Source organism: Ochotona curzoniae, unplaced genomic scaffold (assembly GCF_017591425.1).
Source record: "Ochotona curzoniae isolate NIBS_2020 unplaced genomic scaffold, NIBS_Ocur_1.0 contig_2723, whole genome shotgun sequence".
Classification (NCBI taxonomy): Eukaryota; Metazoa; Chordata; class Mammalia; order Lagomorpha; family Ochotonidae; genus Ochotona; species Ochotona curzoniae.
In genome coordinates this window covers 25,354,779-25,634,696 of record NW_024465573.1, presented here as the reverse complement: position 1 = coordinate 25,634,696, position 279,918 = coordinate 25,354,779, and the positions used below count along the sequence as shown (strand labels likewise).

Below are 279,918 nucleotides of genomic sequence, written 5' to 3'. Positions count from 1 at the left end.
GCTCCCTGCTTGGGGCCTCGGAAAGCAGTAGATGATGGCCAAAAACTTGGGACCCTGCATCTACATTAAATACCCAGAAGAAGCTCCTGGCTCCTGGCTTTAGATCAGCTCAACTGAAGCCATTGCAGCCATTTGGGAAGTGAACCAGCAGATAGATCTTTCTTTCTGTCTCTCCTGCGCTCTGTAAATCTGCCTTTCCAATAAAATAAGAAGGGGGGAGGGACACAAGGAGGAGGAATTTGTTGCCTCCCAGAGTGCCTGGAAGTAAGAAGTAGTTTTCATTTTCAACTTAGCAAATGAGGCAGGCTTTGCTTAGCTCATTTCTCTGCTATGAAATTTTATTAGCTAAAAGCATCCAGTGACACTATCAACATGCTCTCTCTAGATCCATTTAGCCAAATCCATAAATTCATCAGGTGCTGTCTCCACAGGTTTCCTGTTGTTATAACACTACATGTGAGGCTGGATCATTCATAAAATGGGGTTCACTTAGCATGTAGCTTTGGAGGCAGAAAGTCCAAGATCAGGTGGCCCCACAGATGGCAGCCTCTGATGAGGACCTTCTTTCTGCATCATAACGTGGCAGATGGCAACACGTGGTGGGGAGCAAGTGCAACAGACTTGACCTAGCAAGAGATAAAAGCAAGACAGGGCAACCTGAGAAGGCCAACCTAGCTACCTAAGAATCTGCTCATGTGGTAACTAATCCAGTCTCATGAAACCCAACCCACTCCATTAATCCATTCATGAGAGTGAAGTTCCCATGGGCTTACTGTCTGTCACTAGAGCCCACTCATAAAGGGCCCATCACCGGCCAGTGCCACGGCTAAGTCTCCACCCATGGAGACAGCATCCCATTAGGATGCTGCTCTGCTTCCCATCCAGCTACCTGCCAATGTGCCTGGAAAAGCAGAAGAGGATGACCCAAAGTGCTTGGGCCTCAGCACCCACAGAAACTCCCGGCTCCTGGTTCCTGGCTTTGAACTGGCCCAGGACTGACTGTGACCATTGGGGAGTGAACCAGCAGATGGACTATCTCTCTTTCCTCTTTCTCTCTCTTTCTTCCCTTTTGAATAAAAATCAATAAAATTTAAACTAAAAGAAAAATAAAAAAGGATTCCATCACCTCTCAGTACTGCTTCATTGGGAATCAAACTTCCAGCACATGAACTTTGGTGGGACACACTTAAACAATATCCAACCCACAACAGGTGCATTCCTAAGTTACCACAGGCAATGCTTGGCCAGTTGTTTTACTGTACATGAGTCACTCCATTCCAGCCACCAACAAGCTTTTTGAAATTGCTACAGCAATGCATGGAGGCCTCTGAGTAGTGTGGATTTTTACACTAGCTCCAAGAGACCATTTTGTGGCAAACAAGGCATGAGCTATATGCCCTTGCAAGGCCTACTTGCAGAAGTCTCACTCATGCCATGCTGCCTTGGTTTAGTCAGCCATAAAACCACTGAAATTTAGCAAAAAGAAAAGAGTGTTTCACATCTTGATGAAGGAGTGTCACTAACCTTGTGTCTAGGTTTTAGAAGTGACTTCATGGGTTCATCTGGTGGCTCACTGCTGCTCCGTGTGGTGTCAGCTGGGATTACACTTGTATTTCTGGTTCCAGGGCAGGTCAGCTGATAACTCGGCTGTTCCAGGGGGTGACTGATGCAAACTGGGGCATCTCAGTCTTCCACACGGCTAGCTCAAACTTCCTCACATGGCAAGTAAATTCCATGAAGGCAAGCCCAACATGCAAACCCTTCTCTAGCCCCTGCTAGAGATTATTCTTATAACAACTTTCCACCCGTGGTCAACACTCATTCATCTTTAAGGCCTCCATTCATGCTTCACTCCTGCAAGAAGCCTTCTCTGTCAAATGGGTCCCATTCCTCTCTCTCCCATTGGAAAAGACCCTGAAGGCAGAGATCATGTTTTATTGGTCTTTGGTGTTCATTGGTATTGCTAAGGTCCAGCTCTGGGCCTGGAATGGGGTTGGAGCCAATAATACCTCTTACTTCTCTGAGGAGCACTCATGTCTACAGTTTGGGAATAAACAGCTGTTGAAGATTAAATTCCACCCCCAGAGGTGCTTTCTCCTCCCAACCCCTGCCCCGCATTAGATCATCTTCGTGCTGTTTTTGTTCTATGCTCCCACCAATCCTGCAGGTCTACAGGGGAACTGACCTCACTCAGGGATTTGGCCTCATACGGAGAGTGGGAGAGGCAGCAGAGTAGAGAGCAGTGGTTCCAAGTTTTTTTTTTTTTTTTAAATTCATGGATTAGTCACATTTCCAAAGAAGTCTGAGAATCAACAAGAAGCTGCCAGTGCTCTCTCTTTGTCACAAATGGACATATAAACATATATGCAGGCGTATCATCTACCTCTACCATTTTTAAAAAGTGGAAAAACATAGCCTTAGAATGGGCTGTAAGAAGTACAGGTATAGGGGACCAGTGTTGTACATCAGGTTAAACTGCCACTGGCAATACTGTTATCCCATATCACAGTGCCAGCTCAAGCCCCAGCAGCTCCATTTCTGAGTCAGCCAGCCTGCTAATGCACCTGAAAAGGTAGCAGAGGATGGCCCAAGAGCTTAGGCCCATGCAGGAGACTCAAAAGAAGCCTGGTTCCTGACTATAGATTGGCTCAGCTCCAGCCACTGCAGTCTTTTGGGAAGTGAAGCAGTGGATAGAACATCCATATGTATATGTCCTTCTCTATCTGTATGCTTTTCAAGTAAAAATAAATATTTTATTTAAAAAAAAGTGTAGGCATGATCTCAATTAGTCCACAGCTTGGGCTCAATATTATATGCCACCTTGATGTCTGGTAAGATCAGGGAGGGGGATGTTCAAGTCCCCACGTTGACAAACAACCTTCTTTTACAAGGGGACCAGACACAACTGCTGCTTACACCCAGGTGGGGGACTTCAGGCACCTGCCAGCCTACAGACTTATCAACTGGACAATCACACTGGCCTATAGTGTGCCTTCTGCAGTCTTGTTGCTTGCATCACAGTTCATGGAGTGTGGTGTCTTCCTCCAGGCTCTGGGTCCAGGTGACTAATGAACCACTGCCCATCTCACCTGTGCAGAAATGCATGTCCTGAGTCTAGCCAGTTCCACTGCCCCAGTGAGCAAGTATCTCTCCCTCATCAACTGGGCTGTGCCCCAACAAGGAGGCAACAGGGCAGCTATGCCCTGAGGGCCCATAACTGTCCCGGGTCTTTCTTTTCTTATTTTTATGTTTATTTTATTTTTAATATTGTTTACATAGTCAAAAGAAATGCACACCTATATGGGCCTCTGGTTAGGATGAGGAGGTTTAGGTACTGGGGATGGTGGGTGGGACAAATGTTTCACTTTTTTTTTTCTCCTTTGTCCACAAAGGAGAGGGAGGAGAGGGCCTCCTTTTCATCCTACATCAGCACCTGGGGATAGGGAGTGACCCTTTGATGAAGCCTTAGAGACCCCAATGTGGGGAAGAGTGTTCCAAGGATGTTACTGGAGTGGTTTTGATAGTTCTGAGAAGGTGTTGGTTTTGTTGCTCCAGTCTGAGATGGTACACCCCCAGTCTTGACATTTGCCAGCAAGAACAAAAGCCTGGCTTACCCTGAGTCCCAGCTCTCACCAGCAAGGACAGAAGCCTAGCCTGTCCTGGCCTACATCCCAGCCTTTATGTGAACTGATGGGTATTGTGTCCAACAGGGTCTGACCTGCACCCCATCCTGGCTCTCACTCATGCCAGTGTGTGTTGTGGACTGACCCTGCCTAGCTTGCCTCCAGACCCATCTCTCACATATGCCAACGGATGCTGTAGCCCAGTCTAGCTTAGCCTGCTCCCAGTCCCGGTACTCTGATCACAAGAGGGAGCAGCAACCTAGCAGGGTGAGTTCCCCAAGTTCCCCTACCAGGTGCTCCCAGCAACAGACCATGCATTTGCTGGGCAGGAGGAAGGGGAGTGAGGGGAGGGAATGCTGCTACCCAAACTGATATGGCTGGCCTCCAGTCCTAGCACACATCAGCTGGTAAACTGCAGTCTAGCCTGACTGGCCCATGCCCATTCTAGCTCTATCCCTGTTCTTTCATCAGGAACCAGCAACACTAAGAACTCTGGACAGCACTGTGCAGGGAGTCATGAGATCCAAGACACAGCCAGTTTTAGCTCTGCTCCAAGCTGGTCAACCTCTGACAAGTCACTGCTGTTCTTGGTTTCAGGACTCAGCCATAAAACCAGCTTCTACCACCTCTGTGATTCTAGAAAGAAAATCTGATGAAAACAAAAACTATGATGAATGAATAATTGACAGTGCCAGACAATCCAAAAGAAATACATCTTTTTGGACCCGGCGGCGTGGCCTAGCGGCTCAAGTCCTTGCCTTGAAGGCACCAGGATCCCATATGGGCGCCACTTCTAATCCCGACAGCCTCATTTCCCATCCAGCTCCCTGCTTGTGGCCTGGGAAGGTAGTCGAGGATGGCCCAAGGCCTTGGGACCCTGCACCCGTGTGGGAGGCCTGGAGGAGGTTCCTGGCTCCTGGCTCCTGGCCATTGCACTCACTTGGGGAGTGAATCATCGAACAGAGAATCTTCCTCTTTGTATATTTGTCTTTGCAACAAAAAAATAAATAAATCTTAAAAAAAAGAAATACATCTTTTTAGCAGTCCTTAGCCTCCTGTAATATACCTCTAACTGGGACAACAGACAGAGGTGAGAGCAGAGAGGTTGACGGGCTAATGAGCAGCCATGGGCTGCCAGGAAATCACGTCTTGGCTATGCTCCTTCCCGTTCTCCTCACTCATCCAATCCACTCACAAGTGGAGCTTTTAAGTCTCCTCCCTGTCTCCACCCTGTGCCCCAGCCAAGCTCAGGTCATCTTATCTAACTGGAGATGCTGCTTTAGCCGAAACACATTCACCACAATCCCTGCAGCCCACATTCCCCTCCCTAACCTGAAGACAAGGTGTTTGGGGACCAAGAAAGTAGGCCAGGTCCTCGGAACCTCGTGGAAATAGCACAGCTAGGCCTTCTAGCCAACAGCCCTCAGCTACAGGACCCCAGAGACATGAGGCATCCAGAGCCATGGCAAGCACAAGAGGCTTCTGGGTCCCTGCATCCTGCAACAGTCTTCACCAGCCCCTCATCTGTGTGTGTGTGAGGAGGGAGAGTGTATGTATAAAGCAACCGTGTTGGAAAATTCTCAGACTGGGAATGAGACAACTGTTAAGCAGGAAGGAACACCTGCCACGGGTGATGGAAGGGAAAGCCAGTGTGTCTCAAATGCAACAGGAAGCAGAAGAGGAAAGATCAGGTGGTGCAAGTCAGAGGCCAGGAGCCAGGGCCTAGTAATAATGAGAAGCCAGGCTAGCTCATCCAGCAAGAGGGACAGTCCCCCCAGACCCTGGGTCACTAGGACATGGCACAGACCCAGTCAGAGAACAGGACTCCAGGAAGGAGCTCGCAGGCAGGATGAGACAGCTGCAGGCTTCATTAATGCTCCCCCTACCTAACCCTCCTCCCCCTACCCTACCCCTCAAGCTTGTGCAGTTAACTAGCATGAATCCCCTATTTGTCTTGACCAACCAGGCACCACACTTTGCCATCACTAAGTACAGGGAAGACTGCCTGAGCCTCCATCAAAGAGAGGGAAAGAAAACTCCCACTGCAAGCCCAGGGATGTCCTCCAACATAGCCATTACCATCACCATGCTGGAAACTGCAGCCAAGGCATCACAGCTGACTGCAGAAGGGACAGGCTTGGGAGGCAGCGACAGCCTACGGAGGTACCAGGCAGAATTCATAGCATCATACCAGAGGTGGGGCTTTGAGGAAGTCATCAGCACTGGCTGTTTAAAAAAGGAGACCCCAGGGCTTCCGGTGATGCCAAATCAATGGGGGGTCGGGGAGTCAGAAGCCAGTACTTGACCTATTCTTTTCTGATGGGTGGACCCCAGAGTCATACTGTCTCCTCTCTCACCTGCTGTTCACAGCAGAGGGTAGTGGTTCATGGCATTTTGGCCTCACTCCCCACCCCTTACTTACCAGACAGTGGATAGGGTGGGGACGGTGGGTGTTGTGGGCTCTTGTGCACCAAAACCCAGCAGAACCTTCTAGCTGTCTAGGCAGGGAGGGGCCAGCCTGGAAAGCTAAGGAGTGGAGGCTAACCCTAGGGGTGGAGGAGGAGAGTCCTACAATCCCCCATGGGTAGATGAGGGAACTTAGGAGGCAGTGGGTGCAGCGCCTGTCTTGCTTACAGAGAGAGGGTTACTCCCATATGGAAAAACACCCAGTCACTGCCTTCAGAACATTCCAAGGCCAGCACTGGAGCTGCCAAGGAGTCTCATCCTGCCTTCCTAAGGCTTCCTAGGAACTTGTGAATACTCGGTTAAAAGAAAGGGGAACAGCCGAAAGGGGTGGCTTTCGCTTCTGCCTTGGAGAGGAAGCCAGGGTGCCCTGGGCGACCACACCCAGAGCCCAGGGTAGGTGTATGCCTGGTCAGTCCGGCCCCTGGCCTGAGGCCCCCTCCTGGGGCTGCTCACCACTCACCCACACCATAGCCTCCTCCTCCACCTTTCTGCATGCCACCCTACCCTAACCATACCTCCCCCCCTTGGCCTCTGATTGGCTGTCCCCCCAGCCTTCTCCACCCACTTTTCCCCCACCCGCGGTGAAAACTGCGGGCCACCGAACCGGTGCAGCAATTGGAGGCGGCGGCGCATCCGGAGGAGGTTGCAGCAGCGCGGGACCCAACCCAGGTGGGAGCGGGAGCCAGGATGAGACCCCGGGGTGCAGGGATGGCTTCTAGGCGCTTCTGCAATCCCCTATGAGGCCCAGAGCTCTCTGCAACAGCCCCAGGGCACCCCAAGAAAGAGCGGTGCAGAGCCGGGGCGGGGGAAGGGACCTTCTTCCCACGCAAGGGCGAAGGAGGTGAGCCAACCGTGGGGACTCGGCCGCACCCTGCGTTTCGTCCTGGAGTGGAGCAGCGGGGGCGGGGGAGAGGGGGACGTTTGTCTGGTGCTGGTGCGTTGGAAGACGCTTGCTGGAGAAGGGCGCCAAGGACAGCCTTGGGTTTTCCCCACGTAGATGTCCCCGCACACCCAGCCGGCAAAGGTGGGGAAGTGGGGAGCGACCTGCGGAGCAGCAGATAGGGGATGGCCAGTTTCAGGGAGCGTCCACGCCGCGACCTGGCCACGACTGGGTGTGGGGCACTCGAGGAAAGGAAACCGCAGTGCCGCGGGCGGGGACTGGGTGACAGGCAAGCCGGCGGGGGAGGGGAGAACTCAAGAAGGATGAGAGAGGGAAGGGACCTCTCTTGGGAACGGGAGGAGTGGGACACGGATAGGAAATCACGGGACTAGGGGAGAGGGCAGAGCTCCGCTGGCACGGAGCCATGGGGTCCCGGAGCTGCGAGGGTCGCATGCTGAACGCGCCCCCAAGCCGCTCCCCGCCCTTCCCAAGCGCTCTCCATCCCCCTCCAGCCTTGTCCTCCTTCATTTCCCTTCTGGCCCTAGCTGCCCCTCCCCTTGCGCCTCCTAGATCACAAATCTGAACCCCTGGCGACTAACCCAGGGTCCTCTCATCAAACCACAAGCTGATCCCCCATAAGAACACCTTCACATGCCGCTCCCCTCCCAGGATCCTAGCCCCACAGCCCAAGCATTGAGTGCCAGGGACTCTGGATTCCCCAAGTGCCGCGCCCTGCCTCCTGAGCCAGCACATCCAAGATCTGCCTAGAGCACTCTGCAGAGCCTTGGCTGGGCTACCTGTTCCATGTGGCCTGGCCAGGATATCTGTCCAGCCCCAGGCTGCAGAAAGAGTGGGACGCTGGGCAGGGAGGCTGCTGGAGCCCAAGGCCAACTGAGACGTGTAGCTCCAGAATCTGGGAAAGCCTTGGTTGATTTGCAATCGGAGGGCACCACGGTCTTTCACCATGCACATTCCATGGCACCTTCATTGAGTACAAGTGTAGGGCCACCCATCTCCCTGACATGAGCCCTAGTCACCAACATGAGCTGATCCTTGCCAGATATGCCATTTTTCTTAACCCTTTGGACATCTAGGTTTCATTCACTCATTCAGTAACTCTCCCTTGAGCATCTGTTCTATGTCAGGATCCATTCTAGGCATCTGGGGAGTTTTCTTCTGCATAAGCAACAGAAAGTCCCTGTCAGGGCGTTTCTAGTCAAGAATTCTGAGACTCAGCTGCACCACGGCATGAACCTCAATACATTAAACGTGGCTGAGACAGCAAATGCTGCATGCCATCTCCCAGAGACGTCTTTCCTGCAGAGAGGGAGAGTGGGAAAGACAAAGGCGTCTGAGAGCAGCTGGCTGTGAGCCTCAGCTCCAACCCGGCCACGCAAGACGTGCACCCCTCTTCCCTCAGCCCCTCAAGCGGAAAAGGGCCAAGGCAGAGGTTGGCTTCCAAAATAAGTGGGGAATGAAGGAAAAGGGCAGGAGGAGAGAGGGGCTTATGTGTCCGCGATGACTCCCCCAGGAAGCACCCTATCGCTGTGCACCCTTCTCCCACCTGTCAGCTGAGTCCCATCTCCTCCCACGCGCAGATCCTGAGCGGAGCTCTTCGCACCATGAACCCAGCCATTGGCATTGCGCTACTGCTGGCAGGTATTGGGCAAGGGGTGGGACTGGCCTGGCCGGCCTCCTGGTGACCTATCCCTCAGAGAGCTCAGGGTCTCAGAGGAAGGAGTGATTGGTGGGGAAGGGGTGAAAAGAGGGGAGAGAAAAGGGCCTTTGTTCATCTCAAGTGGGCTCATCAAGCCAGCTGACCTGACTGCTCCCAGGAGGGTTAGGAAATACCACCTGCTGAGTCCTGCCCCACCCTAGCAAGCTAGGGAACCCAGGAGCCCAAGCATCTCCTGTCCTTGCCACATCCTGTTGATGGGTCCCAGGGCTTACCACAGAGCCAGGGAGCTGGGATCTGCTAGGGATGGGGTGGGGATCAGACAAGCCCCTAGAAATTCTGGGACCCTTCCTGGCCAGACCCCTCTCTTCTTCATGTGGGAGAAATGGGCCCCTGCTCCCAGCATCTACACTCAATTCAGAGGTCGCTGCTGGTGCCAGTCCTGCAGGTATCCCGAGGGCAGAAGGTAACCAGCCTGACAGCATGCCTGGTAGACCAGAGCCTCCGGCTGGATTGTCGCCATGAGAACTCTACCCAGGTGCCTATCCAGCATGAATTCAGCCTGACCCGGGAGAAAAAGAAGCACGTGCTGCATGGCACCTGGGGCGTGCCTGAGTACTCATACCGTTCCCGCACCAACTTCACCAGCCGGTACAACATCAAGGTCCTCTACCTAGCCAACTTCACCAGCAAGGACGAGGGCACCTACACCTGCGAGCTCCGCCTCTCAGGCCAGCCCACCCAGAGTTCCCACCAAAATGTCTCTGTGTTCCGAGGTGAGTCCCACCTCCCCTTTGCTTCCTCACCACCCCTACCACCTCCCCTCCCTCAGGGCCAAGTGAGCTGGGACCACCAGTAGGCCAGGTGGGATGGGGACCATGTTAGGGCCTGCAGTGTGAGTGGGTTAGAGGGACAAAGAAGCAGGCAGAGGGGTGCAGGGACAACATCAGCTCTCTCGCCCCTGGTCCTATGATGCAGATTAACAGGCTTTTCCCAACATGCTATGTGTTCAGGGGCTCCTGTAATGGAAAAGGTGGTTGGCTCTGTCAGACCAGGTTGGTCCTGGCTGCAGCTGAGACACTATGGTGTCTTCTGCCTCCCAGAGGGAGTCCTGGTCCCTCCCCTCACTCACCCTGTTCCCTCTCCACAGACAAGCTGGTCAAGTGCGAGGGCATCAACCTACTGGCTCAGAACACCTCCTGGCTACTGCTGCTCCTGCTCTCGTTGTCGCTGCTCCAGGCCACGGATTTCATTTCCCTGTGACTGGTTGGGTCCACGGAGGATACAGGAAGCCACAAGGCCCAGTGCAGTGATCCTGCTTCTCTGAGTCTGCCAACCCCCACCCCTGGCACAGCTGGGGAAGAAATGGGGATCCCACCCTTTATAAGGAACCCCAGTGCTGCATGCCATCATCCTCCCCCCTCTTCAGCCCGCACGCACGCTGCCAACTGTCTCGCCATCTTTGTTCAAAAGCTGCTTCTGTCTGGTTGGCTTAGGGTTTAGCTTTTCTGTCCTTTTGGCACTTGTAACAAGGGAAGCCAGGCTGGGGGAGCCAATGGAGAGTGAGAGCGTAGGAGGAGCAGTGGGTATAGAGAGGGCTCCAGCTGGAGCAGAAGTTAGGAGAAATCTGGAGGAAGAGGAAAAGCAGTGGGCCTGGGCCTAGCACAACCATGCTCTGGCCAAGACCCCTGTACAGCGGCAGGGAGAGCACTCAAGACCCCAGAGGCAGGGGCACCCCCTAGTGGGGCATAGTGGTGCCCATCATATGCCTCCAGGAGCCATCTCAGCCACACCAAAAATAAGCCTTGCTAGCACCATGGCACAAGTCCTCCCAGGGACCTTGGGCCAAGGACTGCACCTGTGACCATGAAGATACAGGCCAAATAAAGTGGTCAGAGGTTTCATTGTTGCCCTCACCTACAGATGCAACAAAGCAAGATCCCATGTCCCTTCCTGCCTGGGCCAGCAGTTAATAGGGTAGCAGAAGAAAGTAAGCTTCCTCTTCAGCTGTCCCCAAGCTCCCAGAAGCTTCCAGAACTCAGACATGGAGCCACCAAGTCAGGCAGGTGTGGCCCCAGTGTCCATGGCAGGAGGAGGTCTCCCTCATCCACCAGTGCCAGCCCCTGCCACCTGGGGTTTGAACCCTTCAGACAGCCCCCTCCCCATCAGGACCCTGAGGTGAGCTGTGGAGTACACTGTGACCTCCCTGGGCAGATGGCTGCTCCCCTAGCACCCAGCACCCAGCCCCAATCCACTGCTCTGCCCACCCCATCCCAGTGTAGTGCCACCACAGCTTATGACATCTCACCGAGAAAGTACAACACACAATAAAATCGAGTCTGTTCAGCTTCTCTGCTCAGCTCCTCCATGCCGCGCAGGCCCACCCTCCACTTTGGGAGACATCGGGGACCCTCACCTCTTCTTCTCCCCTTGTGTCCCCTGCCCCCAGCACTGTGGCAGCTCCCACTCCCAGGAACCCACGCACACGCCTGCCTGCCGGGCGTCTGTGTGGGAAGACTCCAACATGACATGTTGGCCCCAATCAATAAGTGTTCCCAGCTTGCCGACTCCCCTGGGCTGGGACAGCACGCTCTGGGTCACACAGGATTGCGTCACTTTGCTGGCACGTGCGCAAGGGTGTGGGGCATCTTTTCTTCTCAGCCCTGGGCTCCCTAGCTGAAAAGCCCAGGACTGGGGGAAGGGTAGACATGAATCTTAAAGACAGAGACATGCATAACCACCAAGGAAAGCTCTGAAGATGAGTAATGTCCCCTGGGGAGAGGTGGGGGGATGCAGAACCCTGCCTCAGGCTCCCTTTCCAAGAAGTCATCTGTGAAAATAGGGTCACGCTGCCCAGGGCTGACAACCTCAAAGGGATCACAAGGCAGGTGCCCCATTACTACAGGAGCTGGCAAGGCAACCCCAAGGGCTGGGCAGTTTAGATGAGTGAATTCCTCCAAGTTCACGCCAGAGGCTCACGTTCTCCCTGCTACCGCGTAAGGCAGCTTTAGCCTTGCCAATGAGCCGGAAGATGATACCCAATGAGGGCAAGATAAGGGCAGGAGGAAGAGAAGTTGCGTGGGTACACTTGAGACTTGGTCCCTCCTTGTTGATCCTGTACCAAAGAAAGGCATCCTGGTGGGAAGAGACTTCATGGCAGAACAGAGCTCTGGTGCCCAGGGCTTGTGAGTCCCAACCCTGAGGTGGCAAGAGTTACTGCTCCAGGGAAGGCATATAGCACAGTGGTTAAGCCGCACCTTGGGGTGTCTGCCGGCTACATCAGGGTGCCTGGTTCTGTTCCCAGGCATTCCACTTACGATCCAGCTTCCTTCTCTGGGGACACTCTAGGAGGTAGCAGATGATGACTCAAGTATATGTCACCCCCATGGGAGACTCAGATGGAATTCTAGCTTTGGCGTGGCCCAGAAGCATCAGGCAAGTGAACCAGCATGTGGAGGACAGCACTCGCTCACTCAACTCATCTGCTCTCTTTGCCTTTCAAAAAGTATAAAAATAAATTACAGTTTTAATCAGTTCTAGGAAGGAGCTAGAGACTGGTGGTAGGGCCCCAGTTAAGAAGTCAGGCTGTTATTCTAGACAGCTGTGTCCCTACAGAGTGCAGTAGCCACACTCAGCAGAGGCCCTGAGTGGCGAGGGGTGACTGAAGGAGCACAGGGCAGCTGAGGGCCATGGCCACAGGAACAGAGGGGAGCAGGCTGCCAGGCCTCCCCGCGTAGGCCACACCCACCCCAGGAAAGGCACGCTGGGACAGGACTGTCACACTGCTCAACTCTGGTCAGGTCACCAGGTCTCAGGGACACTGACAGACATCTGCAGTGACTGCAGTAGTTACAGGGGCCTTGGAGCCAGGCCTGTCTGTACACATACCACACACCAACCACCTGCTCAGGCTCCTCCCCACCAAGTCACTCTTCAGCCCTGTGCATCCTACCTTAGGGCACCGACTCCATGATCAGGAGCAACAGAAAGCCCTGTTGGTACCCCATGTCTGGACCCACGGTGGCCATATCCACATGGCATGTCACAGCAGGGTTCTCTCTGTCACTTAATGACCCGTGACACCTGGAGACAGTTGGCAGGAGGGTCAGGGCTGTCAGCGACAGCAGAGTCTCAGTTCCACTCTGGGTCTGCAGGGATGCAGGGGGTAGAGAGATGATCCTCGCTGGCCAAGGCATACTTGGGGTCTGGAGGTGGTGAGGAAGCAACAAAGGCCCTCAGAGTGGGGACAAGGGTGTCTGACCATCAGCACAGCCACGTGGAGGCTATTTGCTACATCAGCAGTAGTTTCCTGAATTTGGTGGTAACTTTAAACTAGGTGACACTGTCACTTCAATAATTCTTAAATCCTCACCTTGCATGTGCCAGAATCCCATATGGGTGCCCTTTCATGTCCCGGCTGCTCTATTTCCCATCCATCTCCCTGCTTGTGGTCTGAGAAAGCAGTAGAGGATGGCTCAAAGCCTTGGGACCGTGCACACACGCCAGAGACCCAGAAGATGCTCCTGGTTCCTGATTTGAATGGACTCAGCTCTGGCTGTTGAGGCTAACTGGGGAATGAACCAGTAGACAGAGGATTTTCTTGCTATCCCTTCTTCTCTGTCTCTCCTTCTCTCTGTGTAAATCTGTCTTTCCAATTAAATAAATGAATTAAAAAATAAATATTTTTCAGTTTAAAAAATAAAATAATTCTTAAATGGGCAGTGTTGTATTGTAGCAGGTAAAGCTGCTGGTATCCAACATAAGTGCCAGTTCAAGTCCCACCTACTCTACTTTCCATCTGGCTCTCTGTTAATGAGAAAGCAGCAGAGAATGACCCAAACACTTGGGGCCCCTGAACCCACGTGGAAGATCTGAAAGAAACCACTAGATCCCAGATTCAGATCAGCCCAGCTCTAGCTATTGGACCATTTGGGAAGGAACCAGTGGATGGAAGATTTCTCCCTCTCTTTGTAAATCTGCCTTTTCAATAAATAAATATTTTTGAAAATAATTCTTAAAATACAGGTCTTTGGCACTTGGGACTGCAGTCCCAGCTCTACTCCAGATTTCTCTTTCCTGCTAACGTGCACCTGGGAAGCAGCAGTGAGGGTTCAAGTACTTGGGTTCCTGCCCCCTGGGAAATCCAGATCAAGCTCAGCCTGGCCCACCTTAGCTGCTGCCAGCATTTGCAGAGTGAATCGTTAAATGGAAGATACCTTTCTCTATGTCCCTCTGCCTCTTAAGTTAATTAGAAACATTTTAATTAATACATAGTTTTTACTTTTAAGATGTATTTATTGGAAAGGCAGATCAGATTTATGGAGAGAAGGAGAAAGATCTTCCATCCACTGGTTCACTTCCCAAATGGTCATAAAGGCTGAAGCCAGGAGCCAGGAGCTTCCTCAAGGTGTCCCAGGTATGTGCAAGGGCCCAAAGGTTTGAGCTTATCTCCGCTTCTCTCCCAGGCCACAAGCAGAGAACTGGACAAGAAATAAAGCAGCCAGGACACAAACCTGTGGCCATATGGGATTCCAGCATTTGTAAGGTGAGGATGTAGCCATTGAGCCATTGCGTCAGGCCCAATATGTCTTTTTAGAAGATTTATCTATTTACCTGGAAAACAGAGTAACTGAGAAAAAGAGAGATCTTACATCTGTTGGTTCATTCCCAAAAGGCCTCCACGGCCACGGATGGACCAGGCACAAGTCAAAAGCCAGGAATTCCATCTCAAAGTCCCCACATGAGTGGCAGAGGCTCAAGTGTCTGAGCGATCTGCTGTTTTCCAGGTTCACTGGCAGCAGCTGGATCAGATACAGAGCAGCTGGGACCCAAGCCAGCACGCCACTATGAGACATGGCACCACAGGTGGCAACCTAACCTGCTGAAGCACTGAGCTGCCCCTAAAAACAGTAACTCTTTATAAGACAGCTAACATGCAGAGTACAACATATATATTATAGATACATGTAAACAAACATATATATGTGCATATAGCTATATATTAATACGCATGAACTGTTCAGGGGAAATTAGCATATCAAGAAGGAAAGGTACCAAACATTATGTGGCTCTACTCTTGAATAAAAGGAGGACTCCCAATGAACCTTACAAATATGCCTCTATGTTTCAAGACTAGGTTTTCTACCTTCGTTAATATTTATCATATCATGATACATTTTAATGTCAGAAAGTTAAACTCACACCTGGCACTAAGGGACTATACTATAATAATAATATGGAGGAGAAAGGCAGGAAGGAAAAACAAGGAGGGATGAAGGGGAAGGGCAGAGATGAACCCCTGCATCTACCAAAATTTATCGCAGGAAAAATTTAAATTATTTTTAAAATAATATTGATGGTGGGCCAGGACACAGCACCCCCTGCTGTGCAGACCTGCTGGGTCTGGGTGTGGGCTGGGCCAAACTGCAATACCTCCCACTGCTTGTAAGAGCTAAGCCTGGGGCAAGCTTGCTTGAAGGTTCTGGAGGGAATCCCAACCAAGCTGACACACCCACAGACACTTTCAGACAACGGGCAGGCAGTGACTCACATCAGGCTGCAGCACCCACTGAGGAGTGTGAGAGCTGGGGCTGGGGGCAGGCTGAGTAGGGTGACTTAGTCAGGAATGAGTTCTTAAATCTTATAAGAACCTTATACCAACAGGATATCTTCAACTTTGTAATGAACATTAAAAACTAAATTAAAGACCTGGTACAATGGCTCGGTGGCTAAATTTTTATCTTGCAAGCACGGGGTACTACGTGGGTACCAGTTTGTGTCCTGGCTGCTTCACTCCCCATCCAGCTCCCTGCTTGTGGCCTCAGAAAGCAGTAGAGGAGGCTCAAAGCCTTGGGACCCTGCACCTGCGTATGAGACCCAAAAGAATCTCCTAGCTCCGGCTTTGGATTGGCTCAGCCCCAGCCACTGCAACCACTTGAGAAGTGAGCCAACAGACAGAAGATCTTTCTAATTCTCCTTCTCTCTGTAAATCTACCTTTCCAATGACAATGAATAAATCTTAAAAAAAAAAAAAAACAACTAAATTAAGGCCTGGCACAATAGCCTAGTGGCTGAAGTCTCCACCTTGCATCCATCAGATTCCCATATGGGCATCAGTTCTAGTCCCAGCAGCCTTGCTTCCCATCCAGCTCCCTGCTTGCGGTCTGGGAAAGCAGTTGAGGATGGTCCAAAGCCTTGGGACCCTATACCTGCGTGGAAAACCCGGAAGAACCTCCTGGCTCCTGGCTTCAGATTGGCTCCAGCTCTGGCCACTGTGGCCACTTTGGGAGTGAATCGATGAATGGAAGATCTTTCTCTCTGTATATCTGACTTTCCAGTTTAAAAAAAAAAAACCACCAAATTTAAAAAAAAAAAAAGTTAATTGATGGGCTGATGCCATTTACTTACATATTAACTATTACCCAGCTAAATGCACTGGGCTCTGGGGCCCACATAGGAGTGTCTGAGCTTCCTGCTAATGCATCTGGGAAGGCAGCAGAAGGCAGTCCAAGTGCTTGGGCTCCTGCGCCCATGTGGGAGATTCACATGGAGCACCTAATTCCTGGCTTCAGCCTGGCCCGGCCCTGGCCATTGCAGCTATTTGGAGAATGAAACCAAAGGTGGGAATTTTCTCTTTCTCTCTGCCTACAAAGATTTTTCCATTCTCTGGTTCACTCCCCAAGTGGCCACAACAGCAGGATCTGAGCCAAACAAAAGTCAGGATATCTCTGTGTGTATATATGTGTGTGCGTGATATTCAAATAACTAAAAAATAAATAATAAGGTTATTCTAACACGGAAGTATTAAGACTTGATCTAATAATGCTTCAGAAGAATCCTCTTGCTGCTCTAGACAAATTTGTAACGGTTGAAGCAAGAAGCCAGGAGGAATTTTCAGTACAAATATTCTTTGACTAAGAACAGGGCTATGTCCCAGTAAACTCACAAGTTGAAACTGTGATTTAACGTTTCTAGCTTATCAAGCATAGTTTCACCTAGCCTATATTAAACATACTCAGAACACTTAGTCTGCAGTCGGGCAAAAGCATCATCCTACACAAGATTTATTTCTTTTAAAGGTAGAATTGTGGAGAGAGAAACAGAGATGGCGAGGAAGAGATGTCCCACTTGCTGCTTTCCTCCCCGAATAGCAGGGCTGGGCCAGATTGAAGCCCTGAGCCGGAATCTCCGCCCAGGTCTCCCATGTGAGTGGCGAGCACCTAAGCACATAGGCCATCATTCTCTGCCATCCAAGCGCATTAGCAGGGAGCCAAGTGGAGCAGCCAGGACTCAAATCAAGGCACACATGGGCTGCTAGCGTTACAGGTCATGGTTTAACCCACTGCACCATGACACTGGCCCAGACAAACCCTATTTTATAATAAAATGTTGAGTAGTTCTTGCAATTAACTGAATACTGATCTGAGATTGATGGAGTGGCTGGACAGGCACACTTTCGTACACTATGAAATCGACCATGAAGTCAGGGCCATCTGTAATCCCCAAAAGAAGATGACAGCTCGGGGAAAGAGTTGTCATAAAAATAAAAAAGTGTTAACTTTCAGATATACTCAGAGATGAAACATTTAACGTCAATGAACTCTGATTAAGGTCTGTGGATACCAATTTCCCAAGTCTGATACTCTAGTTGTATAAGATGCCACTTGTCGGGGGCAAGCACTGTGGCACAGAGGGTTAAGTCACCACTTGGGATAGGTATATCCCATGTCGGAATGCCAGTTCCACACTTCCAATCTAGCTTTCTGTTAATTCACCTGGGAAGTGGCAGAAGGCAGCCCAAATATTTGGGTTCCTTCTATGCATGTAGAAAACTTGGATGGAATTCCTGTCTCCTGACTTCAGCCTGGTCCAGCTCAGGTTGTTGCAACCATTTGGGAAGTGAACCAGAAGGTAGAAGATTCTAACTCGCATGCACACTCCCTTTCCCTCTCATTAATTTTTAATTTAAAAAAAGAAGAAGGGGCCTGGCGCGGTGGCGCAGTGGTTAAGGTCCTCACATTGCACGCCCAGGATCCCATACGGGCACCGGTTCTAATCCGGCGGCCCCACTTCCCTTCCAGCTCCCTGCCTGTGGCCTGGGAAAGCAGTCGAGGATGGCCCAAAGCCTTGGGCCCTGCACCCGTGTGGGATACCCGGAAGAAATTCCTGGAAGAGGCTCCTGGCTTCGGATCGGCACAGCATCAGCCGTTGCGCTCACTTGGGGAGTGAATCATCGGAGGGAAGATCTTCCTCTCTGTCTCTCCTCTCTGTATATCCACCTTTTCAATAAAAATAAAATAAATCTTTAAAAAAGAAGAAGAAGAAGAAGACAACTTGGGACAGCACAGTGGCTCAAAAGGGTAGTCTTCCACCTTCCAGTGCTAGCATCCCATAAACATTTCAGCTCTAGTCCCAGCTGTGTTACCTACTATCCAGCTTCCTGCCTGCAGCCTGGGAAAACAACAGAGATTGGCTCAGATCCTTGGGCCCCTGCACTCACATGGGAGATCTGGGGAAAGCTCCTCGCTCCTGGTTTCAGATCACCTCAGCTTCAGCCTTTGTGGCCACTGGGAAGTGAACCAGCAGATGGAAAATCTTTCTGTGTCTCTCTGTAAATCTGCCTTTCAAATTAAAATAAAATGTTAAAAGGAAGAAGAAGAAAACTGTGTGTCCCAACTGGCCAGAGACAAGGTCAAAGTCAGAGATAAAAATTTTGATAGTTGATAAACACTGATTATGGGACAAGTAAGGTTTTTCAGAGAGACGCGAGAGAGAAATCATTTCTTAATTCTAGGCCCAGGCCTAGAAGGTGAGGTAGTCCAATATTTAGGCTTGGGGGAGAAGTGCAAAGAAAAGGAGACCAGAGAGCAGTTAGCCATGACAGAGAAAAGCCTAGGAGGGAGAGTTTTGAAAAAGAGTGAAATCTCTTGGGCCCGGCGCGGTGGCGCAGTGGTTAAGGTCCTCGCCTTGCACGCCCGGGATCCCATATGGGCACCGGTTCTAATCCCAGTGGCCCCGCTTCCCATCCAGCTCCCTGCCTGTGGCCTGGGAAAGCAGTCGAGGACGGCCCAAAGCTTTGGGAACCTGCACCCACGTGGGAGACCCGGAAGAGGCTCCTGGCTTCGGATCGGCATAGTATCGGCCGCTGCGCTCACTTGGGGAGTGAATCATCAGACGGAAAATCTTCCTCTCTGTCTCTCCTCTCTGTACATCCGCCTTTCCAATAAAAAAAAAAAAAAAAAATCTTAAAAAAAAAAAAAGTGAAATCTTGGTTCAGCTGCCAAGTCAAGAAATGTTAATGGCAACTAGGACAGCCAATCTCTAAAGACAGCTCCCTAGGTGAACTTTGCCCCATGGGAGCCCTTCCTCCTGAATGTAGCACGACCTACATTGTGCTTATGCCCCACAGATATGAAAGATATCCTGTCATGTATATCCTTTCTTGATTGATTGATTAACAGAGTAACAGAGAGAGAGACACAGAGAGAGCGAGAGCTCTCCCATTCTCTGGTTCACTCCCCAAATGACTACAATGACCAGAGCTTTGCTAGTCAAAAGCCAGACGCTTCTTCCAAGTTTCCTATGCATGTGCAAAGACCCAAGAACCTGGGCTGCCCTCCACTGCTTTCCCAGATGTATTAGCGGGGCTGGATTAAAAGTAAAACATCCAGGATTTGAACCCATGGAATGCTGGTATACAACAAGCTACTTAAGTCACGGTGCTGACCCTAGGGCTGGCTGTCTTCTAAGGCCAAGTCCTGAGAAGCCTTGGCACTCCCAGCTGGTCATCCTGGAAGGCCCACTCCTTGGACACTTGCTCTTGGAACCCTGCTACAATTCTGAGAAGCCCAAGTCCCACAGAGGGCTGCACACAGGTACCCTAGTCAGCAGCACCAGTGAAGAGCAGGCCAACAGTCACTTCCAACTTCCCATAGAGAGAGGGAGCCATCTTGGATGTCCAAGATCAATAGACCCTACAGAGGACTCCAGTCCTTGCCACTGAAAGGGACCCTCTCATGAGAACTGTGACTTTGATACAGCTGTTGAGTGGAGCAGTGGTACGAGAAGGAAATTGGAATAACTTCATGAGATTTAATAAGTGAGTGTAATTGGGACAGTGAAGACTTCTCAGCAAATGTGGTTGCAGCTGGCATGGAAGGTTTGGACCCAATGTTTTTAAATAAGATTTTATTATTTATTGATTGATTTGTAAGGCAGTTACAGAGAAAGAGAGAGCTCTTCCATCATCTGGTTCACTCCCCAAATGGCCATCCTCTGCCACCTTCCCAGGTGGCATTAGTAAAGAGCTGGATCGGAAACAGAGCAGCAGGGACCCAAACTAGTACTCATTTGTGAGGCCAGCATTGCAGGGGGTGGTCTTATCTGTTGGCTTTTTTTCTTGTTCTTTACCTGTTGGTGTTGTTTTAAGCCACTAATTTCCTGGATATGTTATAGAGAAAGAGAAAAGTAATGCAATGGGAAAATAAGTATATTTGGGAAACAACAGAAATACCAGACAACAGTGTGTCCCTCTGAGGTCTATGGTCATAAACAGGAAGGAGGCATAACGCAGCAATCTCCCCATCACTCTCCTCCATGTTGGCGTTGGTACAGGAGGGTCAGGGTCAAGTGTTCCCAGGTAACAGCCAAAGAGGTAAGGAGGGACACTGGCACCAGGAAAGATGGCCAAGGAGAGAGAAGAGCAACACATAGACCAGATAAGAACATGGAAATGTAAGGACATGGGCAGATGGCATCCAGTGAGAAAAACAAGGAGCCAGCAGCTGGTCGTGACGGGGTGACAGCAGGACCCCTGGAGCCATAGACCCAAGAAGCAGACAGTAACATCATCAGACCCTAGGAGCCTCGAGGGAAGGTGGGACACTGAAGTAGGGGAGGAGGAGTGAGATCTGGCCTCCGTTATGTGTGGAAGGATGTCCCCCACCAAGAGCTCTGATTCTAACCCCCTACCACCTACCAAGGTGACCAAACTTGGAAACAGCGTCTTTGCAGACATAAGAATGAGGTAACACCAAGTTAATGTCCTGACAAACAAGGGAAGCAGAGAGAGTGTGACCATGTGCAGACGGGAGGTCTGTGGCCATGACAAGCTGCGAGAGGCAGGAAGGACCCTCCCCTGGGGACTCTGAAAGGGTGCCTGACCCTCCCCCATCTTTTTTTCGGACTTGAAGCCTCAAGAGCCATGGACACTAAATCTTGGTTGCTTGAAGTCTGCCGGAGTCCAGCTCCAGCTGAGTTCGGAACTCGCGAAGGGTGAGTGGATGAGGCGCAGAGAAAGAAAGAGACGGACCACTAGTAACTCTTCATCATCATAATGGACCATGCACAAAAGCTGTCCGCTTTATTTATACAAAATCAGTCAAACTCTAGCTCAGACTTTTTACGTCATGGTCAAGTGGGTGTTTCTAAAGATAACTGCCATTTGTTTCACCTAAGGCTAGAATGTTAACCACCTGGTGCCTGGCACCTGGCGCCTGGCTAGGAAAAGGTTCTCAATAGATGGTGCATATCAATCACTAACACATTCCTACCACAATTACTTTACAGCTTGGTCTTGAGATAGTCAAGGAAGGAAGGGACCTAAAAGATCAAAGAAAGAGGGAAAGAATAGATTCCCACTACACCTGAAGACAGAACACCTTTGATTAGCATAGGATCAAAAGGGGAGTTAGCACCCTTGATTAGCATATTGCCACAGGATGCAGCCCTAACCGCGATAATAGCTCTTTGGCTAAAAACTGGCTAAAAACGGCACCAGCAACATTAGCTTCTAAGTTCCTATTGATATTTAACAGTAACTCCGCAAAGGCAGGCAATGCCTACATAGATTACAGAATACTCAGTGGGGTTGTCCGGTGTCCATGCAAAGGGAGGCAGAGCTGCATTCAGGTGTTGTAGAGACATCCGCTGGGCCTTGCCACACAGCGGGAAGTTCCTTGCGGCCTTGCCTGCAATAGAACGATACTCTTCACACCTTCCTGTCTTCCACACCCATCACACGGACCCCAGCAGAAGTCACTAGTACGACAGTCACTGCAGCTGTGATTGGTCACAGCTGTTCACACTCATCCCCTTGCCCACCCCAAGGTGAGATGCAGCTGATACACAGAGCAAAGAGCCCACCAGGGTCACACAATGTTGTGGCCCACGGAGGCCTGGGCAATGCACCTGCTGGGATTTCAGCCTCACCCCTCTAGGGTGGAGCTTGTCAGCACTGGCCAAGCTGGAAAGTCCATCTCTTTCAGGCCCCTTATCTTCTAAAAGGCAAGGAGTCTAACATATCTTTCAGCTTCGCATTGTTCTCAGGTTAAGGGTGCAGAATTGCTTTATTCAGAAAACATAAAAGTCCCTTGGTATGGATTTTCTCAAAGCAAAGAATCGGCCAGTTTCCTAGGAACTGAAGTCTTTCCCTCTAGTATGTTGTTGTTGTTGTTGTTGTTGTTGTTGTTGTTGTTGTTGTTGTTGTTAAGGCAGATTTACAGAGAGAAGCAGAAGACAAAGATCTTCCAACTGCTGGTTCACTGCCTAAGTGGCCACAATGACTGGAGCTGAGCTGATTCAAAGCCAGGAGCCAGGAGCCTCCTCTGGGTCTCCCACATGCGTGCAGGTACTGGATCCCAAAGCTTTGGGCCATCCACTACTGCATTCCCAGGCCACAAGCAGGGAGTTGGATGGGAAGTGGAGCAGCTGGAACACAAACCAACACCCATATGGGATCCTGACACTTGCAAGGCAAGGATTTAGTCACTGAGCCATCATACCGGGCCCATGGCTGGCACCTTTTAAGAGATGGTCCTTCCTCCTCATCATCAAGGTTTTCAAAGTCACACATCTGATCTCCAGCCAGGTTCCACAAAGCAGACCATGGTGGGACCAGCAAAGGTGGGACTGGACATCCTGAACAAACCAAGCCACTGATAGCTGGATAAAGAACCTGGCCCCAGAACTGTCAGCAATGTCTGGCTCTTCACAGTATAAACCACACTCCCACTGCTGTGGGCAGATGCAGTCTGACACCTCCAAAACTCATGCTGGAATGTGGCCCCTGATTCACTTCCTGTTAGGAGCCACAGACTTAGACTTGGCCTACCTGACAGCCTGTTGCATTGCAAAGCCTGCCTTGGGCAAGCAGGGCCACAGCAAGCAGGATATTAGGCCAGAACATCCTGTGTAAAGCAAGCGGAATAGAACCTCCACCCTTGTTCCTGTTCAGATGATTAGTTCCTCCCCTATTTCAATATAGAGGATTAGTTCCTTCTCTGCCTCAATGAAGATAATTAATTCCAGGAACCCTCCATTCCCCTCTTCCCCTAGAGAAGTAGGTATATATATATGAGGAGTGAAATAAAGAGCAAGAGGTACCCTTTTCCACCAAGTACGTGTGTCCGTGTGTTTCTTGGGCCAGCAGCCCGGGGGCTAGCAGCCCAGCATTCCCAGTCCACCCTCAGGGTTTGAGCATCGTGTCCTGCAGGTCGGGACAACTTCCCATCCAGCTCCCTGCTTGGGGCCTGGGAAAGCAGTAAATGATGGCCCAAAGCCTTGGAACCCTGCACCCATGTGGGAGACCTGGAAGAGCCCCCTGGCTCCTGACTTTGGATTGGCTCGGTTGCAATCATTATGTAAGTGCATCTGTGGATGGAAGATCTTTCTGTCTCTTCTCTCTGTAAATCTCTTTCCCCTATAAATTGATTTCTTTAAATATCATCTCCCACCAAGATAACAGGCACAGGGGTCCAAGTGCTGCTTAGAATGCTTGCCTCCCATACTGGGATACCTGAGTTTGAGTCCCAGTTTCACTTGTAATCCCACAGGCTTCCTGCTACTATGCACTCTGCAAGGGTGCAGATGATGGACCCCTGGATTTCCACTGCCCACAGAGGAGAACTGGGTTGAGTTCCAGGCTTCTGACTTCAACCTGTTCTAGCTCCGAACTGGCTAGTGCTAACATCTAGGGAATGAACCAGTGATGGAAGATCCTCTCTCTCTCTTTCCTTTTCTGCCCTTCAAATACAATTATAATATACCATCTTTTTAAATATTTTTAATTGTTTTCATTTATTTTTATCTCCCACTCATTTCCTCTGCTTCTTTTTTTTTTTCAAGTTTTTTGTTCATTTGTTTTGAAAGGCAGGGTTACAGAGAGAAGGAGAGTCAGAGAGATCTTCCATCCACTAGTTCACTCCCCAAATGGCTATAACAGTAGCTGAGCTAAGCCAACCAAACTCAGGAGCCAAGAGGTTCTTCCAGGTCCCCCACATGGGTGCAGGGGCCCAAGGTTTTGGGTAATCTTTCACTGCTTTCCCAGGCCAAAAGCAGGGAGTTGAATGAGAAACGGCGTGGCCAGCACATGATCCAGTACCCATATGGGATGCCATCACCACAGCTAGAGGCTTAATTTACTATATCACAGTGCCAGCCCAGCTCCTTTTATTTTTATAAGATTTACTAACGGCCAGCACTGTGACCTAGTGGATATCACTCCCCGCAGTCCTGGCATCCCATATGGGTACCTGTTCGAGTCCTTGCTGCTCCACTTTTCATCCAGTTCCTTATTAATGTGCCTCAGAAAGAGGCAGAGGATGTCCCAAGTGTTTGAGCCCATGCACCCATGTGAAGACCCAGAAGAATTTCCTGGCTCCTGGCTTTGGAATGACCCAGTTCTGGCTGTTGCAGCCATTTGAGAAAGGAACCAACAGATCGCAGATTTACTCTCTTTTTCCATAACTCTACTTTTGTAATCAATCAATACATAGGCAGAGTTAGAATCTTCCATCTGCTGGTTCACTCCCCAAATTGTTACAATAATCAGCATGTTTGGGCAAACCCAGTAAAGGAACCAGGAACTCCATTCTGATCTCCCACATGAGTCACAGGGACCCAAGAAGCTGGGCCATCCTCTGATGCCTTCCAAGGAGCATTGGCAGGAGGCTGCACTGGAAGTCTAGCAGCTGAGACCTGAACTGGCACTCTGCTGTGGGGTGCATCATCGTAAGCAGCTGAAGCCCCACTGCACCACAACACCAGCCCCACCTCCGCTTCCTTTACAAGATTTCTTAATTCCTTGAACTATTTCCCTTTTCTTTTTTTTATATTTATATCTTTTTTATTGGAAAGTCAGATATACAAAGAGGAGGAGAGACAGAGAGGAAGATCTTCCATCTGATGATTCATTCCTCAAGTGACCACAATGGCCAGTGCTGAGCCGATCAGAAACAAGGAGCCAGGAGCCAGACCCTCTTCTGGGTCTCTCATGTGGGTACAGGGTTCCAAGGCTTTGGGCGTCCTCGACTACCTTCCCAGGTCACAGCAGGGTGCTGGATGGGAAATGGAGCTGCCGGGATTAGAACTGCAGCCCATATCGGATCCCAGCGCATGCAAGGTGAGGACTTTAGCCACTAGGTTACCGTGCCAGGCCCAAACTATTTCCTTTTCTTTGAATTCATTCATAATCAGACTTTCGCTTCCATCACCACAATATTACCAAAAAAAAAAAAAAAAAAAGCCTGTCCTTGTCAAGGTCACCACCAACCTTCTAAGTCCACCTCTAACAGGTGACCTAAACTTTGAGCAGCTTTAGGTAAATAGCTCCTTCTCTCTTCCTTGACAGGTTTTCTCACCTTCGCTCTCCCAGGACAGCATCATCTCCTGGGGTTCTCTCGCTACCCCGACCACAGCAATGACCATTCCTCAGTCTCTGGTGGTCTCAATTACCTCTCAAAAGCAGTTCAGGGGCCCCGTGCAATGGCTCAGAAGCTAAATCCTCACCTTGCACATGTCGAGATCCCATATGGGTGCCAGTTTGTGTCCCAGCTGCTCCACTTTCCATCCAGCTTCCTGCTTGTGGCCTGAGAAAACAGTAGAGGATGGCCTAAAGCCTTGGGGCCCTGTACTGACATAGGAGACCCAGAAGAAGCTCCTGGCTTCTGGCTTGAGATCAGCTCAGCTCCAGCCATTCTGACTGCTTAGGGAGTGAACAAATGGAAGATCTTTCTCTCTGTATCTCCTTCTTTCTGTATATCTGCTTTTCCAATAAAAGCAAATCAATATTTTTTAAAAGAAAATATAAATTCTTGGGCCCGGCACAATAATCTTGTGCTAGGTCCTTGCCTTGCAAGTGCCAAGATTCCATGTCGGCTTCATTTGTTTCCCAATTGTTCCACTTCCCTTCCAGCTCCTTACTCATAACCTGGGAAAGCAGCTGAGGACGGTCCAAGGCCTTGGGGTCCCTCACTCGCATCGGAGACCCGGGAAAAGCTCCTGGCTTCAGATTGGCTCAGCTCCAGCCGTTCTGGCCACTTGGGGAGTGAACCAGTGGATGAAAGATTTTTCTCCCTCTCTCCTTCTCTGTAAACATTTTCAATAAAAACAAATAAAATATAGTCTTGCTTCTCTTCCACTTTATCCTTCCAAGGGCACATTCCTCCTAGCTCCTGGTTTTACCATAAGGAATGGGAGCAGGGGCCACCAATCACCCTTTCTGATGGCCTTTCGGTTCTGAAGAGGAACTAGATAGGAATATTGCCATGGTGAATGAGTGTCCCTCTCCACCCTTTGCCCGACTCATTATTCCCCTTCTTGAGATGGTGCATAAAATACACCACTTCCACCATTTTCTCCGATCTTTCCTCTCTTGGAACCCCCTCCTGTCACTACAGCTGGAGACCTCTCTCACTCTTAAACAAACCTCACTTTGTACACTGAAATTGTCCATATAAAATTCCTTCCTTTTAATACATAAAAAAAAATTATTCTTCAAAGAAAAAAAAATGATTTACTTTTTGGGGTGAAAAAATATTGAAATCATTGACGCTTTTTTAAAAACTTGCTGAAACAATGCTCCCACAAATATCAGTATTTTATGAATGAATGAGAAGGGATGAAATAATATTGAAAATGAAGTCTGCAATGGCAGACCATCTGTATAAATTTATTTATATATTTATTTATTTATTTTTCATGATACAGTTACATAGGCTCAAGGATTTATTTATTATTGGAACGGCAAATTTACAGAGAGAAGAAGCTCCAGAAAGATCTTCAACAGCTGGTCCACTGCCCCCTAGTGGTCACGATGGCCACAGCTGAGCGAATCCAAAGCCAGGAGCCAGGAGCTTGTTCCAGGTCTTCCTCGCAGGTGCAGGGTTCCAAGTGTTTAGGCCATTCTCTGCTGCTTACTAGATCATTAGTAGGGAGCTGGACAGGAGGTGGAGCAGCTGGGACAGGAACCAGCGTCCCTATGGGATCCTGGTGCTTGCAAGGGAATGATTAGCCAATTGAGCCCTTGCGCCAGCTGAAATCAAGTTTGCTGTCATCTTTCACATGAAATGCCCAGCAACAGAAGGACCTTGTCAATGGCTCCCTTGCTTCTACTCTGCCTCTCTGCAAATCTGTTCTCCATACAGGGATTCTCTCACAGCCAAAGTCACACCCACATCCCTCCTCTATTCAAAACCTTCCTCTGAGTAAAAGTCAAGGTCATTGAAATGGCTTCAGGGAGCCCTACAAACCAGGCCTTATCTCCTTAACCTCATCTTCTACTCTCCCTATCTCCATTCTCCTTGACCTTGCTCTTCCAGTTTGGGGGCCAACGCTGTGGCCTAGTGGCTAAAGTCCTCAGCTTGCATGCGCAGGGATCCCAAATCAGTTCTAATCCCAGCAGCCCTACTTCCCATCCAGCTCCCCGCCTGTGGGTTGGGAAAGCAGTTGAGGATGGCCCAAAGCTTGGGACCCTGCACCCGCTTGGGAGACCTGGAGGAAGTGCCTGGCTCCTGGCTTCAGCTCAGCTCAGCACCAGCCGTTGGGGTCACTTGGGGAGTAAATTATCGGGCAGGAAATCTTCCCCCTCTGTCTTTCCTTCTCTCTGTACATCTGACTTTGCAATAAAAAAAAAATTTTTTTCAAAAAAAAAAAAAAAAAGCAGCTTGGAGTTCCCACCTCAGCATTTTTGCTCCCATTGTTTCTCCCTGCCTAGTTCAACTGGCTAATCCTTGCTTGCAAGCACGAGGATCCCATGTGGGCACCAACTGATGTCCCAGCTGCTCCCCTTCCCATCCAGCTCCGTTTGTGACCTGTGAAAGCAGTTGAGGATGGTCCAAGGCCTTGGCACCCTGTACTCACATGGGGACCCGGAGGAGGCTCCTGGCTTCAGATCAGCTTAGCTCTCGCCATTGCAGTCATTTGGGGCATGAACCAGCGGTTGGAAGATCTCTGTAAATCTGCCTTTCCAACAGAAATAAATTTTTTAAAAAAATGTTCTTTCCCATATACATGTTCAGGGCTCCTTGCTTTTCATTTGAGACATTTTGGACCACCACACATTACATACCCCTCTTGTGAGTTGACCAAATCTATGCACAAAAAAATGAGTTTGGAAGCAGACTCTTAGAAGCTCAGGGAGTCTCTATTCACTGGTCAGCGCTGACTGGTAGACTGTCCCATTCCACCACACTTGTAAGAGGGAGCAGCCCCAATCAGCCATGTCCTGGGTTCTTAAGCAATGATCATGCAGTCAACCAAGAGAGCACTGGCACATGCTGCAAATCATTCGATCAACCAAGCTTACATCAGTGCACAACACAAATGATCCAATCAATTACAGCGGCATGGAGCAGATACCCAGTTTAAGCACCATATACACTTTAAACTATCCAGTTAGTAAGAGTCACGTCCCATCTAGTAGCAAACACAGACAAACGGGACCTTCCAATTCTGTTTACAGAAAACGGTTTGGGTCGATCAGCTTACTGCCTGGGCTGTAAAAGAAAAAGCAAGATCTCGTCCTGGAATGAAATAAGCATTCTCACTCCCCTTCCTGGACTTTCCAAGAACCCAAGGTATGGCAAAGGTCAGATTACGGACATGTCCTATAAGTGTTTCAGAAGACCTAGCCTTACTGCGCCATTTTCTGTTGTCTGGGCTGCCATACCCCCTTCCCTCCTTCCCTACTTGATTTGGCTCCATGGTTCTTAATGCCACCCACCATACCACATGTATTTCCTCGGCTACTGTTCTCCTATCTATAACACAGTGCGATGGCAGGAATGGGCCTGTTCTCTTCATTGCCCGGTTCCTAGAAGTGTGCTGGCATATCCCATACCAACCTGTAAAAAGGATGAAAGGAGGGCCACGCAGAAACAAAAAGGGCTCCACAAAGGGATGGGTCTTGGGCAAAAGAGATGCATGGCTTTTTTTTTTTTTTTTTTTTTTTACCGCTCCTGCAGCAGACGGAAGAACGAAGCCAGGTCTGTTTGTGTGTAAGAACCCAAAATATCAGCCACACCCCACCCATGCCCTCCCCCTCGCACCCCGTGCTGTCTCCTGTTCGCCTATGGTTTCTCTGAGAAATACAGGAGGTGGGAGCTTTGAGGGGCATGCAGATGGCTAAAGATACCCGTCCTCTCTCCCCATCCCTGCCAGCTGCCCCGCCTCGTCCCATTCCGTTCCATTTCTTTCCTGGCTCCACCCGCTGCAAACTGGCGTGTTTTCCTTCCACGTGGGACTCTTGTGTTTGTCGGTTGCCGGGGAAACCCTGGCCGGGGCGGGGCAGGAGCAGCATCACAATAGCCACGAGCCAATAGCCTTGAGGTTTCTGGGTGACGCGAGGCGCGGGGCGTGGCCCTGCGGGCCCGGGCGCAATGAGGCGGCTGCCCGCTGGGTGGCGCCCATTTCCCGGGGAGGTCCTTTCTGGGCCCCCGGCGGAGGTGGGGGAGAGGCGGGCTGCAGCCCAAGGCCAGGGAGTCCTCTGCGTCAGCTGCTGCTCACCGCGCCGCGCCAGCACCAGCCGGGACGCACTCGCAGCCCCATGCTCGTGCCGGGTTCCACTCGTCCATCCTCCGACAAGAGGCAGGTACGTGCCACCTGTCGGAGGGCAGGGGATGCGGAGGCCGGTGTGGGCTTGAGGCTCAGCCAAGTGAGATGTCAACTACAGCCTGGGCCGCAGAAATGGAGGGCGAGGGCCAGCTGGGCGGGGGCGCTCCAGCTGGGGGTGCCAGTGTGTGAAGGGAGCTGCCGGGTGCCAGGGAAGGCCATCTGTGTGTGGATCGGTGTGTTCCGAGGCAGGCCGCTCGCCCGGGCCCGGGGCCTGGCGCCCCTCCCCACGTGTGCGTGCAGCGCTGTGCACCGACTCGCTCCGTGCTCGTGGAGCTGGGCTCCCGCTCAGTGTGCCAGGAGCGGGGGAGGGGGTGCTGGGGGAGGGTGACAGCTACGCGGAATGGGAGCTTTTCCACCAATCCCGGATCGAGCGGAGGCGTCTTTGAAATTCTCGCCAATCCTGAATCAGAAGCCGGCACGCGGTGCTCCGAGGCGAGCAACTTGTAGTGGAGAGCCAAGGGAAGCGCCGGACAGGACAGGCTGTTCCAGCTCTCCACCGACCAGGAGACTGCTCCCCTCGGCCCGACCCGCCAAGCATGGGCGTGAGAACGGGCTCCGCCTGGAAGCGGGAAAGCGGATGGAAGAAGCATCGCCGCTTGGGCTAGGGTCGCGGCTCCCCCACCCCCAACACACACACCCCAGCTTTGACACTGTGTCCCTAGACACAAGCCAGACTGGAGTCGGAATGAGGACTGGAATGACGGGCCCGGGCGAGGGCGTCCTCCAAGTGCATCATCAGGCCGGGGGCTGAGTCAGTAGCCTGTGCGGAGACAGGGTGGAGCGCAGTCCTCTGAGAGCACACAGGTGCACCGAGGCCCGAGAGGCCAGAACCCTGCTCCTCCTCTCCTGGGACCCTGTCCAGCCCGGCTCTGTGGCCCTGCAACAGGTAGGGTGGAGCCACCCTAGAGGGGCCAGGCCCTGTCCTGGCATCTGGCGGGGGAGCTGCCGAAAGCTGCCTTAGGGTAAATCGGGAGGAACCCAGATGTGCTTGGCCTGCCTCCCCCAGCTTGGTGGACTAGGCATCTAGGAAGGTGGCCTTCCCACTGGTGGGAAGGGGGCCCACTCCTCTTCCTTCTGTGGCAACGGAGAGGGCACTCCAGACCCTTTCTTGCTAGGAAGGTTTCCTTCTGAACTATAATCACTTAGAGTGGATGTCTTCAGTGTAACGATCCTGCTTGGAGCTGTCTTTTTTGTAGGCCAGGACATTTTACAGCTATTACTGCAATTCATTTTTGCCTCTGTGAGACGTGCCGCCGCTGTTATTATTGGTCCTCCTTTAAGGGGTAATAAATAAGCAAGGCTCTGCGAGTATAGATGATACACACTCTGTCTCGGCTCCAACAAGGGAGGTGGCTAGATTCCTAGCCCGGGCTTCTTGAGTCTCCACTGAGAGCCGGGCACTGAAGCGGCAGCCCCTCCCCTCCTGTGCTCTGATCCCCACTCCAGGCTGATGGAGCTGGGGCTGGCAGCAAAGCCCATCTGCCCTTCCCTGAATCTCTCCCAGATCCAGAGGATCCTGCTAACACTACCCCCTGCCCCCTCTGCTCTCTTTCTAGTCCTCTGTTTGCCCTTGAGCCCCGCTACTATGCCTCTTCAACATGTACCCCCTCCCAGGAAGGGGGCGCCCAGCAAATCTCTTTGGCTGGCACTGGCCAATGGAGGCAGTCGAGGGTGGGTGGGCATGCGGCTGTCCCTTTAATTCTCTCTGGGCTTGGAATTCAAGTGTGTGGCTGCCATCTCTGCGAGGTCAGATAAGATACTATATATATATCTCTCTCTTGAGCTGGAGCTGTAACCTGAGCTCCGGATTACTTCCAGCGAAGCCGGTCTCCCCTTGGACTCCCAGCAGCCTCGGACCTCTCCACTAGGTGCCCTGCGGAGAAGCCCCCAGGCCTCAGCCAGCTTCCTCCCCCCACGAGCGCAGGTCAGTGGTGGTATGTTCAGCTGTGTGAGTTTCACAGGGCCACTGCCCGGAGGACAGGTATCCATGTGTTCAGGGAAGCAGGTGGTGTCAGGGTGCCCGTCGGGGCCCTTGGGTGCTATGGAGGGGAGAGGGGAAGAGTGGCGGTGGTGGGGAGACAAGATGAAAGCCTCTGAGGATTAAGGCAAGAGGAAGCCAGGAGGAGAGGGGGGCTCTCCTCCCCAGGGCAGGGAGTACCAGGAGAGGGTCTGAGCGCAGGTACCACCTGCAGGCCCGTGTCTTTGCCGTCTCTTGACAGTATAAGGATGACCACCCCTCTATTCCCTACCTCTTCAGGAAGCACCTTAGAGACAGGACCCCCGCAGCCATCTCCAGCCTCTTTATCTCTCCTCTCTCCCCCATTCCTGAGGCCCCTGGGCAACCCCTAGGGACCAGGACTCTAAATTCCCTCAAGCCCCCCTGCCAAGGCAGGGGCCCTGGGGTGCTACCACAAGACAGAAAAACAAACAAACAAAAAAAACTGCTTGTGACAGGCAGACAGGGAGGGGGCTGGCAGCCGCTCCCTGGGGCCTGAGAGTGGGCAAAGTTCCCAGACAACCTGCCCCACCCCCACCCTCTACCGGCACCCTCCATCCTGCCAGGACATCCCTCATGCTTGTGCCCACACGCTGTAGCAGGTGGCCTGGCACAGCAAGGGCTGAAGGTCAGCATGTCAGATGGGGTCCCTGTCTTACTTCACCCTTTCAGGGTCAGCACATTCTGATGCTGTTAGCAAGCAGCTTTGGGAAGCTCTGAGGTCACTGCTGTGGAGGTTCCTAAGCACCTGGTGACACTAACTGGGACACCCCACTCACCTGTCCTAGGCAGGTGGGTAGGAGGGAAGGGACTTCACCATGCTCAGGTGAGAGCCCTGGAACTCAGCTCAGGACTCTCTTTCTGGACGCTGTGGGCAGGACCAGAGCCACAGGTTGTCACCCCAAGAGCTGGAGTACACCTGTGGGAAGGGGAGGCCGGGCAGGGTGCTGGGAGGTGGAGCATCACCCATCCCCTGCCCCCAGGGCCAGAAGTGCCTGGAATTCTTGGGGAGCGAGTCCCTCTCCTGGCTGGGCAGGTTCCTGAGCACTTCACGTGAGCCACAGGAAATGACACTGACTGACGCAAGGGGGTTGGCTGCCCCAAGGGGACAGGGTTCCTTTAAACCCCTGACTCACCTTGCATGGGGACCCTGGGCAGTGGGCCAAGCTGCAGCCAGGACAGAAGACTGGGGACACATTCAGAACCAGGCCTGGGGCCCAGGGCCCGAGCTGGTGCCAGGGAGACCCGCGGGAATTTACTGCCTTGAGCAAGTGGAACCAGAGGCCTCCTACACTTTCTTGTTTAGCGGCTCAGGTTGTGCCTGGCTTTACTGTCACCTGCAAGGAAAATCCCGAGGGGGGGTCCCCCTGTGAGAGTCCGCACACCTAAGTAAGCTCTGGCTGCACCAAGAGCATCCAGCTCCTGGAAGTGGGGAAAGACAACATCCCCCAGTCCCGGAGCTCACAGGAATACCCCGGCCTGCCTCTAACCCCGAGGAGGGTCCCAGGAAATGAGAAGCAGCGGGGGCTGGCTTTAGGGTGGCCCTAGTGGGAAGAAGGCACAAGAGCATGGGTCCCCAGCTCAGCTCAGCAATTACTCCAGGTGACTTGGGGAAACCCAGCTCACTTCCAGGAACTTTGCCTTCCTCACCTGTGAAATGGGTCTGCTTGCTGCACCTGAGACTCAGTGACAAGGAAGATGAAGGGAGTTAACATGCCATGTCCCCAGGCTTAGCACCGCAAGAGGCCTCAGTAACCCTAAATGGGCTCCCACAGACACAGAAAACCTGATTAATAAGCCTACCTACTGACACTAATTTATTTAGGCTCTGAAATGCACATAGATACTTTGATTTTCATTCCAGCATACTTGAAAGAATTTCATTCTTGTAATGAGTATGTGTTAGCGCACAGGACATTTATGTCAGAATAAATCCAAGCTTAAGCCCACAATGGCTTTAGGGAGCCTCCATGGCAGCACGCTTAGAAGGCAGGACACATTTTGAGGGCCTGGTGGGTGTCTGTCCCTGTAAGGGTCTCAGAGGATGTGGTCTGTTGCTGCACGGTGAAGTCCTCCGATGCTCCATGCCTGAGTCTCAGAGTGAAGCACCTGCTTGCCAGGCAATGGCCGCCCCTGCTCAGGTGTCCCCCCAGAGAGCTGAGTGCCTTGGGCAGTGGGAAGGAATGCTGCTTCTCCCCCTGAGAGGAGCCACTGAGCGAGGCATTGGGGACCATCTGGTAGGGAATAGGGAGAGTCGGGGTGCCTGGAAGGAGGGGCGTGGCAGGTGGTTGCCCTGCTGCCCAAGGTGGCGTGGCCCACGCCGAGGCGCTTGGAGCTGCATGCCTGTACTTGCCAGCTCTGGGTAAACAGTGAAAGGAACTGGGCAGTGGGGGCCCCACACTGGGCAGGGAGGGGTCCCAGGGATGGCAGCCAATCGCCTCGGCCTCCCACTGCCCCATGAAAGGGCCATTCAGTCCAGGCCGTTCCTGTGGCAACAGACAGACTCAGCCGTGTGAGTGGCCGTCCCGTCCCTGTCTTGCGCAGCAAGTCTACACCAGGGCCTGACCCCCGCTCCCACCCGCCCTACTTTGCACAGCCTCCGGATAATGACTCCAGGTAACATCCAGGCACGTCCAACTTGTCTGTCTCCCCACCTGGATGGTGCCTAGAACCTGTCTTAGATACAGTTGGGGGGCTGCGGGGTGGGGGTTGAAGTGTATGTAATACATGCACAAGGCCTCAGTCCTATAGGAACCGTCTCTGCAAGTGTCAGAGCTCAGAGGCTGCTTCTGGGGTGGGGAGGGTTTAGCCACACAGCCTGGCTCCTGGGCTGCTGGAGGTGGGGGCGGTCTGGCAGGTGGGAGCTGGGCTCGGGGTGCCCCTCTCGGCTTCTGTAAAACTACTAGGTGTGGCTCCGCCTTCAGTCCCCAACCCTCCTGGAATGTCTGTCCCTGTCCGTTGTCTCTTGTTTGGAACCAGCACTTCTGCGTCATCAGCCGGGCCAGGAGAGGTCTGGGGCTTGGCACTGCCAGCACAACACCAATTCCCTGGGAGCCTCAGTGTGGGGGAAGGAGGAGCCATGAGCTCATACCCTAGGGCAGCAGGGGTGGGAGGGGAAGGTGAAGGGTTCTGATTGGCTGCCTGGTGCCCCAGTGCCCAGACCCCGATCAGAGTCTGATTCTGCATTATTGATGGAGTTCTCCAAAGTGAAATAGAGCAGAACGGTCCCTGCCCCCACTCCAGGACTTGTATACGTATCTCTGTCTCCTTCGATGGCTTCTCTCTAATTCCTCCTGAGGTCGTCCTCCAGTCCTCGCAGGCTGAAAGCTGTGCTGGATGGAGGTGTGAGAGCACAATGGGTAAGGGAGTGTACCAGGAGGCAGGTGGCAGGGTGGGAGGGCCTGAGCCAAGTGGGCAGAGTCAGATGGCCTGGGCCTCTCCGATGCAGCCTGCAGATGTCTGACAAGAGCGAGGGTCTCTCCTCTGCAGCTTCAATGGAAGTCACTACCTGCTTATCTCCTATCCCTGTGCGTACCCCAAGCCTCGTGTGTACACTGGACCTCTGCAGCAATCTGCCAGGCATTCGGTATTTGGAACTTGGCACTAGCTCTCTCCTCCGTCTGAACAGCCTGGGCTGCTGGCCTAGGGCAGGCTGTGTGCCTCCCGAGCTGCTGTCTGCTAATGGTTCCCTGTCCACCCTGCGGCCCGCTTATCTCACTCAAGGGCCTGCAGGGGAGGCCAAGGTCAGAGACTGCCCAGCCCTATCATTATCATCTTACAAAGGGAGGAGCCGAGCTACCTGGTGAAGGTTGGGGGGAAGGAAGCAGGTGGTGACCAGTCGTGGTCGTTCTATGATTTCACGTCTTATTATCTCGTTTATCCCTCCCAGCGACTGTGTGACATAGGGGTCACGCGGGAATGATTATACTCATTCACAGGTATGGAAATTGGGGCTCCAGGAAGCTAAATGAATGGTACCAAATCACCCAGTAGTCCATCCCAGGGCAAATCAAAGTCAGCCCCTGTGCTCTCAGAGTCCTGGATGTCTCTGTCACTTCTCCTCTCCTCCCTCACCCCCCAAGAGCCCTGGAGGAGAAGGGCCTGATCCTATCTGCTGCTCTCTCCAGGATATGCCTGCTTTTCCCTCTGCCCGATAGGGTAATGGGCTCTGGGGTGGGGATCAGGGGTCCCCAGCTGACCTCAGTTTCGTGGCATGGAGACGATGAAGGTTGCACAAAAAGCTCCCTGGACAGGATTCCCAAAGACCTGGATTCCAATCTTGACTCGCATTGAGCAAAATCAGCGCTGCTTTTTCCATCTGTTACAAAAGAGAGGTTAAAGGCATATGATTGCCAGTACTCTGTATTCCTTCCCAGACCCACCCCAACTACATGGAACATGAAGCCATGCCTCCTGCAATGTAGGATTCTGGCCTCCAGGGGGTGCCTTTTGCATGAGTCAAGTGTGCCCGGGGCAATCTAGGATGTATGCTGGTAGGGGAACCCCTGTGCCAGGAGGGGTAGGTGAGGAAAGGGGATAGGGCCCTGAAGAGGGTGGGAGTCCCCCACCTTGGGCCCAGGCAGCAGATGCCTGTATCTGGAAGGATTCTGGGATGCAGACAAGGTAGGACTCCAGCCCGTATGCCACACTCCCATTCATTGCCTCCCCTACCCGCCAGCATTCCCAAGGGTCTCCTTCCTTCCACGGAGGTTCTGGATGGCCACTCTGCAGTCACTGGCATGGACAGTCCTTGACACCAAGAGAGTCTCTGTCCATCATTAGAAAGGAGGGCACCATCTTCACTGTTGAAATGCCTGGGGGCCTGGAGCTGTGGGATCCCCCACAAACTCAGAAGCTTGGGGTTGGGCTGGATGGGGTTTGGGCTGGAGGCTACAGGTGGCTCAGAGGACTGTGGAGGGTGGGCAGTTGCTGTGTGCTGTCTGTGGGACTCTTCAAGGGAGAATGTGTGGTGGTGTGGGGTATGATTCTGTCACCTGGTCAACCTCTAGTGGCCTTTGGCCTTGTACTGGCAGCCCCTTTTAGGCTGTGAGGTTCTGGCCCCAGCAGGTGCCACGGGGGTTCGACATCTGCTGAGGCCTTTGACACCTTCTCTCCTTGCTTTTCAGCCCATGAGGCTCCCAGTCCCCAGTGAGTGCCGCCCTGAAGGATGTCCCAGCTCTCCTCCACCCTGAAGCGCTACACAGAATCAGCCCGCTACACTGATGCCCCTTACGCCAAATCGGGCTATGGCACCTACAGTCCGTCCTCCTATGGGGCCAACCTGGCCACCTCCTTCCTGGAGAAGGAGAAGCTCAGTTTCAAGCCGAACCCCTCCACCAGCTTCCTCACCCGTCCCACCATCTACGGCCCCTCCTCCATCCTGGATTTTGACCGGGGCCGCCCCCTGCTGAGACCCGACGTCATTCGGGGTAGCAAGCGGGCAGAGAGCCAGACACGGGGCACCGAGCGGCCTTCAGGAGGTGGACTCAGCGGCGGCAGTGGATGCTCGTATGGAGTAACCAGCAGCTCCCTCGGCTACCTCCCCATGAATGTCTGTGACCAGGGGGTGACCCTGAGCCACAAGAAGTCCAACAGCCAGTCGGACCTGGCCAGGGATTTCTCCAGCCTCCGGACCTCAGACAGCTATCGGATCGATCCCGGGAACCTGGGCCGCAGCCCCATGCTGGCCCGCACACGCAAGGAGCTGTGTGCCCTACAGGGGCTCTATCAGGCTGCCAGCCGCCCCGAGTACCTGGTGGACTATTTGGAGAACTATGGTCGTAAGGGCAGTGCACCCCAGGTGCTCACCCAGGCCCCTTCCTCACGAGGAGTTCCTGAAGTTCTCAGCCCTACCTACAGACCCAGTGGCCGCTATACACCGTGGGAGAAGAGCAAGGTCCAGGGCCCGGGGTCCAGCCGCTCCAGCTCCCCGGGACGAGACACCATGGTGAGTGTCCCCAGGGGAAGACCCAGGGATGGGCTGGGGAGGCGGCCCAGTGACTGAAGAGGAACTCATAGAATTTCTAGCAAACCCTCCCCCAACACACACACACACACACACACACACACACACACACACACACATATCCTCACACACTGCTATTCTCACCCTCTCCTTTTCCACTCAGTGGTGTCTCCTACAGGTTCTGCCCATCATGGGGTCAGTGCTTCCCATGGAGTTTCCCTGCTCTGGTTGCTTCTCTATTGCTCAGGCCCTGTATTGGACCATAAGCTCATCAGAAGAGGGATTCTTCTGCAGTCATTGGCGGTTCGGAGAACATGGTGGGGAATGCTTTTTCTTGGGTCAAACACCTCTGCTTGAAAGGGTGGCAGCTCTGCAGGAGCCCAGCTGCCTCTCAGACATCCCTTCCTTGAACATACACTCCTCTCGGGCCACAGACCACAGGCCACCCTTTCTGTATTTATCATTTTACCCATTAGGTGGCGTGCTCTTGAACGAGAAAATCTCTTAAATCCCTCCCCATGTGCCTGGCATAGCACAGGGCTCAGCTGACCTGACTGCATGGGAGGATTGGTGGGTGGAAGGATGGACAGCAAGCATATGTGTGGGAGGGTTGGGGTCTCCTCCGTTACCTTAGCTACTCCTTCCCCAGTCCTGGGACATGAGCCTATTGGAAAGAACAGCTGTGCCACTTCCCCAAGAAATACTACCTAGAGGCCTTAGCCAGGCAAGTGCAGCAAGGGTTCAGGACTCAAGTTTGGCCTTGGATCATTGAAAGGACACCTTTGATGACCATTTGGCAAGTCTTGGCCTTGCTGGACCATCTGAGAAGTGCTATTGATATACAAAAGACAGGAGCCTCCTTCCAGGACATTCAGACCCTGATGGAACAGGACTGGCCATGCCAGAGAGCTGGCTTAGAAAGGAACTGGAGAACGATGGGAATCTAACACACCCCTAAGAGCTGGTACTCTTGGGGGGGCCCCTGCGCCATACCCTGGGGTGGGATGGCATTTCACACAGACAGGTCTGATGTCGTTCACCCCAGGGGCAGTCAGAATGGCTTCCAGCAGAGCAGCTTGGGTCCTGAGGCTCCCTCCCTTTGCTCAGAAACCCGAAACTGGGGCTGCTACTTGCCTGCCTCAGAATTATGTTCAGGGTTTAAGGACTGACCCAGAACCAACCATTGGTTTGAATTCTGTTGGGAGGGGGCTTGGGCATTTGCCCTTTGCACCACTTTGGGGCGGAGGAGAGCCCTATTGGAAATTGCCTCTTTCCCCAACGCACATATCCCAACCCTCCCCCAGCCCCAGTTCCGGGGGAGGGGAGCCATAAGGATGGACCGAGACAGTTACTGGGGCCAACTCGGCACCCTAACACGACCCCTTCCATCGCAGACGCAGCCACACAACACACGTGCACAGGCGGTTGGGTGGGCTGGCAGGTTGGCTGGGCATGCCTAGAGGTGAGCACATTCTGAAGCCAGGGACCAAGGGTATATGACTTCAGTTGCCCTTGAGCCTCCCACCCCCACTCCTGGAGCTCCCTGCACTTGCCAAGGACAAACCTTGGCTGTTCGTGCAGTCCAAACCCCTTGTGTCTAAACACCTGGTTTGGGTTCTCAGAACCTCCCTTCAAAGGGACCTGCCCTTCTCAGTCGCTCATTTACAGTGCCTGGGCCTGGCTAGCAGAATCAGCTCAGGTCCCTCACCTCCTGAACCTGCTCTCTGAACCCGTGATCACTCACAGCTCCTGCCTCCCGGGTCGCTGGGAGGAGACTGGAAGGGCCTGGCATGTAGTAGGGCGTCCTTTGCACCTGCCTGGTGTTCTGGGAGGAGAATTGACACAGAAGCCTTTGCCCTGCCCTGGGAGCCTTTGTGGGGGAAGTGCAGTCAGAGGCAGATGAGCGGTGAGAGTGAGAGAGTTCACCCGAGGCCAGGTTAGGCTCCTGTGACTGAGGGAAGGAGCCATGGCCTCTTTCGACCTTGGACACCTATCAGCTCCACTGTATTTCCTCCTCTGTAAAAGGCTGAAGAGCCTGCCTGCTCCGCCCCCTCCCGGGGATGCCCAGAACAATCAGTGGAGGAATCTGAAACCAGGGCAACGCCCGACAGGAGGAGGAGGAGGCCTGGGTAGCTGCTTCCAGTGGGCAGGGCCTGGGTTGGGGAGGGACATTGGTGAGAAAGTGCATTCTGTCGCCCAGGGGACTGCGGGCAGCTGACCTGAACCATACTTGGTGTTCAGAAAAAGGGTGGCCTTGGATTATTAGAAATTCAGTTGAGCATTAGGAAAGAACTGAGGGGTCTGGCGAATTTGAGGGGGAGAGGGAGTCTTAAGCTCCAAACAACCCTGCTCCCATGCCCATAAAGCACCAATAAAAGGCCAGCCACTCAGCAGCACCTGCCCTAAGGCTCCACCCTCCATGTAAAATGTACACAGAGGAGACAGGGAGGGGCAGTGATGGGGCCAAAAAGAAAGAGTTTCTGAAACCTTTTGCCACCCAGCAGTGCGAACTCCCGGCCAGTCCAGGTGGCTGGGCCCTGCAGAGCCCCCAGGCTCCTGGCATACCCAATTCCCATCACCTCCCCCTCCACCCACCCCTCCTGCTCCCATGGCCTATGGAAGGACAAGCTGTTCCCACTGAACCCTGCCAGGGCTGAGCTTTAACCCCTGCTAGCCCTCCCTAATCCTCCTCCTGCAGCTCCACCCCTCCAGCTGCTCCCTCACCAGCCTGGCACCCTGCCCACTGGCCTCAACCCTGCCCCCACTCCTCCCTGCCTGGGCTCCCCTCCCCCACTTCCCCAACCTCTTGTCAAGAAGAGTCAGGGACTGGCCCAGGGCCTTGGGCAGCACTGCTAGCAGCTTGGGCACCTGCTGCTCGCACACAGAGCCAGGGAAGGAGGCTGCAGGTCCTGACCCAGCCCGATCTTTCCCACGCAGTCTCTTCCACGCGCTTGCCCTCTGCTCCAAGACCTGCTTCCCTGGAGCACGGGATCTGGAACCGAGTTACCTGAGTTCCAATTGCCACTTGGGCTGCTGACTCATCTTCTGAAGCCTGGAGTTCCAGCTGTTCAGGGACGGGGAGATTATATAAGTCCAGGTCATGTAGGTTATTTTTCTCTTTCTCTCTCTCTCTCTCTCTCTCTCTTTCTCTCTCTCTCTCTCTCTCTCTCTCTCTCTGGGGGGGGGGGAAGGGCGGGGAGGACTTAGGACTGGAAGCTGCTTTGCAAGCGAGGCAAGGTTGCTGCAAAATGAACATACTAAAGGTGGCAGGGGATGCCTGCTGAGCTCCTGGGTGAGAAGCATCCCTCCATCTCTGGCACCTGGCTTCTCACGTGGGCGACTTAGGCCACACTAGGCTGCGTCACAGCTGCTCTGTTGGTCTAGCCTCTCACTCCCAGGTCAGTCACTTAAGGAGCCTGACTTGGTTTGACAGATTACTCAGGGAGCCCCTTAAACCAAGAGGCTTCCCTAACCAGGACAGGCACAAATCCGCAGAGTAGGTACGGGCACTGGAGGCTGCAATCAGTGAGACCCTGATGTCTCCATCATTTGGAAACCAGCTGCCAGCTGGGACCTGGCTGGTGACCTTGGCATTGTCTTCCGCAAGCTGGATTGCTCAATCTGCACCCAGCACCACGCTCCCTACCTCCTCCCCCTCCACCAGGATATGTCCCTGAGTTAATACAGTGCTGGGGTGGGGCTCAGTAATGCAAAAGTTAATCCAAGCCTGGCAAAATGTTCCCTGCTCCTGGCGGGGGGGAGGGGGGAGAGCCGCTCCATTGACCATGGGCTTCAGCAGTTGAACATCATGTTCACAGTCCAGAGCCGAGCACGTGGGCCCTTTGTAGCCGCTTACCTCAGTGGATACGTCAAACGGGTGCTCCAGACAGAGGCGCTAGCAGGAGAGGGAAGTGGGTTTCTGGGATCTGGTTAGTTCAGGCTAGACTGCCTAGGGCTGGATGGAGCCCAGAGCTATCGGCTGTTTGGGATCTGAGACAGGCAGAGAAGCCAACAGGAAGAGTGCCCTTCCCCAGGCATGCCGGGTTTGGAAGCCCAGCCCCCAGCAGATACAATGCGCCCCCTCTTCTCCTGTCCTTCAATCCACTGAGCCATCAGTCTTATCCATTGGGCTGCTGACAGCTGCGCCTTGGCAGTGTCACCAAACCCTGGACACCAAGCTGCTCACTGGGGTCTGAGAGAAGCAGACAACTCCGTGTCTGTCTGCACAGCACCAACCCTGACTGCAGTGCCGCTGTGCTCCACCACATTCCAGCAGTGATCCAAGGTGAAGAAAATTACTTATCCTGGGAAGATAGGGGGGCAGGCCATACCCAAGCTCTGAGATGAGGCAGTCCTGGGCTGTGGGAGAGCCCAGCTCACAGAATGTGAGCACCCAGCCCACTTCAAGAAGTGGCAGCGTAGGGAAGAAGGGGCGTGGAGGGGACATAGTCAGTTGAGAGAGGAGCCCCAGTCAGACTTGCTTAACAAGATGAGACTCTGGTAAATTCTTCCCATGCTGGAGATCCCACCACCTTCCCTTGCAGTAATAATCTTGCATCCCAGGAACGGAGGGACAGCACACTGGCCCAATGCCAAGGTGCCTGGGGTGGTGGGCATGCTCGTATCCTTGGATCTAAGTCACAAGGTGAGACTGGCCACAGGCTGCAGTGGAGGAGCACCTCTTAGACCATGCACACTTGCTCAATATGCAAAACCAGATCACACGCTCCACTGCCTTCCAAGGCTCGGGGGATTTCCAGGAACCCCAGCAGGACTTCCAGGCCCAGCCTGGCCCTCTATTAAAATTCCATTAAGGGAACCCACAGCCCTACCCTTGGGAAGGTTAGTATGCTGGCATGACCAAGACAAGCCATGCCATCTAAAGCCATTTCCAGATGGAGACACACAGCAGAGACGAACATATTAAGGTCCATAGTTGCTGTGCAAGCTTGGAAGGCTAGCCCACTGGGGATGTCTGCTAATCAGGTGTTTAGAGCAGGGTGGAGTTAATTAGGGAAGACGGTGGGAGATGAGATTTGAGCAGAATTCACAAGCCAGGAATTGAGAACTGGAAGGGCACGCCGGAATGTCCTGGTAGTAGTTGTTACAGGTATAGATTGTGCAGTGTGACAGGTCTGGCCTCAGAGCCCCACGTTGTTGTCATTTCTTACCTTGGCATTTCAGCGAGAACTTGAGCAAGTGGCTGTTTTTTAAACAGGACGAGAGCCCGGTTGGTTGCTAGGCAGGAATCAGAGAGACACAGGGTGGTGACACTGGAAGGCACCTGTGACGGACAGCCTTACCAACAGGCTACCCAGGGCTTCTGGGTTGGAGCTAAGAATCACCTGCTTTGAGAGAACTGGCGTGCCAGGCTGCAAGCATGCCACAGACGGGGGAGGAGCGGCTGAGAAGCAGCTCAGGGCTGATGGCCATTGGCAGTGTGTCCAGGCTCCGGGTTGGGTCAGAGCCTGGGAGAGGTCAGGGACCCAGGAACTCACCCTTCCTGAAAGGCCTGCCCTCAGTGATCACAAGGCAAGATGCCCTGCCCTGCAGTTCTTGTCTCCCCATGCCCTGCCTCTTGCCACCTGCTGTTACACTGAGGCTGACTGCCCCCTACTCCCCATCCCCTGCAGTCATTAACACGGCTGACTGTTCTGTGGGCGGTCTAGGGGACAGCCCATCCGTGTGTCCAGGACACGATCTCCAGGCGGCCGTGGCTGTGTGTCCATGTGTTGGGGGGGGGGAGGACGATGAGCACAGCTAGGGGGAGCAAGAGGAGCCCACAGATGAGTAACAGCACATGCTGCTGCCTCTCTCTGAGTATTTTTAAACGCTAAAAATACCGGCTAAAAATAGCCCATGAGCTGCAAACAAGAACCTTTCTCTAGGCAGATTCCTGGGCCGCCCTGGGAGACGGAGGGGTGGTGCACCAGAAGTCAGAGCTGCAGAACCAAGCCCCGCTGGACTTAGGGGTCACAGTACACTCTACCCTCACCTCCCAAAAAGCAAGCCACCTTTGCGAGTCTCTGAGAGAGGCAGGCAGCGAACTGGTTAGAAGTAGTCCACAAGGTGCTCTACTGGGACCACAAGGGACCATCACCTATGGTACCTGGGCACAACCTCGCTTTGGGAGAGGCGGGAGGAGGGCGAAATTACAGGACCCCCGGAAGAGCGGAGAAGGGGGTCCTGGCAATGTCCGCTCCTAATGGGGCAGGGAGGGCGCAGCTCACGTGGACCTGAGCCCACCCTGAATCATGCCAAAGCGTGTGCCTACGCATAGGTTGTCCCCCGCCCTAGGACAGGACAGCACTTTGGCCAAGTTCTCAAAGCGACCACCTCCAGCAAGGTGAGGCAAGGTGAGGCATCAGCGCTGGCTGACCCTCGAGCCCCCGTGCCCCGGCTCCCAGCCCCGGCTCCCAGCCCCCGCCAGCGCCCGGCCGCCTCGTTGGGGTCCGCGTGCCGCGGCCGGGGGGCGGGCTGGGGGCGGGGCTGCGGCGCGGGCCCCGCCCCCGGCGCTGACGTCGCGGGGGCCGCCGGTCGGCCGGAGCGCGAGAGCCGGGCCGGGGCGGTTGGCGACGGTCGCCGGGGTCCCCTGTGCGCCGTAACGGTCAGCGCCGGGCGCCGCGGACGGCGGCCTCGCGGGCCTCGGCGTCCGGGCTGTGGGCGCTGCGCGGGGACTGCCCCGTGCCCCCGTTGCCGACGTCTGGCGTGGGGCCGAGCCCGCCGCCCGCCCCTCGCCCCCCCAGCATGCGCACCTCGTACACGGTGACCCTGCCCGAGGAGCCCCCCGCCGCCCCCTTTCCCGCCCTCGCCAAGGAGTTGCGGCCGCGCTCCCCTCTCTCCCCGTCCCTGCTGCTCTCTACCTTCGTGGGGCTCCTGCTCAACAAAGCCAAGGTACGCGGGACCCCTTCTTTCCGGGACCCCCCCCCCACGCGGAGGGTTTGGGGAGGGAGGCGCCTCTTGCCCGGGGACCGCCACGCGCCCTCGCCGGCGGAGGCACGAATCCCTCCCAGCCCCCACCTTCCGCCTCCCTGGGTCTCCCGGCAGAGGATGCCCCCTCCCCAGGTGCTGGCACGCGCTTACTCGCAGCCTGCCCACCCCCGCCCTTGAGGCCCCAGGTCCGCGTTCCTCACTCCCTCTCGGTGACCCGGGCACCAGGTGGCTCTCGGCCTCTTAATTGTTGACACCTATCAGGACAGGTGCAGAAGCGTAACCTTGACTAGAGCTGAGTGTGGTCAGGAACGGGCAGCACCTGGTCTGCCGGTGGGGGCGGGGGGAGGGGGCGTCCTCCAAGGCCAAGCCCCAGCCCAGCCAGGGAGACTGGTCCCAAGGGGGCTGTCTCCCAAGGGGTCTTTTGACCACCGTGAAGGACAGAGAAAGTACCCAAAGACGGGGGCCGCTTTTTGTCCTTACCCCTCACTGGATCGCTGAGGCGTGCAGGGGATCCCTTAAATGAAGCAGTCACCAGGCAGAGGAATGCTGGGTACTGCCCCTCTGGGGAAGCAAGAAGGGGCCCTGGGCTGGGCAGGGCTTATGTAACAGGCTCCTGTGTTGGCCATGTGTGCGCTTCCTGGTGGAGGACCCCCCTGGGCTCCTTGGCTGACCTCTCACCACGCAGGTGAAGTAAGCAGGGAAGCTCTCTCTGCACAGCCCCTCCACCATGTGCACCTGCTGATGTGGTCCCTGGGCACCCGCTTCCCAGCTGGAAGGGCACTATGGCCGTGGAGGTGGCATCTGCTCCCTTGGGCAGTGTTTGGTCACCCAATCCAAACAAGGTTCGCCACCAGTGGGCTGAGTACAAGGAAGCTCTGGATAACTTCCTCAGCTGTCTGCACCTGCGTGCTGTCCTAACAGCTGGCATCCCTGCTAGCCTGGCTTGCATAGGGCGGGGGTCTTGTGCTACCCCCTTCTCCCAGTTCTAGCCTCTCTTTCCCTCCCAATCCTGAGGTAGGATTGTTTGCCCAGGAAGGAAGGTCACTCCTGGGACATTTTGTTCATCTGGGGAATGGAAAGTGCTGACTTTTCCCTGGAGCTCCTGACTTCCAGGCACAGCAGCAGACTACCTGGCTGGGCAAAGCAGGGTTGCTCTCCCCTGCGCTGCTGGTATCCATCCACCTTCCACAGGGAGCCTCAAAAATGCCCAGAGGTTCTGATGCAGGGACATGACCCAAAGAAGCCAAGACCCAGAGTCCCAGGGATGCCTTAGGAACGACTCCCTATCCTCTCCCTCCCCTCTAGGCCAGGATCGGCTCCAGCTCAGAGCCGCAGGTGACAAGCATTCCTCCAGGCACAGCTCAGCTTGCCTGGGTCAGCCCAGTGCCGCTCACCGCCCCGCCCCCGCTGGGCCTCAGCGAGGCCTGTGTTTGTGGATATCCACAGCCTGTTGGGACAGATGTCCCCCGAGCCACCAGGGGTACAAATGAATAAAGCACTGCCAAAAATAGGTGTAAGACTGGGTGGGCAACAGGGAGGCTTTTGTGGTGGTGGTTTGGGAGTGGAACTCAGGGGACATGGAAGAACAGAAAATGCTGATAAGGTCCTTGTCCCTTTAGTAAAGATAGAATGCATTGGATTTTTGCTTATTTTATTCCAGTTTGATTTATTTTAATTATTGATATTTAAGTTGTCAAACAGTAGACATTGTTTTATTTATGATACATTTCAGCTTAGTTATTATATGACGATGTAAATATAGATTTGGTATTTTGCAAAAAAAAAAAAAAAGGAGAGAGAGAGAGAGAGAGAAAAGGTTGTTGTCCCCAGGAAGTCTTACATCAGTGTCTGAGGGTCAGTGAGGTGAGATGCCAATGCTGCCAGCCCCAGCACAGCGCTGCCAGGGTGCCATCCCCCACCTGCTGCCAGGGGGCTCCTCTGCTGCCCGCCCACGGCTGGGAACCTTCTCTTCCCTACCTGTTAGTGTCAGGCCTGACAGCTAGCCAGTGGCGGGATCGGAAAGGTAGTTCTTGAGAAAAGCCCTCGTCCAGCCTTGCCCTCCTCTCCTCTCCCCACCCCGCTGACAATCTCCTGGGCTCTGAGCTGCTGACAGCCTCATGGGCTGACTGTCAGCACACGGCGTGAGTAATTTTAGCTGAGTTATTTCAGGCTCCTGTTCTGATCAGGGTTGAGCCGGCCCCACGCATGCCCTAGCCAGTGGTGCTTCAGAGTTGCCTGCTCCCAGGTCCCCCACCCCCAACACTGAAAGAGAGGGGGTGGCAGACCCATCTATCTGCTGTTTCTTTAACCCTTTGGGGCTGAGAGAGCTCTGATCCCTTGGAGGTTTGTCCCCTGATCATCTAAAACATCTTAGCAAATGATGCTGGTATTCCTTGACCTGGCACTTCTTCCCTCCCCAACCCCTTTCAGCAGCCTGAATAGCAGGGATCAGGGCAAGACTTTACCTTCTGCCAGGCTACCCACCATTGCCTGGCCCAGCCTGCTGTCCCCAGGATCCTCTGAGTCCCTGGCCAGGCAGGGAAGATTCTCCCAGCCTCTAATCAGCCCCCAGGAGCTGAGCTCACTGGAAGCAATTCCACCTGTCAGTAGCGCTTCAGAATGGCAGGCAGGACATTTGAGTTGTTCACAATCAAGGGTCAAAACTCAGGGTGTCTTGTCCTTTAACTTTTGCAAAACCTCCTTAAAACGCATGTGATGATAATGGCTTTATCCGTGGACATCTAGGAGTACAAATGTAGGTCACCTGAGGTGCCTGATTTTAGGGCTTGAAATTTGCTGCAGTCAGGAGGCAAGGAATACCTCTAGCTGCGGGACCTCCCTGCCTTGGGTTCTGATGCAGTTGCTAAGGAGTGGAGCAGAGGATGAGGCATGCTGTGGGGCAGGCTGGGGAAGTGCTTACACATGGTCCAGACTGCCGGGTCTTGGGGAATGTTCTCATTGTCCCCAGTGTCCTATTCTCAACCCTTTTCCCTCCAACTGACCCAGCCTGAGAGGGCCAGCACACACACCCTGCTTCTGGCTGCCCCAGCCCCGTCACACACCCCCTCTCGGCATCAGTCTTACCTATGTCCTGTGTGTTCTCTGTTTACAGAATTCTAAGAGTGCCCAGGGTCTGGCTGGTCTCCGGAACCTTGGGAACACGGTGAGTGCCTCTCAGCCCCCTTCTTGGCAAGGCCACCTCCTGCTGTCTCCTGCTAGTGATGACCCTAATGGGATCCTCTCCTGGCTCCAGCTGACCCCCTACCCTTTAGGCAGGTGGTGCCTGTCCTTTCCTGGCTGGAATTGAACCCTAGCAGGGAACGCTGCTGAAAGTCAGGTACCCTTGTACCTGTCAGCTTGCCATGCTCCTGGATCCTGCTCAAGGACACCCCAACCACCATAGCTTTTGCCCCACGCCCCACATCCCTCTGCACATCTCACTACTAAATAAATGAGTGACAGCACCTGTGCCGGTTGTGGACATTTGCCTCCCTCCGGGATCCCTTTGCCGGGTGGATGAGCCAGACGGCCCAGGAGCGGGGGGTGGGTGGAGAGTCTTGTGCACACGCTGATGATCTGATGGGCCCGTGCAGTGCTTCATGAACTCGATTCTTCAGTGCCTGAGCAACACCCGGGAGCTGCGAGACTACTGCCTGCAGAGGCTGTACCTGCGCGACCTGAGCCACAGCAGCAACGCCCATGGCGCCCTCATGGAAGGTGAGCAGCCATGCCACGCAGGAGCAGGGCCACAGGCTGTCTCCCTGCCCTAGCCTGTGCCTCGTTGGGATTCAGAGTTTTTCTGTTTTGTTTTTTAATGTTATTTTAATATTGTTTACGTAATTGAAAGCAATGTCTACCCATGTGGGCCTTAGGATTCAGTTTCTTGGGGAAAGATAGTTCACCTGTACCTCCTCACCCCATCTCTGCCTCTCCCTCCGATAGAGTTTGCAAAACTAATCCAGGCCATCTGGACTTCATCCCCAAATGACGTGGTGAGCCCCTCCGAGTTCAAGACCCAGATCCAGAGATACGCACCACGCTTCGTTGGCTATAAGTAAGATGGGGCCCATCCGGGGCAGCTCGTGGTGTTCTGGGTTCTCGGGACTGCAGGCCTCTCACTGTCCCCCTGGGCTTCAGTCAGCAGGATGCTCAGGAGTTTCTTCGCTTCCTTCTGGACGGACTGCACAATGGGGTGAACCGGGTCACGGCGAGGCCCAGGTCCACCCCTGAGAACCTCGACCACCTGCCGTAAGTCAGAGGGCAACACCACCGCAGGGGAGGCGCAGGGTTGGGGAACTCAGGTAGGGTCCATTACTTCCAGCATAGAGTCAGATTTCACTTGTGAAAATGAAGGACCTGGCTGAGTGAGTTCGCACATTCCACGTACTTGAGCTCTGACCCACGCCCCTCTCCCCTCTGATTCCCAGTGATGATGAGAAAGGGCGACAGATGTGGAGGAAGTATCTGGAACGGGAAGACAGCCGGATCGGGGGTAAGCGTGGGGATGGGAGTCATGCCCTGCTGTCCGTTCACTGCTTTCGCCTACATGGAGCACAGAATGCCTCAAGGATGGGTCTTCTCCCGAGGAACCCCATTTTTGCCCAGTGTCCATCAAGCCAAGACAGGGGCCATGAGAGAAGATCCTGCGACGGACCCTGTGCGTAACTTCCTGTGTTTCCTTCCTTCCCGGCTTCATCTTTCCCAGATCTTTTTGTTGGGCAGCTGAAGAGCTCCCTGACCTGTACGGATTGTGGTTACTGTTCTACAGTCTTCGATCCCTTCTGGGACCTCTCCCTGCCCATCACAAAGGTACACCTCCCTCCCCCACCCTGCAGCTCTCAACGCCTGCGCTGTCCTGTCACTGACCCCTCACCGGTACTCGTTGCTTCCACAGCGAGGTTATCCTGAGGTGACGCTGATGGACTGCATGCGGCTCTTTACCAAAGAGGACGTGCTTGATGGTGATGAGAAGCCAGTAAGTCCTGCTGGTTGTAGCGAGAGCACATCTCCCTGGGACCCACCTGTTGGGAGAAGGCCAATTCAACCAAGGACCAGCTGGATGCGAGCTAGGTTTTGTTGTTACAAAGATTTACTTACTTGACAGAAGAGGGAAGGGACACATCTTCCATCAGCTGGTTCACTTCAGGCAAGGCTGGCCAGGCCAGAGCTAAGAGCCTGAGCTCCGTCTGGGTCTCCCACGTGGGTGGCAGGGGCCCAAGTACCACTTGGACCATCACCTGCTGCTTCCCAGCTGGGAGTTGAACTGGTGCCCCAGTGTGGGATGCTGTCACAAGCAGTGGCTTAACCTACCGCATCACGGGGCCCACCCCAGATTTTGGTTATCGATTTCTCCTATAAGCTCCTTCTAGTGCTGTCCATCTCATCTTTTCAGACATGCTGTCGCTGCCGAGCCAGAAAGCGGTGTATAAAGAAATTCTCCATCCAGAGGTTCCCAAAGATCTTGGTGCTCCGTATCCTTTAATTCTGTTGTGGGTAGGGGACGAGAGGCCAGTAGGCGGGGAGAACGAACAGATGCCCAGTTGTCTGGCCCCAAAGGAAGTGAGATTGACATCCAGAGCTTGCTCTCCTTTGCTTGACTCTGCCCTTGCTGTGTCATCTGCCCTTGACCCACAACAATCCCAGATCTGAAGCGGTTCTCGGAATCCAGGATACGAACCAGCAAGCTCACAACTTTTGTGAATTTCCCACTAAGAGACCTGGACTTGAGAGAATTCGCCTCAGAAAACACCAGTGAGTATCTCAGAGCAGGAAGAGATACATGGAAGCACGGTGGGGTAGTAAAGAGGTGGAGGATGACCCCGGGTGTGACATCATCCTGTCTGTCCTCCCCAGACCATGCTGTTTACAACCTGTACGCTGTGTCCAACCACTCCGGAACCACCATGGGCGGCCATTACACTGCCTACTGCCGAAGTCCAGCGACAGGCGAATGGCACACCTTCAATGACTCCAGGTGAGAACAGGCCTTGCAGGGCTACAGGCCGACACACACCTGAACCTTGCTCGCCTGCATGGCATGCACCTGAAGTGGGCTCTGTGACTGCCCTGGGTCTGCCACTGCCTGCCACAGGCTCTCTGGGTCAGAGGTCGTATGGGTGCATGGTAGGGAGGCCCGAGGTGACATAGCCTTCCAGGCCCTCCACCCTTCTGCTCTGTGCCCCCCGTGCCAGGCCCCTGACCATGCTTTGTCTCTCTGCAGCGTCACACCCATGTCCTCCAGCCAAGTGCGCACCAGCGACGCCTATTTGCTCTTCTATGAATTGGCTAGTCCACCTTCCCGTATGTAGCAGCAAGGAACTGCACCCCTTCTCCCTTCCCTGTGGTGGCCCGACACCCTAAGTTTTTTAAAAAGACAACAACAAAAAAACCAAAAAATGAAAAAAAAAACCTTGACAAATAAGAGAAAAATAAACTAAAATAAACTGCCGAGCAGGAGTTGCTGCAGCCTGTCGGGGTCTGGAGCAAGGAGCCGGGTGCTCCCGAGCCATGGCCTGGTAGGGAAGATGGACTGGACACGGAGACCACAGTCAGCACAGAGCTCCCTCGGCTTCTCCTGTTTGCATTGTTAAGCTTCTGGTTTTGTCCCGTGTAATAAGCAACGCCATCTGTGGGGAGAAGACCCGTGTCTGCCTGCTGCCCTCTCCAGCCCCTGCGCCTTCTGAGAAGACAGCGCCCTCTGGAGTCTGCTGGGAGCATCACTGCTGGGAAGGCGGCACCCAGGAATTCGGGTGCCCATTTCCACTTGGGCCTGTGCACTTGGTCCAGAACAGAGAGCCCTCTTCAGGGGGACAGACAAGGAGACATCTTGGCAAAAAGCTGTTTTTAGTTTTTAAAAATTCCACCTTTTTGTTGTTGTTAATGACCCTAAGGTTTTCTGATTGAAGATGCCTCCTTCGCACCCGCCCAGCTGGGATGGTGTATTAGTCTTTTTTTTCCCCCCTTAAAGTACAGCTTTCTAACACTAGCCCTGCCCATGGTGCTCTGTTGGTGTGTCTGCCAGGCCCACGCACAGCCACAGTAGACCTGGGATCTAAACAAGTTTCGGTTGTAGCTTTTGCTTTTGTTTTTTTGTTTTTTGGTTTTTTTTTAATGTTCTGGATGGAATCTAGTTGCCTCCAAGAATTGTGCCTTATTGCATTTGGGGACCAGGGGGTAACTGTCCCTCCCTGAAATAGCCCTCTTCTTCTCCCTTCTCCCCAGTGCCATGTTCGAACCCACTGGGTGAAGGAGGGGTCATGCCCTTAGCCCCTGGTGGCGGCAGGCACTGCAGTAAGGCGAGGAGGAAGCGGGCTGGTGCAGGGAGGTCTCGCAGCACAGTGTATCCAGGGTTTCTGGCCACGCCCCCTGGCCCACCCCACCCCAGCTGTTCGAAGGTCAACAGCACAAGCCCTGAGCTGCTCTCACCTTTTAATTTATTCTCTCCTTTACATCCCTCCATCCCCAGTCCTCCTGCCCCTCCTCAGAGCCTCCTAGACAGAGGCCCTCTGGACCGAGTTTCTCAGGGATGCCCATGCCACCTGCCCCTCCAAGTTCCTCTGGCATCGGTCTCCAGTCAGTCCTGCACCAGGAGCTGGTTTGGGGTGGGGCTGGGGACATCTTGCTTCGTTGGACAAGCCTTTTCCAGGGGCTTGATGTCACCCAAAGTCACTGGGCAAAACTGCTCAGCCCCAGAGAACAGAGCTGTTCTGCACCACAATGTGGGGTCCTGTGTACTCTGCACTCCGCTTCCCCCGCCCCTTGTGGCCTGGGCCATCCCAGGAGGAGGCACCCAAGAGAGACACCCTGAGTTGAACTGGCCTAACACCCTTCTCCAGGAAAGCCCTGGGAGACCTGAGCCCGAGGGCCGGTGCACCTTGTTACCTTGTTTACTGTGTAAGCAAGCATAGAATGTCTCGTGTACAGTGGTACCTTGTACAGAATAAATCCTAGCTTTGAGAACTAAGGTGCTGAGTGACAGTCTTGATTTGGGATGGGTTGGAACACAGGAGGGACTCCTGGCGTGTTGATAGCCACATATGCAGGCGGTTCAGAAAGTTTACAGGGGTTGTAGCGAGATGGCTCAGTGAACTAAATCCTCGCCTTGCATGTGCTGGGATCCCATATGGACACTGGTTCGTATCCCGGCTGCTCCACTTCCCATCCAACCTCCTGCTTGTGGCCTGGGAAAGCAGTAAAGGATCATCCCATGTAGGAGTCCCAAAAGAAACCCCCTGGCTTTGGGTTGGCTGTGCTCCAACCATTGCAGCTACTTGGGGAGTGAACCAGCAGAGAGAGGATCTTTCTGGAAATCTGCCTTTTCAATAAAAATTAAAATTTGGGGGAAACAAAAAAAAAAAAAAACATGGGAATCAAAAAATTAGGGATGAGCCTTTGACCTAGTGGCTCAGGCCCTGCTTAGGACGGCTCATGCCCCACCTAAGAGTAACTGGGTTTGAGTCCCCCCTTTGGCTCACGAGTCTGTTGCATGATGGTTAAAAGAAAATTTCAGTTTTTGTCTCACATTGAAGAATTTCTGTGCACAACAAGGCAAACTGTTTTGGTTTATAAAGGATTGATATTTTGGGCCCGGTGCAGTCACTTAGTGGCTAAAGCCCTCGCCTTGCATGCACTGAGAACCCATATGCGCACCAGTGTTGGGGACTTAAGCCACTATGCTACTGCGCTGGGCTCTTTCTCTTCTTCACCTGGATTCTCCAATATCCAACTTTCTACCATATGTGTCTCTAGATACTTTGGGGTGAGGTGCTACATTCCCCTTTTAGATGCCCCAGCATCTACCTGGTAAGGACATGCCCGTCCCTGGTGGCAGTTCGCACCTAGGGAAATGAATGTCTTAGGTGCACAGCTCTGGAATCGCTCAGCCACGTCTCAGCTGCTGCTGCGAATCCTGTCGGCTTCGGTGCCTGCACAGACTTGCTGGGCCTTGAAGCAGGGTCTCCAGCAAACCACACCGAGAGCAGGGACTGTCACCCGTGCGAGGAGGGGCCGGGACTCAGCCCTTGACAGATGAAGGGTCCGTTTCCTCTCCCACACCTCAACAGCTGCCTTCCTGCTCAAAATTCTCCCTGCAGTGCTTCCCGCCCCCGCCTCGCCTCCCGGGACTCGAGCCTGAATCCCTCTGGGGCAGCAGGAGCACGTGTCTTCACATTGATCTCTTCATCTTTGGTCAGAACTGTTCAGCCTTTTCTGCCACTGATCTTGGAACTGGGGAAGCTCACGTCAGCCCTGGGCGAGCATTGGTGGGTTTCCTGGGAATGCTCCCTGCCAGCCCTGCTGCGGACACTAAGCCAAGGCCATTGTACTGGCCATCGCTGCCGACATGGAAACACCTGCTGTCACCGGAGGTCTGTGTGCAGCTTAGCACGTCCAGCACACGGCAAAGGACAGAAGTAAGGATTTTTTTTTCTGGTCATTTCTCAAGAATGGCAAAGGCCAGCTGAAGACAATAGTGACAAACCTGGGATTTCTCCCTAAGGAGGTTTTGTATCCAAGAGAACAATTTTTTTATTTTTACTTTTTTAAAAAAGATTTATTTATTGCAAAGTCAGATATCCAGAGAGGAAGATCTTCCGCCCAATGATTTACTCCCCAAGTGACCGCAACGGCCGGTGCTGCACCGATCCAAAGCCAGGAGCCAGGAACCTCCTCCAGATCCCCCACATGGGCACAGGGTCCCAAGGCCCCGGGCCATTCTCAACTACCTGCCCAGGTCACAAGCAGGGAGCTGGATGGGAAGTGGAGCCGCCAGGATTAGAATCAGCACCCAGATGGGATCCCGGCGCGTTCAAGGCGAGGACTTTAGCTGCTAGGCCAATGCGCCGGGCCCAATTTTTTTTTTTTTTAAGATTTATTTGAAAGCTAGAGCTATGAAGAAAGAACTATTGAATCTGCTGGTTTACTCCTCAAGAGGCTGCAGTAGCTGGAGCTGGGCTAGTCTGAGGCCAGAGGCCAGGAGCATCTTCTGAGTCTCCCACCTGGATGCAGGAACTCTGCACTTGGACCACGCTCTGCTGCTTTCCAAGGGACATTAGCAGGGAGCTGGGTTGGAAGTGGAGCAACCAGGACTCAAGCTGTGCCCCATAGAGGATCCAGCTGGCAATTTTACCTGCTACATCACAGCACCAATCCTATTTATTTATTTGTTTGAAAGAAGGAGTGATGGGGAGGGTCAAAGACACAGCGCCTCCATCTGCTGAGTCATTCCCTAAATGTCCAGAGCTGGACCAGGTGGAAGCCAGAAGGCTGGAACTCCAAGTTTCCCATCTGGGTATCAGGGACCCAAGGACTTGGTCCATTTGTTGCTGCTTTCCAAAAACACATTAGGAGGAAGCTGCATTGGAAACAGCACATAGAACTCAAACCAGTGCTGTGATATGGGATGCCAACATTGCAAGAGGTGGCTTAAGATGCTGTGCCACAACACCAGCGCAAGGAAAAATTTCTTTTTAAGATTTTATTTTTATTGGAAAGGCCGAGATACAGAGAAGAAGAGAGACAGAGAGGAAGTTCTTCTATCTGGTGATTTACTCCCCAAGTGGCCACAACAGTTGGAGCTGCACCAATCCAAAGGCAGGAGTCAGGAGCTTCTTCCAGGTCTCCCATGCAGGTGCAGGGTCCCAAGGCTTTGGGCCGTCCTCAACTGCTTTCCCAGGCCACAAGCAGGGAGCTGGATGGGAAGTGGAGCTGCCGGGATTAGAACCAGTATCCATATGGGATCCTGGCACCTTCAAGGGGAGGACTTTAGCGGCTACACTATCTGCCAGGCCAAAGGATAACATTTTAAATGCTGCTAATTCTCCACAAGTCGTGGGTAAACAGGATCTCCCCAAAATGGTTGCAGCACCCCAGATCCACATGGGTGTCTGTCTCTCCGTTAACCAGCTTGGCACTGGTTGCAGCACAAGCACCGCAGGTAAGCCAAGGGCAAGGGCGCATCTCCAGCCCTCACCCTTGCTCCCAAGCCTGCTGGCAACCCCGCGCGCTTCTCAATCCCTGACAACAGGCGCCTCAAACACAAACGGCCCCGTTCTTGATCCAACAGGCTTTTTGCGCTTGTGCTGGCGTCCCAGCTGGCCTCTCCCCAGCGGAGGTGCGCCCCCTGGCGACTGCCCTTGCGTGTGACCTTGAGCAACCACCCTCTGTGGGCTTCATGCCACCTCTGCGCCTTAATTAAGGAGGCTGGGCTCCAGGGCCTTGCAACTCTCCCGTGCTCCTTTCCGTCAGTGACCCACACGAGGGACGTCACGTATCACTGGCTACCTAGTTCAACTTCATAGAGTGGGGTTTTTGGTTTTTTTTATTTAGCTTTTTAAGTGATCTGTGCTCAAACGTGCTTGTCTCTGTGAAGCCTCAGAGCTAGAGTCATTTAGAGGTCACGGCTTTGGCCTTGAAAATGCTGAGCCAGGAGAAGGCGTGCTGAGGGCCACATGCCCACCCCTGGGGTGGTAGAGGCAGGCCGGAGCCCAGGGGGTATCTTCCCAGCCAAGCACCCTCCCTTTGGGGGGCTCCAGCAGAGATTTCCCCACCCTTGTCTCTAGTTAGGAACTGAGCTGAACAGCCATGTGATGTCTACCCAGTCCCACCAGCCACACCAGTGTCACCACCCACCTTGCAGGAGGTCAGGGGTCAGAGCTGGTGGATGTGTCTGCACCGCACGCTCCTGAGGGGCCCTAAACTTCCACACCCAGTGCAGAAATGAGCACCTCTGTGGCACTTCTGAGCCTCAGTGTCCTCATCTGTAGTCTGGACATAAGAGCACTGGGAGCTGTGGGTGGCAGTTAAGAAGGTTGGCTGGACCCGTGGGAAGGCCCCAGCCAATGTCCCTCTTCCCTTGTCTCCCCATTATGCCATCAGAGCCCTGAGACTCTTTTTGGGAGTGAGGCTCAGCACATGTTTCATGACCCCACCCCAACATACCTGATCACAGCTGAGCGAGGCACAGTTGGGAGAGAGCATTGCCCCCCAACTAATGAGCTGGGGCCCCTCCATGGGTGCCCCACAACCCCAAAGAAGGATGCAGGACAGGGCTCTACCAGTCTGCCTCTACGGAGAGATCAGCCCTTTGGAGACAGCGTTGAGTTGGCTGGGTGAAGCTGTGGTGTTGCAGGCGCCCCGCCCCCACAAGACCGGAAAAGATGGATGAGTGAGAAGAGGAGGAAGGAATAAATGCTGGGAGGGTAGTAAGTGGGCAAGTTCATGGCTGCCCCCTGCAAGGTGTGGGTTAGGAGATGGGCAGTGGGGAAAGAGGAAAAACGAGAAGATGCCAAGCAGTGTGATCTCAGCACCATGCAGGGTGGAAGGACTGGCCAGCGGGCAGCTAGCGAGCTGCCAGCCTGGAATAGAAGGCACGGCCGACCTTGAGAGGCGGGCAGGAGCAGGCCAGGATCGTGCAGGCGAGCACACTGCAGACTGTCAGCAGGAAACTGGGACCCATGCTCTCTGGAATACAAGCCAATGCCTGCAGGGGCTTCGGGGGCCAGGAAACAGTCAAGTCAGCAGAGAACGTCCCTGTGCTTGCCCTTGTGTCCCTAGTGATTAGCAGGAAAACCGTGAGAACATTCCCTCAGCAGCAAGGACAAGGAGAGCTGGGAGACTGGGGCCCCTGCAGGGCCTGTGGGGGCAAGAAGGTCAAGGCCGCTGGGGGCTGTGGGCTGGAAGGAAAGCAAGTCCAGGAGGCAGCTGGGACAGCAGTAAGAAGCAGGGGCAGCCCAGGACTTCCAGCCCACGTCCTCACCCACAGGCCCTCTCTGCAGGGTCTTTGCTTGCTTGATTGGTTGGTTTGTTTAAGATTTATTTTTTGAAAGGCAGAATGAGGAAGAGACAGAGATCTTCCATCCAACTGCCTCTCCAAATGGCTGCAATAGCTGAAACTGGGCCAGACCGAAACCAGGAGCCAGGAGCTCCTTTTGGGTCTCCTAAGTGGGTAGAGGGGCCCAAGCACTTGGGCCATCTTCCACTGTTTTTCTCAAGTACACGAGCAGGAAGCTGGATCAGAACTAGACAAGCTGAGACTTGAATTGGTACCCGTGTGGTATGCTGGCACCACAAGCGATGACTTTTCCCACTATATCACATATCACAGAGCCGGTCCACATACAACTCCTACCCCATCTACATGTTTATATAAAGAATATGGAAAAATGCAAAAAATGGGGAGAGAAAAGGACATGAAGGTTGGCATTGTGGCCCAGTGGCTTAAATCTGTTTGTAATGCCGGCAACCTACTTTGAGTCCCAGCTGCTCTGCTTCCAGTCCAGCTCCCTGCTGATGCATCTGGAAAAGCAGTGAAAGATGGCCCAAGTACTTGGATGCTGTGTCCACGTGGGAAACCCAGATGGAACTCCAGGCTCCTGGCCCACCTCCAGCCCCAGTTTGGGAAGTGAATCAATGGGGGGAAGATCTCTCTCTCTCTCTCTCTCTCTCTCTCTCTCTCTCTCTCTCTCTCTCTCCCTCTCCCTTTCACAAAAGTGTGATGAATCAAGGAAGGAATGAAGGTTTCTGCCCTGAAGTGAGCCCTGCTCCTGCCAGCTGACCACTCTAGACAGAGGCATTTAACTTGCAGGACGCTCAGTGACCTCTGGAGAATGGGAACACAGCCTCCTTCCTGACATTGCCTTCCCTCCCAAAGCAGGTGTGAGGATTGGTGAGGGGTCTGCCGGGGGGCTGCCAGGCTTCACTGTCACAGCATTCTACTCAAGCCACTATCACCCTGACTTGGACCCACGAGGGGGGCCCCTCCTGTCCCTGAAACACTTCTGTGAAGCAGCACATGCAGCCAGGATAGAAATGACAACAGCCATGTGTAACCATCAGGCCAGAGAGAGCAATCTCTTGGCCTTGGGGTTCCCCATGCCTCCCTTCCTATCCGCTCACAAGTAGGAACCTTCTAAGAACCAGTTTTGGAGACCAACACCGTGGCATAGAGCCACCACTGATAATGCCAGCATCCCATATGGACTCCAGTTCAAATTCCAGTTGCTCCAATCCTGATTCAGCACCTGCTAATGCTCCTAGAAGCAGTGGAGGATGGCCCCAGTCTGGGGGCCCCTGTACCCACATGGGGAGAGTCGGAGAGGGCTCCTGGCTCCTGGATTTGGACAGGCCACTGCAGCCACTTGGAGAACGAACCAGTGAACAGGAGGGCTCTCTCTGTCACTCCACTCTCTCTTGCTGTGACTCTGCTTTTTCAAACAAACAAATATTAATAAATATATAAAAGAATATACTCTGCCCAGCCCCCTCACTCCCTGACATAACACAGACTGCTGTGAACCTCCTAACACTCTCCTCTTCCCCCTGATAGTGCCTACCCAACCCCCGAATTCTGCTGATTAAACTCCCTTTTTGCCCTCAACTGCCCCCTCTTCCAGGAAGCCTCCCAGCAGGCCCCCATCTGAGGCAGCAATTTCTTCCTTAGCTTGCATACTCTTGCCTTTCCTCACAGCCCCCAACACTGTTTTGTGTCTGTACAGCAAGCCAGCAATTTTCAAAGGACCCCTTGATGGGCCTCAGAATTACAGACTATCCCATTAGCTGTTGTTTTTGAGGGCTAGAACTACCAGTATATACCAAATTGAAATCAGAAGCTGAAACGGTGTCGCAGCATGCTAATCCTTTGCCTCTAATGTCAGCATCCCATATAAGCACCAGTTTGTGTCCCAGCTGCTCCACTTCCAATCCAACTCCCTGCTTTGGGCCTGGGAAAGCAACAGAGGATGGCTCAAGGCCTTGGGACCCTGCGCACATGTGAGAGACCTAGAAGAAGTTCGTGGCTCCTGGCTCCTGGCTTCAGCTCAGCTCAGCTCTGGCTGTTGCAGCCATTTGGGGAGTGAACCAGCAGATGGAAGATCTTCCTGTCTCTCCTCTCTGTGTGTAAATCTTTCCAATAAAAATAAATTTTTTTAAAGATTCACTTATTTTTTTAAAAGATTTATCTATTTATTGGAAAGGCAGATATATAGAGAGGAGGAGAGACAGAGAGGAAGATCTTCCATCCGATGATTCACTCCCCAAGTTAGCGCAATGGCTGATGCTATGCCGATCCGAAGCCAGGAGCCAGGAACTTCTGAGTCTCCCACACGTTGCAGGGTCCTAAAGCTCTGGGCCGTCCTCGACTGCTTTCCCAGGCCACAAGCAGGGAGCTAGATGGGAAGTGGAGCTGCCAGGATTAGAACCGGCACCCATATGGGACCCCGGCATGTTCAAGGCAAGGACTTTAGCCACTAGGCCACGCTGCCAGGCCCAATTCACTTATTTTTATTAGAAAGTTAAATTTTACAGAGATAAGGAGAAACAGAGAGAGAAAGATCTTCCATCTGCTCAACTAGCTATCCTCTGCCTGTAAGCGCCAGTATACCATATAGGCACCAGCTCATGTTCTAGCTGCTCCACTTCCCATCAAGCTCCCTGCATATGGCCTGGAAAAGCAGTGAAGGAGGACCCTGCACCTGTGTGGGAGACCCGGAAAAAGCTCCTGACTTCAGATGGGCTCAATTCCAGCCTGTGGCCCTTTGGGGAATGCACCAGCAGATGGAAGATCTTTCTCCCTATCTCTCCTTCTCTCTTTGGATCTGCCTTTACAATAAAAATTTAAAAACAAAAAGTTTTAAGAACTCACACTTTACAAAGCAAGAATGATTCGTGAGAAGGGCAGTGTTTCGCATTGTTTGCAAACCTCCCTACTGCCTGGCTCACCTGCCCACCTGGAAGCCATGGTGCCTGGTGCAGGAGCATAAGAGCTGCTGAGTGACACCCCACCCCTGTGCCCTGCAGGAGGGGTAGGACCTACAGAAGCCCAGTGAGGACTGCCATATACCACCTTGGCCAGCCCCTCGCCCAGCCAGGTCTAGAGCCAGCAAACCTGTCGGTGAAGACGCACAGGGAAGGCACAGTCCCAGGGTGGAACAGAGCAGGGCCATGGCTCTCCAAACACACTGTCCTGCATGTTCAGCACAAGGCCACCCCGACAGATTCAGGGCCAGGCCCCTCCATGACAGGAAACCTGCTTTGGGCCTGGTCCAGCCAGAATAAAAAGTGCCCCATGAACAAGGCACTGCCTTACCCTCCCTCAATTGTCCCTGCACATACCCAAGATCAACGTAGCCAGGCTTCAAGGATCCAGTGAAAACCTGGGTCCGGGGACCACAGCAGCCCAAGGCCTGAGGGTGGAAACAGAGCAGAACCTTAGCAAAAGGAATGTCCTCTCCTGCCTGCAGGGGGCGCTGCCTTTAGCAGCACCAAACCAGACTGCTCCAGTTCTGTCCCCACTGGCCCCATTGCTCCCTCTGGCCCCTCTGGCCCCTCTGCTCTGCCCGCCATAGGGTAAGAGAGGGATGTCACAGAGGCTGGTATTGTAGCCAGCAGGATAAGCATCTCCTATAAGTGCTGATTCAAGTCCTGCCTGTCTGCCTCTCCCTTCTCCTGCAGCTTGCTCCTAGGTCACCTGGAAAGACAGAAGATGGTCTAAGTGCTTAGGCTGCCAGTACTCACAACAGGAGACCTGGACGCAGCTTCAGGCTCTTGGCTTTGGCCTGGCCCAGCTCCAGCTGCTGCAGCCATTTGGGGAGCGAACCAGCAGACGGAAGCTTTCTTTCTTTTGCCTCTGTTTCTGTAATTTTTCCCCTCAAAGACATAAAAACCAATCTTAAAAAAAAAAAAAAGAAAGAAATATAGAAATATGTAAGGACCAGTGTTGTGGCATGGAGGGTAAAGCTGCTGCCTGTGGTGCGGGCAACTCATGAGGGTGCTGGTTTGGATTCTGGCTCCTGCACTTCTGATCCAGCTCCAATGACTTGGAGAAAGCAGCTGAAGACAGCACCAGTGCCAGATCCCCCTGCTACCGAGTAAAAGACCTGAGCAAGCTCCTGGCTTGTGGTTTCCTGCCATTGTGGCCATCTGGGAAGTGAACCAGTAGATGGAAGATGGTTCTCGGCCTCTCCCTTTCTCTCTGTAACTTTGTCTTTCAGATAAATAAATAACCCTTTATCTATTAAAAAAAAAAAAAAAGAGAGGGGGGTACCCAGTAGTAGCAGTAGCCTAGTGGCTAAAATCCTCACCTTGCACCTGCCAGGATCCCGTATGGGTGTTGGTTCTGATCCTGGCCGCCCTGCTTCCCATCCAGTTCCCTGCTTGTGACCTGGGAAAGCAATCAAGGATGGCCCAAAGCCTTGGGACCCTGCACCCACATGGGAGACCTGGATGAAGCTCCTGACTCCTGGCTTCAGATCGGAGCAGTTCGGGCCATTCCAGCCACTTGGGGATTGAACCTTCGGATGGAAGATCTTCCTCTCTGTCTCTCCTCCTCTCTGTATATCTGCCTTTTCATTAAAAAAAATACAGAGAGAGGTGTATCATGGCAAACCTGAGGGCCTTAGCATTTACTGCCTCCCAGGAACTCTGAATTTTGCAGGGCTGTGTGACCTTGGAGAAGGTGTTTAACCTCTCGGGGCCTTAGCACCACCCTTCAGAAAGCTGTTATACTGCCTCATAACATTATACTGAGGAGAGAAACTACGTGGAGGACCTCTTGCTTGGGGTTTCAAACAGAACAGACATTCACAAATGGCAGCCAGAAACGGCTGCCTCCCAGCCTCCCGCCCTGCCCTCTAATGCCAGATTGACAGCCCCTGCCTCACTCCTTGAGGGCAGCCAGCCCAAACAGATTTTCTATGCCAACAATGCTCCAGGAGGCAGAGGTGCGAAGGGACCACACTGTTTAAGGAGCGTGTGCCCAACAGAGCGATAGCACAACTCCCTACCCAATGCTGGGGCCGCTTGTCTCTGATCTTGCTCCTGCAGCTTTAGGGGCCACAGGGGTAGGCAGCCCAACCCCACCAGCTCACAGCAGCTTCTCCTCTGGTCCTGGCCACGCAGGTGATCTAACTAAAGACCCCGAAGCGGCTGAACCCATCACCTTGACGGCACCGTGATGGGACACATGGGCCTTAAAGCAGCCACATTCAGCTTCTCTTGCATTCTCAGAGGTCCCTGTGGCCCTCTTGCTGCCCACCGCAAAACAACCCAGAGCTCTGCCTCCCTCCCAGCACCCTCAGCCAGCACCTGGCAGGGGGCAGGGAGGAGCTGCCAGTCACTTTCCCCAGCCTCCTCCACCACAGCCCTCACTCCATCCCACCCCCAGGCCTGATTCCCACTACTGGGTTTTCTCAGCTACTTCCTTTGCCTTTAAGAACTGCCACCCCTCACCAGGGTCTTAACCTCAGCACCTTCAGCTGAGTTGGATTAAGAGACCATTTCAGGCCTTTGCACATTCCTTTGGTCTGCTGGCTGTCCCTCCCTCCCTACCCCATAGAGACAGAGTAGCCAGTAGCCCAGAGCAGCCTGCCAAGGGCAGCCAGGAGCTGCCGTGCAGGAAGAGAAACTGCCCCCGCGATAAGGGCTGTGCGGCTGGCAGGGAGCGGGCTCTCGGGCTCCTGGGTGCCACAGACACTCGAGAGAGCCATGAAGAGCGGTGGGCCATGAAGGACTACTCTGAAGTCATCGTCTGCCTGGAGGCAGCCGAGCTGAGCAAGGTAAGGACCTTCCCCCCAACAGCCTGGCACTGTGACCCCCAGGGCCCTCTGCCCTCAGCTCAAGTCTCTCTCATCCAGACTGAGTTCTGCAATCCGGCTTTTGAGCCTGAAGCTGAACAGCCCTGCCCTGTACCTGCCTTCCAGGAAGAGGCCCCCCACAGCGGTCCAGCTCCCTGGCCTGGTAACAGGGTAGACTTGGGGACTAGGGCAGGGGGCCTGAGGCAGGGGGTTGAGGACAGTGTATGTGGGATGCTTGGGGGAGGGGCGGGGGGGAGGGTCTCTCCAAGTGTCCCCCTGGCTGCTGTAGGCCGGCGCCAAGGCAGGCTGCAACCCGACTGCCGCTTCTCCTGGCTCTGCGTGCTCCTGCTCACTGGCCTGCTGCTTCTGCTGCTTGGGCTGCTGGTGGCCGTCATCCTGGCGCGTGAGTACCAGGCCCCTCGGGAAGGCTCCCCCTGCGATTCCGTAAGCCCCATCACCTGGCACCTATAGGAGGGGCAGCGCCTATGAACGCTTCTCCTCCACCTCCTGTCTCAGAATTGCAGGCCGCACCCCCATCCGGCGCCACCTACAGCCCCCTGCCTGCCCGGGGCCTCCCCACCACTGCCTCCGCTCCCACCACTCTCACCACTACTACTACCATGGCCCCTTGGGCATTTGGAACTCCTGGCCAGCTGCGGGAGGAGAGCATGAGTCCCATGACCCAGTCCAGTGAGTACTGAGGGCAGCTGTTACTGGATGGACAAAGTTGGAGGGGGAGAAGAACAGGCAAAAAGAGGCACCTTAGGGAGCAAAGCGCTTCTCACCTTTTGACCTTTGAACTCTAACCTCTTCTCTGCAGCCTGTGGGGGCCTCCTTCCTGGTCCCAGGGGCTTCTTCAGCAGCCCCAACTATCCAGACCCTTACCCTCCCCATGCCCACTGTGTGTGGCACATCCAGGTGGCCACAGACCACACGATACAGCTCAAGATTGAAGCTCTCAGCATGGAGAGTGTGGCCTCCTGCCTCTTCGATCGCTTGGAAATCTCTCCGGAGCCAGAAGGACCCCTCCTCAGGTGGGTACCTCTGCCTCCAGGAGATGGCACCCCATCCCGAACCCCTATTCAGGGCACAGGTCAATGTGGGTGCAGTGGCAATGGCTGCATCTCTAGGTCCAGCTCTGCCACCCCGATGCTGTGTAACTGACCTATTTAATCATCTGTGAGGTAGGGGCTTCCCAATGGTCCCATAATTGAGTACCACCAGGCAGATGCACAGTGTGTGTGTGTTGCCAGGTGGGAGGGCGGGGACTAAGGCAATCTGAGCACCCCAGGGACAGCAGAGGAAGCTCAGTGCACCAGTGGCTTGGGGGTTGCAGAAGTAGGAGAGCAGGGCCCGGGCAGGCCCCAAGTGCCAAGCCTGAAGGGCCCTCCATGGTCTTGCAGGGTGTGTGGGAAGGTGGCTCCTCCCACACTCAACACCAATACCAGCCGCCTCCGGGTGGCCTTCGTCTCCGATGGCAGTGTGGAAGGGTCTGGCTTCCAGGCCTGGTACCAGGCTGTGACCCCCGGGCACGGTGAGTATCTTCCAACCGTGTGCCCAGTGGCCTGCCAGGTGTCTGCTTCCCTCCTAGCAGTTTCTCCCAGTGCTGGGGGGAAAAAAAAGTAGCAGGAGGAAGCAGAGACTTTGGGGGCTGCTGAAGGCAGATGCCGTCTCCAGGGAGCTGTGCCCATGACGAGTTCTTCTGCGACCAGCTCATCTGCCTGTTGTCTGACTCAGTGTGCGACGGCTTTGCCAACTGTGTTGACGGTAGTGATGAAGCCAACTGCAGTGCCAGGAGCTGGGGTATGGGGCCGCCAGGTGCAGGGCAGGGATAGTCCTCAAGCGCCTTCTGCAGGCTCGGGCTCAGCCCCCAAACCTCAGGGTTCCCAGCACTGCATGTACTCCCGCTCCCAGTCAGAGCTTGTTCCGCTGTGGCCAGGGTCCAGCCTCATCCTACACCTGCTGAGTGGCAGTGCAAATCCACGAGCTGCTGAGCATCCCTGCCTCTCTACAGGGTGTGGGGGGAACGTGACGGGGCTCCGGGGCACGTTCTCTGCTCCCAGCTACCCGCAGCAGTACCCTCACCACCAGGTAGGTGCAGTGCTGCCCTGGGGAAGATGGTGGGCTGGCACACGAGCACATGGGAGGTGCCACTTTGTCCTGCAAGAAGCTGGACAGCAAGCAGTCATGCACAGGGTTCACTCACCTCTGAGCCCAACCAACTGAAAGGCCTTCCCGAGCTGCCAATGATAGAACCACCCATGCCCTGCCTGCCTCTCTCTGAATGACTCCACCTGTGCCCTCCCCAGCTCTGCACCTGGCATATCTCGGTGCCCACAGGACACGGCATTGAGCTACAGTTCCACAATTTCAGTCTGGAGGCCCAGGACGAGTGCAAGCTGGCTTATGTGGAGGTGTATGAGACCCGCAGCTCGGGGGCCCTCAGCCTCCTGGGCAGGTACAAGGCCAGGGAAGGGGCCACGGCTCACCACCACCCTTCCCCCACACTCCCTGCAAGCGGATCAGCAGGTTGGCTGCACACTGGCCCTGGGGTTCCCCGCCTCCATCTTCTACTCCAAGCCTGCCTCTCCACGGTGACCCCGCCCTCTAGAAAAGGCTTCTAGCTTCTGCCTGCCTTGCTTCATCCTCATGCTCACCCTTCCCCCAATATCTCCCACCCCAGTTCTTCCCACTCAGGGGAACCTTTTCCACCTTCCTCACTCACCATACCATCCCTGCTTTTTTCCCACCTCCAAGTGACTCAAGCTCAAGCAGCTTATGATTTAGTAGGTTGGTGGTGGTTCCTACCAGGTGCCAAGCTGCAAGCATGAATCAGCTACTGGGTCTCCCATCGTCCCTGGCACAAGCCTGGGGGAGGCGTCAGTGTGTCATGGGTTCAGCCAGGGGACCATGGCCAGGATGAGTCTCTGCTTTGGGCAGGTTCTGTGGGGCAGAGCCACCACCCCGTCTCATCTCCTCGCACCATGAGCTGGCCGTGCTGCTGAGGACCGACCGTGGCATCAGCAGTGGGGGCTTCTCAGCCACCTTCCGGGCCTTCAATGCCACAGAGAGTTGGTGCCCCTGGACGCAGCATGGTGGAGGGGGAGGGCAGCAGGGTGGGAGGACAGGCAGAGGCACAGCCATGGTGCTATGTCTACAGACCCCTGTGGGCCCCGAGAGTTCTGCCAGGATGGAGGATGCAAGAGTCTGCAGTGGGTGTGTGACATGTGGAGAGATTGCACCGATGGCAGCCATGACAACTGTACCAGTCCCCTCTTCCCAGCACCAGGTGAGCCCTGGCAGTCCTGGGTACCCAGGCATCCAGCACTCTCCATGCCACTCTGCCCTCCCTGATGAGGGTGGGGAACAGCTGGGGGTCACTGTCCCATCTCAGGGCTCTTGTTCTGTGGTGGTATTAGTATTTAGAGAGAGTCAGTATAGGGAACATTAAGACTTTGGGGAGTGGAGAAGTGGGACTTGGAGAGTCATCCATCCCTTCACATAGAGTCCCTCTTCGGAGCTCAACTGCAAGGTGAAAAATGAGGTAGGATGTGGAGCAGGGCGCCTCGCATTCCCTGAGGTCACAGGGGGTGCCCACCATGCCCGGGGCTGGTGAATGATGCTTAGAGCGGGGTCCCAGACAGTAGGGGCTCTCCATCTGTGCCAAGCACCTCACCTTGTAACCTCTTGGGAGTCTCCTGACACCACGGGCCTGACCTGGGGTCCCACAGTGACAGGTCCCTCTTCCTCCTCCCCCCACAGAGCTGGCCTGCGAGCCTGTGCAGGTGGAGATGTGCCTGGGTCTGAGCTATAACACCACAGCCTTCCCCAACATTTGGGTGGGCATGGCCACCCAACAGGAGGTGGGAGAGGTTCTCCGAGGTTACAAGGTGCCTTGGGCCAGCCAGGAGGAGGAAGAGGAGGGAGGGAGGCTTTGGGCAAGCGCACCTGAGGGGGAGGAGCATGCCCCAGCATGCCTCAAGGTGGTTCTCTCCCTTCCTTAGAGCCTGACCAGCCTACCCTGCTACCAGCACTTCCAGAGGCTGCTCTGTGGGCTGCTGGTACCCCGCTGTACCTCGCTGGGCAGCATTCTGCCCCCTTGCCGCTCTGTCTGCCAGGAGGCAGAGCGCCATTGCCAGTCTGGCCTGGCCCTTCTGGGCATTCCCTGGCCCTTCAATTGCAACAGGCTGCCTGAGGCAGCAGGCATAGCCACCTGCGCCCATCCGTGACCCTGACACCGGCCCCTGTCCTGCACCTGCCCAGGGCTCCCTCACCTATCAGGGCAGGCAGGCAGGGTGGGAAGGGGCACTAACCTGGGGTCTCCCAGGAGGGGGAAGGGGAATCTGCATCACCACCCCTCTCCTTCCCAGTCCCTCTCCCAGGCTCCAGACTGCCCCCACCCTCCTTCCCCAGCCCTGACCTGGATCTCTGTCCTTGGCCTTCCCCCTTACTGCTTGCTTTTTCAAGTTCTCTGTCACCCACATTCCTACTTTTTCGCTAGTCAGACAAGACTGAGTGCCCACTGACGTGCCAGACCCTGCTCTGACCCCAGGGTGGGGATGGAGGTGGGGCAGTAGATGGTCTGCCCCCATCCCCACCCCCCACAGTTCTCCCCCAGGGCTCCCTCACTGGTACCACCTCCTGGGAACAGCTGGCGCCCTGCGGGTTTGTCTCTCACGGTGGGGGGCGGGCTCCAGCCTCAATCTCCCTCCCTTCTCCCCCACACTTTGGCCGGCCGCCGGGCGACACCACGAGTTATTTCCCTGCTATTTCCCGGCCCGGAGCTCTTGGCCCTTGAACAACTGGTTTCCTCTCGGAGACTGGGAGGAGCAGCAGCCGGGCCGGCAGGGAGCGCACCGGGACACGCGGGGCTGCCAAGGGGCAGGGGGGCGCCTGGCTGCGGAGAAGCGCAGGGGCGGGAGCGCAGGAAGAAGCCGGCGTGGGGACATCCAGCAGCCGAGAAGCGGGCAAAGGGTGAGCCCTGCTAAGGGGGCGGTGAGTGCGGGGGGGGGGGGGGGTTTGCAGGGCCCGGCCACCTCCCCTCCCCCCTCGCCGATGCTCTCCGCAAATTGGGGGAGACCCCTTTCTAATTCTCCCCCACAGGCACCCCAAGCCCCGGGACCGTTCTGGGGGCATGGCTGCGGTGGGAGGGGGGGACCAACAGGGGCTACGCCCAGGGCGAGAGTAAGGATGCAAACTCTGATGCCGCCCGGCCCCGCAGACTACCCAGAGGACGCGGCCGTCGGGTTCCCGGTGCCGGCGCCATGAGGCCGTTCTTCGCCCTGTTGCTGCTCCTGGGCCTGGTGGCAGGCTCGCCCCCCTTGGACGACAACAAGATTCCCAGCTTGTGTCCTGGACAGCCCGGCCTTCCAGGCGCGCCGGGCCATCACGGCAGCCAGGGTCTGCCTGGGCGCGACGGCCGTGATGGCCGCGACGGCGCGCCCGGACCTCCTGGCGAGAAAGGCGACGGCGGGAGGCCGGGTAAGGAGGCACATTGGCGGCCATCGTTGTGGGGGGCCATCTGGGTCAACTGGGCTAGACTTTCACCCTCTTGTACCTTTCGTCCCCACACGGGGACGCAACTCCCCCTTCCCGACCCTTTGCGGCTCTGTACCGGATGGGGTGGAGGGTGGACCGGAGTGAATCAGCCATCTGGATCCTGAACTCTGGGGACCCACTTGGGCCAAAGCCCTCTTAGATCTGCTCCAAGCTCTGCGGGAAGGTGTGGAGGGGGCCGAGCCCTGAGCTGAGGATGGGGTCCTTAGAGGGGTCCTCCCGCTGGCACACTGTCGCTCACCGCTCCCCTTACCCACAGGACTGCCAGGGCCGCGCGGGGAGCCCGGGGCACGGGGAGACACAGGCCCCCCTGGACCCACCGGGCCTGCAGGCGAATGCGCAGTACCCCCACGCTCTGCCTTCAGCGCCAAGCGCTCAGAGAGCCGGGTGCCTCCGCCCTCTGACGCACCCCTGCCCTTCGATCGTGTGCTGCTGAATGAACAGGGCCATTACGATGCGGTCACGGGCAAGTTCACCTGCCAGGTGCCAGGGGTCTACTACTTTGCCGTCCATGCCACCGTCTACCGGGCCAGCCTGCAGTTCGATTTGGTCAAGAATGGCGAATCCATTGCCTCTTTCTTCCAGTTTTTTGGGGGCTGGCCCAAGCCAGCCTCGCTCTCAGGGGGTGCCATGGTGAGGTTGGAGCCCGAGGACCAGGTGTGGGTGCAGGTGGGTGTGGGTGATTACATTGGCATCTATGCCAGCATCAAGACAGACAGCACTTTCTCTGGATTTCTGGTATACTCTGATTGGCACAACTCCCCAGTCTTTGCTTAGTGCCGGCAGCAAAGTGAGTCATACCACTCCCTGAGGAGGAAGAGGAGGGTGTGACACTGACAGCCACATCATCCAGGAGGGCTGGCCCCTCTGGAGCTGACATCCTGCTGTGGACAAGGAACGGGGAACCGAGGCTGGCAGCATGGGGCAGCAGCTGGACTTCTGCCCAAGAACACAGGAGTGGGTTTTGTGCTGCCAAGTCTGGGTGGGTCCCCCAGTTGCTCGGACCCAGGGTCCCAAAGGCAGGGTACTGTCATTCTTGTCTTCTACTTCTCTGAGCTCTCCCTCGTCCCTCCTGCTCCCTGGCCAGCCCTGTTTCTCAGAGACCACTCAATAAATCTAAAAAACCCCCCTCTGGCTTCAACGTTTATTCTGTGGTGGGGGTGCCCCATTTCTTTTTTTTTTTTTTTTAAGATTTATTTACTTATTGGAAAGTCACATATACAGAGAGGAGAGACAGAGAGGAAGATCTTCCATCCGATGATTCACTCCCCAAATGAGCGCAACGGCCGATCCGAAGCCAGGATCCAGGAACTTCTTCTGAGTCTCCCACACAGGTGCAGGGTCCCAAAGCTTTGGGCCATCCTCAACTGCTTTCCCAGGCTACAAGCAGGGAGCTGGATGGGAAGTGGAGCTGCCAGGATTAGAACCGGTGCCCATATGGGATCCTGGGCATTCAAGACGAGGACTTAAGCCATTAGGCCACACCGCCGGGCCCGGGGATGCCCCATTTCTGAAGGTCACTGAGGGGTTGGGCATTGTTCAGGCAGAAGGGAGGGTTTGGGGGATGAGCTGTTGGCCTAGCAGTTGGAATGCCTGGGTTCCAAACCCAGCCCTGGCTTCTGACCAGGCTTCCTGCCAATGCAGACCAAGGAGGCAGTGGCTGGCTTCCTGCCACCTACACAGGAGACCCAGATTAAGTTCCAAGCTCCTGGATTTGGTCCAATCCTGGCCCTAGCTTAAATCTGAGGGCATCTGGGGAGGATGGGACCTCTCTATGTCTGCCTGTCAGATAAAATGTGAACAATAAAAATGTTTGCCAGTGGGTTGGAGCCACGGAGCAGGGGGTCCAGGTGGATGAGAGGCTGTCCAGAGAGCTGTGTGGGCTGTGAACTGGGGCAGCTGATCAAGGGACTACCTTCTGGAAGGGCTTCTGGCCAGAGCAAAAGGAAGCTTTTCTCACCCATGAATGCCAAAGGAACCAGGCAGGATCGCCTCCACCACACATAGCCTTCCCTGACCTATGAGAAAAGCGCCCAGAGGGTTTTCAGTGTGGCTGCTCTGGCTGCTGGCCTGGTCCCTAGATGACTAGGAAGGAAGCTGTTGGTCTGGCTCCAGCATTGCTGGTGTCTAGAAAAATGTTCTTTTTTGACAACCGCAAGGGGGCATCCCAGCGCCAGAACACAGTGTTGACCCGGAGCAGCTGGAGTTGAACTAGCAGAGCAATTAGCAGGGCGGGAGGGCTACTGAGGTCTGCCAGAGCAATTCCAAATGAGGGTGGAGGAAGGGAGGCCCTTTGGCTGCCAGTTCAGGAAGTTTATCTCCTTTCATGAAATGTCTATACCCATGTTAAACAGAGACTGGAAGGAGCCAGGGCTGGGGAATTGGAGAATGTCAAACCCCCTATTCAAAGTAGAGAGCTGGTCATCTCAGGGGTGGGCTGAGCCACTAAATCCAAGGCCCTTCTGACAGCCATTCAGGGCTTTCCTCCTCTAATCTTCATAATCCAGTCTGGTGTTGGGGGGATCCAATCCAGCCCCTCAGTGGGCCCAGCTCACAACGCAAAAGAAGGTGGAGACACCTTCCCCCCCGCCCCACCCCGGCTCATCCCAACTTCCACTTGTAACGTATAATTATGGGGATGGCAGATAATAACAAGGCCCCAAACCCCAGCCAGAGATGGGCCTTGGCTCCCTGTTTCCCTGCTCCCCACCGGGAGCTCCCACATACAATGTTCTGGCCCACCATAACACTAGACTCCATGCCAAGAGCCACAAAGACACTAGTATCTCCCCAGAACAGAGTGGGTGGGATTCCAGGCTGCAGAGGGAGCCCCCAGTTCCCTCCTGGGAAGGCTGACTCCAGGGGCAGAGCTAGCAACAGAAAGGCTTCACATACCAGAGGGCATGAGGACCACCACATGGCAGGGAGATCTTCTCTCCTCTTCCCCCAGCCCAGGACCCGCAATGGCACAGGTCACCCTGACCACTGCCCATGCGCCCTCCCATAGATGCACCCAGAAGCTGTGAGAACTGTCAACAGAACATTATTTATTGGAAACTGGGCCGGCCAGACCCCTCGGGGAGCTGCTTCTGAAACAGCTGTTTATGTGTCTGAACCTAATGAAAAGCAGTCTGCACCCTCCACTGCCCACCACCCCCAGCACTGCAGAGGAACAGTCAAAGGCAAATTGCCAGCCTTCTCCGACGTGGGGAGTGAGAGGGGAACAAGGAATGAATAGAAATGTAGAAATCTGGTCAGCCCTCCTGAGGCACCCAGCAAAGCTGGCGTGCCCGAGGGCGGTGGTCCCAAAGCCAGGAGGCGCACACATGGACTCAATTCCCAACTCAACTCCCGAGCCAGGCCTTTCCACCAGGTCAGGAGGGAGCCTCACAGGATCATGATAGGGACAAACAGCCCCAAAGGCCCCTGAGATGCCACCCCCAAACCTTCCCAGGGTACTGGGGCTGGGGCCAGACACAGATTCGAGAACCTGTGAGTTGCCAAAACACCCAAATGACACTGATCGAGGCTGCAGAAGCTGGGGGTACGGGTGGAAAGGAAGCAGGGAAAGGACCTACAAACCCCCAACAGGAAGCCCAGAGGCAGATGGGCAGCCACAGGGGCTGGAATCTGGGTGGGCCCCAGGCAAGCTGGTGCAGAGCCCACTGCACTGCCCAGTCCTAGGGCCCTTGCATAGTGATGCACTCACCACCCTGGGCAAAGTCCTGCCTGGGGAAGAAGCCATGCAGCCCCGCGCCACCACCCCCCACCAAGGCCCCCAGATCGCAAACCGCCGAGCATCTCCCATCTTGGTGTATGGCTTGGAGGCTCTTGGTAAGTCAGCCACGGGGAGGACAGCAGGAATTCAGGCGAGGATCTGGAGATGTGGGGATGCTGCTCTAGCGCAGACGCCTGTGTGGAGCGTGGAGAGTGGAGGGGTGGGCAGGCAAGGTGGCAGTCTTCAGAGGTAGACATTGAGGGTCTGCAGGATGCCCCGGCGGCAGAGCGGGCAATTGCGGTGGTAGACAGGGTGGCGCATGAGGATCTCAGTGCAGGCCTGGCATAGGCACAGGTGCCGGCAGGGCAGCAGCAGCACCGTCTTGCTTTGGTCCTGGCAGATGACACACTTCTTCCGCTCCTCTTGTTCCTTTAGCAGCTTCCAGGGGTCTTGCCCGGCTGTAGGCTCCTCTTCATTGAGCTGCTCCCGGCCCCAGGTGGGTGTCACTCTGACGCTCCTCACCTCCTCTGAGTCCTCCTCTGTGGGCTCTAATTGGAGCCCAGCTTCGGGTAGAGGATCCTGTGCTCGGGGCCGGGCCAACGCCCTACGGGGGCCACCATGGGGGGCTCCAGGTGCCCCTGCCCGGTTTGGCCAGCTTGCTAGCTGCAGGCTGCGACTCCAGACTCGACGCCATGCCTCCAAGCCCAGTGCCAGGCGAGAGAGCCGCATAACATCCTCCCGGAGCCGGTGGTAGGATGGCCGGGCTTGCAGCTGACCGAGAGCTCGGGTGGCCAGCCTCACAATGAGGTCTGGGTGCAACACAGTCACGGTCACCGCTAGTACACAAGCCAGCAACACCAGACCCGTAAGATGGACAAGCACAAAGCTGGCCAGGAGGCGGGCGGATGAGGCCAGAAGCTCCAGCGCTAGCTGACAGGGTGTCCACAGGAGGATGGCCATGGCCACAGCACTGCTAGAAATGTGGGCCAAGAAGGTGGCCACCACATCCGTCATCCTCCACAAAGGGCCCGTGACTGCATCCCACAGGACCAGCACCAGGGAGAAGAGGTTCTGCGTGCCAATGAGGCAAATGTTGACCAGACTGTTGATCACATAGGCCACCAGGCTCATGGCAATGGCGCAGACATCACAGGCCTGGCGCAGCAGAGCGTGCCCACTGGACACCACATTGAGGACACCCCGATGCAGCAACTCCCGGCTCCGCAGCGCCCCGTGAGAGGCCAGGTGTCCCAAGAGCTTTAGGCTCTCCAAGCCAGAATAGCAGCTGTAGAGCAGTGTACACAATGCCTGTAAACCCCCAGAGGTGAACCGGACCAAGGTCTCAAACAAGGCCAACAGCGACAGCAGGACACCGCGGCCCAAGTGCAGAAGGCTGGTCAGTACCGTGTGCGGCAGGTTGTAGATGAAGGCCAGGAGCCAGGCCAGGGTGGCCAAGAGGGAGGACACCAGCAGAAAGTTGAGGTCCAACACCAATGTCAGCACGTCCAGGACCAGGCCCACCCCGTTCACCACCAGGTACACAGCCTCCATGATTGGGCTAGCAAAGTTAGTCCTGAAAGAAATCTGTCTCCTCGGCTTGAGAACGTTGTCAAGGTTGTTAACACTTGAGGGGGGAAGAGGGTCAAAGATGTGGAGGGCGGGTAAGCAGTCTGACTCAGAGGGAACCAAGAACTTGACGAAGAGGGTGCAGCTAAGTAGAGTCAGGAGAGGGAAAGGGTGTCAGGTGTCGGTCCAAGAGTCCCGGGGTGGAGGGCGGGCTGGCTGAGAGGGAAGACACCAGGCATCTCCGTAGGGAAGGCGAGCCGGGCTGGAGAAGACACCCTAGCCTTGGAGGCCGCGTGTGGCGTACCACGGCCGGGCAGCGGGTCAGCGAAGGAGACCGGGAACGGATGGGATGGGATTGGGCCGGGCCGGGGCCGGGGCCGGGAGGGGGCGGCGCAGGCTGGGCGCAATCCAGCCACGCAGGTGCCCCCTGTCCCCGCCCGGCCCCTGTCCTCCCGTTCGCGGCGCTTTGCACCCAAAGGGGAGAGTGGGAGAGGGAGTCAACCTCTGCAAACCCCAGGCGCGGCCTCCACTTCGCTGGGCGCCGCCATCTTGCGTCCGAAGAGGGTGGGGCAAAAGGCGTGACGGGCGGGGAGGGGGCACGACGAATTTCGACCAATCGGTGAGAGCCAGTCGCAGGGACGTCGAGCTGTCATTGGCCCGTTTGAACGGCGCCCAAACTTGCGCACTGTCCATACGGGGGGCGGAGGCACAATGAAATCCCCGCCCCTCGGCCGCGGTGATTGGTCCGCTGGCGGGTAGCGCCCAGCTGGGCCCGCCTCCAGGAGCCGGTCCTTGGGCCTGGCTCGAACCCGACGCCGCTGTTAGGATGGCCACACTGGAGGACGTGGAGGGCTGGACGTCCCCGGGGCTTCGCTGCCCCGGTCCCGCTCGGGCCCACCGCCTCAGCCCTCCCTTCCTCCGTTCTGGCGTGTAACGAACTCCTTCGCACACACCGCGTGTAAACGCAGCCTGGTTCCCCAGCGGCTCCCGAGGGGAGGCAGATTGTTCCTGGAGATTCCAGATTTGCTCCTGCAGATCTGTGCGGAATTCTCCGAGGACCTGCTTGTCACCGGGCTAGGGAAATGCCAGGTGCCGGACGGCTCTATCGGGCTCCGGGAGACATCGATCTTTCCTTTCCCTTTCTTATTTGTACTTGAAACACGGAGAAAGAGAAACAGCGAGTGAAATCTTCCATCCTCTAGTTCGCTCCCCAAGCGGCTGCAACAGTGGGAACTGAGCTGATTTGAAGCCAGGAGCTTCTTTTGGGTCTCCCATGTGAGTGCAGAGTCCCAAGGCTTTGAGCCATCCTCCTGCTCCTTTCCCAGCCATAAGCTCTCTATCTCCTTCTCTTTGCATATCTGCCTTTCCAATAAAAAGTAAATTTAAAAAAAAATTAACTCAAAATCTGTGAAGCCACCACCTGTCATACTGACATCCCATATGGGTGCTGGTTCAAGTTCTGTCTGCTAATTCACTCCCTGAATGGCCTCAATGGCAGAACTGAGCCAATCTGAAGCCAGGAGCCAGGAGATTCTTTTCAGTCTCCCACGCAGGTGCAGGGTTCCAAGGCTTTGGGCCATGCTCCCTGATCTCCACAAGCAGGGAGCCGGAAGGGAAGTGGAGCGGTTGGGATACAAACCAGCACCCATATGGGATCCCAGCACATGAAAGGTGCGAATTTAGCCACTAGGCTATTCCACTGGGTCCAAGAATGTTAATCTATACATTCCAGCTTAAATCAACAAACACGAAAGCGAAACAAATAAACCTACCTATGTTTCAAGTAAGTCTGATGGAAAGGAGAGGGGTACACCCTGATCCCACATGTTTGAGGGAAAAAAGAGCCCTTGAACCGTGGTTACTGGGTTTGATTTTGTGGGTGCCTGTTGACGTTGTGATTGGACGCGTCTTGTGGGACTGAACAGACAGGGCTAGCATGCTGAAAGGCAGAGGTCTCCGGGGAAGGGAGATTCAGACACGAGATGCAAAAACTGAGGGTACAACCTTGGGAGCAAGAGTAGGATGGGAGTCACCAGTGTGACCATCTAATGGCTTTTCACCCACATCCCCACCCAGAAAGGCCCGGGACTGAACGTGCCCAGGGCCCACACATTCATTCCTCTCCCATGTCCCACTGCAAGCAACCTTGAGAAAAATAGGCTCAGAGAAGACACAAAGTAAGCTTGGTTGTGCCTGCAATGAAGTGATCCAAAAACTTCTCAGGGAATGGCGAGTGCCAAAGGACACGGGAACCAGTTTAAAGGCAGCCAAGTCTGCGTTAACCTCAACACTGAAAGAAGTCAAGGACAGCTGGCGGGGGTTGTGGTGCAATGGGTTAAGCCACTGACTGCTTGAGACCCCCACCTGGTTAGAGTCCTGGCAGCTCTGCACTTCCCATTCAGCTTTCTGCTAACACCATCAGGCTGCAGCCGTGATGGCCCAAGTGCTTGGGTCACTGTCACCCACAAGGGGCTTATGGACAGAGCTCCAGGTTGCCGGCTCCAGTCTGGAACTATTACAACTATAGACCGAACTATTACAAGCCTTTGGGGAGTGCATGGAAGACACCTCTATCTGCCTTTCAAATGAATACATTAATAAAGCTTTTAAAAAATAATGACAAGCACAGAGTAAGACCCACTGAATAAAATAGTAAGGTGTAAGTCCAGATAAAAAGATACAGATCAACAAATAGGAGCCTATGCTGTGGTGCCACATGCCATGCCAGCATTCCACACGGGCACCAGTTCAGCTGCCCCACTTCTTCATAACATGTCAATGTTCATGAACTTTTAAAAAATATTTATTTTACTTTGAAGTCAGAATTATGGAGAACGAGGAACTGACATAGAGAGATCTTCCATATCAACTGGCTTATTCCCCAAATAGCCACTGTGGCCAGAGTTGAGCTGTTTTGAAGCTGGGAGCCAGGAGCTTCGCCAGGTTTCTCATACAGGTGATCGGTCCCAAGAACTTGGGCCATCCTCTGCTGCTTTCCCAGGCCATTAGGAAGCTTGGGAAGTGGATGGGAGCTGGATTGGAAGTGGAGCAGCCAGACCTTGAACTGTTGCCCATATGAAATGTCAGAGCTGCAGGTAAATGATTAGCTTGCCATGCTACCACACCAACCTCAAGTGTTAATGGACTTTAAAGAAATAAAACTTGGGCCCGGTGCGATAGCATAGCGGTTAAAGTCCTCACCTTGAACGCGCTGGGATCCCATATGGGTGCTGGTTCTAATCCCAGTGGCCCCGCTTCTCATCCAGCTCCCTGCTTTATGGCCTGGGAAAGCAGTCAAGGGCGGCCCAAAGCCTTGAGACCCTGCATCTGTGTGGGAGACCCAGAAGCTCCTGGTTTCTAGCTTTAGATCGGTGCAGCACCGGCCATTGCACTCACCTAGGGAGTGAATCACCGGACGGAAGATCTTCCTCTCTGTCTCTCCTCCTCTCTGTATATCTACCTTTCCAAAAACAAAAAATTATGAAAATAAAAAAAAATAAATGATAAAGATATGATGAAACCTTTTTCTGCAATAAAATGTTATCTATCATCCCTTAGCAATGTTTAAACACAACATACAGCATTTATTGTTAATTTCTGATTTTAAACACTTTTTATATTATTTTATTTTTGATGATGTTTACATAGTTGAGAAGGGTGCATGCCCATATGAACCACTGATTAGGGTGGGAAGGGTCGAGGATTAGGGGAAGGTGGATAAGACCATTGTTTCTAATTTTTGCGAGACACGCAGCGGAGACGGCAGCTGAATTCCACCTGCCAGGCGGCCATGGAGGAGGGCGCACTTCACCTCCATCACACACGCCCCAGGATGCCTTCCTCGGCCACGGCCACGGATCAGGGTCCTAGTGGAATCCTGGATGCACCTAACCCTCTGCGTGCTGGCTTGACACCCTGTCCCCCGTCTCTCAGCAGCTACCCTGGCCTCCACTGTGTGGAGTTCATGCGTGGCTTGCTCCTAGGGGACTCTGGGTGAGTGTGGGCAGGAGGAGAGGCTGCCAGTAGGTGTCAGTCACATGTGGGACCTCCGAGATCAGTCTCTCCAACCCAACCACCTGCCTGTCCCCCATCCTAGTGTGTTTTATTTTCTTTTGAAGATGTATTTATTTGTATTGGAAAGGCAGATCTCAGAGAGAAGGAGAGACAGAGATCTTTACTCCCCAAATGGCCGCAACAGCTGGAGCTGAGCCAAGCCGAGCCAAGCCAAACCCAGGAGCTTCTTGTGGGTGCAGAGTCCCAAGGCTTTGGTCCCTGCTCCACTGCTTTCACAGGCCACAAGCAGTGAGCTGGAAAGGAAGTGGAGCAGCCAGGACACGAACCAGCGCCCACATGAGATCCTGGGGCATACAAGGTGAGGACTTTAGCTACTAGGCTACCACGTTGGGCCCTAGTTGCCATTCTTCTGCTGGGCTAGATTGGCTACTGGGATTAGAAGAAAACCACAACCTATGTAGGAGGCAGCCTCCCCCAGGGGGAACAGGATGTTCTGGGGCCCAAGGGCGAGGGGGTCCTGGAAGGGAAGTAGAGCCTTGAAGAGCAGGGCATAAGCTCTGATTTGGGAAGCTCACACCTCATATTGGAAGGCCTTGTTCCAGTTTTGACTACCTACCTGGTTCTCTGCTATGGAGAGAGGGACGGAGGGGAGGATGGCTCAATGACTTGGCTTCCTGCTGCCCACACTGGAGACCAGGGTGCAGTTCCTGTCCTAGTCCCAGCCAGCTGGTGAGGGCATGTGGGGAGTGAAGCAGAGGATGGAAGACATTCTGCTCTATCACATGTTTACATAAAGAAAGAAATCTTTGGGCCCAGCATGGTAACCTGGTGGCTAAAGTCCTCACCTCACATGTGCTGGGATCCCATATGAGCACCAGCAGTTTGTGTCCCGGCAGCTCCACTTCCCATCCAGCTCCCTGCTTGTGGCCTGAGAAAGCAGTCAAGCATGGAACAAAGCCTTGGGCCCCTGCACACGTGTAGAAGACCTGGAAGAAGCTCCTGGCTCCTGGTTTTGGATCAGCTCAGCTCCCATTGCAGCCACTTGGGCAATGAATCAGCAGACAAAAGATCTTTCTCTCTGCATCTCCTTCTCTCTGTATATCTGCCTTTCAATTTAAAAAATATAAAATAAAAACTTTAAAAAATAGTAAAAATAAATATTTTATTTATATTTCTTTTCTTTTTTTTTAAAGATTTATTTCTTCTTATTGGAAAGTCAGATATACAGAGAGAAGGAGAGACAGAGAGGAAAAGCTTCCGTCCGATGATTCACTCCCCAAGCGAGCACAATGGCCAGTGCTGTGCCAATCCGAAGCCCGGTTCCAGGAACTTCTTCCAGGTATCCCACGCAGGTGCAGGGTCCCAAGGCTTTGGGCTGTCCTCAACTGCTTTCCCAGGCCACAAGCCGGGAGCTGGATAGGAAGCGGTGCTGCCAGGATTAAAACCGGCATCCATATGGGATCCTGGTGCGTTCAAGGCGAGGACTTTAGCTGCTAGGCCACGCCACCAGGCCCTATATTTATTTTCTTTTTAAAATGTTTATTGATTTAATTTTGTTTGAAAGGCAGTTACAGAGAGAAGGATAAGTAAAAAGAGAGATCTTCCACTTCCTGGTTCATTCTCCAAATGGCTCTAACAACCAGAGCTGGGCTAATCCAAGGCAAGGAGCTCCTGCCAGGTCTCCCATGTGGGTACAGGGGCCCATGAACCTGGGTCACCCTCCACTGCTTTCCTGGGCACATTTGCAGGGAACTGGATGGGAAGTGGAGCATCCAGGACTCAAATCAGCATCCATATGGAATGCTGGCACATAGGCAGGCAGAGGTTTAACCTACTGTGCAAAGCACTGCCCAAATATTGTATTTTTTTTAAGATTTATTTATTTACTCAATTATGTATTTCTTTGAAAGACAGAGTTACAGAGATAGACAGAAAGACACAGAGAAAGAAAGGCCCGGCATGGTAGCCTAATGGCTACAATCCTCGCCTTGTATGCATCAGGATCCCATATGAGTGCTGGTTCGTATCCTAACTGTTCCACTTCCCTTCCAGCTCCCTGCTTATGACCTAGAAAAGCAGTCAAGGACGGCCCAAAGCCTTGGGACCCTGAACCTACGTGGGAGACCCGAAAGAAGCTCCTGGCTCCTGGCTTCAGATCAGCGCAGCTCTGGCCATCGCAGCCACTTGGGGAGTGAACCAGCAGGTGGAAAAACTTTCTCTCTGTAAACAAATAAAAACAGAAGGAAAGATGAAGAAAAAACTTTTATGATACAATTCCATAGGGTCTGATTTCCCTTACCCCTTCCCAAACTCCCTCCCCTCCCACACTGATTTCCCCTAGATCATTATCATTACAATAGCATTGTCCTTCACAAGCAGTTCTAAGCCCATCACTTTGCTATTGAAGTGTATCCTGACATTGCAGGTATGGACAATGACAGACAGTCCAGCAGTCAAGATATACTTAACAGCTTCACTGGGGAGAGATCTTCCATCTACCGACTCACCCCTCAAATGATCTCAACGAACTGGCATTGTGCCAGGAGCTTCTTCTGGTCTCACGTGGGTGCAGGAGCCCAAACACTTGGGCCATCCTTCACTGCCCTCCAGGCACATTACCAGGGAGCTGGATCAAAGGTACGGCAGCTTGGACTCAAATCAGTGCCCATGGGATGCTGGCACTTCAGGTAGAGGCGTTTCTCACTATGCCACAGCACTGACCCCAAGAACTAAGAGCTCTCAAAAAGGGAAGAAAGTAGAGCTGTTGGTTCCGTGCCTCTGGGGCTAATGAACTTTAACAGCGAGTGCTCCTTTGCTTAACACCATTCACACACCCCTATTGCTTCAACACTTTTTTAAAATTTATTTTTATTGCAAAGTCAGATACATATGTATAGAGGAAGAGGAGGAGAGACAGAGAGGAAGATCTTCCATCCGATGGCTCACTCCCCAAGTGACTGCAATGGCCAGTGCTGCATCAGTCCGAAGGCAGGAGCTAGGAGCCTCTTCAGGGTATCCCATGTGGGTGCAGGGTCCCAAAGCTTTGGGCCGTCCTCGACTGTTTTTCCACGCCACAAGCAGGGAGCTGGATAGGAAGTGGAGCTGCCGGGATTAGAACCGGTGCCCATATGGGATCCCGGCGCATTCAAGGCGAGGACTTTAGCCATCAGGCCACCGTGCCGGGCCCGCTGTCAATAATTTGCCACAACTTACAAATTCTCCAGAATCTGGCCTCATCCCTCACTTCCTCATTGCTCCCTACAGGAAACCAACCCACAGCCGGCAGCTTTCAACACAGGGTACACTGGGCACCCCCTGCTCCCATCTGCCTGGGTAGCTACTGTGTATGCCTCAGAACGGGGCCAGGCATCCACTCTCCCAGGAAGCCTGCTCTGAATGCCCCAGGCAGGTTAAGTAACCGCTGGAGGAGCACATTTGCGCCCAAGACTTGGCATGCTGCATTGTAGTTGCAGATTTGTTCCCTCTTGGGACTGCACGTGTCTCAAGCACTTGAACTTTATCCTCCCTAGTTGCTGCCCTACTTGCCACTTGATGACTATGCTGTGTCCCAAAGCACAACACACAACAGCGGTACAGCGTCAGGGGGCAGAGAGAAGGCAGCCGCCAAAGTCCTTTCCCTTCACCTCATACCCTTCCCTCCCCATGGCACCTCTGTTGCAGTGCAGTCACCACTCAGGATGACATGGAACCATCTCCACCAGTCTCACCTTCCACAGCACAGTCCTGCTGTGCAGTCCATACCTCTCCCAAACTCCCACAGTCGAGGGAACAATTCGCACTATGTGCACCAGGGGGCACTCTCAGTCCAGGAAGCGATTGAGAAACCTTTGTACACCTCAAGTCCAATTTCACGGCGTCATTTTGTCACTGTTCAAGTGGCAGGAGCCTCCCAGTGCCTTCGTCATGTCATGCTATGCCATGACATGGTCATGCCATCGTCATGTCTTGTCACGAGATTGTCATGTCATTGTCATGTTTTTCATGTTGTCATGTCATTGTTGTGTCTTGGCATTGTCTTGTCATTGTCATGTCGTTCTCATGTCATTTTCATGGAATTGTCATTTCATTTTCATGTGATTCTCATGTCATCGTGTCCTTTTCATGTTATTGTCATGTCATTCTCCATTTTCACGTAATTGTCATGTCATTGTTGTTCTTATGTCAACAATTGTCATGTTGTTCTCATGTCATTGCCACTTCCATGTCCTTCTCATGTCATTTTCATGTGATTCTCCTGCAGTTTTCATGTCGTTCTCATGTTGTTATGTCATTGTGTTCTCATATCATTGTCATGTCATTGACATCTCATCATGTCGTTCTCATGGTCTTATATCATTGCCATGTCACTGTCATGTCATTTTCATGTAATTGTCATGTCACTATCACGTAATTTTCAAGTAATTATCATGTCATTGTCAGTCTTGTCACTCTCATTGTTGTATCATTGTCATCTTGTCATGTCATGTCATTGTCATGTCATGGTCATCATGTCATTTTCATATTGTTGTTATGTCATGTCATGCTATTGTCATGTCCTGTCATGTCTTGTTTTGTCTTATTTAATTTTATTTTGGCTCTTGGGCCATCTTCTGCTGCTTTCCTAGTCCCAAAGCAGGGAGCTGGAGTGGAAGCGAAGCAGCTGGGACTAGAACCAGCACCCATATGGATGCCAGCACTGCAGGCAGAGGATTAGCCTATAAATCACTGTACTGGCCCTTGTATACTCTAGCTGAAGACCCAAGCTCTATCCCCACTACCTGCTCTCACCTTGTGTCCCTGATTTCCCACACGCATGTACCATGTAGTCTTGGGAAATCTCTAGTTAGCCATGTGCCACTCTTTACTGAGTGCCCAATGGTGGCTTAAAGGTGAGCCCTCAAGGCACCCCAAGTGAAAGCAGGGAGCTTGTGATGCAAATGCAGCTTCCAGACAAGCTGCCTAAGCTGCCCGCCAACCCCACCTTCTAGCCAGATGCCTAGCTGTTCTGGTCATCTCTTACACAGAAATTCCCTGGGTGGTCCTTCTGCTTCTGGCCAAGAAGCTGCTTGCGACGCTCACATCCCAGAGTGCCTGGGTTCAGTCCCCAACTCCAGCCTCCTACGAACACAGACCCTGAAAGGGTCTAAGCTCAAGTAGTTGGGTCTCTGCCCCCATGTGGGAAAGCCTGAGTTGAGTTCCAGGCTTCTGGATCGAGCCTGGTCCAGCCATGGCTGTTGCAGGCACTGGGTGGGTAGGGGTAGTAGGATGAACCAGTAGGTGGGAGAGCTTACAAATTAACTAGAAATTCTGTGGTCACCACTAAGTGCCCCCTTTTCAGCCCTGTCCCTTTCTCTTTGCTTGTGCCGCTTCTCTACCTGGCATGACCATCCCTCACTCCTCCCCTCTCTAAACCTGCCCTTCACCGAAGTTTCTGTATTTCTGTAAAGGCTGTCCTGTCTGGCGTAAGGTCATGGTCCACACTGACATGCCCTGTTTCTTCTGCACAACTCAGGTCATGGTGCAGCTATCAGAAAGACAGGTGGGACACGCAGGTTTGGGGCTTATAGAGGTCCACATGCAGATTTTAGTTCCTTGAACTGATGAAAACCAGATACTGGAGCTGCAAATTAAGCTGCCTCCTGCTCTGCTGGCAAATCCTAGGAGCAAAAGTTGCTCCACTACCAATCTAGCTCCCTGCTACTATGCTGAGGAAAGTAGCCCGAGAAAATGGCCCCAGCCACCCACATGGCAGGACACCAGGATGAAGTTCCTGGCTGCTGGCTTCAGCCTGGCCAAGCCCTGGCTATTGCAGCCATTTGGAAAGTAAACCAATTTATTGGAAACCATCTTTCAAATAAATTAGATTGTATAAAACCAGATCATGGAGCTCGTTTGCACAATATGTGGCTACACTTAACATTGCACATAATTGCACAATGGATGCTAGTGCCATGATGTAGCAAGCTCAACCTCTGCCTGTAATACCAGCATTTCATATGGGCACAGGTTCAAGTCCCAGTTGCTCAGTTTCTGGATCAGCTCCCTGCTAATGCACCTGAGAAAGCAGTGGAAGATGGCCTAAGTGTCTCTGCATGCACATGGGGACCCACAGCAGGCTCCTGACTCTTGATCAGCCTAGTTCCAACCATTGTGGTATTTGGGGAATGAACCAGAAGATGGGAGATCTTTCTTTCTCTGTGGCTCTGCCTTTCAAATAGACACAAGGGACAGCAATGAGCTGACCTGAAGCTGGGAACCAGGAGCTGCTGCTGGGTCTTCCCTGAGAGTGCAAGGTCCTAAGGATTTGGGACACAAACCAGAGCTCATATGAGATGCCAGGGCTGCAAGGCGGAGCTATCATGCCAGCTCCCTAGTTTTTTTTTTTTTTAATAACTTTAAAAAGTAATTTTGTGGGGCCTGATGTGATAGCCTAGCCGCTAACATTCTTACCTTGTACGTGCTGGTAATGGGCACCAGTTCTAATCCCAGCAGCCCTGCTTCCCATCCAGCTCCCTGCCTGTGGCCTGAGAAAGCAATCGAGGATAGCCCAAAGCCTTGGGACGCTGTACTTGCGTGGGAGACCTGGAAGAGCTCCTGGATCCTGGCGTCAGATTGGTGTGGCTCCGGCCCCTTTGGCCACTTGGGGAGTGAATCGTTGCACGGAAGATCTTCCTCTCTGTATATCTGACTTTGCAATACAAATAAATAATTTTTTAAAGTAATTTTGTGATTTGTCAGAATGTTTAGTGTTTCCATCCCTCTCAGGCTGCATGGCTTAAGGAAGTGTGACTTGCAATTTCACTTCCCTCATTCCTATCGTTCAGATGGAGGTGAAGACCAGGGCAAGAAGCCAGGCTCTCTGGAGACACGTGAGCCATGAGGCGCCAACAGGAGCTGTGCCCACCACGTCCCCTCCTGGCCAGGTCAGCTGACGAGAAAACAGGGGTGTGTAGGGGGTCAGTTCTTCCTGCTGGAGTTCCCAGGCAGAGTGTCCCACAAGGAGCTGCCTGTCTGGGGACAGGCCTAGAAGGCAGAGGGCACCTGCAGGAACTGCCTGCTACCTCAGAGGGGGCAGGGCTCAGCTAGAGCATCCCCCTAAGTTTCAGTTTTCTGGGAACCCCAGCCTTCTTCCCTCACTGGTAGCCGAGATCAGCAGTGGCCAGCTACAATGGGAACTCAAGATGTCCTCTTTGGGGGGGGGGGGCACTCCCACCACCGGGGTTTGCTCAGGGCGGTGGTGGAAGCGAAAGGAAATGCAGAAAGCTTCCGGGAGGAGAGGGCCCGGAGCTGCCTACCGCTGCTTCACCCTTCTCCTTCCTCCTTGGACACCAGCTGGCCTGCCCTCGGGGACAGCTCAAAGGCAAAGTTAAAACAGCTCCCAGGGGACATTCCTCACCCTGGGTGGCAGGGCAATGTGTGGGTATTTTGGGGAACGGATGTGATCTTCCCAGAGGGGAGAGGTGTAAATTCCCAGCATCCTGCTGCCTCCTATCCCCGTCATCTTCCTCCTCCAAGTGTAGGCTGGGGGCAAGGAAATGGGTCCCCAGAGCCAGCCGGAACCTGGAGGAGTCTTGCTCCGGCCTTGACCCCTGGGGAGGCAAACCCAGATTCTTTCCTCAAGACCCCTTCCCACATCTGTCCCCCGCTTCCCCTCCCGCCTTGAAGAAGGTGGTGACCGAGGGACTGAATCACCACCAACAACCTGTCCAGCCGGCAGTGCTGGGAAAGGCCTGAAGACCGGATCCAGGGCTTCTGGAGAGCCCCAGGCCCCCGCCCGGCTCGGCGTCCCGGCCGCCTGAGCATTTATGGTAATGTTTGGGTTGGTGTGCTGCTGGATGCCCCGCCCATGGCCTCCTCGCGCAGGACCTCAGGGAGCGGGCTCCCTGACACCCAGAGGCTCAGCGCAGCCGCCTCCTCGCGCAGGGCTGGGTGCTGAGTGCTGGCAGGTGGGCTGGACACCTAGAGAGATGGGGGTCGGGGGAAGGGGAGCAGGGAAGGGAGAGTCCCAGATCGGGGCGCTGGCCAGACTGGGAAGTAGGTTAGCAGGGCAATGGTGGCTTTCAACATACCTCCCCCGACTGCCGCCCCTCCCTTTGGCTGGGGACCCCTCAGTCCCCAGGGGGAGCCAGGACACACCACATCCTCAGTCTCCTCTTCCCCCAACCCCCACCCCCGCGGAGAAGGGGCCGAGAGGATTGGCCAGTGGCTCCCAAGGGAGTCCCCGGAATGCTGGGAGCCTGGGAACAGATTTGGCAGTCCCTGGGAAAGCCAGGCCGTGGGAATTCCACCCGCGGACCCCCTCCCCAGGACAGGCTGCCGGATGCTGGAGACCCCAGCTCCTCAACAGGGGGCTTTGTGGCTACAGGAACTGCCCTAGACCCCCAAGCTCAAGCCCAGCCAGACTCCACCCCAGAGTTTCAGTGGGCCTGCCTTGCTGCGGCGGCAGCCTGGTGGCCCGCATGCCCCTGCCCTCTCAGACATAATCCCCGGCATTGTACCACACGCCCCGCCCCCACTCCCTCTTCCCTGGTTCCCTGTACAATAGGGTCTTTGGTGTCTCCCGGGTGGAGATGAACTCACGGTTTTTCCAAGTTTAAAAATAGCCCCTCCCACCCCACCCCCACTCTCCTGGCATTGCTGGGGGTGCACCTCAGCCCAGGCTGCACCTCCTTCCTCTCAACCCCGGGGTCAGGTGCAAAGGACATGGGTTGTGAGTCTGTGTCCGGCCCACCCGGAGCAAGGCTGCTTCCCCCCATTCAATGTCTTGCCCACCCAGCCCCCCAGTATCCGGTTTCCTACTCCCTCCCACCTTGGATCACACTCCTCCTCACCAGCTCCCTACAATGTAAACCTCATTTTGGAAAAGCCGTCCTACCAACCCCCTCTCCACAGGCCTAGGCTGGGTCTTGTCTTCAGGTGGGGGGCAGCGGTGGGGGTCCACAGCTTCTGTGATTGCCAAGATCCCTGGATGCCGTCCCTCCCCATCTCCTCATCGCAGCTGCAAACTGGTCTTTATCAGCTTCCTTCCTCTGCTCTTCTGGCTTCCTCCTGGTTGAGGTCCCTGGTCTTCTCCCACCAGCTCTCCCTTTACAATGAATGCACAGCCCCACCCACCAGGAGAGTGCAGCTGAAGGGCCCCCAGCCAGCCTGTCTCCCTGCCTGTGGTCAGACCCAGATCAGATACACCCCTTCCGGAGTGGATATCTGGCCTGGTGGGGTCTCCCGGCTCTGGAGAGCCTGTGCTACCTGTGGGGTAGGGAGGAGTGAGGAACAGTAGTATTCTCACCCCCTTCTTGTGGGGTCAGGATTGGGGGGACTGAGTAGAGCAATGCAATGATGCCCTCCCCACCTCCTAGGCCTATACAACACCGGTGCTCCAGTCTGTGTGGGGCAGTCCCTGAGCCTCCTGAATCCTAGGGGCTGAGGACCAAGACCTCTGCCTTGCATGCTGCTCTCCCGCCCCACTCTAATCCTTACAGTTCTATTTCCCTAGAATTCTCTACAAGGTTCCCCTTTTTGGTGTGAAATCCCAAAGTGCCCCCTCCATGCTGCCTCCAGGAACCCATCTCAAAGCTGCTGGACCCTTGAACTCCTCCCAGTGACACACTGGATGCAGTCAGCCCCAGGCTGCTGGCAGTCCTAAAGGACAGGCTCTGTGCAGCTTGCTGAAACGCAGACCAAGGGATGTCACCCTGGGCTGTGACCTTCCCAGCAGCGCTGACTCCTCCACCCCCACCTGGCTTTGCTGCTCTCCCGGGGCGGAAGGAGAATTCAGAACTGACCGTCCTTGGTGGTTGGCTAGCTTTGTTTTCAGGCCAGAGAGAAGATGATTAGTTAATGGTGTTAAGTGAAGGGAAGGAGGTGGGGCAGGGAAGCCACCCAAGCTGGATGCCCACTAGGCCTGGCTGGGGGCGGGGAGCAGACAGCATCCTCTAACCAGCCCCTCTCCTGCCCCAGCAGACAAACAGGCTGGGCCATCCGCTCCACTCTGGGCCCTGGGCCAGAGTTCATGCCAGAGCTCTTAGAGAAGGGGAACCTGCTCTCTCCCCAGGCCCCTGACCTGGCTGGCTAGGCGGGCATGCCCTCTGGCTAGAGCCCGCTACATGGAAGATGATGTCAGCAAGCTCTGAAGGATGAGGCCAATGTGGTTTGCCGCTCATCTCTGCGTCATCTAAGCCACCCAGAGCATATTCTCAAGTCACCTGGCCATGTCCGACCTTGGCTGCCTCACCCTGCTCCTCCCTGCCCTCTCAGGCTGTGCGGGACCACAGACCTCCTCGCAGAATCTAGATGAGGGTCCCTGTGCCCAGGCTACGTTGCTGGAGTCACCCTGAATCTGGAAGAGCTAAAGCTGGGATTAGGAAAGAGAGAGGGCAGCTGTAAAAGCCCCCTGGCTGCTGTGTGGTACACTTGCCACCAGCTTGGGCTCTTCCTCCCTCTACAGCACCCTCCACAACCTTGGAGCCCCAGTGAGCAGGGTCAGGGGAGATGGGATGGGACAGAACTCAAGGGGGTTCCCAGTGGTAGGCAACACCAACAGAACCACTGCAGTCAAGGTGGGAATCCTTATTCATTCTGGAGACTGGAAACTGAGTCCCAGGCTAGGTTGGGGAGGTAGGAGTTCTCCAGGACTAGGATTGCAAAAGTGAAATGCACCTGCCAGGGCTTGGGTGTGAAGGGACGGCCCAAGGGGTCCCGTCTCCACCCCGCAATAGGAACACCTCTGGGTCTGTGCAACCTGAAGGAAAGTTCTGGCCCCTGAGCTGCCAAGGATTTCAAGGTTGGGGCAGTGCCAGGCCCACAGCACTGCAGTGGAGCAATCATTCTGGGAGGAGATGAGCCAGTCCGATTGCTCTGTGGCAGAGGAAAAGAGCCTGAATCAGAGGCCCCACATTGGCGACACCTGATCCTCTGCTCCTCCTCCAGGAGGCCCCCCAGGGCTCCGCGGCCGGCTGGCAAGGGTGCTGAGTGGCTGGCATGTGCGCCTTGCGGGAGACTCGGGGCATCTGAGCCGGTTTCAGGCTAGCTGCCGCGGCCAAGTCACTCCCGTCCTCCCGTCCGCAGACACCTGTCACTGTCCCCTAAGCCTTCCCGAGCCTAGGGCCCGGGTGGGCAGCTCCGGCCTACCTCCGGCGCTCGCTCCTGGGCGCAGCTCCCGGCTCTCGCGCTGGGGGCCCGCCCCCTAGGGCTGCGGCGCGCGGGGCGGGGGGCTGCGCGGGGCGGGGCGGGCCGGCCCAGCGCTCGGGGCCCCCTCCCCCGCCCCCCTGACGTCAGCCCCCGGCAGCGGCGCTGCTCACTTGGCTCTGGCTCTCCGGCCGGGAAGCATGGGACTTCCCGGGCTTGTCTGCGCCTTCCTGCTCGCCGCCGCCTGCTGCTGTCACCGTGTCGCGGGTGAGTGAGTTCGTTGCGGGGGAATAGGGTAGGGTGCGTTCTGCACGGTCGGGCCGGGAGGGATTCGGCGGGGCGTGCGCGTGGAGCAGCGCGGCGGGCGCTAGAGCTGCGCGCCCCTCCCCGGGTCCTCGACTCTGGGGCGCCTTGCGCGCGTGCAACTCTTCTTTGCAGCCAGTTTGCAGCCGCGATTCGGGAGTATCCAGGGAGAGGTATTGGGGAGGCGGGGAGGAGGCTGCGGCCGGGAGAGGGACAGGGTGGAGCCGAGTCTTCTGGGGCGCCGGCGGACCCTTGATCCAGGTGCTTGCTCCGGGGACCCCGCGATTAGAACCGCGGCGGGAGGCTCTGCTAGAGCGCATCCCCAAACCCTGCATTCCGCTCCCGCCTGTTGCTGGATAAGAGCGCTTTTTTGGCTGGAGGAGTGGACCCATTCCTCCTCCCCCTCCGGCCCGGGCATCGCGCCAGGTTGGAGGTGAGCGAGGGGAGGAGGGACGGCGCTGCCGCCAGAGCTGGGCGTTGGCAGGGGTTGGGGCGGTGTGGGTCGCCTGGGCGTCTTCCCGGGATAACGGATCGCAGGTGGCAGAGACAAGGGTGGAGGAGTCACAGGGTGGAAGCACCCTTAGACTTCTGGGGATGGCGTTCAGGTGAAAGGAGCGGCTGGGCTCCTCGAAGCTTTTCTCTGGAACTTCCCAGAAACTGGGCGCCCTGGGGCCCTGCCCTTGTATGGCCCGCAGCACAGCGGTGTTGCGCGTTTCTCTTGGCTCTCTTTGCCTGGGGCCCAGACGCTGTCCAGCTGAAGAAGGGGAAGGTTGGGCAGTAGCCACACTGCTGACATAGTGCCTGGTGCCAGCCACGTCCCTGGGGTGCGCCTGGCTAGCGCCTGGCTGACTTTATTTCTAGGGAAGAGGGAAAATGGATCTTCACAGTTGGCAGGTCCTGCCCAACCCTTGCCTACTCTTGCCTCTCTGCGGACCCCTGCACCTGCCCTCTTTGTCTGAAAGCCAGCCCCTGAGGGCAACAACCCAGGCACCCCGGGGTCCAGGCAGATGGTGTTGAGTGACATCACCTCCTCCCAGGGCTGGCAGCGCCCTGGCACCGCTGACGTCACTCCTGCCCACTGCCTGGCCTTTGCCCTGATCCCTGGGGGAGACTCTGACCACCCAGAGTGTGGGACACCCCTGATTTCCAGGACGGGGCTCCCTGAGTGCTTGGGATGTCCCCCGACAAGAAGCTTCTTTCTGAGGATGGGATGGCAGGCTGTGGCCAAAGAAGAGGATATGGGGGGGTGTGAGCTTAGGGACAGAGGGCACCGCCATGACGTCTTCCCTAGGGGTGGGACACAAAGGGGCCTGTGTGCCTCAGCCTGGCACATGCCTTGCATTCCCATACTCTGAGCTCACGTGGCAAAGAGGAGGGGCCTGCAGAGAGAGGGGCCTTTCCTAGGGCCCAGTGCCTGCTGGCCCCTCACTGCCCCTCTGCCAGCCCCATCTGGGAGGGGTAGGGAGAGTTGAGAGGAAAGAGCCTTTGGCAGACCCTACGCGGTGGCAGGTGGAACAGCTGCAGTGTGAAGCGTCGGTGGGGAAGACTGCAGGGCAGCTGGAGCTGACCCGGTTGCTGGGGGTGCCCCTGCTCTCTCCCTCCAGGTGTGCCCGGAGAGGCCGAGCAGCCTGCACCCGAGCTGGTGGAAGTGGAAGTAGGGGGCAAGGCCTTCCTCAAGTGTGGGCCCTCACACTCCCAAGGCAACTTCAGCCACGCTGACTGGTTTTTTGTGAGTGTTCACTGCTTTTTGTGCCAGTGGGTACAGTCCAGGGTGGGAAGTTCTGTCCTCCCCCTGTCCCTGCATCCCCTTCCCCGCAAAGGCAGCCCCAGCACCTCCCCTTTCTCCGTATCTCGAGTCAGATCCACAAAGAGAAGTCGACGCTCATCTTTCGGGTGCGCCAGGGCCAGGGCCAGAGTGAGCCTGGAGAGTACCAGCAGCGGCTCAGCCTCCAGGACCGGGGCGCGACTCTGGTGCTGACGCATGTCACCCCCCATGATGAACGCATCTTCCTGTGCCAGGGCAAGCGCCCACAGTCCCAGCACCGCCTGCAACTGCGTGTCTACAGTGAGTGCCCCTTGTGGGTTGCAGGCGGCAGCAGTGGTTATGGTGGTGACCAGTCGCAAGGGCCTCCTCTCACTTCCCTTCCCTTCTAGAAGCCCCAGAGGAGCCCACCATCCAGGTGAATGTTCTAGGTATCTCAGTGGACAACGAGGAGCCTGAAGAGGTGAGGCCCACCCAGTAGGAGTCTGGAGTGGGGAGGTTGGGGGCTTGGTGGGTCCCAGGGCAGCAAGTCTGACCTCTCATCTTCCCCAGGTGGCAACCTGTGTGGGGAAGGATGGGTACCCTATCCCTCAAGTCACCTGGTACAAGAACAGTCGGCCTCTGCAGGAGGAGAAGAATAGTGAGTCCTGCCTGGCCACCTGGATGGCCTCGTTCTTCATGCTGTTCCATCCCCATGTTGTGGGGGCTACATGGGAAGAGGGACAAATGCTGAGGCTGACCCCCGTTTTCCCCTGCTGTATCCAGAGGTGCACATCCAGTCTTCACAGACAGTGGAGTCGAGCGGTCTCTACACCCTGAAGAGTGTCCTGAAGGCACGGCTGCTGAAGGAAGACAGAGATGCCCGCTTCTACTGTGAGCTCAGCTACCGGCTGCCCAGCGGGAACCACATGAAGGAGTCCCGGGAGGTCACTGTGCCCGTGTTCTGTGAGTCCTCAGGCCAGCACCCTCTGCTCACCCCCCAGCCCTCTGGCCAGCTAAGCCCAGATTCTGTCCCTGGACCCTAAAAGCTGCTTGCTTTACCCCCTGCCAATGCAGATCCAGCCGAGAAGGTGTGGCTGGAGGTGGAGCCCACAGGTGTGCTCAAGGAAGGAGACCGTGTGGAGATCCGGTGTCTGTCAGATGGCAACCCCCAGCCCCACTTCAGCATTAGCAAAGAGGTACCAAGGGCTGGTTGCTTGGGTGTGGTGGGGGTAGGGATATGGGCGGAGTTGTTGTCAAAGGGGGTCTGTGAGGGGGGCACTTTGCTCACCCATTGAGCTCCTCCAGAACCCGAGCACCAAGCAGATGGAGGAGGAGGTGACTACCGACAATGGGTTCCTGCTCTTGGAGGCGGCCAGAAAGGAGCACAGCGGAGTATACGAATGCCAGGGCCTGGACTTGGAGACCATGATCTCGCTGTCAAGTGAACCCTACACGCTGCTGGTGAACTGTGAGGGGCCAGGGGCCTGATGGCACAGGAGTGGCTGGCAGGCTGTGGCAACAGGGGACCATCCTTGCCCTGCGTAGGCCAACTCTACTTCTCCTGTGTCCCCAGATGTGTCTGATGTCCAAGTGAGTCCTGAGATGCCCGAGAGCCAGGAGGGTGGCAGTCTTACACTGAGCTGCGAGGCAGAGAGCAACCAGGCCCTGGAGTTTCAGTGGCTGAGGGAGAAGGTAGCAGGTGGCCCTACAGTTGTGGGCCAGCCAAGGGCGGGGGGGACGGGGCTGAGGTGCTACCAGCTTGTGACTTCTCAGACTCTGACTGGTCCATCTCTCACCTCAGACAGGGCAGGAGCTGGGCAGGGGGCCTACGCTGCAGTTATCCAACCTGAGACGGGAGGCAGGGGGCGGCTACCGCTGTATGGCATCTGTCCCCAGCATCCCCGGCCTGAATCGCACACGCCTGGTCAATGTGGCTGTTTTCGGTGAGGCCCTGTTGAGTAGGGACCAGGGCAGCCCAAGTCAGGCAGGGTGGCTTGGAGTTCGTGGACGACATAAAGGCTGCCTTCCACCCCTGCTGCCCTAAGAGTCCTTGTTGGTGGGGAGTGGGAGGAGGATCAGTGCATCTGCCAGCTCATCCTTGCCTTCCCTCTCCCATTTTGCCACGAAAGGGCCCCCGTGGATGGCATCGAAGGAGAGGAAGGTGTGGGTGAAAGAGAATGAGACAGTCAACCTGACTTGCGAGGCATCAGGCCACCCGCAGCCCAGAGTCTCCTGGAATGTTAGTGGAATGGTGAGCCACTGCTGCTCTTCTTCCCTCTGGCTCGCTCGCTTCTCACTGTAATCCCTGCCCTGGCTTCTCCGGGCATGTCCAGAGATCTGAGCCACCTCCTGAGCCACTTCCTTGCTTTCAGGAGAGTGAGCAAGATCAAGATCCGCAGAGTGTTCTGAGCACCTTGAGTGTCCTCGTGACCCCAGAGCTGCTGGCCACGGGCATCGTGCAGTGCACAGCCTCCAACCGTCTGGGCAGCAACTCCACAACCATCTTCCTGGAGCTGGGTGAGGGCTGCACCCCTGCAGTGGCCAGCAGGGGCACCTGCAGGCAGGCTCACGCCCGGCCTTGCGCTTCTCTAACCCTCCTCCCTCTGCCCCCCAGTCAGTTTAACCACCCTCACACCCGAGCCCACCAAAACCACTGGCCTCAGCACCTCCAACACTGTCAGCCCTCATGCCCGAGCCAACGGCACCTCCACAGGTAAGTTGGAGCTGGCAGCAGAACAGGGCTGGGCCAGGGCATCCTGAGGGCCCTGTCTTCCCACCCCTCCCACCTGCAAGTCAGGGAGCCCTGGGCTGGGTGGAGCCTGAGGCAAAGGAGTGATGGCACCATCTTTGTGGAGTAGAGAAGAAGCTGCCAGAGCCCGAGAGCCAGGGCGTGGTCATTGTGGCGGTGATTGTCTGCATCCTGGTGCTGGCTGTGCTGGGAGCCGTCCTCTACTTCTTCTACAAGAAGGGCAAGCTGCCCTGCGGGCGGTCAGGCAAGCAGGAGATGTAAGCGGCCCCTGGCATGTGCCTCCCGTCTCCTGCTGCCCTGCTCGCATCCACTGCAGCCTCCTCCTTAGGGCTTCCCTCTATTAGCCCCAACATCTGCTCGCCCCGGGTCAGGGTGGCCCCCTCCTTTAACTGCCCACCACCCGGCTTCCCTCCATTGTCTCCTCTCACTAGCTGTGTCCCTTCCCTGAGCTGGCCCTGCAGCACCTTCCTGCCTTCTTCCCTTGCCACGTCCTCCCCAAGGTGCCAACCTCTTGCCTACATCCCTCCCCTGCCAGCACGCTGCCCCCAACTCGTAAGAGCGAATTTGTAGTTGAAGTTAAATCAGATAAACTCCCCGAAGAGATGGGCCTCTTACAGGGCAGCAACGGTGACAAGAGGGCTCCAGGAGACCAGGTAGGAGGCAGGTCCCGTGGCCCGTGCCTGTCACACTCACTTCCAGGGATCAGGGGGCTAACAGTTCCCGTTCCCTGCACACTAACTCATCCTCAGTGGGGATAGGTGGCAGGTCCAAGCAGGTGGCTGAGGGGTCCTGGAAGAAGGACTTCACCAGTTCCTGGTTGGTGCTAGCAGGGGTGGGAGGAATCAGCCCCAGCCCCCTGTCCCTCGCTGCTCCCTCGGGGCTGCTGCACGGAGCTCATCAGCTTTTGCTTCTGCCCTCCTTCCTAAGGGCTCACACTCTGAACTCTGGCTACCATTTCCACATGCCCTCCCCACTCTTACTTCTGCTTCTCTCTTGCCTTTTTTTTTTTTAGGGAGAGAAATACATCGATCTGAGGCATTAGCTGCCAAGGCACCGGTGGCTCCCTGCCCTGCTGGAACATTTCCAGCTCCCTGCTCACTTTTCTCCAGGTGGAAGATAGCAAAGACCCTCTGCTCCCAGCTCACCCACAGACCCCATCTCCAAGAGCCACAGGCTGGGGCTAGGGCATAACCCCAGAGGCATTCCCCTCAAGGGACCAGGTAGTTGCCATCTCCATTTGCCCATCTTGGACATAACTGTTCTCTGGACACATAACCCATTCTAGAATACTGGTCTTCCACCAGCAGCCAGGCTGATGGCCCTCATTGGTTTCCTGCTCTGAGACTGATGAGCATTTCTCAGCACAGACCTGCAGCCCGCTGCTGGCTGTGTTGGCCACACTGGCTCTGCAGAGGGCCCCAGCAGTGTCCAGAAGCAGCTGCAGTGCAGCCGCGACCACCTGCTTGCCTGTGTCTCCAGGGTCTCGTGATGTTGTTATGGGCAGGGCCAGGGGCTGGCTTCTTTTCTGTAGTGAGAAAGCTAGGTATTGTTTCCAGGTGCATTTAGCTGCCAGTGCCCTCCAAGGATCCCAGAAGGCTGAGTGATGGGAGGCAGGAGATGCAGTAGGGGTTAGGACGCTGGTTTATTAGCACCAGACTTCTGCTAGCTGATGTAACAGGCTGGGCAAGGAGGAGGGCCCATGTGGGAGAATGGTACTTAGGGATGGGCGCTGGGGCCTGGTCAGAGCTTTCAGGGGTGTGTGTGGGTATGCCCATGTGTGCACACATGTGGAATGTGTGTGTATGTGTATATGCATATATATGTATATATATATGGTTTTGTCAGGTTGTGTGTAAATTTGCAATTTGTTTCCTTTTTATATTACATATATATATATGAGGAAATAAAGCTTAATGACCCTAAGGATCTTAAACTGTTTTTTGAATTCACCATGGGACCCCAGAGGCTTCAGGAATGGCATGGCACGGATGCCCTGGCTCCAGGCAGCTGGCAAAACCTGGCAGGCCAGGAGCTGTGGCTCTTGGCACTGCTGTTGGGGTGGCGGGAGGAAGTAGGCCTTGGCACTCAGCGTCCAACCCCATCCCCGTCCCTGAATGAGCGAGACGTCAAGTTTGCTAAAACAAAAGAAAACTTTATTTAAAAATATTTTTGTTTTTACAGACATGGGTGCTTGAAAAAGCTCTTTAGTTAATTGTGTATGGAAATGAAAAAAATTAATAAATAACATTAGTATAACAGACCTCTAAACATTAATACATTGGCAAAACAATGGACTTAAAAAATGAAAATGCATCTTAAAGCTCTGCTATTTTCTGTAAGAATATTTACCTTCTGTTTTTCTTACTCTTTACAGGTGACAATGATTAAATACTGCTAATATAAATTTTTATATTAATGACATTTTTAAAATAGTTCATGAAAATCTCATCTAAGTGTTTGTTTTCTTTGTAACACTGATATACAAACTGGGACTCCAGCCTGGAGAAGGCACTGAGCTCTCTCCAGTCCCACCAGGCCAAGAATGTCAAAATCATGAATAAGCAGGACCTTAAAAAGAACTGTTTCTAACTCCTGATTCTTTATTAATAAAGGCAGGGACACACACACACACACACAAATGACGAAAGGGAAAGAGCTGAGAACAATGTCATTTGTAAATTTTTTGTTTTTTTGCTGAAGCTTACTGACGTCACCCAGCACCCCACCCCCACTGGCTCCTTCCTGCCACCCTCCCCCAGGGCAGAATAGACCTTGCAGGGTGCCCTGCTAGACAGTGAGGTGGGAAGCCTCCCAAGGAAACCCCAGCTAGGTCTGCAAGAGGAGCGGACAGAAGGTCGAGGTTGGCTCAGGATCCAGCAAGAACAAAAACGAGCAGATCACCTCTCCTTTTTGGGAGTCCCTCACCCCCAACCCCCGCACTGACTTCCAGCAACTGGGCCATGCCCTTGATAGGGAGGCTGCGTCCCATATGGCAAATGGGGAACTCAGCTTCTCACTGGGACCCACCCAGATGCCAGCACACCTTCCCTCCCCACGATGGGGCCAGACTTCTAAGGACTCACCATGGCAGAGCGAAAAGCCAGCACCTGCCCCAGGTGCAGCTACACCTTGCCCATCCCAAGGCGTTCCCTCCTGGCCCCTAGGGACGGGTGACACCCAAGGTAGAGGATTGCAGACTTCGGGATTTCCATATTAAGTCCTGAAATGCAGCTGGGATGCAGTGCTGCCTTAGAAAGGCACAAAAAGTTTGGCTTTTTTTTTTTTTAGTGTGCTAAAAATTGTTTTGTTTTGAATAAAGGAAAAAGATATATAAGGTTAAAAATCTCCAGTCCCCACAGGGAGAAGGCAGCCAGAGGAGGCAACTCACAGCTGTTTCAGCCGGAAGCCCAGCTTGTCCCATTCACAGCCCAGCCACCAAACCAGGGGATACTGCCTCGTGGCTCTACAGGGGGAGAGCACAGTGCCACTCTCACCCAACCAGGAGGGCTCCAAGGCAGGGAGGCACCCAGGGCGCCCTACAGCAGGGCTTGTGTGTGGAGCCTCTGGGTGACAATGCCTCTGGCTCTGCGGGGCTCGGGGACTAGGTAGAAGGAGGATGGCGAGGGAGCAGGGAGAGCCTCACAGGCGGGAAGATGGGCCCAGGCGGCAGAATTCCGCTTATGTCTCTCATCTGACCCTCAGCCAAGTCAGTAGTTGACGTGAGCTTGGCTGGCAGCCACAGCCCTGCACGAACACAGGCGTGGCTTGCCACATTCTTCTCAGGCACTGTGCTGGGGCCACAGCACAGCAGGCACCCCACACAGCTGCTCCGGTGGTCAACAGCTGGCCTTCCCCTCCTGCCTGTCCCCTGCCCCCCAGCTTTCCATAGGACTTGGAGCAATGCGAAGGGTTTGCTCTTCCCACCCCTCACTTGTGCTACTTTCTGGAACCAAGAAGCGTTGGCACCTCTTCTCAGAACCACCCCAGGGGTCCTGGGACCCTGCTAAAGCACAAGGCACTGCTCTCCCCTGTGGTTCCTGCAGGAGCCCAGGCCAGAATGGCAAACACATATGCATGCGCAGTGGGAAGCGCACGCCCTTCCTCCAGAATCTCACTTAGTGTGTGTCTCCAGGCTGCCAGACTGCTTTTGTGTGTACCCTATGACTCCAGTGGTTTTAAAAAGCCGGAAGCAATGCCTTATAACTCTAGACAGACTCGAGGATAAGATAAATAAGATCGCATTGTTCAGGCAAGCAGAACGCACAACTCAAAGACCCCAAAAGGAAAGCATTACATTTTAATACAGGTCTAAAAACAAATCAACCGGACATGGAAGACATGGGCCACCTGTCTCGAGTGCTTAGTATAAACTCTCTTCTGACCTAGAATCTGTCACTTCTAGCCAGTAACTGCCCAGCTCCTGTACATTTCCTGGCAACATTTCCAGGGGCCTCACCAGCTAACCCAGCGTACACACGGCAGGACTCCCTTCAGCTAGGGGACCACCCCAGCCCATAATCCCTGAACAGGGATGATGGGGGAATGAGAACTGGCAGCAAAGACCCAGAGGCTGAGTGAAGGTGGTCACCTGGCGCCAAGGCCTGGGGAAGAAACCTTCAGAGGGGGGTGGGAGACACAGCTCCTGGAGTCCTGCAGAAGGCGCCAAGAAGCCTCCAAGTCCAGACTCAAGAGAGGGCAAACAGAACAAGGAAGCCTGCAACTTTCTGGGGCCTCAGGCCCTCCCGCTATCACCAAAGCAGGCCCACAGCAGCTGGATGGCCAGGGCTGAGATCCCCCTGGGGGAGCTGTGGAGCCTGTAGGCCACTGCCCTCTTGTAAGGCTTGCTGGCCAGGGCCAGACCCCTGGGGTGGGGGGTCATACAGACTTCAGGGCTGGGTTGCCCATCTGGGGGCCATGTTGTTACCCGGCTGTGTATCAGGACAAAGGACTGGGTGGCAGTCAGCTGTACTCCCAGGCACTACTGGCACTTCCCATCCTGGGCTCTGTGTACCCTATGATGGCTCGCACTTGCCTTCAGCTCAGCTGTTGCTGTTTTTTCTCAACTGTTTTCCCAGGCCACAAGCAAGGAGCTGGATGGGAAGTGGGACTGCCAGGATTAGAACCGGTGCCCATAGGGGATCCTGGCGCATTCAAGGCGACGACTTTAGCCATCAGGCCATACCACCGTGTTTCTGTTTTTTTCTATGTAGGGGATCCCTAGACAGGGTTATTGGAAGTGCAGTCTTAGCTTTCTTCCACCACCCACTGGCCCCTACACATTGACTGCAAGCATTCCCAAAGGAAAAGCGCTACTGCAGGGCGAGTTCCAATCAATAAAAATAATGCTTCATACTGTACCTCAACACCTCAGACAGACCACACAAAGTGTTAAGGTCTGGTAGAGTCAGGAATGGTGTCGGACTTGGCTGGGGCATTGGTGAACTCCCTGCTCTGGAGGGAAAGGTTGACATCCATGAGAACTGACTAACCCAACCTGTTCACCATGTGGCTCTTGGAAAGCCAGACAGCTGGGGAAGATGAGGACCTGTGGACAGGTGACCTCCATCTCCCCTCACCACACACACTTTCAGTCCCTTCTGAGGACAGAGAATCGGCTACAAAGGTGGGCGAAGGATTGGAAAACAACTGTCAAAGAACTTGGGAGGAGGTGACAAGTCTCAGAATGCAGGACACCAGCAGCTCAGGAAGGCACTAGACTGGATGGGGACTGTGGGCAGATGCTCCAATGGTCACTGCCTGTGGTCTACCTCAAAGCCAGCATGCCCTCGGCCACCATGGGGAATCCACTGAAAGACAAAAATGGTCAAAAGGACAGTCCTGGTCTCACCCAGGACAGCTGTGTCTGGACAGGTGAGCCCATGTCAAAGCTGTGACTATTAAATGCATGCTATTATTTCAGGACCAAAGCCAGGTGCAGGATAGCCCACGGACAATCCCCCAGTACCAGCCAACCAGCCCAAGGCAGCAGACAAGGGCACAGAGCTGGTATTCCTGGAGCCTTCTGCTGAATGAGCAAACCTACTGCTACAGACTTCCAACCTGGATAGCAGGCTGGAATCTACTGCCTTCCACGCTGGGAGATAGCTGGAAAACTGCGTCAATGCCACCTCTACAGAAGATCTTGGTAACGGTGCTGTAGAGGGAACCTAGAGCTGGCCCTCAGCTGGCAAGGAAGTCGACTGTAACCATAAAGCATATTTTACTCTCCTTTAGGGGAAGTCATTACTTTAGGTAGAAGACTGGCAATCCCCACTCAAAAACACTTGGTCCATGACAGCTAAAATACACTCATACACCCACTGGTCTTGGGCAGCCTGGGCCTACGTGCAAGGAGGAGAGAAAATGACCAAAGACAGAGTGGGGCTAGGGTGGCAGTGTAAGAACAAGATCAACGTGAGTGAACACTGACAAATGCTGCGGGGTTTTACTGTGTCACTGATGGGAGGCACATCTGGGCCGGCAGGTCCCCCCACTTCAGGAAAAGAGGACGAGGGCAGCAGGAAGGGTTAAGTCCTGAGCTGCTGAACACAGCAGAAACTAGGGGCACTGTGGAAGAATCCAGGAAGTCACAGGCAGAGTAGAAAACAGGTCGGGTGCAAGAGCCAAGTGAATCTGAGAGCGGGCAGGGGCAAGCAGGGGAGACAAGGCCGGTGTTGAGAACAGAGCCAAAGAACTGATGATCTCCTTACAAGTGGGGGCTGAAGAGACGGCTCCTGGTGCTTAGCCAAAGGATCACAGAAAAAGGTCAAGCTCAGAGGCCACTCTAAACACAAGAGCCACGTGGAACTTCTTTGGGCTGCTTTCACATCTCAGGCATATCCTGCCTAAGGCCTGAGAAGCCCCACAGAAAATGGTTCTAACCTCTGGATGGCTGCAGACATGCCACTACTCATCAGAGGTGCTTAGGTGCCACCCAGGCCCCTGGGGCCTGGCTCAGGGCTGGCTCAGGGGGTGCAAAGGAAAAAGGTCAAACTGCTCTCAGTCTGCAGCCTACAGACAACACTTGGTACAAGATGTGGGTACACCCCAACAGGCAGCATTTGACATCTAGGAATCTTGCTTTACAGAATCTTCAGCCTGTGGGCAAAGTCTACTCAGAAGGAAAAGGTGCAGTGTGGCCAGATCTGGAAGTGGCTGTCCTTTTTTTTTTTTTTTCTGACTGGCTGTCCAGGCCTTTAACTGGAAAAACCAAACAGACGACTGCACCTTGTCTCTTCTTGGCCACTGCCACGATGTCTGGAAGTAGATATGTGGATGTCTGGAAGTAGAAGCTCAGGCTCCCACAGTCCCCAGTGTGACTGAGTGCAGGTGGCGGTGTCAGGAAAGGGCCTTCTCAGGTGGCTGTGCTTGCCCTCATGAACAGGGCACCATAGCAAGGCAAGCCTGGCTTCTCTCTGTACTTTCTGACCTCTTTTCTCCCATGCCACTCTCCTGACACCACACCACCACCTGCCACAAGGGCTCACCAGAGCTCAGTCCATGCTGGTGCCATGCCCTGGAACATCACTAAGCCCAGGTATCCTGTTAGGACAGCAACTATGGGGCTGACCCAGCACTCTGCTCCTTTCTTGATTGGCATCTTTCCCCTGCCGTCCAGCTTCAGGATGCCTGGCTGGCAGGCCACAGTGCCTTCTGCTGTACAGAGGAGGCACTGGGTAACAATGGCAAATGACAAACCTATATGAATTCTTGTATGGGCCACTCCAGAATACAGGCAGCTGTGAGGCCAGATGATAAAACCGAAAGACAGAGAGCAGCTGAACACCAGGAGAACAGTTAGGAGGGGCTCAAGCCATGAGCCGATCGATCACTGGAGACACAGCTATGCTCCAAAGGCTCGTTTCTATGGGGACTGAAAAACCCCAAGGAAGGCCAACCTGTTGAAGGGCAGGCTGCCTTTTGTTAGCAGGTCACCTACAGCAAGGGATGGCAGCAAAGAACCAGGAGAGAAGATGGATGGCAATTGAGGGACCACTCAGCACTGCTGAAAAGAACAGGACCCGTCTTCTTACTGGAATCGAGTCTTTCCTGTGAAGCTACAGCCACCCGGCCTGCCAGCCTCACCCACCCAGTCTGTGACTATGGTATCATGTTTTGCTGAATGCTGGCTCCACACTATGCCCAGCCCAGTCTTCACAAAGAGCCTGCAGGGGAGAGACGGAGGTGACATGCTACAGCCCTGGGGACACAGGCACAACAGGAAACCAAACAGGCAGGAGGCTGCGGTGTGGAAGGGCTAACACAGGGCACAGCACTGTGCTGCAGTGGGCATAGGTGCTTCTTTTCTAAAAGGCGAATAACCCACTTCTGAAACCTGACTCATGCTGAAAAGGACAATCAAATAAGCTTAAATGAATTCACTGGGAGGAAAAACTGGATAGGTATACTCTTCTTGTCTAGTTTGTGCATTTAAACAGCATGTGAATAAAGCTTCTTAAAAGCTTCGTGACATCTGGCATCCTGGAGACGGTTTCCCCTTCCCGTGAAGTAGAAAGACTCAAAACCTACACCAGAATACACACCTGGCACCAAGGCAACGGATTCCCTCAGATGGCTTCTGGGGAGCACATGGAATGTATGTGAAGGCCTCTGACTCAAATCAGTCATTATGTCATTAGGATCATGAACACATATCTGAACAGACCCAACGTTCCCATGGAAGGGCTCTTTGGAGTGACCAGTATGAGCTGCTAGCATCAAACACTAACGACACAGCAATAATACATCCCCTGCCAAGCTACCAAACAAACTGACACCACCACATGCAATCAACAACACCCCATGAGCTGCCTGGCTTCAGTAAGGCTGGTCACAGCAAGCCTGCTGCCGGTGACAGAACACCAAGAAGGAGGAGGAGGAAGAAGTGGAGTAAGAAGAGGAAGGAGCTGTTAGGGGAAAGGGCAGAGGGAGGGTGTTCTAAAAATATGAGACTTTAGCTATGCACATGACCATCTAAGCCAAAGGGGAGTGTTGAAGCTGTAACACACACTAGGGTTGGGTTTAATACCACAGTAGATGGAAGTCTTTAACAGATTTCTTCCTAATTTGTGCTAATTCCTCACTTGGGATTAACACACACAGCAGATTAGTCATAATCACAGGACATACACAAACCACAGACAATAAGAGACAGACAGACAGACAACAGACACTCAGCCACATCCTTAACCCAAGAAAGTCTTCAGTCCTCAGTTAGGCTTTACAGCACATACTGGTTCTGCTTTCCGGACAATTCCCCAGGTAGGCTGCCACAAGAATGAAAATCCACTCTCCCTCTGAGAGGGGCTGAAGGATACCTTCAAATGCATTCTCGGACACACTAACCACGCCACGGCGTTGAAATCCTGGAACCACAGACAGGATATCCCACTGCAGGCAAGACCTCACAGGGAAGTCTCCAGAAGAGCCTCTGCCCTTCCAGGCACCCCTCAGTGAGGAGCGCCCAGTCATGCGCCCACCAGAGCTGCAGCACGTGGTGGAGCTATGTGCTAGGTGGCCACGTGGGCAGGGGAGGAGATGGACACAAACTCCCGGAGGATATTTTTGGCCATTTCAATATTGTTGTGGGCAATGACCAAGGCTTTCTGAATGTCCTGGTAGGAGTAGCCCTGGCTCATAAGGTTCTCGATCTCACTGGAGAGCTGAGGTGAGGCGGTGGCTGAGGCGGCAGTGGCTATGGCTCCACCAGCCTGCTGACAGCTGCCTGCTTTCCGTTCCGAGTTGATTCTCCGGGGGAATGGTTTAGGAGGCCGCTCTGGAACCTGGGAACCCTCAGTGAAGTCTAGAAGAAACAGAAAAGACAGTATTTGCAAATCTCGGGGGAAATCCTCACACAATGGTGAAATAATATTAAGACATTGTATAGGTTCAAGAGTTTCAGCAGTCTCCTCCTCTTCGTAGCAAGGCACACTTTCTAAATATACCACACACCTGTTCAGTAACAGTAATCTTTGCTACCATGAGCCATACATATACACCACACTTTACACTTAGCAGCAAATTTTCACACACATGATGATCTGGATTAGGTATTATTTTTAATTTGGAAAGGACACACTAAGCCTCTCATCCAGAAGGAAGAGATGGAAAGGAGACATAAGGCCACGCCGCAGTGAAGGAGGCCAGAGGGGCACTGCCCCTGCGAAGACACTGGGAGCCCAGGGTCTTTTCCCCAGCTATTCAAGGGCTGTCTTCAAGTTCCAAAGGGACACAACTCTGACTGCTGTCCTCCCAGGTGGCCACAGGAACAAGTAGAGCAGCTTTTGGCTCAATTAAGGCCTGACAGGAGCTGGCTCTGGCCCCAGGCTGTGTGCATTCCCAGCCACCACCCTTCCTTTTCAAGAGGGATGGGCGCATGAGTAAAGGACCGTGTGGGGCAGAGGCCCGATACACAAAGAGCCTTGGGTTAAAGAAGAGCCTCATTTCTAAGTTTGGTAAAATCCTCAAGTCTGACTCAGGAGAACTTCCTTCCTAGCAAAGGATCCAGGAGCAGCTTTTCTTCACTGTATGACCTAAGTGTACATGGGCAGGTCATCTCGGTGTCAGCATAAATTATAGTCCACACAGCCATCAGGACAGGCCCCATGCTGCATGGAGACTCACTTGTTGTGGTGTCACCATCCAGAGATAACCAGCCAAAGGAGGAGCTGGCGTTGGAGATGTCTGAGAGGGTGCGGCGGGCCAGTACTGCTGGCACAGGTGGCTTGGGGACGTCGTACCCGTCGTCCTCATTTTCTGATTCCTCAGCCCCAGGGTTGGCAGGGGCTGCCGCCAAGGGCCCTTCACCTGGAGAAAAACTTGTCACATCAGCTTCCTCACTTGACATGACTGCACCTCCTACCCCATTTCACTACAGTGGCACTCACTCATCCACGTAGGCACACAATCTTTAATTCAGCCATTACTAAAGGTCAATTGTGAGCCAAACACTGTGAGGCCTTGTGGACGGAGAGAAAAGAAACAAAATAAGATCTGCAATGCTCTTTCCTGAACATGTCAAGGATTATTCCTGCCAAGGTTAACCATCAGCAATGCCAAAGACTTGAGCATACTCATTCAACACTTCTCTCTGTGTTCTGTTTCAGAAGACTGGCCAAGGGGCCTGTATGTGCAGGCTTCTTGAACTTTCAACTCGGTTAGCTAGCTAACATGGGAATTGAGCATTCACCACCCACACATGAAGGAATTTCATCAATGCGATGGGAATAAAGGGGATCTGCCAGCATCACAGGTTCTGGCCATATAAAACAAAAAGGTCTCTCGGCCCAGGAAGCCAGCAAGCATAGAAGTAACAAGCTGTGAGCACAGAGAAGAAGAGGAGGGTCTTTCTGAGCATGGATCACAGATATTTTGCCAAAGAAGACATATTAACAAGAATTGTTCTGCTTGGATCAAGTCTTTTTGTGAGTCTAAAACTCGTATTATAGGCTCCTTCTTAACGCACATCAATGCCCTGGAAGTGGCATAGTGTCTACTCACTCAGTGTGCTGTTCTCAGCGACAGATGGCACTTGGGATTGAATATTATACATTGCTTCATATGTGCAGCTATCAATCTGCTGGTCACCATCGCAGGTCCTGAGTTAGAAGGAAAAGAGCATAAGGGATCTTTGGAAATAAAGCCATATGACCCATGCTCCACCACCCCATATACCGTACTTGGCTCTATCAAGGTCTCCTGCCACTATCACTGAAGAGTAGCATGGGGCCCAGAATGGTAGCCTAGCGGCTAAAGTCCTTCCTTGCATGCGCCAGGATCCCATATGGACATTGGTTCATGTCCCAGCACCCCCGCTTCCCATCTAGCTCCCTGCTTGTATCCTGGGAAAGCAGTAGAGGATGGCCCAAAGCCTTGGGACCCTGCACCTGCACAGGAGACCTGAAGAGGCTCCTGGCTTCGGATCGGCGCAGCACTGGCCATTGCAGTCACTTGGGGAGTGAACCAGCAGATGAAAGATCTTTTTCTGTTTTTCCTTCTCTCTGTATATTATTTGACTTTCCAATAAAAATAATAAAACTTTAAAAAAAAAGTGGCATGAGATTGTCATGAATAAAAGATGACTGTAATTTTTTTTAAAAGATTTATTTATTTATTGGAAAGTCAGATACACAGAGGAGGAGAGACAGAGAGGAAGATTTTCTGTCCGATGATTCACTCCCCAAGTGAGTGCAATGGCCAGTGCTATGCCGATCTGAAGCCAGGATCCAGGAACTTCTTCCAGGTATCCCACGCAGGTGCAGGGTCCCAAGGCTTTGGGCCGTCCTCGACTGCTTTCCCAGGCCACAAGCAGGGAGTTGGATGGGAAGTGGAGATGCTGGGATTAGAACCGGTGCCCATATGGGATCCGGGCGCGTTCAAGGCAAGGACTTTAGTTGCTAGGCCATGGTGCTGGGCCCAATGACTGTAATTTTTTTAAAATTATTATTTTTATTGTTTTATGATACAGTTCCACAGGCAGGATTTCCTGTCCCCTCCCCAAGTACCCTCCCTGCTCCATGAACAGTCTTAAGTCCATCATGCCACTACTGAAGTGTCTTCTGACACTGTAGTAGGTATAGACAATGTAGGAGGAGAGTTTAGCATCCTACTGTCAAAAGATATCCTCAACTGTTTCACTGGGACTCAAGATGGCTGTGATTTTGAGGTTACTGTTATTTCTGAGAAAACCTAACTGGAACAATGTATAGTTACGAAAGGTGAAAACATCAGGGCTTAGAGTTCTGTTCAATTTCTGGCTGGACATCAGGCTGGACATCACTCTGCGTACGTAGCAGGACAAGCAGGTGAGGGATGTCAACTGAATTGTGCAGATGAAGGAGTGTGGCCCAAAGCAGTCATTGTGAACCTACCGTGAACTCTGGGCTGCCTCCAAAGTGCGTTTCGGCTCTGGCTTCGGAAGGCCTACCGGCCTGGAGGAGGGAGTCATATACTCCGCATCCTCCTCACTCTCACACTGTTCTCCAGGTGGCCGTTTGGGCACAGGAAGAGGTCTAGTAGGTGAAGAGAGATAGTGAGGAAAAATAATTAATAAGCTAAAAAACTTTCAAGCATGAAACAAGTGGCTTCACCAAGAGACACATCTTTATAGCTATCTTTATCTATCTATCTATCTATCTATCTATCTATCTATCTATCTATCTATGAGCGAGACACAGTGTGTGCACTCCCATCCACTGGCACACTCCCCAACAGCTGGTGGGTGGGGTAAGGTGGGGTTGGAGACCAAAGTTGGGAGCTCAGAGACCAGTAATTCTCTCAACTGGTTGTGGTCAAAAACCAATTACTTGAACTGCCACCAATGCCTCCCAGAATCTACATTCACAGAAAGCTGGACATCAGGAATAGCAAGCTAGACTCAAACCCAGACATTCCAATATTACATGCAGACTTTCTACAAGTAGGCCAAGCACCTGCCCCACAGTTCCAATCTGACAGTGCAAGATACAAGCCACCTAGGGAACTATCATTTCATAACTGTTAGTGAAGAAGTACACTAAGCCAAAGCTCATTTTGGGGGTGAGAGTTACGGTGCAGAGGGAGAAGCTGCCATTTGCAGTACCATATGGTATTGGTTCAAGTCCTGGTAGATCTGATCCAGCTCCCTGATAATGCACTTAGGCAAAGCAGCAGAAAATGGCCCAAGCACTTGAGTCCCTGCACCTCATAGGAGATCCAGAAAAAGCTCCTGGCTCCTGGTTTCAGATTGGTTCAGCTTGGGCCATTGCAGCCATTTAGGGAGTGAACCAGTGGATAGAAGATCTTCCTCTCTGTTTCTCCTTCTCTCTGTGGATCTGCTTTTGCAGTAAAATAAATAAATAAATAAATAAATAAATAAATTTTTCTAATAAAAATTTAAAGATCATGTTTATGATGAATCACACCAAGACAGGTGGCTGCTATCACTTAGTTTGACTCTCCAAATATGTTTCACAGATGAGGCCTAGTCCTGGTGCTTATACTCCAGGTTTTTCTTTCATCACGAGGAAACAAGTGAGCAAGTTATCTCTGTGACGACATGGCAAGATATGTAATCAATTCCAATTCTAAAATCTGTGTACGGCTTCAAATAACACACAGATTGTAAAGAGGTTTCTTATATATCGCCTAGGAGTGTAAGCAGTTTAACTTTATTTTTATATGAGAAAAATCTGAAATAAAGGAATCTAATATAACATGGTAGTATGTGCCAACTCTTCTGCCTTGGGGAATCCTGCTGTGCTACCTAACCACAGGTCTCAAGCAAAAGTTTGGAAATAGAACACTGCCCACCCACTACCTTCCCCACGAGAAGAGACAAAGACCCAGCTGTGTGATAAACCCACACCTAGAACTGCTTTCTGGAGTGTGAATTCGATTGTTTCTCCTTGCTTCTCTTTAACATACTCTAAGCACTTCAAAAAGTTCAGAAAAAATGGAATAAAAAGCTAAGCTCAAGGGCATTTGTTGCAGCACAGCTTGGGGAATATATATGCCTAACAGATGGGTCCTAAGATCAAGCCCTTCCTCTATTTCCAATCTAGCTTCCTGTTGATGCTCCTGGTGGGAAGCTGGTTAGGAGCAAGTCCTTGAGTCCTTGCCCGCCATGTGGGGCACACCTGAGGCTCCTGGCTCCTGGCTCTGGCCAGGCTCAGACCCAGTTGTTGTGGGCATATGAAGAGTGAACCTCTACATGGATGAGCTCTGTCCCTCTCCTGTCTTTAACCATTTAACATTAAACAAATACACAAAACATTATCTGAAAATAAACGTAAGAAATTTGTTTTAATGCAAAAAGCTGTGGAATTCATGCATAAGTCTTCAGAAAATTCATGGGAAGTATATATAATGAGAAATCCATATGCATGAGAAGGATTTTCCACTTTGAAATACTCAACAAGGAGTACCCTCTCTTATATTTACTGATCTCTTCCTACTTACTAGCACTTAGTCTTCCTAACTATAAAACCAGTACATGCTATTACAAAGCATTTTCCTTTTATGTCTATACTACAATTATCACTGGAAAATGAAAAAAAGAATGTTTTTAAAAATGTATATGTATCGGGCCTGGTGGCGTGGCCTAGCAGCTAACGTCCTCGCCTTGAACGCCCGGAATCCCATATGGGCACCGGTTCTAATCCCAGTGGCCCCGCTTCCCATCCAGCTCCCTGTTTGTGGCCTGGGAAAGCAGTCGAGGACGGCCCAAAGCTTTGGGACCCTGCACCCTGTGGGAGACCTGGAAGTTCCTGGCTCCTGGTCGGATCAGCATAGCATCGGCCATTGCAATCACTTGGGGAGTGAATCATCGGATGGAAGATCTTCCTCTTGGTCTCTCCTCCTCTCTGTATATCTGACTTTCCAATAAATAAATAAATCTTTTTAAAAATGCATATGTATCTTTAAAATGATTATATTTATTTGAAAAGCAGAGCAACAGAAACAGAGTCAGAGAGAGAGATCTCCATCCACTGGTTCACTCTCTAAATGCCTTCAATAGCTAAGAGGGGGCCAGGCTGAAGCCAGGAGTCCAGAACCCAAGTATTTTGGGCCATCATTTGCTTCCCAGGTGCATTAGCAGGGAGCTGGATCAAAACCAGAGGCAAAGGGCCTGCTGTGATGGCTCAGTGGATGAAATGCTTGCCTTACAAGCACTGGAATATCTTATTGGTGCCGCTTCATGTCCTGGCTATTCCACTTTCGTTCTTGGCCTGGAAAATCAGTGGAGGATGGCCCAAAGCCTTGGGCTCCTGCTCCTGCATGGGAGACACTGAGGAAGCTCCTGGCTTTGCATCAGCTCAGCCCTGGCTGTCACACCACTAGGGGAATGAACTAGTGGAGAGGATCTTTCCCTCCATCTCTCCTTATTTCTCTAAGTTTGCCTTTCTAATAAAAATAAATAAATAATTTTTAAAAAGAGTAGAGGCAAGAACCTGGCACAGGTATGTACAGCACTGACTCCCCTCGCGGAGGGAAGCTGAGCAGGCCTCCAGGACCACCCCATCCTGGAGGTTAGGTTTTTTTGACCCGCACGGTCACCTGTAGCCGAGTGGCCTGGTCACCAAAGGGACTGGGCAAAGCCTCTCAGGCCACCCGGGGCACACCTTCATCATTAAAGGGTCCTGATTTACAGGGGAATGATGGGATCACATAGGTGTCCAGGTTATGAATCACAGCTGAGGGACTTATATGGATAAGTCCATGACATGTGTATGTAAGTAGCGGACTGACACTAAAGTGGTTTGGAGGGGAGAAGTGGGTCTGATAGCAAAATCTGTGTAGGGGGGCAATGTGGGCTCACCCCTCTAGAACTGCAATCTCTGCTGGCTCACCGAAGAAATGCAGATGGGGTCAAGCTTAGCTGGGGAGCTAAGGGGGCGCCCCAGCTGGGTTGGGGTTCCCACTGGTGAGAACAAGAGTAAGATTGAGGGCAGCAGGCATGGCTGTACATGGCTACAGACTGCACCAGTGTGGGTGTGCACTGGGACTGTAGAGCGACAGATTGGACTTGACTCCAGCCCCCACTGGTACTTGTGAGAGCCAGTTTGAGTATAGAATGGGCCAGACTAGGTCTTGACTCCTGCTGAACTATGGGAAAGTGTGTCTGGGTGCGGATCAGGTAGTACTGGGCTGCAACAACCAACAAGAAACAGAATGGGTCTGACCAACTGAGCAAGGCCATTGTTCTCACCATCACAGGAGGTGGACAAAGTCAACTTGGGCCAATGTCCCACTGGTGTGCACGAGAACTGCCACAGGGGGACCTGATGGAGGAGCTTGGGAAACTCCTTCACTGGGGCGCAGTCCTTGCAGGTTGAGTGCAAGAAGCAAGGCAAGGAGCAGCCCAGACCAGGCCAGTTTACAGTACATGCCGGCATACACGTTGGTCAAGTCTAGGGACAGAGCAGTCTGAGCCACCATATAACACTCACTCGCAGATCTGAGAACCAGGGCAGTGGCAGCCAGATCAGGCTGAAAACCAGCCAGCTCACATTAAGACTGGAACAGCAATCAGGCTGGGTTGGATAGCACTCCACCAAAGGGAGCTAGAACAGAAGGCAGACTAGACTAGACCGCACAATAAGACTGTGGACTGGGGTGAGGAGAGTCATGCCAGCCTGGGTCCAGCAGGGGCTGGGTTTTTGAATCCCAGGGATGGGGGATCCAACAGGACTTGGGTAGCTTGGCTCAGGTCCTGGGGCCCACCTGTGTGGTCGGGGATGGATTCCTGAGCCCTGGGGATGGGGAATTGGTGGGGTGTGGATTTCCTGTCCTGGGCCCTGGGGTCCGCCTTCCAGGTAGGTGTTGCTTTTGTGAACCCTGGGGTGGGGGGATCTGGTGGTACCACTGGGGGACTGGGCCGCCGGGCCCAGGTACTAGGACTCGCCTGCAAGAGCATGCCCTATTGAAAAAAGAGGAGCAGTGGGCACAGGCCCTGTTGTAAAAGGAGAATACGGTAGCACATTTGGTGCTGCAGTAGAAGGAGAACAAAACAAACTGGACAACTACCCAAATGGTCACAACAAAAAAATCTCAGTGAATGGAACCAATGGATACTGGGAGGGTGACATCTTCAGACTGGTGAAATCAGTGGCATTTCAGAACTATCCAAACTATTTGGACAGAACCCTCAGAATATGTACACATTGAGACCCTGGGCTGATATGAGGTGGCTGTTCCTCATCCCTGGGTTCTGGGACATGTGGAAAGTCATGAATGGTTTTCCTTTTTGTTTTTCCCCTTCCCCCGGGAACAAGAAACAGCAAATTTGGAAGCAATGAATTCACCCAATTTTCCCTAAACCTTGATCCTTCCCACACTGATTAACCCTGTAATCATTATTAAAAAAAATAATAAAATGTAAAAAAGAAAAAGTATAGGCAAAAAGATCAATTCCAACTCTGATATGTGATGTGGGCATCCCAGGTGAAGGCTTAACCAGCTGTATGTACCACATGCCTGTCCCCAAATAATCTTTCAATTCCATTTTTAATGAAATTGTTGAAGTACAGTTACATAGAGAAAATCACATGAGAGCACCATAATAAATGCTGGGAACCAGGAACTCCACCCCTCAGGAAGTCCTATCAACAGGCAAAGAACCATTACCCAGAAAGGAATTACATCAATACTGAGAGTTGCCATCACAAGACAGTGTTGAGTGGTATTTTAAGGTGCTGAAAGAAAACACCTCCATTTCAGAATACTGAACACAATAAAAACATATTTTAAAGACATTTTTTATCCGAAAAGCAGATTTTACAGAAAGAAAAGGAGAGACAGAGAGGAATCTTCCAACCCTTGGTTCACTTCCCAAAGGGCTACAATGACCGGAGCTGGTCTGGTCCAAAGTCAGGATCCAGGAATTTCAGGGTTACCACATGGGTGTAGAAGCCCAAGGACTTGAGCTACCCTCCACTGCCTTCTCAGGCCACAAGCAAGAAGCTGGGTCAAAACTGCAGCAGCCAAGACATGAGTTAGCACCAAGTGGGATGCTAATGCTGCAAACAAAGGATTAGCTTGTATGCCATCGCTCCAACCCCAAACACATTTTCTATTGCAAACTAAAACAAGCAGCCCACATTGCAGCATAACAAGTACAGTTGCTCCCTGCAGCACAGACAATACCATATAGGAATCAGTTTGTGTCTCAGTTGTCTCACTTTCAATGAGTTTCCTGCTAGTGCTGAACCAATGAAATGTGATCCAAGTATTTAGGTCCCTGCCACCCATATGGGAGAGCTGGTTGGAGTTCCAGGCTCCTGCTTTCCACCTAGGTTAGCCTTGGTCATTGCGGCCATCTGTGGAATGAACAAGTGGATGGAAAATCTCTCTCGTTCTAATTTTGACTTTCAAATAAGTAAAAAATCTTTGTATCTTCAGTCAAAATTAATCTGAATCCAGAGAGAAGATAACACACACTCACACTTTCATGCCCAGGAAAGTGTTTTGGGCAGCTGAACAGAGTCCAGGTGGCAAAGCCGGAAGAAATAAGCAGCTCCAGAGGACACCCTTGTGGAAAATCTAAATACCCAGCAAATGTTCAGTGGTATTGATTGAAAAGGGGACGAACTGGGATTTCAAGGATAACTGTTAAAGAGATGGATCAGGGCCAGCAGTGTGGTACAGCAGGTGAAGCGAATGTTCCAACATCACCGTGCTGGGTTGAGTCCCAAATGCTGTTTTTGATCCAGTTCCCTCCTAAAGCACTTGGGAAAGAAGTGGACAATGGGGGCCTGGCACAGTAGCCTAGTGGCTAAAGTCCTCACTTTGCATGTACCAGGATCCCACATGCATGCTGGTTCATATTCTGGCTGTTCCATTTCCCATCCAGCTCCCTGCTTGTGGCCTGGGAAAGTGGTCAAGGATGACCTAAAGCCTTGGGACCCTGCACCCACATAGGAGACCCAGAAGAAGTTCCTGGCTCCTGGCTTCACATCGGCACAGCTCTGACCAATGCGGCCACTTGGGGAGTGATTCATCAGATGGAAGATCCTTCTCTCTGTCTCTCCTCCTCTCTGTATATCTGACTTTCCAATAAAAATAAATAAATCTTTAAAAAAAAAAAAGAAGTGGACAACAATCCAAATTAGTCAGGCCCTTGTCATCCACATGGGAGACTCAGGCAAAAAGAAGCCAACATAAATTTAACAACCTTGTATCAGTTACCTGAACATCGTGAACAAACCTGACCTCACTGACATATTCAAACGTACGATGCCAGGCCCAAAGCACTCTTATAAAATAGATGGTATACATTTCCAAATTCACCATGAACTAGTCAGAAAATGTTGGCAGAAGGAGAACTACAGAATCTCTAGAACTTTAAAAATTAGGCAGCTATGGGCTAGTGCCATAGCATGTCAGGCTAAGCCTCAGCCCTCAAGTGCCAGGATCCCATGAGTGTCGGTCCATGTCCTGGCTGCTCCAGTTCCCATCCAGGAGGATGGTCCAAATGCTTGGAACCCTGCACCTGACTGGGAGACCCACTAGACACTCCTGGCTTCAAATCACCTCAGCTCCAGCTATTATGCCCACTTGTGGAGTGAACCAGCAGACAGAAAATCTTTCCATCTCTTCTCTATGTAAATCTGCCTTTCCAATAAAAGGATCTTTCAAAAGAAGAAGATAGAATAAATAAATAAAGATTAAAAAAAACCCTAACAACAAAAACTGCTTCTTTGAAAAGATTAATAAGATTGACACACCTAAACAAGACAGATCTATATATATATGTATACAGAAAAAAGAATGGAAGAAAATCTCCCAAAACACAATTATGTCTACTTGGTGTACCTACAGATCAACTTTTGTTTTCTTCTTCAGTCCTCCTTGGTTTTCTAAACTTCCTATAAGTAAGTAGTTAGGAAATACCAACTCCACTCTGTAATGCAGTATGAATACCATACCTGGCAGCCAGAGAATAAATGGCATTGGCAGACGAAGACGGTTTGATTTTGGGGTGCTCACACTCTGGACCTGCCAGGGGGCTGCTATTCACATTCTGGAAAGTAAAGCGGAGTGGTGAAAAAGACGCTCCTTCCCGCAGCCAAGGATTCCCTCCTTCTAAATCTGTTGCAAACAATGGTACCACACAGACTCAGATCCCTGTCAGTGCCACACCCAGGGCCCAGCACATCTGACAGGGCAAACTCTCCTTCAAGTGTTGAACTCAACTGCAAAAAATGCAGTTAGGGAGACAGATCTACAAAGGCAGGGGAACAAGCTTTCTGGTTTAGCTATCTACACAAATACTACTTCTAGTCTACCGAAAAGCTCACTCAAATGCAGTTAGGGAGACAGATCTACAAAGGCAGGGGAACAAGCTTTCTGGTTTAGCTATCTACACAAATACTACTTCTAGTCTACCGAAAAGCTCCAAATGGCCACTCTCCACTGATGCCACCACAAAGCCACAGGTGAGCCACTCTCACTAAGCAGACTGCCTGTCACACAACTGCCACTTAGCTGTTACCTTCTCCCTTCTGTGTAACCAAGACATACACACTCCTGTGAGCACCTTGGCATGCCATAGCACCTTCCCACCCACTGCCTTCTCGGCTTCCAACCTTCCACTGGCCAATTCCTCCATCAATGGCTCCTTTCTAATTTATCACAGCCCTGGGTAACCAGGTTCTGCACCTCAGCGTGTGTCTGATTTCTCACCTTATGTTCCACCTGCTCCTTAGTCTGTTGCCATGCTCCCTAGGGTTCTACACACCCACTGCCCTCTTGCTTAGTTACAGCACTGACACCAACCCCCCAGATGCTCCTTAAATGGACTCCCCCAGACTCCATCTGTTTTGATTCTGGATCGTCTTCAAGGATTAGCACAGCCCACCTCCTTTATCACCTCAGACCTTGGCTCAGAAACACATGCATGTCTGTGTGCTCCTCACCCCAACCCCAGCTCTCCCCACAACATCCCCCTTTTGAGATATGTTCCTGCATGATACTCATCATTGTGGAAAGGCTACAGTTTTTTCTATCATCTGTTTTCTTCCCACTAGAATACAAATGTGAAGAAGGTAAGACTTTTTGGTGAATGTGCAAATGAACCAATAAAAGAATATTCCTCTCCCATTTCCTAAGCTCCAGATTCCTTGCAAGCTTAGAGGAAACACCACTATCCTGTCTCTTAACCTACTTGCCTACTACAACCACATTAATCTCTTTTGGTCATCATTTTCTTCATTCCCAATGAAGTAATTTCAAATTCTTTTGGGAAGGAGTAGTCAAGGTGTCCTAATATAGCTCCCTTCTGATTCTTTCTCCTTTTCTGCTCACAATATTTCTGCTCTACTCAAATGAACTTATTCATCACTCCACAGTACCCCTTATGCATCTCTGTTGGGATTCTGATCTATTTTAAGGGCAATCACTGAATCCATTTTCCAAAGACTTCAGCTTTAGATGCTGCTCTCCATAAATCCTTCACAATTGCTCAGTCTGGAAGTAATCTCTCTTTTCTAAACATCCGTATTACTCACAGCATTTATAAGACATCTAGAAGCTGCCTTATCCGCTCCACTAACACGCACACTTCTGGAGGACAGGGATCACGTTCCACACGGGTCTTCAAAAAGTCCATGGAAAATGTGCTTTATGAAAATACTACAAGTGAATTTCTACACTCTTTCTACACTGAAAACAAACACTTTTTTCTTCTTAGCTTTCATTTTCATCCTCATATTATCTATGGAGTCTATGCAAAATCCAGCACATAAAATGCCACGCAAACATATTCCCTTAACAGGTTAAAAAGTTTCAAAGACTCACCATGGAAACATCCAGACTGAATGTGCTTCCAAGCCTGGAAACATCTGCCCTGGGCTCCATTTGTGAGGGCAATGAAAATGGGAGTGAGTGCCGGTTAGTTAATTCTCTGCCTGTCCAGGGGTCACTGGGGCTTGGGGCAGCCACTGGTACTTTGGGAATTGGCCGGGACAGCCAAGAGTCCCCAGGGCGGCTAGAGGGGACAGGGGGCAATTTGTCCCTGGATGGACAATCACTGGGGGTACAGGGCAGGGGGCGTCTCTGAGGCCGGGTTTCTGCTGCCCCTGAGTATGGCCGGTCTGGAGGCGGTGGTGGTGGAAGATCTCGAAGCGTGGGAGGTATTGGCAGTGGTTTGTCCTTGTGCAGGGAGGCAGAGGCAGTCTGTGGAAGCACAGAGCAAGGCAATCAATCAAACCCGCTTAATGCACAATGAAGCATCAGCAAACTGCAGAAAGTGGTAATGCTTTACCTTCGAAGTGGTTCCAAGGCCAGAAGTACTTGAAGGAACAGATACTCGCGGATGCAGAAGATCAAGTCGTGGTGGCACCGGGGGAAGGGAAGCCTGTGGGGCCATGGAGAACGGAGAAGGAGGTCGCTCCACCTGTAACACAGAATATTTTACCAAGTTATTCTGGTTGGGGGAACTGGGTAATTTAACTCCTCCCAAAGCTGCAGATATGAATACTGAATGCATCTACCAACAGACCAGACAGGCCTACGGTGTCACAACCTCTGTTTCTTTGTTTTTCTTTTTCCTCTTTCTCTCTTTCTCTCTCTTTTTTTTTAATTGGAAAGTCAGATATACAGAGAGGAAAAGAGACAGAGAAGATCTTCCATCCGATGATTCACTCCCCAAGCGAGCACAATGGCCAGTGCTATGCCGATCTGGAGCCAGGATCCAGGAACAACTTCTAGGTCTCTCACATGGGTGCAGGGTCCCAAGGCCTTGGGCCTTCCTCGACTGCTTTCCCAGGTCACAAGCAGGGAGCTGGATGGGAAGTGGAGCTGCCAGGATTAGAACTGGCACCCATATAGGATCCTGGCGCAGTTAAGGCGAGGACTTTAGCCACTAGACCACGCCACTGGGCCCTGTTTTTCTTTTGTTAAAACAGATGTATTTATTTTTATTTGGAAGGCAGATTTTAAAGAGGAAGAGAGAAAGAGAAATAAAGCTCTTCCACCTTCTGGCTCACTCCCTAAATGGCTGCAACACCTGAAGCTGAGCTGATGTGAAACCAAGAGCCAGGAGTTTCTTCTGGGTCTCCCACATGGGTGCAGGGGCCCAAGGACTTAGGCCATCTTCAGCTCTGTTCCCAAGCCACAGGCAAAGAGCTCGATCAGAAGTGTAGCAATTGAGACATGAAGTAGAACCCATATGGCATGATGGTGCTAGCTTATGGTACTACCGCACCGCACCGTACTGACCCCAGGAAACTTTATTAAAAGCTTAGAAACTTGCAGATTCTAGCACTTTCTGCACTACTTCGTGCCACCTTAAGAGGGCACTCTCAATCATAGAAATACCATACAGACAGCAAGCTACAGGCAAATCCATCTAGAAATGGCAATGCTACAAAAAACTTCCTAGCTTATAATTTTCTGAAGTACCAGAGTTTTTTACTCCTCATTTTCATTTGAAGAAAATAAAATCTTTGAAAAATTAAAAACAGAACCCATTTAAACAGTATGGGACAGATATTAGCCCTTGAACGAACCATTTGGGAAAATGTTAAAGCGGAAGAATTAGAGATCAAAGACAGTAACTTTATTGTGTTTGACAAAAAGAAAAAGCTATAGATTTGTAAGGGCAAAATTATCAACAAAATTGCAGCAATTAATCTTGACTCCTTCTACAGTCATAAATTAGTTTAGTTTGGTGATTAAAAGGGACTGCTATTTTTTTTTTTTTTTGTCAATTTATGGTCCAAAAAAGGAGGTATAAAACTGTGAAAATAATACAGGTACAATTATTTATATTTCCTTGCTGTATCAGAGTGAGGAGCGGTGGAAAGCTTGTGGAAAGAAGCTGACCAGAGAAGGAAGGGCAGGAACTTATTGGGGATGCTACCTGGCACATGCAGGTCCCCGACAAGCAGCAGCACAAATGGGCACAGGCAAACATGGATCATACGCGCTACTGCAACACAACAGAAACATGACCATCCCCATCCTGGGTCTTGTCATCAGAGATGGCTGCTAATGAGAGAAGAGAAAGCCTCCGGTGCAGAGATCTGCTCTGACTTGTGCTTAAGAAACGGGGTACTGCAGCCAAGCACCAAGGAGCAACAGAGACAACACTTCACAGCTAGCATCAAGGACTGAGAAAGTCACATTATTAGTGACTTCACCATCAAGCTCTTGCCAGCGATCCTCTTGACCACTTCTTACCTCAAAAGTGCCCTTTGCTTACCACAGTTGATGCTGTCATCCTACACACTTGTTAATGCAAAACACACCAGGGGCCCAGTGCAATGGCTCATCTGGCTAATCCTCTACCTCTAAGCACTGGCATCCCATATGGGTGCCAGTTTATGTCCTTGCTGCACCACTTCCTATCCAGCTCCCTGCTTATGACTTGGAAAAGCACTAGAGGACAGCCCAAAGCCTTGACACCCTGCAACCTGTGTGGGAGACCTGGAAGAAACTCTTGGCTCCTGGCTTTGGATCAGCTCAGCTCTGGCCTTCTCTCTGTAGATATGCCTTTCAATACAAAATAAACAACTTTTTTTTAAAAAAAAAAGATTTATTTTTACTGCAAAATCAGATATACAGACAGGAGCAGAGAGAGAAAGATCTTTCGTCCATTCATTCACTCCCCAAGCGACCACAATGGCCAGTGCTGTGCCAATTCGAAGCCAGGAGCCAGGAACTTCTTCCAGGTCTCCCACACAGGTGCAGGGTCCCAAGGCTTTGGGCTGTCCTCAAGTGCTTTCCCAGGCCACAAGCAGGGAGCTGGATGGGAAGTGGGGCTGCTGGGATTAGAACCGGCACCCATATGGGATCCTGGCGCATGCAAGGCGAGGACTTTAGGTGCTAGACCACACTGGGCCCATAAATAACTCTTACACATGCACACACACAAATTCCCACCAGTTTGTCAGACCATCAGACCTCTTTTGGCTTACAAATCACTCCAGTCTGATCTCCCCCATCAACAGGATTTCCCACAAGTCCCCAACAGGTGTCACTGCAGTTCTGATCACCCTGCCTTTTATTCAAGAAGGTTCTCTGCCTCTCCTTTTTTGTAATTCTGTAGTGCAGAGGGTTAATTACTCATATTCCTCATTTCATGGGTCTATATCATAACTGGCCCCTTTAATATTCTTCTGATTCCAACATGTAGTAACTCTAGAGAAATGGAAAAAAAAATCCCACAAATGAAAAGCAAGCAAGCTAAGAAACAATAGAACAGCATTTTAAGACCTGGGAGGATGCAAATTATCCACATAAGAAGGTTCATTGTCTATTCAGGCCAAGGAAGGAAAGAAAAAACAAAAACAAAAACAACTCATAACCAATTAACCAAAACATCCTTCCATTTTTCAGAAAATTAAGGTTATAGGAAGTACTCTACTCCTTAGCAAAATTACATGGAAGCTAACAATCAGTGAAGCCTTAACAAACTAGAACTGAGTTGAATTTTTCACCTGGACCTCTACAACTACAATGCAAACCGAAGGGTTGAATAAAAGCAATTAAAAAAAGATTTATTTATTTTTGTTGGGGAGGAAGATATACAGAGAGAGAGACACACACAGAAAAAGAGATCTTCCTTCCACTGGCTCACCCCCGAAGTGGCCAATGGCCGAAACTGAGCCTATCTGAAGCCAAGAGCTAGGAACTTCTTCTGGGTTCCCCACATGAGTGTAGGGGCCCAAGGATTTCAGCTGTGCTCTACTGTTTTCCCAGACCACAAACAGGGAGCTGAAAGGGCAGTGACAGGAGCAGCCAGGAAAAGAACTGGCACCCTTACGGGAATCCCAGCTGACACAAGGTGAAGATTTAGTCACTAGGCCTTTCTCCATCCTTGGGTACTGGGATAGCTGGGAGGCTGGATACGGCCTATCCCCTTATTTCTTCCTCCCCTCCAGAAATGCTTGGAACAATGATCATACCCCCTTCTCCCTAACCCTAGATCCTTCTCACACTGACTAGTCATGTAAACATCATCTAAAATAAAAATAATAAAGGTTTCAAAAAATTCACCAGAAGGTTATCAGATGCTACACTAGCGACGAGCTAATAAAGAAAGACAAAGACCTGGGAGCCAAGAACCTGGCAACTCTACCAGGTATAGGGGCAGTGAGATCCACAGGAGAGCGATGGGGACCTCAGGGACGGACCAGGAGCAGTTCAGAGAAGGGCTAAAACAGGATTCCAATGTGTCGTGCAGTATGCACTATCTCAGGACTATCTTATATTACACATATTAATTCTGAATGACTGAGACATGTTTCAGAGCATAGTATAACTGCCAAGTGACAAACACAAACTGAAAACTGAGCAACTAACAGCAACTGGAAAGGTGTTACAGTACAGCAAGTTAATAATTGTTCAGAATATCTGTTTTTCACACACCTCCCACCCCAACCCCACCCCAGGCAACTCTGCTTTCAGTATAGCTTCTAAACTAGCTTCCTGCTAATGAGTGTGGGAAACAGCAGGTGCCTGAGTTCTTGCTATCTACATAGGAGACCCACATGGAACTTCTGATTCTTGGCATTTGTGAAAAGAACCAGAAGATGGAGGCGCCTGCTCGCTCTCTTGTTTCTTTCTCTTCGCTCTGGTATTCTATCATTCAAATCAGAAAACAAACCTTAAAAAGAAATTGGGGGTTGGCTGTTGGCAGGTCCCAGGCCAGGTTGGACTCCATGCCCAGAGCCCTGATTCCAGCTGTCCCCAGGCCTGCCTGATCTCCAGAGGTTATTCCCTTCCTGGTGAGTACACTGAGAGGGGAATTCCGGAGAACAAGGTGGGCCCAGCCCCACCCGCCGCCAACAACCCCAAGCTCTGGAGCTCTGGGGTCTTGCGAGTATGAATTGCTGCCTAGGTACCTTCATGTTGAGCCCACTGTGCTTTTGGGTTGCAAATCAATCCTGAAGACTCCCAACAACAGAGTAACTTTTCCTTTGAAGGTATGCAAGGGTAATGAGACCTGGTGGTTTGGACCAGATGATCTTTATGGGTCAGATTGCTATACCAGCCTCCTTTGAGTCCTGTATAGAATCTGTTATCACTGAACAATGCTGACCACCACACACCAGTCCATGCAAAAGCTAAGGCTGGTGGCTTGTCTAGCAGGGCCAAGATCCTAGTACCTGACATAGTGATGGATCAGAAGATGGGTCACATTAGGCAGGGCCATGACATTAGCCAGCACACAGCAGAACCTTATCCGGGGGCAGATTCTGTGGAGGATGTGTGGGCCAAACCCTGTAGAAATACTAGTCCCATTGGTTAGCTCAAGAGTTGGGGTGGTAATGGTCTAAGTTAGATGTGACCAAGGAGCCTGCCATCACTCACGGGTAAAGGCACCAACAAGTCTGGACTGGTCAAGGCAGCAGCATCTGAATGTGCATCCTACGTAGGGTGTGGGGTGGGCTGGGCTGCAATGTTCACCAGCTCATACAAGGCCAAATGGAAGGCCAGACTATTGCCGGACACTGGCCTAACACCCACTAGCATGTATGAGAACTGGGTCTGGGAGTGGGTCAAGTAGAGGAACTTGGGAAACTCCCCTGTTGGGTCATACCTCCCCTGCTAGTCCAGGCCTGGGGGTCAGACAAGCTGGGCAAAGTAGCTCCAATGGCTGGCTAGTGTGTGGGTTGGTAATGAAATCAGAATGGAGCACAGATCATGCCAAGCTAGGCTCTTACACCTATTGGTCTGCGTGAACCACAGATGCCAGATCACAGCATCTAAGGCAAAGACCAAGACAGATGAGAGGCTATGCCAAGCTGGGTCAGAGCAACCACTGGCATGCGCGTGATTTATGGCTGGGAACAGGCCCAGCTGGAAAGCTAAGGGGACACCCCAGCTGGGTTGGGGTTCCCACTGAAGAGTGCAGGGGCTGGAATGGGGGGCTGTGTTCTGATCTGTGTATGGCTGCAGTCTCCCTTGGCACAAGTGTGGACTGGGACTGAACGCATCAAGCCAGGCTAGACTCCAGCAACATCTGGTGCTCTGGAGGGACAGGGTAGATACAAGACGAACTAGGCTAGGTCTCGGCCCTTACTGAGCCATGTGTAAGCTGTATTTGGGTATGGATGAGCCTTGACTGGGCTGAAACATTCAACAGTCAGAACCAGATTGGGTTGAAGGGCAGTCAGGAAAGGCCACTGCTCCTGCTAGGACAGGAGGTGGACTGATTAGGACTGGCTCATGGACCCACCGATATGCACAAGATCTGGCATTGGGAGAGATTCTGATGGAGGAGCCTGAGCAACTCCTCTGGCAGGACACAGTCCCTACAGGTGAGTGCAAGAAGCAGGATAAGGAACAGTCCAGACCAGGCCAGGGAAAGGTACCCACCTGCATACATTTGGCATAGGTCAGGGCTGGACCAAGCTGAACCAGTTCACATCACCTGCTTACAAATCCAAGCACCAGAACAGTGTGGGTTGGACCAGGTATGGTCACAACACATAGCAGTATACATTACAGCTGGGATGGGGTACATGTTGGGGTGGGCTAGACTGTAACCCTCACCAGTTGGAATTGGGGGTGGGTCGGGTCGGGCCAGGCTACAGCACCCACTAGCAAATGTTGAGGTGAGACGGACCATGCCAAACTGGGCCGCAATGTCCAACTAGTAGAAACCAGGGAGGGAGGGAGTAAAGCTGGTAGGGGGAATGTGGAGGGCCCCCCTGCTGAAACACTTCACCCACTGGAGAGTATGAGTTGGGATGGGGGCAGACCATATCGGGCAGAGCAACAACAGCTGTGCGTCTCATGTGAGCCACATCAGGAAGAGCGAAGCTTGGTTGATTGTCCCTACTGGTGCAAACATAAAGCAGACTGGGTAAGGGTTGGCTGGGCTTTGCCACAGCATAACCAGATGTACATGGATGATATGGCGGTCCATCGGAACCTGCAGAGGATACCTGGCACCACAACAAAGGACAGAACAAATCAATCAACTACCCCAGCCATATGTTGGCAGTGAAAAACTAGGCAAACAGAGACTCTAAGGTGGACTATGTCAATCAGTGGATTCTGCAGCGGCTTCATCGTACTTGGAATGGTGAGACTGGCAGCAATTCATAACTATTGAACTATCAAAACCACTTGAGCAAGACCCTTTGAGCATGGCCCACATCAGGGACCTGGGATGAGTGGGAGGCTGTGTGGGCTTCTCCCTTTATCTCCCCCTTTACCCCAGATACAGAAAAAAATGTGGAAATACTAGTCTTACCCGCTTTTGTGTAATCCTTGCCCCTTTGTGTCCCAATTAACTATGTAAAGATTGTCAAAAATAAAGAAAAAAAAAGATAAAAAGAAAATGGGGGGCTGCACTGTGGCATAGGTTAATCCTCTGCCTGTAACACTGGCACTGGCATTCTACATGAATACCAGTTCAAATTCTAATGGCTCCATTTCCAACCAGCTCTCTGCTAATAGCTGGGAAAGCAGTAGGGGATGGCCCAAGTGCTTGGGAAGCTCTCTCTGTCTTTCCTTCTCTCTGTAATCCGCTTTTTGATAAATAAATAAATAAATATTTTAAACATTATAAATAAATATTTATTTATTTACTTACATCTCAAAATGGCTGCAGCCTAGCTGATCAGGAGCCAGGAGCTCCTCCAAATCTCTCGTGTGGGCAGGGTCCCAAGGCTTTGGGCCATCCTCTACGGTTTTCCCATGCCACAAGCAAGGAGCTGGATGGGAAATGACGCCGCTGGTGCATGAACCAGTGCCCATATGGGATACTGCTGCTGATTGGAGATGGAAGATTAGCCAGATAAGCTAATGTTCCAGCCCAAATAAATATTTTTTAAAAAATGAAATTATGGTATTGATGTCATGACATCGTGGATTGTGCTACAGCCTGCAATGGTGGCATCCTACACTGGTGAACCAGTTTGAGTCTGGGCAGTTCCACCAGTGCCATTAACACATCTAGGAAAGCAACAGAAGATGCTGTAAGTGCTTGGGCCCCTTCCACACATGTGGGGGACTAGAGTGGAATTCAGATTTCTCACTTCCACCTGGCACGGTCATCCACTGTTGGAACCATTTGAAGAGTGAACTAGCAGATGGAGGATCTCTCTGCTACTACACTTCAAATAAATAAGTAAATATTCAAAAAAAAAAAAAAAAAACTATCCCAGGAAAAGCAGAGAGCTGCAAAAGATGCAAAAGTTAATTCTAGGGCCCGGCAGAATGGCCTAGTCTAAGTCCTCGCCTTGACCACGCTGGGATCCCAAAAGGATGCTGGTTCTAATCCCAGCAGCTCCACTTCCCATCCAGCTCCCTGCTTGTGGCCTGGGAAAGCAGTCGAGGATGGCCCAAAGCTTTGGGACCCTGCACTTGTGTGGGAGACCTGGCTCCTGGCTTCGGATTGGCATAGCACTGGCCGTTGAGGTCACTTGGGGAGTGAATCATCAGATGGAAGATCTTCTTCTCTGTCTCTCCTGCTCTCTGTATATCTGACTTTGTAATAAAAATAAAATAAATCTTATAAAAAAAAGTTAATTTTAGTGTATTAACTGGCACAGTAGGCAACAAAATAAAAGTAAGCACTGGAGACTGATTTAGCAAGAAACATCCTACTACCAAGGGAGGCTGTGAGACAGGAAGGGAAAATGAGACATAAATCCTCCATAATAGTTTGGTGGTGAACAGATAGCTAATCAAGAGAAAGCAGTGTAAGCATATAGTTAGAAACATGAGGCGGCAAACAGTTCAAGAACTAAAAAATCTGAATGAGTATACAGAGAAGCTGGTGGCACGGAGACAGGACATCAGTGTTTATAAGCATTTTAGATTTTTTAAAAAAGCTATGTGCATTTATCATTTGGATATTTTAATTTTTTTCATATTTTTGAGATAACATATTATTTGTATTTATTCAAATCCCAACTGCTCTACTTGCTAATGAACTGGAGAAGTAGAAGATGGCCTAGGTGCGTGGGCCCCTGACACCCACATAAGAGAATTGGATGGCATTCCTGGCTGCTACCCTCAGCCTTGTACAACCCTGGCTGTTGTGGCCATTTGGGAAGTGAACCAGTGGAAGGAAGCCTGCTCACTTGCTCATTTGCTCACTCTCTCTTCCACTCTGACTCTGCTTTTCAAGTCAACAACTTTTTTTAAAAGATTTATTTATCTATCTCAAAAGTAGAGTTACACAGAGTAAGGGGGAAAGAGAGAGAGAGATCTCTTACCCACTGGTTCACTTTTCAAATAACCACAATGGCCAGAACTAGGCCAGTCTGAGCCAGCATCCTCTTCCAGGTCTCTCACATGATGCAGGAGCCCAAGCAGTTGGGCTATCCTCTGATGTTTTCCCAGGCCCGCTAACAAGGAGCTGGGTCAATGGTGGAACAGCCAGGAGTGAACTGGTTCTTATATAGGATGCTGGCCCCAAAGCTGTTATGCCACAGTGCTAGCCCCAGTGCATATACTCTTACCCAGCAATTCCACTGCTAAAAACGTACCCTATTAACCCCATGACACTCTGGCAAAAAGTATGCCAATATGCATAAGCCTGTTAAGGAGACATTAGAACAATGATGGAACAGTCTTCTGATAATATACATATACAGAGCTAATTTTTCTCTTATTAATTTCTACACAGTTAGGGGAAGATGTTCATTTTCTTCTTTGTTCTACAGCCCAGGTCATTTACAGATTACATAGCCAACAATTTACAATACTCATTGTCTGCTCTATGTTAAAAAGTAGTTTTCCTACAGTGATATTCTCTTCCCAAATAAAATTACTAGCTCTTGAAAGTTGTCACAGATTTCATGTAGCACACAACACTGAACAACTGAGTGACTTATACAAATAACAAATGCTTTGCAAAATCAGTAGAGGCTCAATGTAAAATATTCAAGAATTGTATTCCACAAAGTTAAAGTCTTCTGAATTTCCACCCTCAGAAGTAGAGTAATTTAGAGTACATCCACCTAATGTTGTCCCCTATGTTTATGCTTTTAACGTATCTTAACGAAGAAACAGAAATCCATATTCCATCTGCTGATCTCCAAAATGGCTTCAATACCCGGGGCCAAGACAGGTGCGAGGAGCTTCGTCTTGGTCTCCCATGTAGATGGTAAGAGTCAAAGGATGTGGACACATTTTTTTTCAAACTTTGTTTTTTATTGGAAAGTCACATATACAGATAGGAGAGTCAGAAAGATCTTCCATGTACTGGTTCACTCCCCAAGGGAGCACACAGCTAAAACTGAGCTGATCCAAAGCTGGGAGCTAGGAACTTCCATCCACATGGGTGCAGGGTCCCAAGGCTTTGGGCCATCCTCTATTGCTTTCCCAGGACACAAGCAGGGAACTGGATGAGAAGTGTAACAGTGAGGACTATAGCCACTAGGCTACTGCACCGGACCCTGATGTGGGCTACCTTTTGCTCCCCTCCCAGGTGCATTAGCAGAGAGACAGATTAAAAGTAGAGCAGAGGGGGCTTGAACCAATGCCTATATGGGATGCTGATGGTGCAGGCAGCAGTTAACCTGTTGTGCTATAATGTGAGCCCAAGCAAGACTCACTATAGAGCATTCCACAATTTGGACTGTAGCAGGCTGAAAAGATGGCACAATGGTCCCTCAGTAGCAGTCACAACCCCACCTCAAAATCTGAATATGTAACCCTTCTTGGCAGAAGGAACCTTGCTTTATTATAAAAGGCCTGAATCCTAACAGGGGCTGGGAAGAGACACTTTGGCATTTTCATCTGGGCCCAATCTAATCACAAGTCTTTAAAAGGAGAGAAACTCACAAATGGATGGAGAATAGGGGAAAGGAGTCCAGAAGTCTGACACATGGCTGCCCCTAACAGCTGGGATCAGCCAGCAGCTGAGGACCAGCAGGCAGCAGTATCATGTTTTACTGACAGACAGGTGCACTAGTTCTCATTTTTTATTGCAAATCCTGCTGCAAGGACAGCTGCATCTACATCCTTCTGTGCTTGAGTATGTTCTTAGGATAAATCCCTAGAAATGGATTTTCTAGTTCATAGAAAACATAGATTCTGTCCTCCGAAAAGATAGAACTAACATGTAAACTGAAAAATGCTCACTATATTGCCTATCTTTAAAAATATAATGAAAAAGCAGTACTTTAATTTCAAATAAACATATATAAATAATCATCACCTTGTTATCTCACTTGCTCTGCTTCCTTAATAACCCTGGAGTTATCAATACCTTTTAAAAAGTGAAGATGGGGCTAGGCACAATAACTTAGTGGCTACATCCTCGCCTTGCATCCACCGGGGTCCTATCATATAGATGCCAATTCGTGTCCCAGCTGCTCCACTTCCCATCAAACTCCCTGCTGAAGGCCTGGAAAAGCAGTAGAGGATGGCACAAGTCCTTGGGCCACTGCACTCAAATGGAAAACACAGAAGAGGCTCTAGGCTCCTGGATTCTGGCTTTGGATCAGCTCCGCTCTAGCTGTTGAGGCCATTTGGGGAGGCAAACAGAGGATGGGTGATCTTTCTTCGTGTTTCTCCATCTTTTTGTAAATCTGACTTTCTAATAAAAATAATAAATCTTTTTTTTTAAGTGAAGACAGTAAGCTACATAAGAATATAGAACTTTTGCAGTGGGGCAGCACTGTGGCACAGAGGGTAGAACCACAGCTGCATCCTATATAGTCACTGACTCAAGTCCCAGCTGCTCCACTTTCCACTCAGCTCCCTGTTAACAACCTGGGTGAGTGGCAGAAGATGGCCAAGTGCTTAAGCTTCTGAATCCTTGTGGGAGACTCAGAAGAAGCACAGCTCCAGCTACAGATGCAAGATTTCTTTCTCTGTAATCCTCCTTCAAATAAGTAAGTAATTATTTTTTTAAACTATACTTCCAGTGGTCAAATGAACCTCTTAAAATATTGACACAAAGAAGTGGTTATGAGAGGCTAAGATTAACTATCCTCAACTATAAAGCACAAAGAAGTATCATTCAAACAAGACACATTTCCTCAACAACTCATTACTGATCTGGCACTGATAAGTTTCACTGTGAAGTTTTTTTGGTAATAAATACTGGAAGTAATTACCCTGCGTTTATGGTTCTTATCTTCCAGGAACTTGTAACAGGAGAAGTTCTAATATTTTTAATGAATGCTCCAAGGTGCCATAAGTTCTACGACAGCTTCATAGGGCCCTAGAAACTCCTGCTGGGCCCAACTTTTGAGTACATAAATATGTGAAATGGAGATTGGGATGCAGCATATAGCCTGGGGAGGTTTCCTAGGAGATGAAGCTAAAATTACACAGAAGCCACCAAGACCGGAAGAGATTTTAAGTGGATTAGCCTGGCTGGACCACAGAACACAAAGTGGAGAAGAGTAGCAGGCCAAGTGTCTGGAAAGGGGGAGGGATTCAACTCCAAAGTTATCAGTGTGTGTAAGGCAAAGGAGAAAGAAGTGACAATGACCCTGCGAATCAGAATACTTGATGATGAGAGCCTGAACTAGGGACTGGATCCAATCATTTATGAGAGAAAAATAATTCTTTCAGGTGCGCCAGTCAGTACAGCAGTTCAAGCTGCTGCTTGGGACACCAGTAATCTCATAGTCAGAACGCTTGAGATCAAGTTCCACTTCTGCTTCTGATCCAGCTTCCTCCCAATGTTCTGAGCGGCAGATGATGGATGGCCCAAGTACTTGGGGCCCTGCAAACCAAGGGGGAAGCCAGGATGGATTTCCTGGTTCCTGGCATCAGCCAGATCCAGCTCCAGGTGTTGGGAGCTTTGGGAAGTAAACTAGAGATTAAAGATTTTGTCATTCTTTCAAATTAATAATAAAATTTTTAAATATTTTAAATATTAGGGCCCAGCGTTGTGGCCTAATGGCTAAAGTCCTCGCCTTGAATGCCCGGGATCCCATATGGGCACCGGTTTTAATCCCAGCAGCTCCACTTTCCATCCAGCTCCCTGCTTGTGGCCTGGGAAAGCAGTTGAGAACGGCCCAAAGCCTTGGAACCCTGCATCAATGTGGGAGACCTGGAAGACGTTCCTAGCTCTTTGCTTCAGATCAGCACAGCACTGGCCTTTGCACTCACTTGGGGAGTGAATCATCGGATGGAAGTTCTTCCTCTCTGTCTCTCCTCCTCTCTGTATATCTTTGCAATGAAAATAAAATAAATCTTTAAAAAAATATTTTAAATACGTTTACTCATCACCTACTATATGCCTCACAGATGCTGAGATGAAAGCTTTATATCAAGAAAATGCACATCATGAATTCATAACATTCTAAACCAGAAAATCTGTGGTAAGTTACTACATTTTGTTTGCTCCCTATTCAACACAATCTTCAAGGACTGCCTGACTTCAGAGATTCAATGAATCACTACCACACAACATGGCCGAGTTCCCCTACAACTTTTCACGTCTGTATCATCCCTATCTTTACTAGGACCTTCACAGTAGAGGCTGCCTACCTTGCAGCACTTAGTTCCCCTTTATTTGATGATTTGATGATAGTGCCTCCTTCTCTCCCACAACTGATTTCTATCGCCAGGACTCCACGAGGAAAAAAAAGAAGAAAGTATCCCTAATCACAGTAGCAGAAGAAGCTCTAATTCCATTATTGTACCCCCCTCACCCCCATTTACATGAAACTATGCAAGTAGAAGCCCCATTCTGAGGACACAGACAGTAAGAATGTGGGCCTTACAGCTGGAATGCCAGGCCGCAGATCCTGATTCAACTCACTCACTGTGTGATCTTCAGCAAACTCCTTAACCTCTCTGTGCCTTGGTTTCTTCATCTGTTAAAATGAAGATAATAGCACCAACTCAAAGGTTTGTTGTAAGGACTGTGGATTACAACAGCTGCTCTGTGGGGCTGATGCTGTGTCGCAGTGTATTAAGCACTACTTGTGATGCTGCTGTCTCCTATCAGAACACCACAGCTCAAGTTCTAGAAGCTCTGCTCTGATCCAGCTCCGCATTAATGTGGTTGAGAAAGCAGTGAAAGATGGCTCAAATATCTGGGCCCCTGCCATCCATGTAGGAGATTTGGATGGAGTTCTGAGGTCCTAGTTTTGGCCTGGCTTATCTCTAGCTATTGAGGAATTTGGGGAGTGAATCACTAGATGGAAGTCGACCTCTTTCTCTCCCTCCCCCCACTTCTGTCACTCAACCTTTCAAATTAATTAGCCATCCAAATTAAGATTCAATCCAACCAGTCATACCAACATTTAACATAATCATTCAGCTCCATCACCTCCAGCTGTCATCACCCTATTAGTTTAGATACCAAGAGTCTAGGACTCTAGAGTACAGCTCATCACGGATTTGCCAACCTCCTAAACTGTAATCTTACCTTGGCACCAGCCAACTCCTTCATCATGAAGAGGGAATCATCAGCTCGTTCATCATCATCATCATCGTAATTTGGGGAGGGAGCTCCTTCTGCTCCTTGCCTCAACAGGCTGCCACTTCCTCTGGGATCAAATGGATCCACCACAATAGGCTCAGTACCTTTGATTTCACATCTGCAGAAAGGACAACCCTGACCTTCAGATTCCTACAAAAGAAACAGAACATGGGAACAGATTCATCAGAGTACTTCAAATACTTGCCCTTTAGAAAATACATTTCTCAGAAATAAAACAGAAATTCTAAACACTTAAGCTTACCTCTGGATCAGGTCACCCTTTGTATCTGAAAAGGATATAGAAACACCCAACTCTTCAGAGACTACTAAGTGAGAAAACGCATGGCTTGGATCCATACCTGCCAGGATGTAAGACAGGACGTGCACATGAGGTGTCCGCAGGGCTCAATCTTTACATCCTTATCATTTTCAGCACAAATTTTACACAGCTGGAACGTGGAGCCCATCTCACAGTATAATTCGTATTGTTCCTTTGATCAAAAGGGATTAAGAGATCATCTGTTGAATGAATGACTGCAACTGTACTAACACCAGGAAAAGCAAACACTGTTACCTCCTCCTAGTTAAACATAATCATCTAGTCCAGTTTTATGATAAGCTGCATGATTTAAAGAGAAACCACAGACACAATTCTACTCATCTAGCTAATGGCTTCAAATTAAAGTCTTCTAGCCAACTATAAAATCGGTTCTCTAACATATACAAAAGCCTGGTTCCAGTGATACGAATACACTGTGAAATTCAACTGACCTGGGTGACTTTGATGTGGTCCTGGGGAGTTGGCTCACACAAGCCTGTTAAGTCAGGATTCTGATTTCGTCCATCAGGAAATAAATAGCTGTTAAAAAAGGTAACCAACCCTGGAGTTTTACTGACATCAATGTTTCAATACTTATAAACAGAGACAAATAATATCTAGGATTTCCCCTTTTCAGAACAACTTCATGTAAGTGTAAGAAAAATCTTGTTAATATTTCAAAAATAAATAAATGAACAACCCAGAACAGTGTCAGGAAGACATTCTACAAACACTGATATTCCCTCTCTAGGGACAATGCATGAGGATTTTTTTTAAAAAGATTTATTTTATTTTGATTGGAAAGTCAGATACACAGAGAGGAAGATCCGTCTGTTGGTTTACTTTCCAAGTAGCCACAATTGCTGGAGCTGAGCCAATCTGAAGCCAGAAGCTCAGCGCCTCTTCTGGATCTCCCAAGTGGATGCAGGGTCCCAAGGCTTTGGACCATTCTCTATTACTTTCCCATGCCACACAAGCAAGGAGCTGGATGGGAAGTGGAGCAGCCGGGACTTGAACCAGCACCCATTTGGGATCTCGGCATGTGCAAGGCAAGGACTTTAGCCAACAGGCTACTGTGCCAGACCCAACGATATTTTAATCAAGGGTCAGCAAGTTTTTCCCATAAAAGGCTAGATTAGAGGGTAAACAGTTTAAGACTTCAGGTCTTGTAGTTTGTATCACAGTCTTCTCGAGTTACTGTTTTTTAAATAATACTTTAAAAAGAAACATTTCTCTTGGCTTGTAGGCTGAATGAAAACAGTACATGAGCCAACTCCTTAAAATCAATGAATGACCACAAATAATAAGATACTTTCTAAAGGATCAATTTACTTATTCACTGATTCAAAAGGCATAGTGGCAGAGAGAGAAAGAGACAGAGATTCATCCATCTACTGGATCTCTACCCAAATGCTTATAAAGAGTAAGTCAAACATAAGAGTCAAAAACTCCATCTAGGTCTCCCATGTGGGTGCTGGGTGCCCAAGCACTCAGGTCATTTTCTGCTGCTTTCTCAGGTGCATTAGAAGGAAGCCGGACTAGAAGCAGAGCAGCTGGGACTCAAAGTAGCACTCTGGATATAGAATGTTGGTTTAATCTGTGCTATCAACGCCAGCCCCAAGGTATACATTTCTACTTTTAATTGCATGTTCTTTTGGTGGAAGAGCTGAGAAATCTTAGTTTACTGTGAAACAAACTAAGGACATCCATTTATATGTAATGTAACAGGAAGCAAATTAAGCCACCGAGATGCTCTACGAGGAGCACCTGGCATGAAATTGCTCTGACAATTGGGGAAACACCTCCTTGAGTGCCAGTGCTTCCGCAGAAGATGACCTAAAACGGGCAAATGAGCTTTCCCAAAACACAGGCTGGTTTTCTTGCATCTAGTCAATGGTTAGTACTTTTAGTGCTTACCAAACAATAGTTAGTTTGAATTCCTAAAGACTAGCAATGCAAATCATGAATGAGGCAGAATTCAGTAAAAACTACATTTGCAGTTTACAAAAGCTCAAGGCTTGGAAAAACACTGCTGAGGGCCCGGCGCAGTGGCGCAAGTGGTTAAAGGTCCTCGCCTTGCACGCCCCGGGATCCCATATGGGCGCCGGTTCTAATCCCGGCAGCCCCGCTTCCCTTCCAGCTCCCTGCCTGTGGCCTGGGAAAGCAGTCAAGGACGGCCCAAAGCTTTGGGAACCTGCACCCGCGTGGGAGACCCAGAAGACGCTCCTGGCTTCGGATCGGCATAGTATCGACCTGTTGCGCTCACTTGGGGAGTGAATCATCGGATGGAAGATCTTCCTCTCTGTCTCTCCTCTCTGTACATCCACCTTTCCAATAACAAAATAATAAAAATAAATCTTAAAAAAAAAAAAAAAAAGAAAGAAAAACACTGCTGAACCAAAATGCAGTCAGGAGGAAGACAATGAAGACCTCCACAGCCCGCTGCCATAGGAGCAGCTCATCTTTCTCAGGTGGGCTAACCATCTGCTGAAAGTTCTTGCTAGGTGGCTATTTTAATTTCATTATTACTTTCTTCTTTTTTTTTTTAAGTTTGGGTAATGGCCATCATTTTTTTTTTAAGATTTTATTTTTAGGGCCCGGCGCGGTGGCACAAGTGGTTAAGGTCCTCGCCTTGCACGCCCGGGATCCCATATGGGCGCCGGTTCTATCCTGGCAGCCCGCTTCCCATCCAGCTCCCTGCCTGTGGCCCGGGAAAGCAGTCGAGGACGGCCCAAAGCTTTGGGACCCTGCACCCGCTTGGGAGACCTGGAAGAGTCTCCTGGCTTCGGATTGGCATAGTATCGGCCATTGCGCTCACTTGGGGAGTGAATCATCGGACGGAAGATTTTCCTCTCTGTCTCTCCTCTCTGTATATCCACCTTTCCAATAAAAAAATAATAAAAATCAATCTTTAAAAAAAAAGATTTTATTTTTATTACAAAGTCAGATATACAGAGAGAAGAAATAGATTCACTCCCCAAGTGACCACAAGGTCAGAGCTGAGCCAATCTGAAGCCAGGAGCCAGGAACTTCTTCCAGGTCTCCCACACAAGTGCAGAATCCCAAAGCTTTGGGCCATCCTTGACTGCTTTCCCAGGCCACAAGCAGGGAGCTGGATGGGAAGCAGGGCTGCCGGGATTAGAACCGGCGCCCATACGGATCTCGGCTCATTCAAGGCAAGGACTTTAGGTGCTAGGCCACACGCCAGGTCCCATTATTACTTTCTTTATGTATCCATTTGAAAAGCAGAGTGAAAGAGAGGGAGAGAGAGGATCTTTCATAGCCTCATTAACTTTTCAAATGTCCGTAACAGCTAGAGCAAGGACACCAAAGCCAGGAGTCAGAACTCCAGCTCTCCCACAAGGGGGACAGAGATGCAAGTACTTGGATCATCATCTGCTGCCTCCCAACTGCATCAGCAGTGAACTGGAGCGAAGCGGAGGGAGGGCTCGATCCCACGTACCTTGATATGGCACGTAGGCATCCCAAGAGGTGGCTTAGCCCTACGTACCATAATATGCACCCCATGATACATTTTAAATTTAATATTAAAAAATATAAACTTGAGTATAATACTTGGGAAAGGAAAAACAAAATTTATTCATGATAATGACTGAAACAATAGAGGGAAAAAAACTTGACTCAAATAGAATTCCTAACAAAAAATCCAGAAGGCCTGGGGCCAATGCTGTAGCACAGTATCCCACTCAGGCACCTGTTTGAGTGTTGGCTATGTCATTTCCAGTTCAGTTCCCTGCTAACACACCTGGAAAGTAGTGAATGGCCCAAATCCTTGGGCCCCTGCCTCTGCATGGCAGATCTGGAAGAAGCTTTGGGCTCCTGGCTTCAGTCTGGCCCAGTCCTAGCCATTGCAGCTATTTGGGGAGTGAAACAGTGGACAGAAGGTCTCACTCTTAGGATCTCACTCACTCTCTGCAACTCTGTCTTTCAAATAAACAAGACAGGGCCCAGTGCCATAGCATAGTGGTTAAGGTCCTTGCCTTGCTCGCACCAGGATCCCATATGGTCGCCAGTTCTGGTCCTGGCAACCCTGCTTCCCATCCAGCTCCCTGCTTGTGACTTGGGAAAGCAGTTGAGGACAGCCCCACCTCCCCCAAAAAAACTTGGGACCCTGCACCCACGTGGGTGACCCAAAGGAACTCTTGGCTCCTAGCTTTGGATCGGCGTGGCACCAGGCCGTTGCAGTCACTTGGGGAGTGAATCATCGGATGGAGGATCTTCCTCTCTGTCTCTCCTCCTTTCTGTTTATCCGCCTTTCCAATAATAATAATAAATCTTGAAAAAAAAAAAACAAATAAATGAGACAATATTTAAAAGAAAACAAACAAACCCTCAAAAATCCTGTAAAGTCTCAAGGTCAATTAATATCGCCTATTAATACATTTCATCAATGTTAACCTGTAGGAAAAAAACCTGAAAAGTAGTAATGATGAAATTTTTAAAAAAGACTTAAATCTTTTGAAAGAGTTACAGAGAGAGATGGCAAGAGAGAAAGAGAAATCTTCCATCTGCTGGGTTTACTCTCCAGATGGCTCTAATGGCCAGGAGTGGGCTAAGCCTAAGCCAGGATGTTAGAGCTTCTTTTGGGTCTCCTGTGTGGGTGCAAGGGTTCAAGCACAAGGGTCACCTGCTGCTGCCTTTCTCAGGCCATTAGCAAGGAGCTTGGTCAGAAGTGGAGCAGCCAGGACATGAACTAGTACTTAAATGAAACGCTGGCACTGCAGGTGGCAGCTTTACCCACTACTGCCACAATGCTGATCCCAGCAATGGTGCGTTTTACGGTCTCTGCATTCCCCAGCCTCTTGTAGATAACAAGCAGAGGGTACTTACAAGCCTTCCCTGAAGCCATCAATCAGCGCTTGAAAGAGAGGTTTATTGTGAGGGATTGTCTGCAGAATATTCCCATCGGCAGTGACATACCCAATAGCCCACTGACCCAGACGAGTGCAGCTCAGCCGGAAGATGTAACTGAAAACACAGACACCGGCAGTTTTAATATGCATGGTGCTATTAGGCCCGAAGACAAGACAGAGACAGAAAATCAAAGGGACCATCAAGAGTGGCTTCTTCACATAAACCTAATTAGTAAGTGGCTGGAAGGCATTTATCAAATCATAGGATTTGAGTTAGTCAATTCTTCTGATGAACAGACATCACTCCTATATTGTAGAATCTTGGTCACTGGAGAACACTGGGAAAAGCTCACGTTTCTTTCACTCATATAAACAAAATGTAAAAGAATAAACCACTTTGCTTCATGGCACTGACCTGCCAGGTTTGTGAATGAACTTCTGGAGTCGTGCTTTCACTTCATCGTATGTTAGAAAGGCCATGTAACCGGGGTGCGTTACAGCAAGGCTGTTCCAGTTCCTGAGCAGAGAGGACCAGGGCTGGAAAGAAGAAAGACATCACAGACCATGGGGCTCGAGACACAGCCAGCTTCAGCATAGCTGAACACCACACACAGACCCCCCAATCTCCAATATAGGCTCCATTGACTGTCACAGGTTCTCACGTACACTGTCACTCTGAGAGAAGACATACATGTTTGGGAGATAAAAACACCAAGAAGCCAAGAAGAGAAGTAAATGTTTATAGGAACAACTTAACACAGAATGAAAGTCCAGAAATCATAATGCAGCTTTAACCAATAGCAGCAAGGCTACTCAACAAGCAAAAACCAGAATAGGGCTGGGCTCCAAATAGACATTGTGCAAATTGGACTGTTCACAATGGAACACAATGACTTCGAGAGAAAGAAATGAGTTCTTTCTGATACAACTCAATAGCAACCAGTCAAGAATTTTAACATAACAGAGAAAAAAATTAGTATATATAAATGTCCAGTAGCAGAAAATGGTAACTACTTCAACAATAATTAAAATAAAGCACAAGAAAATGCAGTAACAAAAGAAGATTAACAGGGAAGAAAGTGGATTACATGTTATTACTTACTATTTATTACAAGATACTTCCAGTCTTTTTTTTTTTTTGCTTATGGTTTCTAACGAGAATTAAAATGCTTTTAATAATTGATTCTTTCCAATTTTTAAAAATGTTTTCTTTTTAGAAAAGCAGCAGAAACCTGTTTGAGTCAACTTTTAAGCATCCTACCTGAAAGAGTCGTGTAAAGATGTCAAACTCAAACACTGAAATGTAATCATTGCAGGTCAAGTCAATGGTGGATTTGAGAGCCATGGCTTCCAGCCCAGAACTGATGGGATGCACTTCATGGAGTGCCTGTCGAAAACTCTTCCAAGGAACTATGGTCCTGGGGTGGGAGAGATCAGGTGAGACAGTGGTCACTCCAGGTACTAGGCAAACCTTGGAAAAGACAGAGTCACACCACACTCAAAGATCAACTGCAAGTGTCCAACAGAAGCTTGGGTGTGCTGTGGACTGGGAATGGGATGTGTTTCTTAGCCTTCCAGTAAGTAAGTTAATAACCAAGAAGTCTTTTCCCACTGTCCTTCGGCAGTATGATACAAATTAACCTCTTGCTCACCTTTATTCAGAACTTCTCTTTTTTTTTTTTTTTTTTTAAGAAAAGGACAGATATATAAATTATCCCTTTTATACAATCACTTTACTCTGTGGCCAGACCTTCACTACCTAAAAATTCTATCTAAACTGACTTTGTAAAAGCAGACATTCTGTGTTCTTCAGGGAACACACACTGACAGTGTTAGGAGGAAAAGGCTCAAGTTATTCGAGTTCTGAGAAAAATGAAGAAATTACTTAATCTAAGAGCAATCAGCCCCAGATAAGACCAGCAAGAGACAAAGGATTTCTGTTTCTGATCTGTAAAATAAAATAGATGCAATTTCCCTGCCTTTGGAAAGTTCATGTATTCACCTGCCTGAAAACAGAGTAAATGAAAATCTTTTTTAATATAGTTATTACATTGAAAGAGTAGATTTAAGCTTATTTGCATTCTTTTTGACTTTCATAACCGCTGGTTTACATTTTACATATAAAGCATGATGTTTTAGGAGTCAGCGATGTGATGCTGCAGAATGAACCATCGCTTGCAATGCCAGCATCCCACAGTGAATCAGCGGATGAAGATCTCTCCCTCTGTCTGCGTCTCTTCCTCTTTCTCTGTAACTTTGCTTTTTCAAATAAGCAAATATTTATTTTAAAAAGAGCCAGAACCTTGACTGATCACAGAATATGCCCACACTACCCTGTGCCAGGGAACAGAAAGCAGTGAGGAGCCCTATTCACAGCCACCAACCTGGCCACACTGTGGGGCTGCTGGCTCCCACAGTGCTTCCAGGAACAAAACTGCTGCAACCACTCTGAGAGGCAATTATGACCTCTTACAGTTTTTTTAAGATTTATTTTTTGTTTTCATTTTTTAAAATTATTTTATGATACAGTTCCATAGGCTAAGATTTGTTTTTATTTGAAAGGACGAGAGACAAAGAAAGGGATCTAAGTGCTGGTTCACTCCTCAAATGGCCACAACAGTCTGTGGGCCAGCCTGAAGCCAAAAGCCAGGAGTTCTATCCAGGTCTCCTGCATGGTTAGCAGAGGCCTAAGTACTGGAACCACTGTCCACTGCTTTCCTAGGTGCATCAGCAGGAAGCTGGATGAAAAGCCAGGCAGCACGGACTTGAACCATCGTTCCAATATGAGATGTCAGTGTCACCACACAGCTTAACCTGCTAAGCCCCACACAGTGCTCTTTCAGCAGAGCAAAAAATCTCCACCACAACTTAGCAACTCCACCCCTGGAGACATTAAGTAAGAGAAACTCTTACTCAGAATGATGAGTGAGGCTTTACTTTCTGAGGCAATATTTGTAAGAGCAAATGGGCTAAAATGTCTCCTTTATAGTCTCCTTTAATAACAGAAAAGATGGGGTGAAGGAAGGAAGGGAGAAAGGGGAGCATACTCAAAAGGCATGGATTTCAACCAAATGTATAATTTTATTTCCTTAAAAAGCTGAGTAGGTGGTGGGAGACACTGTCAGCGAGGAGGCCACGGCAGCTATGCCGCAGCTTGGTGGTGTGCATGGTCTGCCCGGAGAAACCCAAGTGCCACTGCCTGACTGCTCTGTGCCCTAACAAACGCAACCCTGAAGCTCGTCCTGTTGAGAGGTAACAATCAGCTGTCACTGTTAAAACTGCGAAGCCGGTGGAAAACCAAGGTGATGACGACTCCATAGCTGATTTTCTAAATAGTGATGAAGAGGCAGTTTCTTTGCAGAATTTGAAGAATTTAGGGGGAAGCTGCTGCATTAAGAACCTTGTTGCTGAACCCACATCTGAGAGAGTCGATCGCCAACCCTGATCAGGGAACAACAAAACCAAGCTCATCAGAGACTACATGCATCTCTGTGTTCCCGATCTCATCGCCACAGCTCTGTCTACTTCTACTTAGTCGTTCTGATGTTCAGCAAAACCATGTGAGAATCCTGGATTCTGGTGATTAAAGTTCCTTTAATATACAAAAAAATAATAATAATAAAAAAATTTTTTAAAAAAAGAGACTACATGCAGGAGCCCCTGTTCGTGGAGTTTGCTGACTGCTGTTTGAGAACTATGGAATCGTCCCTCAGTGAGTCTTGGCGTGGATTTTTGTGCTGTGTGACTCCAAGGTGACGCTCAATTGTGAATATTTTTTCCAGACATATGATTTTTCTTTTTTTCTTTTTAAAATTTATCATACAATTCTGTATAGTCTGGGATTCCCTTCTCCCCATTTTCCAACCCCCTGATTAATTTTTCCCATAATGTCACACTCTTTGAAAGGAGTTACAATTCCATCAGTCTGCTATTTAAGTGTGCCCCGACAATACTGACAGACACTGTCAGACCGTCCAGCATCCCACTGTCTAGACATATCCAACACTTTCATTGGGAGTCCATCTTTCGTTTGGAAGCAGAGATGCATGCTGCATTGTCTTCGGTTTTTAACTTTAATATTTAGTAATATAGTTGTGGTAGACATCAGTGGTAGCATGGATCAAGTTTTATATCCACTGAGGTGAAAAAAACAACAGTTTTAAATAACATGAAGACAGGGTGGTTGTTTAAAAAAAAATTGAATATGGCCAAAAATCTCAGTATTTACCAAAGTGAGGAAGTGGATACACTCACTTTTCCCACAGCTGTCACAATTTTCATTCATTAATAAAACACAAAACACAAAAAATTCATGACACAAGTTTTACTATCACACAATACAAAATCATTCTTCTGAAACTTACTTTTCCCCAAACGCTTTTCTCCAAAACTCAGCTGCGTCTGCTTTTGTGATCCGGAACGTGTCCCCTTGAAAGAGCCCACTGGGGAAGATGCCTTTCAGCTCTGCTAGCATGTGACTGAAGATCAGCGACAGTTTGGTGAGGTTTCGCCTGCAAATCATCACAAGTGCAATAGTCACACACAAAAGTATCTTTATTGTAAAGGCAAGGCATTCACCACACAACGTGGCTAACTGATCACTAACTAGCTGTTCACTGCACTTTCCAGCCAGGATTACTTGGAGACATGCAGAACTAGGGAGGAAGAGAGGAAGAACGCCGTGCTGATGGCACCCTGTGATGCAGGCATCTCTGCTCTGCAGTGTATAAAACGCACCTGCAGAGTGCTGGAGACAGCCTCCTGCTCACCACTCAATTCAAACAGGGGTTACATAGGAAATTAAAAACCAGGTCACAGTTTAAAGCTTCGAATCTCAAGTTAGTAAAGGCCTAATAATCCTGAGCATAAACTAACATGAACATATTTCACATTTTTTAAAAAAAGACAAACAAGACCTCAACAAACAGCCAAGTGTATGAATTTGTGCACTGCTATAACCACTAAACCACAAGGGAAAGGAAATGTTAAAAGAGCAAAATATATTATTTCCTGCTTTGCATAAACTATTTCAGATTTTTTTTTAAAAAAACGTATTTACCATCATCTCACCCCAGTTAAAGGTAAATAAAAATTTTCATCATAAACCTACAAATCTCTTTACTGAAACACATCTTACAGATATTTACTAAAATTCCTCTTTCTTTACCAGATATATTAACAGCCAAACAACAAATTTCTAAGGGCATGTGCTTCCACTGCTTTTAACAGTTAACTTTTTGATTGAATAGCCTGTGTTTAATGGATGAGATTATAAAGATGCCACACAGGATACTGATGACACCTGTACACTGGGCTGTACTCTCTGATAAGATCGTCTGTGCTGTCTTCAATGCTATGCTACATAGAACAGGCTATAGGTACTGTACATCCTGTTCCACACCAAATCCGTTACAGACTAGATAACCTTACTTTCTTTTGCTCAATAATTTGCATTTATTTAAACAACTGTTGTCTCACAAATGGGCTACAAAACTTCAATCAAGTCATGATCAATCACTGATTGCCTAAAAATCTGAGGAAATACAGTTTTTTTTCCATGCTCTACTGCGGCATCAATATCAGTGAGTACTATCATCATGTAGTCATGATAAAATCCAGCACCAAGCCAGCTAAATCTGCTTAATTCTCTTACACAAATCCTAATAAAATCTTTCTCACTACCTTTTCAATAAATCAGCTTCAGGTTTTCTATATCTTTCTCTCATTTACAATTTGTTATATATTTTAAGCCAGCTACAAAAGTCATAGTTAACATTCTTTTAAAAAAAATTTCATTTTTGGGGAGGCCTGACACAATGGTTCAGTGACTAAAATCCCCATCCTGCAAGTGCTGGGATCCCAAATGGGTGCTAGTTCAAGTCTCAGGTGCTCTACTTCCTATTCAGCTCCCTGCTTGTGGCCTGGGAAAGTAATAGAGGATGGCTGAAAGCTTTGGAACCTTGTACCTGTGTGGGAAACTCAGAACAGAGAATGGCTAGGTACCCAGGCTCCTGCACCTTCATGAAGACCTGAAAGAAGATCCTGGGTTCAAATCGACTTGGCTGCAACAGCTGCAGCCCTCTGAGTAGTGAACTAGCAGATGGAAGGTCTCTTTCTCTTTGCTTTCTTTGTAACTCTACCTTTTCAATAAAAATAAATCTTTGGGCCAGGCACGATAGCCTAGCGGCTAAAGTCCTTGCCTTGCATGCACCAGGATCCCATATGGGCACCAGTTCTAATCCTGGTGGTCCCAAGCAGTCGAGGATGGCCCAAGGTGTTGGAACCCTGTACCTGCGTGGGAGACCCAGAAGAGGCTCTGAGCTCCTGGCTTCAGATTGGCTCAGCTCCAGCCATTTTGGCCGCTTGGGGAGTAAACCATTGGACAAGAGATCTTCCTTTCTGTCTCTCCTCCTCTCATATAACTGCCTTTCCAATAAAATATTTTTAAAAATCTAAAAAAAAATCTTTGAAAATACTTTTTAAACAGCATGAATTATTCTAAATGAATTTACTAAACTAGACAGTAAGTAGACTGAGTCCCAGACATTCAAGGAACATTCTGCCCAATGTTTTCTTTAAAGATGTATTCATTTTTATCAGAAAGACAGATTTATAGAAAGGAGAAAACAGAGAGAAAGATCTTCCATCTGCTGGTTCACTCCCCAAGTAGCCTCAATGGTCAAAGCTGACCCAATCCGAAGCCAGGAGCCAGAAGCTTCTTCCAGGTCTCCCATGTGGGTGCAGGGTGCAAACTCTGGGCTGTTCTCTACTGCCTTCCCAGGCCACAAGCAGGGAGCTAGATGGTAAGTGGAGCAGCTGGAACACAAACCGGCACCCATGTGGGATCCCAGACGTGCAAGGTGAGGATTAGCCAGTGAAGTCATTGCGCCAGTCTGCTCAATTGCTAATCCTTACAAGCAGGCAGGGGGAATCCATGCAAACTTCTGTGAATAAAGAACTACATAAGGGCTGCTTGTTAGATGCAACAGACTTGGGATGCACACATCCCATATTAGAGAACATGGGTTCAAGTCTAGCTTCCTGCTTCTGTACACCTAGGAGAGAGCCAATGACAATTCCAGCACTTGTCCTTGTTTTTCATGTGGAACACCTGGAATGAGTTCTCAGCTCCTGGTTTTGGTCAGGCCCAATCCTGCTGTTGTGCATATTTGGGAAGTGAACCAGAAGATGGACGATTTATTTGTCTATTTCCACCCCTCTCAAATAAAAATCAGTAAGCAATTTTTTAAAGAAAGGGTTATGAAACTACAGAGGGTAGCACACGAGATGGAAAAAACACTTTCAGCCCAGTGGCTAAAGTCCTGGCCTTGACGTGCCAGAATCTCATAGGAGTGTTGGTTCATGTGCCAGCTTTTTCACTTCCCTTCCAGCTCTCTGCTTGTGGCCTGGGAAAGCAGTAGAAGATGGCCCAAAGCCTTGGGACCCTGTACCTATGTGGGAAAATTGGAAGAACCTCCTGGCTCCTGATCAGCTGAGCTCCAGCCATTGCAGCCACTTGTGGAAAGAATTTGTTCTATGTTGTTTGCCATCCTTTTGTCACCTCCTCTCTTGCAATTGCAGGGCTTCAGAAACCATTCCGCAAATAATTCCTAAATCTGAGACCTTGGTAGCTTTCCAACAACTGCCTATCACATTTTCCCATTTCAGAATTAACCTTTCTTCTCAAATCTGTTTTTTTTTTCATATTCCCTGTCTTTAATTTCTGCAAGTTCAGAACCTTGAATCATTCCCCCATTTCTCTTGATTTTCATAACCAATTCATTTGTGAATTTACTGCCAATGTACAAACCTACCCAAAATTTGAACTGTGTCACTATTACACAAATTCTTGCTACCTTTCTCTGCCTAGCCCATAACTGAAATTCCAGGTTTCTGTTTGTTTGTTTGAAAGATCCATTTATTGTTATTGGAAAGTTGGATTTATAGAGAGAAGGAGAGATGGGAAGATCTTCCACCTACTGGCTCACTCCACAAGCGGCCACAACAACCAGAGGTGAGTCTATCTAAAGCTAGGAGCCAGGAGCCTCTTCCAGGTCTCCCACATGGGTGCTGTCCTCTATTGCTTTCCCAGGCCACAAGCAGGAAGCTGGAGGGAAGTGGTGCAGCCAGAACCAGTGCCCATATGGGGTCCTGGTACATGCAAGGAAAGGATTTTAGCTAAAAGGCTATCTCGCCAGGCCTTGAAATTCCAATTTTAAGTATCCTTCTTCTGGACCCGGCATGGTGGCGCAGTGGTTAAGGTCCTTGCCTTGCATGCCCAGAATCCCATATGGGCGCCGGTTCTAATCCCGGCAGCCCCACTTCCCATCCAGCTCCCTTCCTGTGGCCCGGGAAAGCAGTCGAGGATAGCCCAAAGCTTTGGGACCCTGCACCCACATGGGAGACCCGGAAGAGGCTCCTGGCTTCAGATCGGCATAGCATCGGCCGTTGCGCTCACTTGGGGAGTGAATCATCGGACTGAAGATCTTCCTCTCTGTCTCTCCTCTCTGTATATCTGCCTTTCCAAAAAAAATAAAATAAAATAAATCTTAAAAAAAAAAGTATCCTTCTTCTGAGGGTCCAAATCATATTTAACTGCCTTAGGAGGAAAAACTGTCAATAACTACATTGGCAACAGGATAATCTCATCTACGCTCAACTTGGTTTTTAATGCTTTCCACTGACCTGGATCTACACTACTTTTCTAATTAATATTTTAGTTCTTTACTAGTACCTACCTTCTAGCCAAATGGAATATTTCATCTTCTCTTCTATCTATTGCCAGTTTTTGCTTTCCCATCTCTCAGCCTCCGGATAGGTAGATTATTTAACAAATGTGAAGCAAGATCCTACTGAAATACCATTTTTTAAGATCCCAACTTCACAGATTACAACTCTATCTGACAAACATTTAGCAGAGGGTGAGACAATGACTGCTTGAACACACACAACTCACATCAGAGACCCAGGGTAAGTACCACCTTGATTTCCAATCCAGTTTCCTGCTAATGAATACCCCAGGAGGCAGCAGGTGATGGCTCAAGTACCAACGAACCTCGAACCTCGTGGACGACGTACTTGGATTGAGTTTTGGGATCCTGGCCTAGGTCTGGTTCAGCCCTGACACATACAAGCATCTGAAGGATGATCCAGAGGATTGAAAATCTGTAAACCTATCCATTTCTCTTTCAAAATAAACAACAAAAAATCCCATTAAACTACCCTATCATTTTCTCTGAAGTTCTTACATCATCCAAATGCATCTTGTGCTGTATTTATTTGTGTGCACCAAGAGCTGAATCCATTTCTGTTAGTATCTGTCCAGGTCTCTGGCACAATTATTAACCTTCGAAAAACAACTGATAGGCCTGGCACAATAGCATAGCAGCTAAAGTCCTTGCCTTGAATGCGCTGGGATCCCATATGACCACTGGTTCTAATCCTGGCAGCTCCGCTTGTCATCTAGTTCCCTGCCGGTAGCCTGCGAAAGCAGTCAAGGACGGCTCAAAGAGACCTAGAAGAAGCTCTGGGCCTGTGTGGGAGACCTGGAAGCTCTGGGCTCCTGGCATCAGAGTGGCTCAGCTCCTGCTATTGTGGCCACTTGCGGAGTGAACCATGAGACAAAAGATCTTCCTCTCTGTCTCTCCTCCTCTCAGTATATCTTCCTTTCCAATAAAATAAATAAACAAATAAAACTTAAAAAAAAAAAACCACACTTATGCCTACTACATATGCTAGGCATTGGTGATGAAGACGGCAAAGAACAAAACAAAATTCTGATTTTATGTCATTCCTGTCCCATAAGAGAGTATGAGGTGATGGGAGAAAAGAGCTTTAAAGAATTAGGCTGGGTATGGGGGAAAAAACACGTAGATTGGTGTTTAGGGAGTGTGGTCTTATAGGTCTCTCTGGGCACTGATTTTTTTTTTTTTTTTTTTTTTTGTATTTGTATGGGCACTGATTTTTAAGCTAACTCTGACGTGAAGACAGTGAGTAGGTAGCAGAATAAATACTATAGAGCAATGAGGATAATCTTGGTTCTCATCTCGCACCAAAGAATTTCCACATGGACAGGACCAGAAGCAAAGTAAGAATTCTTTTAAAATGAGAAATTTCCTGCCACAGCAATCAGAAGGGAGATTCCAAGGGAGGAGTTGCCAAAGAAGTTTACCAGTGCTGGTTCTTTGATACACAAAGTGGATCCACATTTAACCAAACAGGGAAGGAGTAGAGCAACAGCCAACCAGGAGGCAGGGATAACAAGCAGTAAGAATAACAACCCCGCCTGGAGCGATAGCCTAGCAGCTGAGGTTCTCGCCTTGCACTCAATGGGATCCCATTAGGGTGCTGGTTCTAATCCCAGCAGCCCACTTTCCATCCAGCTCCCTGCTTGTGGCCTGGGAAAGCAGTAGAGGACAGCCCAAAGCCTTGGAACCCTGCACCCACGTGGGAGACCCAGAAGATTCTCCTGGCTTCTGTATGGCACAGTTCTGGCGTTTGCAGCTACTTGGGGAGTGAATCAACAAAGAGAAGATCTTCTCTGTCTCTCCTCCTCTCTGTATATCTGATTTCCCAATAAAAACAAAATAGTAATTTAACAAAAAAAGAGTAACAACCAATCAGGGAATTGAAAAGTTATGCTAATGAGACATGCTACATGTATAAATCAGGGAACTGACATTAGAGTAGTCTGGTTTGTTTTGGTTTTTTTTGTGTTTAAAGGGAGAGCTATAGAGAGAGGGAGGGACACAAATCTTCCAAGCACAAATTCATTACCCAAATGGCTGCAATGACCAGGGCCAGGCCAGGATGAAGCCAGGAGTTTCTTCCAGGTCTCCCACATGGGTGACAGGGGCCTAGGGACTTGGGCAATCTTCTGCTGTTTTCTCACGCACATCAGCAAGGAGCTAGATCCAAAGTATACCAGCTGTGATTTCAACCAACACCCACATGGGATGTTCGTGCTGTAGGATGCACCATAGCAGCAGCCTCTAGAGTAGCCCATTTGGGCCAGAGGAAGACTCAACAACATTTGAAGATAACATCATGTATCATTGTCCCTTCTCCAGTCTCCCCATCTCCCATGTTTTGTTTTTGTTTTTTTCCTTTCCAGGGGCCCCTAGAATCCCTATCAACAAGACTAGTATGTTTTCCTCTTCCAATGACTTTCTGCTGAAAACCTACAAGTATCTAGTACTGTGCTGGATCAGAGATAAAACATACATTCCAAAATACTCACTGGTAGACATGCTTTTTAATGTGCAAAATAAGGCTAGAAAAAGAGAAAGTTATTAACCACAAGGATGTCGTGGCACCAGGTATCTAAGAGCAGTTCAGAGTGCTGACTGAAATAGTAACTGAAAATCAATTGAAGACATTTTCCTACTCAAGGCTGCAACCTGCTTCCCTCCCCTCCAACCCCAGAGCCAGCTCACATTTCTGAAAACCACCAGAGAGGTGCACTAGAAGCATCACACTTCTTAAAATGAACTAACAAATCCATAAAAGCCCACAAGACAGAGCATTTTGCAACTGATCTGAGTCGAAATCCTGCTCAATAACATTTGGAGCCTCAGGCTTGTGGCTCAGCGTCTCCGGTGTGCAGGGCAGAACTGTGTCAGCAGATCTGTCTGAACGTGGAGACAGGCTGAGGCAGGCTGCAGACCTGCATTTACCACAGGTAAGCAACACTGTTTCAACTCCTGTCTGCAGTCACTTTAACTCACACAATGTATTCTTTTGGTTTTGTTTGTTTTTTTTTAAATTTATTTATTTTTATTGCAAAGTGAGATATACAGAGAAGAAGAGAGACAGAGAGGAAGATCTTCCTTCTGATGATTTACTTCCCAAGTGACCTCAATGGCAGGTGCTGCGCAGATCCAAAGTCAGGAGCCCAGATCCTACTCCAGGTCTCCCATGTGGGTGCAAGGTCCCAAGGTCACAAGCAGGGAGCTGGATGGGAAGTGGGGCTGCCTGGATTAGAACTGGCACCCATATGGGATCCAGGCACGTTCAAGGCGGGGACTTTAGCCGCAAGGCCACGGTGCCTGGCCCACACAATGTATTCTAACATCTCTCCAGCTTCCACCAGGAAACCCACAGGTTCATTTGTATAATTGTCCACGAGACACAACTTTACTTTCATATGTTCCAGGAGCAGCACAGGTCTCCCTTCAACCTGGTGTTTGAAAAAGGAGGTCATTCTGTTGAACTCTAATCATCTACGTCTTAAAACCTCTAAATTCCACTCTACAGCCTTCTCCTAACCAAACACCAATCCTGTATGCAGTGCTACAAATACGCACTTTAAAGGTCAAGATCGAGGCTGCTGTCATGGCTCAAAAGGCTAATCTTCTACCTGCAAGCACCAGCATTCTATATGTGCACTGGTTCACATCTCTGTGGCCCCACTTCCCTTCCAGCTTCCTGCTGTGGCCTGGGAAAGCAGTGGAGCATGGCTCAAAGCCTTGGGACCCTGGCACCTACGTGTGGAAAGCCCACAAGAAGCTCCTGACTCCTGGCTCTAGAACAGCTCAGCTCAGCTAATCTCCAGTTGCTGCGGTCATTTGGGGAACGCACCAGCAAATGGAAGCTCTTTCTCTGTCTCTCCTTCTCTTTGTAAATCTGCCTTTCCAATATAAACAAATAAATATTTAAAAAAGAAAAAGTCAAGATTGATATTAGTTCTCTTTCCCTTACCTCAAGTCTTACTCTACAAGTCATTGTACCTTTGTACCTCAAGCCCCAAACACTTTATATCATTTTATTGTGTGCAATTTTAGCTAGTAAAGAATATAAGATTTATATGTCACCAACATGCCAAAAAAAAATTAAGCAAGCATGTACAGGTCCTGTTTTAGCTTCAAAAGTAGAAAAATAAACACAACTTGACAGGAATCAGAATGACCATTTTAAGCTAAAGCCAAATTGAAAAGTAGCTTTCATTTGAACGGAGAAACCCAGAAAAGTCCTCAAATGGTTTCAAGCATTACAGTATACTTCTGCAATTACTTCCACATAGCACGCTGGAAAAACTGTCTTGCAACTCTTGGTCATAAAGTACTTTGCAGAGAAAGAGGAAATGGAATAAAAGAGAGAGAAATATAGTATGAGATAATCCCTTCTATTAAAAATGCATTAATTAAGGTTGAAGGCAGACACTTAGAATAGTGTCACTGTTTTGTCTGTTTGTCAGAATGAGAATGTTCTGTCCCTCAGAAGTACTCAGAACAGCTTCAAGAAGGACCTGAGCAATGAATATGGAGAGACTAAGGTCCTCCAGAATAAAACAATGACGAATTACACAATCAGAGACTCCAATGTGGCCAGAGATAGTCTATTTAGGACTGTATTGTTTCTGCAACTCTATTTTGATAGATACAAAGTTTCAATGGACAAGTATATTCTTTTTGCAAAGGAATGCTTAAAAATATTTACAATGACAGTTAAGACCAGACATTTAAAATGGATCTCAATAACGACTGATCATCTGGGCAGTCACTTAACTACTGCAGAAGTGACACGGGCAGCTAAGACCAAGAGAGCTCACCCATCCTTAGGACTTCTACTGATTACAAAGGCAAAGAACCCTGAACTTCAGCAGTTCAGTTTCATAAAGGGAATGAAAAGACATGAGAGAAAGAATGCTGGTATTTACCCTAAGTGACTGAGGTCTAGAAATCGTGTCCATTAACAGTTACTTTTAAAAGCATACCTTCTGGGGCAGGTGTGTGGGATAGTGTGTTAAGCTGTGGTTTGACACACACACACACACATCAGTATCAGAGTGCTGGGGTGGAATCCTACCTCCACTTTCAATCTAGCTTCATGCTAATGTACACCCTGGGAAGTGACAGGTGATGGCTCAAGTACTTCAGTTCCTGCTACCCATGTGGAAGACCAGGACTAAGTTTCCAGTTCCTAGCTTTATCCTGGTGCAGCCCTGTTTACTGTGGATATTTGGGACATGAACCAGTTGATAAAAGATCTCTCTCTTAGTCTCTCCTTCCCTGTTGCTCTGCCCTTCTAACAATGAATCAATAAATCTTTAAGAACAGAAGAAGAAGAAATGAATCCAGAATGTAAAGGAAGTCAAACCATCACTATAGATGGTATGATCTTACATAAAAACACAAATAATCCCACTAAAAGCTATTTGAATAAACAAATTCAGCAAAGTTGCAGGATACAAAGTCAACATACAAAAATTAGTAGAGAGTTCAGTTCAATGGCCTAGGCTGCTAAGCATCCTCCTGTGGTGCCAGCACCCCATATGGGTGCCAGTTCAGGTTCCAACTGCTCCATTTTGATCCAGATACTGATGGCCTGGCAAAGTAGTGGAGGCTGGCCCAAGTCCTTGGGCTTCTGCACCCACGTGGGAGACTCAGAAGTTGTTCCTGGATTCTGGCTTCAGACCAGTCCAGCTCTGGCTGTGGTGACAGTTTGGAGAGTGAACCAATAGATAGAAAATCTCTCTCTGTCTCTCTCTCTCCACCCCCTCCCCCCATATATATGTTTGTGTGTGTGTATAAACTTTGCCGTCAAAAAAATATTTTTTACAAACACCAGATACAAAATCTCCACAGGATCCAGCAAGCTCACCCTTGGGTATACATCCGAAGGAGATGAAAACACTTTTTTTTTTCAGATTTATTTATTTTCATTGTAAAGTCAGATCAGATAAGTCAAATATACAGAGAGGGGCCTGGTGGTATGGTCTAGCACCTAAAGTGCTCGCCTTGAACGCGCCAGGATCCCATATGGGCGCCGGTTCTAGTCCCAGTGGCCCCACTTCCCATCCAGCTCCCTGCTTGTGGCCTGGGAAAGCAGCTGAGGACAGCCCAATGCTTTGGGACCATGCACCCACATGGGAGACCTGGAGGAAGTTCCTGGATCCTGATCGGCGCAGCACCAGCCATTGCGCTCACTTGGGGAGTGAATCATCAGGCGGAAGATCTTCCTCTATGTCTCTCCTCTTCTCTGTATATCTGACTTTGTAAAAAAAACAAAACAAAACAAAACAAAAAAAAACAGAGGAGGAGAGAGAGGAAGATCTTCCGTCCATTCATTCACTCCCCAAGTGACTGCAACGGCCGGTGCTACGCCAATTCGAAGCCAGGAGCCTGGAATCTCCTCCGTGTCCGCCACACGGGTGCAGGAACCCAAGTCTTTGGGCCATCCTTGTCTGCTTTCCCAGGCCACAAGCAGGGAGCTGGATGGGAAGTGGGGCTGCCGGGATTAGAACCAGTGCCCACATGGGATCTCGGCGCTTTTAAGGTGAGGATTTTAGCCACTAGGCCATGCCGCCAGGCCCGAAAACACTCTTTCAGACATCTGCACTATGTTTACTACAGCCAAGAAATGGAGACAGCCATCCACCCATTGATGAGTGAGTAAAGACAAGGTGGTATACAATAGAACTGAAAGGATGAAATATTGTCCTTTCCCAGCAACAACCTGGATGGAGGGAGAGGTCACTACATGAAGTGAGGTAAGGCAAGCACAGACTCGGGCTGAGTCTGCAGAGACTGGGGGGGGGGGGGGACAGCGGGGTTACTGTGTTCAGGGAGGGAATGAAAGGAAGGACCTGAGGGCAAAGGGTCAGGGATGAATATTACACCACAGTGAGACAGGCATAGGAAGTTTCGGGGTTCTGCACAGTAGGGTGTCTTCAGATGGTGTCAATGTATTGTGTTTCTCTACAAAAGAACAAAATGTTACTAGCAGAGAGCATGCTGAATTTTTTCACCATGAAGAAATGTGTGAGGAGACAGATATGTTTACCCTAAGTGGGCATTACAAAATGTATATGTGCACTGAAATGTCACATGGCGCCCTGCAAATGTGTACAAATATTACATGTCTGATTAAAAGATTTTTAAAGAGGCATTTTCCCCAATAGGAAAATGATTTTACAGCTTTAAGACAATAATGAAGAAATTGAAAGAAAAAAAAACACTATTCAATAACATGTTGGGGGTGTGAAATATTCCCCAAATAAGTTTACACTATAACCCATTTTATGCCATTTCACTCCCAGTGTGCGCTAAAGCCCCAAACAGATGGTAACATATTTGTTACACTTCCAAAAGGCAAGATGATGAATGCTTTGGGATATTTTATTTACTGGTTTCTTTTCAGTGACAATTGCTGCTTTCCCATTCTTTCAAATCCAAAAACCTCATGTACAAATGCTGGTGCCACCCCAAGCGTGCTCAGGGAGAAGTGACTGAGATGACATTTACAACTCAACAGCAGCATCCTCTGCTCGCAGAAATGAGCTCTAAAAATAGAGACAACGGAACTTCTTTCAACAAAGCTTCACAGGAAGTCGCTGAAGTGCTGTTTAACCCTTATCTACTTCAGCTGTTAAAAAAAGAAAGAAAAAAGCTAAATGAAAACACCTATATAACTGTTCTCAGCTAATATAGTATATCCAAAAATACTAACGATCATTTTCACCAGACACATACACGGGGTTCTTGAGATGATAGTTATGGTGGTGCTTGGAAGACCCCCACCTCACAGGTCAGATCACATTCATTATCCAGAGCCTTCTGAACCAACTGTTCCACAGACCTAAAGCTCTAGGGGACACTGACTGAAAAGCAGCCCTGCTGAGTCTCCAGCCCTCCCCTCACATTTCCATTCAACTTATCCCCACACACAGACACAGTCTCCTAACTACCAGTTTGGAAATCTTCAATGACTGTTCACTAACCACCCAAAAAGTTCAAACTGCTCAGCTAACACAGAAAAGTAGAATATGGTTCTCATTAATCTTTGTAGTGCTACAACTCAGTGTTTCCCCAACATGCTGTTTCTCCCAGGTGTTATGCTTCTGGTGTTGGCATCACATCAACGCATGCTTCATTCCATCTCTTAAGAGCTTACAGGGCATCAGATACTTTACTAAGCCAAAAATACGCCTCATTAAATTTTTGTGAGGAAGCTTTGAATTAGAAATTACTAATCCTATTTTCCCAAATGAAAAACAAAGACCTAGTGACATTACATAACTTGCCCATGGTCACAGAGCTAGCAAGTGGCACAGCAAGTTGACCAGTGTTCTGGGATGATACACATTTCCTTCCCAACAGTTACTCAAATCCCCACTCTTGAGTGACCTTCTCGTGGCGAGGGAAGACTGCATTCCTTTCCACACTTACTGTCACTTCTGCAACCCTCAGAACAACGGGCTCACATTTTTCGCGGGCTCTGGCATGTTTGGCTTCACATTAGTTGTCTTACTCCCTTACCTGGATGACAACCCCTTAAGGCCAGAGGCAGGAAGGAGTCTCATAACCTTACCCCACATAGCCGTTAGCACACACCCTGCACCTAACAGATTCAGTACATTCATAGAGCTGAACTGGAAAATAGTAATTCTTTTTTTCAAATAAACTTTTAACTTTAAAGAAAAGTTTTACAAAAAAGTTGTAAAGAAAGTAGACAGTTCTCATACACCCTTCATCCAGATTGTTTCCCCTAACACCTCCACCTTTTATTACTACAGTACATGCGTCAAAACAAAGAAATCAACACTAGGACAACTCTATTAACTGAATGTCAGAAGACAGTGGTCCTTTTTTGCTAAGTCCCCAATCCAGGATCCAAGCATTACATTACATTCCAGCAGCACCACTTCTCAGCCAGCTCTGGTCTGTGACAGTGTTTTGTTCCTTCCTGTTCTTGACTTCAAAAGCTCCAAGAAGCACTGGCCACGTGTTCTGCAGAATACCTCAGTGCATCTGTTCTATGTGTATCCTATACTGAACAGGACTAAAGTTTTAGGGAAAGGAGACAGGTGATGTGCTCTTGTCATTATACCATATCCTAGTTATCTACAGGGCATCACTGAGCATGTCAACTTCAACTGCCTAGTAAAGTAGGTTCTCTCATGTTCCTTCACTGTTAAATTGTTACCAGAAAAGATCTGCTTTGTCCAGGCACAAATTTTTTTTTAAGATTTGTTTTTTATTGAAGAGTTAGATTTACAGAGAAGGAGAGAAGCGAGAGAAGGGAGAGAAGGGAGGAAGGGAGGAAGGAAGGAAGGAAGGAAGGAAGGATCCTCTATCTGTTGGTTCACTCCTCAAAAGGCCACAATGACTGGAGCTGAGCAGCACAGAACTTCTTTTCTAATTCATTTTCACCATATCACTCACACCAGAGTCAACATTTTTAAATGGTTAATGTAACATTCACAAAAGGCACACAGACTGTGAACTTGGTACTCTGGGTTTTTTAGTGTGGTTTGGGGAAAACAAAAATAGCTCCTAAACTACTGTGACCATAAGGCAGCTATTCACTAGCCACATTAACTCATGATGTGTCATTGTTTCCTAAAGAGTTTATGACTATAACTGGGATTCTCTACATTTCCAGAAAACTGAAGTTAACCCAAGTGCCAAAAGGCAATTGCAAATAAGGATATATATCCTGAAGTATTTATCCATACCTAAAAGCATACTACCCCTAGGTATTGGTTACTACTTCTCTCTGCTAATTCTTTAAAAAGATATGCAAACCAACAGCAACAGTGTACAAATCTTCCTGACTTTTCACACCCACTGCCAAACAAATGACAACCTACTAGCTATCATCTTTCATGAAGGTCACACCAGGAACTTAGATATAAAAGAAAATAGGTATAGAGCATCAAAACAAGTCTCGCTGAGTAGCACACAGCTCTAAAAGAAACTCTAATCAAAGATATAGAAAGGCTATCTTGTTACTATTAATTATTCAACTCCAAAGCACACACCCATCAGATACCAATTTCCCCTTAAACAGATGGTTTCCCTGCAGCTAACATCACTGCCACACCTGGCTCTTCTCAAAACGTGGGCAAGAACTTGGAATTATTTCTGTAGGAATCTAAAGAAGTTTGGGGAAGACTGAAAACAGACATCTTCGTTAGTATCCTTCCTTCAATGTATTTCCCACTAAAAGAAATCCTGGAAGTAGGGATTACCAATAATATGAACAAAAAAGCTAGCATTTGTTCGTCCTGTTTTAGACACTGGGCACTTTGCATATTCTATTATTTCAGTAATTTTCACTCCCAGTTCTGTAAGTTAGATTCTATTATCATGCCTATCTTATAAATGAGAAAACTTAAGCATTATCTCAGTGCAGCAGGTTAAGCTGCCCCCTGGCATACATGCATCCCCTATCAGAGTGCTGGTTTAAAATCCTGCTAATCTGCCTGGAATCCAGCTTCCTGCTACCGCAGGTCATCAGGCAACACATGATAGTTCAGGTATGTGGGACTCGGTCATGTACATGGGATGAAGATCTGGATTCTTGGCTTCAGGCCAGCAGAATTCTTTTCCTCCCTCTGCCTTTCAAGTACATAAAAATATTTATAAATGCAGTCCTAGTTATCCCAGTAGTCCTTACTGGTCACCAACCATTATATAGACGTATTTGTAACACAGAAAAAGATTGGTTTACTAATAAAGAAGATACTGTATGTTAAGACATGTTGAACATGACACTGACTAGCAGGCAAAAAAAAAAAAAAAAAAAAGAGATGTGGGGCCCAGCGGCGTGACCTAGCACCTAAAGTCCTCGCCTTGAACGCACCGGGATCCCATATGGGCGCCGGTTCTAATCCTGGCAGCTCCACTTCCCATCCAGCTCCCTGCTTGTGGCCTGGGAAAGCAGTTAAGAACGGCCCAATGCTTTGGGACCCTGCACCCATGTGGGAGACCTGGAGGAAGTTCCTGGCTCCTGGCTTCAGATCGGCACAGTACCGGCCGTTGCACTCACTTGGGGAGTGAATCATTAGACGGAAGATCTTCCTCTATGTCTCTCCTCTTCTCTGTATATCTGACTTTGTAATATAAATAAATAAATAAATAAATAAGAAAAAAAGAGATTTGCAAACAACCTGTGTAAGACTGTTGGCACTGCTGAGAATGAAACTATCCATTTGTTAATTCTCTTTTGGAAAACAATCAAAATGAAATGGAGTTTCCCCCTTCAGGAGGAGCATGGAACAGGTGGACTAGGATTAGAATAGGAAAAGTATAGTACCGGAATGGGCGTTGGGTGCAGTAGTTAAAATGCCACTTGAGACCTCCATAACTACGTCATTAGAGTGCCTGGGTTCAACTCCACTTCTGATCCTGCTGATAGCTAATGTGTATCCTGGGAGGCAACAAATGAGGTCTCAACTAGTCGGATCCCTGTCACTCAGTTGAGGGACCTGGCCTGTGCTCCCACATCCTGGCTTCAGCCTGATCTAGCCACTGCAGTTGTAAGCATTTCAAAGAATGAACCAGCAAAGATGGATGGACAATCTTTCTCTTTCAGATAAAATGAAAACAAAAATGAAAATAAATAAAAAGTAAACCAGACTTCTACAAAATGCAGAACGAACCTATATGTGTGAAAAGGCATTTAGACACATTAGACAATCATACATACAACGTATGACAATTGTGGGGACTACATCAGTGTTAATGGCTGTAAGATCACATCCCCCATAGATGCAGTTCCTGGTTCCAGCTCTGACTAGAGCCTCTAGCTCCACTCAGTGAAGAACTCTGGTAGCAGAGGTAATGGTTCAAGCAAATGGGCTCCTTCTGGGATTGCAGTCCTGGCACCCAGCTCCAGCCCTAGCTGTTGCAAATACTAGGGAATGAACCAGCAGATGGGACTTGCTCAGTCTCCATCTGTCTGTCTCTTTTTCTTTCTGTCTCTCAAGTAAATACATAAAATTGTGCTAATTTTTAAGCTGCTCTTATCTAAAGCAGAAATTAGTGAACGTTATTCTGAGATTTAATTATTATTTCTCAATATCTTTCAAATAATTTCATGGAAACACATTTAAAGTATTAGCATTTCTTCATACATTCTAAAATTTTAAGGGTTCTAATTTTTATTCAGTTGTATTTAACATACTATGCACCAGAAAACTGGCATGGAATGTACATACTAGAGCCACTACACAAAAAGAAGCACTGTATGGGGTAAGTGCCACGGTGCAGAAGGCTAGGTTCCCACCTACAATGCCAACACTCTATATCAGCACAAGTTCAGGTCCTGGCTGCTCCACCTCTGATCCAGCTTCCTGCTAATATGCCTTGGAAAGCAGTGAAGATGAATCAAATCCTTGGGTTCCTGCATCCATGTGGGAGACCTAGAAAAAGTTCCTGGCTCTCTAGCTGTTGTGGCCATTTGGGGAGTGAACCAGCAGATGGAAGATCTCTATTCCCTCTACCTCTCTATAACTGGCTTCCAAATAAAAAAGAAATAAGTATTTTTTAAAGACTTATTTTTATTAGAAAGGCAGATTTGCAGAAAGGAGAGACAGAGAGAGAGAAAGATCTTCCATTCTCTGGCTTTTTCCCCAGATAGCCGCACAGACACAGCTGAGCCTATCTGATCCAATCCAAGGCCAGGAGCTTCTTCCAGGTCTCCCTCATGGATGCAGGGTTCCAATTATTTCAGCCATCCTCTACTGCTTTCCCAGGCCACAAGCAGGGAGCTGGACCAGAAGTGGAACAGCTGGGACACGAATCAGTGCCTATTTTTGACTCCTGGAGCTTGCAGGAGAAAGATTAGTCTATTGAGCCATCACAACAGGCCCAAAAATAAATAAAGGAATACTTCTTTTTTTTTTTTAATTTATTTTTTATTGAGTACATTGCATTATGTGACACAGTCTCATAGGCTCTGGAATTCCCCCTTCCCTCCCCAAAACCCCTTTCCCCCCCATGGTGGATTCTTGTTGCATTACTACAGTTCAGATTCAGTTGAGATTCTTTCCTTGCAAGCATGTACAAAGCATAGAGTCCAGCATCTTATTGTCCAAATAAGTTCAGCAGTTTCTTGGGGAGACCGTCTCTGGTCTGAAGGTAGAGCCGACAGAGTATCATCCCAATCAATTAAAAACCCCGACATTACATCAGTAACAATTTATAACATAATGGAATTAGTTGACATGGTATTGTGCAACCAGCATGTTAAAAGAGAGAAAAAAAAAAGAGTGCAAGTTCTGAACCATATCCTATGACTTCTACATTGACATTACAATTATTAGTTTATATACAAAGGAATACTTCTTAAAATACTTTTTAAAAAACACTTATTAGGGCTTGGTGCAATGGTTCAGTGGCAAAAGAACCAGATCTGGGGGTAGATTCTGTAGGGGATTTGTGGACTCACACTGTGGAACTGCAATAGCTGCCAGGTTTACTCCAGGACTGGAGATGGTAATGGGCTGAGCCAGGCTGGCTGCAGAACCCACTGGCACAAAGGCCAGGATTAAGGGCAGACCGCGCCAAGCAGGACTGTGGCATTCATCGTATATTTAATGTCATTTGGATAGTACACGGCAAAGAGTCAAATCTGGACGATCCAGCTACACAGTCTGTGCTCTGAAACTTACTCTTTACACTGCCTTTGCTTCACTGCTCAAAGCCTTACATTCAATCAACATGTAAGTAAAAGCCCCTGGGAAACTGCTTTCAAGCAAAACTGGACTCACTTAAGATCTGTCAGGAAGTCTTCCTAATCTAGATAAGCTTGATGCAGTGATACAAAAACACAGTACAGGAACCAGTGTTGTGGCACAGCAAGTTAAGTTTCTACCAACACCAGCATCTGGTATGAGAGCACTGGGCTGAGTCGCAGCTAGTTGCTCCATTTCCAATCCAGTTCCCTTCCTGGAAAAGCAGCAGAGGCTGGCCCAGGCACTTAAACTCCTGCTACCCACCTGGACGACAGGGATGGAGTTGCAGACTACTGGCTTCAGCCTGGCCCAGCCTTACGCCTCGTGGCCACTTGAAAAGTGAACCAGATGATGGAAGACATCTGTGTCTGTCTGTCTCTCTCCCACTTTCCCTTTGAAATAACCAGATTTATCTTGAAAAGTAAATAAATGAAATACAAACAGATGACAAACAGTCGTATATATGCCCTAAAGGGGCTTCCACAAAGGTTCCTGTCAGGAGAATTTAGCACACTATTATCAGAAGCTACGGTGGAGGATTTTCTTCCAATTCAGTTTTTTAATCATGCTCACTGGAGTCATAATAAAAGAAGAGGAAAATGTGATCACTATTATTTGCTTCACTTTTACAGAGAATATTCAACTAATTTTTTTAGATGCTGAGAAAAATACCATTAAAACATGTTCAGAAACACTAAATCTAAACACTTGAAATTTGCATACCAGCCATTTTGAGGTATTCTGATAAAGGTCAAGTTGGAAGAGCATTTTGCATGTAACAGGGAAACACGGAGGATTTAAAGGAGGAAAGAGGAATGCTAAGCAAAATTTTACTCCACTGCTTTCACAAATTTAATGCACTGGATTTAAAACTTTCTGAAGAAAAATGCACTATCTAACCTTCAATACACAGGAACTCAGAGTTGGAAACATTTTAACTTGCCAGGAGTGAGGTCCCGGATGCTGGATGCTGCTCGGCATTGTAAAGACACCGAGGTGATCTGCAGCAGGCACTTGCTGGCTCTGCATACTAGAGCCTGGCCAGAAAGATGCACTGGTGGCCAACTCTGGAGCTTGCTCTTTAAGACGGTCTCATTTAAATGCAGCTGTGCACTCTGCAAGCATTATGGTTTTAGACCAAGGCTGTGTTGAAACTGTTAGAGGAAGTCTTGAGAAAAAGCTTTTGCACATTCGGCTTGGCATTCAAAGCCTCCTGCCCCACAATGCTCTATCACAGACCCTTCAGCAGCAGGCCCAAGAGAGGCCTTCGTACCCCCTCTCTAGCTGCATCATCAAGCACAGGGCCCATTAGAAATTTTGAGTGAACTTCATGTTACATGATTTTACATACTCCTATGGTAAAGCATACTACTGAACACTTTCATATTCCAAAGACAAGCCTATTAAAATGTACTTTAGGGGCCCAGTGCACTGGTTGAATTGGCTAATCCTCCCCCATCAAGTGCCAGGAACCCATATGGGTGATGGTTCACTCTCCTTCCAGATCCCTGTTTGTGGCCTAGGAGAGCAGCAAAGGATGGCCCACAGCCTTGGGACCTTGTACCCACATAGGAAACCTGGAAGAAGCTTCTGCCTCCTGGCTTTGGAATGGTTCAGCTCCAACCATTGTGGACATTTAGAGTGAATCAGCATGTGAGGGATCTTTCTGTCTCTCTTCTGCAAATCTGCCATTCCAATAAAAATTTTTAAAAATCTTTCTAAGAAAATGTGCTTTAATGCCCCACATGGGAGACCCTAGTGTGGTATCAGGTGGCTGTTCTCCACCCCAGGATACAAAGGCATTTGGGAGGCTGGGTGTGGCTTCTCCCTTTATCTCCTCCCCTCCCCAGACACAAGAAGGAAAAAAAAGAAAACATGAAAATAATGGACTCACCCACCTTCATGTAGCCCTTGACCCTTATCACCCTAATTAACTGTACAAATCATCAAAATTTTTTTAAAAATAAAAAATAAAAATAACTATCAGAAAAAATTGTGCTTTAACTTCTATAAGTTTATGCAGTTTGATTTGTTCTAAGATTTTTTAAGGTTCATTTCTGTAATATGGAATGAAATAGTCATCATTCCTTTCCATTCAAACAAGGAAAACATAAATGGTAATAAATATCTAATAGCTAGGTTTAAAATATAAGAAAAGACTAGCACTTACTAGCTGAAAGTCTTCTCATCAATAAAGTAAAACAACAAAAAAACTATTTATACAGGGCAAAGGTCAGACCAGGTGTTATTGGTACAGTAGGTTAAGCCACCACCTGAGAGGCCCTCAGCCCATACAGAGTGCCCAGCCCACGAAGGAATGCAGCTTGGAGTTCTGGCCCCACTGCTTTCAATTACAGGTCACAGATGATGGTTAAAGTGTTTGGCCTCTGCCTGGAAAAAAACTGGCACAGAGTTCCTGGCTCCTGGCTTTGCTCTTACCCAATTCCGGCTGTTGCAAGAATTTGGAGAACAAAACAGCTCATGAAGATTGGTATCTCTGTCACTTAAAAAATATATATATATGTGTGTGTGTGTGTGTGTGTATATATATAGTACAAGGGACCTGGTGTGATAGCCTAGTGGTTAAATCCTCACCTTGCAACTGCTGGGATCCTACATGGACACAAGCTCATGTCCCCAGCACTCCATTTCCCATCCAGGAAGGAGAGGGAGAATCCTTTGGCTATTGGAGGTTGTCAAAGATTCTTCCGTTGCTGTCTTAAGATTTAACTGCAGGGCCCGGCGCAGTGGCATAGCAGCTAAAGTCCTCACCTTGAACTCGTCGGGATCCCATATGGGTGCCGGTTCTAATACTGGCAGCTCCACTTCCCATCCAGCTCCCTGCTTGTGGCCTGGGAAAGCAGGAGAAGACAGCCCAAAGCCTTGGGACCCTGCACCCACCAGGGAGACCCAGAGGAGCTCCTGGCTCCTGGCTTCAGATCGGCACAGTACCGGCCGTTGCACTCACTTGGGGAGTGAATCATCAGACAGAAGATCTTCCTGTCCTCCTCTCTGTATATCTGACTTTGCAATAAAAATAAATCTTAAAAAAAAAAAAAGATTTAACTGCAAAGCATAATGACAGAGATTTATCTTCCATCTGCTGGTTCACTCCCCAAATAGCCTCAACAGCAAGGGTTGATCCAGGCTATAGCCAGGAGCCAGGAGCCCAAGCCAGGTACCCCATGAGGGAAGTAGGGGCCCAAGCATTTGGGCCATCTTTTGCCTTCCCAAGTGTATTAGCAGAAGCTGGATTAAAAGCAAAGCACCTGTGACTCAAATAAGTACTCTGAGATGGGATGCTGACATTACAAACAGCATCTACTTTTTTCTTTGAATTTTTTTTAAATTTTGAATTTTACAATATAATTCCATAGGGTCTGGGATTTCCCTACCCCCTCCCCAAATTCCCACCCACAACTTATTTTCCCCGTATTATTACAATAGTATAGTCCTTCATGAGCAGTTTTAAGTCCATCAGTCATTTATTTAAGTGTGCCTTGATACTGGTGGTAAGGACAACATCAGACAGTCCAGATCCTGATGTCTAGACACTCCAACAGTGTCACTGGGAGTCGATCCCTGACTTGGAAGTAGAGATGCATACTGCATTGTATCATCACATATGAATATGACAGTTTATATTACACCATCGCTATATGTTCCCTTAAAAAAGAAACCACAAAACAAAGTCAGTAGCTATGAAGTTAAAACAAAAAATTTGCAGCACCATGGAGCTGAAAAATGCACCACTGGTAACCAACACCTGGGTTAAAAAAATGAAAAAAAAAAAAAGCCTCTTGGGTAAAATGATTACACTGCGTGATCCATGAGCCAGAAATGAATTCAACAAGAGAAAAAGAACTATCTGGAAGAAATGAAAACAAAAACAAAAACATCAAGCCACATGGGATGCAGAAAGAGCAGTATGGAAAGTACAAACGGCATCTTAAACCCACTGTGCCCCAATGCTGCACTCCACCCCTGAAATTCTTTACAAATTTTAGAATCAGCATGTGAATTTCCACAAAAAGTTATAGTTTGGATAGATATCACACTGATTCTTTTTTTTTTTTAAGATTTATTTATTTTTATTGGAAAGTCAGATATACAGAGAGGAGGAGAGACAGAGAGGAAGAGCTTCTGTCCGATGATTCACTCCCCAAGTGCCCACAACAGCCGGTGCTGTGCTGTGCCAATGCCAGCATCCAGGAGCTCTTCCAGGTCTCCCACACGGGTGTAGGGTCCCAAGGCTTTGGGCCGTCCTCGACTGCTTTCCCAGGCCACAGGCAGGGAGCTGGATGGGAAGTGGGGCCAGCGGTATTAGAACCGGCACCCATATGGGATCCCGGCAAGTTCAAGGCGAGGACTTTAGCTGCTACACCACTATGCCAGGACCACCATACTGATTCTATACATGAATTTAGTAATATGTCAGCTTCACATTTTCTTCTAATAACTAAACATGGACTGTTTTTTCATTTATCTTCTTTAAGAATTATTCTATTCTATTCTACTCTATTGGAAAGTCAAATATACAGAGTGGAGGAGAGACAGAGAGGAAGATCTTCCATCTGAGGATTCACTCCCAAGTAGCAACAACGGTAGCTGAGCTGACCCAAAGCCAGGAGCCCAAAGTCAGGAGCTCCTCCATGTCTCCCACATGGTGCAGGGTCAAAAGGCTTTGGGCTGGCTGTCCTCAACTGCTTTCCCAGGCCACAAGCAGGGAGCTGGATGGGAAGTGGGGCCACTGGCATTTGAACCAGTACCCATATGGGATCCCAGAACATGCAAGGTGAGGACTTTAGCTGCTAGGCCACGGAGCCAGGCCCCACTTTTTTTAAAAAAAAAAAATTATTTATTTTTATTGGAAAATCAGATTTACAGAGAGAAGGAGAAACAGAGAAAGATCTTTGATCCACCAGTTCACTCCCCAAGAGGCTGCAACAGCTGGAGCTGAGCCAGTCTGAAGCCAGGAGCTTCTTCTGGGTCTCCCACATGGGTGCAGGGTCTCAGGGCTTTGTGTTGTCCTTGACTGCTTTCCCAGGCCACAAACAAGCAGGGAGCTGGATGGGAAGTGGAGCAGCCAGGATACAAACCAGCACCCATATGGGATCCCAGAAGATCCAAGGTGAGGATTTAGCCACTAGGCTACCAATGCCACTCCCCTCATTTACTTTTTTAAAAGAACTAGCAATTTATTTGTAAGAGGACACACACACAGAAAGGGAGAGAAACACAGAGTTCTTAACATCTGTTGGTTCATTCTCCAAATGATCAAATGGCTTGGTTGAGTCTGGCTGAGGCCAGGAGCCAGGTACTCCTTTTGGACTTCCTGTGTGGGTGGCTAGGATCTAACTAAGTGCTTGGGTAATCCTCCACTGCCTTCCCCGGGGAACATTAGCAATAATCCAGATGGGAAGTGACACACCCAGGACTGGAATAGGTACTCCATTATAGGATATGACACTGCAGGCAGCAGTTTCATCCACAAGGCCAATCTTTCTTCTTTATAATTTCATCTTTTTTAAAAAAACTGCCTTATTTTTATTTGAAAGATTTACAGAGAGAAGACATATTTTTCCATATATTGGTTCACTCCCCAAATGGCTGCAAAGACCAAAACTGAGTGGACAAAGTGAGAAGCAAGGAGCTTCTTTTGGGTCTCCAACATGAATATAAGGGTTCAAGGACTTGAACCATCTTCCACTGCTTTCCCACTTCTTAAGCAGGGAGCTGGAACAAAAGTGGGTCGACAAGGACTAGAACCAGCACCTACATAGGACACCAGAGCTGCAGACAGAGAATTAACCTGTTGAGCCACCTGTGCTGGCCTCTAATTTCATCTTCTAAAGCCCATTCTAGAAATCTTTAAAATGGTTATTTATTTATTTAAAAGGCAGAATCACAGAAACAGAGTGTGTCTCCACTCACTCCCCAAATGACTGCAGTAACTAGGGCAGAACCGGGAGCTCGCATCTAAGTTTCCCATATGATGCCACAGACCCATGTATTCAGACCGCCTCCTGCTACCTTTCCAGGAACAAGAACAGGAAGCTAGTATTAAAGTGGAGGAGCCAGGACTCAGTCTCAAGAACCCTGATAACGGATGTGGGCATTCCAGGCACACATCCTACTGTGCCACAATGCCTATTCCTTAATTTTATCTGTATTTATTTATTTTAGTTTTAAGATTTACTTAATGGGCCCAGCAGCGTGGCCTAGCGGCTAAAGTCCTCGCCTTGAATGCGCCAGGATCCTATATGGGTGCCGGTTTTATCCGGGCAGCTCTACTTCCCATCCAGCTCCTGGGACCCTGCACCCATGTGGGAGACCTGGAAGAAGTTCCTGGATCCTGGCTTCAGATCGGCATAGCATCGGTTGTTGTGCTCACTTAGGGAGTGAATCATCGGACGGAAGATCTTCCTCTCTGTCTCTCCTCCTCTCTGTATATCTGACTTTGTAATAAAAATAAATAAATCTCAAAAAAAAAAGATTTATTTAATGTATTTGAAAGGCAGAGAGTGGCAGAGCGGAGACAAAGGACAGAGATCTTCCATCCACTGCTTCACTCCCCAAATGGCTGTAACAGCCACGTCCAGGCCAGACCACAGCCAGGCATCACAAGGGGCAGTCTAAATTTCTGCACCACAGTATCATTCCCTTTCATTTTCCAGAATATTCAAGGCTCATGTGCAGAAATATAACTGGTGTATACCTATCTATACCTTGCAACTTGGTATGACTCCTTATTAATTAGCACTAGAAGGTTTTTAGGAGATTCCTTAGAATTTTCTGTATATTAAGATTATGTCATGCAGGCCTAGAGCCATGGCTCAACAGCTTAATCCTCCACCCTGTAACATGGGCATTCCATAAGGGCACTGAATGCAAAGGTTCTCGGGCCTATCTCTGGGAATCCAGGCTATTACCTATGCAGTGCATTTCTTTCTTCTTTCAAAAAGAAAACAATTTACACAGTATAAAAAACTTAGAAAACAAAATTAAAACTATCAGTTGAACATCCCAATTTGAAAAGCCAAAATCTAAATCAGCTTAGTTACTTGGTAAAGTCTATATAAACATTTCAAAACCCAAAAATCAAAAAAAAAAAGTCTCTAAAATCTGAAATGCTTCTGGTCACAGGCATTTGAGGCAAGGGAGAATGTTAACACCTATACCAGTAACTAGTTCTTTCTGAGTTTATATGCATGTAAATACATACAAATACATACATACATGTGCACACACATATATATGTATAAACAACAAAGCAAGATCAGAAGTGGAGCAGCTAGGACACAGATAGGTGCCATATGGGATGCCAGTATCATAGGCAGCTGTTTAACTTGATTTTCTTGATTAATTTTTTAATATTTTATTTATAATGGCCACAGTGGTTGGAACTGAGCAAATCTGAAGCTAGGAGCCAGAAGCTTCTTTCAGGTCTTCCATGTCGGTGCAGAGTCCCAAGGCTTTAGACCATCCTCCACTGCTTTCTCAACCACAAGCAGTGAGTCAAATCACAAGCAGAGCAGATGGGACCCAAATCAGCGCCCATATGGGAAACCAGCGCCAAAGGCAGAAGCCTAGCCCATTATTCCACGGCATGAGCAAGATTAGTTATTTTTGATAAATCACTTACTTAAAGCGGACCAAAAAGCAAAACTCTAGATCTTGTCATATAGGCCACACCCCAGAAAGGCTAAACCAGTTTCACTACTACCACAAAGATATGGGAGTGCTTATTTCCCTGCATCAATAATTATAAATAGCTTTTTCATTCTTGCCACGTTTGCAAGAAAAAAGAAAATTATCCTATGCCTATCCAACTGGGTTGTTCTTTTAATGTTCTTACCAGGCCTTTTCTCGCTGTTTTCTACGATTAGTCATGTTAAAAGTCACTCTCTATTTAAAAGAGGGTTTTGGCTTTTCCTAACACATCCCCATTTTTGATATACATAATTTCATTATACATATTTCAGGGACAGAGTATAACCTTTCAATACTTGAATACACTGATCAGATAAGGGAAGCCTGCGTAACTATCATCTCAGGCATTTATCTTGTGTAGAAGAGTTTCTTTTAAAAAATTATCCTCTGCTGGCTTGGTTTTCTCTCTCTCCTGATATACACCCCATTCCTTTGAGACTCTACTGCTAATTTTTCTCACTCATAAATGATCCTGTCCACTCTTACCATCATGGCTTTAAGGGTTCTTCTGAATCAACTTTCTATCCCTATTCCACATCTCTCCCTCTAAACTCCAAATTCTAATGTACACAGTCAACTGTCTACTGTTATCTTCTGGCATGGCCCATAAAATACCTCAAAAAATCAAATATAACCAAGAGGAAATTCTTAATTCCCCTCGTTCTCAGTGTCATCTTTTCCACATCCACAAGTATATTCAGAATTCTCCACTAAGGTAAATGTTACCATGATTAGTAGGGTTAATGAAATAAAAAACTACAAACATCCTGCACTCTTCCTTGTCATGCTTTCCCATCACATCCTTGTCCAATCCACCAACAATTTTTACAAGGTCTAGCTCCAATCTATTTCCTCTCCATTTCTCTTCTATTCAACTTTTCCTTCCTTTATAAGCTATCTCATCTCTTCTCTGGCCTAGGGTAATAATCTTATAGCCTATGCCTCTATTCTATCACTGCTACAACTATAAACCCTTATCCATTTCCTAAATGCACATCACTGTGAAACAAAAATCAGATCATGTCTTTCCCTTACTTAATATCTATCAACAGCTTCCCAGTATACTACCTACCCAGTTGTATGAACTAGAAACCTATCCAATCCACTAGGAAGTCCTGGTAGCCAGCTTTCAAACACAGTATACGTATTTCATCTCCACTACAACCACCAAACAATCACCACCTCTCATACTGAAAAACCAGAGGAGCATGTAGCTGCCCCTTTCCGCAACACAAGAAAGGCACTCGTAATCTAAGTGGGACTCTTCTCCTGCCAAGACCAAACTCCTCAACACAGAGCTCCAAGCCGCCAACAAGCACCAACTGGACCTGGCATACTTATGGAAGCCTATTGCAGCAATGCAAACACTCCTGTACGGTTAGTAAAACACCACTGGTCCACAAGAGGGTAACAGGAAACTGGAACAAAGGGAAGCAACATTTGAAAACCACTGTAAAAACAAAACCCACAAAGTTACAAGCTTCAGGGCAAACACATTTATGCTTGTCCACTCTGCTGTCACAGCCCCCAGAACAATGCTTGATGTACTCAATGCTCACATTTTCTGTAATGAATGCTGCTAAACACATGAGTTTTCAGTTATGTCTGAATTATTTTAAACAAAATACAATACAACCAAATCTTGATCACTTATGGTTACCTACATCTAAAGGAGTGAAAAATTGTAATAGAAAAGCTTCATCTTACTTCCACAGTTTTTAAGTCAAGCAAGTTTTTTTAAATCAAACACCCTTGCCCAATCAGCTCCTCCTGTAACTTCTTGTGCCTAAAGGAAAACAGATGCAAGAGATCACAAAGATCAAAGATGAGAAAAAGGCTTACAGGTTTTTTTCTTGAACCATATTTTTTCTAAAGTTTAAGAAGAGTGAGGGCAAATCTATCTTTAGAGCTTGATTCATTTAATACCCCACTACAACGAAGCAGCGATATGACATAGTAATAGATTCATTTAGAGGTCTCTCTTCTAGAGAATACTTTTTTAAAGATCCTTTTATTTATTCAAAAGGCAGAGTTACAGAGAGAGAAGGAGACAGAGGTCTTCCATCTGCTAGTTCATTCCTGAAATGGCCTCAATTGCCAGGGAATCAAACCCAGGAGCCCAGGCTTGTTCTAGTTTTCCCACATAAATGCAGGGGCCCAAGGACTTGGGCCTCCTCTGCTGTTTTCCCAAGCCATTATCAGGAACATGAACCAGCACCCATATGGGATGTGATCCCCACAGCCAGAGGCTTAATTTAATTATGATGCAGTACCAGTTCCCAAGTTTTCTGTTTATAATCAAAACTTTTGTCATATATGTTATTTAATTAGCACTCATATATCATCAAAGAAAACCAAGAATGAACTGTTGAAAAAGTCTTTAGGAATACTCTTTCATGATAAAAACAAAACCAAAAAAATCCCCAAAATAAGACACAGAAGAAAATTTTTCCAGCCTCATAAACACCATCTACAAATGTCCCATAGCTACTCCCATTCTCAGTGGCAAAAGGGTGAAAGATTTCCTCCTCATGCCACGAAGAAGCTGTGGAGGTCCACTCCTACTACCACTAGTCAACATGGGAAAGACAGTTGGGAAATCTGAAAAATAAGAAGACAAAAAGAAGAAGAAGAAATTTACTCAGAAAGGAAGAAGTAAAGCTCTCCGCATATAATATAACCATGTAGTCCAATGCAATCCACTAAAAAACTACTAAAGTGAATAAATTAATTCTGAAAAACTGTAGAATTTATGATTGATACACAAGAATTATAACTCTAGACATGTGCAATGGATAACTTAAAAAGAAATAATTTCATTTCACAATAGCACCAACAATTATAAAATACTTAGGAATGAAATTTACCATGGAGGCAAAAAAGACTTAAACACAGAAAACTCCAAAATATAAGCAATAAAAATTAAAAACACACACAAAGAGAAGGCTCTACAGTGTCCAAAAATCACATACATTCAAAGGAATCAGAACAATGAAAACAATTTTGAAGAAGCATTAAGTTGAAGGAATCAGACCACCTGATTTAAAAGCTTTACCACAAAGCTTTTAAATCAATACATGGTCATCAATACACGGTGGTACTAGCATCAGAATGGATACACAGACCCATTCAAACAGAAGTGAAAGTTCAGAAACAGACTCTTATATTTATGCTTAATTCACTTTTTTGTTGTTGGTTTTTAAAGACTTAATTATCAATTTGAGATCCAGGGTTACAGAGAGATTTTCCAACAGTTAATTTACTCCCTAATGACCACAAAACCAAGGGTTAGGCCAGGCTGAAGCCAAGAGCTTCATCTAGGTCTCCATAGTGGATGGCAGGGGCCCAAGCACTTGAGCCATCGGCTGGCATTTTTCCCAAGCCATCAGCAAGGAATCAAATGAAAAGTGAAGCAGCCCAGCCCAATCCAGCGTCATAACCTAGTGGCTAAAGTCCTCACCGTGCATGCACTGTGATCCCATATCAGTGCTGGTTAGTGTCCCATCTGCTCCACTCCCAATCCAGCTCCCTGCTTGTGGCCTGGGAAAGCAGTGGAGGACAGCCCAAAGCCTTGTGACTCTGCACTCACATGGGAGCTCTGTAGGAAACTCCCAGCTCCTGGCTTCAGATCATCTTAGCTTCAACTTTTGTGGCCAGTTGGGCGGTGAACCAGTAAATGGAAGATCTTTCTCTCTGTAAATGTGCCTTTCCAACAAAAATAAATAATCTTTAAATAAGTAATCTTTTTTTTAAAGATTTATTTTATTTTTATTGGAAAGGCGGATATACAGAGAGGAGAGACAGAGAGGAAGATCTTCCGTCCGATGATTCACTCCCCAAGTGAGCGCAACGGCCGATGCTATGCCAATCCGAAGCCAGGAGCCTCTTCTGGGTCTCCCACGCAAGTGCAGGGTCCCAAAGCTTTGGGCCGTCCTCGACTGCCTTCCCGGGCCACAGGCAGGGAGCTGGATGGGAAGCGGGGCTGCCGGGATTAGAACCGGGCATGCAAGGCGAGGACTTTAACCACTGCGCCACCGCGCCGGGCCCTAAATAAGTAATCTTTTAAAAAACTGAAGCAGCCAAGACACAGTGCCCATATGGGATGCTCATGTCACAAGGCAGCTTAACGTACTAAGCTACAACACCAGCCTGATCAAATTACTCTTTTAGAGATTTACTTCTTTTCACTGGAAAGGCAGATTTACAGAGAGAAGGAAGTACAGAGAGAAAGATCTTCCATTCACTAGTTCACGCCACAAGTGGCCGCAATGGCTGGAGCTGATCTGATCCAACTTCAGGAGCCAGAAGCTTCTATTAGGTATTCCCACATGGGTGGTCCTCGACTACTTTCCCAGGCCACAGGCAGGGAGCTGGATGGAAAGTGGGGCAGCCAGGACACAAACCAGCACCCAAATGGGATCCTGACACATACAAGGAAAGGACTTTAGCCACTAGGTTACCATACTGGCCCCAATCAACTTACTCTTGACAAAGGTGAGTCTATTCAATGGAGAAAAGGACAGGAACAAAAGGATATCCATACAGAAAAAAAATGAAGTTGGTTCTTCTCCTTATATCACACCTTAAACATAGCAAGGACCATGTCAGCTTGAGACTGTGCAGTCAGAAGGAGCTCAACAGCAAAGCAAAGTGTGCCAAGCAGAGCGTTCCAGGCCTTAGATGCCTGGACTGGGTGCCACACCGAGGCTGATACGCCAGGCTGTGTAAAGGGACGGGGAGCACTGATTCTGTTGGCTCCTGCTTCTTGGTGCGATGGAGAGATGTGGCCACACCAAGCGCTCCTTCCCAGCAAGCTGCTTCATCCTTCTTAACCAATCTTTGCTTGTAAAGTGAGCTGTTACACCTTCAGCATGCTGGATTTCACAGGGTTCTCATCAGGCTAACTAACCAAAGGCCATATCTGCTTTCCCCACCTGTAGTGGTGGCAGCCTCTCCTGAGTGCTTCCTTCAAAGCTGAAAAACAGCTGCTAGATGATATTTCTATGAAAGAGTTCAGATGTTTGCAGCAGGAGTGACCACTTACTGTACACACTGGCTGCATCTGTCCAGGGGCCTTTGTCCCTCGACTAAGCGCTTCTGTTTGGTCTCTCAGGCAGAAACACCAGAATTCCTGGGCTATGCAGGCCTCTTCAGGCTGTGTGAAGCCACTCAACACTGCAGCTGGTCTGAGCTCTGAAAACACTTATTAACTTGTGGCGGTTAACAGCATCATAGGCCATTTGTGGAAAAATCTGATGAGTGTAGATTTTACATGTAACTTTCAACATACAGAAAATTTTTAGAAAGCAATCCAGTTTCATAATTCAAAAAAAAAAAGGAAAATGGATCAAAGAGCCAAATGCAGGCATTAGACAAGCATAATCTTCATGATCCTAAATTAAACAATTGATTTCTTAATGTATAACTGAAGGAAAAAATATTGAACTTCATCAGAATTACTTTCAAAGCATACTATCCAGAGAACGAAAAGACCCATAGAACAGCAATGAAGTTCTGCAAACCACACAGAACTCTCAAAACTCAACAACCAAAAGACAAGCGGCCCAATTAGTAACTGGGCAAAGAAATAAAAACAGACAAGTCTCCTCCAAGGAAGATTCATAATCACCCAATGGCACACAGAAAGATGCTTATTATGCAATTAGGGAAATGCATTTCAAAAATTCAAGATTCTACTACTCCATAGCCAGTGAATGGCTATAATCTAAATGACAGTATGATGTTGTATTGCAGGCTAAGTTGCTGCCTGTGACAGTGGCATCCCATTTGCGTGCTGGTTCAAGTCCCAGCTGCTCTACTTCAGACCCAACTCCCCGTTAAAGTGTCTAGGAAAGAACAGAGGATGGGCCCAAGTGCTTGGCCCTGCACCCATATGGAAGCCCTGGAGAAAGCTCCTGGCCTTGGGAAGTGAACCAGCAGATGAATATCTGTCTTTCACTCTCCCTCCCATCTCAGTTACTCTTTCAAATAAATTTTTAAAAAACAATTTTTTTTTAAAGATAGTGAATGTTGGTGAGCAATGAGAACTGTGACACAGTCAATGCTACAGGAATTTCAAATGGTGCAGCCAGTGTGCAAATGGCTTGGTAGTTCCTCAAAACACTCAACATGTAATTACCATATGACTCAGCAATTCCGCTTGTAGTATATGCTCCCAAGAGAAGTAAAAAAACACAGCCACAAAACGCAGAAGTAGACAAGAAGTAGAAACAATTCAAACTTCCATAAACAAAACATAATATATCCATACATGGGAGCACCACTTAGGTATAAAAAGGAATGAAGTGCTGACACATGCCATCAAGTATGAACTGTGAAAAAAAAGGCACAAAGGTCACACACTATAGGATTCTACGTACATGAAACAGTCATAAAAGGCAAACCTACAGAGTCAGCAAGTAAGTATTTGTGCCTGCCAAGGGCTGGAGGAAGGCAGACAAGGAACAGGGAGAGGCTGCTCAAGGGCAATGGAGCGGCTTTCTGGGCGATGAAAATGCTTCAAAGTTATACAGTGGTGATGGCTGTGGGATTCTGTGAAATCACTAAAAATCAAGGCTACACATTATTTTTTCCACATGGATTTTTTTAAGACTTTTTAAAATTGGAATGGCAGATACACAGAGAGAAAGAGATACAGATATACAGAGAGAAAGGATCCCATATGGGCACTGGTTCATATCCCAGATCCTCCACTTCCCACCCAGCTCCCTAACTGTGTCCTGGGAAAGCAGTCGAGAATGGCCCAAAACCTTGGGACCCTGCACCCGCGTGGGAGACCAAGAAGAAACTCCTGGCTCCTAGCTTTGGATCAGCGCCACTCCAGTTGTGATGGCCACTTGCGAAGTGAACCAGCAGATGGAAGATCTTTCTCTCTGTACCTCCTTCTCTCTGTAAATCTGCCCTTCCAATAAAAATTTTTAAAATCTTAAAAATTAAAAAAAAAAGATGCTAACTCTTTCAAATAGATAAATTCATCCTTTAGAAAAAATTCACATTAGGGATAATAAAACTGATACAGACACATATCAGTAGTAGTTTTAAAAGAATCCAAAAGGACGAGTGCTTTGGCATAGAGGGTTGGTTAAGCTACTGCTTGGAACGTCCACATCTAAAACAACAGAGTGCTGGTTCCAGTATGGGCTACTCTGCTTCCAATTCAGCCTGCTACTAATGCACCTGGGAAAGCAGCACATGACGCTTCAATCGTATAGGTCACTTTTCACCCACAATGGAGATCCTGATGGAATTTCAGGCTCCTGGTTTCAGCCCCAGCTTTTGTGGACATTTGGGCAGTGAACCAGCAAATAAGATACTGCTCTCTCTGTTTATCTCTCTCCTTCTCGCCCTCTCTCTGTCACTCTGCCTCTCAAAAAAATAAATATTAAACAATGAAAGAGAGACAAAAGAATTTGTAAACATAGCCTAAAATCATTTAGCAAAGGAAAATCATATATTTGTATATTTAGTATTATTACTATTACATCAGTTAGTATTTTATATATAATATGCTTATATTGTATATAGGCAAATGTATAAATATATACATTTAGTAAGGGCAAACTATAGTTTTTGAAGTCCTGAAAATATTTCTGATACACTTTATTCAAAGCAGTCATAAGAATGATGATTATGGGGCCTGGTGTGGTAGTCATTGAGGTCCTTGCCATGCACGCGTCGGGATCCCATATAGGTGCTAGTTCTGATCCTTGCAGCCCCACTTCCCATCCAGCTCCCTGCTTGTGACCTGGAAAAGCAGTGGAGGACAGTCCAAAGCCTTGGGACCCTGTACCCGCGTGGGAGACCCAGAGGAGCTCCTGGGTCCTGGCTTCGGACTGGCTCAGCTCCAGCCATTGCGGCCGCTTGGGGAGTGAACCACCACACAGAGGATCTTCCTCCCTGTCTCTCCTTCTCTCTGTATATCCGCCTTTACAATAAAAAAAAAAAAAAAAAGAATGATGATTATGACAGCAAGAGCTAACTCACATATTACCTGATGTACTAATCACTGCTCTAAACACTCAGTTACTTATTTAAAAACTCCCAACAATCCTAGAATGAAACTAGTAACCAGTGCTCTCACCTTGTTTCACAAATGAGGAAACTGGGATCACATAGGTAAGTGGCAAAATTAGCACTCAAACAGGACGTTTGGCTCACAAGTGAAGACACCTACATTCCATGCTGAGGAACCAAGCCTTGATTCTCAGCTGTAGCTCTCCATTTCAGCTCCCTTCTGCACACCCCAGGAGGCAGCAAGGTGGTTCAGGCATCTGAGTTCCTGCCACCCACTGTGAGACCTGGATTGAGTTCTTATGCCCTGGATTTAGCTCTGTCCCAGCCCCAGCCATATGGGGGAATGAGTCAGCAGATGGGAGCTCTTCTCCCAACAAATTAATTAAATTTCAAACTTGGCAGTTAATGTCAGAACCCACATTCAACCAATACAATACGGTGTCTCTTGCTGATAAGCTATTAGCCCATAAAAAAAAAAAAAAAAAAACAATTTTCAGCATGCATTCAGATGGCAGAAAAATGCTCTTAAAAGAGTCAGTACCATAGCCCATCAGGTTAAGCTGATGCCCGAGATGTTAGTATCCCACCTGAGTGCTGGTTTGAGTCCTGGCTATTCCACTTCCTGTCCAGCTCTCTGTTGATGCCCCTGGGAAGCAGTGAAAGATGGATCAAGCACCTGGACCCCTGCCACTCACATGGGAGATCCAAACAAAGTGCTAAGCTCCTAGCCTGACCCAGCCCCAACCACTGCAGCCATTTAGGGACTTAACCAATGGATAGAAGATCTCTCTCTCATCTTCTTTCTCCATAAAATCTTTCAAACACAAAATCTTTTCCAAAAACACTCTTAAGAACCTGTTCTCCGGCAGCAAGTCATCTGCAGGACAAAGTGCAGTGGTCAAAGAGCAACCTTTACAATCTAACTCCAACCTGTATTTCCAGCTTATCAACCTCTTGCAAGTTAAAGCCAAGCTAAGCTTGTCATGGTTCTTAGACCCAGAGCCAACTTTTTCAGGCCACTGTATTAAAGGCCTCTTGTTGACTTCTCAGACAACTCCTACATATCTTCCTTCTTTTTTCTTTGTCTTTACTGGAAAGGCAGAGTCACAGAGAGGAGAGACAGAGAGAGCCTCCAATTCATTGATTCATTTCCCAAATGGTCACAACAGAATGCAACTGGACCAATCTGAAATCAGGAGGGCTTCAAGCCTCCTCGAAGTCTCCCACATGGGTGCAGGGGTTCTAGGACCTGAGCCATCCTTCACTGTTTTCCCAGGCCTTCAGCAGGGAACTGGATCATAAGTAGAGCAGCCAGGACTCGAACTGGAATCCACAGGGATGCCAGTGGTGCATGTGGAAAATTAGCTTACCACGCCACAACACCACCCTTCCCCTACATATCTTTCAAAATACAGTCCATATAACCACACTTTCATTTTTCTGATGCTCCTATGTTCTCACAGAACTTTGTGTACACGCTTATTAAGGATTCTGTCACCTCACCCACCACATCTGAATGCTCAGCTTTTTCATCCCCTACAATTACACAGCACCTAATTCACAGCAGACACTAAATAACTGTTTAAAGTAGCAGGATCTAGGGCCCGGCACAATTGCGTAGCGGTTAAAGTCCTCTCCCAACAATCAAGGATGGCCCAAAATCTTGGGACTCTGCACCCACGTGGGAGACCCGGAAGAGCTCCCGGTTCTGAATTGGCTAAGTTCCAGCCATTGTGGTCACTTGGGGAGTGAACCATCGGACAGAAGACCTTCCTGTCTTTCCTTCTCTCTCTCTCTCTCTCCTCCTCTCTGTATATTGGCCTTTCCAATAACAGTAAATAAATCTTAAAGAAAGAAAGAAAGAAAAGTAGCAGTATCTAATGAATTACGATTTTTTTTAAACTCAGCAGAGCAAAATGACTAGTTACCTAAGAGGTCTGTATAGTCAACAGTTTCTTTTTTCTTATTTATTTATTTACTTACTTGAAAGGCAGATTTATAGAGAACGAAAAGCAGATTTTCCATCCTCTGGTTCACTCCCCAAATGGCCACAACAGATGGAGCTGACCAATCTGAAGCCAGGAGCCATAAGCTTCTTCCAGGTCTCCCACATGATTGCAGGGTCCCAAGGACTTGAGCCATTCTTGTTACTGTCCCAGATAAGCTAAGAGCTATCTCAGAAATGGAGCAGCCAGGACACAAAGCGGCGCTACAGGTGGAGGATTAGTTTGCTGAGCCACTGTACTGACCCCAAGAGTTCCTTTTTAAAATTTACTATATTCATTGTATTTGAAAGGCAGAGACAGACAATTGTTCCATCTGCTAGTTTACTTCCTAAGTGCTCATAACTGCCAGGGCTAGGAAAGGTTGAAACTAGGAGAAGGAACTCAATCTAGGCCTCCCATGAGGATAGCAGGGACCCAGGTACTCAAGCCATCATTGTCTCCCTAAGTGTACAACAGCAAAAACCCGGATCAAAAGCAGAGTAGCTGAGACTTGAACCAAGCACTCCAATAAGGAATATAGGTACCCCCCTCCAAACCGCAACTCAAGCACTGTAACTCATGCCTGCCCCTACAAGTTTTATTTTAACAAAGCCATTAAGCTTAATAATTAAAAGGGATAAAGTTCATTTTCCTGTAAACCAGAAGTTTAAAAAGTTTCTGGAGTCTGAATCTATTTAATCATTAGAAATTAAAACTGATATTCTAGACTAAAGCTGAGTAATAGGCTGCAGCAAAGATAATATGAATAATAATGTGAATAAATATTAAATACAAGATTAGGGTTGCCAGAATTTAAGTTATTGGAGCCAATGGAAGAGTAACTACAAGGCCATCACTTAGTAAGCTACTCCAGGACTCACCCAGGAACCTGACATCTTCAGAAATAACTGTTCCTCCTAGCCAAAGTCACTCCCTGAAACCAACTCAATCACTATAAAAACTCTAATGGAAATTGTTTTATTATTTGTTCTAAATGAGTTAATGTTTATTTCCAAATGAACAAAATAACCCTCATTATATCCACACAGTTAACTTATTCAAAAATAAGTTAATATGTAACAGTAATATGGACTCTAGAAGTCTGTGAAAACGGAAGAAAAAACACATAATAAAACTATTTAGGAGCCCAGAAGTTGGGAGGTGACACCATATACAACAAATTTTCAAATGCTGTCAAATCTACTGAACAGATCTAATTGAGTACTCCTTACACTTTTACACAAAATAGGCTACTCTGACACCAGTTCCCTGATTGGTTTGCATAGCATACCTCTTTAGCATATACTTTCAGCTCCTACTGGTTCACACAGCATGGCTCATTAGCATACGCCTTCCATTCCCTGACTGTTACTCTGTTCCCTAACTGGTTAAATCAATACTCACTTCTCAGAAAGGAGTGAACCAGAGAGCGACTGTTTATAAAAGAGACAGAACTTACAAGCTTCTTCAGCAACTCCTTTCTTGGAGTACTACTCCTGAGGACTCTTGTGCAGTCCTCACTCTCAACAAATCTCACATTCTTCCCTATCCTTGTCCTGTGGAAATTCTTTGGCATGACACAAGATCAAGATGGTCCTCATTATCCAACAACAGTAGTACCTGTCATTTTTAGTGTCTAACCAGTAAAACAGATTACATGGTGGTCCCTCAAATATCCACTAAATTTTTTCTACCTCTATCTATTTGAAAAGCTCCTTTTACCAAAAAAAAAAAATCATTTCATTTCTTTATAAAAAATTACCTAACCACAGGCTTGTTTTTCTCTTATTATCAGAGACTTAAAATGTACTTGATATGTTGTAACTTCTGACAAAATAGGACTTACTACTTCCAGCCTCAGCTTAATACCAACTTTCTTTCCTCCAAATGCTCAGTTCCCCATAAACCTTCATGACCCAAAAGCTCTCCAAACAACCCATTGACCCCAACCTACTCTAAGGATTATGTCACTGATTTTTAGAGATAAGCAAATCTACCAGATGGTTCAGTATTCTCTAAGGCAAGGTTTTATATACAACACACCTTCAAACCAAGCATCAACTTTCCATTGCTGTTAACACAATGATAAATTCAACTACTTTTTTGCATTACCAATTCAGGCAATCACAGACCTGAATTAATATTTGTGTAGTATTTCTCCATTACCTAGGTTGAGAATTCTCCTCATACATTCGTTCTTTCCCCTCCTTGAAGAGGCTTATGGTCTGCTTAGTTTTCTTCATCAAATTCTCCATGAATACCCTAAAATATTCATTTTCTCCAAGTGTCTCCATCTTCCCTTCATATCTTGACAAGATAGTACGTAGATGCTGGTAGGTATCTGGCAGCAGATCTAAGATATAGGGTGGGCTATTCTTTAGCGCCAGCTTGGGGTTCTGACACAACCGCACCACCTGCAACAAATGGAAAAGAGGGACTATTACTTGGAGGATCTTAAGAACAACTGCCCTTTTTGAAAGTTATAAAATACATGCTGTTTGGCAAAAACATGAAAAATGCATGAATATATAAAAAATAATCCATAAACCCATTTTCCATAGGCAATTACGGTACATTTTCAGTGGTCTCCCTAAAAGAAGTGATTCTTAAAATCCTGTAAGAAACTAATATAGACAACACACAACACACTAAACAACTGATAGAAAAGAATACATATAAATACCTAAAAAATACTAGATGAAATATTGCAAATTAATTCTTTTTCTTATTCTATTTGAAATGCAGGGAGACAAAGATCTACCATCTCTTGGGCCCGGCGCGGTGGCACAAGTGGTTAAAGGTCCTCGCCTTGCACGCCCGGGATCCCATATGGGCGCTGGTTCTAATCCCGGCAGCCCCGCTTCCCTTCCAGCTCCCTGCCTGTGGCCTGGGAAAGCAGTCGAGGACGGCCCAAAGCTTTGGGAACCTGCACCCGCGTGGGAGACCCGGAAGAGGCTCCTGGCTTCGGATTGGCATAGTATCGGCCCGTTGCGCTCACTTGGGGAGTGAATCATCGGATGGAAGATCTTCCTCTCTGTCTCTCCTCTCTGTATATCCTCCTTTCCAATAAAAAATAATAATAAAAATAAATCTTTAAAAAAAAAAAAAGATCTACCATCTCCCCAATTGCCCATAATAGTTAGGGCTGAAGTAGGCCAAAGCCAAGAACTAGGAACTCAATCCAGGTCTTTATTGTAAGTGGTAGAGATCAACATAGTTCACCCATCATCTGCTGCTGCTTCCCAAAGTGCACATTAACAGAATACTGCGGAAGCAGGGCCAGGACTCAAACTCAGACTCTCTAATAAGGAATGTAGTTAAATCTGTGCCCTGCAAATTACTTTTAAATACACTGCTTGGGGCTAGCATTGTGGGGTTAATGTGTTACCCAGCACCCGCAATGCTGGCACTCTACATGAGTGCCAGTTCATATCCCAGAGGCTCCACTTTCAATCCAGCTTTCTGATAATTGACCTGGGAATGCAGTAGAAGATGGCCCAAGTAGTTAGGGTCCTGCCACTCATGTGGGATGCCTGGCCCAGCCTTGGCCATTGCAGCTATTTGAGAAGAGAACCAATGAATGGAATATCTTTATCTCTATTTGTAAATAAATAAATCTTTAAAATAAATGCATGGCTGACTCTACAAGCAAAGCAGCTTGGATACGGATATCCTAAGAGAGACAAAGTTCTACAATTTAGGAGCTTGAATTTAAATAACCACTATGTCATACAGGCAAGCTCTGAATCCAGCAAAGCATGATTCTGAACAGAGATCTCCATTTAGTCCCACTTTGATGAAAGACACTGAATTTTGTATCTTTTCAGTTCTGAGGTCTTATGTTTGAGGTTTTAAAACAACATAAAGCTATATCTTAAAAATCCAATGAACAGGGTATGGCACACTAGCTCAATTGATTAATCCTCCTCTCACAAGCCCCCAGGATCCCATATGGACACCAGTTTGTGTCCCAGCTGCTCTACTTCCCATCCAGCTTTCTGCTTGTGGCCTGGGAAAGCAGTAGAGGAGAGCCCAAAGCCTTGGGACCCTGTACCCACGTGGGAGACCTGGAGGAAGCTCCTGGCTTCAGACGGCTAGGCTCTGGCTGTTACAGCCATTTGGGAAGTGAACTAGCAGATTAAAGATCTTGCTTTCATCTTCTCTGTGAAATCTGCCTTTCCAATAAAAATGAATCTTAAAAAAAAAAAAATCCAGTGAACAATCCAGGTGGTGAGTTTAGTTCATTTTACATTTATTAACTTGACTAATATATTTTATTCCTACCATTTTGTTCTTACTTTCCAATTACACAGATCTTTCTGAGTTTAGGAAAGACACAAACTAGTAGAACAGAGAAGCCCAGACATAGATGCATACATAGATGGGTCCTTATCTTGTGACAAAGGAATGGTATTTCCCCAAAATGGTAGTAGAATATATACAGTGGTTGAGATGTCACTGGGGACATCTCAAATTCCTTATATTCCTGGGTTCAGGTCCCAGTTCTGTTCCCTATTCCTGCTTCCAGCAAACATGCACCCAAGGAGGCAATAGGTGATGTCTGAAGTGGCTGGATACCTGCCAACCATATGGTGGACCTGAAATAAACCCCTGCTTCCAACCCCAGCCCGCCCTAATCATTGAAGGTGGACAGTGAGCCAGCAGATGGGAGCTCCACCTGTCTCTTTCAAATAAAAAATAAGCTAGTAGATAGGAAAGGTTTCCTATACATAATATCTAGCCTGAGACCTGAAATTACAGGAAAGAGCTCAACAGAGTCAGCAAAATAGCTGAAACAGGAAACAACCACTCTGGCAGTGTAATGGGAGCAGGTCCGGATTTGCCAGAGGAGCAAAGCAGTCAGACTGAAATGCAGCGAGCAAGCAAAAGAGTGCCTGAGATGTGCAGCAGGCAGGAAATTAGCAAGCAGACACTATGACCACATCATCATACAGGCATACAATTATCACAAGACATGACCAAGTCATCATAGCAGCTTTTATGTTTTCAATTACATTTTTAAAAAACCTAAAGGTTAGTCATCATCTAATATTTTGAGAAAATTACATCAAATAGCCATATCTGACCAGCTGACTTCAGTCACTGCCCTTGATAAATGTTCACACCTCTTAGTTCTTGTATCTATAAATGCACAAATAATACCCATCTTATAATAAAATGTTTATGAAAGGCCTGGACAGTCCCAGTCAAATAGGTACCCAATAAATATTACTTCCTGCTTCCACTTCCATATTAACCAAGCTTATCGGCAGGCTAATCTTTTGAAGACATAATGGCAGACTTCACATCACACTTTAATGATTTCCAAAAGCTGGTAACTTAACTGGTACCAGCCTGGCCCATTTCACAGCTACCTTCTTAATCTTGTAGCTGTCTGATAACCAAGGAATAGAAAAAAGACAATAACAGGTAACACAGAAACAGGATGACCAACAACTGAAAAAACTTTAGTATGTGCCCCTTCAAAGTCCAAACCAAAGGCAACTCTCCATAAAATATCTATCCCTTTATGCAGGACTAAACACACCAGTCCTTAAAGTGAAACAGAGAAGTTGCTATGATATACTGGGACACCTCAACTGTACCAGTACAAATCCCAGCTGCTCCACTCTGATTCAGTTCTGTGCTAATGCACCTGGAAAAGTAGCAGAGGACAGCCCAAGTGCTGGGGCCACTACACCCATGTGAGAGACTCAGAAGAAGCTCCTGGCTCCTGGCTTCAGACTGGCCCAGCTCCAACAGCTAGAAACATTTGGGGAGCAAATAGCAAGATGAAAAATCTCTTTCTCCTTTTCCCTGTAGCTCTGCCTTTCATATACACATACAAATCTTTAAAAAATAAAAATATGTATGTTCTATTAACGTCACAGAGTTCATTATAGGTAGCTGGATCTATCTACTACCTTGAGTGGGAAAAAAGGTACACTTCCTTCAACAACAATAAAACTAAACTAAAACTTGTTCGATCTTACTTACATGCCCCAATCAGAATAACTGGTACTAAGGACAGTGGACTGAAAACTGACATCAACCCTCATAACAATAAAACGTCTCCAAAACACCTGACCAAATTTGCATTTTCGAACTAGTGCCATGTGTCTCCCACAAATTTTACTTATTTTCCTTCCTTAGAATGTGACCTTGTCCAGATCACTGTAGATGAAATGTCTGCTTTTTGAGATGAATCATCAGAGAGGCAGAAGTCAATCCAGCACTAACAACTCTGTGTCTCTGACTTGGGAACACTGATGCAGACCATGGGGAAAACAAAGAGATAAGCTTACTCTTTTGATATGAATAATCTTCAGAAGGAAAGAAAAGTGGCCTAAATATTTATAACTTCTTTAAAAAAGTTCCCAAAAGGCCCTGTGTGAATAATTCAAGTCAATAGTTAACATCAAGAGCCAAAACAACCAGCCTTTCTGACTTAGTGACTTTTAAATTAGCAGTCATAGTTAACCTCCAAGTACAAATGCACATGCTGAGCTTTAAAAAAATTCACTAAAAAAAGCCTTCTGAATTATAAAACATTTTCCTGCTTAGTCTGTCCTCCATTTGGCCAACTTGATGCTGCTTTCCAAGTCCTGCAGGGCAAAAATGGCTGCCTTTTGTTTATTTCTGCCTGTACATTTACAGCAGCACTCAGAACAATGTTGAAAAGAAATGTGCTTGGCTCTGGAAACCCACAGAATCCTTGGACAGCCTAGCCAGCCATTACACACTCCATTCATAGTTTTCTCAGAGACTTATTAGCTCCTCCCCTGGCTTCTGCCAAGGTTCAAAAGTCAACAGAAAAAAATTGTAAAGTGTTATGATGTCCACAAAAAAGAATAACATTACAGATTAAAATTGCTAATTTTTTAAATGAGAATTTACAGATAAATCTAATCCTGTTCTGAATACTACCCGGATATATCTATCCTAGAATTCCAATTTATCCTCAGAAGCATTTTTCATCTCTAAACCATGTTTCAAAAACAACTATTCAATACACACAGCCATTCATAAGCATGTAAAATTTTATTACTGTTTAGAAGAATCAAGACTACCTCAGAGGGAACAACACAGTAGCCTGGCAGCTAAAGTCCTTGCCTTGCACATGCCAGGATCCCATACAGGCACTAGTTCTAATCCCAGCAGCCCCACTTCCCTTCCAGTTCCCTGCTTGTGGCCTGGGAAAGCAGGAGAGGATGGCCCAAAACCTTGGGACCCTGCACCTGCATGTGAGACCTGGAAGAGGCTCCTGGCTCCCGGCTTTAGATTAGCTCAGCTCTAGCCGTAGCGGCTACTTGGGGAATGAATCAACAAAGAAAAGATCTTCCAGTCTCTTCCTTTCTGTATATCTTACTTTCCAATAAAAATAAATAAATAAGTATTAAAAAAAAAAAAACAGGATAACCTCAGAGAACAGGCAGTCCAGTGAAAAGGTCCCAGAGTATCTGAAGCCCAAAGACTCATCAACTACCCATTAACTACCCAGGCCACCTCTCTGGGTCTTAATTTCTACCTTGTAAATGAAAGAGTTCAAGCTAGTTCTAAAGTCTGCAAAGATTCATATTTCAGAAACTCCATCATCACAGAAACCTGAAGAGGTTTGACCAAAGCTCATGACTTTTAAAAAGACAAATCAGAAACCTAACATAAAAGGGGAAAAATGCATCATTGCTTGATCTGAAAAAAAGTCATTTGCTTCTCATTATCATTCTCCATTATTGACATATCAAAATTTCTTATTGGTTTTTGAATTCTAATTACCCCATAACATTTTCAAGATATCACCAACACTTTTTTTTAATTCATTTATTTTTATTGGAAAGTCAGATATATAAGAGGAAGAAAGACAAAGATCTTCCGCCTGCTGATTCACCCTCCAAGTGGCCACAACAGCAGAAGCTGAGCCAACCTGAAGCCTCTTCCGGTTCTCCTATGCGGGTGCAGGGTCCCAAGGCTTTGGGCCATCCTCTACCACCCTCCTAGGCCACAAGCAGGAAGCTGGATGGGAAGCAGGACTGCCGGGACACGAACCAGCACCCACATGAGATGCCAGTGCATGCAAGATGAGGACTTTAGCCACTAGGCTACCATGCCAGACCCACCAATGTTATTAAAAATATGATATAGGGTGGGCACTGTATAGCTGGTAAAGCTGCCCCTCTGATGCCAGCACCCCTTATGAGCACCAGTTTCAGGTCCTTGCTGACTGACCCCTTCACATCCATCTCTCTCCTAATGATCTGGGGAAATCAACAGAAGTTGGCCCTAGTTGGGGCCCTACTGCGACAAGGGTGATCCAGATGAAGCTCCTGGCATCTGGCTGTTTGGCGTAGTCCTGGCAGCTGTGGACACTTAAGTGAGCCAGTGGGTGAAAGATCTGTCTCCCCTCTTTGACTTTCAAATAAACAAAATCCATGCCACTTAACAAATCACTGTTAATCTCATTACTTGCATCTTACTATATCAAGTGTAGGAAAATACATTCATTGAATATAGTGTATGAAGTTAAGTAACTGACATGTTCTGACAGCTCAACAGTTTTTAATACATGGATTGTATTTTTTTTTTTGAAAAGATGTATTTATCTGAAAAGGCAACACAGCCAGCATATTGGCTCAAATGACTGGCTAGTCCACCACCTCCAAGCACCTAGATCCCATATGGGTGCTGATTCTTGTCTCTGCGGTCTTGCTTCCCATCCAGCTCCCTGCTTGTGGCCTGGGAAAACAGTAGAAGATGGCCCAATGCCTTAGGACCCTGCACCCATGTGGTAGACCCAGAAGCAGCTCCTGGCGCCTGGCTCCTTGGCTCAGCTCCAGCTGTTGCTGCCATTTGGGGAATGAAATCAGCAAGTGGAAAATCTTCATCTCTCCTTTCTATAAATCTGCCTTTCAAATAAAGATAAATAAATCTTAAAAAAAAGAGAGAGAGAGAGAGATCTTCTATCTGCTGGTCACTCCCCAAAGCCAGGATCCAGAAACTCCATCCAGGTCTCCACATGAATGGCAAGAGGCCAAGCACTTGACCATCTTCTGCTATCTTGCCAGATGTATTAGCAGACAGCTGGACTGGAAGGGAAGTGGACTCAATCCAGCAATCCCTATGTTGCCAGCAACAACCTACTGTGCCACAAAATCAGTCCCTATGGATTCTATTTCTAAAAGAAAAGAGTAATTTTTTTCCCAGTTATAAGTCAACATCAAACCAAATACTTCACATAACCTAGAGAGTAAATGATCCTGAGCGTCACTGTCAGATGCCATGCCACACAGAAACTCAGAGGCAACTGTGAACTACCACATTGCATCACAAAGGCTCCTGCTTAGTCTAAAGTCATTCTCAATCTCCTGTCTGGTCTCCTCAGGTATAACATAATGGTTTGTGATTTCCCAGAAGATTCCCAGAGCTGCTGGCTACCTTTTTTTTTCTAATAAAAAACCAAAATTTTAATTTTAATTAAAATCAAATTAACTGGAGCTAAGCTACTGTGTCGGGCTCTGGCTGCTTTCAATTGTATCACCATGACTTAAGTGTTCACATTAGCTCTTTAACTTCCTAGCACCTAGCATACATGTTCACTGAAAGCATGACTGTCGCAAGGTGCCAACATCATCTCACTTACGACAGCTACGAGTCAGTGACCATATCTGAACCAACAAACAAGGACTGTTGGTGGCAGCCGACTGTGGGAGGACAACAGGAGGTCCATACTCATTCTCAAGAATATTGAGCTTACACTTTTGCCATGCTGCCAGCCACTATGGGATTCTCAGCAGAGGCTTGGACTAGTGAGTCTGCCAGACTCTCTACTTTCAGTCTCCAAAATTACAAGCTAAATAAACCTCTTTGTAAGTAAAAAGAAAAATAGTTTATGTACAATTCCTTTACCCAGCAATTTCACTTCTGAGTTTATCTAAAGAAATATTTGCAAATGGCCTGACAGACAATACTTCATCATTGTTTCTATTGCTTCTAACATTAAAATTCAGAAATAGGGATGGTAGACATTATAGAACAGATTAAGCTGCCACTTGAGACACCTATGTCTTCTATTAGAGCACATGGGTTGGAACCCAGCCCTCACTTTCCTATCCAGCTTCCTGCTAAAACTCATCCTAAAGGCTAGAATTATATGGCTCAAGTACTTGGATCCCTGCCACTCACATGGAAAACCCAGATGGACTTCCTCATTCCTGGTTCCACCCAGACCCAGCCATAACTGTTACCACTGTTTAGCAAGTAAACCAGAAAATCAAAAATAACTCTTTCTTTCTCTCTCTGGTTTTGCCTTTCAAATAAACATAAACCTTTTTTATAAATTACTTAGAATACCATCACTATGAACTTATTAAATAACATAAATATGTATGGAGCTGGAATGTTGGCTCAACTGGCTAGTCCTTCAATTTCATACCAGATCAATTGGAATCATACATGGGTACCAGTTCATGTCCTGGCTGATCCTCTTCCCATCCAGCTCCCTGATTATGGCCTAGGAAAGCAATTATAAAGGATGATCCAAAGCACTGGGATCCTGCACCTGTGTGGGAGAACTGGAAGAAGCTCCTGGCTTTGGATCTGCTCAGTTCTGGTTTGTGGCCACTTGAGAAGTAAGCCAGCAGATGCAAGAGGTTCTCTGTCTGTCCTCTGTAAACCTGCCTTTCCAATCAAAATAATATATCTTTTATGAAAAAAAAGCACTTTTTTGAGATTCTGATACATCAGCAGATGTGAAATTGTGACCGGCTTTGGGTCAGTGTTGTAGCACAGCCTGCTAAGCTGCCTTATTCAATGCCAGCATCCCAGGAAGGCCAGTTCAAGTTCCACCTGCTCTGTTTCTGACTCAGCTCCCTGCTAATGTGCCTGTCTGGGACACAACAGGGGATGGCCCAAGTTTTTGGACCCCATATGCGAGAACAAGACAAAGTTTCAGCCTTCACCTTGACCCAGTCCTGGGGCACTGCAGCCATTTGGGGAGTGAACCAATAGATGGAAGATAAATATATCCGCATCTGTGTGTGTGTGTGTGTATGCTCTGCCTTTCAAATAAACATATAATTTCTATATAAAAAAATCTTAAAGTATTGTATCAGGAATTAGTAGGGCTTAATTGTCTTAAGTGATAAAATGCTAAAAAATCAGCTACTTGATAAAGTTGAAAAAATCATTCTCAAGGGAAATGCAGTCCATCCAACCTTAGAGCCACTTATGAAAAAAGGTAAGGCTGCAAAGGGTGGGCTCCAAACAACAGAGAAAATCCCTGAGAATGACAAGTATTTGGGGGTATGAAGGTAAAAGGGAACTTTCACACTCTGTTCTAGATAGATTATGATTCATAAATTGTATTTCTGTTTTTCTCAAAGAACACTAGAGTGTTGACCTGCTAGTTCACAACAGATCTAGGAATGGATGAGATAGGAACTGGGCTCCCATCCCACTCAATGAAGGCACTATGAACTGCATTATCCTGAAGCCTTCCTCCATGGCAGATCAAAGCAGTGAGTGGCAGCTCTGAGAAGGTGCCCAGGCAGCAGAGCACTCCGCAACTGGTCATCCATTCCCCAAGCTGCAGACAGGAGGCCAGGATCACTGCGGATACCTTCTGAGAATTTCAGGAATATCAAGGGGAATAGTACCACGTCTTGCCCCATGCTTGGACACCCAGGATGTGCATCACCAAAGTCCTCATGAGCATCCCTTTTCCATCTTTGTGGAAGCTGCTGCAGGAAAGAACACTCAGGAGAGCTGAAGCTGGCTTCCAGTACTCCTGGTTGACTACTCCCACCTATTTCCTTCTGGAATAAAATGTGCTAATCAGGGAAACATTTCACAATGACTTGTTTGTTATAATCCCCCTCTTCTGGCAAACCTATTGAAGACCAGAACTAACTTCACTGGAAAATGGAGTAGAAACTTGGGCTCAGTTTTCAAATTAATACTTAGTTCTAGTTTCCTATTAAGGTGAATCAATGGGGGAATGATTCTTCATGAATAAATAATACTGTGCTCAAATATAACACAACTCTGATTTAAGGGGAGTCTCAGGGAGTAATTCCACCCTAACTTACCAGATTCATTGTATGCTGCTGGCTCATAGCATACTAAAAACAGTTTCAGGGGTGGGTATTTGTATGGCAGTTAAGGTGCTTCTTGGAACACAGTGTTTCTTCCCACAGTGAATTGCCTGGGTTCCAATTCCAGCTTCACTCCTGCTTGCAACTTCTTAGTAACATATACCCCGGGGAGGAAGCAGCTGATGGCTCAAAAAGTTCAGTTCAAGGAAATCTGGGAGACCCAGACCGACTTCCTGGCTCTGGCTATCACAGGCACTAAGGAGTGAGCCAAGACATAGATCTTAACACCCTGTAACGTGTGCTATGCCTTTCAACTAAAGTAACAATTAAAAACAAAACAAAAAAACTCTTCCTATCGCAAAAATCACCAAAAACTTTCACCAAAGTCAGAAAATGAGCACAGCCCAACTCCTAAGTTATTCTATAATCATTTCAAACTTTCTATCACTAATCACACAAATTAATTGATTCATGTTTCACAATAAGGAATTTTACATGTTTTGAGGAAATTCCTAATAAACACAAAAGTAATCAATCATGCTTCAAATTGACTACATACTGATTTCCTGAGCTAAAATCACTTTTGGTAAGTGATATTAGACTTCAGCACTTAAAAAAAAAAATTCCCAGACCAGAATCCCCCAATTAATGAGGACTATGTTAAGCTTCAGAGAGGGGAGGGACAGATATGTCAATAAACTGAATTGTTAAGTGTTAAATGTTAACTGTTAAGTGTTGAGGTGTTAAGGACCACCTTAGACAACATGAGTTAAATACAAGAGGAAAATACTCACATGCAGAGCAACCAGTGCCCAGAACCCAAGGCAACACTAACCTCTGTGAAGCAGACAACAACGTTCACTGAATGCTACTAGCTGACCGCAGCCTTCCCATCAGTCAAGACAACAGAAGAGATGGAGTGCTGATGTGTTCCTGCCTAAGACACTTAATAAATGCAGTTAAGCGTGCTTAATGATTGAGACACACTGCAAGAAATGCACCACAGGACCAACACTATAGCACAGCTAGCTAATCCTCTGCCCTGTTGCGCCAGCATCCCATATGGGTACCAGTCTGTGTCCCAGCTGCTCCAGTTCCAAGCCTGCTTTCTGTGTTTGGCCTAGGGAAGCAGTAGATGATGGCCCAAAACCTTGGACCCCCACACATGCACTGGAGACCCAGCTCCTAGATCCTGGCTTTGGATCAACTCAGCTCTGCAAGCTGCAGCAATTTGGGGAGTGAACCAACAAATGGACAACTTCTATCTCTGTCCTATCTGTAAAATCTGCCTATCAAATAAAAATAAATAAATACTTTAAAAATTAAAAAAAAAAAAAGGGTCTGACACAGTGGTCCAATGGCTAGGTCCTCACCTTGCATGTGCTGGGATCCCATATGGGTTTCCAATCCCAGTGGCCCCACTTCCCATCCAGCTCCCTGCTTGTAGCCTGGGAAAGCAGTTCAGGATCGCTCAAAGCCTTGGAATTCTGCACCCACGTGGTAAACCTGGAAGAGGCTTCTGACTCCTGGCTTCAGATCGGCTCAGTACCGGCTGTTGCAACCACTTGAGGAGTGAATCATCAGATGGGAGATCTTCCTCTCTGTCTCTTCTCCTCTCTGTATAACTGACTTTGCAACAGAAATAAAATAAATATTTTAAAACAAAATTTAGAAAAACGAAATGCAGGCCCAGTGCTGTGGCCTAGCGGCTAGGGTCCTTGCCTTGAATGTGCTGGGATCCCATATGGACACTGATTCTAATCCTGGCAGCTCCACTTCCCATCCAGCTCCCTGCTTGTGGCCTGGGAAAGCAGGAGAAGACAGCCCAAAGCCTTGGGACCCTGCACCCACATGGGAGACCTAGAAGTTCCTGGCTCCTGGCTTTGGATCGGCACAGCACCAGACACTGTGGTCACTTGGGGAGTGAACCATCGGACGGAAGATCTTCCTCTCTATCTCTTCTCCTGTCTGTAAATCTGACTTTGTAATGAAAATTAAATCTTTAAAAAAAAAGAAAAAGGAAATGCATCATAAGACAACTTCATTTTAAGAATACTATAAATGTGCTCACATATGGTACAGCGCAAGGAATCCACACAGCCTCCATTAGCATAGACTACGGTGATTATGCTAGCAAAGCAACCTTACGACACAACAGACAACCTTTGACACATAAGAACAGGTTCTTACGCGGATTAAAAAAATCTATCACAGGGGCTGCCACTGAGGCATACCACATTAAGCTACTGCCTGCAATGCCGGCACCCCTGAGATGGTCCAGCTGTTCCACTTCAGATCCAGCTCCCAGCTAATGGCCTAGGAAAAGCAGCTCCAGCTCTGCACTCATGGGGGAGATCCAGGAGATGCTCCTGGCTCCGTGACTAGGCTCGCCCCAGCCCTGGCTATTGTGAGTGAACCAATGGATAGTAGATCTGTATTTTTTTGTGTGTGTGCACACATCTGTGTAATTTTGCTTTTCAAAAAAATTTAAAAATTATTTCCAAAAAGTCTAGCATAATAAATTCATAAACCAATAACAATCCTTTTTACTATCCTTACCAATTACCACGAACTGTATATGAGCATATATGCTACACCTTCATAGCACCGGCAGCAGGACAGGTTTGTCTATTCCGGTGTCACCACAGTCACATGAGTGACACTACATGGGCAACACAACAAAGGTACAGCCCACTGGTAACAGAAACATAGACTGAGGCTTGGGATAGCAGTAATCCTGGATTCCACTCAGGCTCCACCATTAACTAAACTGCTCAAACCTCTCTGAGCCTAGAAGTCTACTTCTATGAAACTGGATGATACTGATGAGGAACTACTACAGGAAATAAACAAATTTCTTGTAATTACAATCAGTCCCCACCCCACATCTTTCCCTTTTAGCTATCCCTTTGGGCAAACAAAGTAATTTAATTCAGCAAAAAATACACAAAGTACCCATTACTGTCCAAGGCACCAGGACCACACAGTTCAAGAGGCAAGTAGGTCAAGCAGCTGCCTGCAAGTTTTGGAGAGGTTAAGATAAACCCAGGAGAATCATCCCTAAATGTTTAGAGAGTGGATACAACATAATTCTCCCTTAGTCACTTATCACATATGTATCTCTTACAATGTAATCTTCTGGAGTGTAAGAATTTATACCTTGTGCTGTGCTTATAACTCAGCACACCTACAAGGAAGAAAAGTTAAGAAAGAAAGCAAGGACCCCGCATGGCAGCCTAATGGCTCAAGTTCACCCCTAGTATGCACCAAGATCCCATATGGGCAACGGTCCAATTTGCACCCTGACTGCTCCACTTCCCTTCCAGCTCCCTGCATGTGATCTTGGAAGGCAGTCGAGGATGGCCCAAAATCTTGGGACTCTCTACTTCCCTTCCAGCTCCCTGCTTGTGGTTTGGAAAGGCAGTCGAGGATGACCCAAAGCCTTGGGACTCTGCACCCGCATGAGAGACGCAGAAGAAGCTCCTAGCTCCTGGCTTCGGATTTGCTCAGTTTCAGCCCTTACAGCTACTTAGAGAGTCAACCACTAGATGGAAGATCTTTCTGTATCTCCTCTCTGTAAACCTAACTTTCCAATAAAAATAAACAAGTCTTTAAAAACAAACAAAAAAACAACAGGGAAGCGAACATCAAGTTGCGCAGGATATGAATGGGCATGGAGCCAGCATGATGCTCTAATGGTTAAATCCTTGGCGTGCATGTACCCACATCCCACATGGGCACCATATCCATTGATTGACTCCCCAAAGGCCACAATGGCCAGAGCTGGGCCAATCAGAAGCCAGAAGCCAGAAGCCAGGATTTTCTTGTGGGTCTCCTACATGAATGCAGGAACCCAAGAACCGCCTTTTCAGGCTATAAGTAGAGAGCTGCACTAGAAGTAGGGCAGCCAGACACAAACCTGTACCTATACCAGATGTCCTGACATTACATGTGGTAGCTTCACCCACTACACAAGGCTATCCCAAAACTTACACTTTGAAGAAAATAACTTTTTCTAATAAATAACATATCATTATAAAAAGCAAGAAAACCTTACTGCTTTAATTTTGTAAACTAATTTAAAATAAAAGTGTCAGGAGGGCCATTATGGTGTGGCACTAAGGTGCCCCTTACAGGTAACCACACCCCATATCACAATGCTGGGATCGAACCATAATTCTGCTTCTCATACCACTTCCCACTAATGCACATCCTGGAAGCAGACGATGATGGCTCAAATACCTAAGCCCCCGCCATGCCACCCATGTGGGAGAGTGAGAGACCTGGACAGAGTCCTAGCTCCTGGTTTTGGCCTGACCCAGCCCTGTGTACTGCAGATATATAGAAGGGATGGAGTAGGCTCGTGGCTTTGGCCAGGAATCAGAAAATGGAAGACCATCTCTCTTCCTCCCACTCTCATCACTCTTCATTTAAAATCAATAAATAAATCTTTAAAAGCGAAACTAAACTTTTTAAAGAAATATTTATCTATTTGACTTCGTCAGAGTTACAGAGAGAAAGAGAAGCCAGAGAGAAACCTTCCATTCACTTGGTTCACTTCTCAAATGGCCACAATGTAATAGCCAGAGCTGGGATGGTCTAAAGCTGAGTGCCAGGAGCCTCTTTCAGGTCTCCCATGCAGGTGTAGGGCTGCAAGGCTTTAGGCCATCCTCTATTGTCTTCTCTGCTATAAGCAGGGAGCTGCATCTAAAGTGGAGCAGCTGGGATACAAACCAATGCCCATATCTGATTTTGGCACTGACAGGCAAAGGATCAGCCTACTTTTCCACCATGCAGGGGACCCCAAAAACAGTAACAGAAAAAGACCTTCAGGAGCCAGCATTGTAGCATAATGGGTAAAAGGAAAAGCCATTGCTGCCCACAGTGCCAGCAATTCTTATGGGTGCCAGTCTTGGTTGCTCCACTTGCAATCCAGCTCCCTGTACTATGCCTAGGAAAGCAGCAGAGAATGACCCAGTGCTTGTGCCCTTGTACCCACACGGGAAACCCAGAAGAAGTTCCTGGCTCGTGGCTTCAGCCTGGCCCAGTTCTGGCTTTCACGCCATCTGGAAAGTGAACCAAGGTTTAGAAGGTATCTCCCCTGTGATTCTGCCTTTCAACTAAATGAACAAATCTTCAGATGCCCTGGATGATAATCTGAGTTGGCCTCTCTTTACAAATAAACAAACAGACTAGGATAATTTGGTCTAAGGTTTAAGATGTCAAACTCCTGGGCCAGCATGGTGGTTGAACAGGCTAATCACCCACCTGCAAGATCTGGTACCCCATATGGGTACACGTTCCAGCTGCTCCCCTTCCCACCCAGCTCCCTGCTTATGACACAGGAAGCTGAGGAGGATGACCCAAAGTCTCAGGACCCTGCACCTGCATGAGAGACCCAGGAGAAGCTCCTGGCTTCTGGCTTCAGATCAACTCAGCTCTGGCCACTGCAGCCACTTGGGGAGTACACCAGCAAATGGAAGATCTTTCTCTTTGTCTCTCCTTCTCTCTGTGAATCTGCCTTCCCAACAAAAAATAAAATAAAATAAAATAAGTAAATCTAAAAATAGAGAATGTCTACATACCCTATCGAGTGGAATACCTGAGGTCAACACTCAGCTCCTAACTCTAGCATCCTGTTAATGCCTGTCTTAGCATCAAGGTTCAAATGACTGGGTTCCAGCCAGTCACATAGGAGACCTAGACTGACTTTCCTGCTGCTCACTATGGTTCTGGCCTGACCCTGACCTTAGCAACCACTGTAGATGTCTGAGAGTGAATTGGGCGCTGGGAGCCCATAGTCTCTCTCTCAACTCCTCCACCTTCAAAGAAGTATGTAAAAATAAAAACAGTACAAACCCAAAGAAGTAGGCAAATTTTCTTACATCAGGAAGCTAAGAATAGCTTTTACTTTTTAAAAAGATTTATTTATTTTTATGTGAAAGAATTACAAAGAGAGAGACAAAGGAGATCCTTCATCTGTAACTCCACTCCCCAGATGGCTGCAATAGCCGGGGCTGGGTAGGTCTGAACAAGGAGCCTGGAGTTTCTTTCATCTCCTTCATGCACACAGGAACCCCAGAACTCCTGGGCTGCCCTCCTAGGCTACAAGCAGGGAGCTGGATGAGAAGTGGAGCAGCCAGAACTCAAGTTAGTGCCCATACAGGATGCTGACATTGCAGATAAGAGTTGTAACAGGGACCAGTACAGTGGTGCAGCAAGCTAATCCTCCACTCTGTGGTGCCAACATCCACTATGGATACCGATTCATATCCCAGCGTTCCAGTTCCAATCCAACTTACAGCTGAGAAAGCAGCAGAAAACGGCTTGAGTCTGGGGACCCTGTATCCTCGTGGCTGACCTGAAAGAAGCTCTTATCTTCTGCCTTCGGGTTGGCTTAGCTCCGGATGTTGTGGCCACTTGGGGAGTGAACTAGCAGATAGCAGACCTTCTCTATCTCTCCGCTCTCTATAAATTTGCCTTTCAAATAAAAATAAATCTTAAGGAAAAAAAAAAAGGAGTTGTAACAAATGTCAGCAACAAAACAGGATTACACACATGGCCAACAAACTTTAAGTATTTCCTATTCTTCCTTTACAGAAAACATTTATGAAGCCTTGCTCTACTTCAAAATGAACTTTAAGTCTCTAAGTAGCTCAATAATTTAAAAGTCATTTTTAATCCAGAGTCATTTCCATAACTTTTGTTTCTACTCTCTTTTCTGGTGTCTTGTTGCTACCAGGAGTCACTTTCTTCACATGGATTTATTTACACATGTGATTACAATATCCTGGAGTAAAAAAATACAAAAAAGAAAAACTTGGGTCCAGCACGGTAGCCTACACCTCAGCTTCTGCTTGTAGCACCGGCATCCCATATAGGCGCCAGTTCGTGTCCTGGCTGCTCCGCTCCCAACCAGCTCCCTGCTTGTGGCCTGCAAAGCAGCGAAAGACGATGCAAGTCCCTGAGCCCAAGACCCAGTCATTGTAGCTATTTGAGGAATGAACCAGCAGATAGATTCATATTTTTTCCCTTCCCCCCTCCCACCTCTAACTCTGCCTTTCCAGTGAAAATAAATAAATATTAGAAAAAAAAACTAGAGGCTGATTCTATGTAACTTTTGTTTAATGACAAGCATTCTAACAAGATTTTTCCCAACAAGTTTCAGTTCCATAATGAATCAGTTAATTAATACATGGGCCTTATGCTGACTACAAACCCTGACTTAAACCAACTTCTCCAACCGCATATCTCCAATATGGTTGGAGCGAGGTGTGACTAACAGTTCCCAGGGCCAATTCAATATACAGATTCAAAGTGACCAGACTATCATTCATCCCTCTTACAATGACAAGGCTAAAATAGGTGTAAAACAATAGCTGAATATATTCAATGAAAGCAAGGAACCTTCTTATACCACGAAGTAAGGTGTTAGGACACATTTGAGACATTCTGCGCTCAAAACAAGAAGAGTAAAAGGAACAGTACAATGTGGGCGTCCTTAGGGGTTCCTCTTGCCATCAGCTTACAGAGGGAAGCCTACGGGCCTCTACCACCCACATGGGAGATCCCCACTGAGTTGCAGACTCCTAGCTTCAGCCTGGCACACGCCCACTGCAGCTGAGGCAGCCATTTAGGGAGTAAACCAGCAGGCGCAGGCTGTCTTTTGCTCCCTCTGCTCTGTGATTCTGCCTTCCAAATAAACTTATTATTTTATATTTTAAAAAAAATTCAAAAATGGAAAAGTAAAAATCCCTTTTCTTAAAGCTACCAAAATTGAGACAGCATCTCGCCTCAAAACTGAGTCTTTATCCTTTCCAAATAACTAGGCTGCAGAAAATCAAAATTTAATATTTATATCTTCAGAGAGATGAAAGAGTAACTTAACAGATAATTTCATTTGGACTACCTTATTTGTAATTTTTTTTAAAGATTTATTTTTATTATTTTTTTCATTGGAAAGGCGGATATACAGAGAGGAGAGACAGAGAGGAAGATCTTCCGTCCGATGATTCACTCCCCAAGTGAGCCGCAACAGATGCTATGCCAATCCGAAGCCAGGAGCCTCTTCTGGGTCTCCCACGCGGGTGCAGGGTCCCAAAGCTTTGGGCCGTCCTCTGCTGCTTTCCCGGGGCCACAGGCAGGGAGCTGGAAGGGAAGCGGGGCTGCCGGGATTAGAACCGGCGCCCATATGGGATCCCGGGCGTGCAAGGCGAGGACCTTTAACCACTTGCGCCACCGCGCCGGGCCCTATTTGTAATTTTTTTAAGATCTATTTTTGGGGCCTGGCGGGATAGCCTAGCGGCTAAAGTCCTCACCTTGCACATGCCAGTATCCCATATGGGCGCCAGTTCTAATCCCGGCGCCCCGCTTCTCATCCAGCTCCCCGCCTGTGGCCTGGGAAAGCAGTTGAGGACGGCCCAAGGCCTTGGAATCCTGAGCCCATGCAGGAGACCAGGGTGAGATTTCTGGTTCCTGGCTTCACATCGGCGCATCTCCAGCTGTTTCGGCAGCTTGGGTCCACTGTGCCCAATTTTCCATGATAAACTACTTTAAAATGTTCATATTTTTCATAGTAGAGGAGTCTATTGAGTCCTGAATAATAAATCTAAAAAATGAAAACCTGCAAACTTCAGGTGTTGAATATATTCATTATACTTTTGAAACACGTCAGCACAATGAAAGTATCCTTGACAGACGTACCTTTCTGCTATGGTTTGATGACAAGCCCTATTCATAAAGTTACTACCGCCCCTCCTCACTGGCCAGCAGAGACACTTGTTACACCAAGTGCAAGGCTGATCATTTAGCCATGGCCTGAGCAAAACCGGCCCTGAGAAAGTCACTCAGAAGCCACTGAGGCGCACGGCAGGACTGTTAATTCACACACAGGACTTATGAGGCATTTATATAAAACATTTACATCTGCCAAGTGCTTCATAATCTTTTTATTAGCTGTTTCCAGTCCAAAATAACCCATGAAGAACTTTACAGAAGAGGAACCTAGGCCCAGAGAGGAACTAAAGAAAACCAACCGTTCCCTGGAGGAACTAGCAGCATGCCAGATCCTTCTAAACACTTTCCCTCGGCCCTCCGAATTCTGCCAAAGTTATTAACGCATACGAGCAGTATCACAGGCGCACACTCGCTAACAGAGCGTGAGACCGCTGCCGCGCCTCAGCACTAGGAGCTCAACTCGCACATTTCATCACGGAAACGATCTGTGAGGAAGCAACCGTCTCACAACAAACTTCGGGGGGGCGACCTATGAAGGAGCTATTTTTCTAGGGGAAAAAACAAACAAACAAAAAATTGCCAAAGAGGCTGGTCCGACAGGCTGGTAGAGCAGGTGGTGCTGTAAGTGGCCCGTTACCCACAGCAGCGGGCAGCGGCGGGCGGGAGGAAGTGGCCACCCGGCCGGACTCGGGCAGTCCACCTCTGGGGCAGATAGCACTCCTCGCCAACACTTGTGGTTTAATCAGTGCCTATCGCGGAACTGGCCGCGGATCGGCCCCGGCTGGTGCAGGAAAACTTCCCTCCCGGCCCCCCATTTCCAAACATCCCTATCTCTGGAAGCTCGGTGGTCAGGGCTGAATGAGAAAACACCACAGCCCGCAGCTCGCCGGGCCATAACCGCATCTCCTCGGGCGATCCCTCCCTCCGCAAGTCCAACACTTCCTCACCCCGCCCTCCCTTCCTGGTTCCCGGGGCCCATTCCGCGACCCAGATCCCCGCCACCCCGCTCCGGGTCCGGACCCCGCAGCCCTCCCGGGCCTTCCGCCGCCTCACCTTCCCCCGGCCCCCGCTCCCGCCCAGCCTCCCGCCCCCAGCCGCGACCCGCGGCCCTCCACCCGGTGCCCCGGCCCCGCGGCCTCGCCCGGCGGCCCCTCCCCCGCTCCGCCGCCCACGCCCACCCTGCGCCGAGTCCGCGCGGCACGCAGGCCTTCACCTTGTCCATGAGCTTCCAGCACTTCTCCACCATCTTCTTGTCCACGGTGCCCGGCGGGTGGGGGCTGAGGTGGTGGTGGTGGTGATGCGGCTGGAAGGCGTCCTTCATGAGCCCAATCAGGCCGCCCGAGCCCGAACCCCCAGAGCCGCCGCCGCCCCCGGCCCCAGAGCTCTTCTTCACGTTGCCAGCCATGGCTCGAGCACGGTCCGGGGGCCCCAGCCGGCTCTGCCGGCTTCGCTCGGCTGCGAGCGAGGGAAAGAAGGAGGGCGTGAAGGAGGGGCCTCTCCCGGCCGCCGCCGCCGCCGCCGCCGCCGGCTACCAGGGCGGAGGGAGGAGCGGCCGCGGGGAGGGGAGTGGGCGGCGTCGGGAGAGCGCGGGGCGCGCCCCTTCCGAGAGCGCGCACCCGAACGGGCGGAGCGCGGGGGCGCGCGCCCGGAGCGGACCAGGCAGCTGGGCGAAGCGGGCGGCCGCGGCGGGACCGGGCAGCGACCCTTTCCGCACCGCGGCCCGCGCTCGCCTCGCCGAAAGCCGGGGCCGAGTTTCCGCAGCCCGCGGAGGCCGGGCGGGGGAGGGGGCGGGGCCAGCGGAGCCCCCGCGCCTGCGCCCTCTGCTGGACAAGCGGAGGAACGAGGGCGGGCGGGCCCGGCCCGGAGTCTGCGCACTAAGCCGCGCTCGGGCCCTGCGTGCCGGTGGTGGGTAGAGGAGGTGCGCGCTGCGGGAGTGGGTCATTGGCATGCGTAACGTGACAGGTGGCGATGGAAAAACTCTTAACGTCAGGCCTTTCCCCCCCCCCACTCGTGACAAGGAGGAAGTTCAGCTTAGGGTTGTTTGGCACTTGAGAATGGTGGGGAAATGGAGAAAACGGAAAGGTTTCTCCACCCACTAGTGTTGGCCATTCTTCATGGAGGACCCACCAAGGACAGGACAGGAAAGCCAATACTGCGGATAGTCCGAGCCTGGACCCAGGCCCCAGAAAGGCTGGCGACGCTCGGCCCCTCTGACCTCTTGCAAACAAAAGCAGTTCCCTTTTTGTTCTCCACCCCATCCCCCGCGGCCCCCTTTTCTTCTGAAAGCCTGGTTCCTGTTCTAGGGCTCGGCGGTGCACTTCAGATTCCTGCTCAGCGCTTTTTGCAGCACAGCTCAGCCGCGCCTGCCCCAGGCGGCCGCCTCCAGAGCCTCGGCGACCGCTGCACGCACCGGCAGCGGGGGCCGGGGGAATAGAAATGCCGTCCGGGCACTTCCACTTCTCTCTAAAAGTTCCGTTGGGAGAACTTTCAAAATGAGAACTTCCCTTCTAAAACATAGAGTGCTCTGCCCTAGTTTGCTAATTGCGAGGCTCGCTCTGGGAGTTTGCCAGCGCGGTCTGTCCAGGGAGCTCAGTTCCGCCCTAGATCCCCCTCCTCCACCGAGTCCTTGGCTGCTTAATGGAGGGTTAGGCTGCTCGGGGACGCCTGCAACAGAAGGCGATCCCTTTGAACTCCAGGACGGGTCTGCGGGACATCCTAGGTCTGCAAATCAATCGCCCTTATCTAAGATGGATCTTGGCGTCAACACGATCATTTCCTAAGCAATCAGTAGCATTTCCTTTGCTCGGCTCCTACTTAGAGAACAATGCGTGGAGGGAAAATCTGGCCAAAGCTCTAAGGAAACTGTCCCAACTTTCTCCACCTGGTGCCACCACCCTGGTTACAGACTCTCCTTTTTCCTTCTGGCCTGGTGAAATGTTTCCTCTGATTTCTCAGCTACCCTGGCGCTGTCCTGCCACCATCAGCTTCCTAATGTGAAGTCTTTGTCTCTCCCTCCTTCCTTCCCTCCTGCCCCCAAACAGTTCCCATCATCTAGAAAAAAATTCCCAGTCATGAGCCAACAACAGAATAAAAGACCTTGCATTTTACACTATTTCCTAACACATAGATCCCATGCTGGGCTTTCTACATATATCACAAAGTCCCTCTTTTCACACACACACAGACACACACACACACACACCCCACTAGGGGCATTCTGCCTGACTTGTGCTGTTGATATCCAAGACTCGGTTCGATACTGTCCTCCATGCTGCACATTCCAGCTACAGGTAATCACTCCCTCCTCTAATTTGCATGCCCATTCATTTCTCTTTTTAAGATATATTTTTATTTGTATTGGAAAGGCAAAGAGAAAGTGATACAGAAAGATCTTCCCTCTGCTGACTAACTTCCCAAGTGGCCGCAACAGCAAGAGCTAAGCCAGTCAAAAACCAGAAGCCAGGAGTTTCTTCTGGGTCTCCACGCAGGTGCAGGCTTTGGACATCCTCGACTGCTTTCCCAGGCCACAAGCAGGGAGCTGGATGGGAAGCAGAGCAGCCAGGACATGAACCAGTACCCTACTTGGCTTATTTTCAAAAAGGCCCTGCACATGGGACTGAATGGTTGATCACATGTTTTTCCCAACCTGGGTTTTGTTCAAGCTGGTTCTTCTGCTATCACATCATGTAATGTGTGGCACTTTTTCTTATGCCACTTCACCTGAGCCACAAATCACATCCTCATTCTGCACCTGAAAGTGGGTCGACTGAATGTACTGGTAAACTAAATGCTACTGTGACATGATAGTTACTTGTGTTCCGTCATCTCTGTCCTCAACATGTCATTTTATGCACCAGCCCAAAGGAGACATGCAATATCCCATGGCAGTCATCCCCGCTCAAGCTACTAGATGAGGAGAAGGAGGGGATCTGGAACCCCCCTGAATTTTAGGGCAAGGGCTGGTCTGGATGGAGAATAAATAAGAAAGCACTAAAAGGGGCCAGCATGTGGTACATCAAGCTAAACTGCCATCATGACACATCAGAGTACTGAGTCCAAGCTGCTCAGCTACCAATCCAGCTTTCAGCTAATGTACCTAGGAAGGCAGTGGAAGAAAGCCCAAGTGTTCGAATCCCTATGCCCACATGGGAGACCTCAATGGAGTTCCAGGCTCCTGACTAGAACTTTGTCAAGTTCTAACTATTGCAGCCATTAGGGAAGTAAACCAAGAAATGGAAGCACTGTCTGTCTCTCTCTCTCTCTTCTTTTATCACACTTTCTTCCCTCCTTTCCTTTTGTTGTTAGTGATATATTTATTGGGAACCAGCATTGTGGCACAGTGGGTAAAGCCACCATCTGGGATGCCAGCATCCCATACAGGTATTGATTTGGGACCCAACTGTACCACTTTCGATCAGCTTCCTGCTACTGTACCTGGGAAAGCAACAGATGATGGCCTAAATGCTTGGGCCCCTGCATCCACTAAGGAGACCCAGAGGAAGCGCCTGGCTCCAAGCTCCTATCATTGTGGCCATTTGGGGTATGAACTAGCAGATGAAAGATCTATTTCTTCTATCTCTGTCTTCTCTCTCGGTGTAACTCTGACTTTCAAAACAAAGAAAAATTTTAATCCTTTTTTTAAAAAGAGAGCTGTTGGGCCCAGTGGCATGGCTTAGTGACTAAGGTCCTCACCTTAAATGCACCGGCATCCCATATAAGCACCAGTTCTAGTCCCAGCAGCTCCACTTCCCATCTTGCTCCTTGCTTGTGGCCTGGGAAAGCAGATGAGGACAGCTCAAAGCCTTGGGACCCTGCACCCACGTGGGAGACCTGGAAGAGATTCCTGGCTCCTGGCTTTGGATCGGCACAGCACTGACCGTTGCGGTCACTTGGGGAGTGAATCATCGGATGAAAATCTTCTCTGTCTCTCATCCTCTCTGTATATCTGACTTTGTAATAAAAATAAAATAAATCTTTTTTAAAAAATACAAAATGTCCACAGATTAGAGAAGCACCATGCGGCCACCAGATGTCCAACAAGCATGACTCAACCATCGCCTGGGTCAGCCTGCTACCCAGAGCCAGGATCTCTCATCCTCAGATCTTGTGACTTCTCCTACGCATCCACTTCTCACGCGGGCTGGCAATGATCAAGAATGCCCAAAGTGGACAGAGACAGAGAGAAGCTCCTCCAGAGAGCACCTGTGGGTCCCTTCAGCCACATTAAGATAGGCCATGTGGTTTCTGCTGATTCTGTCCCAGCCACTGTGGTACCAGGAGACACAGGGAGCAGACAGGTGGTCTGGCTCCAGGAAAGTACAGGGCTGCAGGGAGGGAGGGACTGCCTGATAGCACCTCTTTCTCTGATTCATTTTCCTAGCTGCTTGTCACTCTGGCAAAAGGCTAGGAAATATCTGAACAAGGAACTCATTTCTACACTACCCAGGAATAATCTAAAATTTAAAAACTTGAGCTGTTACCAGATCATAATGGGTTATGCCACTGCCTACATGGCAAGCACCTCATTTCAGAGTGCTTATCTGATTCCATTTCTAATCTAGCTCCCTGCAAATGCACCCGGGAAGGTGACAAAAGATTCACCAAGTACTCGGTCCCATACCACCTATCAGAAAGACCTGGATGAAATACTGGGCTCTCGGTTACCAGCTGGCTCAGACCTGGCTGTTGTGGCATTGAGGGAGTGAAGCAGCAGATGGAGGATGTCTTTCTCCCTGTCTGTGTCATTCTGCCTTTCAAATAAATAAATCTTTAAAAATAAATAAATCGTTTAGGAAATTTGAGAATTCAAGCAAACCCACTAGAGGGAGCCCCAACCAACTGTACCATACAGGGAAATTACCATACAGGTAATTTCTGGACACCTTTCTGAAAATCAACCACCTACAGGCAATAGACTCCATCAGTGTGCATGAAAACAATCACGTTAAAACCCAGGGTTTTTCGCATTTGCAAAATCAATTGTGTTAGACCAAGAAGCTGAGGCTGAACCGAGTTAAGTGGATCTCCCGAGCTTACATCTCCAGTACAGGGGACTAGAACTCCCTCCGGGTTTTATCTCTAACCAGTGCCTGTCCTCACGTGGGCGTCCCGCTAGACCAGTGCTTAGGAGTCTACAGACCCGGTTCTCTACGCTTCCTATTCCCGAAGTGGGAAAGTCTTTCCCAGGCACCTCTTCTGCACTGATGTCCCTCACACACTGCCAAACGCCGGCCTGAAGAAGGGTTGCTTCCATTGTTTTTTTTTTTTTTTTTAAAGATTTATTTTTATTATTATTATTTTTTATTGGAAAGGCAGATATACAGAGAGGAGAGACAGAGAGGAAGATCTTCCATCCGATGATTCACTCCCCAAGTGAGCGCAACGGGTCGATACTATGCCGATCCGAAGCCAGGAGCCTCTTCCGGGTCTCCCACGCGGGTGCAGGTTCCCGAAGCTTTGGGCTGTCCTCAACTGCTTTCCCAGGCCACAAGCAGGGAGCTGGAAGGGAAGCGGGGCTGCCGGGATTAGAACCGGCGCCCATATGGGATCCCGGGCGTGCAAGGCGAGGACCTTTAACCACTTGCGCCACCGCGCCGGGCCCATGGGGTTGCTTCCATTGTAACCACAACAGGGACACTGGGCAGGTGGGATCTCAAGATGTGACTCGCCCAAGATGGTTCCCGTCTGTCCTTGCCTCTGCGTCGCGTCACAGCAGTGTCTTCGACGTGCAAATGTGGAGCTTCTAAGTCTTCAACCTACACACGGTGCCAGCGCGGAAGTAGAGCCACGGGCGATCTGCTCTTTACAAGCCACACTTGTGGACTTTTCGATAAAAAGAAAGCACACGCACTCCCCTCGCCCCCGCTCCAGGACCTTGCTGCTGACAGCTGTTTGAGCTGATTCAGCCCAGCCCACCTTCTTCCGAACTCCGCGATTCCCAGTTGCCTGGGCAACATGCAACCTTCAGAAACCCCGCCTTCCCGTGCTCAGTCCTGCCCCCTGAGGAACAGTTGCAGCTTCCCATTGGCTCCCAGAGCCCAGACTCCTCCTCAGGCTCCTGGCTGATTGGGCCTACTGTCCGTCCCTCCCCATGCGTCGGTCATTCTACAAGGAGACCCAACAACAGAGGGTCGGGCAGGTAGGAAGAGGTAAGGTAAGGACGAAGGAAGAGGGAGGGAACCGTATTGTCTCACAGAGCGTTGAGCATAACACCTTCTGTAAGCAGTGTCCACCTTTTGTGACTCCAGCCCTGCCTGAGGTTCCAAGAAGACCAACCCCGGAAACTTCTGGAAAGTAAAGGTTTGTGGGACGTGTAATTAAAAAATAAGCTGATTCTGCTCCCCGCCAAAAAGTTGAAGTATCCATGATGGAGACTCAAAAAATCTTAGAAAATTAGTAGTATGATAGAAATTATGCATGATTTACTTCCTTTTTTGTTATTATTTATTTTTATCTGGAAGGCAGAGTTACAGAGAAAGGAGAGACGGCACTCTTTTATTCACTGGTTCACTCCCCAGTTGGTCACAACCTCTGGAGCTGGACCATTCCAAAGCCAGAAGCCAGGAGCTTTTCCCAGGTCTGCCTCGTGACTGCACGGGCCCAAGGACTTTTGCCATCTTTCTCTGCCTTCCCAGGTATGTTAATAGGGAGCTGGAGATGAAGCAGAGCAGCTGGGACTCCAACTAGTACTTGTATGGAGTGTCAGCATTGCAGACAGAGGCTTAACTTACTACGCCAAGGTGCCAGCCCCTAACTCCATTTTCTATAGATCTTGTTTTCCTTCTTGCTCCCTTAGTTGTAATTCTTTCGAGAATCAGAGAGAGATGGGCAGAAAGACAGAGTCCCCATCTGTTGGTTCCCTCCTGTGACGATCCCAGGCTGGGATTAGACTGGCGAAGTTGGGAACTCCGTCCATTTGTCCCATATGGATGGCGAGTGGAGCAACCACTGCTGTCTCAGAGTCTCCATAAACACAAACCTCCAAGAATTGGGAGCTGGATCCAGGAATCAAACTTAGGTACTCTAACTTGGGATATAGACTTCTTCACTACTAGACCAAACACCTGGCCCACAATTTTATGAACTTTCTGAAATACCATATGGGTACTAGTTCAAGTCTAATTTATTATTATTGTTATTATCATTATTTAAAAAAAAAAGTTGTGGAGCCCAACATGGTGTGACTTAGTGACTAAAGTCCTCACCCTGAACGTGCCGGGATTCCATATAGGTACTGTTTCTAATCCCGGCAGCTCTACTTCCCATCCAGCTCCCTGCTTGTGGCCTGGGAAAGCAGTTGAGGATGGCCCAAAGCTTTGGGACCCTGTACCCACATGGGAGACCCAGAAAGAAGTTCCTGGCTCCTGGCTTCAGATTGGCGCAGCACTGGCTGTTGAGGTCACTTGGGGAGTGAATCATCGGACAGAAGATCTTCCTATCTTTCTCTCCTCCTCTCTGTATATCTGACTTTCCAATAAAAATTTTTAAATCTTTTAAAAAAATGAGTTATGTCTTAAAAGAGATACTTGGAGACTACAATTCTCCAATCCTCCCAAGACTCCTGTTTCCTGTAAGAGCCAGAAAACGCTTCCCACATCCAAATCCTAACTCATGGTCGCTTCCTTCGCCCAGGGCTGAAAGAAGATGCCACCAAAGACCAAAGGAAGAGGGAGGAAAGCTGGAGTGCAGAAGAAGAAAAAGAACTCAGGAGCTGGTGAGGCACCGTGGGTGGAGGCAGGTACCCCTGCTTCTCTGTGTTCTAGCCCAGAGACCAAGCAGAGGTCCTGCGAGGACTCCGCCCTCGGCAGGACACAGAAGAGCTCTCCCTGTCCTCCTGTAGTCCAGTTTCCATGGAGCTGAGCATCTGGGGAACCACTCTCCCACACTGTCCTTTGAGATCCTTCTAGTTTCGTGCCTTCCTAGTCATTGCCCACATTCTGAGTACCATATTCGTGCTGGGCCAGGATGACATCATAGCAAGCTAAATAGGCTCTGCCATTGAGGATCCTTCCAGGAAGGACCCTCAAATCTGGTTCAGGAGGAAACCCAGGTCTGCAGGAAGGGCTGTTATGGGAAGAAGCTAAGGCTCTGCCATTTGCCGGAGCAGATGTGGAAGCCGAGTCCAGACACAGGCTGGAGGTGCTGGAGAGGGAGCTGCTTCAAGACCACGTGGGTAAGGAGCAGGAGGCCTCTGGGAGACCACCACAATGCCACGCTCACTCCCTCTGTTACTTCTGCCTTTCAACCAAGTGAAAAAGAAATGCTTTAAAAAAAAAAAGAAAAGAAAATCCCAGAAGGAAAAAGCTTAGAAGGCTGGGTGCTCTGCCAGCCAGCCAGGTTCTAGAGACAAAGTCTCACGTCCTCTGGGGCTGCCTCAGTGGGCTCCCCAAGGCAGCATTAAGCAGGGCTCCGGGATCATCCGCAGCACTACAGAGGGAAGGGACCCGTCGCACCAAGGCTTCCGAAGATGGGCTGAAGCAGAGGTTGCGGGAATTGGAGACTGAGCTGGAAGAAGCCCGCAGTGAGGGGAAGGCCATATATGCAGGTGCGTGGTCTGTTGAGCAGGCGGGCAGGAACCAGGGGCCTGGACAAAGAAAAGCCAGAGGATGTAAGGAAGGAAAGCAAAGAGGTTCCTGACCATTGGGCCTGGCCTCAGCGTTCCCTGCCTAGCACAAAGGCAGAAAGATCCTAAGGGAACCTAGGAGACCTCTGGGACCCCAGGCAGGAACTTCCCATGGGTCCTGATGCCTAGTTCTGTCTGCTTGGCGGGACACGGGATGCGGTCACAACAAGTGGGGGGGATGGGCTGGAGGCCCATCCTAAGCTGGAGATGGGGAGGGCGTCTGGTGTCCTTCCCCTTGTCCCGATTTCTAGGGTCTACCACCATCTCAGAACCACAAGAAGAACCAAGAAAGTCCTTAGGCTGCTGTCCCCAAGACCCAGCAGCCTCTTTTCCTTGCACAACTTCCTTGCCTTTCTCCACGGTCCCCACTTCAGAGATGAGTCGCCGGTGCAGAGCCGTACAGGAACAGACAGACAGACGCAACAAGCAGCTGGAGGAAGAAGTCAGGAGCCTTCGGAAGCAGCTGGGTAGGCTTCCCCAGCCCATGCCATCCCCAACCCTTTCTCTCTCAGGGTAGCTGATGGGTTCAGTATGAAGCAGTAACCTCAGAGGGCTTGCTTTTTCTCTTTCTTTCTTTCTTTCTTCCTTTCTTCCTTCTTTCCTTCCTTCCTTCCTTCAAGATTTATTTTTTTATTAGAAAACGGAAAATTTACAAAGAAGAGACAGAGAGAGAAAGCTCTTCCATACACTGGTTCACTTCCCAAATGGCCACAACGGCCAGAGCCAAGCCAATCTGAAGCCAAGAGCCAAGAGATTCTTCCTGATATCCCATGTGGATGCAGGGTCCAAAGGACTTGGGCCAATTCATCTTTTACAGCTTTCCCAGGCTCAAGCAGAGAACTAGAGGGTCTTTTTCTAGAAGGCTACAGTATGGAGCTTCAGATTGGCTCAGTTCTACTCATTGTGGCCACTTGGGGAGTGAATCAGAGGATGGAAGAGCTTTCTCTCTGTCTCTTTTTCCTTCTGTAAATCTGTCTTTCCAGGAAAAATAAATAAATCTTTTTTTTTTTAGATTTATTTATGTTTATTACAAAGTTAGATATACAGAGAAGAGGAGAGACAGAGAGGAAGATCCTCCGTTCCGATGATTCACTCCCCAAGTGACCACCACGGCCGGTGCTGTGCCAATCCGAAGCCCGGTTCCAGGAACTTCTTCCAGGTCTCCCACGCGGGTGCAGGGTCCCAAAATTTTGGGCCATCCTTGACTACTTTCCCAGGCCACAAGCAGGGAGCTGGATGGGAAGTGGAGCTGCCGGGATTAGAACCGGCGCCCATATGGGATCCTGGCCGGTTCAAGGTGAGGACTTTAGCCACTAGGCCACACCACCAGGCCCCAAATTAATCAATCTTTAAAAAGAAGAAAGCAGCTATAATTTGGGCTTTCCAATCACCTTCCCCTCCCCCACCTCAACAGAGCATAGGGTAGAGAGGCCAGCATGGCAAGAGCCTTTAAGGTAGAAGCAAAGAAGAGGTGCACTTCACCGTGTTCCCTCTTCCCTGGTCCCCCCACATCCAGACGCTGCCTCCCTCCCTGGCACTACCACGTCTCTCCTGGGCTATCAGGGTGCATCAAAATACTCAAGGAACAATGGCATGGAAATATAAGCTTATTTGGATACGAGAAGATTTGAAACCCCTTTAGAGATTTTTGTTTGTTTCTGTGTTTTATTTTGGAAAAGATGTCTTTATTTATTTGAAAGATAGGATTACAGAAAGAGGAGAAACACAGGGATCTTTTGTCTGCCATCTCACTCCCCAAATGACTGCAACATCAGGCCTGGGCCAGGCCAAAGCTAAGAGCCTATAATTTCATCTGGGTTTTCCATGCAGGTGGCAGGAGTATTACCACCTGCTTTTTCAGATGCATTAGCAGGGAGCTGGATCATTACTGAAGCAGCTGGAACACAAACCAGCATATATGTGAGATGCTGGCATTGCAAGTGGTGGCTTAAACACTCCACCACAGGCCCGGCGAGGTGGCCTAGCAGCTGGAGTCCTCTTCTTGCACACACTAGGATCCCATGTGGGCACTGGTTCTGGTCCTAGCAGCCTACTTCCTATCCAGCTCCCTGCTTGTGGCCCTGGAGGGTAGTCAAGGATGGCCCAAAGCTTTGGGACCCTGCACCTGTGTTGGGGGACCTGGAGGAGGTTCCTGGCTCCTGGCTTCAGATTGGCCCAGCACCAGCCATTGCAGCCACTTGGAGAGTGAATCATCGGACTGAAGATCTTCCTCTCTGTCTCTCCTCCTCTCTGTATATGACTTTCCAATTAAAAAAAAAAAATCTGAAAAAAAAAAAACCCACTCACCCACTCCACCACAACACTACTTCTCCCTATTCCCCCATACCTGGGCTTTTTCCTAATGTGCATTTTTCATGAATTATTTGTTGTTTTGAGAGGCATAAAGACAAACTTAGAGAGGACTCCTATCTGCTGATTTATTTCAAGTGCCCACACCAACTAGAGTTGGACAAGGCCAAAGCCATGAGGTAGGCACTCAGTCCAAGTCTCCCCAGGAATGGCCAAAACCTGATTCCTTAAGCCTCCACCACTGCCTTCTTAGGTCTGTGTTAGAGGAAGTTGGCGTCAGAGCAGAGCAGGGCATTGAGCCCAAGTTCTTGTGAGGGAGGTGGGAGCCAAACATTTGCCCCTTCTTGAATGCTCTGAAAACTCCACGTATGTATGAATTTCAACTTTTTTTTTACACTAAAATAAATTATTTTCTCAAGATTTAGTTATTTGAAAGTCAGGGTGACAAGAGATAGAGGCAAGGGATCTTGTATCTTTGGCTTCACTGCCTAAATGATTGCGACAACCACACCGGGGCTAGGCCAACAGCCGGAGCCAGTGACTCTGAGTCTCCCACATGTATGGCAGGGACCCGAGTATATGGGCCATCTTCTAGTACCTTCCCAGGCACATTAGCAGGAAGTTGAACTGGAGGTGGAGGAACTGGGACTTGAATCAGTGCTCCCATATGGGATGTGGGCATTACAAATGGTGGCTTAGCTCACCATGCCACAGTGCTGAACCAAATTTATCATGTAATTCAACTATCCTAAGAACCTTCTAAAATATCCTTCATCTTCCTTCTCAAGGTTAGCTGATTATTACAGTAAAACTAAGGCAAAGTATCAGATGTCTTAACTTCTCTATCTTTAAGTGCAACCACCTGGTAGAGCTTGACCATTAAGTAAACAAATGAATAAACCCTCTAAACAAGCAAAAACATAAAAACCAGAAGCCTTTGCTTCTCTTGCCTTTGCTTAAGGGACAAAGGTGAAATATAGCAGGGCATTACCTCTTTCACAATGTAGGCCTCAAAGATACCTTATCCTAAAATATCTTCAACTTAGCTACAGATATTCAGAGCCTCTTATCTTCTGCGCGCACCCTGGATTCCTCTTGAAATCAATCAGCATTCCCCGGGCACCTCCCATATACTAGATGCTTTGCTGTCCCTTAATACATTGAATGGCCTGTGAAGTATGCATCATTTGACCTTTTTAAAAAAGTATTTACTTTAGGCAGAATCGAGACAGAGAAAGCGCTTTGGGTCACTTCCCAATAGGCCAGAGGAGCCAGGGTTGAGACAGGCTGAAGCCAAGAGCCAGGTACTCTGTCTGAGCTTCTCACTTGGATAACAAGAGCCCAAGCTCCTGGGCCATCTTTTCCTGCCTTCCTAGATACAATAGCAAGGAGCTAGATCAGAAATAGGACAGGGCTGACTTCCTTATTTGGGTGCCTGTTCATATCCCAGCTGCTCCACTTCCCGTCCTGCTCTGCTTATGGCCTGGGAAAGAAGAGGAGGATGATCCAAGTCTGGGACTCCATATGGGCATGAGTTCATGTCCCCACTGCTCCACTTCGCATCCAGTTCCCTGCTTGTGGCCTGGGAAAGCAGTAGAGGATGGCCCAAAGCCTTGGGACCCTGTACCCATGTGGGAGACCAGAAAGAAGCTCCTGGTTCCTGGCTTCTGGTCAGTTCCAGGCATTGTATGGCTCTCTTTTGTGTCTCTCCCTTTTCTCTATAAATCTGCGTGTCAAATAAAAATAAATAAAAATTTTTAAAAAAAAAAAAGGAAAGTAAAACAGCTGAGACTCGAACTAACACCCTGATATGTGATGCCAGTGTCACAGTGGTGGCTTAACTAAGCACACCATGACTCTGGCCCCTTATTTGTCTTTTGTGATGAAGAAACTGGGATAGATGCTTGGTATAGCAGTTAAGATGCTGGTTGGGGGGTGGCCCACATCAAGTTTCAGAGCACTGTTTGAGTCACAGCTCATTCCTGTTATGGTGACTTCTGCAGCAGCTGATTGCTCAAGCAGCTGGATTCCTGCCACCCATGTAGGAGACTGAGTCCCTGCCTCCCATCTCCAGCTGCAGCCATGATCTATGTGTGTGTATCTGTGTGCATGCACATGTCTCTCAAATGAAGAAGCAGGTTTTGGGAGACATGTGGGTCCTTACACAGGCAGTAAATGGCAATGAGACTTTGCACCCAGCTCCTCTCCCAAGGCCACACCTCACATACCTCAGTGGATTGCCAGCTCTTTGCAGGCACTGCTGACCTTGGGGGACTCTCAAATTAACTCACTTGTTCACTAACTTTGGAGTCTGTTCAAGGCCAAAGTATCACCTTCCTGTCCTTTTGCATTCTTCTGCTCTGTCCCCACAGAGACATGCCAGAAGGAGGCCGAGGCTGCCCAGGAAGAGGCTGCACGGGCCCTCAGCGAGCGAGATCACACCTTGGCTCGGCTTCGGGCCCATGTGGCCGACATGGAGGCCAAATACGAGGATATCTTACATGTAAGCATCACTCTTGGGAGCCCAGTAGCCAGTGCCCCTCCATTCCCGCAAGTCCCCAACTAGTGTGATGACTAACATTTGATAGACAAGAGAAGAAAGGGACTCAAGAGACCCCCCTGCTCTGGCCTCAAAGTATGGTATCTGCAGGGCACCCTGGACCGGCTCGTGGCCAAGCTGAGAGCTGCCCAACCTCAGTGGGACACAGCTGCGCTGAGACTCCACGCCAGGCACAAGGAGCAGCTGCGCCAGTTTGGACTCAACCCCCTGGATCTCTGAATCTGCCAGTCCCTGGCCTCTGGGCCTCTCTGAGGCCCAGAAATCAGAACTCCACTGAGCTGTGTGCTGTGGCCTTTTTGTCTGGGAGGAGTGGCTTTGGTGGGGACATCTCCATTCTGGGCCCCACCATTATGCCCCACACAGAGCCACAGAAAAGAATATTGGCAAAATCTCAACCCCTCTCCTGCAGAACCTGGGCCCAATCCCCCTGAGTTTAGGGCCCTTGGGTCCCTCAAAACCAGTGCTCCTTACCTCTACCAACAAAAAACACAAACAGCCAGATGTGTAGGGGGAAGGCCATTTCAATCACAGACACAACCAGGCCCAGGGACCAGCCCCGCACAGTCCCAAGATGGCCCACAGAGGAAAGGGCTGCTAGAGTTCCAAATTCTTGGACCCTGGGATCCTGGAGTCCTATGAAGGGTCAGGTTCCAGATGGCTTCCCTTCTAGCCTGCCCCACAGCGCCCCCTGGGCAAACATTTATTCCTGGGGTACAGCCAACTATAGCTGACTTAAGAGCCTCTGGAGCTGGAGGCTCCTTCTTGGGGCCCCTAGGTCTCTAACCCACACCCGCTGCTGGGAGCTGGGCCTATGGGAAACAAGGGGCCTTCTAGGACCACTGTGATGGGCGACATCCAAGTCTTCCAGCCCCAGCTTCCGGCTGAGTGACAGCATCCCTGCCCACCACCTTGGGCCAAGCGTGAAGGCAGCAGAGGCCTTGGTAGATCTCACCAAGTTGGGGCACTCTATAGCTGATCTGAGGAGGAAGTGCAGTCCTGTGCCGAGAGAGTTGGGAACAGGGGTCGTTCCAAAACACTAAACATTTCTTTTCCCTGATCCACCCTGGGATAACCAGAAAGGGCACTTGTCTCTTGGAGCCTCCTGTCCTCCCTCATGACTTGAAGTCTCACCCTGCAGCCCTCCCCAACTCTGCCCTTTTCTGGCTCCCCTCTGCCCTTGACCTGCAGCAGCTTCCAGGCTCACCTGTCCCTTCCTCCTTACCTCTCCAGACCCTGGGGGAACCCAGGCCTCCAAGCCCCTCCACAGCTTCAGGGAGAGGGGTGGCTTGGCCTCTGCCAGCCGCTGAAGCCTTTCCTGAGCGCCATCTCCACCCACAGATTCCCCATTCACTTCCAGAACCAGGTCTCCCCTTTGCAGTCCTGCGCGGGCAGCTGAGCCTCCTGGAGTCACCTGCTGGGGCGGCAGAGGGACCCAGATCAGGGAGAGCCACGGAGAAGTTTGTTGGGTGCTCTGTGGTTCTGAGAGGGAGGTAGACGAATACAGATCGAGAAGAAAGTGGCAGAACAGATCCAGGATCCGGAGGGCTTCACTCGCCTGGGAGATGATGAGAAAAGGCCCACTGGCCACTAAGCAGAGTCGGAAGCCATAGCCACCTCCAGGCCCAGGATACAGGGAACATTGGCAAGAGCCCAGAGGGAGCCGAGGCTCAGCTGTATCTTCCGACTGTGCATTCAAGGACTCAATTGGCACAGCCACGTGGGCATTTGGGGGTGAGGTGACAGCTCCTGTGCTCTCCAAGAAGAGGAGTGGGGAGAGGCGCACCTGGAGGACCAGAGCGAGCATACCTGTGGCACCCGAGTTTGGCTCCATTGCTTTCCCCACCCCAGTCCCAGTCCTGAGCATACGCACCATTTTGAAGAATGAGTCAGCTTCACGGTCGACAACGACAAGAGAGACACAAGTCCCCTGTGCCCGAATCCTGGACACCGTCTCCTCATGGCACAGCCCCTCCACGCTCTCCCCGGCCACAGCCACCAGCCGGTCCCCAGCTCGCATCCCAGCCTTCTCGGCTGGCAGGCCTGGGTCCACCTCCCACAGGAACTGTCCTGGGACAGAGATATTCTCACTGCTCCCCCCACATTGCCCTCAGTGTACACCTGGGAGACCCACTACAGGAGACCCCAGGGAGGAGGCCCAAGGCTGGGGCTTAGGCCCACACACTGTTTACACCTGCATGGAGAGGCAGGAATGTACAGTTGTGTGGCCACCCCAGGCTCACCCCCTTCCTACTCCCCAAGGACTCCTCCTCACCAAGATGACCGTTGAAGTCCCGCTCCTCCCGGAGCAGGAATCCGAAGCCCTGAGGCCCTTTCTCGAGATGCAAACAGCGAGGCCTGGCAGGCAGTGCCCAGCCCTCTGCCAGGGGTGCAGCCAGGGGCATTCCTAGCTGACAACACTTCTCCTCCACTTCTGGCCCAGCCACTAGCAGGGTCACCTGCTCTCCACTCTGCCAAAGCTGCAGAGACCCAGGAGGACATCAGCATCAACTATCTGGGTAGGAAGAGTGGGAGGCAAGCTCCTCCCAGCACCCTCTTCCAGGCACTAAGGGGAGGGCAGGATGGTCATGAGAGGTCAGATCAGAAGATTCAGTGCACAGGGGAGGAGCCTGCTTCAGGAGGTGCTAGAGGGCAAGGGGCAGCAGCTAGGCAGCCATACCTTCTTGCCAAGCTGGTTGTAGGTGAACTTCTCTACACTGACCCCATTTACTTCCAGCAGCCTGGCCCCAGGAGGCACCCCTGCGCGCTCAGCTGCTCCTCCAGCACACAACACCAGCCAGAAAGAGCCACGATGGCCTGGGAGCAGAGCAGAAACAAGCCAGTCTCAGGCAATTACAAGAGGAGATGAGATTACCCCTCACATTTCTCCCCGTCCCAGCCACTCAGCTCACCATGGGTTACACTGAAACCAAAGCCACCCTCATCTTTCACTATGTGGCACAGCCGCGGCCGAATCCCAGGGCCAAGGGCAGGACAGAGGTGGGCATCATCTCCATGCAGTGCTCGGGCTACGTCATGCACGTGTCTTGCTACAACTGTAAGCAGCACCCGAGGGCCGCTGGCCCGGATGTAGCGCACCACCTACACAGAGGGTATGTGGACAAAGTTTGGGCTCCCTGGCACGTGCCCAACCCCAGTAACCTGCGTGTTCCACCAAGGGAACCAGCTCTCTAGATGCCTCCCACATGGGTCCTCCTAAATCCCGGGGTGCAGCTGTAGTGCCCATGGGGTGCCAGCCAGCCTCACCTTTGCATACTCTTCATGTTCTACAACATTGTCATTCACTGCCAGAATCCGGTCCCCCTCCCGGAGACCCTGGTGCTGGGCAGAGCTGCCTGGATCCACCCTGCGCACCACATGCCCAGACTTGTCGGGCTCCTGCTGCAGGTGGAAACCAAAACTCCCGCCCTCCTCTCTGCTCAGCAGGCAGAAGCGGGGCCGTTCTAGGCTCCAGGGATCTGGAAGAGGGAGAGGTTAGGAGAGGGTAGCAGAAAAGTGGGAAGGGAGGGAGCTCATGTACAGGTCCACCATGGTGTGCCTGGCAGCCCTGCCTCCTGATGGAGCACAGGATGGGCTCCCAGTCAGTTAAGTGTTGGCCAAGGAGACCCCTGCCTCATCCTGCCTCCACCTGGTTACTGCCAAAGGTGGCTATTAGCCCTAGAGGTGGCAGTGGTTACCAAGGAGATGAGAGGCTATGAAGAGCTGTCTCCAGGAAAGGGGGATGGGTGTCTGGGGTGGAGACAGCACTGAGCAGGGGAAGGAGGGGGTTACCAGAGGGGTCGTGGTCTTCAGCCAGGGAGAGGACAGGATTATCGATGCCCAACTTTGGATTAAACTGAAACTTCCTGCAAGGAAGCAGGGACACAGGTAGTAGAAGCTGGTGCTATACTCGGGTGCCAAGGGCAACAGCAGGGCCTCCCTGCCTTCCGTCCTTCCTCCCATTGTCCCAACCCTGGCATAACTTACAGGGTTGCTGGATCCTGAAGATCTGCTGGGCAAGGAAGTGGGTGAGAAGGGGAGCAATTCCCCCCCAACCCCAATGCCTTGGCTGTGGTCCTGAACTGAACGAACTTAGGGGAAGCCCCAAACTCAGGACCTGTCCCCTTTTTTCCTTTGCAAAAGGACTTCCTTCTCTCTGAAGTCACACACACACAAGGGCCTTGTGACGCCCCCACCCTCCTCCCACTCCCCTCCTCCCACAGCCTTGGAATGTCAATCTGAGCATTATCAGGACAGGGTGTGGACCGGGAAGACAGCTGTGTCACCTCCCTTCTTTTCCCCTCACTTCTCTTTGCTGTAAGACTTGAAGTTCTAACAGCAAGGGTGCCCTGATCCCCAAACTGTAACCTCCAAGTCTGCCCTGCACCCGCCACCCCACCCCGATTGCCTCACAGTCCCCTCCACAGGAGTCCTCCTGGGCGCCTACCTGCAGCTGCCTTCATGTTTGGACCAGTCACCTAAGTGTTCAGAGCAGGGACAAGGTCCATCGGCATGCGGCATGCGCTGACCCTCCCATCTACCCCCTCCCAAGTCCCGCCTCCTTGAAGACGCTGCCTGCGAAGCAGAAGCAGCGGGGTAATGGTTAACGGGATGAAAGAACCTTATTCCCTGGGGAAGTGTTCTGCTTCTCTTGCTGCTGCTGCTGTACTCCAACTTTCTCCAGAGCCCTGCTGCTGCTCTAGTCACTCCTCTGGGAGAGGAAGGCACTAGTCACTATGATTCAGCCAAGGGCTAAACATGAAAAGGATGCTGGTGGCATAAAGGCAACCCCATCGAGCTCCCTGCTAATGCACCTAGGAAAGCAACGGAAGAGGGTCCAAATGCTGGGGATTCTGCACCCATGTGGGAGAATCAAATGAAGCTTTAAGCTCCTGACTTCAGCCTGATTGGCTCCAGTGTTGTGGTCATCTGGAAAGTGAACTAGCAAATGGAAGATCTCTCTATTTTTCCCTCTTTCTCTATAACTCTTTCAAAGAAAAATAAATAAATAAATAAATGGAAAGGATGATAGCATTACCCATTCCCAACCCCAAAATCTTATTCATGGGCCCTTCTAGCCCCCACTGCCTCTGGCCTCATTGTCCAGGAACATCTTACAGCAGAAAGTGGCCAGTTTAATCAGAACGACCAAACACAATGCCCTTTGTTGGAAGTCCTGGCCAAGGGAGAGAAGGCACAACAGGTGGAAGACACGTAACTGTTTAATAGCAATAAGCTGATTGCACCTACCCCGGGGGTCATCAGTACCACTGTGGGTAAAGGGAGCATGAGGGTAGAGGGGAAGCACCAGTGTGAGGGCATCACCAGTGTCCACAGAGGGGTGTGAGGCAGGGGCAGGCCCTTCCAAGACATCTGCTGAATGGCAGTACCCCTGGCATGGCAGACGTAGGAAGTGTTCTCCTGGGAGGCCCAATCAGAGGCTCCCAGATAGGAGGGAGAGATGACAAGCTTGGGGAGAGTGCCTGAGAGTAGTCTGAGCACCCAAATACCCCTTCATGCAGTCTTCCAGGCCAAAGAGGGAAGTGGCATATCCAGCTGCAACCTAGGGCATCGAGTGGCCATTTTTGACCTTGGAAATTTGGACTTGGGACCACTGCTTGGCCAGCTCCCAAGAGGGCAGCTGGCTATGCTTCTAGCCTCAAAGGGATCTTTCTAGAAGGGAAAATGCAAGACAGGAGGCCACAGAAGGAAGAATTGGGGCCAGGGGTCACCAGCTGGGAGCTCGCTGGCCTTGGAGCTCAGCTTCCAGTGGTTCCCAGCTGCTCAAGCAAGGCTTTGACTTCGCCCTCCACTCGCAGCAGCTGGGCCTTGTACCAGAGATTCAGGGTGGCTCCGCGGCTGTCTTCCAGATCCCGGAGTAGCAGCTCAAGGTGGCGTCGCACCCGGGCCCGGTCCCAGCTGTGAAGGTTCCGCTGGACTTCCCCAAGGATCATGGACCAGTACTGGGACACTGCTGTTCCCTCCGTCAGCGAAACCACCACCTGGGCACCGCCTTCAGCAGCAGCCCCCAAGTCTCTCAGGACCTGGCGTCCCTCTGAACTCAGCTCGTTGAAGTAGAGGCTGGCAGGAAGGAGAAGAGCAGGTGCTAGTTAGTGGGGCTCGGAGAAGGAAGGCCCCAGGGGCAGACGGGGTATGATCAGGAGGCTCCATAACTCACACCCACAAGAGGTAGGCGGTCACCAGTGGGATGCAGGCAATGATGTGGAGATTCAGAGGATAAAGGGTGGTAGAACATCAGGGCAAGAGCAGGTCTAGTTTCAGAGCAGATGGATTGGAGGGCAAGGGCCAATCAGAAGAGAGAAGAGGCACCAGGCCCAGGCCCTGGACAGGAAGAACCCCAGAGAGAAAGGACAAGGGGGACCCGGGATAGGACTCACTGTAACAGCTCCAGGGATGGGTGCTTCCGGGCAGCCTTGGCCAGGGCCAGGGCTGCGGTGTCGCCAGCACCATTGTAGGCTACGTTCAGCTCCCGCAGCTGCCGGTTGCTGTCCAGCTGTGCGGCCAGCAGCTCCAGGCCCTCATCCCCAAGGCCAGTGTGCAGCAGGGACAGATGCGTGAGTGAGGTGTTTCCTGCCAGCCCCTCCATGAGCAGGGCGACACCTGCTGCCGTCAGCGGGTTGTTGGACAGCCTATGACCACAAGCAACCCAATGTTAGGAGGGCCCATTGCAGGTGGCCTAGCCTTTAGGACTTGGCCAGAGTGGGGCAGAGCATGGGGCAGAGGAGCAGGGACACAGAAATGCAGGCCCAGGAGGAAGGAGGGGGAAAGAAGCAGGCACGCAGTACCCAGCAGAGGAGGGAGAGTGTGGAGGAAAGCTGACTTCTGTCCTCTCCTTCACCCTCTCTCCTTCCTCATCATTACTATTTCTCTTCTTTATTAAAAAGAAGAAGGGGGAGGGGAAGAAACAGGAGAGGGAGGAGGAGAAAAGAGGCATGGAAAAGAAAGACAGAGCAGTATCCCATCTGTTGGTTCAGTCCCCAGATGCCCACAACAGTTAGGGCTGGGTCAGGCAAGGAAATCAATCCAGGTCTCCCATATGGAAAACAGGAACCCAAGCACCTGAGCCATTGTCTGCCACCTCCCGGGGTCTGTATTAGTCAGGGGCCAGAGCCAGGAGCAAAGCCCAGCTACTCCAATGTAGGAAGTGGGTGTCTTAACAACTGCTCAAATGCCTGCCCCATTGTGCTTTTAACCCTGTTCCCAGTCTCTGCTCCTCCTCCCCCCTGGCCGCCCCTTCCTTCTCTCCCTTCCTTCTCCATCCTGAACTGCCTGCCTTTACTTCAATCACAAACTAGGAGCCCAGGCGTTGGGTTCCTGGTACATCAGCCAGCATGTGGGGAACATCTCTGGAGAGCTGGTGTCTGGGAGGCTGTGGGAAAAATCCCGACTGGGGGGGGGTGGTTTGTCTCACCAGGCAACGGGACATAACATCACTCACCCTTTCACCTGACCTCCTGAGGCTTTCTCAGCACCTGTTACCAGTGGCATCTTTCCCCCTGCACTGCTGCTTGTAATGGACTAGGGGCCAGCAAGCAAGACAAAGCCTCCATTGGTACCCACTATATGATGCCATGGGCTTGTGACAGGTACATGGTGAGCCAGGGAGTTCACCCTTGTCCTTGGTTGCCTCTGGGCCTCTCTAAGGGCACTCACCGCAGGGTGGTGATTTGGCACTGGTCATGCAGCAGCAAGTCTCGGAGGTCCCTGCAGGCCTCAGGGCCCAGGCTGTTGAGTTGCAAGCTGGAGAAGATAGCCAGGGGAAGGGAAGTTTGGGGGAAGATGAGAAAATGAGGAAGAAGTTCAGCAAGAAGCTTGCCTGTTTGCCAAGTCCTTTCTTGCCAGCCTGCCTTCTCTAACCTATGCCTGTCCTGTCTCCTCATTCACCTTAGAGGTGGGATCTGCTCCAAGGTGAGTAGGTCCCCTCAGAGGATATTAATGCTGGTCTCCAAGAATGAGTTTAGCTCTCCTGGCAGCAGACTGTCATAAAGCAAGGCCATCCCAAACATGTGGCCTCCAATACTCAGAACTGTCTCCCATTCTGTTCCCCCTACCATCTATGATGCAGTCAAAGGGGTCCTCACCAGAGACCAAAGCAAGGATCACCTATTAATAGAACTTTGCACCAGGAGTGAAGTGAACTATTTTTCTTTATCAAGTACCCAATCTCAGGTATTTTGTTTCAGCAAGAGCAGATAGGCTGACACCTGCTGATCCTTTCTCAGGGCCTTGGCTTTCCCTAGCACCTTCTCTTCCCACTCCTTCCGCCTCCAGCTCTCTCCTCTCTCCACACCTATGCATGGAATGAACAGATCCTCACCCCAACTTTCGGGCACACAACAGGACAGGTGTGAGTGTGCGCAGCCCAGCAGGGTCCAGCTGGCAGGAGGCCAAGTTCACCTCATCCAAGGAGTGTTTTCTGCTGCCCAGGACGGCTGCCACCACAGTGCATTTGAGGGGTGTCATGCGCACACCAGCCAGGTTGAGCTGACGTAGGGAGCTGAGCACCTCAGCAGAGAAGCGCTGGTTCTGGAACTCATAGTGGAAGAAGAGGTGGTCCAGGAGCTCCGAGGGGGGTAGCAACTGCCGGCCCAGTTTGCCCAGCTTCTTCTTGATGGCCTGGGCGTTCTCCAGGGCATCCATGGTCTTGATGGGGCAGCCCAGCTGAGCCAGCACAGCCCGGTTATGAGCAGATAACAGCCCCCCCATGAACATGGGGAAGAGTTCAAAGACTTCATCATCGGGTGGCTCATCCGGGTGGCGCCGAGGCCCCTCCACACCCAGAATGCTGGCACCCATCTGGTCCAGGACGTCGTCATTGTAGTAGTCCTCCTCCCGGAACATCTCCAGCACCATGGCCTGGGCTACCGCCTCCCGACTCTTTCCTGCCACGCGCCCAAACACTCGTGGGACCACCTGGGTAGGAAGCAAGTAGAGGAGAGTCCCTGCAGCCCACCATGGGCCCACACAGCCTCTGAGGCTCAGCCTGACTACAGCCACTACCTACTCAGCCCTAGCCTGCCCTGGAATCCATAGCCTGGCCTGTGTGATAGGAGGCAGCATGCCATACACAGGCAAACTGCGGTTGGAAATTCTCTAGAATCTGGCTCCAATGTGACCTTCCTGGGTGCAGGAGGAGGGAAGAGTCCCCCTCAATTATTATTCTCTTTTGCATGCCACACAGGGGCAACTGCTCTCTTTTTCCCCAACATCTTCTGCATCTTTCAGCTCAGGTGGCAGCAGCAAGGTATCAGTGAAGGATTGTGCATTAAGCCTGGGCCCAGGCAGGTGCCATTGTGGCAACCACGACTGAGGCAGCCCCTGCTGCTTTAAGGGCCTGTATGATGTGGTGCCTGCCAACAACAATGCCTTCTGCCCAAGCCACTTGCCCCACTCACTATGTCCTGAACTGGGACCATGCCTTTCTCCCTCTGACCTTAGTTATTCTCCTGGTTAATCCCTTCTTTGTCCCTATTCTTCCTCAGAGTCCAACACATTGCCTGGCACACAGCATGCACCCAAATATCTGGCGAAGCCATGAAGCGCTGGGCAGCCCTGTGATATCTTCACAAGGCTCCACTGCGCTGGTAAATGCATGTAGACCTTCTCCTTTTTAAAAAAAAAAAAATCTATTTTTATTTGAAAGGCAGATTTATAGAGAGGAGAAGAGAAAGAGAGAGAGAGATCTTTCATCCACTGTTTCACTCCCAAAATGGCTGCAATGGCCAGGGCTGAGCCAATCCTAAGTCACGAGCCAGGAACCTCTCCTGGGTCTTTCACTTGGTACACGGACCCAAGGACTTGGGCCATCCTCTGCTGCTTTCCCAGGCCACAAGCAGGGAGTTGGATGGGAAGTGGAGTAGCTGGGACACAAACTAGTACCCACATAGGATGCTGGTGCTTGAAGGTGAAGGATTAGCCCATTGAGCCACAAAGTCAGCCCCATCAAGGCTTTTAATGCTTTTTCTGGGCCAGGCTGCTGCCATGGAGGGGAGAATGTCCCTCCTACAACATCCTAAATTTGGCTGCAAAACTGGGTGAATGTCCCACTATGAAGCCCCCATCAAGACCATGAGCAGCAGATGGGAACAGCACTTGGGGCAGCCCACTCTTGTGGTGGGAACTTTATGAATCCATCAGGAATCTCTGGCCTCTCACTTCAATCCAGCCATCATACCCTCAGAGTCGGGGGTGTGGAGGAGCGGCCTCAGCAGGCATTGTGACCCTAGGAGAGGCTATGGGGCAAGAACGACTGGATTGCCTGAGCCTGGTTGAGTGTGTAGTTGACAATGAAATCATACTTCCTGTGTATCAGGCTCTGGATAATTCATTCATTCCATCCTCGCCTTAGGCCAATGATGTAAGTTCTATTCTTTTCTTTTTAAAAAAAGATTTATTTATTTTTATTGGAAAGGCGGATATACAGAGAGGAGGAGAGACAGAGAGGAAGATCTTCCGCCTGATGATTCACTCCCCAAGTGACTGCAACAGTTGGAACTGAGCCAATCCAAACCCAGGAAGCTCTTCCGGGTCTTCCACATGGCTGCAGGGTCCCAAGGCTTTGGGCAGTCATCAACTGCTTTCCCAGGCCACAAGCAGGATGGGAAGCAGGACCGCTGGGATTAGAACCAGTGACCATATGGGATCCTGGCACATACAAGGCGAGGACTTTAAGCATTATGCTATCACGCTGGGCCCTATAAGTTCTATTCTTAGCACTATGTAACAAACAGGCACAGATAGATTAAGCAACCTATCCAAGGGTCACTCAGTGAAGTAGTGATGCAGCCTGCGTTTGAACGCAGGTGGCTGAGTGACTTAGTCTCTGTTCACATTATATAGGGTGCCTATAAGAAAGGGGAGACTTGCTAGAATTCTGCCCATACAAACCAGCTTTCTGTTTCCTCAAGACCTACTGTGTTGGGGCATTCCTAAATAAAGGCAGAGTCACCTGGCAAGGCCCTACAACTTGGCAGAAGCACCACTCCTAGCTCAGCCCAGTTGGGTGGAAAGAGCACAGGATTCAGAACCCCGCAAGCCTTGGCTTCTCCCCTAGCTGTGCCACTGACCAGCTGCAAGAGCTTTCACAATTGACCCCACCCTTTCTTTCCCCATCCTTAGAGGGTCATAATAGTATTTCCTGCCCCGGGTTGATGTGCAAAACAAAGCAAAAACAAAAAAAAAAAAAGGAAGAACTCTGATAAAGCATCTGGAAGACATCAGCAAAAGAGTGGCTCCTCTGTCCCCAGCACATTCGCACAGCCCCCAGCACGGTCCCTGGGCCTGCAGCAGCCCTGCACCCCAGGAGGGACTGGCCTAAGCCAATTGCAATGCCATCCTTCCTCCCCAGATAAATGAATCAAACAGCCTCCGCTTTAAAAGCCTGTCCCAGGAGACCTTGTCAGGATGAGTCACTGTGCACGGAGTCTAACAGCCTCCGCAGGGACAGATATGATCGAGTTTCTGGATGTGTGGAACAGAAGACAGACCCTGGACTATGATGACCCCTGTTCCCGGCAGCGGAGACCAGAAGGAGAGATGCACAAGGGTGATCATGGTTGGGAGTCTGATGAAGGTTCCTGTGCCCTCAGTTTCCTGTCCTGGCTTCCAAAGCTTCTGCAGCCTTGGGGCTTCTCTCTCCCCATTCCTTATGCTGCAAGTGTACTACAAACCAAATAGCCCTGAGCTGAAACCACAGCCAAGGGCAACATTTACTCCTCTGCAGGAAGTGCAGTTTGGGAGATGATGCAGTGGCTCACAGACTAATCCTCTGTCTTGCAGTGCCAAAATCTCATATGGACATCAGTTTGTGTCCTGGCTGCTCTACTTCCTATCCAACTCCCTGCTTATGGCCTGAGAAGGCAGCAGAGATAGCCTGAGTGTTTGAGCCCCTGCACTCCCATGACAGACCTGGAAGAAGTTCCTGGCTCAAGGCTCCAGATGCTTCAGCTCCAGCCATTGCAGCCATTTGGGGAGGGAACCAGAGGATGGGATATCCCTCTCTCTGTAAATCTACCTTTCAAATAAATAAATCTTAAAAAATTAATAAATAGCAGTTACCTTCTGAGGAAGGGACAACTGGGCAGGCAGCAGCCCAGGATCCCAGACAGGGGGAGCAGCTAGGGCCGGGGTCCCCGGGACTGTTACCTTGAGTAAGTTGAAGAGCACAGGCAGAATCCGCAGAGGCAGCAGCTTGGTCACGATGCCCAGGACCAGGCTGACGTCTTCCCCAACGCGGCCCACCATCTCAGCCACTTCCTTGCCCACCCGCTGCAGGGTGGTCTTGTGCAGACCCAGCACGATGTAGAGGGCAGCCAGGTATTCCTGCATGGCGGGCACAGTGAACACAAAGGAGCCCAGGTGCCCTGGCTCCACGCACGGGGCCAGGAAAAACCTCAGGGCATCCCGGCGGAAGACGTGGAGCTGCTGAAATTCCTCTTCTGTTCGAATGCCAGCCTCCAGGCAGCCTTGGACATCCTCCTCCGAGAAGTAAGTCTTGCGAGAGGACACCCCCTCATAGGCTAGTTTGCCCATGGTCCGGGCGGCATAGGCCATTAGCGACAAATTGGAGGGGTCAGTGCTGTCCAGCGTCTCCCCGCTGAAGTTAAGACGCAAGAAGCTGGTGTAGATGCTGGTGAGGGTCTGGCCAGCAGGTGTAGGGGCATGCAGGAAGTGTAAGGTAGCACAGACGAGCCAGCAATAGGAGGGCAGGAAGCAGGCAGCAGCGATCTGGTGGTGTCCCTCCAGGTTCCGAGAGAGCATCTGTACCAGGTTGTCCCGCTGAGCGGGTGTGGTGGAAACACCGGCACCCCCGGCACCCTGCCCACAGTCGGGCTGGTTGAGGCGGAGCTGGAAGTAGAGCTTCTGCAGGTTGGTATCAGAAAAGCCACAGATCTCACCATAGCGGCCCACGTACTTGCTGGGGATGCGGCCAACAGCCGAGGGCCGCGTGGTCACCAGGATGCTGGCCTGAGAAGGACACGTGATGGCTAAGAGAAATCCTAGCGTCCTGATTGCCTTTGTCCCCAGGGGACCCCTCAAGATGAAGTGTCCAGAGGATGACAACAATCACTGCTGACACGGAACCCCCACTCTGATCCAGGGTATGTTACATGCTCATTTAACTGGGGCAACTCAAGGGAAAAGGGAGTAGGCAGCCATGTGCTCAGGGTCAGATGGGAAGTAAAGGGGGCAGGATTTGAACTAACTCCAGGCCTGATTTTCTTTTTAACCATCGCACACTTGAGTCCTCTCCCCATCCTCCACCCCACCCAGAGAGGGTAAACAGAAATGATGAAGAAGGGGAGCAGGGAGGAGGCCACCCACCTCAGGGAGCATGTACTTGCGCAGCAGGTTGACGATGATGGCAGCTGGTGCCCCCGGCGCCTGGGGATCACTGCAGAGCCCTGTGTCCGCCAGCCGGAAGTCAAGGTTGAGACGTTCCAGGCCATGGAGCACAAACAGAAGGCGAGACCCTGCTGCAGCCATCAGGGGTAGAACTTCCTTCAGGGGCGCGTAGCGCTGGGCCACTAGCTGGCACAAGGAGGCTGGGGCAGAGCCCAGCGACGACAGGTCCTCACAGGAGAAGGGGATGAGCAGCTCAAAGGCCGGCAGTCGCCCGTAACACCAGTCCAGGACCATCTTGCGTACCAGGGTGCTCTTGCCTGTGCCCACCGTGCCATACAGCACCACCGTCTGCACCTGCCGTCCACAGGCATCTGGGTCGAAGAGCTGAGCCAGGGCCAGCGGTGGCAGCCCAGGTGCAAGTGGCTGCTGCTGCTCCAAGGCCAGCTCTGCAGGTGGGCGAAGGAGCTCATCAGGGGTACTCTCCCGGATCACGGGGTCAACGTGGACCGTGTCCAGTGCAAAGGATGGGCCGAACTGACGCTCCTCCCTGGGCAGCCGGCTAAACCACTCAGCCAGGTTCCGGCGGTGTTTCTGAATGGCCTCTAAAGCAACAGACCAGAAAAAAAGGGTCAGCGCAAAGGGCCTGGAGCTGCCTGGACTTAGAGGTCAATACTGCGGGCAGGGAGTGAGGGCTCTGTGGGTAGTCATGCTGGAGCCCAGAATGGCACTGGGTACACAGGATTTCCTCAGAAAAGACAGAGTGTCCTGAAATTTGGCAACCCCCACAACTTGGAAGGAAGTGGGGAGCCATCAGATGAATGACCGTTAAGGGTATGCTGGCCGGCTTCATGATTATAGAGGTATCACTGGCTTGTTGAAGGAGGAGAACAGTGTGGCTCTTTCCAAGGTGCTGCCCCTACTGGGTGTGTCTGACCCCAGGCATTGCAGGCAAGGGTCTCAGACAGAGGGAGGAGAGGGAACAGGGAGTGGGAGGCATTGACAGATAAGAGTAGGGGGACCCTCTAAGGCTTCTGCTTGCAGGCCTCTTCATGCCCACTCCCCCCACCAACCTCCAGGATGCTTTACCAGTGGCTGATTGGCTCCTGAACAGCTGTGTGTGCCTCCCTGGTGGGGGTGTACTCTCTACTGAACTCCCATGGTGGCGCACGAAGGCTCTGGGAAGGAACAAAGGGAACCAGGTGAGGCCTTCTGCGGGTTCTGCATCCAGGTCTCTGCACTGCGGGATTTGCACTGCTGGTGACCCAGGCCTGCCTCCTGGAGCCTTCCCAGTACCTGAGGCCTCACCTCCTAGCCCAACTGCACACTGTTGCCTGCCTGGAACTCAGGCCGGCCACTGCCAGATTCTCCCCACTTCCCACAGGTCCTCCCTCCATGGCCACTGTGCCACAGACCCCCAACTTCCTCTGAGGAAGTGCATCCTGCCCTCTCCTTCCCTCCCCTGGGGAATCCAGTTAGTGTCATGTCCTGACCCTTCCCAGCCTGCTCTGCTGTGACCTGGCACATTCCAAGTTGTGACATCCAAGCCTCACCTAGGGGACCCAAGAGGATGCTCCCCTTGAAGCGGCCGACTCCAGTGAATCACGAAGGACGTCCATTCATCTACAGAGAAAAAGAAAGAAATAATCCCATCCATGTTTCCCAAGTCTATGCCAACATCCTCTCCACCTTCTCTGCTCTTACAGCTGTATAGGCCACCATTTCGTAGCAGCAATTGTGTGAATTCTGTTCACGCTGCTTTATGTGGTCATCTGCTTAGCAGGCTTCCCTCCCTGTCCACAAGAACAAGGATCACATCTGGTTTTGCTCCCAGCAATGGACCTAGAACTCATCACTGGGTGTGGTAGATGGAGGGGAAATCGGGGCTAAATGCCAAACGCAATCAGACGAGTGTTCCTAGACTGAGCCAGCTGCAGGGTACCTCCAGGACCACCTAGGCTAACTGCATTTATTTCAGGATGGGGGGATGGCGGAGGAAGCTCCAGGAGTTGAGCTGTGCCCAAGGTCAACAATAAAGAACCCCAAACACAGACCAGTCTGCCCGGTGTCAAGATCCTTGCCCTCCAGGGGGCACCATCTGAACACTGAAACCACAGCAAGAGGACAGATACAAAAACCACTACTTTCTGCTCACCTGATGGTGGCGCTGGTCTTCCCAGACCAGAGCCCCAGTAGGCCCTGGACAAATGGTGGCCCCATCTCATTCTGGCAGAGAAGTCACGGGAACTTGGCACCACCGTCTACCCGACTCCCCTGCAAGAACAACAGTGTGGCTGGATGATCACCACCACCCCTCCCCCCTTATCCATCTACCTGTCACCCCTACCCACACTAGGAGCCGTTGGAAGAGGCTGGCTCCTTCCCCACACACGCACCCAGCCTGCTTCCAGCTCTCTTGCTAGAACCCCAACCTGACCTATCCCATTGTATCTTCTGCCACTGCCACCCCCTGCTTCTCCCCTAAGGCTACACAAAAGGCTTTCTTTCTCCCCCATGAGTTTCACCCTTGCAAACTGCTTTATGCAGGTGCCACTTTTTCTTTTTAACTTGGTTGTATTTGTTTCCAGTGGCTTTTTGAGCCTAGATTCCCTAGAAATAATTATTCACTCCCCTCTGCTCCCTAGCTATCAAGTCCTTTAGGTTTTTTTCTTTTTCTTTTTTAAGGTTGGGTTTTAATGGTTATTTCTTTTTATCTTCCCTGCGACTTTTTTTTTTTAAGATTTATTTATTCTTATTACAAAGTCAGATATACAGAGAGGAGGAAAGACAGAAAGATCTTCCATCCAATGATTCACTCCCCAAGTGAGCACAACAGCCGGTGCTGTGCCAATCCGAAGCTAGAAGCCAGGAGCTTTTTCCAGGTCCCCCATGCGGGTGCAGGGTCCCAAGGCTTTGGGCCATCCTCGACTGCTTTCCCAGGCCACGAGCAGGGAGCTGGATGGGAAGTGGAGCTGCCGGGATTAGAACTAGTGCCCATATGGGATCCTGGCACATTCAAGGCAAGGACTTTAGGCCACTGCACTGGTTCCCTTCCCTGTGACTTTTATGTAAGCTGCCTGTTAGGTTGGCATAAATAATAAATTTGCAAATGAACCCACTTTCTAGCTGACAGCTCCTAGGGGGAGGCTGCCAGGGCTTCCCACTGAACTCTGCATTCCGCCTCCCCTCTAGTTACTTAGTTGCAACATCTTCCCAGCAGCAGGATTTACAGTGGAAATTCAACCAATCTTCAGATGCTTCCTCCAGGCCCTTCACACAATGGGGAGAATCCTTCCAACTCCTCCTCCCACCACACACACTGCTTGGTGCTCTGCATATCTGTCATTCCAGAATTCACTCAGACCACCTCAGGACTGGGGTTGGGGGTGGAGGTGGGGGTGTGGAGGGCAGGTGCCATCTTCCTGCTAGCCTCTCTGCTTATCAATACATTCCAGCACCAACTACCTTCCTAATTTTAAATTTATTTTCCATTTAGTTGAAAGACAACAACATAGAATGAGAAGATTCTCCATCTGCTGGTTCACTTCTCTCAACAGCCAGAGTTGTATCAGGCCCAAGCCAGAAGCACCAAACTCATTCCGGGTCTCCCAGGTGGATGGCAGGGGTCCACCTCTGCCAGTTTTCACCAGCAGGAAGCTGGGATCCAAAGCACAGTCAGGACTCTGGACCCAGGCACACTCCCAGCAAGGATGCAGGAGCCCCAAGCAGGTGCATATACTCTGGACCAAACACCTGCCCCACAGGCACTTTCCTAAATCCTAGGCTATTAACAAACAGCTAACCCACACAATCCATTGTTCTAGGTTTGTCCCCATTGGTCTCTAGCTTTGTTCAAACCCTCCCCTGTCAGAATCCTTCTCCACCTTTAAGGTTCTGCTCTAAGGCTCCCTCTCCTGAGCTACCCTGTGTTCCCTTCACTAGATCCTGCTTTCTCTTAGGTCTCCCACTAAGGAAAAGCACGAATAGGGCAAACTGGCTGGCCTGGGCCCATCAAGGCAGGGGCGGGCTAGTTGGCTGGGCAGCAGTCCCAGGGACTGGGGACAGGAAGTCTGGGAAGACTCAGAAATAACACCAGATCCAGGGTCACTGACCCAAGATGTTCACCCCAGCTCTGGGGACAGAAAGAAAATGCGGCTCACAGCAGCAGGGCCAGGGGCGTTCCCAGGACCACAAGTCCTCCACTCAGTGGGTTCCAAGCAGCTTTTCAGCTGCAATTGGCTTCAGGGACGCAGCGGCAGAAGCTGAAGGCGACACAGCACTGAGAAGCCCGGCGGCCCTCCCCCGCCCCGGCCCCGCCCAGCCCCGCGTCGGCAGCACCTGCCCGGCGCGGGGGCGCAGGAGCCCACTAGGCCTTTACCGCGCCGGGGGCGGCCGGCGTCTCCCACGGCCTCCCAGCTGGGCGCGGCGCTTCCTGGCCGCCTGAGCCCGCTTGCTCGGCAGCGGGCGCGGGCACGAGCATGGACGAGCCGGGCGCTCGGGCTGCGGGGTCCCAGGAAGAGGAAGAGGAGGAGGAGGAGGGCCGGAGCCGGCCCGGTGCCCTACTGCGGGCGCGGGGCGGGCACTCGCCCTCCTGGGCACCCGCCCCTTCCGTGGGCACAGCCCTGGGTCCCTGCTCGTGCTGCCCCCTGCAGGTCCCCAAGCGCCACTCACATCCTGTGACCTCAGGAACCACCTCCGGGCGGGGTGAGGCTACAGATTCCCATTTGACGTAGGAGGCTGAAGCTCAGAGGGAGCCGCGACTTGGGCTGGCTGGCCCGACTAGGAAGAGATCGCCCTGGTGTTCCTACCTCACGCGCCGCCTCCGCTTCCCGAGGCACCGCCTCCCCCCAGTGCCCCTTCACCTCTGTCTTCCTTCAAGCAGACACCGGAGCCTAAGGCCTTTAGGCGCCCTCTCTTCTGTACTTGGGTCTCTTCTGACTTCACTGAGTGGCCTGCAGATGGGGGCGAGGGGTGAAGGGCAGCTCTCATCCAAACCTGCTTTTCCGGTATGACTTAATCACCACCTTGCCTGGGGGCTTCTGGCTGCTCCAAGCTCCCACCCTTATCACTGTGTTTCCACACAAGTCACACTCAGAGCTCGCAGGGTTCAGGCCAGGAGTCGCTCACCACCCCCCAGCCAGGGCACACCTCCACGTGCAAACACATGTGCAGAGAACAGAGGTGTGCAATGAACAGCAAACTCCCACATGGCTTCCCCAGGCAGGGCTGGGAAGAAAGTTTTGCGATTTGTACTCCTCTCCAAATTGGTACAAAAAACAACCTGGATCTGAGACTACCCAAACCTTCTGAAATTGTGGCTACGCCTTCAAGGGGGTGGCACAATAATTGTTCAGCCATTTCCTAATTGGTTAATAGACCACTAAGGGGGAACATCTTGCCTGCAGGTTCCCACCCAACAAGGAGGGATCAGGGAAGGCTTAAAACCCCAAGACCTTTCCAAAGACCCCTTTGGTGTCTCTCCCTCTCTCCTTTCGAGAGGCAATCACCTCTGAGTTCTCTCTCTCTCTTGGGAGGTGCTTTCCCCACTTACCTGGTCACTTTGTAAATAAACTTCTCTGTCTGCAATCAGTTCCCGGCTTTTCATTTCTATATTAAACTGAAGAAAGAACTCACCGAGCTTTTCTGGTAACAGGATCTTCCCACAGAGATGTTTGTTCATTCACTGAAAAGTGACATATTGGGTTAGGACTGAGTACCCTACCCCTCCCGGCCAAGCCCAGACCTGGGTGGCCAGTTGCCAAGCACAGTCAGGTATGTGGAAACCAGAGAGTAGCATTTACCACTGGGGGCGTTGGCACCGGATGCACAGAGACTTCTTGAGAAATTCAGCCTGCTTCAGACCAAAGATGGTCTCCCCAAGGAACCGTTGAATTTACCTGGACAATAAGATGCTGGACTCTGTGCTTGGTATATGCTTGCAATGAAAGAATCGTGACTGAATTTGAATTGTAATACTGCAACAAGGTGGAGGAATCCGCCATAGGGGGAGGGTACGGGGAGAGGTGGAGGAATCCCAGAGCCTATGAAACTGCGTCACATAATGCAATGTAATTAATAAAAAAAGAAAAAAGAAAAGAAAGAAATTGAGCCTGGAAGAGGAAGTTAACAACTTCATCTGGCAAAAGAGGTGATATAGGAACTGGATGTTACTAAGAAAAAAAAAAAGGCCACTGGCCCAGCATGGTAGCCTAACAGCTAAAGTCCTCGCCTTGAATGTGCCAGGATCTCATATGGGCACTCATTCTAGTCCCAGCAGCCCCGCTTCCCATCCAGCTCCCTGCTTGTGGCCTGGGAAAGCAGTAGAGGACAACCCAAAGCCTTGGAATCCTGGACCCGTGTAAGAGAACAGGAAGAAGCTCCTAGTTCCTAGCTTCTGATTGGCATAGCGCCGGCTGTTGTGGTCACTTGGGCAGTGAATCAACAGACAGAAGATCTTCCTCTCTGTATATCTGACTTTCCAAGAAAAATAAATAAATAGAATAATAATAATAATAGGTTAGCAGGCCTGTGCAGTGGCTCCATTGGCTAATCTTCCCACTTTAAGCACCAGAATCCTATATGGATGCCAGTTCTTGTCCTGCCTGCTTCATGTTCCATTCAGTTCCCTGCTTGTGGCCTTGAAAAGCAGCAGAGGATGACCCAAGTCCTTGGGATCCTGCACCCACATCGGAGACCCAGAAGAAGTTCCTGGCTCCTGGGTTTGGATCAGCTCAGCTCTGGCCATTGTGGCCATTTGGGGATTGAACCAGTGGATGGATGATCTTTCTCTCTGTCTCCTTTTCTCTGCCTTCCAGTATTAATTAATTAATTAATCAGTTAAAATAAGCCAGAAGAGGAAAGGCTCTGGAAGCCACAGGAACATTGGTAATTTGCATCCTAAGATAAGTTCTTTAAGAGGATTGGCCCAAGGGAAGCGGAGGGAAAGCAGAGCAGTCCTCTGACTATGGTCTCAGGGTTCAGGGCACTCCGTCCTGAGACCACAGTTACTGGGCCTGGCTCACAGTAAGCTGTTCCCCGCCCCCATAGGTACAACAGCCAGGCAGGTTTCATCAGAAACATATAATTTGGTTTCCAGCAGACAGAAGTACTATGAGTCATGCCTCACAGTGGCCTCGCCTCCACATGTGACTTCAGGATGGGGTGCCATGGAGTGAAGAACTGTCTTGATTAGTTCTGGCCTCCAGCATTTGGCCCTGACCACCAGAAGGGTGCTGCATTCGTCAGGCTCTGAGTTCAGGCAGGTCAGTGTCTATTTCTGAACATGCTATGGAGGTCCAGAGAGGAAGGTGTTCATTTCTGGACATGCTTAGAGCACATAGATGCCCCCATTTCATCAGGTTCCAGGGAAGGGAAGGGAATCACAGTGACAAGAGCACAGGATCTTTTATTTTTAAGAATTATTTATTTATTTTTATTGGAAAGGCAGATCTACAGAGAGGAGATACAGAAGAATCTTCCATCGACTGATTCACTCCTCAAGTGGCTGTAATGGCCACGGATGAGCTGATCCAAAGCCAGGAGCCTGGATGCTCTTCCAAGTCTCCCATATGGGTGCAGGGTCCCAAGGCTTTGGACCATCCTCTACTGCTTTCCCAGGCCACAAGCAGGGAAGTAGAGAAGCTAGGACACTAATCAGCATCTATACGGGTCCTGGCACTTGCATGTGGAAGATTGACCTGTTGAACCACAGTGCCAGGCCCAGGAACACAGGATCTTTAGAGCTTGCTGGAGTCGTTTCTTCCTACTTCATCACCTTTTCTGTAAAGACAGAACACTGTGGTGCCCATGAGGTTGCTGTGGAAATCAAAAGAGCTCCCTTTGGAAATATGAGAGCCATTCTATGCATGTTCTCTATGCCTAAATGGCCCTCGCTGGCCCCAGAATATTTGCCTTTTAATAGGGAGAGTGGGCCACTTATAACTGAATTTGGAGCCAGTATTGTGCCTCAGTGGATTAACCTGCTGCCTGTGATGCTGGCATTCCATGTACGTGCCAGTTTCTGTCCTGCTGCTCCATTTCCAATCCAGCTCCCAACTAATGTGCCTGAGAAAGCAGCAGCGAATGGCCCAAGTGCTTGGGCCCCTGTCATTCCTGTGGGAGACATGAATGGAGTTCTAGGCTCCTTGCTTTGTGCTGGCCCAGTTCAGGCTGCTGTAGCAGTGTGAAGATGTCCTTCTGTTTCTTCTCTCTCTGTAACTCTGCCTTTCCAATAAATAATAATTTTAATGTGTGTTCATGTGATAGATTTATTTATCTGTTTGAAAGCCAGTTACAAAGAAAGGAGATCTGTCCTCTGCTGGTTCACTCCCCAGTTGGAACAGCCATATGGGATACCAAGGATGTCTGGCTTCAGGGTGTTTTTATTTCAAAAGAGGAAGAGGGACCAGTGTTTGACAAAACAGTTAAGTGGTGAGTCGATCTGAAGCCAGGGGCCAGGAGCTTCTTCCCAGTCTCCCACATTGGTACAGGGTCCCAAGCACTTGGGTCATCCTCCACTGTTTTCTCAGAGAGCTTGATCAAAAGTGAAACAGCAGGGATGTGAATGGGTGCCCAAATGGGATGCCAGTGCTTACATGCAGTGGATTAGCCATTCTGTCCCCTAAGATGAAGAATTTGAAGGAATGCTGTCTATCGACGCCCTTTGACTTGGCATGAGTAGCTAGCTTTTGGCATCACTGCAGTTGAGGGGGTGACACCAGAATGCCCTCACAAATGAACTAGAATCCCAGGAGGGAAGACTCATATGTTTCTCCACTTGCTCTGCCCCCTTGCCCAAGACCCCATAAGAAGATGAGGTGAGACCATTTTCAGGGAAGCACCCAACCACTCATAGATTGGAGCCTAGTTCAGCATAGGGCACGCAGTTCCCACTGTGGCACAATGAGTGTTGACGCAGCTGGCAGGGTGGGTAGCAGTGCCTTCTTACAGCAGGCTACTTCATGGGCTGCTTCAGGCTGTCACCCTTACTGAAACCTTTTAGACATCAGCCTACTCCAGACCTCTGGATGCCAAGCCTGCTGCAGTCCTGGCAGCCACTGACTCACTCTGCTAAGTGTGACCAACTGGGAAGGAATGGAAGGAAAGGAGAAAAGCAGAATAAGCCCAGGGAGGGCCCTTCCATACCACTCCAAGGCTGCAGGGTCACTGTTGGCTCTTGCTAACATGACCTTGCTCCCACCAGAGCTGCCAGGGCTCAGTGAATGTTGGAGAGATCCATGTGTCCTTCGACAGGAACACGGGTCTGCTGCCGTCACAGCGTACAGCTTCACCAGAGCAAGCATTGCAAGAAGTGCAATGCAGCAAGGAGTGTTCTGTGTGCAGCTGAAAAGATGCCCCTTGGGCCTCCTGCATCTCACATGAGGTGCCTAGGTTCAAACCCCACCTCTACCACTAGTCCATCTTCCTGTTAACATGCACTTTAGAAGTAGCAGTAACAGTCTAAGTACTTGGGTTCCTGCCATCCACTTGGGAAACCCAAGACTGAGTTCCAAGCCTCAGGCTTTGGCCTGGCCCAGGCTCTGGCTGTTGTGAGTATTTAGGATATTAATTAACAGATAGAAGATTTATCTCTTTCTCTCTCAAATAAAATAATTATGGGCTGGGACTGTGGTATAATGCATAGAACCACCACCTGCTGCACTGATATCTCATATTAAGCGTTGGTTCAAATCCCAGCTTTTCCACTTACAATCCAACTCCCTGTTAATGCATCTGGGACAGTAGTGGACCAATAGCAATATCCGCCAGCATGAGCTGGAACTGGGGGCAGACCAGGTCAGATCAGATGGAACCGCAGCACTTACCAGCACATGCGAGACTGGGGCTCGTAGGTGGTCCAAGCCCAGTGGGGGAGCTGAGGAGACTTCCCCGCTGAACCACTTCTCCTGATGGTGAATGAGAGCTGGGACTGGGGACAAACCAGGCCAGGTAGGACTAAATGTGAATTGGGTTAGGGGAAGAGCCAGGCTAGGCTAGCTCACTGTAACTACCGGCACATGCATGAGCCAACAGTAAGGGCAGGCTGGTCGGGTTTTGCTGCAGTATCAGCTGGCAAGTGATGGGACTAGGGGTAAGCCCTATTGAGCTAGACTACAGAACCACCCTGAGAGTACAAAATCTGGGGTATGGATAGGGGTAGGGAGTGGGTCCAGTAGCGAAACTGTGGGCACTTCTCTGATGGGCTGCAGCTTCCAATGGTGAGCATGAGAACAGGACTGGGAGCAGGCCTGGCTAGACAGGTAGTGGCACCCACTGGCATGCATGTGGGCTGGAGGGTGAAGTCAGTTGGGTTGAACTAGGCTTCAATGCCCAATGATGTGTATAAGAACTCAATGGGATGGGACTGGAGATAGATCTGATCTAGCAATTGCAACTGTCAGTGTGTATGTAGACTGAAGTAGTTGACAGAATGAGCTGAACCCCGTACCAGTGGGCACACACAAAAGTCAGGTCTGGGATCACCTCAGACAATATTTCCTTGAAGGTGGCCCCAACTGAACTGCTAGACTCAGAACTCCAAGCATGGGAAGAGTGGCAGGACCTGTGATCTGACAGTGGAGTGCATGTGTCAGAACTGGGCCTCCTCAGCGGCTTAGATGGAACAGTGGACAGCATACCCAGATGCACATGGAGGATTTGGCAGTGCATGGGAGTCTGCAGAAGACATCCGGTACTATAGCAGAGGGAGGAGAGCAAAACAAATTGTTCAACTAACCCAGCAAAGCTTGAGAGCAAATTTCTGGGTAAATGGAGACTCTAGGGTGAACTAAGTCAGCCAATGGACCCTGAAAGGAGTTCCTCATCCTTGGGTCTGCAAGATCAACAGCATGTTAGAACATCAAAACCACTTGGCAGAACCCTCAGAACATGCTGCACATCGGAGGCCCTGGGATGACATCAGGCGGCCGTTCCCCATCCCCTGGTACTGGGGCAGTTGAGAGGCTGGGTGCGGTTTTTCCCCTTATCTCCCGCTTCCCCCAGATACAGGAAGAAGAAAATGTGGAAATAACGGTCTCACCCACTTTCCCCTAATTCTCAACACTTCCCACTCTAATCAACTATGTAAACATCATAAAAAATAAAATTTAAATAATAATAATAACAAAGTAGCTGCTCAAGACAGCCCAGGTGCTTAGGTCCCTGCACCCAAGTGGGACATCTGGCTGAAGCTCCTGGCTTTGGCCTGACCTGGTCCTGGCCACCGCAGCCATTTGTAGAGTGAACCAGCAGATGAAAGATCTCCCTCTCCTTCTCCCTTTGCATTTGCTTCTCACTCTTTATAACTCTGCCTTTCAAATAAATCTTTTTTTCATTAAAATAACTAATTATGTTTTAAGAGAATAGGAAGTTTGGCCTGTAGATCCAAATTCTTCTCCACTGAGGGCCTCTTTCAAGCTCCTTAACTCAGATCTCAGCTGGGGGCTTATTTGCAAAATGGGTTGTCTTGAGGGGTCATGCACGGTTAGCAGGGGACTCCCTCAAAATAATGAGGATACAACATCTATAAGGTCAAAGGCGGGATACAGAAATTGAATGAAACACATAGTCACCACCTTGGCATTTACCTGGGACTTTCAGCAGCCTCTGCCAGATTTCTGAAAGCCAACAAGATCCTGCCAATTGTTTTGAAGTCCTTCCCCTCCCCCGACACACAATCATGGCACTAGGTGGCCAACCCACACACCTCATATACTGTATAAATATAGGTTTTATTAATAATGGGTGAAACCCCACAAATACAACTGGCATCTCTGTGTGAGGAGAACCTGTGGCAGGGTGGGAGAGGGGAGAGAGGTCCTAGTCCTGGTGGCAGGGGTAGCCCTGGGCAGAGCAGCCAGCAGAGGACAATTGCACCTGTACCCCCCCCCAGGAAAGCCAGCAGACTCACTCCACCTGTGTCTGCCACCCTGGTGAGCAGGCTGGCTGCTCTGATGCCCAGGGACACCTGATAATGACAAGGGAGAGAGACATGGAGTTTGAATGAGCAGCAAGCTGATGAGAATGCCAAGTTGGAACACAAAAGGAGGGTCACAGGGTGGTGGTGGTATGCCCATGCTTGTGCTTGTGTTGGGTCCTGATCTCCAGGGAGCTAGTGCCCTGTGCCACCCTTGGCTGGGAGAAGAGCAGATGAGGGGAAGCGGTAGACACCTACAGAGCCTGGAGACACCTGGGCAGCACCAGCCTCCTCCCGAGGGTCTCATCCAGGAGGCGCCTGGCACTGCCCTCCCTGCAGCATGGACCATTACCACCTGTCCTTGTGTGGGAAACAATGGCAAGTAGAGCACTGAGATTGCCTGTTTGCATGTACCTGCCTCTCCCTCTGGAGCTGTGAGGGAGCTTTGTGAGGCCTGCGGTAGAAGCAGAGTCCAGTCTCCCCTCACCAGAATCCCCCAACTGCCACCCAGAATAAAGCGCATTCTCCAGTTCCAGTGGCAAGTGTGAGAGAAGCACAGACATTATTGCAGAGGTGCCACCAGCCCTCTCCTCCCCAAAGGCAACAGGGATCAGTGACAGGGACAGGGAAGGAGTGTCCCATGGTCCCAGGTCTCTCCATTCCCCAGAATAGGGAGTGAAGACACAGACAGAAAATCCAGCTTCTGTCCTAGTAGATTGTCAGAGTCAGCCAGGGTCTTGGGGAAGGGGAAGAGAGAGGAGGAGGTGGAAGAAGAAGAAGCTTCCAGAGCCCTTCCCTGCTCCGTTCCCACATCCAAAATGGGGTTTCCAGGGGACCCCAACAGGGCTCAGCCCTGGAACTCCAACCTTTGAGCCACCCAGTTTACAAACACTTGTGTGGTGGGGAACCCCCTCGGAGGGGGCCACTTTGGTCGGTTGTAAATGAGCATGGGGCCTTCGGCTCCTGAACAGGTAACAGAGAAAGGTGCCAGGGCAGGGAGGAGGGTGGCAGCCTCCCAGTGGTCCTTGCATGCAGGTGTTGGAGAGAGTAGAGGGGAAGCTACAAATTGCATCAACTTGGGAAGACTCCTGGGCACAGTGCAAAGGCTGAACCCCAGGGTGGCCCAGGCTGGGAGGGATCACAAGTCCCATAGCCAGCCTGGGGAGCTCTAGGGGAAGGAGAGGGTGGCTGCACCAGCAATCGGTGCCCAGGTCTACAAGGTTAAAACAGCCCCCAAAAGGCTGGGGCTGAGGGCTTCCTGCTGCGGAGGCGGGGGGGCCCAGGCCGGGGCGGGAGCACAGCTCTATCTCTCAGACTTGACCCGGTAACGTAGCACAAGGTATGCCAGCAGCCGCAGAGCCAGGAAGAAGATGCCCAGCACCAGGAAGTCCAGGTAGAGCTTGGCGTCCTCCACATCCAGTGCCCGGAGGATGCTCTGGGGCTCGCGGAATGGGCAGCGTTCCTCTAAGCACGTCAGGTCTCCTCGTTCCATACCATAGATGGTCAGGATCACACCCTCAAAGCCATACCTAGGCCGCCAGGAGGGTCATCAGAGCAGAACCTGGAGAATGGGGTCCTCGCTCCCTGGGCAAACAGCTGAGAGCCCAGCTGCAGAGCTCTGCTCCCTGGGGTGCCATCCAGGGTGCTCCATCTGCAGGAGGAGGGCTGAGCAGGCACCAGACTGGGGAAGATTTGCCCTGGGCGTGGCCTCTTACAGGATCAAGGGAATTGGCAGGCAGGGGCAGATGGGGGGAGGCAGGGGCAGATGGGGAATGCAGGGGCACTGACCTGACGTAGGAGAGATATGAGCTCCACTGCAGGTAAGTGGGGATGGTCTTAAAGCTGACAAAGAAGCCAGAGAACAGGAGGACAGGAATGGCGGTGACTGGGCCCACAAAGGTGGCCACCTAGAGGAGGGGGGCAAGCACCAGGTCATCATAGCAAGGCAGGGGGAGGGATGGCCAGGACAGACAGACCAGTCTTGCTCCTTAGGACAGCTTGTGTTTGCTCTCACCAGATCCCACCTCCTCCTTGGGTCCCCACCACCTGCCAGCCCTCCCACCTGTAGTGAGTTGGAGGCAGCTCCAATGAGCAGCCCCAAAGACTGGGCCACCAAGGCTGTGGCGGTGGACAGGGCTGAGAAGAGCAGGAAGCGGCTGGTCTCAGCAGGCTGACCCGTCATCCAGTACACGATGCTGCAGTACACTGCCGGGCATACCACCTAGGGAGCAGGCACACAGGTAGGTGGAGAACTTCAAGTCAAGGACACAGGGACCAAGACCCTCCATGCCACCTGGACAGACACTTGAGTGCACCTGTGCCTGGAGTGGTCCCTGCTTGTACTGCCTCCACTTTCTGGTTCACCTGATTCCCCAACTGACATGTGACTGACCTGCCATGGGGACCCTGCTGGCTAGTTCAGACACAGTGACTTCCAGCTCTGAGCTCCCGAAGTCCTCCCTCTGGGTCTGCTTATCTCTTACATGCTTACTGAATTCATTCATCTTGGGCGCCTGTTTGGTTTTCCCATAAGACTATCCACTCTGTGATCCTCAAGACTGAAGATCTGAGCTACAACAGGAGGACTAGAGTTCATACAGTTAGTATTAAAAATATTGATTGGGGGCCTGACGCAGTAGCCTAGTAACTAAAGTCCTTGCCTTGCATATGCTGGGATCCCAACTGCTCCACTTCCCTTCCAGCTCCCTGTTTGTGATCTGGAAAAGCAATAGAGAATGTCCGAAAGTCTTGAGACCCTGTGCCTACATGGGAGACCAAGAAGCTCCTGGCTCCTGGCTTCAGATCAGCTCAGCTCTGGCCATTGTGGCCACTTGGAGAGTGAACCAGTGGATAGAAAATCTTTCTGGGTCCGGCAGCGTGGCCTAGTGGCTAAAGTCCTTGCCTTGAACACGCCAGCATCCCATATGGACACCGGTTCTAATCCCAGCAGCCCTGCTTCCCATCCAGCTCCCTGCTTGTAGCCTGGGAAAGCAGTCGAGGATGGCTCAAAGCCTTGGAACCCTGTGCCTGTGTGGGATGCCCAGAAGAAGTTCCTGGCTCCTGGCTTCGGATCAGCACAGCATTGACCGTTGCGCTCACTTGGGGAATGAATCACCGGACGGAAGATCTTCCTCTCTGTCTTTCCTCCTCTCTGTATATCTGACTTTGTAATTAAAATAAATAAATCTTTTTTTAAAAAAGAAAGAAAAAAAACTCTCTGTCTCTCCTTCTTTCTGCCTTTCCATTAACAAAAAAAAATATTTTGTCACAGAAGGTAACTACATGAGATGAAAGCTATGCTAATTTCTTTCACCATGGTAACACTCCACTGTGTATGTACATCTGATAACATAACATTGTAAGCTTCAAGTGTACGCAATGAAGCATTCTTAAAGGGGAGGTGGGCAGAGCGAGCAGGCCTCTAGCCTAGCAGTTAAAGATACCAGCTAAGACTCTTTCCCCCTACCTCAGATCTGGCTCCTGACTGGCTTCCTGCCATCATAGACCCTGCGTGACAGCAGTAAAGGCTCAGGTAACTGGGTTCCTATGCTTGTGTGCATGACGTGGATGCAGTTCCTGGTTCCAGGTATCTGAGAAGTGAACTAGCAGATGGGAGCTCTTTTGGTCTCTGTATTTATTATCTCTTTCCCTCAGTCTCTGCCTCTCAAGTGAATCAATAGTAGAAAAATATTACAAGAAAAATTGCAAAATCACGAGAAAGAGAAAAGGAACCAAAGATGGAGGCAGGAGCCAAGCGTTTGGCTTAGTGTTTCAGACACAGATGAGGACACTCATATCCCATCTGAGTGTCTTGGATCAAGACCCAGCTCTGCTCCTGATCGCAGCTTCCTGCTTATGTGCACCTGGGAAGCCGCAGATTGAGTTACTGGCTCCCAGGCATTTAGGTAGTGAAACAGTGGATGATGCTTTCTCTGCCTGCTACTCAAATAAAATCTGTGTGTGTGTGAGAGAGAGACAGACAGAGACAGACAGACAGACAGACAATCAAGTGTGTGTGCCCAGTTAGAGGGTAACATCCAGCCTGTGTTCTTGTCCTAGAGCTGTGCACCCTGGACCCATGCAGCATCCATCCTGGGGAAGGAACGCCCTTTCCTGCTCTGCAGGTGCCTGTGGGTATACTGGCAGCCCTGGTGCTGGGATGACAGGGATGGCAGTCACAGCAGAAACCAGCCAACATTTATTAAGCAATTCATGTATGCCAAGCACTATTCTAAGAACTTGTCAATCATCGGCTTCTTACAAGTAGCCATGAATGGGGACAATGAAACAAAGGGACATGTGTAGCTATAAGTTGGCTGCATCTCATGAGATGGACAGGGTCCTGTGTAAGGTGCCCTCCTGACTATCATTCTCCCTTGATCACTGTTTTCACTGGAACAGCAGCATCATGAGCTCACAGTTTTATCAGGCTGGTTTGCTGTCGCATCCCTGGGGCTAGTCTAGATTTGGTGCATGGTGGGTACTCATCACCTAGTTGCTCAGTGAGTACAGGGAAAGAATGGAAAAAACAAGCCAGGATGTAGACAGGTAGGAGGGGCTCACCTGGAAGGGCACGTCAGCCATGGTCTTGGCCAAGTAATAGGCTTTGAGGCTGTACCAGTAGTTGAGGTGCTCCCTCATGAAGACGGCCATTTCTAAAGGAACTGTGGACACAGGCAGATTGGGCACAACTGACCAACACCCTGCCTCCACCACTAATACTCCTTCCCCCAGCACCCATGGCCCATGCCCCAGGCATCTCCGCTCACAGGTGAGCACGGTGGGCATAAGGGCAGCAAACATGAGAAAGAGCATGGAGAAGAAGAGGCAGCCAGTGTTGTTGAAGACCTTGCTGGCATCGTCACCAATATGCAGGTACAGGAGACCAATCAGCACACCAATCACCACGTGGGACACGAAACGCAGGTGGGTGAGGACCTGAGCAGAGGGGGTGTGTCACAGGCTGACACCCACAGGTGCTGGGATGCTACAGCACAGTGGGCCAGCTTTATGGACTTCTGACAGCTTCCTTCTTCTCCCCTCCATGGCTAACACCTCACCGTGTCCCTGAGGATGGACAAGAAGGTCCTCTTGAAAAGAATGCAGAACTGTGTGAGGGTGCTGGTGGCGAAGGTGTGACTTTCGATGGGGTCCACTTCCTGGAGAGAGAAAATTGGATCCGATGAGTCTATTCCAGCCCAAGTGATGGGAAAACACGGAGCCCGTCACCAAGGCAGGGCTCCTCCAGGTCTACAGGAATCCTCCAGCACTGGGTTGGGTACTTGCAGACCAGGCTAAAGCGTGTGACTCACAGAGAGATTTAGAGAGAGAGGTGAGGAGGGAATAAACACTTGTAGTGTATCATAGTGTATCAGTTCATGTCTTGGCTGCTTTGGTTCCCATTCAATTCCTTGATTATGACATGGAAAGCAAAGGAGGAGGTCCCAAAGCCTTGGAATCCTGCATCTGTGTGGGAGACCCAGAATTGGGATCGGCTCAGCTTTGGCCATTGCAGCCATTTGGGGAGTGAATCAGCAGATAGATGGCCTTTCTCTCTGCCTCCCCTCTCTGTAATTTTGCCATTCCAATAAACCTTTAAAAAAAATATTTAGTTGATCTTCATTGGAAAGGCAAAGTTACAGAGAGAAAAAAAGAGATCTGTTTTTGGTTCACTCCCTGAATGGCCATAATGGCCAGAGCTGGACCAGGCTGAAGCCAGGAGCCAGGAGCTTCTTCCAGGTCTCCCACATGGTTAGCAGGGGCCCAAATATTTGAGCCATTCTCTACTGCTTTCCCAGGCACATTAGCAAGGAGCTGGAACAGAAGTGGAGCATCAAACTGGTGCTCATAAGGAATTCTGACACCACAGAGCAGAGGCTAAATCTGCTTGCTCTACAATGGTACCAGCCCCAATCAGTTGTATCTTTAATCCATGGAAGCACCAACTCTGTGTGCAAGCGTTATCACAAAGTGCATGGAAACCGAGTATTTTGAAAGCGCCGTGCATAGGTTTCAACATTTTTCTACCAAACTAAGCTTATCTTTTAATTCCATTTTTCATGAGGTTTTTGAGGCACCCTTGTTTAATTTCTTTTGGCCACCCATTTCACATTACTTTACTTAGTAATGATAATAATGGCAATAACAACAATAACAAGGGCTTTTGTTTACCATAAAGATGCCAGTGAAGATGTTCCCAGCCTGTACCAGAGTGCCTGTATTCGAGTCCTGGCTCTAACTCCCGCTAGTGTACACCCAGCAAACACTGGTGATGGCTCAGGTTGCTGAGTTCCTGCCACCCACAGGGGAGACCTGCATCGAGTTCCTGACTCTCGGGCATCTGGGAAGTAAACCGATTAGCAGAAGCTCTGTCTCCCTTTGCCTCTTAATAAAAAATAATAAATAAATAAAAATAAATGTTTAAAACTGAAAAATAAGTTAACAAAATGGCTTCTGCTTTAAAAATACAAAAACAGGGTTGAGCATCATAGTTCAACTGGCTAATCTTGCCCCTTGCAAGCACCAGGATCTCATATAGGTGCTGGTTTGTGTCCCAGCTACTCCATTTCCCATCCAGTTCCCTGTTTGTGGCCTGGGAAAGCAGGAGAGGATGGTCTGAAGCCTTGGGACCCTGTACCTACGTGGGAGCTCCTGGTTTTGAATTGGCTTAGCTCCAGCTGTTGTGACCATTTAGGGCATGAACCAGCAGATGGGAGATCTTTGTCTTTCCTTCTCTCTACAAATCTGTCTTTCCAATAAAAATAAATAAATACAAAAACGGTAACACTAAGCAACGCTTCCGGTTTTCCAGGGCTACAGTAGCTAATCTGTGAAAGAGAACTGGCCCTGGACCCAGCCTGCCACATCGACCACCATAATAGGAGCTCCCAAGAGTCACCTGCTGAGTCCTCGCCAGAACCCTGTGGGTCAGAAGTAACAATGAGCCACACTGGCCACAAGACTGAAGGGAACAGTGTCAGCCTTGCCTATAGATGGGCCCTAATCAGCCCTGAGGCCAACACTCTACACATGCCTAGTTTGCTGAAAAAACAAGAGAAGGTAAAAACCAAAGTGCAGTGAGGTTAAGGCACCATGACCAAGGTCACACAGCAGTCAATAGCAGGTCTACAGCAGGTCCTGCGTTCCCTTCCCAGCACCCAGCGGTGGCAGTGGGCCTAAGGGACAACAGTGCCTCTGGCAGGGCCAGTGCCCACAGAAGCCTCTTTTCTCCCCAGCACCACCCTCCCACTCACCGCAGGGCAGGGGGGACAGGAGTTGGGGACCTCGTTCTTCTCGGGGCTACTCTTCTTCTCAGCCATGGCACACAGCCCGTTCTGCACCGCCCTGAACAGCATGGGGTTCAGGTCTCCATACTCGCCAGAGGCCACCTCAATGACTGTGGGGGGACACAGAATGGGGCATCAGCCAGGACTCAGCACATCACTCCAGGAAAGGCCAGCCCTTCTCAGATTGGGTGGTGCCACTCTGTCCTCAGGATGTCTGAGTGCCAAGGTTGGTCCCCATGGCTCATCCTGGTCCCCTCAACTACCATCACCAAAGAGAGGCCACTCACTGAAGTCAGCCGGATTGTGGTAGGTGGGGCAGTACAAGCCCAGCCCCTTCAGGTAGGGGATCAGGTTGGTGACCACGCCCTTGAAGATACACTGGCCCTGGCTCAGGATGTAGAGCTGAAGCACAAAGAGAAGTGTCAGGTAGACACAAACGATAGGCCACACAAGGACCCCGGTGCCAGCACCTCTTATGACTGTCCCACTGCCCATCCCCTCATCTCAGACCAGCCTTCTTGGAGGCCCCAGGACACTCACCTTGTCAAACATCTCAAAGAGCTTGGCACTGGGCTGGTGAATGGTGCAGATGATGGTCCGGCCCCCATGGGCTAGGGACTTCATGAGGGACACCACTTGGAAACAAGATGCACTGTCCAGGCCACTGTGCAGAGAGAGGCCACCAGGGGGCCCGGTGAGGTGGGAAGGGCCAAGACATGGGAACAAGAGGCGGGGGTGGGGGTCGTGTTGAGTATAGCTGCTGTGAAAGGGATGGAGCCTGCAGGAAGGGACCTCTCAGGCCACCCCCCTTTTCCTGTAGATTCCAGATGCTTCAAGCCTTTGCAAGTACCCAGTAGTCCCCATGTCAGGTTGAACAAGCATATGTTGGGCACCATTGTCTGCCTGGCACTGGGATGATAGCGAGGCGTGAATGAGACCTTGACTTTGGGCTGGAGGGAGAGAGGAACAAGTGCACATGTGATGAGAGGCAATGTAGAAAATGGGGTAGCAACACGGCAGGAGGGTCAGGGTGCACCTGTGCTGTGGCAGCATGGTGGGGTTTGTCCGAGCAGGTACCTGCAGGAGCCTGAATGAGGGCAGAGCCAAGCCAGATGACAGTACATGGGGAGGTGCCCCAGGGAAGGACACTCCAGGCCAAAGACTCAGATGGACAGAGCTTAGGTGTATGCAACACACGGTTTGTCCAGGGAACTGCAAGGTTTTGGTGTTATTAGAGCATAAAATACAAGCCGTGAGGCCGGGGAGGGAAGCTCAGAGGGGACTGGGTCTGGGCTGGAAATGGGAGGCATTGCATTCTTTTGGGCAGGGGTGTGTGCCTAGGCAGACTTATCTGTTATCCAAAGTGCTCTGGGGCTGCCTGCCAAGTGGGAGGGGTGGGATCCGCTGGGAGATGGGACACCAGGCACTCAGTGTCCACTGATGGTGACCCGAATGTAAGCACTGGCACTGGGGACGGCGGCCTGGGAGCTGGCAATGGCAGGGGGCAGGTCTGGCCCGTGGTGACTGATGGCTGGAGGGCCATCAGAGAGGAAGCCCCCATCCAGGGAAGCCCCCTGCCTGCCTAAAGGGTAAGGTTGGCAATGAGGAAGAAGCCCTCTTCTTGGTCCCAGGAGGCTGCATACAGAGGCACTAACCCCCAGCACGCGTGTGGGAGAAGATGCAGGGCGGAGTGCAACAGGGGTGGCGCGCGAACTACCTGGTGGGCTCATCAAAGAACATGACTGGTGGGTTGTTGACCAGCTCCAGGGCAATGGCCAGGCGCTTCCTCTGCCCGCTGGAGAGCAGGGCGGTCTTCGTGTGGGAACAGGACATCAGGCCCAGTGCTGTCAGGATCTCTGTCACCTGGCTCCGCCCCGGACCCCCACAGATACAATCAGAGTCTGCTGACCCCCACCACCACCCCCCATCCTCTCCAGAGCATCTTCCTGAAGTCCACTGTCCCCTGCCTTGACCACCGACTCTCTCAACACCTAACTCTGGGCCCCAGAACTCAGGAGCAGCACCACCTCCAGGGCAAGCTGTCCCCTTGTCTCCCCTTCCTGACTCACCAGCTCCTTCTTCACCTCCTGCTTCTCACTCAACTTTAGGTTGGCGGAGACCTGGGGGCCCAGAGAGGAGGTGAGAAAGGAATGTTTGTTTGGGAGGGGCGGCATCTGGGCCTCTTGGCCAGCAGGAGGATGGGGTGGTAAGGAGGAAGATGCAGAGAACAGGTGGCCTCACCATCATGGCCTCTAGCACAGTGAGGTGCGGCAGCAGCATGTCGTCCTGCATGATGTAACAGGACATCTTGCGGAAGGTCCTCAGCTCCCGCGGCCTCCCGTTCACCAGAATCTGCCCCTTCATCCCAGACTCCCTGCAGGGATACAGGTTGGAGAGGCCTGCCACATGCCCCCTGCACTCGGCCCCACCCTGCCCATACTCCTCCTCACCTGTATCCTGCCAAGATGTTCATGAATGTGGACTTGCCAGCCCCTGAGGGGCCCATGATGCCGATCAGTTCCCGGCGGCAGAATTTGCCCGACAGGCACTTGAGGAGGGTCTTATAACCTGCAGTAAGAAAGCGAGCAGTTGGTAGTCAAGGCTACAGCTAGCAGAGGTCCAGCTGACACTCTCAGAGCAGCTCTGGCTCTCAGCACAGTGGGCCATCTCCCCTCCCCCATGTGGTTGGCTTAGGACAGAGGGACAAAGTCTCAGAGGCCCCACTGGAACTCCCAGAAACAATCACCACCGTCACCAAAGTCCCTGTGGTGAAAAACCCCTTCTGCAAAGCTCACACACCTCATGGGTGCAGCAAAAGGATCAGGGTCATGGAAGAGCTGGGGCCTCTTCTGCAACCACAGCAGCCACTCATCACCCCCTCCAGGAAGGCCTCCTGGCATTCCCGTGCTACATCTTATAGGGCAGCATATTGGTTACTTGATGTGCCTATCACTTCTCCCAGCCCTCTGGAAGGCAGGTCAGGAGCTGGGCCAGGTATGTGTCTGATCCATCTTTGGAGCTGCATCTCACTGACAAGTAGATGTTCAATAAGCCCTAGTTCGCTGTGTGTGCCTTCTTAGAGTGTTGGTCTCATGCTGAGAAAGCTCTCTGCATGCTCTCTGCTTATCAGGCTTGTCTCTCCAGCCCCAAACACAGCACTAGTAAAATCTCACCTTTCTTTCATTCACTGGGTAGGACAGTATATGCATTAAGACCCCTCCCATGTATGGAGTTATAGGTGGATCTGGGTTCAAATTCTGGCTCCACACTTACCAGCTGGGTGAGCTCAGGCTAATGGTTTAACCTCTCTGAGCACCAAGTCCCTCATCTGTAAAATGAGCATGATAGGAACTATCTCACAGAGCGATTGTAAAGACTCAGTGACTATGATACAGTGCTTGGCACACAGATAACATTTTCAAGAGTAACATTTGGGGCTGGCATTGTGGCATAGGACATTATCTTCACTTGCGGTGCCAGCATCCCATATGGACACTGGTTCGTATCCTGGCTGCTCCTCTTGTGATCTAGCTCCCTGCTGATGGCCTGGGAAAGTCTTGGTGGATGGTCCAAGTCAGTGGGCCCCTTTATTCATGGGAGACCCAGAAGAAGTTCCTGGCTCCCAGCTTTAGATTAGTTCAGCCCTAGCTGTTGCGGCCATTTGGGGGAGTGAACCAGTGGATGGAAGATCTTTCTCTTGTTCTCTCTTTTCTGTAAATCTTTCCAATGAAAAGAAATAAATCGGGTTTAACGTGGTGGCCCAGTGGCTAAAGTCCTCGCCTTGAACACGCTGGGATCCCATATAGTTGTCGGTTCTAATTCCGGCACCTCCACTTCCCATCCAGCTCCCTGCTTGTGGCTTGGGAAAGCAGTTGAGGACGGCCCAAAGCCTTGGGACCCTGCATCCGCGTGGGAGACCAGGAAAGACGTTCCTTGCTCCTGGCTTCGGATCGGCACAGCATCGGCCATTGTGGTCACTTGGGGAGTGAATCATCAGATGGAAAATCTTCCTTTCTGTCTCTCCTTTTCTCTGTATATCTGACTTTCCAATAAAAATAAAATAAATTTTTTTAAAAAAAGAAAGAAATGTATCTTATGATGCCATTTTCTGTGAGCAACTTTGGAGTACCTTCATACCAACATAAAACCACCCAGAGAATACAGGGCAAAAACTCAGACTTCCACAGGGAGCTGAGGCAGGCCGTGCCTGCTAAACTGGCATGTTGCTTATCGCATCTCTTGGTTAACCTGCATGGAGCCACATGCCCCCTGTTCAGCTCCTGAGCAGCCCTTGAAGAGCTGCCCACCTTGCTACCTTCCACTCTGTGCCCTGGGCCTCATCCTTTGCACTGGAGACCAGGTCCAGCTCACTGCTGGGCTCCAATCCCACCAACTACCCAGATGACGCCCATGATTTCAGCTGCTCAGTGACAACACAGAGGAGGCAAAGGGGTGTCCAGAGACCTCCAGGGTCTCAGCCACAGTCACACAACAAGGTCCCAGCTTGGAACCCTCTTCCTCCCTGCAAGGCAGAAAGATGGCCCAGAGGTGCAGTCCAGCACGCGCCTGGGCTGTGAGATCCACACACAGGAGGTGATGATTGCATTGGCAGGGGAAGCCGTGGGCAGTGAGGAGCCCTCCCCAGACCCTGTGGAGTCACAGCCTGGTGCTGGCTGAACAGCCATTATCATCTTGCATTTTTCTTTCACCAGGTGCTTCCAAAGAAAGAGGGTGGCTCAGCCCACCCTCACAACATGCAGTGCCTGTTCCTATCAGCCCTGTTTACAGATGAGGAAAGCGAGGCCAACAGGAACAGGGCAAGCAGCATGCCCAGGCTCACATAGGTGCCAGGTGGCCGTGACCGTACATCGCTGGACACCTGCTCTCCTGCCGCCCCCTGGGGCTGGAGAGACACCTGTGTTCTAGCCCTGACTGGGTCAATGAATCTTATGAAAGTTTTGTCAAATCACTTCATCTCTCAAAGATGGACACGTCCCCTCCCGAGGCCTTCATCGGGCTGTTATCAACACCAAGTGAGATCATTAAATATTATTAACAGGAAAGTGTTCTGAAAAACAAGAGAAATGCCACATGTGGCTGAGGCAGAGCGATGACAAATCCGAGACAGGCAGAAACCTCTCTCTCTTTTGGTGCCCACCTTGAGATGCTTTCTGAGAGGGATTCCAGGACACGGAGAAGCACAAAGAGGGACCGCAAAGGGTAGCAAGGGGCTGGGATGGAAGCGTCGGCCAGGAGGACATTGTGGACAATAAAATCGGGTTGTAGGGGGAGGGGCAAATCCCAGGCCGGTGGGGGAATGGGAGGAGGTGTGCAGGGTGAGGAGGGGAGGGGGTGCCAGTGTGTGCTGGGCAAGCTGAAGCATCACAGAACCGCCCACCCAGCCACGCCACTCTTTGATCTTCGCTGTTCTTTGCAATGAGGAAGAAGAATGTGAAGGTGTGCAGATCCCATGGTTTCACCTAGAGCTGTGCTCAGGACACCTGCTTAGGTGTGTGGCACTGGGCAGAGAGCCCAGGAGCCTCAGCTTGCACCAGCTCAGCCCTGCAACCTTGCAGTCCCTCCCGGGGACAATTCATACCACCAGCTACTGTTGAGCCCTGCTCTGAGGCACCCCAAACCTCAGAGAACAATGGCCCAGCTGCCCCACCCCTGGCCTACACCCAGCCTCTGGGAAACAAACCCCGTGTCTCTACTCCTAGCTGGAGCTGCTCCGGGGAGTGGCCTATCCGCCTGGCAGGGAGGCAGGCAGATGGGGCCCGCTCTGCCTACCACTGGCTTCAGGCTTCAGGCTTCAGGCTCTGGCTCTGCACTTCTCAGCCGTGGGACTTGGGACATTGGTTAAGCTACCCAACTCCCCTGAGCTGCAGTTAGTCACAGAGCACAACATCCACCCTTCCAGACCTCCACCTTTTCCATCTCACAGGTCCCTGGCAGTCCTGGAGGGCGAGGACAACTATAGGAAGGGGCCCCAGAGAGTGTGCTAAGCATGGATTCAGGCATGCTAAGCAGGTGCTGTCCCCAGGACTCCTCATCAAGGACCGGCCAAGGACCACGGGGTACAATGCACAGCACCCCACCATATCCCAGAACTCACAGGTGCTCACAGACCCTGCCCATAATCACTCCCACTCCAGCTGTGTGTGGTGAGTGACCGGGTGAACCCCAGGTGGGTAGGGTACCCCCAGGGCCCCACGGTGCAGGAGGCACACAGCAGCAAACGCTCCAGTCTCAGCCTCCAGCAGACACCACCCCATGGGTCCCAGTCCGGCTCCCTACCCCGTTTGCGCCAGCAGGGCCCCTCCCGCACGGAATAGGACAGCTCCACGAACTCGATGTCCACGGCCGAGCGCTTGGGCAGGTGGGAGAAGCGCTGGGCTTCTGTGATGTGGTTCTCCACCTTCTTCAGGTGAGTGGTCAGCACCGGCGGCTCCGCCCCATCCTCCAGTGCCACGGCCATGGCCATGGCCCCCGGCCCTAGACCACAGCCCACAGCCTCCAGCGCCTTCTCCGCCATCACACCGCGCGCTGGCCTGTGAGAGAGGGCCTGTTCAGTCGGAGCAGATCCCCAGCCGCCTCCTAAAGCTCCCTGCCGGCCAAAGCCTGCCGTCACCTCCCTCCTCCTCTGGGTACCTTCCCAACTGTTGGGCGGAACCTCCATCCCCGGTTCTCCTTTGGCCCCCCACTCTCCACGCTGTGCGGCTTTCGAAACGACCCCTCTACAGTCCAGGGCAGCCCCCGCCCTAGCCCGGCCCCTGGAAGCCTTCATCCGCTCCGTCCTCTCGGCGGCCGCTCTAATCTCCTTACCCGGCAGGCCAGCAGCCCCCGGGGACCGGACGGATGGGGGAGGGAGGCCGCAGGCCGGGCCTGCCCACCAGGAGGTCCGGAGAGCCCCGTTGGATGAGGGGGGACAGCGTTGGCCCACCGGGGGGAGGCGGAGAAGGGGAAGCTCCGGGCCTCCCATTGCATCTCCTCCCCATCCCCGAGCTGGATGCCCAGGCCGGCCCTTCCAGCGGGCGCCCCGCGCCGGCGCGCCCCCCACCCCGGACTCGGAGCTCCCGAGGCCGACGCAGCGCCCCACCCACAGAGGGCTCATCCTCCGCCGCCCGGTGCTTTAGTCACCTTGACTCGCCCCCGGGCGGTGCGGGCCGCGACGCGGGGCGCCGCTGCAGGCTAGAGATGCAGACCACGGGCTCCGCTTGCTTACCTGCCTCGGGCTGCGGCACCCGCGTCCCGGCTCCGGGTCCGGGCCACCCGGGCCGGGGCGGGGCCGGGGCGGGGTGGACGGCAGGGAGGCCGGGGCTGCGGTCCGAGGAGACGACCAGGTTGCGGCGGGGCGGCGGGGGTCCCGCCCCGACTTCACTTGGCTGCGCGCAGCCGGTTCCCCAAGCTGGGTCCCCGGCGCTCCGTCCTCCCGAGCCCGCCGGGCGACTGCGCTCTCCTCCAAGGCACTGCTCGCCGGTCCGCGCTGCTCTTAAAGGGCCCGCGCCGCACCGCAGCCCGCGGGGGGACGAGGATGGCGAAAGCGAGCGCCGCGACGCCCGGGGGCGTTGGGGCCCGAAGAAGAGCGCGTTTGTGAATTCAGGACTAGGGGCTGGCGGCAAGCCTACCTAGGGACAGTGACGAAAAGGTGGGCTGCAGCCGCGCGCTGGGGTCAGGTTCCCGGGAAGGTAGCTTGGAGGAAGGTGTTGGGGTGCTGATAGCATCACCCTCCAGGCACTGTGAACCTGTTTCCCTCAGGGATAATCCTTGAGCTCAGGCCTCCCTTACCACTCCCCAAACCAATACAAAAGCTTTCGACACACCAGGAGTCTTGGGACTGCGGGAGGTCCCCGAGTCTTGCAGGTTCCAGCTCGAAGGGTGGTGGCTAGGAAGGGATACAGAGAAGCGCTTTGAGCAGGCCAGCAGCTCCAAGGTTAAAGTGGTACCCAGGGTTCTGCCTGCTCCCACTGCAGGAATTCCTGCTACAGGCCTTCGATCTAGCACCTGCGTCCAGGACTGGCACAGGAGCCTCCCCCTCGGTCTCCAGCAAGCCAGGGGCTCCACCACCTCCCCGTCCCACCCCGTCGCTTTCTTGGTCGCTCTCGGGCCCCGCCAGCTGCTGACTGAGTGTCTTCAAGGGGTAAGTAGGTTAGCCAGCCAAGACACGTGACCAGAGCTTGAAGTTCCCACCTGTGACACAGCAGAGACGGATGGGAGGGGCGGCGGCTGAAGCTGTCGGTGCTGCTGGCATTGTTGCCACCGCCGCCGCCCAGGCTGCTCCCGGCTGCAGCAGCTCCCGGCTTCAGTCAGTCTTCCCCACTACCACCCCAGCCCTGGCAGCCAGCAAGGCTGATGGCTGCCCGCCCCTCCGGGACGCGGCCGGGCCCCACCCTGTCGCTTGGGAGGCTTAGGCGGGTGTGAATTCGGCCTTATCCACCTCTTGATGACCCAAGTCACCGCAAGCCCTCATCCCCAACCTTCTCATTTTACAGACGGAGCCTCCCCACTGCTGTACTTCTCCCCAGCACCCGGTATTGACCCAGCAGCGGCTATAAGCCCCCTTTTAAAGATTTGAAAGGCAAATTTACCGGGCCCGGCGCGGTGGCGCAGTGGCGCAGTGGTTAAGGTCCTCGCCTTGCACGTGCCAGTATCCCATATGGGCGCCGGTTCTAATCCCGGCGGCCCCTCTTCCCATCCAGCTCCCTGCCTGTGGCCTGGGAAAGCAGTCGAGGATGGCCCAAAGCTTTGGGACCCTGCACCCGCGTGGGAGACCCGGAGGCTCCTGGCTTCGGATCGGCATAGTATCGGCCGTTGCGCTCACTTGGGGAGTGAATCATCGGACGGAAGATCTTCCTCTCTGTCTCTCCTCTCCAAATGGCAATAGCTAGAGCTGAGCTGATCCGCAGCCAGAAGCATCTTCGAGGTCTCCCACATGCGTCCCAAGGACTTGGGTCACCCAGATCATAAAGCAGGATGGGAAATGGAGCAGCCAGAACATGAACTGGTGCCCATATGGGATGCTAGCACTTGTAGGTGGAAGATTAGCCTGTTGAGCCATGGCACCAGCGCTGAGCTCTTTCTACTGAAAGATTTTGCATCCATGGATTCAGCCAAGAATCAAAAGTTCTTTCTCTCTCCATGTAAATGTGTGAAGTATTTTTTGTTTGCTTGTGAGGCAAAAAGTTACAAAAACAATGTCCATGATGATGGGGTTGGGGAAGGAGCTGAAGCTGGGAGCCTAGAACTCCATCCAAATCTCCCAACTGGAGACCCCCCAACTCTGACTACTTGAGCTATCGAGGAGAGGAGGGACTCCAGGGTCTGCATGAGCAGGAAGCAAAAGTCAGAAGCCAGAGCCAGTGCGACCCCAAACCCTCCAGTCAGCACATAGGTCCCACTCAGTATAATGAAACCCAGTTCAGAAAAATACTCTCTTTTTCTTTCTTTCTTTTTTTTTAAGATTTATTTATTTATTATTGCAAACTCAGATATACAGAGAGGAGGAGAGACAGAGAGGAAGATCTTCCATCCGATTATTCACTCCCCAAGTGACCACAACATCTGGTGCTGCACCAATCTGAAGCCAGGAACCAGGAACTTCCTCCAGGTCTCCCACATGGGTGCAGGGTCCCAAAGCTTTGGGCCGTCCTCTACAGCTTTCCCAGGCCACAAGCAGGGAGCTGGATGGGAAGTGGAGCTGCCGGGATTAGAACCGGCACCCATATGGAATCCTGGCACATTAAAGGTGAGGACTTTAGCTGCTAGGCCACTGCGCTGGGGCCCCTTTTTCTTTTTTAAAACTTTTGTTTATTTTTTAATTGGAAAGTCAGATATACAGAGAGGAGGCCCAAGGCTTTGGACTGTCCTAACTGCCCTTCCAGGCCATAAGCAAGGAACTGAATGAGAAGCAGGGTGGCAGGATTAGAACTGGCACCCAAATAGGTTCCCGGCCCATGCAAGACAAGGACTTTAGCCGACAGGCCACTGCGCCAGGCCCAGAAAAGTACTTTTAAAGAGTTGCATCTGGGGCCAATGTTGTGATGCGTAGGTATGTTCAGACACGTACGATGTAGGCATCCCATATGAGCACCAAGTCAAGTCCTGGCTGCTTCACTTCTGATCCCGCTCCCTGTCCCAGACTTCTGATTGTGGCCCAGCCAGGGCCCAGCTCATTGCAGCCGTTTGAGGAGCAAACCAGTCGATGAAACATCTCTCTCTTTCTATGTTACTTTCTTTGTAACTCTGCCTTTCAAATAACTTAAAGTGCCAGTTTGTGTCCCAGCAGCCCCACTTCCCATCCAGCTTCCTGTTTGTGGCCTGGGAAAACAGTCAAGGATGGTCCAAAGCCTTGGGACCCCTGAACCTGCGTGGGAAAACCTGAAAGAGGCTCCAGGTTCCTGGCTTCAGATTGGATCAGCTCCAGTCAATGTGGCCACTTGGGGAGTGAATCAGCAGATGGAATATCTTCCTCTCTGTCTTTCCTGTTCTCTGTATATCTCACTTTCCAATAAAAATAAATAAATCTTTTTTAAAAATATTTTTATTTTATTTTTATTGGAAAGGCGGATATACAGAGAGGAGAGACAGAGAGGAAGATCTTCCGTCCGATGATTCACTCCCCAAGTGAGCGCAATGGCCGATGCTATGCCAAGCCAGGAGCCTCTTCCGGGTCTCCCACACGGGTACAGGGTCCCAAAGCTTTGGGCCGTCCTCGGCTGCTTTCCCGGGCCACAAGCAGGGAGCTGGAAGGGAAGCAGGGCTGCCGGGATTAGAACCGGCACCCATATGGGATACTGGCACGTGCAAGGCGAGGACCTTAACCACTGCACCATCGCACCAGGGCCCAATAAATAAATCTTTGAGAAAAAAAAAAAGGGATCCCTCTTTGTCTCTCCTTCTCTCTAAAATCTGTCTTCTAATTAGAACGAATAAATCTTTTTAAAAAGTAGGGCCCAGCAGGCCCAGCGCAGTGGCGCAAGTGGTTAAGGTCCTCGCCTTGCACGCCCGGGATCCCACATGGGCGCCGGTTCTATCCCGGCAGCCCCGCTTCCCTTCCAGCTCCCTGCCTGTGGCCTGGGAAGGCAGTCGAGGACAGCCCAAAGCTTTGGGACCCTGCACCCGTGTGGGAGACCCAGAAGAAGTTCCTGGCTCCTGGCTTCGGATCAGCATAGCATCAGCCATTGCGCTCACTTGGGGAGTGAATCATCGGACGGAAGATCTTCCTCTCTGTCTCTCCTCTCTGTATATCCGCCTTTCCAATAAAAAATAATAAAATAAATCTTTTTTTAAAAAGTATGCAAACATTATGCTGTTTTATATGTGGGATTGCAGCATCCACGGGAGTCTCTAACCTATCTCCTACAATATGGAAGGTCGACTGTACTATGTAGCAGGTATTATCTCATTTAATTCTCACAGTGACCCTATCAAGCAGGATTCACAACCTCCCTTTAGAGATTTAACACAATAACAAAACAAATCAGAAAGCCCTGTGACACAGGAGGTTTAGCAACATGCCTGTTTATATTTCAAACCAGTAGTAGGAACTGGCTGTGGTGTAGAAGCTAGGAATGGGCCCCATTTGAAATATCTTGGGACATCCTCCATCCCATTTGGAACATCTGGCTCAAGACCCCATCATCGTCTTCTGGGGCAGTTTCCTGCTAACATGCACCCTGCTCAGTATCAAAGGATGGCTTTAGTAATTGGATTCCTGCCACTCACATGAAAGACCAGGATGTAGTTCCTAGCTCCTGGCTTCTGCTTGGTCCAGCCCCAGCTGTTGCAGGCATTTGGGAAATGAACCAGAGGATAGAAATCCTTTCTCTCTCTCTCACCTCCATTTTGAAATAAAAGAAAAACAAATTTATTTTTTTAAAGATCTTATTTATTTTTATTGGAAAGGCAGATTTACAGACAGGAGGAGAGACAGAGAGGAAGATCTTCCATCTGATGATTCATTCCCCAAGTGAGTGCAACCGCTGGAGCTGAGCCAATCCGAAGCCGAGTCAGGCTTTGGGCCGTCCTCGACTGCTTTGCTTTCCCAAGCCACAAGCAGGGAGCTGGATGGGAAGTGGAGGTGCCAGCATTAGAACCGGCAACTATATGGGATCCCAGCGCTTTCAAAGCGAGGACCTTATCCACTATGCTATCGTGCTGGGTCCAGATAAACAGATTTCTTAACATTGAAGACAGAGGAGGGCTTGAACCCCAAGTCCCCACTTTTACTCACTCTGTTGATCAGCCCTCTCCAAAGTAGATGCACCCTTCCATTTTCTTTCTTTTTTAAGAGTTATGGTTTATTCACTATAAAAAAGTTGTAGACAGAGAGGAGAAACAGAGCGAGAGATCCTTCACTTACTGGTTCACTCCTGAGACAGCTACAATGACCAGCGGTGGACCAGACTGAAGCCAGGAGCTCCATCTGGGTCTCTCACATGGTTCTCCCACATGGATACAGGAGCCCAGGTACCTGGACCATGCTGTGTTGCTTTTCCCAGGCCACTATCACAGAGCTGGATGGGAAATGAAACCTCTGAGACATGAAGCACTATGTCCCAGTGCTGGCCCCAGTCCCCTCCATTTCTTAGAGAGGCTTTCCATCCATTCCAGAAAACTCCAATCTCCTCGTGTGACCCCCTCAAGTCTCTGGCTCACAACTTTCCAACTATTGTCCTTTTGTAATAGAAGCCCTGCCTCCAGTGCCCATCTTCTGGAATCCACGTTTCCACATCTTTCACCAGCTTTCTTCACCCCAGCACTCAGAGTGCTGGGCTTCAGGTTTGCCAGAGAAGCAGCGAAGTCTTGGGAAACTTTCAAAAGACAAATGTAGGATCTGGCATGGTGGCTTATTGGCTAATGTCCTCACATTATATGTGCTGGAATTCCATGTGGGTGCCAATTCATGTCCCAGCTGCTCCACTTCCCATCCAGCTCCCTGCTTGTGGCCTGGGAAAGCAGTGGAGGATGGCCCAAAGCGTTGGGACCCTGCACCCATGTGGGAGACCTGGAGGAGGCTCATGGATTCAGATAGGCTCAGCTCTGGCCATTGCAGCCATTTAGGGAGTGAATCAGTGGCTGGAAGATCTTTCTCTCTGTCTCTCCTTCTCACTATAAGTCTGACTTTCCAGTGTGCCAATCTGAAGCTAGGAGTCAGGAACTTCTTTTCAGGTCTCACACACAAGTGCAGGGTGCCAAGGCTTTGGGCAGTCCTCGACTGCTTTCCCAGGCCACAAACAGGGAGCTGGATGGGAAGTGGAGCTGCCAGGATTAGAACCGGTGACTATATAGGATCCCGGCACGTTCAAAGCGAGGACCTTAACCATTACACCTTCGCGCCAGGCCCGGAATCTACCTTTTTAAAAAGATTCATTTATTTTTATTTGAAACGCAAAGTTACAGAAAGAAGGAAAAAAAATATTCCATCTGCTGATTCACTCCCTTGATAGCTACAACAGTCAGAGCTAGGCTGATCTGAAGCCAGGACCCTCTTCCAGCCTCCCATGTGGGTGCAGATGCCCAAGGACCTGGGTAATCCTCTGCTGTTTTTTTTTTTTTTTTTAATCCTCTGCTGGGTTTTTTTTTTTTTTAATCCTCTGCTGTTTTCCCAGGTGAATTAGCAAGGATCTAGATCAGAAGTGGAGCTGCTAGCATCACAGGCACCAGCTTAACCTTATATGCCACAATATTGGCCTCAAGCTCTGTACTACCCTTTATTTTATGTTTTAATTTTATTTTTAATGTTGTTTACATGGTTGAGAAGAACGTATGACCATGTGGGCCACTGATTAGGGTGAGGAAGGTAAAGATATGGAGGAAGGGCCCGGCAGGATAGCATAGAGGTTAAAGTCCTCACCTTGAACGCACCATGATCCCATATGGATGCCAGTTCTAGTTCCCACTGCTCCACTTCCCATCCAGCTCCCTGCTTGTGGCCTGGGAAAGCGGTTGAGGACGGCCCAAAGCCTTGGGACCTTGCACCCGCATGGGAGACCCAGAAGAAGCTCCTGGCTCCTGGCTTCGGATTGGCTCAGCTCCAGCTGTTGCGGCCGCTTGCGGAGTGAACCATGGAACAGATCTTCCTCTCTGTATCTCCTCCTCTGTATTTCTGCCTTTCCAATAAAAATTAAAAAGTAAACAAATTTAAAAAGATATGGAGGAAGGAGGGTGGAACAAATGTTCTTAAATTTTTTTTTTTCCTGCTGTATCTGGGGCAGGCAGGGGATGAGGAGGGGACCATTCCTTGTTGCCAGACTATATTGGCACCCAGGGATGGGGGAATGGGACAGTTATTTAATGCCATATTAGAGACCTCGATGTGGGGAGGAGTGTACCAAGAGTGTTACTTGAGTGGTTTTGATAATTCTAAGACATTGCTGGTTTCATTGCTCCAGGGTTGAGAAAATCTGAGTTCTATTGGTCGACAAAGTCCACTTTAATGCATCAACTAATCCAGAAAGTTGCCACAAAGCTTGGCCAGGATTGTCCAAGTTGCTCTGCTTTTCATCCTTTGACAAGGCACTCCACGTCCCCTACTGGTCTAGATAAGTTGGTTGTCGGTCTCCCATGTACATCTAGGCAAGCTGTCCCCACCATAGGCATCAACAACTGAGAGGACCCAATCCCAACACATGTCCTCCAAAGCCGGACCACATATCTTGTGACCAGAGTTTGAGTCCAGAGGTCTAGTTGGGGAGTCTCCAAAGAAACTTCCCCTGGGGTGACCCCAGACCTTTTTCTTGTGTGTGCCTGCTAGTGCTGGATCCAGTTCAGTCTGTCTCCCACATCAGCTTACGCACATACCGGTAAATACAGTTGCTTGGTCAGTTCTGCCCCGAGCCCCATCTCCCATGCAGGCTGAGAGTGCTGCAATCTAGCCCAGTACATCCCACCAATCCAGCTCTTATGCACAGCAGCAGGAACTGTAGCCCAGTTGGAACAACCCTCAAGAATCCCCACCAGGCCCACCACAGCCCTGGTCCCTGTACATGTCGGCCTGTGTAGCAGTCTAATCTGGCCTGGTCAACATCCCATCTGACTCTCACGCACACCCATGGATGCTGCAACTTAACTCAGCCCAACCCATTCCCAGACCCAGCCCACATGCATGCCTACGGTGCTGCCACCTTCTCCAGCCTGGCTTGCGCCCAGCCTTGGCTCTCATGCTCAACAGCAGGAGCTGCAGCCTAGCAGAAGAGTGCCCACAGTTCCCTTTCTAGGCCCACTCCCAGGGGGTACTGCGATCCAGCCTTACATGACTTGCACCCAGTCCTGGCACTTGCCAGCAGATTCTTCTGCAAAGCTTGGCTGGTCCACACTTATTCGGGCTGCGGCATGTGCTAGTGGATGCAGTGGCCTAACCTAGCCTGATCTTTTCCCAATCCTGCTTACATACAGGCTGACAGGTGTAACAGTCCTGCCCAGACTATTTGCTCCCAATCCCAGCTTACACTCACCAATGGAAGCAGTGGCCCAGCAGGGATGTCCCTGAAGTTCCCGTCAGGCTCATCCACACCGTAGGTCTTGTGCATGCTGGTGGGAGCTGCAGCCTAACCTAGTCCAACCAGCCCCTAGTCCTGGCCCTCATGTGAACTGGCAGACATTGTAACACAACCCAGACAGGCCTGCACACCATCCTGGAGTTCACACCTGCCAGTAGGCGCTAAAGACTGGCCCAGCCCTGCCTGTCCCTAGTCCCAACTCTCACCGGTGGGTACTGTAGCCTAGGCCTGCCCAGCCCATCCCCATCCTTGGCTGTCATGTGAACCAGTGGTTGAAGAAGTTGAGCCCAGTGCAGCCCATGCCCAACAATGTCTTCCAATCCAGGTCTCTGCCAGCGTGCTTGGGAAGGAAGCTGAAGATGGCACTGGTGCTCACTGATACATGTGGAAGACCGTGATGCAATCCCTGGCTTCTGGCTTTGGTCTGGCCCAGCCCCGGCTGATGTACCCATGTGGGGAGTAAACCAGAGAAATGATCTCTCTTTGCCTCTCTAACGCTTCCTCCCCCTCCTTCTCTCTTTTTTCCCTCTCATTTTCTCTGTCACTGTCTTTCAAGTAAATAAATAAGGGGGGCGGGGGGGGGGGAAAGAAAATAGATAGGGCCCGGCGGATACCCGGAAAAAGTTCCTGGCTCCTGGCTTCAGATCGGCACAGCACCAGCCACTGTGCTCACTTGGGGAGTGAATCACCAGATGGAAGATCTTCTGGGTCTTCCACGTGGGTGCAGGATTCCAAAGCATTGGGCAGTCCTCAGCTGCTTTCCCAGGCCACAAACAGGGAGCTGGAAGGAAAGTGGAGCTGCCAGGATTCGGACCAGCACTCATATGGGATCCCAACGCGTTCAAGGCGAGGACTTTAGTCATTAGGCCACGCCACCGGGCCCTCCCCCTACATTTCTAGAACCGTATAAGAAAGTAAACTCAGGGAGCCAGAGCCATGACTCAACTGGCTGATCCTCCACCTCAAGTGCTGGCATCCCATATTGACGCCAGTTCATGTCCCAGCTTGCTCTACTTGCTATCCAGCTCCCTGCTTACAGCCTGGGAAAGCAGTTAAGGATGCCCCAAGTCCTTGGGACCCTGCACCTGCGTGGGAAACCAAGAGGAAACTCCTGGATCTATCTCAGCTCTGGCTGTTGTGGCTGCTTGAGAAGTGAACGGATGGATGGAAGATGTTTCCGTCTCTTCTGTTTGTAAATATGTCTTTCAATAAAAATAAATAAATCTTAAAAAAAAAGAAATGCACTCAATAAAAGCCCATTGATTTATGAAGTTTCCAAGTCCTCAAGATAACCTTCCCAGGTATCATTTTTCCATGGTTTTCTTTTTGAAGATAATTTTCTTTGGATTTATTTCTTTTTATTGGAAAGGCAAATATACAGAGAGAGGCAAAAAGATCCTGCAAGTGGCAGTAACAGCCAGAGCTGAGTTGAAGCTGGGAACTCAGATTCTTCTGGGTCTCCCATGTGAGTCCAGGGTCCCAAGGCTCTGGGCCATCCTCTACTGCTTTTCCAAGCTGCAAGCAGGGAGCTGGATGGGATATCAAGCAGCTGTTAGATTGTGGGCTCCACTGCCAGCATTTCTGATTCAGTATTCAGGGTGACGTCAGAGAACGGACATCTCTAATAACATCCTAGGTCACTCAAGGCATCAAGCCTAGTCCAGGCTCACATCCCGAGAAACATTGCTCAAAACTACCTTCATGGAGGATGGCACTGTGGTGCAACCAGCTAAGCCTCTGTCTGCAGCACCAACATCCCATGGGGTGCCAGCTTGAGTTCTGCTTGCTCCACTTTTGGTCCAGGTCCCTGAGAAGACAATGGAGGATGGTCCAGGTCCTTGGGCTCCTGTACTCATGCGGTAGACACAAAGAAGCCCCTGGCTGCTGCTCAGCCTGGCTCCAGCCATTGTGACCATGTAGGGAATGAACTAGCGAATGGAAGATTGCTCTCTTTCTCCATTGTTCTGCCTTTTAAATAAAAGTAAATAAATCAATATTTTAAAAATGGATACAGCATGGTAGCCTAGTGGCTAAAGTCCTCGCCTTGCATGCACTGGGATCCCATATGGGCACCGATTCGTATCCTTGCTGCTCCACTTCCCTTCCAACTCCCTATTTATTGCCTGGGAAAGCAGTTGAGGATGACCCGAAGCCTTGGGACCCTGTACCTACTTTGGAGACCCAGAATAAGCTCCTGGCTTCAGATGGGCTCAGTAACAATCATTGTGCCCACTTGGGAAGTAAACCAGCAGATGGACGATCTTTCTCTGTCTCTTCTTCATTCTGAAAATCGGACTTTCCAATAAAAACAAAATAAATGTTAAAAAAAAAAAAAAAGTACTAAGATCCTTAGCCTGCCCCTGCCCAGAACAAACCCTGTTTCCTGTGGCTGCCCCTTTCTCCCAACTAGACCACATCCTGCTCCCAAGGGAGATGCCCTCACCTTCCCTGGGACCCATGCCACTCCTGCTCCAACCCCTACCTCGCCTCACCTCACAGAGCCTCAGCCGGTACGTTCCCAGGACCTAGACAGGCAGGGGTGGAACACAATTGGCTTAACAGGAGCCAGACAGAAGCAGAAAATCCCCGCGTCTCAGCTTGGAGCCAGAAGCTGATCGAGCAGACCCTGGCTGTTCTGGGAGATTTGGGAGGAAAGCAGTCAGTAAGGAGTTCTGAGGGCCAAGGAGCAGAGTAGGGTCCTGTGAGAGCATCCCGGGACCTTGGCTGAGGACGCGGAACGGACCCCTTCTGTTCTCATCCACCGGTCTCCCATGCTCACTAGAAAAGTCTCAGATCTGAACAAAATGACTGTGAAGTGGACAAGGTGCTTCAGAAAACCCCTACAAAATGGAATTTTATGCACAAGTTTATTTTGATGCAAAACTATATATATATTTTTTCAAAATAAAAATAAATGGTGTAGGAACCCAGCATGATGACTCAGAGGCTAAATCCTCACCTTGCATGCACCAGGGATCCCATAAGGGTACCAGTTCAAGTCCCAGCTGCTCCACTTCCCATCCAGCTCCCTGCTTGAGGCCTGGGAAAGCAGTGGAGGACGGCTAAAAGTCTTGGGACCCTGCACCCATGTGGGAGACCTGAAAGAGGCTCTTGGCTCTTGGCTTTGGATCATCTCAGTTCCAGCCATTGTGCCCACATGGGGAGTGAACCAACAGATGGAAGACCTTTCCCTCTGTCTCTCCTTCTCTCTGTAAAACTGCACTTCTAATAATAAAATAAATATTAAATAAAATCTGGGATCTGGCGCAATAACCTAGTGGCTAAATCCTCACCTTGCATGCACCGAGTTCCTACATGGGCATCGGTTCATGTCATGGTTGCTCCATTGTCCATTCCCCAGGACGAAGCTTCTGGCTTCAGATCAGCTCAGCTCCTCTGGCTGCTGTGGCTGCTTGGGGAGTGAACCATGGATGGAATACCTTTCTGTCTTCCTTTCTCTCTGTAAACCAGCCTTTCCAATGGAAATAAAATCATTTTTAAAAATCTATCAAATCGGGCCCGGCGCGGTGGCGCAAGTGGTTAAAGGTCCTCGCCTTGCACGCCCGGGATCCCATATGGGCGCCGGTTCTAATCCCGGCAGCCCCACTTCCCTTCCAGCTCCCTGCCTGTGGCCCGGGAAAGCAGTCGAGGACAGCCCAGAGCTTTGGGAACCTGCACCCGCGTGGGAGACCCGGAAGAGGCTCCTGGCTTCGGATCGGCATAGTATCTACCCATTGCGTTCACTTGGGGAGTGAATCATCGGACGGAAGATCTTCCTCTCTGTCTCTCCTCTCTGTATATCTGCCTTTCCAATAAAAAAATAATAATAATAAAAATAAATCTTTAAAAAAATCTATCAAATCTTATTTATTTATTTTCATTTCTTTTTTGAAAAGCAGTGAGACAGAGAGAGATCCTCTATCCATCAGTTTATTTCCCAAATGTTCTAAACGGCCAGGGCTGGGGAGGACTAAAGTCTTCCACATGGGTGCCCTCACCTGCTGCTTCCAAGGCTGTGCATTAGGGGGAAACTGGGCTCAGGAGTGAAGATTCTTTTTATTTATTGGAAAGACAAATTTACAGAGAATGAGAGACAGAGCGGCAGCAATGGCCAGAGCCGAGCAAATCTGAAGCCAGGAGCTTCTTCTGGGTCTCCTATGCTCGATTGCAAGGTCCTAAGGCTTTGGGCCATGCTCTACTGCTTTCCCAGGCCACAGCGAGGAACTGGATGGGAAGTGGAGCAGCCCATATGGGATCCCGGAGGTCGGAAGGTGAGGATTTAGCCCCTGAGCCATGGCGTCAGGTTGTGAACTAGAGAATGAAGCTGGGACTCAAACCCTTCTTATACGGGATGCAGCTTCCCAAGTGTTTCTTAACCGCTACATCAGACACCTGTCCCCAACAGTCAGTTTTTAATTTCATGTTCCACAAACTTTCCTAAGTACCTGTGGCATTTGTCAACGGAAGCGCCCTCTGCTGGCCGCACAGTGACATGCAGCTCAGGCCCGGGAGGCGGCGCCGCATCCTGAAGACCGGCGGCGCCCCCTGCTGGCTTGCTGGTTCGCGCCGGCACACAGCTGTGCAGAGGCCCGCAGTGAAGCAGAGGGGTCCGCTGTCTGCCCTTCCTTGTCGCTCACCCAGAAGCAGAAACCTACTATTGTTTTTCAAGAAACCTCTATTGTTTTTAATTATTAAAAATATGACAACATCGGGCCCGGCGCGGTGGCCTAGCAGCTAAAGTCCTCGCCTTGAATGCGCCGGGATCCCAAAAGGACGCTGCTTCTAATCCCGGCCGCTCCACTTCCCATCCAGCTCCCTGCTTGTGGCCTGAGAAAACAGTCGAGGATGGCCCAAAGCTTTGGGACCCTGCATCCGTGTGGGAGACCTGGAGGAAGTTCCTGACTCCTTGCTCCGGATTGGCACAGCACCCACCATTGCGCTAACTTGGGGAGTGAATCATAGGATGGAAGATCTTCCTCTCTGTCTCTCCTTCTCTCTGTATATCTGACTTTCCAATAAAAATAAATCTTTTAAAAAATATGACAACATCAAGCAACAGTGAAATGTGTTTAAACTGTTATGAAACACTTCTCTCCTGGTCCATAGCGCCGTTTCCTCTATAACAATTCGGTGAGTTCTCCAACAGTAGAGTGCCAAGTTTCCCTGGCCAGATTGTCTCTCCTCCTCTCTCTAGGCCTGATATTCCCATCATGGGTGTCTTTTGCATGGTGCCAGGCTCTGGTCTGGTATTGAGCCAGCATTTCTTTACGGATTGTTCTGTCCGCCTAATCTGAAGGCGCACCCTGAGGCTGGTGTGTGGTACCAGCCTCCCATGTTGGAGCTCCAGCTGCTCCACTTCTGACCCAGCTCCCTGCAGTGGCCTGAGAACGCACCAGAGGATGGCTCAAGTCCTTAGGCCCCTGAACCTGCGTGGGAGCACCAGGCTTTCATCCGGGCAAGTCCCAGAGATGCTGACAAATGAGAACAAACCAGCAGATGAAAGATCTATCTCTCCCTCTCTCTGTAACTCCGCCTTTCAAACAAGTAGATCTTTAAAATATTTATCTGGTTTTAGTTAGGAGGAAGTTCTCTCTTCTTAAAGACTGATTTATTTATTTGTTTTAAACATCTATTTTTATTGGAAAGGCAGGTCAGATTTATAAAAAGGAGACAGAGAGAAAGCTTCCATCCACTGATTCACTCCCCAGATGACCATAAAGGCCCGATCTGAGCTGACCCAAAGTCAGGAGCCAGGAGCATCTTCGGGGTCTCCCACCCATGTGCAGGGTCATGGAAGATTTGAGCCATCCTCCCCTGCTTTCCAAGACCACAAGCAGGGAGCAGGAAAGGATGTGGAGCAGCTGGGACAAGAACCAGCACTTGAAAGGTGAGGATGTAACCATTGAGCTATCACACCAGGGACCAAGATTTATTTATTTTTTTGTTTGAAGTGCAGATTTACAGAGAGGAGAGACAAAGATCTTAAATCTGCTAGTCCACTCCCCAAATAGCTGCAACAGCCAGAGCTAAACCAATCTGGAGCTCAGTCAATCCAAAGCTGGGAATTATTCCCAGGTTTCCCATGTGACTACAAGTGTCCAAGAACTTAGGCCATCTTCTGCTACTTTCCCAGGTCATAAGCAGAGAACTGCATTCGAAGTGGAGCAGCTGGGACACCAACTGGCATCCATATGAGATACTGGTTCTATAGGCAGCCTATTTTGCTATGCCACAATGTTGGCCCCTATATATATATATATATATATATCTTCCCTTAATTCACAAAGATGGCTGACAGGAGTGGGAGACAAAGTCGATGCTTCAGATGCCTGCACCCATTATCAGAGTGCTTGGAGTCTTGGCTACTCTGCTTCCTGTTCCGCTTCCTCCGACCTGCACATCTTGGAGGATACAGTGATGGCTCAAGTATTTGAGTAGCTACCCCACACATGGGAGTCCTGGATAGCATTCTAGGCCCCCGACTGCTTAGCCACACACTGGTTAACACAGGCATTTTGGGAACTTTCTACATCTATCTTCCAAAAACTTTTTTTTTTAAATTGGAAAGGCAGATTTACAGAGAGATAAAGATCTTCTGTCCACTGGTTCACTCCCCAAGTGGCCTCAATGGCTGGAGATGAGCCGATCTGAAGCCAGGAGCCAGGAGCTTCTTCCTGGTCTCCCAGATGAATACAGGGTCCTAAGTCCTAAGGCTTTCCCAGGCCACAAGCAGGGAGCTAGAAGGGAAGTGTAGCAGCTGGGACACAAACCGACACCCATATGGGATCCCAGTGAAAGCAAGGCAAGGATTTAGGCATTAGAGTATCATGCCAGGCCCTCAATAAACTTTTTTTTTTTAAAAGATTTATTTGTTCTTATTGCAAAGTCAGATATACATGGGAGGAGAGACAGAAAGATCTTCCATTTGTTGATTCACTCCCCAAGTGGCCACAATGGGCAGAGCTACGCCAATCTGAAGCCAGGAGCTCGGAGCCTCTTCCTGGTCCCCCTTGCAGGTGCAGGGTCCCAAGGCTTTGTGTCATCCTTGGCTGCTTTCCCAGGCCACAAGCAGGGAGCTGGATGGGAAGTGGGAATGGCAGGATTAAAACTGGTGGCCAGGGCCCGGCGTGGTGGCGCAAGTGGTTAAGGTCCTCGCCTAGCACGCCCAGGATCCCATATGGGCTCCGGTTCTAATCCCAGCAGCCCCGCTTCCCTTCCAGCTCCCTGCTTGTGGCCTGGGAAAGCAGTCGTGGACGGCCCAAAGCCTTGGGACCCTGCACCCGCGTGGGAGACCCGGAAGAGGCTCCTGGCTTCGGATCGGCATAGCATCCACTGTTGCGCTCACTTGGGGAGTGAATCATTGGACGGAAGATCTTCCTCTCTGTCTCTCCTCTCTGTATATCCGCCTTTCCAATAAAAACATAATAAAAATAAATCTTAAAAAAAAAAAAAACTGGTGCCCATATGGGATCCTGGTGACAACCTTTAAGCTATCGCACTGGGCTCCCAAATAAATTTCTGTAAAAATTTAAAAAAAAAAAAAATAGGGCCTGGTGTGGTAGCCTAATGGTTAAAGTCCTTACCATGCCTGCACCGGAATCCCATATGGGCGCCAGTTCTAATCCCAGCAGCCCCGCTTCTCATCCAGCTCCCTGCTTGTTGTGGTCTGGGAAAACAGTTGAGGATGGTCCAAATCTTTGGGATCCTGTACCTGCGTGGGAGACCCAGAAGTCCTGGCTCTGGGCTTCCAGCTGTTGTGGCCACTTGGGGAATCAACAGACGGCTCTTCCTCTCTGTATCTCCTCCTCTCTGTATATCTGACTTTCCAATGGGGAAAAAAAAAATCTTTTTTAAAAATTGAAAAAGGGCTGATAGAAATTGGAGCCAGTGGGTTAAGCCATCATCTGCAACCCTGGCATCCCATATGAATGAGTGTTGGCTGAGTCTGTCACTCCATTTCTGATCCAGCTCCCTGCTAATGTGCCTGGGCAAGCAGAGGAAAATGGCCTAAGTTCTGGCCTAAGTCTCTCTAAGGCAGGAGACCCAGACACAGCCCCAGCTCCTGGCTTCAGCCTGACTCAGCTCCAGTTGTTGAGGCATTTAGCAATTTGAACATCTTTTTTTTCCTTTCTCTAACTCTGCCTTTCAAATAAGGTGTAGCAATTAAAACAAGTCATGTCCCATGCAGTGACTCAATTGGTTAATCCTTCTTCACAAGTGCTGGAATGGGGTACCAAGTAGTACCCCAGCTGCTCTACTTGCCATCCAGCTCCTTGCTTGTGGCCTGGGAAAGCAGTGGAGAATGATCTAAAGCCTTAGGACCCTGCACCTGCGTGGGAGACCTGGAGGGCACTGCTGGCTTTGGCTCAGCTCAGCTTAAGTCCTTGTGGCCATCTGGGGAGTGAACCAGTAGATAAAAAAAATCTTTGTCTCTCCTCCCTGTAAATCTGCCTTCCAATAAAAATAAAATATAGATCACCATTTTCTTAAAAAAAAAAAAAAAAAAAGTCCTTGTTTTAGGAGTTTTGGCCTCTTTGAGAATGTAAAAAGCAAACCCTATCTACGAGAACATGCATGTTCAGTTTTCAGGGTTCCTGGGCCCCTGCAGTGCCTGCTGTTCCCTGGGGGAGCCTCCTGATGTCCCCAGCTCCTGACCCTGCATAGCCCATGATAAAGAACACTCCCCCACAGGCACTGGGTTCCAATCAGGCCTAGGGTGTGGCCATGGTCAGCTGATGTCTGTCTGCAGAAGCCCCACTTTCATCTGTCCCACAGATGTGCTGCCCACTCCCCGATAATGCCTGGGCCTCTATAGCAAGGCCTCTGAGAAGGGACAGACATTTCCCCCTAAGGGGCTGCCACAAGGATGTAGACTGGAGAGCAACAAGCTGTATCTCAGAACCAGGGGAACAAGTGTAATTACTCAGCAACTTCTGGGAAGACGTATCTCCTCGCTGCCCAGCCAACTTCCACTGCTCATAAGAAACAAATCACCTAGGAGCTGGCATGATGCTTATAGCTAATTCTCCAGCTACAATCACCGGCATTCCGTGCAGGTGCCAGCTTGTGCCCCAGAGGATCCACTTCCCATCCAGTTCCTGTTTATGGCTGGGAAAGCAGTAGAGGATGGTCCAAAGCCTTGGGACCCTGCACCGGCGTGGCAGACCAGGAAGAAGTTCCCGGCTAACGGTTTCAGATCAATTCAGCTCCAGCTGTTGCGGCCATTTAGGGAATGAACCAGTAGATGGAACATCTTTCTGTCTCTCCTCTCTGTAAATCTTCCTTTCTAGTAAAAATAAATATTTAAGAAAAATAATAATTAACAAATTCAAGTGTTTATTATAAACAACTGCTACACACTTCCAGTGCCTCCCAGTCCATCCCTGAGGATGACCATAACAGTCCTTGGTGTTGCAGGAAGATGGTCAGGAGAGAACTGCATGCCTGGTTCTTAATGCCTTGGCTGGTGGCAACGAGAAGCCCTTGTAGGGATGTGGCAGGGAACTGAATGTGAGAACGGGTTTAATCGTGGTCTAGCATGGCTAAGGAGATAAACGTGATTAGAGCTCCCTATACGAGGACACACACACCCAGGATCCCTTCAAAGAACCCAGATAACTCAGGATCTCCCACAAAACGTAGTCTATTGCCAAAGGGAAGCACTTAGAGTTCGAAGGCTGATGCCAGCCTGGAGCGGGGCTGGAGGTGGGGGACAGCACCCTGCTCTCAGAACCACTCCTAAAGGTACCCATTAGCAAGAGCTGCCCACCAGGGGACCTGCCCTAGCACAGCTCCAGGGCCCAGGATGGACACGGTCACACTCCACAGCCTTCACGCTGTGAGGTCCTCTGGCTCCTTAGCCATGTCTTGAAGCTTTTCCATGACACCTTCGGAGGGAAGCTCTGGAGCTGGCGGCGGCTCGCCAGGGGCTTCAGCCAGCATATAGTAGACAATCTCTTGCTGGTCCTGGGACTTGGTCTGATTCACCAGGTGCATGGCAGGGCTGGTGCTGTCCTGAGGGGCTAAGGGCACTGTCCCCTCACCAGCCCTGCCCACCTCTTCCTCGTCCTTGGAGCCCGGCTCCCCTGGCACTGTTTCTAGAATGAGGTCCTGCAGGCTGCTCTCATTTAGGGCTGAGTCCACCAGGTCTGCTCCTTCTTGCGGCTGCTGCAGCAGCTGCTGCGTCAGCTCTACGCTCTCATAGCGAACCAGCTGCAGCCGCATGTAGCCATCTTCGTGTTCCTTGTACCTGGGAAGGAGCAGAAAGGTAGTAAATGTGGGCAGGGATGCGTACTGGCTCATAGACAGACACAAGGTAAGGAATAGGCTATGGAAGAAATCTTGGGAATCTATGCAGAAAAAAAGTGAAAAAATGGCTACGTGAAAGGAAAACTTTGTCGTAACAACACAGAGAAACACACACACACTCACACAGAGACTGATGGATTGTGAGCGAGGGCAGGAGTGTATGAGGGCTCATGAGGAGCCTATAGTCCAGGTTCTGACTCTAGTCCTGGCTGTGGGACTTTCAAAACCATTTATTTGGTTTTCAGCCATACCCTGGATTGAAAACTCACAAAAATAATCTTTGCCCCACTGATATTCTCTGGGGGTTCTCACAGCCAAATGGAGATGACAGGCATTCACGCATAAACAAATTCAAAAGTTTTAACTTTGGTTAGAAATAAAAAGGCACGGGGGCCCAGTGCTATGGATCAGTGCCTAAATCCTCGCCTTTCAAGTTCTGGGATCCGGTGTGGGCACTTGTTCACGTCCCAGCTGCTCCACTTCCCATCCAGCTCCCTGCTCGTGGCATGGGAGCAGTTGAGGATGGCTCAAAGCCTTGGAAGCGAGTAGGAGACCCAGGAGGAAGCTCCTGGGTCCTGATTGGCTTTGGTCTGGCTCAGCTACAACCATTGCAGCCACTCAGGAAGTGAATTAGAGAACAGATTTTTCTGTCTCTGTAAATCTGCCTTTCCAATAAAAATAAATACATCTTATTAAAAACAAACAAACATGTGTGTTAACCTGTAGGGAGGGCTTAGACCTACCGGAAACGGGGGTGCCCTGAGGGCCACTTGAACTGATGCTTCTGCCGAAGGTGCACGGTGAGGCTATTGCCCCGCGTGAAGCACTTTTCACACACATGACATTTGTACCTTGGTTCCGAATCCCCCTGACAGAGGGAAAAGTGGATAAGTGAAGCCACTCTTCACCCACTCAAGGCTCCCTCACACTTCTACTAGCCCCTCTCCCCTTTCCCAGCCCCACACCACTCACTTCATGCACTTTGCGGTAATGGGACTTCACGGAGCAGAGGGATCGGGCACTGAAAGTGCAGCTCTCAAAGTCACACCTGTAGGCTGGCTCCTTGCTGTGGGTTTCCAGGTGCTTTCGGAGGTCAATGAGGTTCTTGCAGCTGCCGGGAGAGGGCAGGAGGGGCTGGAGCAGATGGGGGACCCTGGGACACCAATTCTTGCTTCCTGGGGCCCTGGACCCCCCTCACCTGTAGTCACAACAGTCACATTTAAAGGGACGGTCCTCACTGTGGCGGAAGCGCATGTGATTGCGGAGGGAGGAAGGCAGCGGGCACGTCATGTCACACAGGGGGCACTTGTAGTGATTGACTGGGAGGAGCAGAGAGGAGGCTGTGATGGGAAGATCTGCCATACCTCGCAGGGTGGATGCAGAGGCCAGGGGTGAGGATCACTCACCATGGTTGCGCATGTGGTCCCGCAGCAGCCGCTCCGTGGCAAACCTCTTGGAGCAGTGAGAGCACTGGAAGCGCTGCTCTGGGGTGGGGCAGGTGAAAGAAAGGGATGCTGAGGGGGCTGCGGACAGCAGAGGGCCAGGCACGAGAGGGAACCACCCCCAGGAGAAGGGATCCTCCCCGGGAGAACAGGGGAGCACAGGGGACTGTGGATGGACGTAGCAGCATGAAAAAAGCACGGGACTTGGAACAAGAACCTGATTCCCCCCACTTACTAGCTGGGTGATCTCAGGTAAGTGACTTAACCTCTCTGAGCCTCAGTTTCCTCATCTGTAAAAAGGGGGACAAGACGCCTACCTCATGGGGCTGTTGTGAGGATTCCCTGAGATAAGTAACAGGGCACACAGCAAGTACCGGGGGCCAGCGTCCATGAGCGCACCAGCACAAAGGCTGGGGGAGTGTCTGAGCCCAGAAGCGAGAGGGAGTCAAGTTGCAGATGTCTTCAGGGGCTACTTCCCCTGGAAACACGCTCCCGACCCCACCCCCAAGCAGGACAACCTGTTCCCATCCCTGCTCTCTGACTGCTTACGATCCAGAGAGGTCTGGCGGCGGATGTGATCCAAGAACTTGGTGTTGTTGGCAAACATGCCCCCGCAGGTGGGGCAGGCCACCACCTTCTCCTGGGTGTGGCTGCGGAGGTGCTCTCGAAGCTTACAGCGGTCCTTGAAGGTACAGGAACAGCCTAGGAAGGAAGGCCCGGCTAGGTGCCAGTCACCAACTCCCCAGCTGACAGCTATGCTTTATCCCCTCCTCAGCTGCCAAGCCCCCTTAGCCCACCCCTGGGTTCCTTCCAGAATCCAGAAGTTAAACAGAGGCCCTACCTTTCCAGCCACACAGCACCACATGGTTGTCCTTGCCAACTGCTTTGTATTCATAGCACAGGCTGTGTGCTTCCACATGCCGATAGAACCACTCGGGGTTGTCGAAGGTGCTCTGTGCCAGGGGCAACATGAGGTGAGAACCGAGGTGCTGGAGGGACCCTTACCACTATGAGCCTGAAACACGCTCCCTGACTGTGTCCCCAATTCACTGGGTAGGGATGGCAAAGTCTGAGCAAGGGAGCTGTACTGAACTAGGAGAGGGGCCAGCAGCAATGCTGGCAAGAGAAGCACCCCAGCAGGTAGGGAGCCCAGCCCACTGACCTCGCAGTACTCCCACAGGCACAGGAAGTGGTCGGGGATGTCGGGGATGATGTTGCGGCTCTGGAAGTCCAGCACACAGGGGCTGAGGTCCGCCTGGCTCTGCAGAGCCTGCAGCCCCCACTGCTTGAGCTTGGTGTGGTAGCAGTGGAAGTAGACATGACGGATGAGGTCGGCAGAGCTGTCCAGAGAGCAAAAGCCACACTCCTGCCATAGGCAGGAGAATTCTTCCCCTGCAATGAGTTAAGAGAAAAAAGAGGCTGACACCTTCCCAGGATTGGCAGTGCTTGGCAGAGAATGAGGCCCAGCTAATTAAACCATCAGGCGCCTCCTGCGGCAGCTACCAGGGCTTGCTCACCATCTCCTAGGCACAAGGCACCAAGGTGTGGTCAGTGTGAATGGGTGCCAGTCCCTGCCCTCACCCTGCTTCCAGTCAGGGAGAAAGAACATCGTTAGCCCAATCACCACATCCGTCAACAGAAAACTGAAACTGGTGCTAAGTGCTGTGTGGGTAGAGGCCTGAGGCACGGTTACAATATCAAAGCAGAGGCCATCTGATGCAGGCAGGGGATCTTGCCAAGTGTCCTCACACTGAACTCTGAAGGATGCATCTCTCAAATATGTGAGGGGGCAGTGTGGTATGGGCAGAGGGAAGCAGATGTTCAAGGCCCACACCGAGATAGCTGGTGTGGCTGGCAGGCTCAGCCTGGATGGCTTGCAGTGTCACTGCTCCCTGAGGAAGATGAAGTCTCCCAACTTCAGGCACCCCCTCCAACCCCTACTTCCTCTTTAACCACCAGCCCACCTCTCCCTCATTTCTGCTCAAGAGCTGCTTTCTCCAGGAAGGCCCCAACAATGAGACCAATGCATTCCCAATCTCTCTAGCACTTCTGTGCACACACTATTTTTTTTTTAAGTGTTCTTTTATTTACTTAAAAGGCAAAGTTATATGCGGAGAGGAAGAGAAGTTTTCTATCTGTTGGTTCACTCCCCAAACGACTGCAACAGCCAGGGCCGGGCCTAGCTGAAGCCGGGAGCTTCTTCCAGGTCTCCCACGTGGGTGCAGGGACCCAAGTACTCAAGCCATCCTCCCCTGCTTTCCCAGGTGCATTAGCAGGGAGCCAGATGAGAAGTGGAACAACTGGTACTTGAACTGGTACCCAAATGGGATGCTGGCACTGCAGGCAATCACTGAGCCTACTATGCCACAGCACTGACCCTCAACAACCTATTTTCAATGCTCTATAGAATTCTGTCTATGGATATTCTAGAAAATATGACCACTTTCTAATTTCTTTACTATTTAAAAAAATAACAGAATTGTGGGTTAGGAGAAGGAGAGCTGTTTTTATACCTTCTGTAGAACAATTTTCCAGGGGCTGGCACCATGACACTGGAGGTTAAGCCACCACTTACAATGCTAGCATCCCATGTGGGTGCCAGTTCAAGTCCCAGCCACTCTACTTCAGATCCAGCTCCTTGCTAATGCGCCTGGGAAAGCAGCAGAGGATGGCCCAAGTACATAGACCCCCGCGCCCATGTGGCAGACCTTGAAAAAGCTCCTGGCTCTGTTTCAGCTCAGCCCTGGCCATTGCAGCAATTAAGGGAAAGAGCCAGTGGATGGAAGATCTGTGCCTCCCTCCATCCCCATAACAATGGCTTTCAACTAAAGTAAATTGGAAAAAAATTTCCAAATTGTGTTGCGATCCAGGAGTGGGTAGTGAATTGATTTGACAGACCATAAACAATTTTCCAAATTTGCTTATTTAAAGTGACAGGGGTGCCAGGAGGGAGATCTTCCATCCGCTGGTTTATTCCTTGTATTCCTCAGGGGCTGGGGCTGGTCCAGACGTCCAGAACTCCATTAAGGTCTCCCCTAGAGGTGACAGGCTACCAAATACCTAAGTGTTCTCTACTGTCTTCCCAGGCCCATCAGCAGGGTGTTACAGGATGTGGGTGTTGAAATGGCAACTTAGCCTGTGTTACTACCATGCTACAAGAGAATATATGAGGAACAAGAATGGTGGCACAGTGTGTTAAGCTGCCGTCTGCAACACTGGCATCCAACATGATGCTGGATGGAATCCCAGCTGTTTCTTCTGATCCAGCTTGGGAAAATGGCCCAAGCACTCATGCTCTGCCACCCATACAGAAGACCCGAATGGAGTTTCTGCCTTTAGCCTGACCAAGACCTAGCTGCTATGGCCATCTGGGGGAGTAAAACAGTAGAAAATCTCCGTTTTTTCCATTCTCTGTTACCCTTGCCTTTCAAATAAAATAAATAAGCCTGTAAACAAAATAAATAAATAAATAAGCCTCAGGAGAGACAGAGAGAATGAACGAGAATAAGGGACAGGCATTTAGCGTAACAGTGAAGATGTCATGTCTTCGACTCCATGCCCCACAGATGCAGACCTGGGGGGGCTGCAGTGACGGCTGGACTCACTGGGTGGCCGTCCCCCAAAGAGGAAGCCAAGATGGAGTTCCTGGCTCTTGGCCTCAGCCTCCAGCCTAGGGCTGCTGCAGGTATCTGGGGAGTAATCCAGCAGCTGGGGGCTGTTTGCCTCTCACATTAAAGAGAGTGTGGGGGGGCCCAGCACGGTGGCGCAGTGGTTAAGGTCCTCGCCGTGCACGCCCGGGATCCCATATGGGCACCAGTTCTAATCCCGATGGCCCCACTTCCCTTCCAGCTCCCTGCCTGTGGCACGGGAAAGCAGCCGAGGATGGCCCAAAGCTTTGGGACCCTGCACCCACATGGGAGACCCGGAAAAGGCTCCTGGTTTCGGATTGGCATAGCATTGGCCGTTGTGCTCACTTGGGGAGTGAATCATCGGACGGAAGATCTTCCTCTCTGTCTCTCCTCTCTGTATATCCACCTTTCCAATAAAAATAAAATAAATCTTTAAAAACAAAATAAAAAATAAAGAAAGCATGGGGGTGGGAGGCTTGGGCCCGGCACCATGGCCTAGCAGCTAAAGTCCTCATCTTGAATGTGCCAGGATCCCATATGGTTGCCGGTTCTAACCCTGGAAGTCTCGCTTCCCATCCAGCTTCCTGCCTATGGCCTAGGAAAGCAGTCAAGGAGAGCCTAAAGCCTTGAAACCTTGCACCCACACGTGAGACCCAGAAGAGGATCCAGGCTCCTTGCTTCAGATTGGCACAGCACTGGCCGTTGAGGTTCACTTGGGGAATGAATCATCAGATGGAACATACTTCTCTGTTTCTCCCTCTCTCTGTATATATCTGACTGTGCAATTAAAAAAATTAATTAATTAAAAAAGAGGGGGGGCTGGCATGATGTCTCAACTGGCTAATCTTCTGTCTGTATGCTCTAGCATCCCATGTGGGTGCCAGTTTGTGTCCCAGCTGCTCCACTTCTCATCCAGCTTCCCGCTGCATTCACTTCTTATACAAAAGGCAGATTTTACAAAGAGAAGGAGAGACAAAGATCTTCCATCTACTGATTCACTCCCTAAGTGGTCACAACCGCTGGAACTGAACCAATCCAAAGCTAGGAGCCAGGAGCCTCCTTCAGGTCTCCTACGTGGGTGCAGGGTCCCAAAGCTTTGGGCCATCTTCCATTGCTTTCCCAGGCCACAAGCAGGGAGCTGGATGGGAAGTGGAGTAGCCAGGACACGAACCAGAGACCATATACGATCCTGGCATTTGCAGGTGCAAGATTAGCTTGTTGAGCAACTGTGTTAGCCCCATAAACTGAATTTTCTAGATATAAGCTTACAACATTTTCATAAACCAACCAACCAAACAAACAAAGCACAATTAGGGAAATAAGCCACTATTCTCCCAGGCTATCCTCTTCCTCTGGAGAAAACAAAGTCAGATTCCCATCTTCCTTTAACTCTTTCCCTTCCTGTGTCCAGCTCCCTTACCGAGTGGGTCATCCTCCTCTTCCTCCTCCCGGGAACCATGCAGGTGCTGTTGCAGGTGCTGAGTGACATGCTCGCAGAATTCCTCCATGGCGGAGCACACAAAGGAGCAGGAGCCCCACTCGCACTGGAGCCCCAGGTTCTCCTTCCGGGGAACTTTCCCAGGAGGTGGCATGGCCTTCCTTGTGGAGGGAGAGGAAGAAGTGCACAGTTATCAAATTTCAAGCCAAGTGCTGCTGGACAAGGAGCTGCAAGTGGCCTGTCTAGAAGCAGCAGGTGTTTTCCCAGCAAAGGCAGAATAGCAGGGCTTCAACTTCCTGGAAGCTATCTGGTGTACTTGGGGAAAGAAAACAAAAGCTAACACTACCCAGCATACGCTAGGCACTAAGCTAAACACTTCAACAGACATTTCCAAGAAGGAATTATTCCTATGGGAGACACAATACTCAGGTTCAAAGACATCACTTTGGACATGGATCAGAATTCAATTCTAGACTCTACTATCCACCACCTACTAGCTGTGTGACCTTGGCCAAAAACTTAACTTTTAACTTCTGAACATTCTTTTCCTGCAAGATGGGGTTAGTGTAATTTTTTACAATTTATTTATTTATTTTCACCTACTTAAGAGCCAGAGCAATAGAGAGAAAGAGAAAAAGAGAGCTTCCACCTACTGGTTCACTTCCCAAACACAATAGCCACAGCTGGACCAGGCTGAAGCCAGGAGCCCAGAACTCCTTCTGGGTCACCTACATGGGTGGCAAAGACACAGCACCTTTTTTTTTTTTTTTTTTAAACTGGAGAGTCAGATTTATGGAGGAGAAGAAGGGACAGAAAGATCCTCCATCTGCTGGTTCACTTCGCAAGTGACCCCAAGAATGGGAGCCAAAGCCAGGAGCCTTTCTGGGGCTCCACATGGGTGCAGGGAAAGACCCAAGCACTCAAGCCACCATCTGCTACCTCCTCAAGCTATATCACCAGGAAGCTGGATTAAAAGTGGGACAGGACCCAGCATGGTAGCCAAGCAGCTAAAGTCCTCGCCTTGAAAACATCGGGATCCCGTATGGGCACCAGTTCTAATCCTGGCAGCCCCGCTTCCCATCCAGCTCCCTGCTTGTGGCCTGGGAAAGCAGTAGAGGACAGCCCAAAGCCTTGGGACCCTACACCCATGTGGGGAACCCTACACCCATGTGGGAGACCCAGAAGAGGCTCCGAGCTCCTTGCTTTGGATTAACTCAGCTCAGACTGTTTGCAGCTACTTGGGGAGTGAATCAACGGATGGAAGATCTTCCTGTCTCTACTTAAAAAAAAAAAAAAAAAAAAAGTGGGACAGCCAGGACTCAAACCAGCACACCAATATATGGAAGGTAGGTAGCCCAAGTGATGGCATAGCCTGCTATATCACCTGTCCCTGAAACACTGTTCTTTAATTTCACATCTAATATTTGTCAAGCACAATATTAAGCATTTCATTTGCTTTGTCATTTAATTACCAACAATGCCCCAAAAATTAGGCCCTATTTTTTAACTTCATATATAGGCAAGGACCTGATAGGTTAACATGCCCAAGGTCACACATTGGTGGCTTAGCAAGGTCACATAAAGTTCACTCCAAAATGAACTTCCTTTTGGATTCAGCCTGCAGATGGGCCCTCAATCTGCTTCCTTCATATAGCATCACTTGGTACCTGTGTGTCATCACTGTCCTATCTGTGGGTGAGCAATGTGAAGCAACTAGCATTCAGAGGTCTGAACCGGCTGCCCGGCACCAGGGTCCAAGTCACCATCTCAGCGAATCTGTTCTACCTATTCATTACCTATTTCCAACCATGTCTATAAAACCTCATTCACATCAACACTCCACCGTGGAAGCTACTATTATCATCCCACTTCATCAATGAGGAATTGGCCCAGATAGCTTAGGTCACAAAGCTAGAAAGCGAGAGACAGCAAAAAGCTAGGGAGTCTGGCTCTATGTTCCGTCCACATTGGCGTTTCTTAGGCCTCCTGTCCAATTCCCTCCACTAGACACACCATGTTCCCCATTAATCTGTCACCCCCTGAAAAGCCCAGCTTCATGTCCTATCCCATCCGCCCTGCCAACAAACACCGGAGCTCCTGCCACTAATGATGTTACTTCAGACAGGTACAACTTCTCTGAACCAACTTCTTTAAAGGGAAAATGAAGCGCTAGTGCAAGGGGCAGGGTCAGATGCAGCAAATCGGCTCACAAGGCAATAGTTACAAACTATCACCTTAAGCCTCAGGTTCCCAAGCAGCTTGGGAATCGCCGATACCTCACCCAATTAAAGAACTACACAATGGCTGATACAAGACTCAGCCTAGTACATCCCAAGAACTCAACACGTGATAGCTAGGAGAAGCCTTGCTTCTTCGGAGGCTGGGGAAGGACCGAAGCAGGAATTGCTGACCCTCCTTCAACTCCTTCAACCAGAGCCAAGCCTGCAACCAAAACAAAGCGACCGACGAGAGAAAACTCCAGACACAGAAACATCCCCAGGGCAGGCAAACCTCGCAGACAGGAGCAACTGGGACTGCGGGAAGGGGGCCGTTCCGGAGGCCAAAACCTCTCTCACCCGCAGCCCTGAAGCCTTCCCGGAACCCTTCCCTCTAATCAAAGTGTGGCACTGACCGGGTCTCGCCGAGAAGCCCCGCGACGGGGGCAGCAGCGAGGTTCGAATCCAGGTGAGGGCCACACAGAGATGAGCGTGGTCGAGCTGCAAGAAGGGGCCTCGCCGAGACGGCTCTGGAAAAGGGTCCCGCGACCGCCGTGGAGCGCACGTCCCGCCGGCCGACGCGGCCGAGCCTCGAACCCCGGCTCCCGCCCGCCGGCTCCGGGTCTCTCCGGCCCGCCTCCCTACATCCCCTCTCCCCGCCCCGAGAGAGTGCGCTGAGCGACGGGCGGCGGTGGCCAATCGCCGCGCCCAGATACGACTGAAAACCAATGGCCGCCTCGTCTGAGGGAAAACGGGCGCCTGAGAGACGCGGAAGGGGCGGGATCCGGGCGTGGAGCTCTGCGTCCCGGGGCTCGGAGGGGCGGCTGCACCGGGCAGGGGCCGCGCGGGGGAGAGGCCGCGCCGGGGAGAGGCCGCGCCGGGGACAGGCCGCACCGGGGACAGGCCGCACCGGGGACAGGCGGCGCGGCCTGCGGGGCTCCCGGCAACTCGCGCGGGCTTGGCGCCACAGGGCCCGAGTGACCCGTCTGCGCAGACTCGGCGTGCGGGGCCCAGCGGGCATGCGCAGGGCTCGACGCGGGCGCCAGGAGGTCCGCCTCGACTCCGGCCCGACCCCACAGACGCGCGCTGTAGGTCCGAGCGAGCTGGCAGCTGATTCCTCCCCTCACCCGCCGCAGCATTTCTGCTGCTTGTTAACACCAGAGGAAAGAAGTTCATCTCCCTTCTGTTCGTCGTCCGCTTCCCGGTCCCTTCTGGCTTTGCTCCACGGAGCACTCCACGTGAGCTGACAACCAGCAAGAGCTGATCTTGAGGAACCTTTGGCATCTGAGCTCTGCCTCCTCCTCCAGCCACATGTTGAGGCCCTCTCGATCTCACTCTCAACTCTGCTGCCCAAGTTTCCTTTTTTACATGTCGTGCCTTGTCCCAGCTCTCTTTGCCTGTAATAATCTTCCCCTCACTCCCAGGTTTGACTTCTGTTTATTCTTCTGAGGGCAGAGTTCACGCACCGGTTTGCAACACCGCGCTTCTTGAGGTCCTGGCCCCTTCTCAGTGTGACT

The 279,918-nt window shown here is 50.4% G+C and overlaps 13 protein-coding genes across 20 annotated transcripts; 7 read left to right on the top strand and 6 right to left on the bottom strand.

The window, feature by feature from the left end:
- The first annotated feature begins 6,545 nt into the window (after nucleotides 1–6,545).
- On the top strand, nucleotides 6,546–10,995 carry THY1 (Thy-1 cell surface antigen). 2 transcript variants are annotated; one of them, XM_040977123.1, is made up of 4 exons: nucleotides 6,546–6,758; nucleotides 8,568–8,628; nucleotides 9,085–9,420; nucleotides 9,795–10,995. In XM_040977123.1, exons 2-4 carry the CDS (start codon nucleotides 8,592–8,594, stop codon nucleotides 9,905–9,907), a joined length of 486 nt encoding a protein of 161 aa, XP_040833057.1. In that variant the 5' UTR covers nucleotides 6,546–6,758; nucleotides 8,568–8,591; the 3' UTR covers nucleotides 9,908–10,995. The 2 variants fall into 2 exon arrangements, with proteins under 2 accessions (XP_040833057.1, XP_040833058.1); XM_040977124.1 differs by lacking the exon at nucleotides 6,546–6,758 and having other exon boundaries at nucleotides 8,592–8,620; nucleotides 9,119–9,420.
- A 25,701-nt stretch (nucleotides 10,996–36,696) lies between these two features.
- Nucleotides 36,697–50,799, top strand: USP2 (ubiquitin specific peptidase 2). Of its 2 annotated transcripts, none has more exons than XM_040977298.1 (12): nucleotides 36,697–37,476; nucleotides 47,540–47,590; nucleotides 48,021–48,144; nucleotides 48,370–48,481; nucleotides 48,565–48,675; nucleotides 48,855–48,919; nucleotides 49,133–49,236; nucleotides 49,322–49,402; nucleotides 49,820–49,898; nucleotides 50,071–50,178; nucleotides 50,281–50,401; nucleotides 50,648–50,799. In XM_040977298.1, exons 1-12 carry the CDS (start codon nucleotides 36,697–36,699, stop codon nucleotides 50,733–50,735), a joined length of 1,824 nt encoding a protein of 607 aa, XP_040833232.1. In that variant the 3' UTR covers nucleotides 50,736–50,799. The 2 variants fall into 2 exon arrangements, with proteins under 2 accessions (XP_040833232.1, XP_040833233.1); XM_040977299.1 differs by lacking the exon at nucleotides 36,697–37,476 and adding an exon at nucleotides 44,031–44,388.
- A 12,122-nt stretch (nucleotides 50,800–62,921) lies between these two features.
- LOC121154321 (membrane frizzled-related protein) lies at nucleotides 62,922–67,222 on the top strand. Its single transcript, XM_040977297.1, has 13 exons — nucleotides 62,922–62,975; nucleotides 63,054–63,156; nucleotides 63,283–63,396; nucleotides 63,510–63,683; nucleotides 63,814–64,027; nucleotides 64,397–64,527; nucleotides 64,671–64,796; nucleotides 65,008–65,084; nucleotides 65,303–65,451; nucleotides 65,934–66,064; nucleotides 66,154–66,282; nucleotides 66,756–66,883; nucleotides 66,998–67,222. Exons 1-13 carry the CDS (start codon nucleotides 62,922–62,924, stop codon nucleotides 67,220–67,222), a joined length of 1,755 nt encoding a protein of 584 aa, XP_040833231.1.
- A 992-nt stretch (nucleotides 67,223–68,214) lies between these two features.
- On the top strand, nucleotides 68,215–69,594 carry C1QTNF5 (C1q and TNF related 5). The gene is made up of 2 exons (XM_040977296.1): nucleotides 68,215–68,474; nucleotides 68,809–69,594. The coding sequence occupies exons 1-2, from the start codon at nucleotides 68,258–68,260 to the stop codon at nucleotides 69,324–69,326; spliced, it is 735 nt and encodes a 244-aa protein (XP_040833230.1). The 5' UTR covers nucleotides 68,215–68,257; the 3' UTR covers nucleotides 69,327–69,594.
- A 1,982-nt stretch (nucleotides 69,595–71,576) lies between these two features.
- On the bottom strand, nucleotides 71,577–74,389 carry RNF26 (ring finger protein 26). Its single transcript, XM_040977121.1, has one exon. The coding sequence runs from the start codon at nucleotides 73,816–73,818 to the stop codon at nucleotides 72,511–72,513; it is 1,308 nt and encodes a 435-aa protein (XP_040833055.1). The 5' UTR covers nucleotides 73,819–74,389; the 3' UTR covers nucleotides 71,577–72,510.
- A 14,752-nt stretch (nucleotides 74,390–89,141) lies between these two features.
- Nucleotides 89,142–94,809, top strand: MCAM (melanoma cell adhesion molecule). Of its 2 annotated transcripts, XM_040977295.1 has the most exons (16): nucleotides 89,142–89,238; nucleotides 90,879–91,003; nucleotides 91,135–91,339; nucleotides 91,429–91,499; nucleotides 91,589–91,676; nucleotides 91,802–91,981; nucleotides 92,093–92,214; nucleotides 92,324–92,486; nucleotides 92,592–92,710; nucleotides 92,820–92,961; nucleotides 93,148–93,269; nucleotides 93,391–93,535; nucleotides 93,633–93,731; nucleotides 93,877–94,024; nucleotides 94,303–94,420; nucleotides 94,780–94,809. In XM_040977295.1, exons 1-16 carry the CDS (start codon nucleotides 89,172–89,174, stop codon nucleotides 94,807–94,809), a joined length of 1,944 nt encoding a protein of 647 aa, XP_040833229.1. In that variant the 5' UTR covers nucleotides 89,142–89,171. The 2 variants fall into 2 exon arrangements, with proteins under 2 accessions (XP_040833229.1, XP_040833228.1); XM_040977294.1 differs by lacking the exon at nucleotides 94,303–94,420 and having other exon boundaries at nucleotides 89,172–89,238; nucleotides 94,780–94,801.
- A 4,747-nt stretch (nucleotides 94,810–99,556) lies between these two features.
- Nucleotides 99,557–198,559, bottom strand: CBL (Cbl proto-oncogene). Of its 2 annotated transcripts, XM_040977118.1 has the most exons (17): nucleotides 198,031–198,559; nucleotides 178,159–178,406; nucleotides 140,163–140,309; nucleotides 137,060–137,216; nucleotides 136,214–136,335; nucleotides 135,776–135,913; nucleotides 131,377–131,464; nucleotides 130,965–131,096; nucleotides 130,552–130,755; nucleotides 129,944–129,994; nucleotides 116,509–116,640; nucleotides 116,043–116,420; nucleotides 114,173–114,267; nucleotides 106,637–106,777; nucleotides 105,267–105,364; nucleotides 104,391–104,573; nucleotides 99,557–103,569 (listed from the first exon to the last, which is right to left on the bottom strand). In XM_040977118.1, the coding sequence occupies exons 1-17, from the start codon at nucleotides 198,220–198,222 to the stop codon at nucleotides 103,277–103,279; spliced, it is 2,799 nt and encodes a 932-aa protein (XP_040833052.1). In that variant the 5' UTR covers nucleotides 198,223–198,559; the 3' UTR covers nucleotides 99,557–103,276. The 2 variants fall into 2 exon arrangements, with proteins under 2 accessions (XP_040833052.1, XP_040833053.1); XM_040977119.1 differs by lacking the exon at nucleotides 129,944–129,994 and having other exon boundaries at nucleotides 198,031–198,557.
- Nucleotides 198,560–203,949: 5,390 nt separating this feature from the next.
- CCDC153 (coiled-coil domain containing 153) lies at nucleotides 203,950–211,532 on the top strand. The gene is made up of 7 exons (XM_040977120.1): nucleotides 203,950–204,116; nucleotides 205,449–205,530; nucleotides 205,924–205,989; nucleotides 206,242–206,361; nucleotides 206,814–206,906; nucleotides 211,122–211,252; nucleotides 211,400–211,532. Exons 2-7 carry the CDS (start codon nucleotides 205,461–205,463, stop codon nucleotides 211,526–211,528), a joined length of 609 nt encoding a protein of 202 aa, XP_040833054.1. The 5' UTR covers nucleotides 203,950–204,116; nucleotides 205,449–205,460; the 3' UTR covers nucleotides 211,529–211,532.
- On the bottom strand, nucleotides 211,525–215,827 carry PDZD3 (PDZ domain containing 3). Its single transcript, XM_040976738.1, has 11 exons — nucleotides 215,754–215,827; nucleotides 215,294–215,315; nucleotides 215,099–215,210; nucleotides 214,574–214,785; nucleotides 214,219–214,408; nucleotides 213,987–214,123; nucleotides 213,582–213,786; nucleotides 213,180–213,376; nucleotides 212,865–213,092; nucleotides 212,532–212,720; nucleotides 211,525–212,305 (listed from the first exon to the last, which is right to left on the bottom strand). Exons 1-11 carry the CDS (start codon nucleotides 215,825–215,827, stop codon nucleotides 212,276–212,278), a joined length of 1,596 nt encoding a protein of 531 aa, XP_040832672.1. The 3' UTR covers nucleotides 211,525–212,275.
- NLRX1 (NLR family member X1) lies at nucleotides 215,530–229,171 on the bottom strand. 3 transcript variants are annotated; one of them, XM_040977117.1, is made up of 11 exons: nucleotides 229,047–229,171; nucleotides 226,824–226,942; nucleotides 226,222–226,291; nucleotides 225,758–225,846; nucleotides 224,651–225,273; nucleotides 223,472–224,293; nucleotides 219,645–220,240; nucleotides 218,981–219,067; nucleotides 217,705–217,956; nucleotides 217,142–217,387; nucleotides 215,530–216,017 (listed from the first exon to the last, which is right to left on the bottom strand). In XM_040977117.1, coding segments are annotated over exons 2-11 (2,856 nt in total). In that variant the 5' UTR covers nucleotides 226,894–226,942; nucleotides 229,047–229,171; the 3' UTR covers nucleotides 215,530–216,016. The 3 variants fall into 3 exon arrangements, with proteins under 3 accessions (XP_040833051.1, XP_040833049.1, XP_040833050.1); XM_040977115.1 differs by lacking the exon at nucleotides 215,530–216,017 and having other exon boundaries at nucleotides 216,498–217,387; nucleotides 229,047–229,170; XM_040977116.1 differs by lacking the exons at nucleotides 215,530–216,017; nucleotides 229,047–229,171 and adding an exon at nucleotides 228,829–228,966 and having other exon boundaries at nucleotides 216,498–217,387.
- An 8,379-nt stretch (nucleotides 229,172–237,550) lies between these two features.
- ABCG4 (ATP binding cassette subfamily G member 4) lies at nucleotides 237,551–250,454 on the bottom strand. The gene is made up of 14 exons (XM_040977293.1): nucleotides 250,166–250,454; nucleotides 246,319–246,436; nucleotides 246,110–246,242; nucleotides 245,938–245,988; nucleotides 245,586–245,731; nucleotides 244,409–244,532; nucleotides 244,156–244,270; nucleotides 243,836–243,978; nucleotides 241,643–241,741; nucleotides 241,352–241,520; nucleotides 241,146–241,246; nucleotides 238,645–238,803; nucleotides 238,371–238,489; nucleotides 237,551–238,111 (listed from the first exon to the last, which is right to left on the bottom strand). The coding sequence occupies exons 1-14, from the start codon at nucleotides 250,401–250,403 to the stop codon at nucleotides 237,886–237,888; spliced, it is 1,941 nt and encodes a 646-aa protein (XP_040833227.1). The 5' UTR covers nucleotides 250,404–250,454; the 3' UTR covers nucleotides 237,551–237,885.
- A 272-nt stretch (nucleotides 250,455–250,726) lies between these two features.
- On the top strand, nucleotides 250,727–251,500 carry LOC121153993 (nascent polypeptide-associated complex subunit alpha, muscle-specific form-like). Its single transcript, XM_040976737.1, has one exon. The coding sequence runs from the start codon at nucleotides 250,727–250,729 to the stop codon at nucleotides 251,498–251,500; it is 774 nt and encodes a 257-aa protein (XP_040832671.1).
- Nucleotides 251,501–268,754: 17,254 nt separating this feature from the next.
- LOC121154181 (histone H4 transcription factor) lies at nucleotides 268,755–278,996 on the bottom strand. 2 transcript variants are annotated; one of them, XM_040977113.1, is made up of 10 exons: nucleotides 278,818–278,996; nucleotides 276,168–276,346; nucleotides 272,281–272,510; nucleotides 271,960–272,071; nucleotides 271,668–271,820; nucleotides 271,083–271,160; nucleotides 270,875–270,995; nucleotides 270,649–270,787; nucleotides 270,420–270,544; nucleotides 268,755–269,617 (listed from the first exon to the last, which is right to left on the bottom strand). In XM_040977113.1, the coding sequence occupies exons 2-10, from the start codon at nucleotides 276,337–276,339 to the stop codon at nucleotides 269,200–269,202; spliced, it is 1,548 nt and encodes a 515-aa protein (XP_040833047.1). In that variant the 5' UTR covers nucleotides 276,340–276,346; nucleotides 278,818–278,996; the 3' UTR covers nucleotides 268,755–269,199. The 2 variants fall into 2 exon arrangements, with proteins under 2 accessions (XP_040833047.1, XP_040833048.1); XM_040977114.1 differs by lacking the exons at nucleotides 271,668–271,820; nucleotides 271,960–272,071; nucleotides 272,281–272,510; nucleotides 276,168–276,346; nucleotides 278,818–278,996 and adding an exon at nucleotides 271,354–271,394.
- Between the last annotated feature and the right edge of the window lie 922 nt (nucleotides 278,997–279,918).

Bases quoted from the DNA above. Each gene is read 5' to 3' on its own strand.
- NLRX1 (XM_040977115.1), bottom strand. From the start codon at position 226,893: ATGAGATGGGGCCACCATTTGTCCAGGGCCTACTGGGGCTCTGGTCTG. The intron at 220,241-223,471 runs GTAACAGTCCCG...CTTCCTACCCAG, and splicing joins TGCTCTTCAACTTACTCAAG to GTGGTCCCACGAGTGTTTGG. The intron at 217,957-218,980 runs GTGAGTGCCCTT...TTGTGGTCATAG, and splicing joins TGCCAAATCACCACCCTGCG to GCTGTCCAACAACCCGCTGA.
- LOC121153993 (XM_040976737.1), top strand. From the start codon at position 250,727: ATGGGGGAGGGAGGCCGCAGGCCGGGCCTGCCCACCAGGAGGTCCGGA.
- RNF26 (XM_040977121.1), bottom strand. From the start codon at position 73,818: ATGGAGGCTGTGTACCTGGTGGTGAACGGGGTGGGCCTGGTCCTGGAC.
- MCAM (XM_040977295.1), top strand. From the start codon at position 89,172: ATGGGACTTCCCGGGCTTGTCTGCGCCTTCCTGCTCGCCGCCGCCTGC. The intron at 91,982-92,092 runs GTGAGTCCTCAG...CTGCCAATGCAG, and splicing joins GGTCACTGTGCCCGTGTTCT to ATCCAGCCGAGAAGGTGTGG. The intron at 93,732-93,876 runs GTAAGTTGGAGC...TTTGTGGAGTAG, and splicing joins AGCCAACGGCACCTCCACAG to AGAAGAAGCTGCCAGAGCCC.
- CCDC153 (XM_040977120.1), top strand. From the start codon at position 205,461: ATGCCACCAAAGACCAAAGGAAGAGGGAGGAAAGCTGGAGTGCAGAAG. The intron at 205,531-205,923 runs GTGAGGCACCGT...TTGCCGGAGCAG, and splicing joins GAAAAAGAACTCAGGAGCTG to ATGTGGAAGCCGAGTCCAGA. The intron at 211,253-211,399 runs GTAAGCATCACT...TGGTATCTGCAG, and splicing joins AATACGAGGATATCTTACAT to GGCACCCTGGACCGGCTCGT.
- LOC121154181 (XM_040977113.1), bottom strand. From the start codon at position 276,339: ATGCCACCTCCTGGGAAAGTTCCCCGGAAGGAGAACCTGGGGCTCCAG. The intron at 270,996-271,082 runs GTGAGTGATCCT...TGCTCCTCCCAG, and splicing joins GGACCACATGCGCAACCATG to TCAATCACTACAAGTGCCCC. The intron at 270,545-270,648 runs GTGAGTGGTGTG...TCCCTCTGTCAG, and splicing joins ATTACCGCAAAGTGCATGAA to GGGGATTCGGAACCAAGGTA.
- C1QTNF5 (XM_040977296.1), top strand. From the start codon at position 68,258: ATGAGGCCGTTCTTCGCCCTGTTGCTGCTCCTGGGCCTGGTGGCAGGC. The intron at 68,475-68,808 runs GTAAGGAGGCAC...CCTTACCCACAG, and splicing joins AGGCGACGGCGGGAGGCCGG to GACTGCCAGGGCCGCGCGGG.
- LOC121154321 (XM_040977297.1), top strand. From the start codon at position 62,922: ATGAAGGACTACTCTGAAGTCATCGTCTGCCTGGAGGCAGCCGAGCTG. The intron at 63,397-63,509 runs GTGAGTACCAGG...CTCCTGTCTCAG, and splicing joins GGTGGCCGTCATCCTGGCGC to AATTGCAGGCCGCACCCCCA. The intron at 65,085-65,302 runs GTAGGTGCAGTG...TGCCCTCCCCAG, and splicing joins AGCAGTACCCTCACCACCAG to CTCTGCACCTGGCATATCTC.
- PDZD3 (XM_040976738.1), bottom strand. From the start codon at position 215,827: ATGCCGCATGCCGATGGACCTTGTCCCTGCTCTGAACACTTAGGTGAC. The intron at 215,211-215,293 runs GTAAGTTATGCC...ACCCGAGTATAG, and splicing joins CTTCAGGATCCAGCAACCCT to CACCAGCTTCTACTACCTGT. The intron at 214,124-214,218 runs GTGAGCTGAGTG...CTCTGCTCCCAG, and splicing joins TGGTTTCAGTGTAACCCATG to GCCATCGTGGCTCTTTCTGG.
- CBL (XM_040977118.1), bottom strand. From the start codon at position 198,222: ATGGCTGGCAACGTGAAGAAGAGCTCTGGGGCCGGGGGCGGCGGCGGC. The intron at 131,465-135,775 runs GTAAGTACCCTC...CTTTTTTAACAG, and splicing joins GATGGCTTCAGGGAAGGCTT to CTATTTATTTCCTGATGGAC. The intron at 129,995-130,551 runs GTAAGATTACAG...TCATTTTAACAG, and splicing joins AGGAGTTGGCTGGTGCCAAG to ATGAAGAAACCAAGGCACAG.
- USP2 (XM_040977298.1), top strand. From the start codon at position 36,697: ATGTCCCAGCTCTCCTCCACCCTGAAGCGCTACACAGAATCAGCCCGC. The intron at 48,145-48,369 runs GTGAGCAGCCAT...TCCCTCCGATAG, and splicing joins CCATGGCGCCCTCATGGAAG to AGTTTGCAAAACTAATCCAG. The intron at 49,899-50,070 runs GTATCCTTTAAT...CAACAATCCCAG, and splicing joins CCCAAAGATCTTGGTGCTCC to ATCTGAAGCGGTTCTCGGAA.
- THY1 (XM_040977123.1), top strand. From the start codon at position 8,592: ATGAACCCAGCCATTGGCATTGCGCTACTGCTGGCAG. The intron at 8,629-9,084 runs GTATTGGGCAAG...TGCTGGTGCCAG, and splicing joins CATTGCGCTACTGCTGGCAG to TCCTGCAGGTATCCCGAGGG. The intron at 9,421-9,794 runs GTGAGTCCCACC...CCCTCTCCACAG, and splicing joins AAATGTCTCTGTGTTCCGAG to ACAAGCTGGTCAAGTGCGAG.
- ABCG4 (XM_040977293.1), bottom strand. From the start codon at position 250,403: ATGGCGGAGAAGGCGCTGGAGGCTGTGGGCTGTGGTCTAGGGCCGGGG. The intron at 246,437-250,165 runs GTAGGGAGCCGG...TTCTTACTGCAG, and splicing joins GCCCTGCTGGCGCAAACGGG to GTTATAAGACCCTCCTCAAG. The intron at 238,490-238,644 runs GTGGGAGGGCTG...CCCCTCCTCTAG, and splicing joins CTGCCTCCAACTCACTACAG to GTGGCCACCTTTGTGGGCCC.